The 288,358-nt window shown below is 43.3% G+C and overlaps 1 protein-coding gene across 1 annotated transcript; it reads right to left on the reverse strand.

Moving 5' to 3' along the window:
- Window positions 1-56,589: 56,589 nt before the first annotated feature.
- On the reverse strand, window positions 56,590-218,937 carry LOC128694905 (trypsin-7-like). Its single transcript, XM_053785271.2, has 5 exons — window positions 218,796-218,937; window positions 122,945-123,050; window positions 119,383-119,541; window positions 63,548-63,682; window positions 56,590-61,227 (listed from the first exon to the last, which is right to left on the reverse strand). Exons 1-5 carry the CDS (start codon window positions 218,859-218,861, stop codon window positions 60,368-60,370), a joined length of 1,326 nt encoding a protein of 441 aa, XP_053641246.2. The 5' UTR covers window positions 218,862-218,937; the 3' UTR covers window positions 56,590-60,367.
- Between the last annotated feature and the right edge of the window lie 69,421 nt (window positions 218,938-288,358).

The following is a 288,358-nucleotide window of genomic DNA, read 5'->3' on the forward strand; positions in this document are numbered from 1 at the left end:
CATATTTTTCAATTTTTTCAATGCTTCAAATATTTTTAAAAAATATATGAAATATTCAAAATTATTTTTGAATTTATTCGAAATTTTGTGTGCTTTTGGAAAAATATGTAACATACTTTCAAATGTTGAAAAATGCTAGAAAATATCTATTCCATCAGCATATACTTTTTTCATTCTTTCAGGTATTTTTAAAAAATATATACTGATGGAATTGATATTTTCGAGCATTTTTCAACATTTGAAAGTATATTACATATTTTTCAAAAAACCTACAAAATTTCGAAGAAATTCTGAAAAAATTTTGAATATTTCATTTATTTTTTTTCAATGCCTGAAGCATTGAAAAAAAAACGAAAAATAGGGTAAAATGATGTTTTACTGCATATTTCGACGATTTGGAGCATTTAGAACACTTTTCAGATAAACCTGATTTTTTAGCTAAAATACATGGATTTTCACACTTGAAATACATATTGAGAAAATATTTCACAAAAATATCATATTTAAATTCCATCAGTAATTCTGATAAAAAACTTTGAAAATATATGAATTTTAGCTAAAAAATAAGGTTGGTCATAAAAGTGTTCTAAATGCTCCAAATCGTCGAAATGTGCAGCAAAAATCATTTGACCATATTTTTCGATTTTTTCAGTACTTCAGGTATTTTTAGAAAATATATACTGATGAAATTGATGTTTTCGAGCATTTTTCAACATTTGAAAGTATATTACACATTTTTCAAAAAGCCCATAAAATATCGAAGAAATTCAAAAATAATTTTGAATGTTTCATATATTTTTTAAAAATATCTGAAGCATTGAAAAAATCGAAAAATATGGAAAAATGATGTTTTACTCCATATTTGGACGATTTAGAGCATTTAGAACACTTTTCAGACACACCTAATTTTTTAGCAAAAATTCTTGGATTTTCAAACTTTTTTGTAAGAATTACTGATGGAATTGAATTTTATTCTGAAAGTAAATTAAATATAACATTTTTGTGTAATATCGTGTCAATACATTTTTCATGTTTGAAAATCCATGTATTTTACCTAAAAAAATCAGGTTTGTCTGGAAAGTGTTCTAAATGCTCCAAATCGTCGAAATATGCAGTACAACATCATTTTACCACATTTTTCGATTTTTTCAATGCTTAAGGTGTTTTTAAAAAATATTTGAAATATTCTAAACAATTTTTGAATTACTTCTAAATTTTATTGGCTTTTTTAAAAATATTTAATATACTTTGAAATATTGAAAAATGCTCGAAAATATCAATTCCATGAGTACATATTTTTTAAAGATTCCTGAAGCATTGAAAAAATCGAAAAATATGGTAAAATTATGTTTTACTGCATATTTCGTCGATTTGGAGCATTTAGAACACTTTTCAGACAAACCTGATTTTTAAGCTTAAATTCATGGATTTTCACACTTGAAATATGTATTGACACAATATTACACAAAAATGTCATTTTTAAGTTACTTTCAGTATAAAATTCAATTCCATCAGTAATTCTGATAAAAAAGTTTGAAAATCCATGAATTTTAGCTAAAAAATCAGGTTTGTCTGAGAAGTGTTCTAAATGCTCTAAATCATCGAATTATGGAGTAAAACATCATGTTACCATATTTTTCAAATTTTTCAATGCTTCAGGTATTTTTAAAAAATATATGAAATATTCAAAATTATTTTTGAATTTATTCAAAATTTTGTGGGCTTCTTGAAAAATATGTAACATACTTTCAAATGTTGAAAAATGCTCGAAAATATCTATTCCATCGGCATATATTTTTAAAAAATACCTGAAGCATTGAAAAAAGTCGAAAAAATATGGTAAAATGATGTTTTACTGCATATTTCGACGATTTAGAGCATTTAGAACACATTTCAAACAAACCTGATTTTTAAGCTAAAATTTATGGATTTTCAAACTTTTTTTTATCAGAATTACGCATGGAATTGAATTTCATGCTGAAGGTAACTTACATATGATGTTTTTGTGTAATAATATGTCAATACATTTCTGAAGTGTGAAAATCCATGTATTTTAGCTAAAGAATCAGGTTTGTCTGAAAAGTGTTCTAAATGATCCATATCGTCGAAATATGCAGTAAAATATCATTTTACTTTATTTTTCAATTTTTTCAATGTTTCAGGTGTTTTTGAAATAAATATGAAATATTCAAAGTTATTTTTGAATTTCTTCGAAATTTCATAGGTTTTTTGAAAAATATGTAATATACCTTAAAATGTTGAAAATGCTTGAAAAGTTCAATTCCATCAGTAATTCTGATAAAAAACTTTGAAAATCCACGAATTTTACCTAAAAAATCAGGTTTGTCTGACAAGTGTCCTAAATGCTCCAAATCTTCGAAATATGCAGTAAAAATCTTTTTACCATATTTTTCATTTTTTCCAACACTTCAGGTATTTTTAAAAAATATATGCTGAAGGAATTGATATTTTCGAGTATTTTCAAACATTTGAAAGTATATTACATATTTTTCAAAAAGCCTATAAAATTTTGAACAAATTCAAAAATAATTTTGAATGTTTCATATATTTTTTAAAAATACCTGATGCATTGAAAAAATCGAAAAATATGGTAAAATGATATTTTACTGCATATTTCGAAGATTTGGGACATTTAGAACACTTTTCAGGGAAAACTGATTTTTTAGCTAAAATACATGGATTTTCAAACTTGAAATATTTATTGACACAATACAACACAAAAATGTCATATTTATGTTACTTTCAGCATAAAATTCCGTTCCATCAGTAATTCTGATAAAAAAGTTTGAAAATCGATGAATTTTAGATAAAAAAATCAGGTTTGTCTGAAAAGTGTTCTAAATGCTGTAAATCGTCGAAATATGCTGTAAAACATCAATATACCATATTCTTCGATTTTTTCAATGCTTCAGGTATTTTTAAAAAATATATGAAATATTCAAAATTATTTTTGAATTTTTTCGAAATTTCATGGGATTTTTGAAAAATATGTAACATACTTTCAAATGTTGAAAAACGCTCGAAAATATCAATTCAATCAGTATGTATTTTTTGAAAAACCCTGAAGCATTGAAAAAATCGAAAAATATGGTAAAATGATGTATTACTGCATATTTCGACGATTTGTAGCATTTAGAACACTTTTCAGACAAACCTGATTTTTTAGCTAAAATTCATGGATTTTCAAACTTTTTTATCAGAATTACTGATGGAATTGAAATTTTCGAGCATTTTCAACATTTTAAAGTATATTACATATTTTTCAAAAAGCTCATAAAATTTCGATGAAATTTAGAAATAATTTTGAATATTTCATATATTTCTTAAAAATTCCTGAAGCATTGAAAAAATTGAAAAATATGGTAAAATGATGTTTTACTGCATATTTCGACGATTTTTAGCATTTAGAACACTTTTCAGACAAACCTGATTTTTTAACTAGAATTCATGGATTTTCAAACTTTTTTATCAGAATTACTTATGGAATTGAATTTTATGCTGAAAGTAAATTAAATATGACATGTTAGTGTAGTATTGCGTAAATACGTATTTCAAGTGTGAAAATCCATGTATTTTAGCTAAAAAGTAAGGTTTGTTTGAAAAGTGCTCTAAATGCTCCAAATCGTCGAAATATGCAGTAAAACATCATTTTACAATATTTTTCGATTTTTTCAATGCTTCTGGTATTTTTAAAAAAAATATATGAAATATTCAAAATTATTTCTGAATTTCTTCGAAATTTTATGGGCTTTTTGAAAAATATGAAGCACTGAAAAAATCGAAAAATATTTTAAAATGATGTTTTAATGCATATTTTGACGATTTGGAGCATTTAGAACACTTTTCAGACAAACCTTATTTTTTAGCTAAAATTGTTTGATTTTCAAACTTTTTCATCAGAATTACTGATGGAATTGAAATTTTCAAGCATTTTCAAAATTTTAAAGTATATTACATATTTTTCAAAAAGCCCATCAAATTTCGATGAAATTCAGAAATAATTTTGAATATTTCATATATTTTTTTTAAAACTACCAGAAGTATTGAAAAAATCGAAAAATTTGGCAAAACGATGTTTCACTGCATATTTCGACGATTTGGAGCATTTAGAGCACTTTTCATACAAACCTGATTTTTTAGCTAAAATTCATTGATTTCAAGCTTTTTTATCAGAATTACTGATGGAATTGAATTTTATGCTGAAAGTAACTTAAATATGACATTTTAGTGTAGTATTGTGTCAATACATATTTCAAGGGTGAAAATCCATGTTTTTTAGCTAAAAAGTAAAGTTTGTTTGAAAAGTGTTCTAAATGCTTCAAATAGTCGAAATATGCAGTAAAACATCATTTTTCAATATTTTTCGATTTTTTCAATACTTCAGGTATTTTTAAAAAATATATGAAATTTTCAAAATTATTTCTGAATTTCATCGAAATTTTATGGGCTTTTAGAAAAAATATGTAATATACTATAAAATGTTGAAAAATGCTCGAAAATTTAAATTCCATCAGTATATATTTTTTTAAAAATATCTGAAGCATTGAAAAAAAATCGAAAAATATATTAAAATGAAGTTTTACTGCATATTTCAACGATTTGGAGCATTTAGAACACTTTTCAGACAAACCTGATTTTTTAGCTAAAATTCATTGATTTTCAAACTTTTTTATCAGAATTACTGATAGAATTGAATTTTATGCTGAAAGTAACTTAAATATGACATTTTAGAGTAGTATTGTGTCAATTCATATTTCAAGGGTGAAAATCCATGTATTTTAGCTAAAAAGTAAAGTTTGTTTGAAAAGTGTTCTAAATGCTCCAAATAGTCGAAATATGCAGTAAAACATCATTTTACCATATTTTTCGATTTTTTCAGTACTTCAGGTATTTTTACAAAATATATGAATTATTCAAAATTATTTCTGAATTTCATCGAAATTTTATTGGCTTTTTGAAAAATATGTCATATACTTTCAAATGTTGAAAATGCTCGAAAATTTCAATTCCATCAGTAATTCTCATAAAATAGTTTGAAAATCCATGAATTTAAGCATAAAATCAGATTTTTATGAAAAGTGCTCTAAATGCTCCAAATCGTCGAAATATGCAGTAAAATATTTTACCACATTTTTCGATTTTTCAATGCTTCAGGTACTTTTGAAAAATGTGTACTGATGGAATTGAAATTTTCGAGGATTTTCAACATTTTAAAGTATATTACATATTTTTCAAAAAGCTCATAAAATTTCGATGAAATTTAGAAATAATTTTGAATATTTTTATATATTTCTTAAAAATTCCTGAAGCATTGAAAAAATTGAAAAATATGGTAAAATGATGTTTTACTGCATATTTCGACGATTTTTAGCATTTAGAACACTTTTCAGACAAACCTGATTTTTCAACTAGAATTCATGGATTTTCAAACTTTTTTATCAGAATTACTTATGGAATTGAATTTTATGCTGAAAGTAAATTAAATATGACATGTTAGTGTAGTATTGCGTAAATACGTATTTCAAGTGTGAAAATCCATGTATTTTAGCTAAAAAGTAAGGTTTGTTTGAAAAGTGCTCTAAATGCTCCAAATCGTCGAAATATGCAGTAAAACATCATTTTACAATATTTTTCGATTTTTTCAATGCTTCTGGTATTTTTAAAAAAAATATATGAAATATTCAAAATTATTTCTGAATTTCTTCGAAATTTTATGGGCTTTTTGAAAAATATGTAATATACTTTAAAATGTTGAAAATTGCTCGAAAATTTCATTTCCATCAGTATATGTTTTTTAAAAATACGTAAAGCATTGAAAAAATCGAAAAATATGGTAAAATGATGTATTACTGCATATTTCGACGATTTGTAGCATTTAGAACACTTTTCAGACAAACCTGATTTTTTAGCTAAAATTCATGGATTTTCAAACTTTTTTATCAGAATTACTGATGGAATTGAAATTTTCGAGCATTTTCAACATTTTAAAGTATATTACATATTTTTCAAAAAGCCCATAAAATTTCGATGAAATTCAGAAATAATTTTCAATATTTCATAATTTTTTTTAAAAATACCAGAAGCCTTGAAAAAATCGAAAAAAATATTGTAAAGTGATGTTTTACTGCATATTTCCACGATTTGGAGCATTTAGAACACTTTTCAGACAAACCTGATTCTTTAGCTATACATCATGGATTTTCAAGCTATTTTATCAGAATTACTGATGGAATGGAATTTTATGCTGAAAGTAACTTAAATATGACATTTAAGTGTAGTATTGTGTCAATACATATTTCAAGGGTGAAAATCCATGTTTTTTAGCTAAAAAGTAAAGTTTGTTTGAAAAGTGTTCTAATTGCACCAAATCGTCGAAATATGCAGTTTTTACCATTTTTTTCTTCAATACTTCAGGTATTTTTAAAAAATATATGAAATATTCAAAATGATTTCTGAATTTCATCAAAATTTTATTGGCTGTTTGAAAAATATGTCATATACTTTCAAATGTTGAAAATGCTCGAAAATTTCAATTCCATCAGTAATTCTGATAAAAAAAGTTTGAAAATCCATGAATTTTAGCAAGAAATCAGATTTTTATGAAAAGAGTTCCAAATGCTACAAATCGTCGAAATATGCAGTAAAACATCATTTTACCATATTTTTCTATTTTTCAATGCTTCAGGTATTTTTGAAAAATGTATACTGATGGAATTGAAATTTTCGAGCATTTTTCAACATTTCAAAGTATATTACATATTTTTCAAAAAGCCCATAAAATTTCGATGAAACTTAGAAATAATTTTGAATATTTCATATATTTCTTAAAAATTTCTGAAGCACTGAAAAAATCGAAAAATATTTTAAAATGATGTTTTAATGCATATTTTGACGATTTGGAGCATTTAGAACACTTTTCAGACAAACCTTATTTTTTAGCTAAAATTGTTTGATTTTCAAACTTTTTCATCAGAATTACTGATGGAATTGAAATTTTCAAGCATTTTCAAAATTTTAAAGTATATTACATATTTTTCAAAAAGCCCATCAAATTTCGATGAAATTCAGAAATAATTTTGAATATTTCATATATTTTTTTTAAAACTACCAGAAGTATTGAAAAAATCGAAAAATTTGGCAAAACGATGTTTCACTGCATATTTCGACGATTTGGAGCATTTAGAGCACTTTTCATACAAACCTGATTTTTTAGCTAAAATTCATTGATTTCAAGCTTTTTTATCAGAATTACTGATGGAATTGAATTTTATGCTGAAAGTAACTTAAATATGACATTTTAGTGTAGTATTGTGTCAATACATATTTCAAGGGTGAAAATCCATGTTTTTTAGCTAAAAAGTAAAGTTTGTTTGAAAAGTGTTCTAAATGCTTCAAATAGTCGAAATATGCAGTAAAACATAATTTTTCAATATTTTTCGATTTTTTCAATACTTCAGGTATTTTTAAGAAATATATGAAATTTTCAAAATTATTTCTGAATTTCATCGAAATTTTATGGGCTTTTAGAAAAATATGTAATATACTATAAAATGTTGAAAAATGCTCGAAAATTTAAATTCCATCAGTATATATTTTTTTAAAAATATCTGAATCATTGAAAAAAAATCGAAAAATATATTAAAATGATGTTTTACTGCATATTTCAACGATTTGGAGCATTTAGAACACTTTTCAGACAAACCTGATTTTTTAGCTAAAATTCATTGATTTTCAAACTTTTTTATCAGAATTACTGATAGAATTGAATTTTATGCTGAAAGTAACTTAAATATGACATTTTAGAGTAGTATTGTGTCAATTCATATTTCAAGGGTGAAAATCCATGTATTTTAGCTAAAAAGTAAAGTTTGTTTGAAAAGTGTTCTAAATGCTCCAAATAGTCGAAATATGCAGTAAAACATCATTTTACCATATTTTTCGATTTTTTCAGTACTTCAGGTATTTTTACAAAATATATGAATTATTCAAAATTATTTCTGAATTTCATCGAAATTTTATTGGCTTTTTGAAAAATATGTCATATACTTTCAAATGTTGAAAATGCTCGAAAATTTCAATTCCATCAGTAATTCTCATAAAATAGTTTGAAAATCCATGAATTTAAGCATAAAATCAGATTTTTATGAAAAGTGCTCTAAATGCTCCAAATCGTCGAAATATGCAGTAAAATATTTTACCACATTTTTCGATTTTTCAATGCTTCAGGTACTTTTGAAAAATGTGTACTGATGGAATTGAAATTTTCGAGGATTTTCAACATTTTAAAGTATATTACATATTTTTCAAAAAGCTCATAAAATTTCGATGAAATTTAGAAATAATTTTGAATATTTCATATATTTCTTAAAAATTCCTGAAGCATTGAAAAAATTGAAAAATATGGTAAAATGATGTTTTACTGCATATTTCGACGATTTTTAGCATTTAGAACACTTTTCAGACAAACCTGATTTTTCAACTAGAATTCATGGATTTTCAAACTTTTTTATCAGAATTACTTATGGAATTGAATTTTATGCTGAAAGTAAATTAAATATGACATGTTAGTGTAGTATTGCGTAAATACGTATTTCAAGTGTGAAAATCCATGTATTTTAGCTAAAAAGTAAGGTTTGTTTGAAAAGTGCTCTAAATGCTCCAAATCGTCGAAATATGCAGTAAAACATCATTTTACAATATTTTTCGATTTTTTCAATGCTTCTGGTATTTTTAAAAAAAATATATGAAATATTCAAAATTATTTCTGAATTTATTTTATGGGCTTTTTGAAAAATATGTAATATACTTTAAAATGTTGAAAATTGCTCGAAAATTTCATTTCCATCAGTATATGTTTTTTAAAAATACGTAAAGCATTGAAAAAATCGAAAAATATGGTAAAATGATGTATTACTGCATATTTCGACGATTTGTAGCATTTAGAACACTTTTCAGACAAACCTGATTTTTCAACTTGAATTCATGGATTTTCAAACTTTTTTATCAGAATTACTTATGGAATTGAATTTTATGCTGAAAGTAAATTAAATATGACATTCCAGTGTAGTATTCTGAAATAAATATTTCAAGGGTGAAAATCCATATATTTTAGCTAAAAAGTAAGGTTTGTTTGAAAAGTGCCCTAAATGCTCCAAATCGTCGAAATATGCAGTAAAACATCATTTTAAAATATTTTTCTATTTTTTCAATGTTTCTGGTATTTTTAAAAAAATATATGAAATATTCAAAATTATTTCTGAATTCCTTCGAAATTTTATGGGCTTTTTGAAAAATATGTAATATACTTTAAAATGTTGAAAATTGCTCGAAAATTTTATTTCCAGCAGTATATATTTTTAAAAATACGTAAAACTTTGAAAAAATCGAAAAATATGGTAAAATGATATATTACTGCATATTTCAACGATTTGTAGCATTTAGAACACTTTTCATACAAACCTGATTTTTTAGCTAAAATTCATTGATTTTCAAACTTTTTTATCAGAATTACTGATGGAATTGAAATTTTCGAGCATTTTCAACATTTTAAAGTATATTACATATTTTTCAAAAAGCCCATCAAATTTCGATGAAATTCAGAAATAATTTTGAATATTTCATATATTTTTTTTAAAACTACCAGAAGTATTGAAAAAATCGAAAAATTTGGCAAAACGATGTTTCACTGCATATTTCGACGATTTGGAGCATTTAGAGCACTTTTCATACAAACCTGATTTTTTAGCTAAAAAATAACAGAAGCATTGAAAAAATCGAAAAAATATTGTAAAATGATGTTTTACTGCATATTTCCACGATTTGGAGCATTTAGAACACTTTTCAGACAAACCTGATTCTTTAGCTATACATCATGGATTTTCAAGCTATTTTATCAGAATTACTGATGGAATTGAATTTTATGCTGAAAGTAACTTAAATATGACATTTAAGTGTAATATTGCGTTAATACATATTTCAAGGGTGAAAATCCATGTTTTTTAGCTAAAAAATAAAGTTTCTTTGAAAAGTGTTCTAAATGCTTCAAATCGTCGAAATATGCAGTAAAACATCATTTTACCATATTTTTCGATTTTTTTCAATACTTCAGGTATTTTTCAAAAATATATGAAATATTCAAAATGATTTCTGAATTTCATCGAAATTTTATTGGCTTTTTGAAAAATATGTCATATACTTTTAAATATTGAAAATGCTCGAAAATTTCAATTCCATCAGTAATTCTGATAAAATAGTTTGAAAATCCATGAATTTTAGCAAAAAATCAGATTTTTATGAAAAGAGTTCCAAATGCTACAAATCGTCGAAATATGCAGTAAAACATCATTTTACCATATTTTTCGATTTTTTCAGTACTTCAGGTATTTTTACAAAATATATGAATTATTCAAAATTATTTCTGAATTTCATCGAAATTTTATTGGCTTTTTGAAAAATATGTCATATACTTTCAAATGTTGAAAATGCTCGAAAATTTCAATTCCATCAGTAATTCTGATAAAATAGTTTGAAAATCCATGAATTTAAGCATAAAATCAGATTTTTATGAAAAGTGTTCTAAATGCTCCAAATCGTTGAAATATGCAGTAAAACATCATTTTACCACATTTTTCGATTTTTCAATGCTTCAGGTATTTTTGAAAAATATATGAAATAATCAAAATTATTTCTGAATTTCTTCGAAATTTTATAGGTTTTTTGAAAAATATGTAATATACTTTAATATGTTGAAAATTTCTCGAAAATTTCATTTCCATCAGTATATGTTTTTTAACAATATGTAAAGCATTGAAAAAATCGGAAAATATGGTAAAATGATATATTACTGCCTATTTCGACGATTTGTAGCATTTAGAACACTTTTCAGACAAACCTGATTTTTTAGCTAAAATTCATGGATTTTCAAACCATGAATTTTAGCTAAAAAATCAGGTTTGTCTGAAAAGAGTTCTAAATGCTCTAAATCGTCGAAATATGCAGTAAAACATCATTTTACCATATTTTTCGATTTTTTCAATGCTTCAGGTATTTCTAAAAAATATATACTGAAGGAATTTAAATTTTCGAGCGTTTCTCAACATTTTTTAAAAAAGCCCACAAATTTTCGATGAAATTCAGAAATAATTTTGACTATTTCATATATTTTTTAAAAATACTTGAAGCATTGAAAAAATCGAAAAATATGGTAAAATGATGTTTTACTGCATATTTCGATGATTTGAAGCATTTAGAACACTTTTAGAAACAAACCTGATTTTTCAGCTAAAATTCATGGATTTTCAAACTTTTTTATCAGAATTACTGATGGAATTGAATTTTATGCTGAAAATAACTTAAGTATGAGATTTTGGTACATTGTTGTGTTAATACATATTTAAAGTGTGAAATTCCTTATATTTTAGCTAAAAAATCAGGTTTGTCTGAAAAGTGTTCTAAATGCTCTAAATCGTCGAAATATGCAGTAAAACACCATTTTACCATATTTTCCGATTTTTTCAATGCTTCGGGTATTTTTAAAAAAATATATGAAATATTCAAAATTATTTCTGAATTTCATCGAAATTTTATGAGCTTTTTGAAAAATATGTAATATACTTTAAAATGTTGAAAATGGTCGAAAATTTCAATTCCATCAGTAATTGTGATAAAAATTTTGAAAATTCACGATTTTTAGCTAAAAAATCAAGTTTGTCTGAAGTGTTTTAAATGCCCTAAATCGTTGATATATGCAGTTAAACATCATTTAAAATATTTTTCGATTTTTTCAATGCTTCAGGTATTTTAAAAATATATATACTGATGGAATTGAAATTTTCGAGCATTTTTCAACATTTAAAAGTATATTACATATTTTTCAAAAAGCCCATAAAATTTCGATGAAATTCAGAAATAACTTTGAATATTTCATATATTTTTTTTAAAAATACATGAAGCATTGAAAAAATTGAAAAGTGATATTTTACTGCATATTTCGACGATTTGGAGCATTTAGAACACTTTTCTAACAAACTTGAATTTTCAGATAAAATTCATAGACTTTCAAACTTTTTTATCAGAATTACTGATTGAATTGAATTTTATGCTGAAAGTAACTTAAATATGACATTTTAGTGCATTATTGTGTCAATACATATTTCAATTGTGAATAGCCATGAATTTTATCTAAAAAATCAGGTTTGTCTGAAAAGTGTTCTAAATGCTCTAAATCATCGAAATATGCAGAAAAACATCATTTTACCATATTTTCCGATTTTTTTCAATGCATCAAGTATTTTTAAAAAAATATTTGAAATATTCAAAATTATTTCTGAATTTCATCAAAATTTTATAGGCGTTTTTAAAAATACGTAATATACTTTAAAATGTTGAAAATAATCAAAAATTTCAATTCTATCAGTAATTCTGGTAAAAAAGTTTGAAAATCCATGTTAATTAGCTAAAAAAACCAGGTTTGGCTGAAAAGTGTTCTAAATGCCCTATATCGTCGATATATGCAGTAAAATATCATTTTACCATATTTTTCGATTTTTTCAATGCTTCAGGTATTTTAAAAAAATATATACTGATGGAATTGAAATTTTCGTGCATTTTTCAATATTTTAAAGTATATTACATATTTTTTAAAAAGCCCATAAAATTTCGATAAAATTCACAAATAATTTTGAATATTTCATATATTTTTTAAAAATACCTGAAGCATTGAAAAAATCGAAAAACATGGTAAAATGTTGTTTAACTGCATATTTTGACGAGTTGGAGCATTTAGAGCACTTTCAAAACAAACCTTACTTTTTACCTAAAATTCATCGATTTTCACACTTGAAATATGTATTTACACAATATTACACTAAAATGTCATATTTAAGTAACTTTCAGCATTAAATTCAATTCCATCAGTAATTTCCATAAATGTTTGAAAATCCATGAAGTTTAGCAAAAAAATCAGGTTTGTCTGAAAAGTGTTCTAAATGCTCTAAATCGTCGAAATATGCAGTAAAACATCATTTTACCACATTTTTCGATTTTTTCAATATTTCAGGTATTTTTAAAAAATATATGAAATATTCAAAATTATTTCTGAATTTCATCAATATTTTATGGGCTTTTTGAAAAATATGTAATATACATTAAAATGTTGAGAAATCCTCGAAAATTTCAATTCCATCAGGTAAAATGATTTTTGCTGCATATTTCGATGATGTGGAGACTTTAGAACACCTTTTAGACAAACCGAACTTTTTAGCTAAAATTCATGGATTTTCACACTTGAAATATGTATTGACACAATATTAAACAAAAATGTCATATTTAAGTTACTTTCAGCATAAAATTCAATTCTGATAAAAAAAGTTTGAAAATCCATGAATTTTAGCTAAAAATCAGGTTTTTCTGAAAAGTGTTCTAAATGCTTTAAATCTTCGAATTATTCAGTAAAACATCACTTTACCATATTTTTTGATTTTTCAATACATCAGATATTTTTAAAAAATATATGAAATATTCAAAATTATTTCTGAATTTCTTCAAAATTTTATGGGCTTTCTGAAAAATATGTAATATACTTTAAAATGTTGAAAAATGCTCGAAAATATCAATTCTATCAGTATGTATTTTTTAAAAATACCTGAAGCATTGAAAAAATCGAAAAATATGTTAAAATGATTTTTATTGCATATTTCGACGATTTGTAGCATTTAGAACACTTTCCAGACGAACCTGATTTATTAGCTAAAATACATAGATTTTCAAATTTTTTTACCAGAATTACTGATGGAATTTAAATTTTCGAGCATTTTCAACATTTTAAAGTATATTACATATTTTTCAAGAAGCCTATAAAATTTCGAAGAAATTCAAAAATAATTTTGAATATTTCATATATTTTTAAAAAATACCTGAAGCATTGAAAAAATCGAAAAATATAGAAAAAAGATGTTTTACTGCATATTTCGACTGTTTGGAGCATTAAGAACACTTTTCACACTAACCTGATTTTTCAGCTAAAATACACGGATTTTCACACATGAAATATGTATTGGCACAATACTATACAAAAATGACATATTTAAGTTATTTTCAGCATAAAATTCAATTCCGTAAGAAATTCTGATAAAAAAAAGTTTGAAAATCCATGAATTTTAGCTAAAAAATCAGGTTTGTCTGAAAAGTGTTATAAATGCTTTAAATAGTCGAAATATGCAGTAAAACATCATTTTACAATATTTATCGATTTTTTCAAATGGTTCAGGCATTTTTAAAAAAATATATGAAATATTCAAAATCATTTTTGAATTTCTTCTAAATTTTATGGGCTTTTTTGAAAAATATGATTATAATATACTTTCAAATGTTGAAAAATGCTCGAAAATATCAATTCCATCAGTACATATTTTTTAAAAAATCTGAAGCATTGAAAAAATCGAAAAATATAGGAAAATGAAGTTTTACTGCATATTTCGAGGATTTAGAGCATTTAGAACGATTTTCAGACAAACCTGATTTTTTACCTAAAATTCATGGATTTTCAAACTTTTTAATTGAATTTTATGCTGAAAGTAACTTAAATATGACATTTTAGTGTAGTATTGTGTCAATACATATTTCAAGTGTGAAAATCCATGTATTTTAGCAAAAAGGTAAGGTTTGTTTGAAAAGTGCTCTAAATGCTCCAAATCGTCGAAATATGCAGTAAAACAACATTTTACCATATTTTTCGATTTTTTCAGTCCTTCAGCTATTTTTAAAAAATATATACTGATCAAATTGATATTTTTGAGCATTTTTCAACATTTGAAAATATATTAAATACTTTTCAAAAAGCCCATAAAATATCGAAGAAATTAAAAATTATTTTTGAATAATTCATATATATTTTAAAAATACCTGAAGCATTGAAAAAATAAAAAAAAATGCAAAAATGACGTTTTACTGCATATTTCGACGATTTGTAACATTTAGAACACTTTTCAGACAAACCTGATTTTTTGCTAAAATTCATGAATTTTCAAATTTTTTTATCAGAATTAATGATGGAATTGAAATTTTCGAGCATTTTCAACATTTTAAAGTATATTACATATTTTTCAAGAAGCCCATAAAATTTCGAAGAAATTCAAAAATAATTTTGTATATTTCATATATTTTTAACAAACACCTGAAGCATTGAAAAAATCGAAAAATATGGTAAAATGATGTTTTACTGCATATTTCGACGATTTGGAGCATTTAGAACACTTTTCATACAAACCTGATTTTTCAGCTAAAATACATGGATTTTCACACTTGAAATATGTAAAGACACAATACTACACAAAAATGTCATATTTAAGTTTTTTTTCAATAAAAAATTCAATTCCGTCAGTAATTCTGATAAAAAAAGTTTGAAAATCCATGAATTTTAGCTAAAAAATCAGGTTTGTCTGAAAAGTGTTATAAATGCTTTAAATCGTCGAAATATGCAGTAAAACATCATTTTACAATATTTGTCGATTTTTTCAATGGTTCAGGCATTTTTAAAAAATATATGAAATATTCAGAATCATTTTTGAATTTCTTCTAAATTTCATAGGCTTTTTGAAAAATATGTAATATACTTTCAAATGTTGAAAAATGCTCGAAAATATCAATTCCATCAGTACATATTTTTTAAAAAACAAGAAGCATTGAAAAAATCGAAAAATATGGTAAAATGATGTTTTACTGCATATTTTGACGATTTAGAGCATTTAGAACAATTTTCAGACAAACCTGATTTTTTAGCTAAAATTAATGGATTTTCAAACTTCTTTATCACAATTACTGATGGAAAAGAATTTTATGCTGAAAGTAACTTAAATAAGACATTTTTGTGTAATATTGCATCAATTCATATTTCAAGTATGAAAATCCATGTATTGCAGCTAAAAAATCAGGTTTGTCTGAAAAGTGTTCTAAATGCTCCAAATCATCGAAATATACAGTAAAACATGATTTTACCATATTTTTCGATTTTTTCAGTGTTTCAGCTATTTTTAAAAAATATATACTGATCGAATTGATATTTATGAGCATTTTTCAACATTTGAAAATATATTACATACTTTTCAAAAAGCCCATAAAATACTGAAGAAGTTCAAAAATATTTTTGAATATTTCATATATTTTTTAAAAATACCTGAAGCATTGAAAAAATAAAAAAAATATGCAAAAATGACGTTTTACTGCATATTTCGATGATTTGTAACATTTAGAACACTTTTCAGACAAATCTGATTTTTTAGCTAAAATACATGGGTTTTCAAACTTGAAATAAGTATTGACACAATATTTCATGAAATATCCTATTTAAGTTACTTTCAGCATAAAATTCAGTTCAATCAGTAATTTTGATAAAAAAGTTTGAAAAACCATGAATTTTAGCTTAAAAATCGGGTTTGTCTGAAAAGTGTTCTAAATGCTCTAAATCCTCGAAATATGCAGTAAAACATCATTTTACCATATTTTTCGATTTTTTCAATGCTTCATATATTTTTAAAAAATATATACTGATGGAATTGATATTTTCGAGCATTTTTCAACATTTGAAAGTATATTAAAAATTTACCAAAAAGCCCATAAAATTTTGAAGAAATTCAAAAATAATTTTGAATATTCCAGATATTTTTTAAAAATACCTGAAGCATTGAACAAATCGAAAAATATGGGAAAATGATATTTTACTACATATTTCGACGATTTAGAGCATTTAGAACACTTTTCAAACAAACTTGATTTTTAAGCTAAAATTCATGGATTTTCAAACTTTTTTATCAGAATTACTCATGGAATTGAATTTTATGCTGAAAGTAACTTAAATATGATAATTTTTGTGTAATATTGTGTCAATATATATTTCAAGTGGGAGAATCCATGTATTTTATCTAAAAAATTAGGTTTGTCTGAAAAGTTGTTCTAAATGCTCCATTTCGTCGAAATATGCAGAAAAACATGATTTTACCATATTTTTCGATTTTTTCAATGGTTCAGTTTTTTTAAAAAATATATGATATATTCAAAATTATTTTTGAATTCGAAATTTTATGGGCTTTTAGAAAAATATGTAATACACTTTCAAATGTTGAAAAATGCTCGAATGTATCAATTCCATCAGTACATATTTTTTAAAAATACTTGAAGTATTGAAAAAATCGAAAAATATGGTAAAATAATGTTTTATTGCATATTTCGATGATTTAGAGCATTTAGAACACTTTTCAGACAAACATGATTTTTTAGCTAAAATTCATAGGTTTTCAAACTTTTTTATCAGAATTAGTGATCGAATTGAATTTTATGCTGAAAGTAACTTAAATATGACATTTTTGTGTAATATTATGTCAATACATATTTCAAGAGTGAAAACAATATTTTAGATGAAAAATCAGTTTTTTCTGAAAAGTGTTCTATATGCTCCAAATCGTCGAAATATGCAGTAAAACATTGTTTTACCATATTTTTCGATTTTTTCATATCTTCAGGTGTTTTTAAAAAATATTTGAAATATTCAAAAACATTTTTGAGTTTCTTCGAAATTTTATGGGCTTTTTGAAAAACATGTAATATACTTTCAAATCTTTAAGAATGCTCGAAACAATCAATTCCATCTGTATATATTTTTTAAAAATATCTGAAGCATTGAAAAAATCGAAAAATATGGTAAAATGATTTTTACTGCATATTTCGACGATTTAGAGCATTTAGAACACTTTTCGGACAAACCTGATTTTTTACCTAAAATAAATGGGTTTTCACACTTGAAATATGTATTGACACAATATTACACAAAAATGTCATATTTAAGTAGCTTTCAGCATAAAATTCAATTCCATCAGTAATTCTGATAAAAAAGTTTGATAATCCATAAATTTTAGCTGAAAAATTAGGTTTGTCTGAAAAGTGTTCTAAATGCTCTAAATCGTCGAAATATGTAGTAAAACATCATTTTACCATATTTTTCGATTTTTTTCAATGCTTCAGGTATTTTTAATAAATATATGAAATATTCAAAATTATTTTTGAATATCTTCGAAATTTTATGGGCTTTTTGAAAAATATGTAATATACTTTCAAATGTTGAAAAATGATCGAAAACATCAATTTAATCGGAATATATTTTTTTAAAAATACCTGAAGCATTGAAAAAATCGAAAAATATGGTAAAATGATTTTTACTGCATATTTCCATGATTTGGAACATTTAGAACACTTTTGAGACAAACCTGATTTTTTAGATAAAATTCATGGATTTTCAATTTTTTTTTTATCAGAATTACTGATGGAATTGAAATTTTCGATACTTTTTAACATTTTAAGGTATATTACATATTTGTCAAGAAGCCTATAGAATTTCGAAGAAATTCAAAAATAATTTTGAATATTTCATATATTTTTTAAAAACACCTGAAGCATTGAAAAAATAGAAAAATATGGTAAAATGATTTTTACTGCATATTTCGACGATTTAGAGAATTTAGAACACTTTTCGGACAAACCTGATTTTTTAGCTAAAATAAATGGGTTTTCACACTTGAAATTTGTATTGACACAATATTACACAAAAATGTCATATTTAAGTAGCTTTCACCATAAAATTAAATTCCATCGGTAATTCTGATAAAAAAAGTTTGAAAATTCATGAATTTTAGCTAAAAAATCAGGTTTGTCTGAAAAGTGTTCTAAATGCTTTAAATCGTCGAAATATGCAGTAAAACATCATTTTACCATATTTCACGATTTTTTGAATGCTTCAGGTATTTTTAAAAAAATATATGAAATATTCAAAATTATTTTTGAATTTCTTCTAAATTTTATGGGCTTTTTGAAAAATATGTAATATACTTTCAAATGTTGAAAAATGGTCGAAAATATCAAATCCATCAGCATATATTTTCTAAAAACCTGAAGCATTGAAAAAATCGAAAAATATTTTTAAAATGATGTTTTACTGCATATTTCGACGATTTAGAGCATTTAAAACAATTATCAGACAAACCTGATTTTTTAGCTAAGATTCATGGATTTTCAAAGTTTTTTATCAGAATTACTGATGGAATAGAATTTTATTCTGAAAGAAACTTAAATATGACATTTTTTGTAATATTGTGTCAATACATATTTCAAGTATGAAAATCCATGTATTTCAGCTAAAAAATCAGGTTTGTCTGGAAAGTGTTCTAAATGCTCCAAATAGTGGAAATATGCAGTAAAACATGATTTTACCATATTTTTCGATTTTTTCAGTGCTTCAGCTACTTTTAAAAAATGTATACTGATGGAATTGATATTTTCGAGCATTTTTCAACATTTGAAAGTATATTACATATTTTTCGCAAAGCCCATAAAATTTCTAAGAAATTCAAAAGTTTTTTTGAATATTTAATATATTTTTAAAAATACCTGAAGCATTGAAAAAATAGAAAAATATGCAAAAATGACATTTTACTGCAGATTTCTACGATTTGTAACATTTAGAACACTTTTCAGACAAACCTGGTTTTTTAGCTAAAATACATGAATTTTCACACTTTTAATGAATTACTGTATTGACTACAATATTTCACAGAAATGACCTATTTAAGTATACTTTCAGCATAGTATTGCAATTCAACCTGTAATTCTGATAAAAAAGTTAGAAAATCCATAAATTTTAGCTAAAAAATCAGGTTTCTCTGAAAAGCGGTTTAAATGCTCTATATCGTCGAAATATGCAGTAAAACATCATTTTACCATATTTTTCGATTTTTTCAATGCTTCAGGTATTTTTAAAAAATATGTGAAATATTCAAAATTATTTTTGAATTTCTTCGAAATTTAATGGGCTTTTTGAAAAATATGTAATATACTTTCAAATGTTGAAAAATTCTCGAAAATATCAATTCCATCAGTAAATATTTTAAAAATACCTTAAGCATTGAAAAATTCAAAAAATATGGTGAAATGATCTTTTACTGCATATTTCAACGATTTAGCGCATTTAGAACACTTTTCAGACAAACCTGATTTTTTAGCTAAAATTCATGGATTTTCAAACGTTTTTATCAGAATTACTGATGGAATTGAATTTTATGCTGAAAGTAACATAAATATGACATTTTTGTGTAATATTGTGTCAATTCACATTTCAAGTGTGAAAATGCATGTATTTTAGCTAAAAAAATCAGGTTTGTCTGAAAAGTGTTGTAAATGCTACAAATTGTCGAAATATGCAGTAAAACATGATTTTACTATATTTTTCGATTTTTTCAATGCTTCAGGTGTTTTTAAAAAGTATAAGAAATATTCAAAATTATTTTTGAATTTCTTCGAAATTTTATTGGTTTTTTGAAAAATATGTAAGATAATTTAAAATGTTGAAAATGCTCGAAAATTTAAATTCCATCAGAAATTCTGATAAAGAACTTTGAAAATCTATGAATTTTAGGTAAAAAATCAGGTTTGTCTGTCAAGTGTTCTAAATGCTCCAAATCGTCGAAATATGCAGTAAAACATCATTTTCCATATTTTTCGATTTTTTCAATGCTTCAGGTGTCTTTAAAAAATATATGAAATATAAAAAAATATTTTTGAATTTCTTCGAAATTTTATGGGCTTTTTAAAAAATATGTAATGCACTTTAAAATGTTGAAAATGCTCGATAATTTCAATTCCATCGCTAGTTCTGATAAAAAACTTTGAAAATCCATGAATTTTAGCTAAAAAATCAGGTTTGTCTCATAAGTGTTCTAAATGCTCCGAATCGTCAAATATGCAGTAAAAATCATTTTACCATATTTTTCAATTTTTTCAAAGCTTCAGGTATTTTTAAAAAATATGTACTGATTGAATTGATATTTTTGAGCATTTTTCAACATTTGAAAGTATATTACATATTTTTCAAAAGTCAATAAAATTTCGAAGAAATTCAAAAATAATTTTGAATATTTCATATATTTTTTAAAAATTACTGAAGCATTGAAAAAATCGAAAAATATTGTAAAATGATTTTTACTGCATATTTCGACGATTTAGAGCATTTAGAACACTTTTCAGACAAACCTGATTTTTTAGATAAAATTCATGGATTTTCAAACTTTTTTATCAGAATTAGTGATGGAATTGAATTTTATGCTGAAAGTAACTTAAATATGACATTTTTGTGTAATATTGTGTCAAGTGTGCAAACAGTATTTTAGCTAAAAAAGGTTTGTCTGAAAAGTGTTCTAAATGCTCCAAATCGTCGAAATATTCAGTTAAACATCATTTTACCATATTTTTCGATTTTTTTTCAATTCTTCAGGTCTTTTTAAAAAATATATGAAATATTCAAAATTATTTTTGAATTTCTTCGAAATTTTATGGGCTTTTTGAAAAATATGTAATATACTTTCAGATCTTTAAAAATGCTCGAAAATATCAAGTCCATCTGTATATATATTTTTAAAAATACCTGAAGCATTGAAAAAATCGAAAAATATGGTAAAATGATTTTTACTGCATATTTCGACGATTTGGAGCATTTAGGAGACTTTTCAGACAAACCTGATTTTTTAGCAAAATTCATGGATTTTCAAAGTTTTTTATCAGAATTACTAATGGAATTGAAATTTTCGATCATTTTCAACATTTTAAAGTATATTGCATATTTTTCAAAAAGCCCCTAAAATTTCGAAGAAATTCAAAAATAATTTTGAATATTTCATATATTTTTTAAAAACTTCTGAAGCATTGAAAAAATCAAAAAATCTTATCTAATCTACTGCATCAGCTAGGAAAATGATAGTGTAGATAATGAAAACCTTCAAAACTAGGGACGCCAAGTCCATTATGATCCTCTTCAAATTGCTTTTTCTCTCTAGACCGGAATACTGCTGTACACTAACGGCCCCTTTCAAGGCTGGCGAAATTACCAACCTGGATATTGTACAAAGAACTTTCATGGCACACTTAAGTACAACAAATCACATAAATTACTAGAAATGGTTGAAGTCCCTTAATTTGAATTCCCTGGAATGCATGCAGAAGAGATACATGATATTGTACACTTGGGAAATCCTAGAGGGATTAGTACCAAACTTGTGCACAAAAATCACTCCATGACAACAAAATACTCGGTAGGAAATGCAACATTCCCCAATGGAAAGCAGGGGCACCACGAGTACACTGAGAGACACCAAAGTAAATGTTAGGGGCCAAGACTGTTCGACTGCCACCCAGCATACATAAGGGTGATTACCAATAGATCCCTGACTGTCTTCAAGAAGGAACTGGACAGCCACCTAGAGCCAGTACCTGACCAGCCAGGCTGTGGTTCGTACGTCAGTTTGCGTGCGGCCAGCTGTAACAGCCTGGTTGAACAGGCCCTGATCCACCACGAGGCCTGGTCTCAGTCTGGGCTGCGGAGGAGTTGACCCTTAAAACCCTCTTCAGGTTAACTCCAGGTATACTGGTTTACTGTTCATTTGACATTTTTCTCACTTCATACCTGGAGCATACCTGGTGGGTGTTCTGAGTGTCAATGCCCACGCTGCGGGGTCCTTTACCAGGCCTCGCGATGGATTGGGACCTGATCAAACAGGCTGTTACTGCTGGCCTCACGCAAACTGACGTACGAACCTCAGCCCGGTTGGGCCCCTGACACTCATTATGTTGTCTCTTGGTTTACCGTGTCATGCTCTCCACATCTTCATCTTCCTAATTCTTCCTCCGTTTCTTCCTCTTCCTCCTCCTCCTCCTCGCTCACTACAACCAACCATCCATATATATCAGCTCTCCTCTCTTATCTCCACTACACCTGCAAATCATCACAGAGTTCTCGTCTTTCTTTTGTCTTCCTCATTTCCTTACACTCCTAATTTCCTGTTTCTTCTTTCTCATTCGTCTCTGCATTATCTTCTTTTCTTCTTGTTGTGTTCTAACACTATTCAGATCATACGAATTCCAATTAGTTTCTTCCTCCTCCGCCTGGTGGTTAAGAGGGCTCTGGTGGCCTGGTGGCATTCTCTCTTCACACGGCGAGAGCCTGGGTTCGATTCCCAGCTAGAGTAGAAACATTGGGCGTGTTTCTTTCCACCTGTTGTCTATGTTCCCCATCAGTAAAATGGGTACCTGGGTGTTAGTCGACTAGTGTGGGTCGCATCCTGGGACACTGACCTAATTTGCCCGACATCCAGAGCATAACAAGGGGCTTTCTATGTAGTAGTATGTCATTGATGTCAGCTAGGACTGTATACCATGTACATGTACTTGTAGTAAATTAAGATATTATTATTATTATTATTATTATTATTATTATTATTATTATTATTGCAATATTACAATATACTCTAGTTTCTTCTGACTTTTTTTACAAACTCCCAGCAACCCGGTGCTTAATTATCCACTTACTGAGGAATATTGAGAGTATAATAACCTATGTGATATATAAATATAGTTATGAAAATAAGATATGAAACACATCTACACATAAGTTAACTGTAGATATAAATCCAGATGTAAGCTTTTTAATCCTTTTGAGGCCTAGTTCCTAGGCCTTTTATTTATCCATGTGCTCTTGTGCTACCCGTACCCCGTGGTCTGGTGGGTAAAGCTATCACTTCACACGGCGAGGGTCTGGGTTTGATTCCCAGTGAGGCAAGAAACTTTGGGCATGTTTATTTACATCGGTTGATTTGTTCACCCATCAATAAAATGGGTACCTGGGTGTTAGCATCCTGTGGACAAAACTGATTTAATATGCGGAAAATGCTCTGCATTTAGATTATGCTGCACAGTTCTGTTCACCATATTACAGAATGGATATAAATGATCTGGAAAACGTACAGAGGAGGGTGACAAAGTTGATCCCATGTATCAGAAATCTTCCCTATGAAGATAGACTGAGGTACCTGAATCTGCACTCTCTAGAAAGGCGTAGAATTAGGGGGGATGTGATTGAGGTGTACAAATGAAAAACAGGAATAAATAAAGGGGATGTAAATAGCATGATGAAAATATCCAGCCAAGACAGGACTTGCATTTGTCTATATTAAACTGCATCTGCCACTTCTCCGACCACTGCATCAGTCTATTCAAATCATCCTGGGGTGCACTAATATCTCAATAGAATGAAGTGGACGGCCTATTTTGGTGTCATCAGCAAATTGTTGCTATTTATTCCCGCATTTATGTCGTTTATGTAAATTGTGAACAATAAGGGGTCCAACACTGACTCCTGTGGAACACCACATTTATGCAAACTCTCTCCTGCCTATTTGTCAACCATGCCTCTACCCAGGAAGAAATTTCTCCTCCTATTCTGTGTGCCTTAAGTTTCCTCAAAAGTCTCTGATGTGGAACTCTATCGAAAGCTTTATTGAAGTCCATATACACAATATCCTCAAACACCTTAGTGAAAAAAGTTAGTAAATTCGTAAGACTGGAACGCCCCTTGGTAAAACCATGTTGAGATTCATTTATCAATTTATGTCTATCAACATGGCTACAAATTGCCTCGGCAATTATTGATTTCATAAATTTTCGCACTATGGAGGTAAGGGTTATTGGTCTGTAGTTCGAAGCTAGGGACCTGTCACCTTGCCATTTTCCACTTATCAGGCACTATGCCAGTGTGTAGTGGTATGTTGAAAAGATTAGGCAAAGGTTTGCAAAGTTCCTCTTTACATTCCTTGAAAACCCTTGCAAACAATTCATCAGGGCCTGAGGATTTATTAGGTTTTAATTTCTCTATTTGTCTGAGGACCATGTCACTAGTTACTGCAATTGTTCATAGTTTATTATCGTCCTGTTCTACATAATTTATTATTTCTGGAATTTCACTAGTGTCTTCCTGAGTAAAAACTGATAGGAAGTAAGAATTTAAAATTTCACACTTATCCCTAACACTGTCAGTGATCTGTGCTGAGCTACTCTTAAGTGGGTCTGTCTTGTCTCTAATCATACTTCTGTATACCTGAAAGAACCCTTTTGGGTTAGTCTTCGAATCCCTTGCGACCTTAGCCTCATAATCCCTATTTGCTTTTCTTATAAGTTTTTTTTATTTCTCTCTTTAATTGAATATATTTTCTTAACTGTCCATCCCCTCTTTTGACACGTTTAAAAGTGCCTCTCCTTTGACCAATGAGATGTTTTAATCTATTATTCATTCGTTTGGGATCATTTTTGTTATATAATTTCCCTACTCGGAACAAAAGTTGACCGAGCAGCTAGAACTATGCTCTGAAAAACGTCATATTGGAAACCAACACCAGCTACCTGACCCATCGTCAGATCATCCCAATTTAGCCCACCCAGGTAATTTTTCAGTCCCATGAAATCAGCCAAGCAGAAGTCTAGGACAGAGACTTGATTGCAGTTTATTGGGTAATTCCAAAATATAATTCGCTGCCTGACCGCAGCAGAGTGCAGCTATGCTGTGCAATCCTCTGCTGTTTTCAGGCGAGCAACATTGTACCGACATGGCGCTGAGTGTGAGACGTTGAGTAAATACCATCAGTATTGAGGTGCTTCATGGGGTGATTTCACCCACGTCTGCGCAGGTGTTACTCCCGACCATCATTAGGGAGACATATGGCATACAAGATGAGGAGGTGTATGGTGTAGCCCTGAATGGGGCATACAGAATCTTCATCAAACTGAATTCGACGTCAGTGTATGAGTCTTTGGTGACGAGATTCCAAGACGTGAGTCTCGACGCCACTCCAGTTGTGAAGGTGCGTTTAATCGACGTATCCCGCCACTTTACGTGGGTTAAGATTCGTAACGTTCCGTTTGAGGCAGATGAGGCTGACATCAGAAGTGTTTTCGAGGCATATGGGACCGTACATCTGGCACAACATTGCAAATGGGCGGCTGGTGCTTACATGGGCAGTCTGGAGGGAACCTTTTTCCTGAAGATGACTCTGAGACATCCCATCCCGTCTTACGTCATGTTGGAGGACTTCAGGACACAGGCTTTGGTATCATATGCCGGACAGAGATGTACATGCAGGTTATGTGGGGCGTACGACCATTTAGTGGCAGCGTGTGTGAAGCTGAAGAGGGCGCCTGCACAGACTGGTGATGCACAGTTACCAGTGTGGAAGTTGTTGTTGAGAGCCCTGCATGAAAGCAAGGGCATGGGTGCTTGTGGAGTGAAGTGGTGGAGGATCCCAGAGTGGAGACTGGTGTGTGTGTGAGGCAAGCTGTACCATAACAGGAACTGTTACTAGGCAGGTGAAGAGTGCAGAAGTGCTAGTGCAGGAGGAGGTAATGACACTCGAGGAAGAGCTTGAGGAAGTGTTGAGGACATTGATGCCACCTGCTGAGGATGATATTCCCGAGCTGGTGAGAGGTATGGCGTTGCCTGCAGAGGAATGTGTCGGAAAAAACCATAGCAGGGATGATGGGACAAAGGGTAAGTGTGACATGTCGCTATGTTCTGCTGAACGGAGCATGGTGGACGTTGAGGTTCATCGTGAGAACTCCTAGGAAGACAATATGGCAGTGGAGAGCATCATGAGGAAGAGAGCGGCGGCGTCAGACTCAGACGATGTCCTGACGCCGGCGCAGAGGTCTGGGAGGAAGAGTATTGTCAAGGTAGCCAGGATTAGAGGCATCTAAAGAAGAGGGGAGGGGTGGATGGTGTGGAATCATGTGTTGGCCCTGGGGCAGGAGGCCCTGGGAAGAAGGAGAGGAGGAAGGGTTGGAAATTATAAGAAAGCCTTAGGTGTATGACTATGAATGTGAATGGTCTGTGTAATAGTGTGAAGACGGAATGTTTTTGCATGCTTCTCTGTAAATATAGAGTGGATGTAGTGTTTCTACAGGAACATAATTTCAGTAAGGGGAGAGTGCTGGAGGTGGCAGGGTTTAAGGTAATGACTCTGTCATCTGCACGTCTGAAAGGAAGTGTGGGTTTATTGATAAAGGAGGCGAGCCCGTTTGTCTTGGTACGAAGTGAGGGGGAGAGGGGGAGGGTGTTGCGTGTGGATGGGTGGTGGATGGGGCAGAGGGTAACCTTTGTAAGTGTGTATGCACCAGCGGAAAACAATGTGAGAGTAAAGCAGGAATTTGTAAGTGACGACCTAGTTTTCTTCTTACGTGGTTTACCTGTGGTGTCCATCGTTGGTGGGGACTGGAATTGTGTTATTAGGAGCGCTGATGTGGAACCAAAAGGGGTGGGGCATGTGTCGGCAGCCTTATGAAATCTCTTGGTGGATGTTCAGTTGAGGGATGTGGTAGGTGGTGGGGCGTGGGAGGTAGAGCATACTTTCGTAAGGAGGGGTTACGCGGCTAGGTTAGATAGGTTGTACGTAGCTCACGGTGGGAGAGATTAAATGAGGAGGTAAAAGGGGTGGAGGAAGTGGTGACGTGGTGGGATGGTATGGCTATGGAACGGATTCAGCATTACATGCGGGAAGGGAAACTAATCAATTCTTTAAAATATGGGCTTGTTAACTATTTGGAGGACAGGTTAAGGGGTTGTTATGCAAGAGGGCAGTGGTGGGTACTTATCCTATGGACAACATTATGGTAATTAAGGGAAGTTTATGTGAAATACAAGACGAGAGGTTCCAAGCAGTGAGGGTAATGGCGGGGGTAGAAAAGGTGTCGTGAAGTGATAGGTCTTCATCATGTGTACTGCATAGGTAAAAGCAACGAGAGCAGGCAATGGTTATTCCATGGTTGGAGGTTCATGAGTCGTGGGTGGTATAGGGTGGGTCAGACAGCCTGTACTGTCTGCACAGACAGCCTATGCTGTCTGCCAGCTTAGTTCATATTTTGCGCCACTCAGGTGCTGCCCTCTGGGCGAGCCCAAGGTCTGTGGGATGCTGAGCTCACACATTCTCACTCACACAGCGGCCTTGCAGCAAGACAGAAGGCCTACTAGTTCTCCTCTCATGGGCATGGCCCTACCAAGGCCATGGGCATAACACACAAGCCTGTGTACCCACTACGACATTACAAATAAAGTAAAGAAGCCTCCAAAGACGTATCATTGAACCCCGCATGCAGATCACCAAATAAACCAGTTCACATTGGTAGCAGCGGTGGTCGCAGCAGTTGTATTTGCCCTATACAACAAGCATCCATCTCTCAACGAGTTATTCTGATGTCATGTCTGCATGTTTCAGACTCCAGACACAGGTACAAGCAGGATCTAGCCGAAATTAGCCGAATTTCTTCGAGAATTCTAAGTGTAGTCCCAGTGACCCCACGCTACAGCGGCTCACGCTGTTTCTCAAGTCACGTGTTTAGCATCACTTGTATGTTCTGCTTGTTCAGCTCAGCACAGCTATTTCAGCAAGCCAGAGGTGAGTTCTGTGGTGATTCCTGCATCCAGTGTGTCTCCCTGTGTTTGTGGGTGGGAGAGGAGGAGGAGGAAGTGGCCGTTTCCTCGCCTCCCCCATACACTCACCCACGCTCCTTGCCACCACACTACCATACACCACCATGCCATCACTCCCTTTGCCGTGTTTTCTGCTGTTTTCCGTGTGAATTCCTTGCCACAGCTGTGTATCCGAGTGCCCGAGGCCACTCGAAGCCATGTGGATCAGCAAGCCACATGGATCAGCAAGCCACATGGATCAGCAAGCCATGTGGATCAACAAGCCATGTGGATCAGCAAGCCATGTAGAACAGCATGCCACATAGATCATGATGCCACGTGGATCCCGACGCCACGTGGGGTGTGGGCGATGTCACGTGGATCTACAAGCCATGTGGGTTATCAAGCCAGATGTCCCAGGCCACATGCTGTGGTCTGCTGCCCGCATCACCGACGATGCTGCCCGACTTCATGATGTCACGATGTCTGCTGTCGTCACCTCGAGATGTCTTCTGATGTCACAGTGCTGCTGACGTCACCTCGCGACGTCATGCCTGACATCACATGATGTCACATCAAGTGTTTCTAGTAATTATTTCAGTATTGTCAAGAAGATTGAGAGAAGAAATATGTGTGTTAATTAATTCCTTTCAGTCAGTGTTCTCACATGCTAGTGTATAACTTAGTGTCAATTTTGTGCTCAGTAAAGCATGTTTTGCTAGTTTCAGCCATGTTGTACCACGTGTACTGTGGGTGTGTGTAAAGTTTTCTGTGAGTCCAGTGTGGTCTGTGGTCAGACCCTTGTGTAGCACCTTGTGTTGTCACGCGGTGTAACCAGCACAGGTGACAGATGATATTACTCAGCCCCTGAGTGACTGAGCCATCTTGCACAGAAAGCTCTTATGCTTGTCGGTTGTGATGTTCTACAGAATCTTACCTACTACGATTCCCATCGAGATTTGTTTAACTTCACCTCCAGACCTTCAGAGTGCAGTTATATGTAGATAAACAAGTCTGGGGACACTTAGACTAACCTCTGCTATAACTCCAACTGCCGAGAGAATGACACTCGTCAAGCCACAGTTAGCCCTGTCAGCAGGCACTGTGTCAGCCTCGTGTCAAGCTTCAGTGAGCAGCCTGCACAAAGAAGATGTCACTTTGACTGCTAGCTCGCTCACTGCAGTCTGGTGTATGATGTTATGACTCCCAGATGTTTAGCCCAGTCGTCTCTGCCATGACTCGCTCCACGACTCGCTTCATGCTCGCCAGCAGTGACAGCCCAGCGACAGTACCAGTCGAGAAGTGCCCTCCTGAGTCGCTTGCCAGAAGTCCTGCCCAGTTGCCAAGTTTCTGAGTTTTGATGACGCCTCTCTCGAGGGCACAAGCATGTCGTGCCCCAGGTTGAGCAAAACCTGCAGTGACTCCTACAATGACTGCTTCACTGTTCTAAAGGAGACAGTAACCCATTATGTCACAGCTCAGCCACAGCGATGTCTCCTGTGTTGCAGTATCTGTCCAGATTGAGGAAGGCATGCAGTGATGCCCTTCGATGTTCACTGCCTTTGACCATGATGTTTAGCACACCCCACGTTTTTTTCTTCCCTCCCTGTAGGAAGTTTTTTTTTGTTCAATGTCCATATGTATATTATGTTTTTATTTTGTGTTCTGTGCCCTTTTCCTACGTGAAAGAGACCGAGATTTTTTTGCCACCAGTATTGTCACGTCGGGACGACGCGAGGTAGGTGGCCGAGCGTATGTAGACAGCCTGTACTGTCTGCACAGACAGCCTATGCTGTCTGCCAGCTTAGTTCATATTTCGTGCCACTCAGGTGCTGCCCTCTGGGCCAGTCCAAAGTCTGTGGGATGCTGGGCCCACACACTCTCACTCACACAGCGACCTAGCAGCAAGACAGAAGGCCTACTAGTTCTCTTCTCGTGGGCATGGCCCTACCCAGGCCATGGGCACAACACACAAGCCTGTGTACCCACTAAGACATTACAAATAAAGTAAAGAAGCCACCGAAGACTTATCATTGAACCCTGCTTGCAGAAATACGAATTAATTGCGTTCACAGGTACTTATCCTATTCACAACATTATGGTAATTAAGGGAAGGTTGCACGAAATACAAGACGAGAGGTTCCAAGCAGTGAGGGTAATGGCAGGAGTGGAAGAGGTGTCATGGGGCGATAGGTCTTTGTCATGTGTACTGCATAGGCAAAAGCAACGATGGCAGGCAATGGTTATTCCATGGTTGGAGGTTCATGAGCCGGTGGGTGGGTATAGTGTGGGTCAGGTTATACAAGCTACAGATGGGATAGGGGTGCTTGCGGATAAGTGGTATGAGCAGTATTGGCAAAGGGAAGGGGTAGGAGCTGGGGATTTAGAACAGGTGTGTGGGAGTGTGATATGTCACTTGGGAAACAGTGATAAGGAAGCACTGGGTGGGGAAATAACTGAGGGAAAAATATAGAGGGCTTTAAGTGAAATGCCAAAGGGCAAAGTGCCTGGAATCGATGGACTACGGGCAGAGTTCTGTCAACAGCATTGAGAGCTAATGAGGGGGTTTTTGGTTAGGTTATTAAATTTAATGAAGGAGAGGGGAGAGTTGGGAGAGAAACAGGCAACGGCTGTAGTAGTCTTGGTACTGAAGGGTAAGTGGCAGCATACGTTTAGGGACTACCGGGCAATATCATTGTTATGTGCGGATTACAAGTTGTTCGCTAAGATTTTGGGAAATAGGTTTAAGTGCATAGTAGGATGGGTCGTATCGAAAACTCAGTTTGGGTTGCCAGGGAGGTCTATGGTGGAGGGGTATGGGCTACTACAGGATTTCCTGGAAGAAAAATAGGGGAGGGGTGGTTTGGTGGCACTAGACTGGCAAGGAGCATATGACAGAGTGGAGCGAGAAGCGAGAAGAAATAGTGGGATAGGTAGATGCGTTGCATCGTGGAACAATGGTGAGGGTACAGATTAATGGAAGACTGGGGGGGAGGATTGTAATGCATAGGGGACTTCGACAGGGGTGTCCTACCTCACAGCTATTGTTTGCATGCATACAGGACCCCTTTTATAGAATGGTGGAGCAGCAAATGTGCATTAGTGAGAGAGAAGGGAGTGGTGTTGGGAGGGTTTGGCCAGTCCTAATAGGGTATGTAGATGATACTACTGTTCTGGTGATGGAGGGGATGTCAATGGACGCCTTAGATGGGGTAGTAAACATGTTTGCAGGTGCAACTGGCATCAGAGTGAATTCAGAAAAGTCTATGGTCATGGGGTTAGGAGCTTGGGCAGGGAGGGTTAAGTGGGGTAGAGCAGTCGTGAGGAAGTGGGTGAATTTGTTAAAAATTTGTGGTCTTATCTATGCAGTCGATCTGGATGTTGCACGTGTGGAAAACCCAGTTAGGTTGGTAGACAGGATTCTGGGTCACTTGGGAGTAATGCAGTCTTATCAGTTGACCTTTGTGCAGCGTGCCATTGTTATTAACGTCTTACTGTATAGTAAGGTATTGCACGTGGCAGCCATGTTCCCTTTAACTGGGACAACAATTGCGAACATACTTAGGAGAATTTTTAAATTCTTGTGGGGTTCAGGGTATGATTGGCTTAAAAGGGATGTGGTAATGTTACCTGTGCGTCAGGGGGGTCAAATGTATCTTCATTAAGAGGGAGGCGATAAGGGAAAGTGTGGCTGGGGGAGGGTTAGTCAAGATACACGGTAGATTGAAACATGTATACTGGGATAGAGTTGCGTGAGTGTGAAACTGTTTTGAGGGCTCTGGTGTTGGCTCGGGATCTGGGGAGGGTAAAAATAGGTAGGTTGTGTAGAATGTTAGTGGGGAGGGTAATGGCACCAGTGGAGGGGATTTTCCCCATGTATGGGAAGTATATGGGGTACGTTCAGGAGGTTGAGGTTACATCCCCTTGGGCGTGAAGTGATGCATCGATTTTTGCATGGAATTTAAACCATCGGGTGTTTTTCTATGGGATAGACGGGTGGTTGAGGGGGGTCTGTGGAATATGTGGAAGGGAGAATTCGGCATTCCACGTAGTGTATTTTTATGAGGGGATGGGGAGCATCAGGGGTTAGTTGAGCAGGGTGTTGCATAGGATAGGGGGTAAAAGGATTTCTGTTGTGCGGGAGTTAAATGTTAACATAAGTGTGTTATAACCTAGTCTAATACAATGTCGCCTCAACCAGGTGACAATAACTGCCAGTGATAAATATTTCTAGGAACGTTACAACAGTGTCTATGAACACACATGGGGTAAGATAAGATTTCGTTCGGATTTTTAACCCAGGAGGGTTAGCCACCCAGGATAACCCAAGAAAGTCGGTGCGTCATCGAGGACTGTCTAACTTATTTCCATTGGGGTCCTTAATCTTGTCCCCCAGGATGCGACCCACACCAGTCGACTAACACCCAGGTACCTATTTGCTGCTAGGTGAACAGGACAACAGGTGTAAGGAAACGTGTCAAAATGTTTCCACCCGCCGGGAATCGAACCCGGGCCCTCCGTGTGTGAAGCGGGAGCTTTAGCCACCAGGCCACCAGGCCACCTCCAGGCCACCGGGCCTGGGAGGTTTGGATGAGAGTATCATTAGGGCTGTGGAGTACATTATGCTAGATTATATATACATATCGTGGGGAATGCGTGGGAAAGGGGTAAGCAAAGTGAAACAGCAGGTATTAGTGGTTACGCTTCATAAAATGTTGTGTCGAAACAGGGATATTTATAGGCCGAGGTGGGAGCAGGATTTTCCAGTGTGATACAGAGAACTTACGTTAGGGGTTTTATTAGAATTGTAAATCAGGAAGGAGGGGTAGGATAGGGATGGTATATGCTTCTGTAGGAAGGGATGTTAGGGGTATGAAAAGGGGTCGCCTCCTTGGGGTTGACAGTTGCAAAGGATGTGTGTGAATTTGTTGGGAGTGCTAGTGTGTTGGAATAATGTACTTTTTCGGATGTGTAACGCACATGTGTACTTGGATGGGTAAGGGCATGTCAGAGTTGTGACTGTCTGTCAGCGGCCAGCACAAGTGTAAACTGTTTTATCCTGTACCCCATGTGTATTCATAGACACTTTTTTGCTTAGGGTTAAATTGAATGTCACTGTTGTAACGTTCCTAGAAATATTTATCACTGGCAGTTATTGTCACCTGGTTGAGGCGACATTGTGTTAGACTAGGTTATAACACACTTGTGTTAATATTTGATATTCAGTGTACTGTATTTTGGTGTTACTGTGAACACCGATGATTATATGCTTACTTAAGGTTATTCCTTAATGTACTGTAAGGATGTTGGTGATAGCAGTTATGGTGTTTTTTTTTTTTGGGGGGGGGGGAATATATTAAGTGTGAAAAGTTTCTGTTGTTAAGGGTAATAACACCTTTATGGTATTGAATACAAGTGTCTCAAAATTTATCTTGTAAAATGTGTTTGTCTTATTCAAGGTATTGTGTATCTAGTGTTGTTGTACCTTGCACGATTGTACTTATTTATCCTACAATTACAAGATGAGTTAGGATACGTCCTAAATTGAGGTTATTTAATATCAAGTTTATTCAAATGAATGAATATGAGTTCTTATCAATGTGCGTGTGTGGGCATCGGGGGGGGGCGGGATGCGTCAGCTGTGTAGCAACACTCTCAATATTTAAATTGTATAATGCAGGTTTGTTTGATGTAATATCGTAATTATGATCGTTGTATTATTTTCTGTAACTGGGGATTTTTTTTTTTTTTGAGTTTGTTCTTTGCACATATCATAGCCATTTTATTGCAATTTATCATCGCTTGTACTGTAGCAATGTTTTAAATAAAATATAAAAAAATCCATAATATATTGAAACTAAGTGATTTGTGATCACTTTCCCCAAGCTCATCATTAACCTCAAGATTATTAATTAGTGAATCTTTGTTGGCAATAACCAAGTCAAGCAGATTGTTTCCTCTAGTTGGTTCTGTCACAACCTGTTCTAAAAAGCAATCATGAACCGTATCAAGATTTCTTGTCAAATTATTCCAATCACAATTCCAAACACAACATTTTTACATGTAGACACCTTATGAATTTCGTCCCATAACAGCTTACTGCACTCCCTATCAAGGTTTGGGGGCCTATATATCACACCCAAAATTAAATTAAATTATCTCTGACAAACATCACCACTCCACCACCCTTCTTGTTGACCCTATCAGTGTGGAATAGTTTATAACCCTGTATGTTGCATTCAGAAGGCATTTCTCTATCTTTCAGGTCGAACCAGGTCTCTGTTATACCAATAATATCTATATTACCTGCACTTGCAAGTAATCTTAGCTCATCTATTTTATTTCTTAAACTCCTACTATTTGTTTAGTAAACCTTAAAGGAGCTAGTCACTTGTTGCCCTCTACTATCTCTCTTTGTTTGTTGATCAGTTGCTTTGCCTTTATTAGAAACTTTCTTTTGAATATTGTTTTTTAAACATATCCCTGAGGTATCTTGGTAATATCTGCTGTTTCCAGCAACAATACTGCAGCCTGATTGTTCCCCACAAACACTCATACCTCTATAATGTATCAGTTTAAGGCCTTGAAAAGTCATCAATTACCCCCTCAATCGAATTGGCTAAAGCAACCACTCCAGCCCCAGAGAGATGAACCCCATCCCTTGCATACATATCACGTTTGCCATAGAATTTGTACCAGTTATCAATGAATGGGATTGCAATTTCCTTTCAGTACCTGTCTAGACAGCAATTTATACCAATTGCCCTAGACATCCAGTCATTGCCCACTCCCCTTCTAGGCAAGATTTTAAATATTGATAGGGATCCCTTCCTTAGACCTGACTACTTCCATGGCTTACCTGTACTTATCCAGTAGCTCGTGTCTTCTGCCCTTCCCAGTGTCATTTCCACCAGAACTAAGACAGATATTGGGCATATTCCCATTGCCTGACATAATATTATCCATCCTGCTGAATATATCATTAACACCAGCTCCTGGGAGGCACACCTTCTGTCTGACTTTTCTATCTCTGTTACAAAAAGCACGGTCTATATATCTTACCTGAGAGTCTCCCTCAATCAGAATATTTTTTAACCTCACTAACCACTGAAGTACACTCGTCTTGGAGAACAGAGAATCTATTTCCTACCTTCACATCTTCTTTATTAACCCTCCTTATCTTCCTTTTTCCTGAACTGTGAACCACTTGCCATTTAAAGCGGCTGCCACTCTCACTGGTGGTAAGCATTTCCTCCTTTCCAGCACCAACTATCTCTCACTCACTCTCAGACACATCTAGGCGAAGCTTCAGCCTCCTATTTTCCTCCTGAAGAAGTAGAACTTCCTTCTTCAACACTTTAACCTGAGATTCTGAAACACTAAACAAACCATGGTGCTTAGTAACACCCCACACTAATACCCAGACAGTTCAGTACAGGTATGACCACAAGTAACCACTGACGTCAGTGTACTGGTGAGCGTCTGCCTTCATGATGTCTCCTGGCACTATACTTGGGTTAGAGTGTGCAATGTACCATTTGAGCTGGATGAAACAGACCTGCGCAATGTTTTCAAGAGCTACAGGGCCATGAGCCTGGCCCAGCCCGGCAAGTCGGCAGAAGGTGCACATGCTGTGCTCCTGGAGGGCACGTTCTCGCTGAAGATAACGTTTTGGCACCCCATCCCATCCCATCCTATATAATGTTGGAGGCTTTTAGGACACTGGTCATGGTGTCTTATGCTGGGCAACAAAGGACTTGCAGGCGCTGTGGACCATTTGATCACATGGCTGCACACTGTGAGCAACAGTTTCGACTCCATGGTCTAGAACGCAATGCCACAGAGGACGTGGGTATGGTCATCTGCAGAGTGAGGAGGTGACGCAGGTGGAGGTAATGGAGGGCGAGGATCTGAAGGTCCCTGTGGGTGGGGGCCTTGAGGGACCCCTTTTGCCTGATGATGCGGGATGGCTTGGTTCAGAAGTGGAGGCCATCGACGATGTCGTGGGGATGGTGAGCAACTCGCTGTTTACCCAGTCAGATGGGGAGGGTGATTCGGCAATGAGGGCTGGTGTGAGGAATACTGTTGACCAGTGTGGGCAGTGCGAGGGGCCCAATGAATTGGTGGTGTCTCGAGGGGCAATGTGCCCAGATGGTGTGGGAGTTGGACATGTGGTGGAGGTGGAGGTTCACCGTGAGGAATCATGGGTGGTGGAGATAGGGGCAGGTGGGGTCACGCACAAGTGTGAGGCTGTAACATCAGATTCGGATGATGTCCTAACCCCAGCACAGAGGACTGGCAGGTGGTGGTGGTGGAAGCAGGTGGAGGTGGTCCCTCATGGACACCTGGCCTGGGGATGGTCTGGGGGGTGGTTAGGGCTGCCATTAGGGAGGTGAGTAAAGGAGGTTCGAAAGGGCATGGTGGTGTTATGAAGAAGGTGTCAAAGCAGAAGGGAAAGAAACCACCGCTGGCCTAAAGTGTATGACAGTTAACATCAATGGTTTATGTCAGGATGTGAAGCGTGTGTGGTTTGCCAGTTTCTTGTGCCAGCATAGAGTGGATGTTGTATTTGTGCAAGAGCACAATATCAGGATGGGGCGTGTATTGGAGGTGAATGGCTACAGGGCTTTTGTGATGCAGACAGGGCGATTGAAAAGAGGGGTAGGAGTCCTACTCCATGAGGCGAGCCCATTTGTGGTTAGTAGAAGTGAATGAGGGGGGAGGTGCATATCAGGAGAGTGGTTGGGTGGTGGATGGGTGTTACGGCTTGCTCTATGCCACAACAATAGGGGGAATAAACACTTAGTTTTGCATTTGGTTAGTTATATTTTAAAACCAATTATGAACCTTTATTGGTATCCAGTTAGTGAATTAAAATGACAATTCACTATTATCAATGAAATGAGACTGTACAATGAGGAACATAATTCTATGTTCAAATCCTCGTGAATTAAGCATAATGCAACAATGACTCCATGTTCAAATCCCCCATGAATCAAGTATAATACAATAATTACAATGAAGAGTCTAAATAAGAACTATTATGGGAACTTTAAGGAAGTCAATCAGTTATCCTTCTTAAAGAGAAGGGTTAACAGACTCTTGGAATTAACAGCAAAGTTAAGACAATAGACACGATCTAGAATTATTGACCAAGTTAATATCTCTGGGTTGAAGACCTGATCAGAGTCAGTGCTATGATCTGACTGCCTGTTCAAATGCTCAGTGGTCTGACGTCAGGTCGGTCAGGAGGTAGCGCTAGGCGCCAATTCTGGAACCATCAACAGAATACAGTAATCAACCTACTATAATAAATTATAATATAATATAATAGTGCCTAATGAATAACATTTTATTGAATACAACCTTGCTTGAGAGTACCTTTGATGATTTATACCGTACCTGATAACAATATATAGTCGAACCTGCTTTATCTAGCTAGTAGTAAAGTGGTTCGCGATATATTACTACAGAACTTATTTTAACCAGGCCTTTTATTTTTGTATATAATGGAATGTGAAGGAGGGGCGCGTAATACCTCCCCCCTCATGACTGACGGTCGCCATTGACTTGTACTCTCGGTGGTGGGTAGCAACGGTCGTAGTAGCAGAGGTTGTAACAGACAGCAGTCCTACAACTCCAGTTTTCTCAACATAGATGGTCATGAAAGTATCGGCTCACACTGTTAAAATAAAGGTATATTAATAAAGATTCAAGGCCTAGAGAGGGTATCAGCAATGAGATTATGTTTTCCTTTTATATGGGAAATAGTAATAGAGAAGGGTTGAATTCTCAAAGCCCAACGAAGTATTCTGGCATTCTTCGATTTCATAGTATTTATGAAGGTCAAAGGATTGTGATCGGAGTACACTGATATCTGATGGGGAGAAGATCCTAAATATACATCAAAATTCTCTAGGGATACAACAAGAGCTAAGGCTTCTTTTTCTATAGTTGAGTAACGAATTTGGTGTTTCTTTAACTTAGAAGAAAAATAAGAAACAGGTTGCAATAGGTCAGAATTCAGAGACTTCTGTAACAACTGTTGCTCCCAAAGCATACGCACTTGCATCTATTTGTAAGTGGAATGGTTTATTAAAATCAGGACTTAGCAATACTGGGGAAGAGGATAGTAACCTTTTAAAACGATTAAAAGCAATTTCACAGTCCTGGGTCCATGAAAACTTTGTTTTTAGACTTGTTAATTCAGTTAGGGGGGAAAAGCTACCTGTGCAAAATTCGGACAGAACCGACGGTAGTAACCGGCAACTAAAAATCTCGTTATGCTTTTCCTATCCTTAGGGGTAGGAAAGTCTAAGAGGGCCTTTACTTTCGTGTTCAAAGGAGCAACTTCACCTTGTCCAATCCGAAACCCCAAGTATTTAATTTTAGTCAGGCCAAACTCACACTTGGACAAATTCACTGTAAAATTACGTTTACTTAAGGCGTCAAACGAGGCTCTAAGTTGTCTAAGGTGTTGAGACCAACTGTTGCTGTATACAACTAAGTCGTCTAAGTAAGCTTCTACCCTGTCCAATCCTCCCGTATGTTCATAATATGCTGGAACGTAGAGGCCGCGTTACAGAAGCCGAAGGGCATAACGCAATACTTGCATAGGTCACCAGGTATCGTAAAGGCCGATATCTCTTGAGCTCTGGATGACAACGGGACTTGGTAATACCCTCTTAACAAGTCCAATTTACTGATATACTTAGCCCTGGAGACCTTATCTATTAAGTCATCAATTCTGGGTATTGGAAACCCATCAGGTACTGTTACAGCATTGACTTTTCTAAAACCCGTGCACATACGGGAGGTCCCGTCTGGTTTGGGGACTAGAATGCACGGGGAAGCCCAAGGACTGTTACTTGGCTTTATCAACCCGTGAGAGAGTAAGAAGTTCACCTCTGCCTCTAGCTCACCTTGTTTCTTGGGACTCACTCTGTAGGGAGATTGCTTGATTGGAGTAGGTTCTCTGAGAGTAACATCGTGCACACCCAACGTAAATGGTTTTGGGATGTCGTTGAATAGGTGGAGATTTGCCTTAATCAGGGATTTTATTTCGTGTCCTTTGTCTACTTCCAGATTTATCAGTAGAGAATTTAAATTCTTTAAGGCTGTCAAATTGTTCAGAAGAACCGGGATTAATATCATTTCATCCGAACTTACTGGAACCCGTTCTTGGTTCAGAGGCATTATAGTAGAAATTGGAGAAACGATTCCTGAATAGGGTTTAAGTTGGTTAACGTGATACGTCCGTTGTGAGTTCCTCTTCCTCGGCGTCCTTACCAAGTAGTTCACGTCACTTAGGCGCTTCACGATTTCTAAAGGACCTTCAAATTTGGGCTGCAGAGCATGTCCCTGATGAAATCGTTGAACCAGAACTTGATCTTTTGGTTCAAATGAACGAAATTTAGTTCAGCGATCATATTCCTCCTTCATCTTACTCTGTGCTTGTCGTAAGTTTTCGGCGTTCTTTCATTAAGGTAGGAGAGCTCCTAAAAGTCGGCGTTTCTTCCCCGGTCCAAGCTTCTTTTAGAACCTGTACTGGTCCTCTAATTTGATGCCCATATAATAACTCAAATGGTGAAAACTTCAAGTTGTCTTGTTCGCTTTCCCTTAGGGCAAACAAGAGTAGTGGAATACCTTCGTCCCAATGTTTAGAAAACTACAGACAGTAGGACCTCATCATAATCTTCAGAGTTTGATGGAATCTTTCCACCATGCCTTGTGATTAGGGTCGATAGGCCGTCGCGTAAACCGTCTTGACTCCTAACTGAGCCAAGGCTTCACGGAAAAATTTTGAAGTAAAATTCGACCCTTGATCAGATTGAACTTCTCTTGGAAATCCTAAGTGAGAGAAGAACTTAATCAATGCTCTCACTATTAGGCGAGCATTAATCCTCCTGAGGGGAACTGCTTCCGGGTACATGGTGACGGTGTCCATGATAGTGAACAGGAACTGGTTGCCCTGCCGAGTCTTGGGTAGCGGGCCGACACAGTCGATCACCAGACGTGAAAAGGGTTCGCCTCTTACTTGTATAGGGTTCAACGGTGCAGCTGGTGGATTATGTGCAAGTTTTCCTACTAGTTGATACACGGAACAGTTTCTTACGTACCGTTCCACTTCTTCCTTCATTTTGGGCCATGTAAAGTGCTTAGCAATTTTTCTAAAAGTCTTCTTTTCTCCCAGATGTCCACCTTGGGGACTGTCATGAGCAAATTTACATGCTAAATTTCTAAACGGGGTAGGCAAGACCACTAGATGATCACTTTTAAGAGATCCTTGTTTCTTTTTCAGCAAGTCCTTCTCCCAATAGTAACAGCTGTCACTTTTAAGGGCTTCCTCCGACGCAGCAAGCATCCTGATGTCACTTAAGGAGGGGTCTATTTGGAGTTCTCTTACTAGATCCTCCTTCGAGAATAAATCTATTTCGGAAACCACCGACTTAGGAACTGGTATCGGTTCCGGGTGGACTGTCGGCGTCGTCCATGACTTCCTCCGATACCAACGGAGAACGCGACTGTTTGGTCTTTGCCCCGGTTACTACGCTCAGAGGAAAGAGGGTAGGTTCCGTTCGTCGGGCTTCAATGACGTAATTTTCCTCGATTGGATTTTCCATAACTATGGGCTCTTTCCATATTCCTTCTTCCGCTAAGTCGTTCCCAATCAATAGGTCTACGTCTTTTATGGAGAAGTTAGTTGGAGACACTCCGATTGACGTCCAGCCAGTAAAGATAAGAGTTTCGACATATAACTTGAATAGGGGTACTCGCGTAGTGGAGCCACCATAAGCTTCCAACAAAGCGTCGAAACCTGTGTATGATTCGGTGGGGAATGATAACAGTCCTTCCCTTAATAATGTTAAGTAGGACCCCGTATCCCTAAAGGAGTTTACTTGCAACAACTGGCTATTGGTAATTCCTACTTTGCTTTTGGAAAAGTAAGGACTCACAGCCCTTGACAAGTTTGACGATGATACCCATGTTCTGCTTAGTCAACTAGGAGGATCTAATCCTTTTCCTTGGGACCGAGCGTCTACTCTTGGCTCGGATTTCCTTGAATGAGTCGTAGATGATATGATTTGTGTGGGCAATCCATAGAATGGACTCCTTCCCAGGTCCCTATCACGCTTGAAGCATTGTGATTTGAAATGTCCCATCTTCGAACAGTACGAACATTTAATTTTTTCCCATGACCTATCTGGTCTATATGATGGGATCGATTGAATTTGGAGTTTTTCTTTGGGTTTACTTGTTACACGGGAGTGAACGGGTTGGGTAGGTCGCTTACCGAAAGGCTTCGCAGGTTCGGGTCTCGTTGCTGGTTTGATAACCTGGCTGCTTTCAGATTGTACCAACCTCTGGGAAATCTCAAAGTTGTCTGCCAGCGCGGCAGTCTCTAACAACATCGTTTGCAGATGGCCAACAAGATACTGGCGAACTCCCTCTGGAAAATTTGCATACAAATCTTCTAGTAACATTAATTGTGATAGATCTTTTAAAGTCGTGACCCGAGAAGCTCGACACCAACGTTCAAACGCCACTGCTTTCCCTCGGGCAAAATCTAAATAAGTTTGTCCTGTTTGCCGTCTCATAGAACGAAAAGCTATTTGGTAACTAATAGGGAGCATGTCATATGCATCTAGAATAGTTTTCTTTACCACATCATACTGGACATAAAACTCATACGGTAAAGAAGTGACACAAGACTGCGCCTTTCCATATAGAGACGTATGCAGCAATGTGGCCCATTTGTCTTTGGGCCAGCCCATTGAACGTGCCTGATTCTCAAAAATTTCAAAGAATTCATCTAAATCTGTCTCGTTAAACTTAGGTACCATCAGAGCTGCTTTATGCAAGTCAAACCCGGTTACATTGTTCTTCACGTCTCTCTCTTCCGGACCTTCCTTCTGCTTTGTTTCGAAACGAAACCTTTCAAGCCTAAATTCTTCCTCGTTAAGATGTCTTCTAGCTTCGATTTGAGAGTTTTGTAATAGTAATATGCGTTCTATTTTCTCTAGTTGTTCGGACGTGAAATTCCCAAGAGGTAATGACACCGAGGGGAATTCGGTCATCTTCTCCGGAAGTATTTTGGGACGAGCACCAGGCCTAAAATTATCCCGGTCATTTGACTGAGGGTTCGTTCCAACCACCGATACATACTCCGGGGAAATGAACGGGGGAGAGCTTTGAGACTGGACTGAGTAGTAAGGCCTTGTAAACCCTGGTTCAACTTCATTATTTAAGGCAGTTCCCGTCCGTGGGATTTCTACTTCCTCGAACTGAGAAATAAAACTATCTTCCAAATCTAATTCTGGCATTACTTGGAATTTCGGAAATAATCTATCCTTAATTATGGACCTAAGAGTCTCTGCGCTATGGTATCTATTATAAGGTATATCTAACTGTCTAGCTATTTGCCAACACGTCTGTAATTTTAAAGTGTCAAGAGTAGCCTCTGTTAATTCATCTAATAATGACTTAATTTCTGGATCCATTTTCTTAATTCTCGCAAGGGAGCTTAATTTTAATGCAAAACAAATATGTACTTCAGGGTAAGTAGCTCCCGGACAGACAACCCATTTGTTACGACTTAATCTTCACCGTAACAATAGGGGCACAAATAACTCTCCATTTTTTTAAGTTAGTTTTATTTTATTACCAATCATTTAGTTTCATAGGTACTTGGTTAGTGAATTAAAATAACCACAAGCAATTATAAATGAAATACTATACAGCAAGAAACCTAATCTTACGTTCAAATTCTTATTAGCAGTATGATACAATAGTTTAAATTGATAATCCACTAATCTCACTATTCATCGTTTTTAGAAAGGTCTGGAGTGACGAAATAGTTATCTTTCATAAGAGACATGAATTACCAGACTTCAGGAAACTAATGGCAAAAGCAAGACAATAGACTTGGTTTAAAGTTTTAGTTTAAGCTAGGAGCTTTGTGTTGAAGACCCGTACCGAGTCAGAGCTAGGAGCTGACTGCCCCACTCAACTACTCCATAGTCTGACTTCAGTTCGGCCAGAATGCGACGCGTGGCGTCAATTCTGGAACCATCAATTGGTCACTACAGTATTATTATTATTGTTATCACACTGGCCGATTCCCACCAAGGCAGGGTGGCCCGAAAAAGAAAAACTTTCACCATCATTCACTCCATCACTGTCTTGCCAGAAGGGTGCTTTAAACTGCAGTTTTTAAACTGCAACATTAACACCCCTCCTTCAGAGTGCAGGCACTGTACTTCCCATCTCCAGGACTCAAGTCCGGCCTGCCGGTTTCCCTGAAACCCTTCATAAATGTTACTTTGCTCACACTCCAACAGCACGTAAAGTATTAAAAACCATTTGTCTCCATTCAATCCTATCAAACACGCTCACGCATGCCTGCTGGAAGTCCAAGCCCCTCACACACAAAACTTCCTTTACCCCCTCCCTCCAACCTTTCCTAGGCCGACCCCTACACCGCCTTCCTTCCACTACAGACTGATACACTCTTGAAGTCACTCTGTTTCGCTCCATTCTCTCTACATGTCCGAACCACCTCAACAACCCTTCCTCAGCCCTCTGGACAACAGTTTTGGTAATCCCGCACCTCCTCCTAACATCCAAACTACGAATTCTCTGCATTATATTCACACCACACATTACCCTCAGACATGACATCTCCACTGCCTCCAGCCTTCTCTTCGCTGCAACATTCATCACCCATGCTTCACACCCATATAAGAGCGTTGGTAAAACTATGCTCTCATACATTCCCCTCTTTGCCTCCAAGGACAAAGTTCTTTGTCTCCACAGACTCCTAAGTGCACTGCTCACCCTTTTCCCCTCATCAATTCTATGATTCACCTCATCTTTCATAGACCCATCCGCTGATACGTCCACTCCCAAATATCTGAATACATTCACCTCCTCCATACTCTCTCCCTCCAATCTGATATCCAATCTTTCATCACCTAATCTTTTTGTTATCCTCATAACCTTACTCTTTCCTGTATTCACTTTTAATTTTCTTCTTTTGCACACCCTACCAAATTCATCCACCAATCTCTGCAACTTCTCTTCAGAATCTCCCAAGAGCACAGTGTCATCAGCAAAGAGCAACTGTGACAACTCCCACTTTATGTGTGATTCTTTCCTAAAGCCTTCTTGTTCATCTGCTATCCTATTGTCCGTCTTACTCTTTATATTTCAATAATAACTCTACCATACACTTTACCAGGTATACTCAACAGACTTATCCCCCTATAATTTTTGCACTCTCTTTTGTCCCCTTTGCCTTTATACAAAGGAACTATGCATGCTCTCTGCCAATCCCTAGGTACCTTACCCTCTTCCATGCATTTATTAAATAGTTGCACCAACCACTCCAAAACTATATCCCCACCTGCTTTTAGCATTTCTATCTTTATCCCATCAATCCCGGCTGCCTTACCCCCTTTCATTTTACCTACTGCCTCACGAACTTCCCCCACACTCACAACTGGCTCTTCCTCACTCCTACAAGATGTTATTCCTCCTTGCCCTATACACGGAATCACAGCTTCCCTATCTTCATCAACATTTAACAATTCCTCAAAATATTCCCTCCATCTTCCCAATACCTCTAACTCTCCATTTAATAAATCTCCTCTCCTATTTTTAACTGACAAATCCATTTGTTCTCTAGGCTTTCTTAACTTGTTAATCTCACTCCAAAACTTTTTCTTATTTTCAACAAAATTTGTTGATAACATCTCACCCATTCTCTCATTTGCTCTCTTTTTACATTGCTTCACCACTCTCTTAACCTCTCTCTTTTTCTCCATATACTCTTCCCTCCTTGCATCACTTCTACTTTGTAAAACCTTCTCATATGCTAACTTTTTCTCCCTTACTACTCTCTTTACATCATCATTCCACCAATCGCTCCTCTTCCCTCCCGCACCCACTTTCCTGTAACCACAAACTTCTGCTGAACACTCAAACACTACATTTTTAAACCTACCCCATACCTCTTCGAACCCATTGCCTATGCTCTCATTAGCCCATCTATCCTCCAATAGCTGTTTATATCTTACCCTAACTATCGTAAAGGGTTCTTAAATGGAGATATCGTCAGACTGAGTTGAGGGATGGAGCCCAGCTGCCTTGCCTGTCCGCTGAATGGTCTGCCGCCGAGTGAGGCCGGGGCAGGGGCATGAGCCCACACATCTGTATCCCGTGACGTCACACAAAGCCACAGGCCTACAAGGGATCTCGTATCTAAAGCACATGGATGATACTAATATGCTGTGCTACATAATACTGGGAATACAGGGATCAGCAACTATGCTGACATAACTGCCTCCTCTTTTAGTTTATAAACCTTCACCTCTCTCTTCCCTGATGCTTCTATTCTCCTTGTATCCCATCTACCTTTTACTCTCAGTGTAGCTACAATTAGAAAGTGATCTGATATATCTGTCGCCCCTCTACTACAGTAGTGGTTACATATTCGTAATACCTAACCTAATATAATAATAATATAACATAACACAATGTAATATAATACAATGAGTACTTTTGATGATTTATACTGTACCCGATAATAATATATAGTCGAACCCGCTTTATCTAGCTAGTAATAAAGTGGTTCGCGATATATTATCACAGAACTCATTCTAACCAGGCCTTTTATTTTGGTATATAATGGAGTGTGAAGGAGGGGCGCGTAACACTACACTCTAACCAGCTACTTCACACCAGCCACCTGCTACACTCTAGCCACCTGCTACACTCCAGCCACCTGCTACACACCAACCAGCTACTTCATTCCAGCCACCTGCTACACTCCAGCCACCTGCTACACTCCAGCCACCTGCTACACTCCAACCAGCTACTTCACTCCAGCCACCTGCTTCACTCCAGCCACCTGCTACAATCCAACCAGCTGCTTCACTCTAGCCACCTGCTACGCTCCAGCCGCCTGCTACACTCCAGCCACCTACTACAGTCCAAGCAGCTACTTCACTCCAGCCACCTGCTACACTCCAGCCACCTGCTTCACTCCAGCCACCTGCTGCACTCCAACCAGCTACTTCACTCCAGCCACCTGCTACAATCCAGCCACCTGCTACACTCCAACCAGCTACTTCACTCCAGCCACCTGCTACACTCCAACCACCTGCTACACTCCAGCCACCTGCTACACTCCAACCAGCTACTTCACTCCAGCTACCTGCTACACTCCAGCCACCTGCTACACTCCAGCTACCTGCTACGCTCCAGCCATCTGCTACAATTCAACCAGCTAGTTCACTCCAGCCACCTGCTTCACTCCAGCCACCTGCTACACTCCAACCAGCTACTTCACTCCAGCCACCTGCTACACTCCAGCCACCTGCTACAATCCAGCCACCTGCTACACTCCAGCCACCTGCTACAATCCAGCCACCTGGTACACTCCAACTAGCTACTTCACTCCAGTCACCTGCTTCATTCCAGCCACCTGCTACACTCCAGCCACCTGCTACAATCCAGCCACCTGCTACACTCCAGCCACCTGCTACAATCCAGCCACCTGCTACACTCCAACCAGCTACTTCACTCCAGCTACCTGCTATACTCCAGCCACCTGCTACAATTCAACCAGCTACTTCACTCCAGCCACCTGCTACACTCCAGCCACCTGCTACACTCCAACCAGCTACTTCACTCCAGCCACCTGCTACACTCCAGCCACCTGCTACACTCCAACCAGCTACTTCACTCCAGCCACCTGCTACACTCCAGCCACCTGCTACACTCCAACCAGCTACTTCATTCCAGCCACCTGCTACACTCCAGCCACCTGCTACACTCCAGATACCTGCTAGACTCCACCCAGCTGCTACACTGAAGCTAACTGCTACATTCCAGCTAACTGCTACACTTCAGCTACATGCTAGACTCCAGCTACATGATAGACTCCAGCTACATGCTAGACTCCAGCTATATGCTAGACTCCAGCTATATGCTAGACTCCAGCTACATGCTAGACTCCAGCTACATGCTAGGCTCCAGCTACATGCTAGACTCCAGCTACATGCTAGTCTCCAGCTACATGCTAGACTCCAGCTACATGCTAGACTCCAGCACCCTGCTAGACTCCAGCTTACTGCTAGATTATAGCTCCCTGCTAGACTCCAGCTACCTGCTAGATTCCAGACTGCTGCAAGACTCCAGCTGCCAGCAAGGGTCCAGGTTCCTGCTACACTCCAACCAGCTACATCACTCCAGCCACCTGCTGCACTCCAGCCACCTGCTACACTCTTGCCACCTGCTACACTCCAGCCACCTGCAACTCTCCAGTTACCTGATAGACTCCACCCAGCTGCTACACTGAAGCTAACTGCTACAGTCCAGCTAACTGCTACACTCCAGTTAACTGCTGCACTTCAGCTACATACTAGACTCCAGCTACATGCTAGACTCCAGCTACATGCTAGACTCCAGCTACATGCTAGATTCTAGCTACATGCTAGATTCCAGCTCACTGCTAGATTACAGCTACATTCTAGACTCCAGCTACCTGCTAGATTCCAGACTGCTGCAAGACTCCAGCTGCCTGCAAGGGTCCAGGTTCCTGCTAGATTCCAATCATCTGCTAAACTTCAGCAACCTGCTACACTCCAGCTACCTGCTACACTCCAGCTATCTGCTAAACACCACAAAGCTGCTAGACTCCACACACTGCTAGAATCCAGCTACATGCTAGACTCCAGATACCTGCTAGACTTCAGCTACGTGCTAGACTACACCTAACTGCTAGGCCCCTCAAAGATGCTAATCTCCATCTACCTGCTAGACTCCTTCTAGCTTCTAGACTCCAGCAAGCTACTAAACTCCAGCTACCTGCTAGGCTCCAGCTTAATGCCAGACTCCACCCATTTGCAAGACTCCAGCCAGCTGCGATTCCAACCACCTGCTAGAGTCCAGCCACATATTAGACTCCAGTCACCTGCTAGACCCTAGATATCTGCTAGATTCCAGCCACCTGCTAGACTCCACCTACCTCCTAGACTCCAGCATCCTGTTATACTTCAGCTACCTGCTAAACTTCAGCCAGCTTCTAGACTTCAGCCAGCTGCTAGACTTCAGCCAGCTGCTAGACTTCAGCCAGCTGCTAAACTCCACCCACCTGCTAGACTCCAGCTACATATTAGACTGCAGCCAGTTTGAAGACTTCTTTTACGTCCTAGACGCCAGTTACCTGGTAAACTCCAGCTACCTGCTAAACTCCAGTTACCTACTAGACTCAAGCTACCTGCTAGGCTCCAGCCAGCTGCTAGACTCCAGTTACCTGCTAGACTCCAGTTACCTGCTAGATATCGCAAAGCTGGTAGACTCCAGCTAACTGCTAGATTCCAGTTTCGTGTTAGACTCCAGCCACTTGATACATTGCAGTCATCTGATACACTCCAGCCACCTGCAAGTCTAACGCCATTTGCTAGACTCCAGGAACCTGGTAGACTCCACCTACCAGCTAGAATCCAGCATCTTTCTAGACTCCAGCTACCTGCTAGATTACAGCTTGCTGTAAGACTTCAGCAAAATGCTAGGCTCCAGTTACCTGCTAGACTCCAGCTACCTGCTAGATACCACAAAGCTGGTAGACTCCAGCTAACTGCTAGATTCCAGTTTCGTGTTAGACTCCAGCCACTTGATACATTGCAGTCATCTGATACACTCCAGCCACCTGCAAGTCTAACGCCATTTGCTACACTCCAGGAACCTGGTAGACTCCACCTACCAGCTAGAATCCAGCATCTTTCTAGACTCCAGCTACCTGCTAGATTACAGCCTGCTGTAAGACTTCAGCAAAATGCTAGACTCCAGCTACCTGCTAGACTACATCCTGCTCTGAGACTTCAGCTAAATGCTAGACTCCAGGCATCTGCTAGACAGCAGACAGCTGCAGGCTGTCTGCAGACTAGCAGACTGTAAGTCTTCAGCTAAATGCTAGATTCTGGCTACCTGCTAGACTCCAGCTACCTGCTAAAGTCAGACTACCTGCTAGACTCTAGCAACATGCTAAACTCCAACTACCTGCTAGGCCCCAGCTACAGGCTAGACTCCAGCTACCTGCTAGACTCCAGATACCTGCTAGACTCCAGAAAGCTGCTAAGCTCCAGCCAGTTTTTAGACTCCAGTTACCTGCTGAACTCCAGTTACCTGCTGGACTCTAGTAACCTGCTGGACTCCAGTTACCTGATGGACTCTAGGTTCCTGCAAGACTCTGGCAACCTGTGGACTGTAGCTACCTGCTAGATTCCAGCCAACTGCAACATTCCATTCACCTGCTAGACTCCAGCTACCTGCTAGACTCCAGCTACCTGGTAGACTCCAGCTACCTGCTAAACTCCAGCCAGCTGCTAGACTCTAGCTGTCTGCTAGACTCCAGCTACCTGCTAGAATCCAGTCAGTCGCTAAATTCCACCTACTTGCTACAATCAAGCTACCTGCTAGACTTCAGCTATCTGCTAGACTTAAGCCAGCTGGTAGACTTCAGCTGCTTCCTACTCTCCAGCTACCTGCTAGACTTCAGCCCGCTGGTAGACTCCAGCTACCTTCTAAACTTCAGCTTCTTGCTGGTCTCCAGCTACCTGTTAGACTTCAGCTACCTGGAGTCTAACAGGTCAGACTTCATCTACTTGCTAGACTCCAGACACTTGCTACACTTCCAGCTACCTGCTAATCTCTAGTCACCTACTGGACTCCAGTTATCAGATAGATTCCAGCCATCTGCTAGACTCCAGCTACCTGTTAGACTTCAGCCACCTGTTAGAATTCAGCCACCTGCTAGACTCTAGCTACCTGCAAGATTCCAGCTTCCTGCTAAATCTCAGCTATCTTCTATACTTCAGCCACCTGCTACACTCCAGCTACCTGATATACTCCAGTCACCTGCTACACTCCAGCCAGTTGCTAGACTCCAGCATCCTGCTAGACTCCAGTTACCTAATGGACTCCAGCTCTCTGCTACATTTCAGCCACCTGCTAGGCCCCACAAACTTGCTAGACTCCAGCTAAGTGCTAGACTTGAGCTACCTGATAGTTTCCAATAACCTGGAAGACTTCAGCTACCTCCTAGACTCCAGCTACCTGGTAAACTCTACCTACCTGCTAGACTCCAACTTCCTGCTAGACTCATGCCACCTGCTAGACTCCGGCTGCCTGCTTGACTCCTGCTACCTGCTACACTACAGCTGCAGGTTTGACTCCAGCTACCTGCTAGATCCAGCTACCTGCTACACTCCAGCAACCTGCTAAACTCCAGTCTCCTGCTACAGTCCACCTACTTGCTAGAATCCAGCCACCTACTAGACTCCAGCCACTTAATAAATTCCAGGCACCTACTAGACTCCAGCTACTTGCTAGCTTCCAGCTACCTGCTTCATACCACAAAGCTAGCAGATTCCAGTTAACTGCAAGATTCGAGCTTCGTGTTAGACTCCGGCTACCTGCTAGACTCCAGCCACCTGCTGCACTCCAGATACCTGTTAGACTCCAGCTAGTTGCTAGATTCCAGCTAAATCCTAGACTCCATCCAGCTGCTAGACTCCTGCCACCTGCTACACTCCAGCTTCCTGCTTGAGTAGAACTACCTTTTAGACTCCAACTACTTGCTAGGCTCCAGCAACCTGCTACACTCCAGCCTTCTGCTACAATCCACCTACCTGCTAGATTCCAGTCAGCTGCTTGACTCTAGCTGCCTTGCTGAACTCCAGTTACCTGCTAGACTCTGGCCACCTGCTAAACTCCGGCCATCTGCTAGACACCAGCCACCTGCTAGACACCAGCCACCGGCTAGACTCCGGCCACCTGCTAGGCACCAGCCACCTGCTAGACTCCGGCCACCTGCTAGACACCAGCCACCTGCTAGACTACATCTACCTGCTAGACTCCAGCCACCTGCTGGACTCCAGCTACCTGCTAAACTCCAGATTCCTGCTATACTTTAACTATCAGCTAAACTCCAGTTGTCTACTAGACTCCAGCCAGCTGCTACACTCCAGTCAGCTGCTACACTCCAGTCAGCTGCAAGACTCTAGTCAGCTGCTACACTCCAGTCACCTGCTACACTCCAGTCACCTGCTACACTCCAGTCAGCTGTTACACTCCAGTCACCTGCTACACTCCAGTCACCTGCTACACTCCAGTCACCTGCTACACTCCAGTCAGCTGCAAGACTCCAGTCAGCTGCTACACTCCAGTCACCTGCTACACTCCAGTCAGCTGTTACGCTCCAGTCACCTGCTGCACTCCAGTCACCTGCTACACTCCAGCTACCTTCAAGGAGGAGGTGTGGATTACCAATACTATTACCAAGAGAGCTTAGGAAGGGTTGTTGAAGGGGTTCGGACATGTAGAGAAGATGGAATCAAATAAATTGATTTCGAATGTGTATAAATGAAGGGAAGGCGGGGAAGAGGTTGGCCTAGGTAGTGTTGGAGGGAGGGGTTAAAGGAGGTTTTGTGTGCGAGGGGCTTGGACTTCCAGCAAGCATGCGTGAGTGTTAAAAAGGTGCGAATAGAGGCAAATGATTTTTCGGACTCGACGTGCTATAGGAGTGTGAGCAAAGTAACATTCATGAAAGGGTTCAGGGAAACCGGCAGGCCGGACTTGAGTCCTGGAGATGGGAAGTACAGTGCCTGCACTCTGAAGGAGGGGTGTTAATGTTGCAGTTTAAAAACTGTAGTGTAAAGCACCCTTCTGGCAAGACAGTGATGGAGTGAATGATGGTGAAAGTTTTTCTTTTTCGGGCCACCCTGCCTTGGTGGGAGACGGCAGATGTGTTAATAAAATAAAAAATAATAATAATAATGGTAATACTACTACTACTATTACTGCTACTACTACTACTACTACTACTACTACTACTACTACTACTAATAATAATAATAATAATAATAATAATAATAATAATGCAAAGAAGGAGAATAGTTAACAAATTTGTAAAACACTATTTAATAAAATAGCATAAAGTTGACTGGATATTGTACATTTAAGTTGACTCTCGGACTCTTTATTGAGGACTCTTTATTGAGGACTCTTTATTGAGGACTCTTTATTGAGGACTCTTTATTGAGGACTCTTTATTGAAGACTCTTTATTGAGGACTCTTTATTGAGGACTCTTTATTGAGGACTCTTTATTGAGGACTCTTTATTGAGGACTCTTTATTGAGGACTCTTTATTGAGGACTCTTTATTGAGGACTCTTTATTGAGGACTCTTTATTGAGGACTCTTTATTGAGGACTCTTTATTGAGGACTCTTTATTGAAGACTATTGAGGACTCTTTATTGAGGACTCTTTATTGAGGACTCTTTATTGAGGACTCTTTATTGAGGACTCTTTATTGAGGACTCTTTATTGAAGACTCTTTATTGAGGACTCTTTATTGAGGACTCTTTATTGAGGACTCTTTATTGAGGACTCTTTATTGAAGACTCTTTATTGAGGACTCTTTATTGAGGACTCTTTATTGAGGACTCTTTATTGAGGACTCTTTATTGAAGACTCTTTATTGAGGACTCTTTATTGAAGACTCTTTATTGAGGACTCTTTATTGAAGACTCTTAATACAAGAAAAGTTTCTCCAACCAGTGGCTTCTTCAGTCCAATATAGAGAAGAACTGTGGAAGATGAGGAGGGGAATGAGGTAATGAGTCCATCAACCTTTTCTCTAAATTGATGGAATGAACACATTGACTCCAGACTGAGGGACTGATTACCTCAAATTCCTTCTAATTTTCCACTTTTCCATATTGGACCGAGGAAGCCGCTGGCTGGCAGAATCTTTCCTCATTGAACATTCCCAAATCCTGCACAAGTGTCTACTTCTTCACCTTATCTATTTTCTAAACTATTTCACACATATTTAACATATTTATATCACACATATTTATATCACACATATTTATATCACACATATTTATATCACACATATTTATATCACACATATTTATATCACATATTTATATCACACATATTTATATCACACATATTTATATCACACATATTTATGGTTCACACTTCTTGAATATTTGTGGCACAGTACAGAGTTATGGGACACAGTACAGAGTTATGGGACACAGAACAGAGTTATGTGACACAGTACAGAGTTATGTGACACAGTACAGAGTTATGTGACACAGTACAGAGTTATGTGACACAGTACAGAGTTATGGGACACAGTACAGAGTTATGTGACACAGTACAGAGTTATGTGACACAGTACAGAGTTATGGGACACAGTACAGAGTTATGTGACACAGTACAGAGTTATGGGACACAGTACAGAGTTATGTGACACAGTACAGAGTTATGTGACACAGTACAGATGAAATTAAGACACATGTGCAACATCTGGGTATCTTTATTGCAGACGTTTCGCCATCCAGTGGCTTTATCAATACAAATTCTAGGACATAACTTGAAGACAGGAGAACTATGTACAGAAGATGAGGTAATCAGTCCCTTAACTTAGGAGTAGGTGCGAAGAGCATCGTAGTCGTGGAGATACTGAAGCAGAAGCAAGGAGCCTGGCGCTTATATAGTAACGTCAGGTGGAAATGGGACGGGAAGCAGACGAGGGCATAGTCACTGGTAGGCGGGATTTCACAGTGGAAGTAGGTCCTACCCAAAGAGAACTACCCAGTAGAACATGGTTCTACTGTCTTCAAGTTATGTCCTGGAATTTGTATTGATAAAACCACTGGATGGCGAAACGTCTACAATAATGATACCCAGATAAAGATACCCAGATTCTGCCAGACAGCGGCTTCCTCGGTCCAATATGAAAAAATGGAAAATTAGAAGATGTTGCACATGTGTCTTAATTTCATCTTGTCGGTATTGTATACAATTCTTGTACAACGACACAGTACAGAGTTATGGGGCACAGTACAGAGTTATGGGACACAGTACAGAGTTATGTGACACAGCACAGAGTTATGGGACACAGTACAAATATATGAGACACGGTACAGAGTTATATGACACAGTACAGAGTTATGTGACACAGTACAGAGATATGAGACACAGTACAGAGATATGGGACACAGTACAGAGTTATGGGACACAGTACAGAATTATGTGACACAGTACAGAGTTATGGAACACAGTGTAGAGTTATGTGACACATTATAGAGTTATGGGGCACAGTACAAATATATGTGACACGGTACAGAGTTATGGGACACAGTACAGAGTTATGTGACACAGTACAGAGTTATGTGACACAGTACAGTTATTTGGCACAGTAGAGAGTTATGTGACACAGTACAGAGATATGAGACACAGTACAGAGTTATGGAACACAGTACAGAATTGTGACACAGTACAGAGTTATGGAACACAGTGTAGAGGTATGTGACAGTACAGAGTTATGTGGCACAGTACAGAGTTATGGGACACAGTACAGAGTTATGGGACGCAGTACAGAGTTATGTGACACAGTACAGAGTTATGGGACACAGTACAAATATATGTGACACGGTACAGAGTTATGGGACACAGTACAGAGTTATGTGACACAGTACAGAGTTATGTGACACAGTTCAGAGTTATGGGACACAGTACAGAGTTATGGGGCACAGTACAGAGTTATGTGACACAGTACAGAGTTATTGGACACAGTACAAATATATGTGACACGGTACAGAGTTATGGAACACAGTACAGAGTTATGTGACACAATACAGAGATATAAGACACAGTACAGAGATATGGGACACAGTACAGAGTTATGGGACACAGTACAGAATTATGTGACACAGTACAGAGTTATGGAACACAGTACAGACTTATGTGACACAGTACAGAGTTATGTGACACAGTTCAGAAATATATAACACAGTACAGAGATATGGAACACAATACAGAGTTATATGACACAATACAGAGTTATGTAGCACAGTACAGAGTTATGTGACACAGTACAGAGTTATGTGACACAGTACACAGTCATGGGACACAGTAAAGAGGTATTGGACACTGTACAGAGTTATGTGACACGGTACAGAGTTATGGGACACAGTACAGAGTTATGGGACACAGTGTAGAGTTATGTGACACAGTACAGAGTTATGGGACACAGTACAAATATATGTAACACGGTACAGAGCTATGGGACACAGTACAGAGGTATGGGACACAGCACAGAGTTATGGAACACAGTACAGAGTTATGTGACACAGTGCAGAGTTATGTGACACAGTACAGAGTTATGGGACACAGTACAGAGTTATGGGACACAGTACAGAGTTATGGGACACAGTACAGAGTTATGTGGCACAGTACAGAGTTATGTGACACAGTACAGAGTTATGTGACACAGTACAGACATATGGAACACAGTACAGAGATATGGAACACAATACAGAGTTATGTGGCTTAAGAAATCGTAATGACACGATTGCAAATAAACCATACCCCCGGCCGGGATTGAACCCGCGGTCATAGAGTTTTGAGACTCTATGACCGCGGGTTCAATCCCGGCCGGGGGTATGGTTCAGAGTTATGTGGCACAGTACAGAGTTATGTGACACAGTACACAGTCATGGGACGCAGTACGGAGGTATGAAACACAGTACAGAGTTATTTGACACAGTACAGAGTTATGTGACACAGTACAGAGTTATGTGACACAGTACAGAGTTATGTGACACAGTACACAGTCATGGGACGCAGTACGGAGGTATTGAACACAGTACAGAGTTATGTGACACAGTACAGAGTTATGTGACACAGTACAGAGTTATGTGACACAGTACAGAGTTATGTGACACAGTACAGAGTTATGTGACACAGTACAGAGTTATGGGACACAGTACAGAGTTATGTGACACAGTACACAGTCATGGGACGCAGTACGGAGGTATGGAACACAGTACAGAGTTATGTGACACAGTACAGAGTTATGTGACACAGTACAGAGTTATTATGACACAGTACAGAGTTATGTGACACAGTACAGAGTTATGTGACACAGTACAGAGTTATGTGACACAGTACACAGTCATGGGACGCAGTACGGAGGTATGGAACACAGTACAGAGTTATGTGACACAGTACAGAGTTATGTGACACAGTACAGAGTTATGGGGTATCTTAGGCATATTATCTTCCCTAATGTAGACAAGGGAACACAAGCTTAGAAATAATGAAATCGCTTTAAAAGTGTAATTAGATTTGATTGGTTTAATAAAAAGTCAGGTCTTAGAGCAGGTATGTTTATTTTTGATCAGTTAAGCTCTACCTTCCGGGGAAATGTAGCGTCGACGTCATGATGGAAAAGATTATTGACTGAGGTGACGTCTTCAGTGACATAAATCTTCTCAACTCAATTGCCTTTTCTGGAACTCGATAAAGCAAATATGAGGGGAAATACTGAGTCAGTGTACTCACGAATTCGTAATAACACAATTGTAAAGAAACCACGAAATGGGGAAGGTTTGAATTTATGGCGGGTGAGTCGTAAAACTCGTTACCAGTGAGTATGCCACTGGGCCAGCTGGCTACAATAACATTCATCCAACAAGGTATATTTATACACCATAGGGAGGTTAGCATGAGCCACCACTGTGACCACAAATACAAAGTTGTGCAGATGAATCTCCAGCCAGCGTGTCTGTGGCGAACTCTATCAAAAGTCGGATGAATCTTATTGTAGCAGCTGGCCCAGTGGCTTACACACTGGCCTGCAGTTTTACGATTCACTCGCCATGGTTCAAACCTCACCCGTTCCATGGTCTGCTGTGTAAATGTAGACTGCTGTGCTGTCTGTGCTGATACATAATTTAAGTCTCTGTTGCCTCTGATACTTAAATGTTTAAGGTGTGGAAGATAATCAGAGTTATGTGGAAATATTGTGCAGAGACTGACGTCAGTAATGTGCAGTGAGGGTCACTGCTGCTGACTGCTGACACAAGCCAGTGTTGTGTGTAGAGAGGGTCACTGCTGCTGACTGCTGACACAAGCCAGTGTTGTGTGCAGTGATAGTCACTGCTGCTGACTGCTGATACAAGCCAGTGTTGTGTGCAGAGTCACTGCTGCTGACTGCTGACACAAGCCAGTGTTGTATGTAGAGACGGCCCCTGCTGCTGACTGCTGACACAAGCCAGTGTTGTGTGCAGTGAGGGTCACTGCTGCTGACTGCTGACACAAGCCAGTGTTGTGTGCAGTGAGGGTTACTGCTAATGACTGCTGACACAAGCCAGTGTTGTGTGTAGAGAGGGTCACTGCTGCTGACTGCTGACACAAGCCAATGTTGTGAGTAGAGAGGGTCACTGCTGCTGATTGCTGACACAAACCAGTGTTGTGTGTAGAAAGGGTCACTGCTGCTGACTACTGACACAAGTCATTGTTGTATGTAGAGAGGGTTACTGCTGCTGACTGCTGATACAAGACAATGTTGTGTGCAGTGAGGGGTCACTGCTGCTGACTGCTGACACAAGCCAGTGTTGTGTGTAGAGAGGGTCACTGCTGCTGACTACTGACACAAGTCAGTGTTGTGTGTAGAGAGGGTCACTGAAGCTGACTGCTGACACAAGCCAGTGTTGTGTGTAGAGAGAGTCACTGCTGCTGACTGCTGATACAAGCCAGTGTTGTGTGCAGAGTCACTGCTGCTGATTGCTGACACAAGCCAGTGTTGTATACACTGAGGGTCACTGCGGCTGACTGCTGGCACAAGCCAGTGTTGTATACATTGAGGGTCACTGCGGCTGACTGCTGACACAAGCCACTCACCCTTGCGTACCTCAGCTGACCACCTGTGTTGTAGTCTTGCCAACACTGCTTTAAATATTACTTAATTATTTCTAGTTACAATACTTGGGAAGCTGATCAACATCTATACAATCCAACAGAAATGGGTTTCACAGAGCAATAAGATCACAGTAAACAGGTGATATCACAATATGCAGAACAACCACCGTGAAAAAATAGTGAAATTCCAAGAGATTTCGTGACTTCTCACATTATCAGGGAACTATGATAATGTGAGAAGTCACGAAAGCGCTTGGAATTTTACTATTTTTTTCACAGTGGTTGTTCTGTATAAACAAGGAGCGTTCAGTTAGCCTAGTTCACACGCAAATTATCACTGACTAAAGTGCCTTAACCCCATTCTCACACAGCAATAAAGTCTACCTTAAGGTGATAGAGGAACTGATGTGCCTCTTAAGGTGCTAGAGGAACTGACGTGCCTCTTAAGGTGCTAGAGGAACTGACGTGCTTCTTAAGGTGCTAGAGGAACTGACGTGCCTCTTAATGTGCTAGAGGAACTGACGTGCCTCTTAATGTGCTAGAGGAACTGACGTGCCTCTTAAGGTGATAGAGGAACTGACGTGCCTCTTAAGGTGCTAGAGGAACTGACGTGCTTCTTAAGGTGCTAGAGGAACTGACGTGCCTCTTAATGTGCTAGAGGAACTGACGTGTCTTTTAAGGTGATAGAGGAATTGACGTGCCTCTTAAGGTGCGAGAGGAACTGACGTGCTTCTTAAGGTGCTAGAGGAACTGACGTGCCTCTTAAGGTGATAGAGGAACTGACGTGCCTCTTAAGGTGATAGAGGAACTGACGTGCCTCTTATGGTGCTAGAGGAACTGACGTGCTTCTTAAGGTGCTAGAGGAACTGACGTGCCTCTTAAAGTGATAGAGGAACTGACGTGCCTCTTAAAGTGATAGAGGAACTGACGTGCCACTTAATGTGCTAGAGGAACTGACGTGCCTCTTAAGGTGCTAGAGGAACTGACGTGCCTCTTAAGGTGCTAGAGGAACTGACGTGCCTCTTAAAGTGATAGAGGAACTGACGTGCTTCTTAAGGTGCTAGAGGAACTGACGTGCCTCTTAAAGTGATAGAGGAACTGACGTGCCTCTTAAGGTGATAGAGGAACTGAGGTGCCTTTTAAGGTGATAGAGGAACTGACGTGCCTCTTAAGGTGATAGAGGAACTGACGTGCCTCTTAAGGTGATAGAGGAACTGACGTGCTTCTTAAGGTGATAGAGGAACTGACGTGCCTCTTAAGGTGATAGAGGAACTGACGTGCTTCTTAAGGTGATAGAGGAACTGACGTGCCTCTTAAAGTGATAGAGGAACTGAGGTGCCTCTTAAAGTGATAGAGGAACTGAGGTGCCTCTTAAGGTGATAGAGGAACTGAAGTGCCTCTTAAAGTGATAGAGGAACTGAGGTGCCTCTTAAGGTGATAGAGGAACTGAGGTGCCTCTTAAAGTGATAGAGGAACTGAGGTGCCTCTTAAAGTGATAGAGGAACTGAGGTGCCTCTTAAGGTGATACAACATACGTGAATATAAACACTGAGACAGAACACTGGAACAACACCCACTAATTACCGGCACCTGGAAGACTGAGACTTAGCACGACGTAACGGTCCAACTTGGAGAAGTAATTACCTAATGGTCCAAGTCGGACCGAAGCGTCGTCGAAGTCGGTTGTGTATATGTCGTCCCTAATAACCCGAACTCACTCAAAAATTAAATTTTTGTAAAATTATTTTTGTAAATTTTTTTTAAATAATAATAGATAATTTTTTGCATTGACTGATATAAAATTTTTAATCATGCACTAAGCTTAGAAATCTTAATTAACCTTAATTAAACTAACGTAATTTTTATAGCTCAATTTTGCTAATTATAGCATAGATTGTTTTAAACATATTTAAATCAATGATATCAATTTTTTTCGTAATCTTCAGTCTGATATAAGGTTATTTATGGCGAGAAATTAAATTATATTCTGCTAGTTTGGCCAAAAAAATATTCATGGCGAGTAAGCCTAACTCGGTGATTAGGCTTGATCGGTACGACATATATATGACCATATGTGCTATGAAAATAGCGTAAGAGCAGAAGTTACGTCACTCATTCCCATTTTCTGTTCTGGGTTCTTTTGCGTTTTTTGTTTTGGATTTTTTCGCGTTTGTTCACAATTTTTTCGCTTTTTTTTTTTTTTGTAAATTTTTTCGCGTTTTTCGTTCCTTTTATTTTAAGTTTTTTTGCTTGTTCTTGCAGATTTCGCTGCCTTCATCTTCTTAACATTAGGTAAACTGGCACAGTAGGTTGCATCCTGCGTGTTTTGCATGATCCAGGGGAGATATTTACTCACTCTGGTATATACACCTGGTATGTTGGGTCTGGCGCATCCTTCCCCGAACGATGTGATTCCCACTATAATGTGTCTCCCTCCCTGTGTGACAGTGAGAGGACCTCCAGAGTCTCCAAGACATGCGTCCACGCCCCCCTGGACCTCTCCAGCACACAGCATATTTTGTGTTATAGTTACGAAATTTACAGTTTTGTTCTGGCATGTTGGATCCAGAATGGTAATACCGGCTTGACGTAAAACATCTGGTTGTGTGGTGGAGTTTTCAGTGACGTAGCCCCATCCAGCAGCTGTCGCTGTCAGGCCTTGGTAAGTCTGGTTGTCATTTGGGGGAAGACAGACGGATCGTATTTCTCTGTGTGATGATAGATCCAGAGGTTGAGCTAGCTTCACCAGTGCTATGTCGTCAGTTATATTAAATAAATTGTAGTTCGGATGAATGGAATATCCTTGGATATTGACCAGGCGGGTGACACCGGGGACATCATCCTGGTGGGAAGCTTGGTTGTGATCCGCTATTCCTACCCTGATGCAGGTGGGATCTCGAAGCTGGGAAGTTTCCAAGTCGTAGAGACAGTGACCAGCAGTGAGGATGTATAGATTGTTGATGATGCTTCCACCACAAGTGTATATTGTCTTGTTATTAAACTGAAGACCCACCAGCCACGGAAATTCATGCGGACTCACCTCAACTCCTCCTACTATGCGTTCCACATTCGCATTTCCGCACACACACGTATGTGCTAGAAGACAAAAAAAAAAGTGAAAAAAAAACTTCATAGTGAGATAACTAAGAGCCTGACTAGACATAATGACTAGGGGACAGAGTATCGAGTCTCCACCACTCTTTCACTGAATTACTTTAACGTGTTTAGACCTGTGCGGGTGTATCAATATAAAGAATGGTAGAGGTTGAGTCATCATAGAGAGTAGATAAGTTTGGAATGTCAGGGGTAAATGATAATTGGAGCCTTTAATTGAGTTTGTATAGAAAGAGGTTTGTACTAAACTGAGTATGTATTGGTAGATAAAAGGTTGATAGATAGATCAGGATATGAATGTTTATAAAGGGGCAACAGACATATCAGATCAATATTCAGTTGTAGCTATAGTTAGAGAGATAGGTAGATGGGGGTAGAAGAAAAATAGCAAGAGAAAGTAAGAGAGAGGTGAAATTTTATAAACTAAGGGAGGAGGAGGAAGTTAGGGTGAAATGAAATCAATTATTGGAGAAAGGTGGGCTAGTGAGAGTATATGTAGTGGGGGTTGAAGAGGGGGGAGAGAGTTTTAAAAATGCAGTATGGGGCAGAAGTTCGTGGATATAGGAAGGTGGTTGCAGGAGAAAAGAGGAGTGATTGATGGAATGATGTAAAAGTGGTGATATGACAGAAAAAGTTAGCATAAAAGAGGTTATTACTAAGCGAAAATGATGTAAGAAGAATGAGTACAAGACATGTGATGGAGTGTACCAGCAGATCAATTGATAAAGTGGGTGAGATGCTGTCAACCAATTTTGCTGAGAATAAGAAAAGTTTTGGAGATAAACAGATTGAGAAAACCTAAGAAACAAATGGATTTGACAGTTATAAACAGAATAGGGGCATTAGTAGATGGGGAGCTGGAGGTATTGTGAAGATGGAGGGAATATTTTGAGTTCTAAATGTTGATTAAGGGGGAGGGACAGTGATTTCATGTATTGCCCAGGAAAGTATAACATATTTTAGGAGTGAGTAAGAGCCAGTTGTGAGTGTGGGTGAGGTGCGTGAGGCTGTGGTTAGAATGAAAAGAGGGAAAAGCAGCTGGGATTGATGGGATCAGTACAAAAATGTTAAAAACAGGTGAGGATATAGTTTTGGGGAACTTGGTATTTTTGGTTTAATAAATGTATAAAAGAGGGGAAGGTACCGAGGGACTGGCAGAGAGTGAAATAAACCTACTGAGTATACCAGGTAAAGTGTATGGTTGAGTTACTATTGAAAGAATTAAGAGTAAAACGGAGAGTAGGATAGCAGATGAACAATGAGGCTTTAGAAAGAGTAGGGAGTGTGTAGATCAAGTGATTACAGTGAAACATATAAATGAACAATATGTAGATAATGGTAGGGAAGTCTTCGTTGCTTTCGTAGACCTAGAAAAGCCATATGATTGGGTGGACAGAGGAGCAATGTGACAGATGTTGCAAGTGTATGGAATAAATAGTAAGTTATTGTTGTAAAGAGTTTTCATGAGGATAGTGAGGCTGAGGTTAGGGTGTGTAGAAGAGAGGGAGACTACTTCCCGGTAAAAGTAGGTCTTAGACAGGGATGTGTAATGTCACCATGGTTGTTTAATATATTTATAGATGGGGTTGTAAAAGAAGCAAATGGTAGGGTGTTCGGGAGACCGGTGGGATTAAAAATAATACGAATCTTATGTAAAATGGGACTTGGCACAGCTAGTTTTTGCTGATGACACTCTGCTTTTTGGAGATTCTGAAAAGAAGTTGCAGAAGTTAATATACGTGTTTGGGAGGCTGTGTAAAGGAAATTGAAAGTGAATATGTATAAGAGTACTATAGGGAAAATAATAATGAATATTCCTTTCAAGGTTATAAGGAAGATTTTAATGCTCGTGACTATTGATCTATCAAAGGCATTACATCTTTACTACACTTTCTTGGATCAAACTTGTTTACATTCTTTTCAAAAGAAGGTAAACAATTCTGTATACCTGTGACAATATTAATTATGTTGCTATGATTTACGATAATAATAATAATAATAATAATAATAATAATAATGATAATAATAATAATAATAATAATAATGTGCAATAATTATGGTAATTATAACACTAACACTAGTGATAATAATAATAATAATAATAATAATAATAATAATAATAATAATAATAATAATAATAATAATAATAATAATAATAATAATGTGCAATAATTATGGTAATTATAACACTAACACTAGTGATAATAATAATAATAATAATAATAATAATAATAATAATAATAATAATAATAATAATAATAATAATAATAATAATAATAATAATAATAATCATGAAACTCACGTGGGATGCAACAAAAGCATTTTGGATGATCGCAAACACTGGTTAACATGTGTCCAGCACACCTGGCAGACTTAGTGCTGACACAAGATCCACCAGCACCAGCACACTCGCTGCTCAAGCTGCAAGACTGCTTCTCTGTGCAATAAACGGAGATTTTAATGCATATACAATAATTATTTTCCATTCTTTTCACAGGTACACGTAAGTACAATGATGATACATAGTAACATACTTGTAAATTACTTACAGGATAACTCAAAAATGTCTAAGTAACTTATTTCCATTTGGGTTCTTGTAATATTGTGTAGAGGATCTCACTTTCAAGGATCACAACAGTGCCACGATCACAAGTGCAAAGAAAATGATAGGTTGGATAATGAGAACGTTCAAAACGAGAGATGCCAAGCCAGTGATGATCCTTTTCAAATCACTTGTTCTCTCTAGGCTGGAATACTTCTGTACATTAACATCTCCATTCAAAGCAGGTGAAATCGCAAATCTAGAGAGTGTACAGAGATCCTTTACTGCAAGTGTAAGTTCTGTCAAGCACCTTAACTACTGGGAACGCTTGGAAGCACTTGACTTGGTACTCGTTGGAACGCAGGAGGGAGAGATATATCATAATCTACACTTGGAAAATCCTGGAAGGAATGGTCCCAAATCTGCACACAGAAATCACTCCCTACGAAAGCAAAAGACTGGGCAGGCGATACAAAATACCCCCAATTAAAAGTAGGGGCGCCATTGGTACACTAAGAGAAAACACCATAAGAGTCCGGGACCCAAGACTGTTCAACAGCCTCCCACCAAGCATAAAGGGAATTACCAATAAACCCCTGGCTGCCTTCAAGAGAGAGCTGGACAGATACCTAAAGTCAGTGCCGGATCAGCCGGGCTGTGGTTCATATGCTGGACTACGTGCGGCCAGCAGTGACACCCTGGTTAATCAGGCCCTTATCCACCAGGAGGCCTGGTCGTGGACAGGGCCGCGGGGGAGTTGATCCCCGGAATAACCTCCAGGTAGACTCTAGGTAGAGCTTTATCAAGTCAAGACTTGATAAAGCTCTACTCAGAAAAGTGATCTACGAAGAATCTATACCAGGAGTGGGCAAGTTCCTCCATAACAAGAGCCACATACAGTATATTTTTGAATGTTCAAGAGCCATAGAAAATATTATTTTAGAAAAGCTAAGTACAGTGATCAATAAGTGCCAAAACATTCCGGCTGTAAATAAGGGTTGAGGTCTCGACCGTTGGTCATAGTAGCAGCTGCCAGAAATCACCGGTTTCTCCAACACGCAAATTATACTTTTGTATCAAACTGATCACATATTACTCTGCTAAATAATTTTCTAGTAGTTCCTTCATGTGTTAGTCCAAAATCACCGAATGGATACGTTCAAATAAGTGATGCACTGACCAGATTCGTCTTATTTCATCCAAGAAATAAGCAAACCTTTGACTGGTTTCAGATGGATTCGTTGGAAAATAAGGTATCCTCTGACTGGACTATAAACAGACAAGGTCTTAAGTGCCCTTATCAAACACCCAAACAGTAACTACAAGAGTGGTAAGCCTGTCCAAATATACATTTACAAATACAAATAGATACATTACAAATAGTCTGATCTACACTTTAAGTAGGTTATTAATACAATATACAGGAGGTTATTAGTAGAATGTACAGTAAATCAACCATTAAAATCACATTATGAAATCCTGTGTAGTCTGCAGCCAAACAAACAAGCGGGCTTCCTCATGGATTACATGCAACTTTTGTAGTAATTGGGCCCATGCTCCATGTGCAAATATCCAAGAATTATTAAATCAAGAAAGCATTTTTGTGTATGTCCAAATGAGATCAATCTATGGAATAAAATCACATTGGTATTAAAAGTGAATAACATCAAAACGGCCTTCATGAAAAATCTGAAAGCATTCTATAACTGATGGGAAAATAAAAAGTCTGGGCAGGATGGTGCAACCACCCATGGTGCAGATACTGTCCTGGTAGACAGTAACTATATGACTGGAAGTACTGTCCTGGTAGACAGTAACTGTATGACTGGAGATGCTGTCCTGGTAGACAGTAACTGCAAGCATGGAGAAATGAATATTAGTGGCCTGGAGGGAGGCAGGAGCTGTAGTGGGGAAACATGTGTAGTCAAGGACAAGACAAAATCAATATTACAAACTAGCAACGCCACAGGGGATAGCAAACAAAAAATAGTGAGGATAAATTACCAGAAATAACTGGTGAAAGCTCCATTGTTAGTACTAGTGAAAATAGAAATGAGACAGGAAAACATGCACTAGTAGGGAATACAGTCAAAAATCCAAGGCAAACAGAAACCAGGCCTATGCAAATATTATGCACTTGGTATCTGCAGGCATGGAATATCTGGAAAAACAGATTGGACGCAACTTTGACTACCCCAGAAAATGCCATGCCTACATGACAACAGGAAAATGCAACCTCCCTTCCTGTAAGCTTTCCCAAACTGAAATGTGTCACTCTTCTGTTCAGGAAAGACAGTGCTATAACTTATATTTCCAGACACACCATCTAAAGGGAACAAGAAGACACAGAACATCCAGACCTTGGGAAAACCGAGGTAGCCACAACCACTCCAGAGAGAGAGGTTTTTTTAGCGCCAGGAAGGAAAAAAAACTGGCAGGAAATCCAATCATTTCTGGAGTGGAATCAGTGTCGATGGCCTCCACTCCAAACCAACAGATACAGATATTAATGCCAGGAAACTTACTTGCTCCCAGTACCACCAATACCACCAATCTAATGACATTCGTCTTTGCAAATATACAGGGTCTAAAGCCAGCAATAAACAACAAAGCACCTTTCATCCATGGACTGCTTATAGTCAAATGCAATGTTCGCGGCTTTCACAATGACCCATATAGGATCACTTGGACAACAAAATATGGATTCCGGGTTACAGCCTATATAGATGCGACAGAGTGAACAGCCAAAAGGTGGGGGGGAGTGGTTGAACTGTATATCCCAGAGTCACTTATTTGCTCAGAACTGCTAAATGCCTCAAATGATGTAGTTGAAGTTTTAGCAGTAAAGATCGAGAACCAAAATCTAGTCATTGTGGTAGTTTACAAGCCTCCGGATGCAACGTCTCAATAATTCCAGGAACAGCTGTTGAAAATTGACCACTGTCTGGAAAATCTTCCAGCTCCTGCACCCAACATCTTGCTCCTGGGGGGCTTCAACTTAAGGCACCTAAAATGGAGGAATATAGCAAATGTTGTTGCAAAGATAACACCAGGAGCCAGCTCAGATGAAAACTCACACAAACACGAGCTTTTAAATCTCTGCATAAAATTCACCTTAAACCAACAAATAATAGAGCCTACTAGATTGGAGAATACACTGGACCTCTTCTTCACTAACAATGATGATCTGATACGAAATGTCACCATATCAAAAATAATATACTCAGATCACAACATAATCGAGGTTCAGACATGTATGCGTGGAGCCTCAGACCGACAAAATGGGATCAGTCACGAGGGAGCCTTCACCAAATTCAACTTCAATAACAAGAACATAAAGTGGGACCAAGTAAACCAAGTCCTAAATGATATAAGCTGGGACGATAGACTAAGCAACACAGACCCCAACTTATGCCTAGAACAGATTAACTCTGTGGCACTCGATTTATGCTCAAGGCTTATTCCTTTAAGAGAAAGGAAGAGATGCAAACTACAAAGAGACAGGCGCTCCCTTTACAAGCAAAGGCAAAGAATAACAGAGTGGCTAAAAGAGGCCAATATATCTGCAGTGCGTAGGGAGACACTGGTCAGAGAAATAGCAAACATCGAACTAAAGCTAAAGGTATCTTATAGGAGTCAAGAATCGCGGGAAGAACTAAAAGCCATAAATGAAATCGAAAGGAACCAAAAGTAATTCTTTTCTTATGCCAAATCAAAGTCGAGAACAACATCCAGTATTAGGCCCCTACTTAAACAAGATGGGTCCTACACAGATGACAACAAGGAAATGAGTGAGCTACTCAAGTCCCAGTATGACTCGGCTTTTAGCAAGCCGCTAACCAGACTGAGAGTCGAAGATCTAAATGATTTTTTTAAGAGAGAGCCACAGAATTTGGTAATCACAAACCTAACTGACATCATCCTGACACCTAATGAATTTGAACAGGCGATAAATGACATGCCCATGCACTCTGTCCCAGGTCCAGATTCATGGAACTCTGTGTTCATCAAGAACTGAAAGAAGCCCCTATCACGTGCTTTTTAACATCCTATGGAGAGGGAGCATGGACACTGGGGTTGTCCCACAGTTACTAAAAGCAACAGACATATCCCGTAAAGCAATAGCAAAGAACTACAGACCGATAGCGCTAACGTCCCATATCATAAAAATCTTTGAAAGGGTCCTAAGAAGCAAGATCGCCACCCATCTAGATACCAATCAATTACACAACCCAGGGCAACATGGGTTTAGAGCAAGTCGTTCCTGTCTGCACCAACTACGGGATCACTACGGCAAAGTCGTGGATGCACTAGAAGACAAACAGAATGCGTGATAAAGGAATAACAGGAAAAGTTGATAGATGGATCTAAAATTTCCTGACAAATAGAACACAAAGAGAAGTAGTCAATAGAGTAAAGTCCGAGGCGGCTACGGTGCAAAGCTCTGTTCCGCAAGGCACAGTAGTCGCTCCCATCTTGTTCCTCATCCTCATATCTGACATAGACAAGGATGTCAGCTACAGCACCGTGTCTTACTTTGCAGATAACACCCGAATCTGCATGACAGTGTCCTCCATAGCAGACACTGCAAGGCTCCAGGTGGACATCAACCAAATGGGCTGCAGAAAACAACATAAAGTTCAACGATGAGAAATTTCAATTACTCAGATGTGGTAATAGAATTGTAGATGAATGGTTCAGAGAACCGACACGTTGATAAATTAGACACATGTGCAACTCTTGGGTATCTTTATTGAGGAAAGGTTTCGCCACACAGTTGCTTCATCAGTCCATACAAAGGAGAAACATGAAGAACAGTGGGATAATGAGGTAATCAGTCCATCAATCTGATGGACTGACCACATCGACTCAAGGCTGAGGGACTGATTACCTCATTCTCCCCCTGTTCTTCATGTTTCTCCTTTGTATGGACTGATGAAGCCACTCTGTGGCGAAACGTTTCCTCAGTAAAGATACCCATGAGTTGCACATGTGTCTAATTTATCAGATGTGGTAAACACGAGGAAATTAAAATTTCATCGGAGTATAAAACAAATTCCAACCACACAATAGAGCGACAAACTAACGTCAAAGACCTGGGAGTGATCATGTCGGAAGCTCTCACCTTCAAGGACCATAACATTGTATCAATCGCATCTGCTAGAAAAATGACAGGATGGATAATGAGAACCTTCAAAACTAGGGATGCCAAGGATTGCCACGACCATAAACACATCATCTATCAAAGACTTCACTATGAAGGACAGCCCCCACACCTCTAACGTCCACAGCAGGCGTCTACACCATCCCCTGTGGATACTGTCCCAAGAAATATGTAAGCAAAACAAGCAAAGATCTTTCAGTCCCCCTCAATGAACATCGAAACAACAGCAGCAGAAATGCCTTAAGGTCCGCCAGTGTCCTCTACAGAGACTCCAAGGGACATTTGTTGGATTGGGATGACTCACAGCTCGTCCTCACAGATACTGAAGATGTCTGGAAGTCTCGCTAATCATAATACTGTAAACTACAGAATTTAAAGAACATGAGCGAACATCATACTCAGTCAGGCAAGGCGCCTAATAACACAAAATTTCAAGTGATCCCATTCTCTATTCATCATTTCAATATGGCTTGGTTGGCGTAGCTCTCTTTGCACACGCTGAGGATCCGAGTTCAACTCCCAGCCCGGTAGAAGCATTGAGCGTGTTTCCTTAAACCGGTTGTCCACTTTCCCCCTCAGTAATAATGGATACCTGGGTGTTAGTGGAATGTGTGGGTCATATCCTGGGAGTTAGTGGACTGGTGTTGGTCGCATCCTGGGTGTTAGTGGACTGGTGTGGTTCACATCCAGGGTGTAAGTGGACTGATGTGGGTCGCATCCAGGGTGTTAGTGGACTGGTGTGTGTCACATCCTGGGTGTTAGTGGACTGGTGTGGGTCACATCCTGGGTGTTAGTGGACCGGTGTGGGTTACATCCTGGGTGTTAGTGGACTGATGTGGGTCGCATCCTGGGTATTAGTGGACTGATGTGAGTCGCATCCTGGGTGTTAGTGGACTAGTGTGGGTCACATCCTGGGTGTTAGTGGACTGGTGTGGGTCACATCCTGGATACTAGAGGATTGGTGTGGGTGGCATCCTGGGTGTTAGTGGACTAGTGTGGGTCACATCCTGGGTGATAGTGGACTGGTGTGGGTGGCATCCTGGGTGTTAGTGGACTGGTGTGGGTCACATCTTGGGTGTTAGTGGACTGGTGTGGGTCACATCCTGGATATTAGAGGACTGGTGTGGGTCATATTCTGGGTGTTAGTGGACTGATGTGGGTCACATATTGGGTGTTAGTGGACTGGTGTGGGCCACATCCTGGATGTTAGTGGACTGGTGAGGGTCACAGCCTGGGTGTTAGTGGACACGTGTGGGTGGCATCCTGGGTGTTAGTGGACTGGTGTGGGTCACATCTTTGGTGTTAGTGGACTGGTGTGGGTCACATCCTGGATGTTCTTGGCCTAGTGTGGGTCACTGCCTGGGTGTTAGTGGACTCGTGTGGGTCACATCCTAGGTGTTAGTGGGCTGGTGAGGGTGGCATCCCGGGAGTTAATGGACTAGTGTGGGTCACATCCTGGGTGTTAGTGAACTAATGTGGGTCACATCCTGGATGTTAGTGGACTGGTGTGGGTCACATCTTGGGTGTTAGTGAACTGGTGTGGGTCACATCGTGGATGTTAGTGGACTGGTGTGAGTGGCATCCTGGTAGTTAATGGACTAGTGTGGGTCTCATCCTGGGTGTTATTGGAGTGGTGTGAGTCACATCCTGGGTGTTAGTGGAGTGGTGTGACTCACATCCTGACCGTTAGTGGACCGGCGTGGGCCACATCCTGGGTGTTAGTGAACTGGTGTGGGTAGGATCCTGGTGTTAGTGGACTGGTATTGGTAGCATACTGGGTGTTAGTAGACTGGTGTGGGTGGCATCCTGGTGTTAGTGGCCTGGTATGGGTAGCATACTGGGTGTTAGTGGACTGGTGTGAGTGGCATCCTGGTGTTAGTGGCCTTGTATGGGTAGCATACTGGGTGTTAGTGGACTGGTGTGGGTGGCATCCTGATGTTAGTGGCCTTGTATGGGTAGTATACTGGGTGTTAGTGGACTGGTGTGGGTGGCATCCTGATGTTAGTGGCCTTGTATGGGTAGGATACTGGGTGTTAGTGGACTGGTGTGGGTGGCATCCTGATGTTAGTGGCCTTGTATGGGTAGCATACTGGGTGTTAGTGGACTGGTGTGGGTGGCATCCTGATGTTAGTGGCCTTGTATGGGTAGCATACTGGGTGTTAGTGGACTGGTGTGGGTGGCATCCTGATGTTAGTGGCCTTGTATGGGTAGCATACTGGGTGTTAGTGGACTGGTGTGGGTGGCATACTGGTGTTAGTGACCTTGTATGGGAAGCATACTGGATGTTAGTGGACTGGTGTGGGTGGCATCCTGGTGTTAGTGGCCTTGTATGGGTAGCATACTGGGTGTTAGAGGACTGGTGTGGGAGGCATCCTGGTGTTAGTGGCCTTGCATGGGTAGCATACTGGGTGTTAGTGGCCTGGTATGGGTAGCATACTGGGTGTTAGTGGCCTGGTATGGGTAGCATACTGGGTGTTAGTGGACTGGTGTGGGTCGCATCCTGGGACAAAACAGACCTAATTGCGGGAAATGTTCAGCATAAGAAGGGTCGTTCTATTTAGCAGTATGTCATTGATTTCAACTACTGTCTGTATACCTTGTATGTGTACATGTATACCTTCTACATGTACGTACTTCTATACCTTGTACATGTACCTGTATATCTTGATAATGTTCTTGTACACCTTGCACATATAACTGAATACCTTGTATATGAACTTGCATAACTTGTACTTGTATACCTTGTACATGTACTTGTATACCTTGTACATGTACTTTTATACCTTGTACATATTTTGTATTTCTTGTACATATACTTGTATACCTTGTACATGTACTTGTATACCTTGTACATGTACTTGTATACCTTGTACATGTACTTGTATACCTTGCTCCTGTATTTGTATAAATTGTGCATGTACTTGTATACCTTGTACATGTACTTGTATACCTTGTACATATACTTGTATACATTGTACATGTACTTTTATACCTTGTACATATTTTGTATACCTTGTACATATACTTGTATACCTTGTACATGTACTTGTATACCTTGTACATGTACTTGTATACCTTGTACATGTACTTGTATACCTTGTACATTTACTTGTATACCTTGGATATGTACTTGTATAACTTGTACTTTTATACCTTGTACATGTACCTGTATACATTGTACATGTATTGTATACCTTGTACATGTAATTGTATACCTTGTACATGTACTTGTATACCTTGCACATGTACTTGTATACCTTGTGCATGTACTTGTATACCTTGTACATGTACTTGTTCACCTTGTACACGTACTTGTATACCTTGTACATGTACTTGCATACCTTGTATATGTACTTGTATACCTTGTACATGTACTTGTATACCTTGTACATGTACTTGTATAACTTGTACATGTACTTGTACACCTTGTACATGTACTTGTACACATTGTACATGTACTTGTATACCTTGTACATGTACTTGCATACCTTGTACATGTACTTGTACACCTTGTACATGTACTTGTACAACTTGTACATGTACTTGTATACCTTGTACATGTACTTGTATACCTTGTACATGTACTTGTTCAACTTGTACATGTACTTGTATACCTTTTACATGTACTTGTATGCCTTGTACATGTACTTGTATGCCTTGTACATGTACTTGTACACCTTGTTCATATACTTCTACACCTTGTACAAGTACTTGTATACCTAGTACATGTACTTGCTTACCTTGTACATGTACTTGTACACCTTGTACATGTACTTGTACAACTTGTACATGTACTTGTATACCTTGTACATGTACTTGTATACCTTGTACATGTACTTGTACAACTTGTACATGTACGTGTATACCTTGTACATGTACTTGTATGCCTTGTACATGTACTTGTATGCATTGTACATGTACTTGTATGCCTTGTACATGTACTTGTATGCCTTGTACATGTACTTGTACACATTGTACAAGTACTTGTACACCTTGTACATGTACTTGTATACCTTGTACATGTACTCGTATACCTTGCACATGTATTCGTATACCTTGCACATGTACTTGTACACCTTGTACATGTACTTGTACACCTTGTACATGTACTTGTATACCTTGAACATGTACTTGTACACCTTGTACATGTACTTGTATACCTTGTACATGTACTTGTATACCTTGTACATGTACTTGAATACCTTGTACATGTACTTGTATACCTTGTACATGTACTTGTACACCTTGTACATGTACTTGTACACCTTGTACATGTACTTGTATACCTTGTACATGTACTTGTATACCTTGTACATGTACTTGTATACCTCGTACATGTACTTGTACACATTGTACATGTACTTGTACACCTTGTACATGTACTTGTACACCTTGTACATGTACTTGTATAACTTGAACATGTACTTGTACACCTTGTACATGTACTTGTATACCTTGAACAAGTACTTGTACACCTTGTACATGTACTTGTAAATAATGTGAATAATTATAATAATAATAATAACCCCGTCCACTGCATGATCGCTAGTTCCCCCCACTACTTCTGACTCATCATCCTCCTCACCCTCCAGCTCACTCTTTCCCCCCCACTACTCCTGACTCATCATCCTCCTCACCCTCCAGCTCACTCTTTCCCCCCCATTACTGCTGACTCATCCTCCTCCTCACCCTCCAGCTCACTCCTTCCCCCCCCGCTACTGCTGACTTATCATCCTCATCACCCTCCAGATCACTCTTTCCGCCCCCCACTACTGCTGACTCATCATCCTCCTCACCCTCCAGCTCACTCTTTCCCCCCCCCTACTGCTGACTCATCCTCCTCCTCACCCTCCAGCTCACTCGTTCCCCCCCCGCTACTGCTGACTCATCATCCTCCTCACCCTCCAGCTCACTCTTTCCCCCCCACTACTGCTGACTCATCATCCTCCTCACCCTCCAGCTCACTCTTTCCCCCCCCGCTACTGCTGACTCATCATCCACCTCACCCTCCAGCTCACTCTTTCCCCCCCCGCTACTGCTGACTCATCATCCTCCTCACCCTCCAGCTCACTCTTTCCCCCCCACTACTGCTGACTCATCATCCTCCTCACCCTCCAGCTCACTCTTTCCCCCCAATACTGCTGACTCATCATCCTCCTCACCCTCCAGCTCACTCTTTCCCCCCCACTACTTCTGACTCATCATCCTCCTCACCCTCCAGCTCACTCTTTCCCCCACTACTGCTGATTCATCATCCTCCTCACCCTCCAGCTCACTCTTTCCCCCCACTACTGCTGACTCATCATCCTCCTAACCCTCCAGCTCACTCTTTCCCCATCACTACTGCTGAATCATCATCCTCCTCACCCTCCAGCTCACTCTTTCCCCCCACTACTGCTGACTCATCATCCTCCTCACCCTCCAGCTCACTCTTTCCCTCCCACTACTGCTGACTCATCATCCTCCTAACCCTCCAGCTCACTCTTTCCCCATCACTACTGCTGACTCATCATCGTCCTCACCCTCCAGCTCACTCTTTCCCCCCCACTACTGCTGACTCATCATCCTCCTCACCCTCCAGCTCACTCTTTCCCCCCACTACTGCTGACTCATCATCCTCCTAACCCTCCAGCTCACTCTTTCCCCATCACTACTGCTGACTCATCATCCTCCTCACCCTCCAGCTCACTCTTTCCCCCCACTACTGCTGACTCATCATCCTCCTCACCCTCCAGCTCACTCTTTCCCCACCACTACTGCTGACTCATCATCCTCCTCACCCTCCAGCTCACTCTTTCCACCCCACTACTGCTGACTCATCATCCTCCTCACCCTCCAGCTCACTCTTTCCGCCCCCCACTACTGCTGACTCATCATCCTCCTCACCCTCCAGCTCACACTTTCCCCCCCACTGCTGCTGACTCATCATCGTCCTCACCATCCAGCTCACTCTTTCCCCCCCACTACTGCTGACTCATCATCCTCCTCACCCTCCAGCTCGCTCTTTCCCCCCCACTACTGCTGACTCATTATCCTCCTCACCCTCCAGCTCACTCTTTCCGCCCCCCACTACTGCTGACTCATCATCCTCCTCATCCTCCAGCTCACTCTTCCCCCCAACTACTGCTGACTCATCATCCTCCTCATCCTCCAGTTCACTCTTTCCCCCCCACTACTGCTGACTCATCATCCTCCTCACCCTCCAGCTCACTCTTTCCCCCCACTACTGCTGACTCATCATCCTCCTCACAATCCAGCTCACTCTTTCCGCCCCCCACTACTGATGTTTCATCATCCTCCTCACCCTCCAGCTCACTCTTTCCCCCGACTACTGCTGACTCATCATCCTCCTCACCCTCCAGCTCACTCTTTCCCCCCACTACTGCTGACTCATCATCCTCCTCATCCTCCAGCTCACTCTTTCCCCCCCACTACTGCTGACTCATCATCCTCCTCACCCTCCAGCTCACTCTTTCCCCTCCACTACTGCTGACTCATCATCCTCCTCACCCTCCAGCTCACTCTTTCCCCCCACTACTGCTGATTCATCATCCTCCTCACCCTGCAGCTCACTCTTTCCCCCCCACTACTGCTGACTCACCATCCTCCTCACCCTCCAGCTCACTCTTTCCCCCCACTACTTATGACTCATCATCCTCCTCACCCTCAAGCTCACTCTTTCCCCCCCACTACTGCAGACTCATCATCCTCCTCACCCTCAAGCTTACTCTTTCCCCCCACTACTGCTGACTCATCATCCTCCTCACCTTCCAGCTCACTCTTTCCCCACCACTACTTCTGACTCATCATCCTCCTCACCCTCAAGCTCACTCTTTCCCCCCACTACTGCTGAATCATCCTCCTCCTCACCCTCCAGCTCACTCTTTCCCCACCACTACTTCTGACTCATCATCCTCCTCACCCTCAAGCTCACTCTTTCCCCCCACTACTGCTGACTCATCATACTCCTCACCCTCAAGCTCACTCTTTCCCCGCCACTACTGGTGACTCATAATCCTCCTCACAATCCAGCTCACTCTTTCCCCCCACTACTGCTGACTCATCATCCTCCTCACCCTCCAGCTCACTCCTTCCCCCCACTACTGCTGACTCATCATCCTCCTCACCCTCCAGCTCACTCTTTCCCCACCACTACTTCTGACTCATCATCCTCCTCACCCTCAAGCTCACTCTTTCCCCCCACTACTGCTGAATCATCCTCCTCCTCACCCTCAAGCTCACTCTTTCCCCCCCACTACTGCTGACTCATCATCCTCCTCACCCTCCAGCTCACTCTTTCCCCCCACTACTGCTGACTCATCATCCTCCTCACCCTCCAGCTCACTCTTTCCCCCCACTACTGCTGACTCATCATCCTCCTCACCCTCCAGCTCACTCTTTCCCCCCACTACTGCTGACTCATCATTATCCTCACCCTCCAGCTCACTCTTTCCTCCCCACTTTTGCTGACTCATCATCCTCCTCACGTCCAGCTCACTCTTTCCTCCCCAATACTGCTGACTCATCATCCTCCTCACCCTCCAGCTCACTCTTTCCCCACACTACTGCTGACTCATCATCCTCCTCACCCTCCAGCTCACTCTTTCCCCCCCACTACTGCTGACTCATCATCCTCCTCACCCTCCAGCTCACTCTTTCCCCCCACTACTGCTGACTCATCATCCTCCTTACCCACCAGCTCACTCTTTCCCCCCACTACTGCTGACTCATCATCCTCCTCACCCTCAAGCTCACTCTTTGCCCCCCATTACTGCTGACTCATCATCCTCCTCACCCTCCAGCTCACTCTTTCCCCCCACTACTTATGACTCATCATCCTCCTCACCCTCCAGCTCACTCTTTCCCCCCCACTACTGTTGACTCATCATCCTCCTCACCCTCAAGCTCACTCTTTCCCCCCACTACTGCTGACTCATCATCCTCCTCACCCTCCAGCTCACTCTTTCCCCACCACTACTTCTGACTCATCATCCTCCTCACCCTCCAGCTCACTCTTTCCCCCCACTACTGCTGAATCATCCTCCTCCTCACCCTCCAGCTCACTCTTTTCCCCCACTACTGCTGACTCATCATCCTCCTCACCCTCCAGCTCACTCTTTCCCCACCACTACTTCTGACTCATCATCCTCCTCACCCTCCAGCTCACTCTTTCCCCCCACTACTGCTGAATCATCCTCCTCCTCACCCTCCAGCTCACTCTTTTCCCCCCACTACTACTGACTCATCATCCTCCTCACCCTCCAGCTCACTCTTTCCCCCCACTACTGCTGAATCATCCTCCTCCTCACCCTCCGGCTCACTCTTTCCCCCCCACTACTGCTGACTCATCATCCTCCTCACAATCCAGCTCACTCTTTCCCCCCACTACTGCTGACTCATCATCCTCCTCACACTCCAGCTCACTCCTTCCCCCCCACTACTGCTGACTCATCATCCTCCTCACCCTCCAGCTCACTCTTTCCCCCCCCACTACTGCTGACTCATCCTCCTCCTCACCCTCCAGCTCACTCTTTCCCCCCACTACTGCTGACTCATCATCCTCCTCACCCTCCAGCTCACTCTTTCCTCCCCACTTTTGCTGACTCATCATCCTCCTCACGTCCAGCTCACTCTTTTCTCCCCACTACTGCTGACTCATCATCCTCCTCACCCTCCAGCTCACTCTTTCCCCACACTACTGCTGACTCATCATCCTCCTCACCCTCCAGCTCACTCTTTCCCCCCCCACTACTGCTGACTCATCATCCTCCTCACCCTCCAGCTCACTCTTTCCCCCCACTACTTCTGACTCATCATCCTCCTCACCCTCCAGCTCACTCTTTCCCCCCCACTACTGCTGACTCATCATCCTCCTCACCCTCCAGCTCACTCTTTCCCCCCACTACTTCTGACTCATCATCCTCCTCACCCTCCAGCTCACTCTTTCCCCCCCACTACTGCTGACTCATCATCCTCCTCACCCACCAGCTCACTCTTTCCCCCCACTACTGCTGACTCATCATCCTCCTCACCCTCCAGCTCACTCTTTCCCCCCCTCTACTGCTGACTCATCATCCTCCTCACCCTCCAGCTCACTCTTTGCCCCCCACTACTGCTGACTCATCATCCTCCTCACCCTCCAGCTCACTCTTTCCCCCCACTACTGCTGACTCATCATCCTCCTCACCCACCAGCTCACTCTTTTCCCCCACTACTGCTGACTCATCATCCTCCTCACCCTCTAGCTCACTCTTCCCCCCCACTGCTGCTGACTCATCATCCTCCTCACCCTCCAGCTCACTCTTTCTCCAACACTACTGCTGACTCATCCTCCTCCTCACCCTCCAGCTCACTCTTTCCCCCCCCACTACTGCTGACTCATCATCCTCCTCACCCTCCAGCTCACTCTTTCCCCCCACTACTTCTGACTCATCATCCTCCTCACCCTCCAGCTCACTCTTTCCCCCCCACTACTGCTGACTCATCATCCTCCTCACCCACCAGCTCACTCTTTCCCCCCACTACTGCTGACTCATCATCCTCCTCACCCTCCAGCTCACTCTTTCCCCCCCTCTACTGCTGACTCATCATCCTCCTCACCCTCCAGCTCACTCTTTCCCCCCCACTACTGCTGACTCATCATCCTCCTCACCCTCCAGCTCACTCTTTCCCCCCACTACTGCTGACTCATCATCCTCCTCACCCACCAGCTCACTCTTTTCCCCCACTACTGCTGACTCATCATCCTCCTCACCCTCTAGCTCACTCTTCCCCCCCACTGCTGCTGACTCATCATCCTCCTCACCCTCCAGCTCACTCTTTCTCCAACACTACTGCTGACTCATCCTCCTCCTCACCCTCCAGCTCACGCTTCCTCCCCCACTACTGCTGACTCATTATCCTCCTCACCATCCAGCTCATTCTTTCCCCCCACTACTGCTGACTCATCATCCTCCTCACCCTCCAGCTCACTCTTTCCCCCCACTACTGCTGACTCATCATCCTCCTCACCCTCCAGCTCAATCTTTCCCCCACTACTGCTGACTCATCATCCTCCTCACCCTCCAGCTCACTCTTTCCCCCCACTACTTCTGACTCATCATCCTCCTCACCCTCCAGCTCACTCTTTCCCCCCACTACTGCTGACTCATCATCCTCCTCACCCTCCAGCTCACTCTTTCCCTGCACTACTGCTGACTCATCATCCTCCTCACCCTCCAGCTCACTCTTTCCCCCCACTACTGCTGACTCATCATCCTCCTCACCCTCAAGCTCACTCTTTGCCCCCCACTACTGCTGACTCATCATCCTCCTCACCCTCCAGCTCACTCTTTCCCCCCACTACTGCTGACTCATCCTCCTCCTCACCCTCCAGCTCACTCTTTCCCCCCCCACTATTGCTGACTCATCATCCTCCTCACCCTCCAGCTCACTCTTTCCCCCCACTACTTCTGACTCATCATCCTCCTCACCCTCCAGCTCACTCTTTCCCCCCCAATACTGCTGACTCATCCTCCTCCTCACCCTTAAGCTCACTCTTTCCCCACCACTACTTCTGACTCATCATCCTCCTCATCCTCCAGCTCACTCTTTCCCCCCACTACTTCTGACTCATCATCCTCCTCATCCTAAAGCTCACTCTTTCCCCCCACTACTACTGACTCATCATCCTCCTCACCCTCCAGCTCACTCTTTCCCCCCCACTACTGCTGACTCATCCTCCTCCTCACCCTCCAGCTCACTCTTTCCCCCAACTACATCTGACTCATCATCCTCCTCATCCTCCAGCTCACTCTTTCCCCCCACTACTACTGACTCATCATCCTCCTCACCCTCCAGCTCACTCTTTCCCCCCCACTTTTACTGACTCATCATCCTCCTCACGTCCAGCTAACTCTTTCCCCCCACTACTCCTGACTCATCATCCTCTTCACCCTCCAGCTCACTCTTTCCCCCCGCTACTGCTTACTCATCATCCTCCTCACCCTCCAGCTCACTATTTCCCCCCTACTACTGCTGACTCATCCTCCTCCTCACCCTCTAGCTCACTCTTTCTCCCCCACTACTGCTGACTCATCCTCCTCCTCACCCTCCAGCTCACTCTTTCCCCCCCACTACTGCTGACTCATCATCCTCCTCACCCTCCAGCTCACTCTTTCACCACACTACTGCTGACTCATCATCCTCCTCACCCTCCAGCTCACTCTTTCCCCCCACTACTGCTGACTCATCATCCTCCTCACCCTCCAGCTCACTCTTTCCCCCCACTACTTCTGACTCATCATCCTCCTCACCCTCCAGCTCACTCTTTCCCCACCACTACTTCTGACTCATCATCCTCCTCACCCTCAAGCTCACTCTTTCCCCCCACTACTGCTGAATCATCCTCCTCCTCACCCTCCAGCTCACTCTTTCCCCACCACTACTTCTGACTCATCATCCTCCTCACCCTCAAGCTCACTCTTTCCCCCCACTACTGCTGACTCATCATACTCCTCACCCTCAAGCTCACTCTTTCCCCGCCACTACTGCTGACTCATAATCCTCCTCACAATCCAGCTCACTCTTTCCCCCCACTACTGCTGACTCATCATCCTCCTCACCCTCCAGCTCACTCCTTCCCCCCACTACTGCTGACTCATCATCCTCCTCACCCTCCAGCTCACTCTTTCCCCACCACTACTTCTGACTCATCATCCTCCTCACCCTCAAGCTCACTCTTTCCCCCCACTACTGCTGAATCATCCTCCTCCTCACCCTCAAGCTCACTCTTTCCCCCCCACTACTGCTGACTCATCATCCTCCTCACCCTCCAGCTCACTCTTTCCCCCCACTACTGCTGACTCATCATCCTCCTCACCCTCCAGCTCACTCTTTCCCCCCACTACTGCTGACTCATCATCCTCCTCACCCTCCAGCTCACTCTTTCCCCCCACTACTGCTGACTCATCATTATCCTCACCCTCCAGCTCACTCTTTCCTCCCCACTTTTGCTGACTCATCATCCTCCTCACGTCCAGCTCACTCTTTCCTCCCCAATACTGCTGACTCATCATCCTCCTCACCCTCCAGCTCACTCTTTCCCCACACTACTGCTGACTCATCATCCTCCTCACCCTCCAGCTCACTCTTTCCCCCCCACAACTGCTGACTCATCATCCTCCTCCCCCTCCAGCTCACTCTTTCCCCCCACTACTGCTGACTCATCATCCTCCTTACCCACCAGCTCACTCTTTCCCCCCACTACTGCTGACTCATCATCCTCCTCACCCTCAAGCTCACTCTTTGCCCCCCATTACTGCTGACTCATCATCCTCCTCACCCTCCAGCTCACTCTTTCCCCCCACTACTTATGACTCATCATCCTCCTCACCCTCCAGCTCACTCTTTCCCCCCCACTACTGTTGACTCATCATCCTCCTCACCCTCAAGCTCACTCTTTCCCCCCACTACTGCTGACTCATCATCCTCCTCACCCTCCAGCTCACTCTTTCCCCACCACTACTTCTGACTCATCATCCTCCTCACCCTCCAGCTCACTCTTTCCCCCCACTACTGCTGAATCATCCTCCTCCTCACCCTCCAGCTCACTCTTTTCCCCCACTACTGCTGACTCATCATCCTCCTCACCCTCCAGCTCACTCTTTCCCCACCACTACTTCTGACTCATCATCCTCCTCACCCTCCAGCTCACTCTTTCCCCCCACTACTGCTGAATCATCCTCCTCCTCACCCTCCAGCTCACTCTTTTCCCCCCACTACTACTGACTCATCATCATCCTCACCCTCCAGCTCACTCTTTCCCCCCACTACTGCTGAATCATCCTCCTCCTCACCCTCCGGCTCACTCTTTCCCCCCCACTACTGCTGACTCATCATCCTCCTCACAATCCAGCTCACTCTTTCCCCCCACTACTGCTGACTCATCATCCTCCTCACACTCCAGCTCACTCCTTCCCCCCCACTACTGCTGACTCATCATCCTCCTCACCCTCCAGCTCACTCTTTCCCCCCCCACTACTGCTGACTCATCCTCCTCCTCACCCTCCAGCTCACTCTTTCCCCCCACTACTGCTGACTCATCATCCTCCTCACCCTCCAGCTCACTCTTTCCTCCCCACTTTTGCTGACTCATCATCCTCCTCACGTCCAGCTCACTCTTTTCTCCCCACTACTGCTGACTCATCATCCTCCTCACCCTCCAGCTCACTCTTTCCCCACACTACTGCTGACTCATCATCCTCCTCACCCTCCAGCTCACTCTTTCCCCCCCCACTACTGCTGACTCATCATCCTCCTCACCCTCCAGCTCACTCTTTCCCCCCACTACTTCTGACTCATCATCCTCCTCACCCTCCAGCTCACTCTTTCCCCCCCACTACTGCTGAATCATCATCCTCCTCACCCTCCAGCTCACTCTTTCCCCCCACTACTTCTGACTCATCATCCTCCTCACCCTCCAGCTCACTCTTTCCCCCCCACTACTGCTGACTCATCATCCTCCTCACCCACCAGCTCACTCTTTCCCCCCACTACTGCTGACTCATCATCCTCCTCACCCTCCAGCTCACTCTTTCCCCCCCTCTACTGCTGACTCATCATCCTCCTCACCCTCCAGCTCACTCTTTCCCCCCCACTACTGCTGACTCATCATCCTCCTCACCCTCCAGCTCACTCTTTCCCCCCACTACTGCTGACTCATCATCCTCCTCACCCACCAGCTCACTCTTTTCCCCCACTACTGCTGACTCATCATCCTCCTCACCCTCTAGCTCACTCTTCCCCCCCACTGCTGCTGACTCATCATCCTCCTCACCCTCCAGCTCACTCTTTCTCCAACACTACTGCTGACTCATCCTCCTCCTCACCCTCCAGCTCACTCTTTCCCCCCCCCACTACTGCTGACTCATCATCCTCCTCACCCTCCAGCTCACTCTTTCCCCCCACTACTTCTGACTCATCATCCTCCTCACCCTCCAGCCCCCTCTTTCTCCCCCACTACTGCTGACTCATCATCCTCCTCACCCACCAGCTCACTCTTTCCCCCCACTACTGCTGACTCATCATCCTCCTCACCCTCCAGATCACTTTTCCCCCCCTGTTCTGCTGACTCATCATCCTCCTCACCCTCCAGCTCACTCTTTCCCCCCCACTACTGCTGACTCATCATCCTCCTCACCCTCCAGCTCACTCTTTCCCCCCACTACTGCTGACTCATCATCCTCCTCACCCACCAGCTCACTCTTTTCCCCCACTACTGCTGACTCATCATCCTCCTCACCCTCTAGCTCACTCTTCCCCCCCACTGCTGCTGACTCATCATCCTCCTCACCCTCCAGCTCACTCTTTCTCCAACACTACTGCTGACTCATCCTCCTCCTCACCCTCCAGCTCACGCTTCCTCCCCCACTACTGCTGACTCATTATCCTCCTCACCATCCAGCTCATTCTTTCCCCCCACTACTGCTGACTCATCATCCTCCTCACCCTCCAGCTCACTCTTTCCCCCCACTACTGCTGACTCATCATCCTCCTCACCCTCCAGCTCAATCTTTCCCCCACTACTGCTGACTCATCATCCTCCTCACCCTCCAGCTCACTCTTTCCCCCCACTACTTCTGACTCATCATCCTCCTCACCCTCCAGCTCACTCTTTCCCCCCACTACTGCTGACTCATCATCCTCCTCACCCTCCAGCTCACTCTTTCCCTGCACTACTGCTGACTCATCATCCTCCTCACCCTCCAGCTCACTCTTTCCCCCCACTACTGCTGACTCATCATCCTCCTCACCCTCAAGCTCACTCTTTGCCCCCCACTACTGCTGACTCATCATCCTCCTCACCCTCCAGCTCACTCTTTCCCCCCACTACTGCTGACTCATCCTCCTCCTCACCCTCCAGCTCACTCTTTCCCCCCCCACTATTGCTGACTCAGCATCCTCCTCACCCTCCAGCTCACTCTTTCCCCCCACTACTTCTGACTCATCATCCTCCTCACCCTCCAGCTCACTCTTTCCCCCCCAATACTGCTGACTCATCCTCCTCCTCACCCTTAAGCTCACTCTTTCCCCACCACTACTTCTGACTCATCATCCTCCTCATCCTCCAGCTCACTCTTTCCCCCCACTACTTCTGACTCATCATCCTCCTCATCCTAAAGCTCACTCTTTCCCCCCACTACTTCTGACTCATCATCCTCCTCACCCTCCAGCTCACTCTTTCCCCCCCACTACTGCTGACTCATCCTCCTCCTCACCCTCCAGCTCACTCTTTCCCCCAACTACATCTGACTCATCATCCTCCTCATCCTCCAGCTCACTCTTTCCCCCCACTACTACTGCCTCATCATCCTCCTCACCCTCCAGCTCACTATTTCCCCCCCACTTTTACTGACTCATCATCCTCCTCACGTCCAGCTAACTCTTTCCCCCACTACTCCTGACTCATCATCCTCTTCACCCTCCAGCTCACTCTTTCCCCCCGCTACTGCTTACTCATCATCCTCCTCACCCTCCAGCTCACTATTTCCCCCCTACTACTGCTGACTCATCCTCCTCCTCACCCTCTAGCTCACTCTTTCTCCCCCACTACTGCTGACTCATCCTCCTCCTCACCCTCCAGCTCACTCTTTCCCCCCCACTACTGCTGACTCATCATCCTCCTCACCCTCCAGCTCACTCTTTCACCACACTACTGCTGACTCATCATCCTCCTCACCCTCCAGCTCACTCTTTCCCCCCACTACTGCTGACTCATCATCCTCCTCACCCTCCAGCTCACTCTTTCCCCCCACTACTTCTGACTCATCATCCTCCTCACCCTCCAGCTCACTCTTTCCCCCCACTACTGCTGACTCATCATCCTCCTCACCTTCCAGCTCACTCTTTCCCCCCACTACTGCTGACTCATCATCCTCCTCACCCACCAGCTCACTCTTTCCCCCCACTACTGCTGACTCATCATCCTCCTCACCCTCAAGCTCACTCTTTGCCCCCCATTACTGCTGACTCATCATCCTCCTCACCCTCCAGCTCACTCTTTCCCCCCACTACTGCTGACTCATCATCCTCCTCACCCTCCAGCTCACTCTTCCCCCCCCACTACTCCTGACTCATCATCCTCCTCACCCTCCAGCTCACTCTTTCTCCAACACTACTGCTGACTCATCCTCCTCCTCACCCTCCAGCTCACGCTTTCCCCCCACTACTGCTGACTCATCATCCTCCTCACCATCCAGCTCACTCTTTCCCCCCACTACTGCTGACTCATCCTCCTCCTCACCCTCCAGCTCACTCTTTCCCCCCCACTACTGCTGACTCATCATCCTCCTCACCCTCCAGCTCACTCTTTCCCCGCACTACTGCTGACTCATCATCCTCCTCACCCTCCAGCTCACTCTTTCCCCCCACTGCTTCTGACTCATCATCCTCCTCACCCTCCAGCTCACTCTTTCCCCCCACTACTGCTGACTCATCATCCTCCTCACCCTCCAGCTCACTCTTTCCCCGCACTACTGCTGACTCATCATCCTCCTCACCCTCCAGCTCACTCTTTCCCCCACTACTGCTGACTCATCATCCTCCTCACCCTCAAGCTCACTCTTTGCCCCCCACTACTGCTGACTCATCATCCTCCTCACCCTGGAGCTCACTCTTTCCCCCCACTACTGCTGACTCATCATCCTCCTCACCCTCCAGCTCACTCTTTCCCCCCCACTACTGCTGACTCATCCTCCTCCTCACCCTCCAGCTCACTCTTTCCCCCCAATACTTCTGACTCATCATCCTCCTCACCCTCCAGCTCACTCTTTCCCCCCCACTACTGCTGACTCATCCTCCTCCTCACCCTCCAGCTCACTCTTTCCCCCAACTACTTCTGACTCATCATCCTCCTTATCCTCCAGCTCACTCTTTCCCCCCACTACTGCTGACTCATCATCCTCCTCACCGTCCAGCTCACTCTGTCCCCCCCACTACTGCTGACTCATCATCCTCCTCACCCTGTAGCTCACTCTTTGCCCCCCACTACTTCTGACTCATCATCCTCCTCACCCTCCAGCTCACTCTTTACCCCCACTACTGCTGAATCATCATCCTCCTCACCCTCCAGCTCACTCTTTCCCCCCCACTACTGCTGACTCATCATCCTCCTCACCCTCCAGCTCACTTTTTCCTCCCCACTACTGCTGACTCATCATCCTCCTCACCCTCCAGCTCACTCTTTTCCCCCCCCCTACTTCTGACTCATCATCCTCCTCACCCTCCAGCTCACTCTTTCCCCCCCACTACTGCTGACTCATCATCCTTCTCACCCTCCAGCTCACTCTTTCCCCCCACTACTGCTGATTCATCATCCTCCTCACCCTCGAGCTCACTCTTTCCCCCCCGCTACTGCTGACTCATCATCCTCCTCACCCTCCAGCTCACTCTTTCCCCCCCACTACTGCTGATTCATCATCCTCCTCACCCTCCAGCTCACTCTTTCCCCCCCACTACTGCTGACTCATCATCCTCCTCACCCTCCAGCTCACTCTTTCCCCCACTACTGCTGACTCATCATCCTCCTCACTCTCCTGCTCACTCTTTCCCCCCTACTACTGCTGACTCATCATCCTCCTCACCCTCCAGCTCACTCTTTCCCCTCGACTACTGCTGACTCATCATCCTCCTCACCCTCCAGCTCACTCTTTCCGCCCCCCACTACTGCTGACTCATCATCCTCCTCACCCTCCAGCTCACTCTTCCCCCCCCACTACTGCTGACTCATCATCCTCCTCACCCTCCAGCTCACTCTTTCCCCCCACTACTGCTGAGTCATCATCCTCCTCACCCTCCTGCTTACTCTTTCCCCCCACTACTGCTGACTCATCATCCTCCTCACCCTCCAGCTCACTCTTTCCGCCCCCCACTACTGCTGACTCATCATCCTCCTCACCCTCCAGCTCACTCTTTCCCCCCACTACTGCTGACTCATCATCCTCCTCACCCTCCAGCTCAATCTTTCCGCCCCCCACTACTGCTGACACATCATCCTCCTCACCCTCTAGCTCACTCTTTCCCCCCCACTACTGCTGACTCATCATCCTCCTCACCCTCCAGCTCACTCTTTCCCCCCCACTACTGCTGACTCATCATCCTCCTCACCCTCCAGCTCACTCTTTCCCCCCACTACTGCTGACTCATCATCCTCCTCACCCTCCAGCTCACTCTTTCCCCCCCACTACTTCTGAATCATCATCCTCCTCACCCTCCAGCTCACTCTTTTCCCCCCACTACTGCTGACTCATCATCCTCCTCACCCTCCAGCTCACTCTTTCCCCCCCACTACTTCTGAATCATCATCCTTCTCACCCTCCAGCTCACTCTTTTCCCCCCACTACTTCTGAATCATCATCCTCCTCACCCTCCAGCTCACTCTTTTCCCCCCACTACTACTGAATTATCATCCTCCTCACCCTCCAGCTCACTATTTCCCCCCACTTCTACTGAATCATCATCCTCCTCACCCTCCAGCTCACTCTTTCCCCCCACTACTGCTGACTCATCATCCTCCTCACCCTCCAGCTCACTCTTTTCCCACCACTACTACTGAATCATCATCCTCCTCACCCTCCAGCTCACTCTTTCCCCCCACTACTACTGAATCATCATCCTCCTCACCCTCCAGCTCACTCTTTCCGCCCCCCACTACTACTGAATCATCATCCTCCTCACCCTCCAGCTCACTCTTTCCCCCCCACTACTGCTGACTCATCATCCTCCTCACCCTCCAGCTCACTCTTTCCCCCCCACTACTACTGAATCATCATTCTCCTCACCCTCCAGCTCACTCTTTCCCCCCCACTACTACTGAATCATCAACCTCCTCACTCTCCAGCTCACTCTTTCCGCCCCCCACTACTACTGAATCATCATCCTCCTCACCCTCCAGCTCACTCTTTTCCCCCCACTACTTCTGAATCATCAACCTCCTCACCCTCCAGCTCACTCTTTCCGCCCCCCAATACTACTGAATCATCATCCTCCTCACCCTCCTGCTCACTCTTTCTCCCCCACTACTACTGAATCATCAACCTCCTCACCCTCCAGCTCACTCTTTCCGCCCCCCAATACTACTGAATCATCATCCTCCTCACCCTCCTGCTCACTCTTTCCCCCCCACTACTTCTGAATCATCATCCTCCTCACCCTCCAGCTCACTCTTTCCCCCCCACTACTACTGAATCATCAACCTCCTCACCCTCCAGCTCACTCTTTCCGCCCCCCACTACTACTGAATCATCATCCTCCTCACCCTCCAGCTCCCTCTTTCCCCCCCACTACTACTGAATCATCATCCTCCTCACCCTCCAGCTCACTCTTTCCGCCCCCCACTACTACTGAATCATCATCCTTCTCACCCTCCAGCTCTCTCTTTCCCCCCCACTACTACTGAATCATCATCCTCCTCACCCTCCAGCTCTCTCTTTCCCCCCCCCCTACTACTGAATCATCAACCTCCTCACCCTCCAGCTCACTCTTTCCGCCCCCCACTACTACTGAATCATCATCCTCCTCACCCTCCAGCTCTCTCTTTCCCCCCCACTACTACTGAATCATCAACCTCCTCACCCTCCAGCTCACTCTTTCCCCCCACTACTACTGAATCATCATCCTCCTCACCCTCCAGCTCACTCTTTCCCCCAACTACTACTGAATCATCATCATCCTCACCCTCCAGTTCATTCTTTCCCCCCCCCACTACTGCTGAATCATCATCCTCCTCACCCTCCAGTTCACTCTTCCTCCCCCCACTACTACTGTATCATCATCCTCCTCACCCTCCAGCTCACTCTTTCCGCCCCCCACTACTACTGAATCATCATCCTCTTCACCCTCCTCCTCTCTCTTTCCCCCCCACTACTACTGAATCATCATTCTCTTCACTCTCCAGCTCACTATTTCCCCCCACTACTACTGAATCATCATCCTCCTCACCCTCCAGCTCACTCTTTCCCCCCCACTACTACTGAATCATCATCCTCCTCACACTCCAGCTCACTCTTTCCCCCCCCCCCCCCACTACTACTGAATCATCATCCTCCTCACCCTCCAGCTCACTCTTTCCCCCCCACTACTACTGAATCATCATCCTCCTCACACTCCAGCTCACTCTTATCCCCCCCACTACTACTGAATCATCATCCTCTTCACCCTCCTCCTCTCTCTTTCCCCCCACTACTACTGAATCATCATCCTCCTCACCCTCCAGCTCACTCTTTTCCCCCCCACTACTAATGAATCATAATCCTCCTACCCCTCCAGCTCACTCTTTCCCCCCCACTACTACTGAATCATCATCCTCCTCACACTCCAGCTCACTCTTTCCCCCCCACTACTACTGAATCATCATCCTCCTCACACTCCAGCTCACTCTTTCCCCCCCACTACTACTGAATCATCATCCTCCTCACACTCCAGCTCACTCTTCCCCCCCCCACTTCTCCTGAATCCAATCCTCGTCGCCAAAACTAAAGGACCCCAATGGAAATAAGTCACTCTGTCTGACTTTTTTGGGTTATCCCAGGTTCTCTACACATATGCTGCTATGTATGATAATTCTTTGTAACTGTATTTGTGTATACCTGAATAAACTTACTTACTTACTTACTATCATCCTCCTCACCCTCCAGCTCGCTCTTTCCCCCCCCCACTACTACTGAAGCATCATCCTCCTCACCCTCCAGCTCACTCTTTCCTCCCCCCCACTACTACTGAATCATCATCCTCCTCACCCTCCAGCTCACTCTTTCCCTCCCCCCAACTACTACTGAATCATCATCCTCCTCACCCTCCAGCTCACTCTTTCCCTCCCCCCCCCACTACTACTGAATCATCATCCTCGTCACCCTCCAGTTCACTCTTTCCCTCCCCCCCAACTACTACTGAATCATCATCCTCCTCACCCTCCATCTAACTCTTTCCCTCCACCCCCCACTACTACTGAATCATCATCCTCCTCACCCTCCAGCTCACTCTTTCCCTCCCCCCAACTACTACTGAATCATCATCCTCCTCACCCTCCAGCTCACTCTTTCCCTCCCCCCCCCCCACTACTACTGAATCATCATCCTCGTCACCCTCCAGTTCACTCTTTCCCTCCCCCCCAACTACTACTGAATCATCATCCTCCTCACCCTCCATCTAACTCTTTCCCTCCACCCCCCACTACTACTGAATCATCACCCTCCTCACCCTCCAGCTCACTCTTTCCCCCCCTCACTACTACTGAAACATCATCATCTTCACCCTCCAGCTCACTCTTTCCCTCCCCCCCAACTACTACTGAATCATCATCCTCGTCACATTCCAGTTCACTCTTTCCCTCCCCCCCCACTACTACTGAATCATCATCCTCCTCACCCTCCAGCTCACTCTTTCCCTCCCTCCCACACGGATCCCCCTCCAACATCCCTTCACACACCCCTTCCCACAAACCACAATCCCCTTCTCCTCCTCCTCCATACCCCCCTCATTCCCCTCCTGCTAACCAAACCCACACAATCTCTTTTACCCTTAACCGCACTCTCTCTCCTACCCTCACCATCACTTACTCTCCTACCCTCACCATCACTCACTCTCCTACATTCAATCACACTCACTGTAATACCCTGACCCACACTCACTGTCCTACCCTCACCCACACTGACTCTTCTACCCTCACCCACACTCACTCTTCTACCCTCACCCACATCTATTACAATCACCCAAATTACTTTCTCCTACCCTCACCCACACTAGCTCTCCCACATTCACCCACACTCACTGTCCTACTCTCACCCACAATTACTCTCCTACCCTCACCCACACTCAGTCTCCTACTCTTAGCAACACTCACCCTGCTACACTCACCCAAACTTACTCGCATACCCTCACCCACGCTCTCCTACCCTCTCGCACACTCACTCTAATACCCTTTCCCAAACTCACTATAATACCCTTACGCACACTCACTCTAATACCCTCTCATGCGCTCACTCTATTACCCTCACCCACACTCGCTCTCCTACACTCATCAACATTCACTCTCCTACCCTTACCCACACTCTCTGTGCTATATTCACCCACAATCACTTTCCTTCCCTCACCCACACTGACTGTCACACCTTCACCACATACACTCTCTTACCTTCTCTCACACACACTCTCCTACCCTCACCAACACTCACACTCCTACCCTCACCCAAACTCACTCTCCTACCCTCACCTACACTCACTCTCCTACCCTCATCAACACTCACTGTCCTACCCTCACCCACACTCACTCTCCTACCCTCATCAACACTCACTGTCCTATCCTCACCCACACTCACTCTACTACCCTCATCAACATTCACTGTCCTACCCTCACACACACTCTCCTACTCTCATCAACACTCACTGTCCTACCCTCACACACACTCTCCTACCCTCATCAACACTCATTGTCCGATTCTCACTCACACTCACTCTACTAACTTCACCCAAACTCACTCTCCTACACTCACCCACACTCTCCTACCCACACCCACACTCACTCTCCTACCCTCATCCACACTCACTCTCCTACCCTCACCCACACTCACTCTCCTACCCTCAACCCTACTCACTCTCCTACCCTCACCCACACTCATTCTTCTACTCTCACCCACACTCACTAACCTACCCTCACCCATAATCACTCTCCTACCCTTACTACACTCTCTGTACTGCTCACACCCACACTCACTGTGTTACACTCTCCCACAGTCACTCTCTTACTCTCACTCACTCACAGTCCTATAATCACCACATTCAATCTCCTACCCTCATCAACACTCACTGTGCTACCCTCACTACAATCACTCTTCTACCCTCATGCACACTCATTTTCATTCACTCACTACACTCACTATCCTACCCTCACCCACACTCACTCTCCGACTCTCATCCACACTCAATCTCCGACCATAACCCACACTCACTCTACTACCCTAACCCATACTCACTGTGCTACCCTCACCCTCACTCATCTCATACCCTCACCCACACTCACTCTTATACCCTCACTCACACTGACTCTTATACCCTCACCCACACTCACTCTAATACCCTCACCTGCACTCACTCTAATACAACCACCCACACTTACTCTGTCCTACCCTCACCCACACTTACTTTCTACTATCCTCACCCACAGTTACTCTCTCCTACCCTCACCCACACTCTCTTACCCTCACCAACGATTGGTCTCCTACCATCACCCACACTTTCTCTCCTACCCTCACCCACACACACACTCTCCTACTGTCACCCACACTCACTCTCCTACCCTCTCACACAATCACCCTCCGACCCTCACCCACACTCACTTTCCTACCAATATCACACTCACTGTGCTACCCTCACCCGCAGCTATTGTCCTACCCTCAATCACACTCACTCTACTTTCCGCACCTACACTCACTCTAATTCACTCTCTCACACTCTGGTACAATCACCCACAGTTACTCTCTCCTACCCTTACATTCAATTGCTCTTTCCTACCCTCACACACACTCACTCTCACGCTCACCCACACTAACTCTCCTAGCATCACCCACACTCACTCTCTTCCCCTCACCCACACTAACTCTCCTACCCTCATCCACACTCACTCTCCTACCGTCACCCACACTCACTGTCCTACCCTCACCCACACTCACTGTCCTACCCTCACCCACCCTAACTGTCCTACCCTCACCCACACTCACTCTCTTACCCTCACCCACACTCACTCTCTTACCCTCACCCACACTGACTCTCCTACCATCATCCACACTCACTCTCCTACCCTTACACACTCTCACTGTCCTACCCTCACCAACACTCACTGTCCTACCCTCACCCACACTCATTGTCCTACCCTCCCCCACACTCACTGTCCTACCCTCACCCACACTCAGTCTCTTACGGTCACCCACACTAAATCTCCTACCATCACCAACACTCACTCTCTTCCCCTCACCCACACAAACTCTCCTACCCTCATTAACACTCACACTCCTACCCTCACCCACACTCACTGTCCTACCCTCACCCACACTCACTCTCCTACCCTCCCCCACACTCACTCTGCTCACCTGACCCACACTCACTCTCCTACCCTCACCCACAATTACTCTCCTTCTCTCACCCACACTCATTCTCGTACCCTCACCCACACTTACACTCCTACCCTAACCCACACTCGCTCTCCTCCCCTCACCCACACTTACTCTCCTACCCTCACCCACACTTACTCTCATACTCTCACCCACACTCACTCTGCTACCCTCACCCACACTCACTCTCGTACCCTCACCTACACTTAATCTCCTACCCTCACCCACACTCACTCTCGTACCCTCACCTACACTTAATCTCCTACCCTCACCCACACTCACTCTCGTACCCTCACCTACACTTAATCTGTAATAAAGTTGGTAGAATTACCGACAATATGTAAAGTAAAAGGACACAAGTGCAACTAATGTGACATTTATTGTGGCAACGTTTCGCTCTCCAGGAGCTTTATCAAGCCTTGATAAAGCTCCTGGAGAGCGAAACGTTGCCACAATAAATGTCACATTAGTTGCACTTGTGTCCTTTTACTTTACACTTAATCTCCTACACTCACCCACATTTACTCTCCTACCCTCACCCTCATTCAATCTCTTACCCTCACCCACACTCACTCTCCTACCCTCACCACCACACTCCTACTTTCATCCACACTCACTCTCCTACCCTCTCCCACACTCACTCTCCTACCCTCACCCACACTCACTCTCCTACCCTCACAATCACTTTCCTAACCTCACCCACGCTGATTGTCCTACCCACACCATCACTCTCCTACCCTCACGTACACTCACTGTACTGCCCTCACCCACACTCACTGTGCTATACTCACCCACAGACACTCTCCTACCCTCACCACACTCACTCTCCTTCCCTCACCAACACTCACTGTCCTACCCTCACCACACTCACTCTCCTGCCCTCACCTACACTCACTCTTCTACCCTCACCCACACTCACTCTACTTTCTGGACCCACATTCACTCTAATGCCCTCACTCACACTCACAATCACCCACAGTCACTCTCTCCTACCCTTACCAACAATTACTCTCTCCTACCCTGACCAACACTCACTCATTTACGGTCACCCACACTAACTCTCCTACCATCATCTACACTCACTCTCTTCCCCTCTCCCACACTAACTCTCCTACCCTCATCCACACTCACTCTCCTACCCTCACCCACGCTCACTGTCGTACCCTCACCCACACTCACTGTCCTACCCTCACCCACACTCATTGTCCTACCCTCACCCACACTCACTCTCTTACGGTCACCCACAGTAACTCTCCTACCTTCACCCACACTCTCTTCCCCTCACCCACACAAACTCTCCTACCCTCATTAACAGTCACACTCCTACCCTCATCCACACTCAATGTCCTACTCTCACCCACACACACTCTCCTACCCTCACCCACACTCACTCTCCTACCCTCACCCACACTTACTTTCCTACTCGCGCCCACACTCACTCTCGTACCCTCACCCACACTTACGCTCCTACCCTCACCCACACTCACTCTCCTCCCCTCACCCACACTCACTCTCCTACCTTTACCCACACTTACTCTCCTACTCTCACCCACACTCAATCTAGTGCCCTCACCCACACTCTCTCTCTTACCCTCACTTACACTTTCTCTCCTACCCTCACCCACACTCACTCTCCTACCCTCACCCACACTCGCTCTCCTATCATCACCCACACTCACTCTCCTCCCCTCACCTACACTCACTCTCCTACCCTCACCCACACTTACTCTTCTACTCTCACCCACACTCACTCTGCTACCCTCACCCACACTTACTCTCCTACCCTCACCACACTCGCTCTCCTCCCCTCACCCACACTCACTCTCCTACCCTCATCCACACTTACTCTCCTACTCTCACCCACACTCACTCTCATACCCTCACCCACATTTACACTCCTACTCTCACCCACACTTACTCTCCTACCCTCACCCACACTCACTCTCCTACCATCACCCACACTCACTCTCCTACCCTCACCCACACTCACTCTCCTACCCTCACCATCACTCTCCTACTTTCACCTACACTCACTGTCCTACCCTCTCCCACACTCACTCTCCTACCCTCACCCACACTCACTCTCCTACCCTCACCATCACTCTCCTAACCTCACCCACACTCACTGTCCTACCCACACCATCACTCTCCTACCCTCACCTACACTCACTGTACTGCCCTCACCCACACTCACTGTGCTCTACTCACCCACAGTCACTCTCCTACCCTCACCACACTCACTCTCTTGCCCTCACCCACACTCACTGTCCTACCCTCACCTACACTCAATGTACTGCCCTCACCCACACTCACTGTGCTATTCTCACCCACAGTGCCTGTCATACCCTCACCACATTCACTCTCCTTCCCTCACCCACACTCACTCCCCTACCCTCACCCACGCTCACTGTCCTACCCTCACCCACACTCACTCTCCTACCCTCACCCACACACACTCTCCTACCCTCACCCACCCTCACTCTCCTACCCTCACCCACACTCACTTTCCTACCCTTAACCACACTCACTCTCCTACCCTCACCATCTCTGACTCTCCTACCCTCACCACCACTCGCTCTCGTACCCTCACCCATACTCACTTTTCTTCCGTCACCCAAACTCACTCTGATACCCTCACCCACACACATTCTAATACAGTCACCCACACTCACTCTAATACCCTCACCCAAACTCACTCTTCCACCCTCACCCACATTCGCACTACTACCCTCTCCCACACTCTCCTACCCTCACCCACATTCACTCTCCTACCCTCACCCACACTCAATCTCCTACCCTCACCCACACTCACTCTCCCACTTTCAACCCCACTCACTCTCCTTCCCTCACCCACTATCACTCTCCTACTCTCACCCTCACTCACTCTCCTACCCTATCCCTCACTCAATGTGTTACCATCACCCACACTCACTGTCCTACTCTATCCCTCACTTAATGTGCTACCCTCATCAACACTCACTCCCCTACCCATACCACGCTCACTGTACTGCCCTCACCCACACTCACTTTGCTACACTCACCGACAATTCAATTCAATTCAATTCAAAGTTTATTCTCTATAAGAATTACAATGTTGAGTTTACAGAAATTTGGTTATTGTGTGGTTTACATGTAGTAAAATTGTGATTACAGAGTGTACCACTAGAACACTTAGCATGGCTAGGCATTTCGGGTAGACTTAGTTTTATTCTTAATTGTAAAATATTACAAATTATGAGGTAAGTTGGTATTATGGCTAAGTGACTAAATACTAGTTTGTGAGTTTAGCAATGTGAATGCTTTTGTTTCGGCACAGTACATAGTTTCAGTATTGGAGTATCACAGGATTCATTATTTTAAGATTGAGATTAATATTTCTGTTTATGGTCAAATGAGTGAGCGAGTGTAAGTGTGAACCACCAGGTGGTATTCGTGTAGTTAGTTGACGGGGTGTATCAGGGAGATAAGATGTTTTCTAATGGTAGTTTTGAAGGTGATGAATGTGTCTGCAGTTCTAGAGTTCTCAGGTAGGGTATTCCAGATTTTAGGGCCTTTGACATACATTGAATTTTTGTAAAGGTTTAGTCGGACACGGGGAATGTCGTAGAGATGTTTGTGTCTCGTGTTATGCCTGTGTGTTCTGTCACAACTATCAAGAAAGCGTTTTAGGTCAAGGTTGATATTAGAGTTTAAGGCCCTGTAGATGTAGATTGCACAGTAGTAAGTGTGGATGTACTGAACTGGGAGTAAGTTTAGGTCTATGAAGAGTGGGGGGGTGTGTTGCCAGGGATGGGATTTAGTGATTATTCTTACTGCAGCTTTTTGTTGGGTTATTATTGGCTTTAGGTGTGTTGCTGCAGTTGATCCCCAAGCACAAATAGCATAGGTGAGGTATGGATAAATAAGTGAGTGGTATAGTGTGAGAAGGGCATTTTGCGGCACGTAGTATCGTATCTTGGAGAGGATCCCAACCGTTTTGGATACTTTTTTGGTTATATGCTGGATATGGGTGCTGAAATTCAGGTTGTTGTCAAGGTATAAGCCTAGGAATTTGCCCCCATTATTTCTGGTAATTAGCGTGTTGTCAATCTTAATGTTAATTTGTGCATCTCCTGCTCTGCTACCAAACATAATATAGTAGGTTTTGTCAGTGTCGATATTTTGATCAGCTCCTCATTCACAATGGTGTTGAGGGTGGCAAGATTAGAGTGAGAGATGACATAAGTCGTGTCGTCAGCAAAGAGAATGGGTTTCAGGTGTTGGGATACGTTTGGAAGGTCATTGATGTATATAAGGAAGAGCAGGGGACCAAGGACACTTCCCTGCGGAACTCCAGTATCAATTGGCCGTGTTGCTGATGCTGTGTCTTTAATGGTGACATACTGATACCTATTAGTAATGTAAGATTTGAAATAAGCAAGTGCATGGCCTCTTATACCATAATGATCAAGTTTGTGGAGTAGGATGTCGTGGTCTACTGTGTCAAAAGCTTTTCTTAGGTCAATAAAAATTCCTAGTGGATATTCCTTATTTTCCAATGCTGTGTACAGCAGATCTAGCATTTTTATGATTGCATCATTAGTGCTTTTATTTTTCCTGAATCCAAATTGGCAGGGGTTGAGTATGTTTTGAGACGTTATAAATGAATACAGTCTCCTGTGCACGAGTTTCTCAAAGATTTTGGATAGCAATGGTAAGTTAGATATTGGTCTATAGTTGTTTAAGTCTGTAGGGTCACCACCTTTATGTATTGGTGTAACCCTTGCCATCTTGAGTAGTTTCGGGAAGGTGCTAGTCTCTAGTGACTTGTTAAAAAGTAATGAAATAGCATGCGAAAGGACATGGGCCGCTCGCTTGTACAGTAATGGTGGGACATGAGACAGATTCCCCGAGTTATTTTTAAGTGACTTTGTAATCTCGGTGACTTCCATGGGCTCAGTTGGTGCAAGATAGAAGGAATTAGGGAAATTCCCATCTAGGTAGTCCCCGGCATGGGCATTGGTATGTGGGATTTTACTGGCGAGATTAGATCCTATGGTTGAGAAGAAGTCGTTTATCTTGTTAGCCGTGTCAGTGGGATGTAGTGGTGTTTCATTAGGTTTAGTTAGGACAATATTCTTGGTTTTTCTCAGTTTGTGGGTCCCTAGAATCTGAGAGAGTGTTTTCCAGGTCTTTTTTATATCTCCTCTAGTGTCTGTGAATCTACTGGAGTAGTATAGTTGTTTGGCTTTCTTTATTACTTTGGTGAGAGCTGATGAATAGTGTTTAAGAATATCTTTGTGTATTAAGCCCTGTCTATATTGCTTTTCATATTCTCTCTATTACCCTCACGCACACTCACTGTCATACCCTCACCTCATTGACTCTCCTTCCCTCACTCACAATCACTCTCCTACCCTCACCCACACTCATTGTCATACTCTCACCACATTCACTCTCCTGCACTAACCCACACTCACTGTTCTGCCCTCACCCACACTCTCTGTGCTATATTCACCCACAATCACTTTCCTTCCCTCACCCACACTGACTGTCATACCTTCACCACATTCACTCTCCTACCTTCTCTCACACTCACTCTCCTACCCTCACCTACACTCACTCCCCGACCCTCACACACACTATCTCTCCTACTCTCACCCACACTCACTCTTCTACTCTCACCAACACTCACTCTCCTACCCTCACGCACACTCACATTCCTATCCTAACCCACACTCACTCTACAACCTTCACCCACACTCACTCTCCTGGATGGAAATAAATGGTATAAAATACCGACACATTGGAAATATAAACACATATGCAGTATAATGTGATCCTTTATCGACAACGTTTCGCGCACACAGTGGGCTTTTTCAAGTCACAAACAGGTCTACCTGGGTGGAAGGTACGTGAGTATTTATAGTCAGGTTCAGAATGCTGAGGTCAGGTGGAGAATGCTGCATCTGATGATGTACCGAGTGGGGTTATAGTGTCTAAAATCTTGGGTAGCTTGGAAAGGAGATTGGATAAGTTTGTGAGCAGACCTTCTGCAGAGTTCTTCCATTCTTATGTTCTTATGTGGGACAGCGATGGAGAAGCTTCTTGGCAAGTAGATCTTGGTAAGACTTTTCCTCAAATTGCCAATATGAAACCTCCTTTCTCCGCTACAGCTCGGACCTACCTTGAAGAGTGTGCAGATGACTTAAACAAAGGAAGCTTTTCTTTAAGCCAGAACACTAGGCACAACACTCCGGAGCAACATGAACAGACGCACCGCAGAAATCATTCGCAGCAAAGTTACTACAGCGAATGTTCAACAGAAGATCAGACTTACTAGGAAACTACAAACACTCTGCGATAATAGTAGTTGGAAAAGTTTAGGAAGACCTGAAGTTATTCAAAATCCTGGAATCCTGGAATCATCACTTGTTTCTATTTCCGACAACATCAACCAGAATAGTGGCTTCTATAACATAGCTGAACCACTTGCCAAGAAACTTCTCCATCGCTATCCTACATAAGAACATAGGAATGGAAGAACACTGCAGAAGGTCTGCTCACAAACTTATCCAATCTCCTTTCCAAGCTACCCAAGATTTTAGACACTATAACCCCACTCGGTACATCATCAGATGCAACATTCTCCACCTGACCTCAGCATTCTGAACCTGACTGTAAATACTCGCGTACCTTTCACCCCAGATAGAACTGTTTGTGACTTGAAAAAGCCCACTGAGTGGGCGAAACGTTGTCAATAAAGAATCACATCATACTGCATATGTGTTTATATTTCCACTCACTCTCCTGATGTCACCCACACTCACTCTCTTACCCACACCCACGATCACTCTCCTACCATCACCCACACTCACTCTCCTATTCTCACCCACAGTCACTCTCCTACCCTCACCCACACTCACTCTCTTACCCTCAACCCTACTCACTCTCCTACCCTCACCCACACTCATTCTTCTACCCTCACCAGCACTCACTATCCTACCCTCACCTACACTCACTCTCCTACCCTTACTACGCTCACTGTACTGCTCACACCCACACTCACTGTGTTACACTCACCCACAATCACTCTCCTACTCTCACCCACTCACAGTCCTACCCTCACCACACTCATTCTCCTACCTTCATCAACACTCACTGTGCTACCCTCACTACAATCACTCTTCTACCCTCATGCACACTCATTTTCATTCACTCACTACACTCACTATCCTACCCTCACCCACACTCACTCTCCGACTCTCATCCACACTCACTCTATTACCCTAACCCACACTCACTGTGCTACCCTCACCCACGCTCACTCTAATACAATCACCCACACTTACTCTCTCCTACCCTCACCTGCACTCACTTTTTTACCCTCACCCACACTAACTTTCCTACCCTCACCCAGACTTTCTCTCTTACCATCACCCACACTCACTTTCCTACTCTCACCCACACTCACTCTTTTGCCCTCTCCCACAATCACTCTCCTACCCTCACCCCCACTAACTCTCCTACCCTCATCCATTCTCACCCTTCTAGCCTTACCCACACTCAATATTCTACCCTCACTCACACTCACTGTCGTACCCTATCCCTCACTCAATGTGTTACTCTCACACACACTCACTGTCCTACCCTTACTACACTGACTGTAAATCCCTCACCAACACTCACTCTAATACCCTTACCCTCACACTAATGCCCTCACCCAAAATCACTCTAATACCCTCTGCCACATTCATTGTACTACCATCATCAACAGTCACTCTCCTACACTCACCCAAACTCACTGTGATACCCTCACCCACGCTCACTCTCCTACCCTCACCAACACTCACTCTCATACCCTCACCCACGCTCACTCTCCTACCCTCACCCACACTCATTGTCATACTCTCACAACATTCACTCTCCTACCATTATCATACTCACTGTGCTACCCTCACCCTCACTCATTGTCCTATCCTCAATCACACTCACTCTTCTACCCTCACGCACACCCACTCTCCTACCCTCACCCACACTCATTGTCATACTCTCACAACATTCACTCTCCTACCATTATCATACTCACTGTGCTACCCTCACCCTCACTCATTGTCCTATCCTCAATCACACTCACTCTTCTACCCTCACGCACACCCACTCTTCTACCCTCACCCACACTCACTCTACTTTCCGCACCCACACTCACTGTAATACCCTCACTCACACTCTGATACAATCACACACAGTTACTCTCTCCTACCCTTACCCACAATTACTCTCTCCTACCATCACCCACACTCACTCTCTTCCCCTCACTCACACTAACTCTCCTACCCTCACCCACACTCACTCTCTGACCCTCAGCCACAATAGCTCTCATACATTCACCCACACTCACTGTCCTACCCTCACCCACACTCTAATAACCTCACACACACTCTAATACTCTCACCCACACTCACTCTAATACCCTCAACCACACTCACTGTCCTACCCTCAACAACACTCACTGTCCTAACCTCACCAACACTCGCACTCCTACCCTCACCTACACTCACACTCCTACCCTCACAAACACTCACTGCCCTACCCTCACCAACACTCACTCTCCTACCCTCACGCACACTCACTCTCCTACCGTCACCCACACTCACTGACCTACCCTCACCCACACTCACTCTCTTACTCTAAATCACGCTCACTCTCCCACCCTCACCCGCACTCACTGTCCTACTGTCACCCACACTCACTATCCTACCCTCACGCACATTCACTGTCCTACCCTCACCCACACTCTCTCTCCTACTCTCAACCACACTCACTCTCCTACCCTCACCCACACTCACTCTCCTACCCCCACGTGCACTCACTGTCCTACACTCACCCACACTCACTCTCCTACCCTCACGCACACTCACTCTCCAACCCTCACCCACACTCACTCTCCTACTCTCAACCACACCCACTCTCCTACCCTCAACCCTACTCACTCTTCTACCCTCACCCACACTCACTGTCCTACTCTCACCCACACTCACTCTCCTACTCTCAACCACACTCACTCTCTCACCCTCAACCCCACTCACTTTTCTACCATCACCCACAATCACCCTCCTACCTTAACCAACGCCCACTGTTCTACCCTCACCCACACTCACTCTCCTACCTTCACCATCATTCACTCTCCTACCCTCGCCCACACTCTCTTTCCTACCCTTATCACACTCCCTGTGAACCCTCACCCACACTCACTCTTCTACCGTCACCAACACTCACTGTCCTTCTTTCACACACACTCACTCTGATACCCTCGCCCACACTCACTCTAATAGAATCAACCAAAAATACTCGCTCCCACCATCACCCACACCTACTCTCTCCTACCCTTACCCAAAATTACTCCCCTACCCTCACCTGCACTCACTCTCCTTCCATGACCCACACTCAGTCTCGTACCTTCACCCAGACTCACTGTGCTGCCCTCACCCACACTCATTCTCCTACTCTCTCCCATTCTCACTCTAATACAATCACCCTCACTCACTCTCTTATCCTAACCAACACTCACTCTCCTAATCTCACCCACACTCATTGTACTGCCCTCACCCACACTCACTGTGCTACAGTCACCCACAATCACTGTCCTAACCTCACCTACACTCACTGTTGCACCCTCACCTCATTCACTCTCCTACCCTCACCCTCACTCACTCTCCTACCCTCACCCACACTTACTCCCCTACCCTAACCTGCACTCGCTCTCCTTCCCTTACCCACACTCTCTGTGCTACCCTCACTAACACTCACTTTCCTGCCTTCACACACACTGTCTGTGGTACCCTCACCAACACTCACTTTCAAACCATCACCCACACTCACTCTCCTACCCTCACGCACACTAACTGTCCTACACTCACGCACACTCACAGTCCTACCCTCACCCACACTCACTCTCCTACCCTCACCCGCACTCACTCTCCTACTCTCAACCACACTGACTCTCCTACCCTCAACCCTACTCACTCTTCTACCCTCACCCACACTCACTGTCCTACCCTCACCCACACTCACTCTCCGACTCTCAACCACACTCACTCTCATACCCTCAACCCCACTCACTCTTCTACCCTCATCCACAATCACTCTCCTACCCTCACAATCAATCAGTCTTCTACCCTCACCCACACTCATTGTCATACAATCACCACAATCACTTTCCTACATAAACCCACACTCGTTGTTCTACCCTCACCCTCACTGACTGTCATATCCTCACCACACTCACTCTCCTACCCTCACCCACACTCACTCTCCTACCCTAACCTACACTCACTCTCCTTCCCTTACCCACACTCACTCTCCTACCCACACCCACACTCTCTCTGGTACCCTCACCCACACTCACTCTCCTACCTTTATCCATACTCACTCTACTATCCTTACCCACACTCACTGTCCTACCATCTCCTACACTCACTATCGTACTCTATCCCCTCACTCAATGTGCATCCCTCACACAGACTCACTCTCCTACCCTTACCACACTCACTGTACTGCCCTCACCAACACTCACTGTGCTATACTCACCCACAATCATTCTCGTACCCTCACCATCACTCAATCTCCTACATTCACCCACACTTACTGTGCTATACTCACTAACAATCACTCTCCTACCCTCACACACACTCACTGTCATACCCTCATCACATTCACCTTCCTACCCTCACTCACTCTACTACATTCGCCCACACTGTCCTACCCTCACCAACACTCACAGTGCTATACTCCCCCACAATCACTCTCCTAACCTCACACGCACTCACTGTCATACCCTCATCACATTCACTCTTCTACCCTCACCCGCACTCACTCTCCTGCCCTCATCATCACTCACTCTCCTACATTCACCCACACTGCCCTACCCTCAAGAAACACTAACTCTCGTACCCTCAACCATACTTACTCTCCTTCCCTCACCCACACTCACTCTCCTACTCTCACCCACACTCTCTGTGGGACCCTCACCCACACTCACTCTCCTACCATCGTCCATACTCACTCTTCTACCCTTACCCACACTCACTATCCTACCCTCTCCCACACTCACTATCGTACCCTATCCCCTCACTCAATGAGCAACCCTCACACAGACGCATTCTACTTCGCTTACCACACTCACTGAACTGCCCTCATCAACACTCACTGTGCTATCCTCACCCACAATCACTCTCCTACCCTCACCCACACTTCCTCTTCTATCCTCACCAATATTCACTCTCCTACCTTCTCCCACACTCTCCTACCTCACTCACACTCACTCTCTTGCCCTCGCCCACACTCACTCTACTACCCTCACCCACACTTACTCTCCTACCCTCACCTATACTCACTCCCCTACCCTCATCCACACTCACTATGCTACCCTCACCCTCACTCTCTTCGCCTCACCCACACTCACTCTCCTACCCTCACCCACACTCACTCTCCTTCCCTGACTAACACTCACTCTCCTATCCTCACCATGACTCACTCTCCTACTTTCACCCACACTCACTGTCCTGCACTCACCCGCACTCTCTCTAATACCCTCACCCACACTCACTCTCCTACCCTCACCAACACTTACTCTCCTTCCCTCACCCACACTCACTCTCCTACCCTCATGAAAGCTCACTCTCCTACTCTCACCCACACTTTCTCTCCTAACCTCACCCACACTCACTGTGCTACACTCACCCACAATCACTGTGTTAACCTCACCCACACTCCCTGTCCTACCCTCTCCCACACTGACTCTATTGCTCTCACCCACACTCACTCTCCTGCCCTCCCGCACTCACTCTCGTACCATCACCCACACTCTACTACTCTCACCCACACTAGCTCTACTGCTCTCACCCACACTCACTCTCCTACCCTCCCACTCTCACTCCTACAGTCACCCACACTCTACTACCCTCACCTACACTCATTCTACTACCCTCATCCACACTCACTCTTCTAACCTTACCATGCTCACTGTACTGGCCTCACCCACACTGACTGTGTTACACTCACCCACAATCACTCTCCAACCCTCACCCTCACTCACTGTCATACCCTCACCACATTCACTCTCCTACCCTCACCCACACTCACTGTCATATAATCACCACACTCACTCTCCTACCTTAACTCTCACTCACTGTTCTACCCTCACCCACACTCAATGTCCTACCCTCTCCCACACTCTCCCACCTTCACCTTAATTCACTCTCCTACCCTCACGCACACTCACTCTAATACCCTCGCCCACACTCACTCTATTACAATCACCAACATTTTCTCTCTCCCAATCTCTCCCACAATTTCTCCCCTACCCTTACCTACACTCACTCTCCTTCCCTCACCCACGCTCACTCTCCTACCCTCACCTACACTCTCTATGGTACCCTCAGCCTCACTCTCCTACCTTCACTCACACTCACTCTCCTACTCTCACCCTCACTCACTCTCCTACACTCCCCCACAATCACTCTCCTATCCTCACCTTACTCTCTCTCCTACCCTCATCCTTACTCACTCTCCTCCCCTAATCCACACTCACTATCCTACCGTCACTCAAACTCACTGTCGTACCCTACCCCTCACTCAATGTGCTACCCTCAGTCACACTCACTCTCCTACCCTCACCAACATTCACTGTGCTACACTCACCCACAAACACTTTCGTTCCCTTACACACACTCACTGACATACACTCACCACACTCACTCTCCTACCCTCTTCTACACTCACCCTCATTCACTCTTCTACCATCACCTCACTCACTCGCCTTCCCTTATCTCACTTACTGTGCTACCCTCACCCACACTCACTCACCTACCCTCACCCACACTCAATCCTCTACCCTCACCCACACTCACTGTCCTTCCCTCACCCACACTCACTCTAATACTCTCACCCACACTCACTCTAATATAATCACCCACACTTACTCTCCCCTACCCTCACCCACACTCACTCCTCTATCCTCACCCACACTCACTGTCCTTCCCTCACCCACACTCACTCTAATACTCTCACCCACACTCACTCTAATATAATCACCCACACTTACTCTCCCCTACCCTCACCCACACTCACTCCTCTATCCTCACCCACACTCACTGTCCTTCCCTCAACCACACTCACTCTAATACTCTCACCCACACTCACTCTAATATAATCACCCACACTTACTCTCCCCTACAATCACCCACACTCACTCCTCTAACCTCACCCACACTCACTGTCCTTCCCTCACCCACACTCACTCCTCTATCCTCACCCACACTCACTGTCCTTCCCTCACCCACACTCACTCTAATACTCTCACCTACACTCACTCTAATATAATCACCCACACTTACTCTCTCCTACCCTCATCCACACTTACTCTCCTACCCTCACCCACTTACTCTCGTAACCTCACCCACACTCTCTGTGCAACACTCACCCACAATAACTGTCCTAACTATTATACCCTCACCTGATTCACTCTCCTACTTTCACACACACTCACTCTCCTACCCTCACCAACATTCACTCTCCTACCCTCACCTACTCTTGCTCTCCTACCCTCACCTACACTCACTTTCTTACCCTCACCAGTAGTATATTCTTGACCGAATCGAAACACTGCCCAAGTTGAATGACCCCAAGTTGATTGACCCAGTCATCGAGGGGATAATGATTATGGAGAGAATGTGATAATAGGGGACAGTATAACCTTGCACTGTCAGGGTACTGGGCTTAGTATGTTTATTCACCCCCCCAATGGTCATGTCCAAATCGAAACACTTCTGCCATCGGGGATAAAGAGTATGGAAAGAATGTGATAATGGGGGGCAGCATTGCCTTGAGCTGACAGGGTACAGATTTTAGTATATTTAATCATCCCCCAAGGAGATAGATACCCTTATTACCATGTATTACTAAGCAGAAAAGAGATATGATCACTTCTGACTCCTGATTACAGGCAGGGATAAAAGCATGGGAATGGCTGTGATAGATGGGAAGGTCAGTACACGGATTCAAGGTGTCTGGCTACGACTTAATAATAATTGGGTGGCCTCCCCAAGGGAGAGTGTGTTGCCCTCCGCTCTGCTACTCAGTGAAGGTTGTTTCTGGCTTCATCGGGGGATATTTCTCTTCCGCTCGTATCGTTTTTTATTCTTCCTAATGCTAGTTCTTTCCAACATTATCAGGTTCAAAAATAAAAGAGTATGGAAAAGAATGCGATACTGGGAAATATTTCGTGCGGTCCCATAGTGAGTGTTGTCTGCCAGCCTGTGACTCAGCGGTACATCGGCATATTATCTGCCCGCACGCATGAGTTATTCTCTTCAGCATGCATCGTTTATTCTCGCGAGGACTAGTTCTTTCCAGGTGGGGAGGCTTAAGCAGTGAGAGAAAAAAATTATATATATAGGAGCGACACCTTCAACCTTCACTCCCACAACAGCTGTTTCCTCTTCCCCCTCCTCCTCCGGAGCTTCAACAAGGTCTGCTTCAAGGTTACTAGATTGTCCAGCCGGAGCCCAGGGCAGCGGGTGTCTGCTTATTATGTTACTAAGCAGATGAGTGACTTATGTAAACAGTTCTGATTCTCAGTGGTTGTTAATTGATATAATTACCAGACTGCTCGCGAACACTGACTAGGTTAGTGACAGATAATAGCTCATAATTGTCATCCATGAGAAAGTACAAAGGAGTGTCCTTTGCTTCAGCTGCCTGGCCTCCCCCTCTTCCCATGAAAAAGGCGGTCCCCACCTCGAGCACACTTGTGAGTACTGAGAATAGCTCAGTTTTCACGAGAGGATAGTATTATATACATACTTAATAAATAAAAATAAAAATTCAAAGTTTATGTTAGTATTTTTTATAGAATTATATAGGCAAAGGGCAAAAAGATGAGCAAATTTTGGTGGTTAGACTGACTGGCTGCGCTCCTGTTCACCTCCCAGTTGTCGAGTGTTCCTGACAACCTGAATGTTAGTGAAGGTTCTTCCGGGTACATTGGCATATTAGAGGTAATACAAGTGGTGACATTCTACCTCGAATTAAGTGCAACATCTCAAACATTGTGGTAGACACTCTAGTGTGTGTGTATCAAAATGATACACGCACACACACAATTGGTAAGGTCCTCCATATGGGGTAAGTAGTGTGGTGAAGGTAACCCCCTACAGGTACAACAAATGTTGAGAAATGGGATTACCAGTTAAGCTTAATTTTAAATTTAAATATAGGGAACACTTAGCTGATAAAAGACAGCAAATTGTCTACACAGCCGCCCCTGCAGACGAGGTCTTGAATTGTTGTCATGATCATCTCTCAACAGGCTGTAATGAGTTACAATTTGTAAGATTATAAATTACCCCTAGGGGGTGTTATGTCAGCATATTTCATTCACTGATGGCTGACAAACTTACTTGTGTGGACTCAAAAGTCCGCCCCTTACTGCCGACTATAGGTTGATTACAAACTCCTTGCGACTCAAGAACTGCGCAGTCCCCCGTACTACAAGAAATTCGTAACCTACCCTGCTCTTGTAGCGTGAGCTATGGTGTTCTTCACACCTTCGACAGATATCGGTGACTTGATAGAAGCTGAAGTGTCCTTGGATGCCCACATCTTCCATAGTCTAGGAAAACACACACTGGTACACTATGTTCCACAAGATTTGTCTTTATTGTTCACAATCTTATCACTAAAGAAGCTGATCACACTTCTCTTAAGTGTTTATTGTGTTTTATGAGACACTTTGTTCACACTAACGTACAGATCAGTGTTCTTTGCTGGTTATCCTGGCGTCAGTGTCACTCTCAGTAGAGTCAAAAGTAATCTCAAGATGCCACAACGCCCCACGTCGTCACTGCCCTAGCACAAAGGAAAAGCTGACCTAGTACTTTTTGCTTCCTTGCCACTTCCTCCATGAAGCAAAGCAGAATGTTTGATTCTTGCTGTCTTAAGCATAGACAATATACACTATCTCTACTATGGTAATAAAGTGGGAGCAGGATTTTCCTCAATTGTCCTGCTAAGGTAAGAGATTACTGTCTCTTATTAAAATACACTCTGCAACACTGGACTGCAAGGAGCGGCGGTCGCGGTCGCTTGACCACAGGTCGTATACTGGTACTGCATCTGGGATCAATTACTCGCTGTAGCAGTAAACAAAATATTTGCCCCTTCTGAGAGGGCTGGGCCCCTCAGGGCTGAAAGGGGCTGAAAGGGGCTGAAGGGGGTTGATACCCCCTCCTGGAGAAAATTTCTCCACAACAAAATCAATCAAGATAGGTGAGGTGTGACACCACTGACCATCAAGTAAACACAGGTGGGTGTGACGTCATGGGTGTCCTCGTACGTTTCACTACCCTAACTGTTGCGTCACGTTTTGTGCATCCCCAGCCCCTACGGGTAAACACAAATGGTAGACGCATTCACTCAAATGGTATAATAACCAAGAATAACTCAGCTTTTTAATGCTGGTAAACATCTACTCGTGTCAAATGGTGAGCACACAATTGGTAGACACTTTCAGTCAATAGTAAGCATAGACACTCAATGATAGACAAAATTTATTCTCTATTTCAATAACCAATTTTTTCTTGAGTCACAGTTTCAATTATAATACACACAAATTCATTCATAAATTTTCACTCATAACCCACAACAACATTTTGCTAATTCATCAAAAATATTTTTCATTCATAACTTGTCACATTACCAAATCTTTATTCAACAAATTTTCACTTCCATATTTTCTTTAAAATATTCACTATACCTTTATTTTCAGTAAAATACCAAATAATTACACTAAAACTCTAATAAATTCCTCTCCATACCCTATCCCCTTGAATCCACATAGAGAGATTATTATTAATATAATCACGGGAGCTCTGTACTCATAACCAACAACTTTTCTCAATACCTTTTAAGAAGCTCCAACAACACACTACAAATCTTAACTTTCACAATTATTTCTCATTTTACAGCACCACGTTGTACAAGTCCCCCAACATCTCACAACATCCCAACAAGTCACAACTTTCACTTGCCTCATCGATCCACTTACATTTGTTTTTCACTCATAACCCACGAAGACACAACACCCACAACATTTTACATACTTTTCTCATTGTCTGTTAAGAATCTCTAACAGGATACAATTTCTCCATTGTTTAGATAATAGAACAAAAAAAATTTCACACACACGGTACATTCCCGACCTGAGACTCGAGATGATACCAGTTACAATTTACATTGCTTGGTGAGGTCACGGGACAGATGGTGTCAAGCAAGAACGTGCGAGGTCACCTCACCTAACCACAATTATCTCAACCCACATTACCCACAATACTTGACTCAAATGGTAAAACAATTTTTCTCGTTTTCGGGTAATAGAGCAAAAATATAATATCCCCAATTTTTATCGTTTTCAGTAATAAATAAAAACGATTTTTTTTACTCATAATGTTCACAATTCTTCTCGTTTTCAACAATAAATAAAAAGATATAACCAATGCACTCTTTGAGGGTTGCCTGTGGTACATTCCCTATAAAACTGACACAAAAACCCACATTACTTTGCTGAGCGAATTTGAGTTACATTCTGGAGACTTAATGAGCATAACTCATCCCAGGGGAGCCCTGAGACCACTAACAGCCATTACATCTCCTCACAACACAAAATCATGTTCACCAACTCCATATCATATTTGCCAACATCTAAGAACGCTTAAGACAGATTACTAAGATCATTATAATAACTTTAATCACTTAGGACAAGTCCACTACATCATGATCACTATGTCATGACAACCATAATCTAAGACACTGATAATCACAATCACCAACTCTATATTATATTTACCATTATCTAAGAACTCTTAGGACAAGGCACTAAGATCACTAAAAAACACACATTTTTACATACATACCCTCAAATCACTTTATCTAAGATCACCAAGTACTAAACTCAATAAAAATCTAACATCATTATTAATAAGATCACTTTTTTCACAAAAATCACGTTCACCAACTCTATATCAATGATTACTGTTTATCTAAGAATATTTTTTTTATATATATTTTATTGAAAAAGACACAATACAAGATATAAATAAATAAAAGAACACAACAATTAGCCACTTGCGAATACAATGATCTAGTGTCAACCCCATCAGACCCCAAGTGTTACAATCATATGGTATTAAAGGGTAAACAATCACCTAACAATGAAAAGAGCATGATAATACCTGCTCAGAAAATACACTAACAGAATCTAAACCTACCATACACTCCTGTTACACTGTACAATAAAACCTCCTTGCACACAGCACACAGAAGATATGATAAACATAGGAATAAAAACATTATACATTACAATAATGAAACAAAAGGCAAACCTAAGCCTTCAATAAAATTGCCAAGACATACCACCATAATACGTCCCGCAAAGTGCTGGAACCGCTTAACAGAGCTCCAGCACGGAACAAAACCATTAACACAAACAAAGCTTACAATTTATGCCAGCGCTCACACCAACCCCCCCCCCCTACTGCTCTGTTAAATAAGACCCCTTGCACAAGTTGCACTGTAAATATCACACAACCTACAAATTTAAAAAAAACAGAACATTGACCTAAAACGTTAGGCAAAACAAAGCCTATAATAAACATTAGGGCATTTAACAATGAAACCCCTCACCTAAACACTGGGCAAGACACATCCGCAAGTAAAGGATTTAACATTATGTATACAAGTACAATCCATACAAATAACAAAATCCTATCGTAAGGTATCAAAACGATGTAGTTACAGTACATTAAAACCTTATTTCCCTATTTGAAGCACAAAAATACATCATGAGAAGTTATATAACAAGCCTAAATCTGGCATTGAGTAACATTAACGTAGAAAAAAAACACGTAATAATTAAAGATTGTGATAGTAGGTTCATATACATATATCCCGGATTATATAAGCCATATGAAGGCTGATACCTTTTAAAGAACCATACATCAAGTACATACTTTTGTGAATATGCTTGAGCTAAGCCAAGCATTAACAGGATATATACACATATGACCGTCACGTTCACTTATTAGCAATACACGACAGGCCATTGCTTGAGATTATCTCATGCGTCGGTGTTCGACATTTATCCATTATCAGTATCACAATAACAATACAGTTATCTTAAATGTCGACCCTAAGGTACATCAGTGTATAACTAATAGCGACGAGGGTCGCCGACGTATGCCAGGGATTGCTTAAACCTCTATAGTTTCAAAATCTAACCTTAACTCTTCCACCATCGAGTTATTTGCATTAAATAATATGCCATCATTTATATTTCCAGCCTCTCCACCTTCTGAAGAAATTCTCAAATTCACCAAGGACTTAATAACCACCTCTGCTGCAGAAGGTCCATCAACACCACCAACTAGTGACGTCACTCTAACAACGTCCAATGAGAAGCCTCCACCGCCACCACTCCTCACTGAATCCAACCAATCAGAAGCCTTGCCACCAGAAACATCTTCTAATTCGTGTACTGAAGTTGACAACGAATCAACACCACCTTCCTCAACTCCACCACCGCCTTCTCCTCCTCGCTCACGTTGATTACCTGGAACACCATGGGTTAAACACAAAGGACTCACAATCTACACCATGACGTAATACAACGCAAGAATGACTCCCCTAGAACTCATCCAACATCTCCTAGACAACATTGCATCGTACCAAAGCGAAGAAAGACCATAACCTACCTTCAACCAGATGCTCCACCAACTCCAAACCAACGAACTCTACTACAGCTCTCCCATACGTGTGCTATAAATCTCTCGAACAAAATTCAATGCACTAAAAAACTGTTCAAGACAATAACCAACTAATCCTGCTTGCTGCCTTCTGACACTCCCAGCTCCTACCACTGCCTTCGCCATACTCTCCTAGTGAGTCAAGTAACGACATCATTCAAGCCTCTCCATCTACGTCTCCAGTACTTCGGTACCACATCTCCCAAAGTGGTTGGGCCACTTGCCTTAATTTCTCCTCTTCCCCTCCTTCACATCATTTTCCAGTTATTTCCATCCTTCCTTATCCTTCTTCCTTCCCATCTCACGACAGCTCTCGTCGTCTTATTCCATTCCATTCCATTCCAATTAATTCGAGGTAGAATGTCACCACTTGTATTACCTCTAATATGCCAATGTACCCTGAAGAACCTTCACTGACATTCAGGTGGGCAGGAACACTCGACAACTGGGAGGTGAACAGGAGCGCAGCCATTCAGTCTAACCACCAAAATTTGCTCAGCTTTTTGCCTTTTGCCTGTGCAATTCAATAAATATACTAACATAAACTTTGAATTTTTATTTTTATTTATTAAGTATATATATAATACTATCCTCTCGTGAAAACTGAGCTATTCTCAGTACTCACAAGTGTGCTCGAGGTGGGGGACCGCCTTTTTCACGGGAAGGGGGGGGGGGAGGCAGCTGAAGCAAAGGACACCCCTTTGTACTTTCTCATGGATGACAATTATGAGCAATTATCTGTCACTAACCTAGTCAGTGTTCGCGAGCAGTCTGGTAATTATGTCAATTAACAACCATTGAGAATCAGAACTGTTTATGTAAGTCACTCATCTGCTTAGTAACATAATAAGCAGACACCCGCTGCTCTGGGCTCCGGCTGGACAATCTGGTGACCTTGAAGCAGACCTTGTTGACGCTCGGGAGGAGGAGGGGGAATTGGAAACAGCTGTTGTGGGAGTGAAGGTGGAAGGTGTCGCTCCTATCAAGGAACAGCTCTTAGTCGAAGGGGAGATCATTTTTGAAAACGAGATCATAAACCTGGCAGCAGGTGAACAGGAGGCGCGCAATCATTCAGTGTAACCACTAAGAACTTGTATGTAGATCAATAAAAAATATTAGAAAATTTTAATTTTGATTTAGATTTATATGTAACTATATAGTACTATCCTCTCTAGTCTGAACAAATATATAAACAATATCGCACCACTTAAGCCTCTCCCCACCTGAGAGCGTTCAAACAGATAATATATGCCAATTTACCCAGAAGAGCTCTTTCACTGTTGCTCGGATGGATTGGAGGTTAAGGGCTGCACAAAGGGTTCCCCAGATGAGAATTATGAGCAATTATCTAGATATAAAAATTTTTCTCACTGTTTAAGCCTCCCCACCTGGAAAGAACTAGTCCTCGCGAGAATAAACGGTGCATGCTGAAGAGAATAACTCATGTGTGCGGGCAGATAATATGCGGCTGTACCGCTGAGTCACAGGCTGGCGGGCAACACTCACTAGGGGACCGCACCCAATATTTCCCACTATCACATTCTTTCCCATACTCTTTTATCTCTGAACCCGGTAGTGTTGGAAAGAACTAGCAGTAGCAAGAATAAAAAACGATACGAGCGGAAGAGAAATATCCCCCGATGAAGCCAGAAACAACCTTCACTGAGTAGCAGAGCGGAGGGCAACACACTCTCCCTTGGGGAGGCCACCCAATTATTATTAAGTCGTAGCCAGACACCTTGAATCCGTGTACTGACCTTCCCATCTATCACAGCCATTCCCATGCTTTTATCCCTGCCTGTAATCAGGAGTCAGAAGTGATCATATCTCTTTTCTGCTTAGTAATACATGGTAATAAGGGTATCTATCTCCTTGGGGGATGATTAAATATACTGAACTCTGTACCCCCATTATCACATTCTTTCCATACTCTTTATCCCCGATGGCAGAAGTGTTTCGATTTGGACATGATCATTGGGGGTGAATAAACATACTAAGCCCAGTACCCTGACAGTGCAAGGTTATACTGTCCCCTATTATCACATTCTCTCCATAATCATTATCCCCCCGATGACTGGGTCAATCAACTTGGGGTCATTCAAATTGGGCAGTGTTTCGATTCGGTCAAGAATGTACTACTCTCACCCACACTCTCACTCCTACCCTCACCCACATTTACTCCCTTACCCTAACCTACACTCACTCTCCTTCCCTTACCCACACTCTCTGTGCTACCCTCACCCACACTCACTGTCCTACCCTCTCCCACATTCACTCTATTACTCTCACCCGCAATCACTATCCTACCCTCTCCCACACTCACTGTCGTACCCTATCCCCTCACTCAATGTGCATCCCTCACACAGTCTCACTGTCCTACCCTCACCCACACTTACTCTCCTACCCTCACCTACACTCACTCTCCAACCCTCATCCACACTCACTCTCCTACCCTCACCCACACTCACTCTCCAACCCTAACCCACACTCACTCTCCTACCCATACCCACACTCACTGTCCTACCCTGACTAACACTCACTCTCTTACCCTCACCCACACTCTACTACTCTCACCCTCACTCACTATCCTACCCTCACCCACCTCACTATCGTATCCTATCCCCTCACTCAATTTGCAACCCTCACGCAGACTCACTGTCCTACCCTCACCAAAACTCACTCTCCTGCCCTCACCATTACTCATTCTACATTCACCCACACTCACTGTCCTACCTTCACCGGTACACACTCTAATACCCTCACCCACACTCACTCTAATACTCTCACCCTCACTCACTCTAATACCCTCACCCAAACTTACTCTCCTACCCTCACCCACACTCAGTCTCCCCTCCTGACTATCAGTCACTCTCCTACCCTCACCCTCACTTTCCTACCCTCACCCACACTCACTCTCCTGCCCTCACCATTACTCACTCTCCTACCCTCACCCACACTCACTCTCCAACCCTCACCCACACTCACTCTCCTGCCCTCACCATTACTCACTCTCCTACATTCACCCACACTCACAGTCCTACCCTCACCCACATTCACTCTAATACTCTCACCCACACTCACTCTCCTACCCTCACCATCGCTCACTCTCCTACATTCACCCACACTCACTGTCCTTCCCTCACCCACACTCTCCTAACCTCACCCACACTCACTGCACTGCCCTCACCCACACTCTCTGTGCTAAACTCACCCACAATCACTGTTATACCCCCACCCCATTCACTCTCCTACCCTCACCCACACTCTCTGTGGTACCCTCACCCACACTCACCTTCCCACCCTCCCTCACAATTACTCTCCTACCCTCACCCACACTCTCTGTACTGCCCTCACCCACACTCTCTGTGCTACACTGACCCACGATCACTGTCCTAACCTCACCCACACTCACTGTTATACCCTCACCCCATTCACTCTTCTGCCCTCACCAACACTCACTCTCCTACCCTCACCCACTCTTTCCCTCCTACCCTCACCTACACTGACTTCTTACCCTCACACACACTTACTCCCCTTCCCTAACCTACACTCACTCTCCTTCTTTTACCCTCACTGACTTTCCTACCCTCACCCACACTCTCTGTGGTACCCTCACCCACTCTCACTGTCCTACCCTCACCCACACTGACTCTATTCCTCTCACCCACACTCACCCACACTCACTCTCCTACCCTCACCCACACTCTACTACTCTCACCCACACTCACTCTCCTACCTTCATCCATTCTCACTCTCCTACCTTAACCCTCACTCACTGTCCTACACTCACCCACAGTCACTATCCTACCTTGACCCACACTTACTCTCCTATCCTCACCCAAAATCACTGTCTCCCAATGATGATGATTTTGGTGTTCCCACATCATAAGCTTAGCGACCAGGTTGGGTGGTTGGGAATAAGCCTTTTATGCGTGTGTTCACATGTTCCGAATATTGGGTACATACTCTTTGCATGCAACACCCACACCAGTCCACTACCTCTGATGTACCCATTTGACTGACGGGTGAACATAGACAACCAGTGTAAGGAATCACATTCAATATTTCCACCCCTTCGCCGGGAATCGATCCTGAACCCTCAGCGTGTGAAGTGAGAGCTTTTGGCACCAGGCTACCTGCACGAGTTAGAGATAGTGTCTAGTTTATTCTGAGTTATTAAGCTTGAGTGAGATACTGGGTTCAGTTTTGGGAGCCTATGCATGGGAACTATTGTGTTTTCCATGCATGAGGTTCCCACACTGTGGGGTTAACTGTAATACATCCCTGAGGTTTCCACCCTGAAGCAGAGTTTAGCATCTTTCACTACATTCACTGCTTTTTCTACCTGTTTTTCACTGTTTCTTATTCTGTTTCCTGTTACGTACTGTCTTGGTCAAGGAACACTATGATGTCTCTCCGTTCTCACCAGAGCCTTAAGATTTGATCTCGTGTCACGTGTGTTTACTCACCTATTTGTACTCACCTATTTGTGGTTGCAGGGGTCGAGTCACAGCTCCTGGACCCGCCTCTTCGCTTATTTTTTTGCTACTAGGTCCTCTATCTCCCTGGCCCATGAGCTTTATCATACCTCGCCTTAAAACTATGTATGGTTCCCGCCTCCACTACGTCACTTTCTAGGCTATTCCACGGCTTGACTACTCTATGACTGAAGAAATACTTCCTAACATCCCTTTGATTCATCTGAGTCTTCAACATCCAATTGTGACCTCTTGTGTCTGTGTCCCATCTCTGGAACATCCCGTCTTTGTCCACCTTGTCTATTCTGCGCAGTATTTTATATGTCGTTATCATGTCTCCCCTGACCCTCCTGGCCTCCAGTGTCGTCAGGCCGATTTCCCTCAACCTTTCTTCGTAGGACAGTCCCGTAGCTCTGGGACTAGTCTTGTTGCAAACCTTTGCACTTTCTCTAATTTCTTGACGTGCTTGACTAGGTGTGGATTCCAAACTGGTGCTGCATACTCCAGTATGGGCCTGACGTAAATGGTATACAGAGTCTTAAACGAATCCTTACTGAGGTATCGGAACGCTATCCGTAGGTTTGCCAGGCGCCTGTATGCTGCAGCAGTTATCTGATTGATGTGCGCCTCAGGAGATATGCTCGGTGTCATACTCACCCCCAGATCTTTTTCCTTGAGTGAGGTTTGCAGTCTTTGGCCATCTAAACTATATTGTGTCTGCGGTCTTCTTTGCCTTTCCCCAATCTTCATGACTTTCCATTTGGCAGGGTTAAATTCAAGGAGCCAGTTGCTGGACCAGGCTTGTAGCCTGTCCATGTCTCTTTGTAGTCCTGCTTGATCCTCATCCGATTTGATTCTTCTCATTAACTTCGCATCATCTGCAAGCAAGGACACTTCTGAGTCTATCCCTTCCGTTATGTCGTTCACATATACCAAGAACAGCACAGGTCCTAGGACTGACCCCTGTGGAACCCCGCTTGTCACAGGCGCCCACTCAGACACCTCGTCGTGTACCATGACTCGTTGTTGCCTCCCTGTCAGGTATTCTCTGATCCATTGCAGTGCCTTCCCTGATATGTGTGCCTGATCCTCTAGCTTTTGCAGTAACCTCTTGTGAGGAACTATGTCGAAGGCCTTCTTGCAGTCCAAAAATATGCAGTCGATCCACCCCTCTCTCTCTTGTCTTACTTCTGTCACCTTGTCATAAAACTCTAGTAGGTTTGTGACACAGGATTTTCCTTCCCTGAAACCGTGCTGGATGTCAATTATACACTTGATTCTTTCCAGGTGCTCCACCACTCTCCTCCTGATGATCTTCTCCATGACCTTGCATACTATACACATTAGTGATACAGGTCTGTAGTTTAGTTCCTCATGTCTGTCTCCCTTTTTAAAAATTGGGACTACATTTGCCATTTTCCATACCTCAGGGAGTTGCCCAGTTTCAAATGATGTGTTGAAGATCTTTGTTAATAGCTCACACAATATCTCTGCTCCCTCTTTAAGGATCCATGGAGAGATGTTGCCTGGTCCCACCACCTCCTCCTTGGTTATATGTACCTCATCCAGCACTTGCTGGTGTGCCCCCCTGTTCTGATTTCCTGGAGTCCTACTGGTTTCCACTGTAAATACCTCTTTAAATCTTGTGTTGAGCTCCTGACATACCTCTTGGTCGTTTCTTGTGAATTCCCCATCACCCTTCCTCAGTCTGATTACCTGGTCCTTGACTGTTGCTTTCCTCCTGATGTGGCTGTACAACAGCTTCGGGTCAGTCTTTACTTTTGATGCTATGTCAAAAGTAAAGACTGACCCGAAGCTGTTGTGTGTGTGTGTGTGTGTGTGTGTGTGTGTGTGTGTGTGTGTGTGTGTGTGTGTGTGTGTGTGTGTGTGTGTGTGTGTGTGTGTGTGTGTGAAAGTGTGTGTGTGTGTGAAAGTGTGTGAGTGTGTATATACATGTTTATCAAGTTAATCTTACTTGGGAGACAGCAGGTGCAGCTCCGTCCCCTACACCACCTGTCCCTGGTCTTGGAATCACACACACCTGCACGGCGACTCACACATGTCCCAAGCTTCCTCCTGCATTTGCCAGACGTCTTGCATCTTCTTACTGAGTTCTTCTTTGTCTTCCTCGATCCTGATAAGATAAACGCTGCTCAGAAAGTGATTACTACTACTAGATATATATAAACAGAAAGGAGGACGGGAGGTTCGTAACGTGATACCTAGATGAACAGGTACTTTCCCTGTGTGCTATGGTGCCTTCTAACAGGGAAGATTCAGAAACAGTTCTGTTTACCATTAGAGGCACCTTCCTTAAGTGAATGTCACCTGACCTGACTAGGTCAAGGCACTGGCTTAAGCCGGTGGGAGATTTGGACTTGCCACGCATTGGCCAGTAGGCCTGCTGCAGTGTCCCTCCATTCTTATGTTCTTATGTTCACCACAGCCAAGGATCTGTGTATACAAAAATTTCGTGTAGGCAATAATTTTCTGTAGGCAATAATTTCGCAAAAATCATTAGGAACCTAAAGAAAAAGAAAATTTAATCGTGTTTGTTTAATATTAAATTATTGTAAAGTTATTAAAAATATATTTATTTGGATTAGTCTGAATTACATTGTACTTGTTATAATAAGGTTAGGTAAGTTTTCTAAGGTTCTTTTGGTAAAAAATTATTAATTTTCACAGTAACATAAATGAAAAAATATATATCTTTAAAAGTATAAGAGGAAATTTTAGAAAAGACTTAATTTTAAATGAGTTCTTGCTAATTGACAAGGTTTACCTATTCGGCACGATATATATGTATATATATATCAGTACCACAAACTTACCCTAAAATCCCTAAAGTCATTGGCCATAGAATGAATATTGACCAGCTAATTGTTGTTGTTATTATTATTATTATTATTATTATTATTATTATTATTATTATTATTATTATCATTACCATTATTATTAATATTATTATTATTACTGCTGTCGTTGTTGATATAATTAGTAGTAGTAGTAGTATCATTATTACTAACAATTACCTCTTGCGCTATGACTCATACTGGTTTAGAGCATCCCCATTAATATGGGATGGAAGTACGATAGTAGCGATAACTCAGTAACAGTCCCAGATTTTCGCTTAGCAGATTACGATGGGCTTAGAGAACACTTATCATCTGTTGACTGGGGTAACGAAGAGAGCTATCAATATGACAGCTTTCTGAACACAATACATGCTGCTCAAAGAGCGTTTATCCCATATAAAGAAATTAGATCAAATAGAAATGACCCAAAATGGATGAATAATAGGCTCAAATATCTACTAGGGCATAAGAAAGGAATTTATAGGCGTATCAAAGGAGGTGAGGGTCATCTTATGAATCAGTATATTGACATTAAGAGGGACATTAAAAAGGGGATAAGAAAAGCTAAAAGGGACTATGAAATTAAAGTTGCTAGGGATTCTAAAACTAACCCAAAAAGTTTTTTCCAGGTCTATAGAACAAAAGTTAGAGATAAGATAGGTCCCCTTAAAAATAACTATGGGCACCTTACTGACAAAGAGAATGAAATGTGCTTAATTTTAAATAATTATTTTCTCTCAGTTTTTACACAGAAAAACACTAACAATATTCCAGTAATTAATTTTTACAGTGGGCTAGAAGAAGATAAATTATGTAACATCACAGTCACTAGTGAGATGGTTGTGAAGCAGATAGACAGACTTAAGCAAAATAAGTCGCCGGGTCCTGATGAGGTTTTTTCAAGGGTTCTTAAGGAATGCAAAATGGAATTCTGTGAACCATTAACTAATATTTTTAATTTATCTTTTCAAACAGGTGTAGTGTCTGATATGTGGAAGATGGCTAATGTAACTCCTATTTTTAAAACAGGGGACAAGTCGTTACCGTCAAATTACCGCCCAATAAGCCTGACTTCAATTGTAGGCAAATTACTAGAGTCAATTATAGCTGAGATTATAAGAAGCCATCTCGATAAGCATAGCTTGATTAATGATGCTCAGCATGGATTCACAAGAGGCCGGTCTTGTCTAACTAATTTATTAACTTTCTTCAGTAAAGCTTTTGAGGCTGTTGACCACAATAAAGAATTTGATATTATTTACTTAGATTTTAGTAAGGCTTTTGATAGAGTTCCGCACCATAGACTGTTAAAGAAAGTGGCAGCTCATGGCATTGGGGGAAAAGTGCTCTCGTGGATCGAGTCATGGCTCACTGACAGGAAGCAGAGAGTTTCCATAAATGGGGTTAAATCCGAGTGGGGATCTGTAACAAGTGGCGTTCCACAGGGATCAGTCTTGGGCCCGTTGTTGTTTATAGTATATATCAATGATCTTGATGAGGGAATTACTAGTGATATGAGCAAATTCGCCGATGACACAAAGATAGGTAGGATAATTGATTCAAACGTAGATGTTATGGAACTTCAGGAGGATTTAAACAAACTCTATTCTTGGTCAGAAAAGTGGCAGATGCAGTTCAATGTAGATAAATGCAAGGTTCTGAAGCTTGGGAGTGCCCATAACCCTAGTACTTATAAGTTAAATGATGTAGAACTTAGCCATACAGATTGCGAAAAGGACTTGGGGGTTATGGTGAGCAGCAACCTTAAACCAAGACAGCAATGCCTAAGCGTACGTAATAAGGCAAATAGATTACTGGGATTTATATCAAGAAGTGTAAGCAACAGAAGTCCAGAGGTCATACTGCAGCTTTATACATCATTAGTAAGGCCTCACCTAGATTATGCAGCTCAATTCTGGTCTCCATATTACAGAATGGACATAAATTCGTTAGAAAACATTCAGCGTAGGATGACTAAATTAATACATAGCATTAGAAATCTTCCTTATGAAGAAAGATTGAAGACTCTTAAGTTACATTCACTTGTTAGACGAAGAATGAGGGGAGACCTGATCGAAGTGTATAAGTGGAAGATAGGTATTAATAAAGGGGATATTAATAAGGTCTTGAGGATGTCTCTCCAAGAGAGAACCCGCAGTAATGGATTTAAATTAGATAAGTTTAGATTTAGAAAGACATAGGAAAGTATTGGTTTGGAAATAGGGTAGTTGATGAGTGGAACAGTCTACCTAGTTGGGTTATTGAGGCTGTGACTTTGGGTAGTTTCAAATCTAGGTTGGATAAGTACATGAGTGGGAGGGGTTGGATTTGAGTGGGACTGTCACATCAGAGCTTATTTCTTGGGTGGCATTGAAAATTGGGTTGGGCAAACGTTTTGTTAGCGGGATGAATTGTAAAGGACCTGCCTAGTATGGGCCAACAGGCCTCCTGCAGTGTTCCTCCTTTCTTATGTTCTTATGTTATGTTAACATTAATGGTACAGAAGATAGCGACCACCAACTAGCAGTGCCAGGAAACAGATATACGAGGGACTAGTGGCACATATTATTGGGGCAACGTTTTGCCCTCTCAGAGAGCGAAACATTGCCATAAATATGTCACACAACATAACATACTGTCGGAATTTCTACTTTCGTTACAAACAAGTTGCGAACGTACTTCTGGCACAGCAGATAAATCCCTCCGGGCAGGTGTTGTGTTGCAGCATCCGGCAGGATCTCCCAGCCATGGCAACACACTTCCCACCATCATCTCTGCACGATTTCTGCAACAATGTAACTGAATTGTTATAACCTCTAAACATGTTGCTTTAAATAAGGGGTGTAATGTTATTGCACAGGATACAGAGTCTAGAAGGTGGCTGGAATCTAGCAGGTGGCTGGTGTGAGGGAAAAGTAGGTGTAAGTGGGGTTAAGGTTGTTCGGGCAACCAGGAACCATTAGTTACGTCGCGTGCACCCCCCCCCCTTCTCTCTGGCGGGCTGGGGCGAAACTAGTTCCTGGTGTCCGATTTGTTAGTTTCTACTCCTGGTAATATTGACCTTACCTGGTGTGGGTTGAGGTTTGGAGAGTCACTTCACCTCCACTCTTCTCCTAATCAGGTAGGGTGATATACCAGGAGTATCACTGTTTGTTTCTTTATTTTGTTTGCTGGTTACCAGTAATGATTTTGGCATTTATCATTCTTTTCAATTCTTAAATGTTATATTATCATAACTATGGGTAACCAGTTTATTTTCTCTTATTTACCAGCTCTGTTCCTGGCGTGGTCTTCCAGGATAGACGCCAGATAAAGGAGCAAGACGTGTTAATAATACTTATTAACATTATTCTACTACTACCGGCCCTTACCTATTCTACTTGTGCTCCATCCAAGTGGTAGGAGATTCCAGAACATCGGATTACCATCTGCCCAGGATAACCTACATAAATAACATCAGAGGAACTATCCAGGGCCATACCTACTCCTGCCCAACTAAAAGAAACTGAAGGCCATTTTTTTTTATTATATTTAATTTTAAGTAAAATTCTCAAAAATCATTTTTCTCATTTTTTCCTAAGTTATTTCTTTATTTATTTATTTTTCCATTAATTTCTTTTGTTCAGTTGGAAGGCGTTCCACTGACAATGGCGACCTTGCCAGGATGCGACTCTTGAAGCAACATCGTCCTGATGGTTCAACTGGTTGTGAGTATAACATTTAAGATAGAAAAGGGTGAGTTAGTTGAGGTGTCAAGTCATTACTGGTAGTCTGGTGACTTGCCGTTGTTTGGTTCTAGGGTTCGGTTTAGAAGTTTACCTATTTGTTGGACCTGGGGAACTTTGATGATAACCCCTCCTGTGTGAACCGTGTGTGTTTTGCTTAGTGAAGGCTATTGAGCCCACAAGTGTATTCTTCCAGGGAGAAATATTTATTTCATTTTCTACTTTGGGAAGTTTAAAGTGTGTGGACTGTGTCCCTCTTTTGTAACAGACGTTACTGTTAATTTTAATTGTCAGTTGAAGTTGGGTGCTTAATATTTCTTTTTACAAGATGGATTCTTTAGATTTCTGGTTGAAAGCTGGAAAGGAAATGGGATTTACTGGACAAAGCCTTGATAGTTACATTACTGCTAAAATGGCTATTGAAGAGAAAAAAGAACAGGAAAGACTAGCTCGAGAGGAGAAAAAGGAACAGGAAAGACTAGCTCGAGAGGAGAAAGAGGAACAGGAAAGACTAGCTCGGGAAGATAAAATCGAACAGGAAAGGATAGCTAGAGAAGATAGAGTTCAGGCAAGAGAGGTAGCCTTCAAAATGAAGGAAATAGAGTTAGAACAAGCAAGGTTGGAATTAGAAGCCAAGAAGATAGAACTATCTAAGCAGAAAATAGATGAAGGGGTTTTAGAATACCCTTCCCAAGAACCTAATATTAGGATGCCACAAATACCACCTTTCTCGGAACAAGATGACATAGCGGCATATATTACTAGATTCGAGAGTACTGCTACTCTCTGTGACTGGCCAGTAGATTCTTGGGCTACTAGGCTTGGCTTACTACTGTCAGGTTCAGCATTAAACGTCTATTCCACTCTACCCTCTGATGTTATTTCTAGTTATAGCCTGCTGAAGAAAGCTATACTACAGGCTTTCAAAAAAACTACTCACCATTACAGGTCGGAGTTTAGACACATTAAAATAACTCATCAAAATTACATGCAATTCTTAACAACACTTTTCAGATTATTTGATTCGTGGATTGATAGTGCTGAGGTTGACCACGATTTCGAATCTTTACGAGACCTGATGGTAAGAGATCAATTCCTTTCTTCTGTAAACTCTGACTTACGAATATTCATTAAAGAACGAAACGTTCATACGGCTGCAGAAATGGCACAAGCTGCTGATATATATGCGTGCGCTCATAATAACTACCCTAAAGAGCGTAGCAGATATAAGCCTGTTGTGCCTAAGCAATCTGAGGGATCCAAACCCTCCGTACCTAAGAATTCCACGGCCTTCACAGTAAAATGTTTCAACTGTAATGAGTGGGGTCATAGACGGCCCGACTGTCCTAGAAAAAAAGGTGAAAATGTCGGTAAATGTTTCACTGAATCAAACATAAACGCACCTTTTAGTGAAGGTACAGTCAATGGTATGAATGTGTCAACCATTCTTAGAGACACTGGATGTTCCTGTATTGTTATCTCAAGTAAGCTTTTCCCTAACCTAGATTCTTCACGTTATAAGTCCACTAAGTTAACTGACTATTTAGGAAGAAGCGATTCTTTTCCAACAGTCAGATGTTTCGTTAGGTGCAAATGGTTCTCAGGATGGGTAGATGCCGTAGTTGCCCCGATAACCTCATGTTCTGTTTTGGTTGGGAACATACAAGGGGCTACTTTCCCATCTGAGAAGGACTGTTTGGAATTTGGAGTTTCCAAGGAAGGGTTGGAACCTAATATCTCTGTTTCTTCACAGATAGTTCCAGATGAGATTCAGTTGGATAACCTAAATCAGAGAGCTGATGGTTACAAAACTCCGGTAACACCTTTAGTAAGTCAGTCACTTGACCTGGACAACGCAGATACCAGTGGAAAACTACGTGTGGCACAATCTATACAACAACTAGACTCGATTAACGTCATTACCAGAGCTCAGTCTAAGGTAAAACCTATCCACCCATTAGTTCTTTCCAAAGGAAAGCCAATCGAGCTGTCTCATATAGATTTAGAGGGTCTCCAAAAGACTTGTCCTTCCTTAGAGGAATCTCGGAAGTTAGCTTTAAATGGCAAGGTGACCCAGAGAAAGAAATTTTCTTACAAGTTTGAGTTCAAACATGATCTTTTGTACAAGACTATAGTGTCTGCGGACAAACCCAATGACGTTGGTCGAAGCCTATTAGTCATTCCGCAGGATTGCCGTGAAACCATTTTAAAGATTTCTCATGACTTGTCAGTCTCTGGCCATTTTTCACATAGGAAGACCTATAATAAAATCAAGGACCTATATTTCTGGCCTAGCATGTCCTCTGACATCTATAAGTACTGCAGATCATGTCACGTATGTCAACTTTCCACGCAGAAGGGTAGAACTAGGAGAGTTCCTATGGTAAAGATGCCAATTTTCTCAGTCCCTTTTGCAAGGGTGGCAGTAGATATAGTTGGTCCTATCACACCTCGCTCATCAAGAGGTCATAAATATATTTTAACTATGATTGACTACGCGTCCAGCTTCCCAGAGGCGGTACCCTTAAAATCCATTACGTCCATAGAAGTCGCAGAAGCCTTATTTTCTATTTTTTCACGTGTAGGTATACCTCGTGAAATTCTGTCGGATAAAGGGGCACAATTCACTTCAGAATTAATGGAACACGTTTATCAACTTGTGGGTGTTAAACCTCTTTTCACTACACCTTACCATCCGATGTGTAACGGAAGAGTGGAGCGACAACATGCCATCCTAAAGTCAATACTAAAAAAACTATGTATTCTTAAACCAACGGACTGGCATAGATTTTTACCATGTGCTCTTTTCGCAATGCGCGAGATTCCAAGTGATTCCCTTGGTTATTCCCCTTTTGAATTGCTTTATGGGAGACAAGCTCGTGGTCCACTATCTATTTTGAATGAACTTTGGTCCAAAGATATCAAACCTGAGGTTCAGAACAGCTATCAGTTTCTTTTAGATCTAAGGGAAAGGTTGGAAGAAACCGCCGATTTGGTCAGTAAAAACCTAGAGATTTCTATGGAAACATACAAGACCTATTTTGACCATAAAAGCTCCAAGCGTACGTTTAATGTTGGTGATGAAGTTTTAGTTCTCCTACCTGACAAATCCAACAAATTGCTAATTACATGGCGCGGACCGTATAAAGTAGTGAAGGTCTGCAATAAGGTAGATTATATCTTGGATGTCAAGGGTAGAGAAAGAATGTATCACGTCAATATTTTGAAACGGTACCATCGAAGAGAAGTTAATCTTTGCGTAAATTCCTTTGACGAAGATACTTCTTCTTTCGGCTTGGATACAAGTGGTGATTCGTACGAATGTAGAGTTTGTATTATAGATAACGAGTCTTTTACAGAATCGAAGGAGCTACTGGACATCTTAACGCATGATCCCTCACCAAAGAAGTCAAATGTCAACATTAACAACGACTTGTCGAATAGGCAAAAGTCTCAAGTAAGCGCCTTAGTAAACACATTTTCTGACGTATTCACAGAGGTACCAGGACTTACCACCACTATTGTACACAAGATTGAATTGTCGGATCATGAACCAGTAAGGCGGAAAATCTACCCTGTTCCCGTTCATTTACGGAAAACTTTTGATAATGAGGTTGACAAACTATTTAACTTAAACATCATAGAACCTTCGAAATCAGCTTTCTGTTCACCAGTTGTTATGGTTAAGAAACCCGATAATTCTTACCGACTTGCCCAAGATTTTCGTTATTTGAATACTATAACTAAATGGGATGCAGAACCCATGCCAGTAATTGATCATGACTTGTATAAATTCCATGACTGCAAATTCTTCTCGGAATTAGACATCTCCCAAGCATACCATCAAGTGCCATTACACCCAGACTCGAAACCATACACTGCTTTCCCTACTCATAGAGGTCTAATGCAATATCGCACAATGCCTTTCGGCTTGGTTACCGCATGTGCCACGTATATTAGGCTTATGAGAATAGTTCTTTCTGATCTAAAGAATGTATCAGTGTATTTTGATAATATTTATATCATGACAAATGTCTGGGAAGACCATCTAAAAACACTAGCACTTGTTTTGAAAAGACTAAGAACTCATGGCCTTACAGTTAAACCACAAAAGTGCTTTCTTGGCTATCATAAGGTACAATACCTTGGGTTCATTATCTCTGATAACAACTTTTCACCACTTCCTAATAAGACCAAAGCTGTTTTAGAAAGTACGTTCCCAGCTACCAAAAAGTTATTAAGAAGTTTCCTTGGATCTGTAAACTTCTATAGAAATTTCGTACCAAATCTAAGTAGCCTAACTTCAGTTCTTACAGACTATTTGAAAAAGGGTGTCAAGGAACCTCTTAGTTGTTCTGAGGAAGCCATCCAAAGCTTCGAAGAAATTAAGAGGATATTTTCAAACCCCCCTGTCCTAAAATTGCCAGATATTAATAAAATATTTTGTCTCCGAACAGATGCCTCCCATTCTGGACTCGGGGCTGTACTACTACAATATTATGAGGAGACGCCTTTCCCAGTATCTTTCGCCAGTAAGAAGCTTCTGCCCAGAGAAGAAAGATATTCCACTGTGGAGAAAGAATGTTATGCTTTAGTATGGGGTATAAGTAGATTTAAATACTACCTATACGGTAAACCCTTTGTGCTTGAAACAGATCACAAGCCACTGATGTACTTGGAAAACTTTAAAGGGTCAAATAGCAGACTCTTGAGATGGGCTCTGGCTATTCAGCCCTATAAGTTTAAAGTCGTTTATATTTCTGGCTCTGAAAACCACTTTTCAGATTGGCTGAGCCGAGGTTGTATTTAGTTCTTTTCCCTCTGTTCGTTGACTTATTGACTCCGTCCATAAGTTTTGGAAGGGGGTATTGTGAGGGAAAAGTAGGTGTAAGTGGGGTTAAGGTTGTTCGGGCAACCAGGAACCATTAGTTACGTCGCGTGCACCCCCCCCCTTCTCTCTGGCGGGCTGGGGCGAAACTAGTTCCTGGTGTCCGATTTGTTAGTTTCTACTCCTGGTAATATTGACCTTACCTGGTGTGGGTTGAGGTTTGGAGAGTCACTTCACCTCCACTCTTCTCCTAATCAGGTAGGGTGATATACCAGGAGTATCACTGTTTGTTTCTTTATTTTGTTTGCTGGTTACCAGTAATGATTTTGGCATTTATCATTCTTTTCAATTCTTAAATGTTATATTATCATAACTATGGGTAACCAGTTTATTTTCTCTTATTTACCAGCTCTGTTCCTGGCGTGGTCTTCCAGGATAGACGCCAGATAAAGGAGCAAGACGTGTTAATAATACTTATTAACATTATTCTACTACTACCGGCCCTTACCTATTCTACTTGTGCTCCATCCAAGTGGTAGGAGATTCCAGAACATCGGATTACCATCTGCCCAGGATAACCTACATAAATAACATCAGAGGAACTATCCAGGGCCATACCTACTCCTGCCCAACTAAAAGAAACTGAAGGCCATTTTTTTTTATTATATTTAATTTTAAGTAAAATTCTCAAAAATCATTTTTCTCATTTTTTCCTAAGTTATTTCTTTATTTATTTATTTTTCCATTAATTTCTTTTGTTCAGTTGGAAGGCGTTCCACTGACAGCTGGTGTCTAGCAGATGGCTGGTGTCTAGCAGGTGGCTGGAGTTTAGCAGGTGGCTGGGGTCTAGGAGGTGGCTGGAGTCTAGCAGGTGGCTGGAGTCTAGGAGGTGCTGGAGTCTAGCAGGTGGCTGGAGTCTAGGAGGTGGCTGGAGTCTAGTAGGTGGCTGGAGTCTAGCAGGTAGCTCGACTCTAGGAGGTGGCTGGAGTCTAGCAGGTGGCTGGAGTCTAGGAGGTGGCTGGAGTCTAGGAGGTGGCTGGAGTCTAGGAGGTGGCTGGAGTCTAGGAGGTGGCTGGAGTCTAGCAGGTGGCTGGAGTCTAGGAGGTGGCTGGAGTCTAGGAGGTGTATTACAACCCAGGAATTCAAAGGCCTATTATCCTGGGTGTAAAGGGAGCAAAATAAACACAGCAGAAAAACTTTTGACTTAAGAACAGAAGTATGTACACTATATACACTATGTACAACAATAGGTATTAGTGCACTCCACGGTAAACAAGGCAGAATAGAAGCCACTAGAGAGCAGACCGTGCTTCAACCAGGTCTAGATTGGAAATGACAAGGGCAGACTGGCGGATGGTGCCCACAGCACCTCCGCGATTGCCAAAACCATCTTTTCATTGGCTTAAAATGGGCACTGATCGAAAGACGGGGCCCCATTGTCCGACCCTTACTACTGGTTCGCTGGCTGGGGGAGATAGCCTTTCAATGAGAGTGTGCACCTACTCTTTGCATGCCACAGCCCCACACCGAGAGGGCTCAGAAATAGGCTAACCCCTCCCATTGGTAACCGTGCCACCATGGCACCATATGGGACCGCCTTTCCTCTCAACCATCCAACTCTTAGATAGAGCTCAGCTTTAATTGCGACATAAAGCGAAACCCTAAACTTAGAGCGAGACAGAAGACAGTAGGGCTAACATAGGTCCAAGGTATGGGTGGACGGTAGCCGCACCACCTCACTAAAAAAAAATACCACATACATAAAGGGGGGGGGAAAGAGCAAGAAACTGGTTACCACAGGTCCCTGACACATCCTAATACATTCGGGAAAATGTATCTGCAAACTTATTTTCTTTGCTGATAATGTGTACTACTGAGAGAATAGGGCTACAGTCGTAGACTCCATCTCATGAGCATCGTATTGTGGCTCTTCATGGCTTGGAGATATGCCAGAGGGATGTGGTCACTATAGACGGTGACCACCTGGGAAGTCTGGCCCACATAAACATCGAAGTGCTCCAAGGCCAGTACCAGAGCCAGGGATTCATTTTCAATGGTAGAGTAAGCCCTCTGGTGCGGCTGGAACTTTGCCGAGTAGAAGGCCACAGGCTACAACCACTCGTCCCCGTTTTGCAACAGTATTGCCCCAACCCCAGATTCAAAAGCAGTAATGAGAAAGGTTTGGAAAAGTCTGGAGACAAAAGAATGGGTGCAGAACACAATAATCTTTTTGCTTTCGTAAAAACATTTTGGCATTCTGGGGTCTAATTAAAGGGAACTTTGTGACTGGTAAGAGAGGTAAGAGGGGCTACAATATCTGAAAAATTTTTGAAGAATTTTCTGTAAAACCCTATCATGCCTAGGAAACGTTGAAGAGATTTCCTATCATGGGGAATTGGGTAATCTTTAATGGCAAGAACTTTAGCAAATTTAGGAGCAACTTTGCCACTACCTACTTCATGGCCCAGAAAAGTAACAGTGACCTGGCCAAAGGAATACTTAGATAAATTAACAGTTAAATGGGAACTTTGAAAGGTCTGAAAGAGAGCCTTAAGTCTAAATAGGTGTTGATCCCAAGTATCAGACACCACTACAATATCATCCAGGTATGCTGCAATGCCTTCAAGTCCTTTAATAGCCTGATGGATAAGTTTCTAGAATGAAGAGGGGGAGTTTTTCATTCAGAAGGGGGTAACTGTATATTGATAATGACCTCCTGGAATTACGAAGGTAGAGATTTCCTTCGTCTTATCCGTCAAAGGTACCTGATAGTAACCTTTAAGGAAGTCTAACTTTGACACAAAAGTAGCCTTACCCACAAAGTCGATTACGTCATCCAGACGAGGAAGAGGGTAAACATCTGTGATTGTGAAATCATTCACCTTACGGTAGTCTGTACACATGTGAAAACCTCCACCAGCTTTTTTTAACAAGGATACATGGTGAAGCCCATGGACTAGATGACTCCTCCACTAAACCATGCTTTAACAGAAATTCTACCTCCTGCTGAAGTAGCCTCTGCTTTTCAGGATTAGCTCTGTAGTGGGAGAGTTTAATAGGTTTAGAGTTTCCCACATCTACATCATGATAGCTTAACGTACATTTTCTCGGCACATCCGAAAAAACATCAGGGTATGACTGTAGAAGCGCAGTTAAACTTGTTGCTTGCGTTTCAGATAGTCCCACCATTAAAGGGCTAGGATCCTTGAGGAGGACAGAATTAGAAAGTTTAACATTAATTTCAGAAACAGAGTGCAAAGAGTCAGAGTCATCCTCAGAGGTAAAGGACAGAGTCATTACTGGGACTTTATCTGGTGTATGAAAAGATTTTATTTGATTAATGTGGTAAGTTTTAGTTTTTGAGGTCTTGTCAAGGGGAGATACCATATTATTTACATCAGATAATTTACTTAAAATTTGCATAGGTCCCGTAAATCTAGCTTTCAAGGTGTGGCCAGGTATAGGTTCCTGCACCAACACCTTGTCTCCTGGATGGAAGGAGTGGAATCGTGCATTTCTGTCATACCTCTGTTTCATCTTATTTTGAGCTGCCTTTAAGTTAGCCTTGGCTAACTGACATGCCACCTGCAACCTTGAAGATGGGTTGTAGTGTTGAGCTAACGTCTTCTCCCATCCATCCTTCTTTGAGCACCCGAAGAGGACCTCGTACATTGTGCCCAAAGATCAGCTCAAACGGACTATACCCGGTAGACTCCTGCACAGTTTCCCTTATTGAAAACAGCAGTAAAGGTAAAGATTCATCCCAGTCTGTAGGAAAATGCTTACTAAAAGTTCTCATCATGGTTTTTAACGTCTGATGGAATCTTTCCAAGGCGCCTTGGGACTGAGGCAGTGGATAAGTTGTGGATTATCCCTAACCTAGTTAATGCTTCCCTAAATGCTTTGGCAGTAAAGTTAGTACCTTGATCACTTTGAATATGCTGCGCATGGGAATTGCTTTTAGGTATCTACTTACTCTATCCATAATGGTAAATAAGTACCTACACAATCTACAATTAATTCAGCAAAGGGTTCTCCATCAGCAGGTATAGGTTGGAGAGGTGCAGGTTTAATGGAATGACCAGGTTTCCCTACTTGCTGACATTCTTGAGCCTGATTTTCGAAAGTTTCGAAAAATTGTTCTGGTTCTGCCTCGTTGAAGCGGGGACCAGCTGTGCTGCTTTCTCTAAACTATTTACAACTTGAGAAAACTGCCTTCTTTCTTTTCATTATCAAACTCTTCCTTGGCATAGGCCAAGATTGATTTTCGCCAACTCAAGCGCCAATGTAGCAGATTCACCTTCAAACAACCCTGTCGCATGAGACTGACTATTTTGCTCAGTTGATGTATCATTTTCCTTCTGTGAGAACATCGGGGTTTTATTCCTGGCTCCCGTAGAGGGAGGAGTTTGGTGTGCCATCTCCTCTTCTCGAAGTCTGATACTTATAAGAGTACGAAGCTGCTCAGCTGTGAGAGTGCGTTTGTAATCAACGCCAATGGAACGAGCAATTTGCCAACAATGCTGTAGGAAAAATTTAGACAAGTTTAATAAAGTGTATTTAGATACCAGACGTCTGACTCGTCTAGGCGGCATACCCCAATGTAACATGCAGAATACGCACATAAAATAACAAGGCTGATACACAATAGCAAAGCTGACTGCAAAATATTCATACAACAGCAAGATTGACCATAGCAAAGCGAGCACAACGAACAAGCTGGTAGCAAGCTGTAAACGATCATACAATAGCAGGCTGACCATTAAACGCAAGGCTGACACGCAAAGTTTCGTAAAGCATTGGTAAAGATAATGCAATGCCAGACAGCAAGCTACACAAAGTTCCTACTTCCAGCGCCACCCTAGGCTCAACTCGGGCTCTAAGTTCAGTTAGAGATCCTGAACAGGCCCCCATATTACAACCCAGGAATCCAAAGGCCTGTTATCCTGGGTGTAAACTCAGCAGAAAAACTATTGACTTATTTTATCCTTTCACCAAGTAAGAAAAGAAGTATGTACACTACATACACTATGTACAACAATAGGTATTAGTGCACTCCACAGTAAGCAAGGCAGAATAGAATCCACTAGAGAGCAGACCGTGCTTCAACCAGCTCTAGAATGGAAATGACAAGGGCAGACAGGAGGATGGTGCCCATAGCACGTCTGCGATTGCCAAAACCATCTTCTCATTGGCTTAAAATGGGCACTGATCGAACGACGGGGCCCCATTGTCCTACCCTTACTACTAGTTCGCTGGTTTAGCAGGAGGCTGGAGTCCAGCAGATGCCTGGAGTTTAGCAGGTGGCTGGAGTTTAGCAAGAGGCTGGAGTCTAGCAGTTGACAGAAGTATAGCAAGTGGCTGGAGTCTAGCAGGTGGCTGGAGTCTAGCAGGTGGCTGGAGTCTAGCAGGTGGCTCGAGACTAGCAAGTAGCTGGAGTCTAGCAAGTGGCTGGAGTCTAGCAGGAGGCTAAAGTCTAACAGGTAGCTGGAGTCTAGCAGGTGGCTGGAGACTAGCAGGTAGCTGGAGTCTAGCAGGTGGTAGGTATAGGAGGTGGCAGAAGTCTAGCAGGTGGCTGGGCTCTAATAGGTGGATGGAGCCTAGCAGCTGGCTGGAGTATAGCAACTGGCTGGAGTCTAGCACCTAGCTGGAGTCTAGCACCTTGCTGAAGTCTAGCAGCTAGCTGGAGTTTAGCATCTCGCTGGAGTCTAGCAGGTGGGTGCAGTCTCGCAGATGACTGGATTGTAGCAGGAAGCTGGAGTCTAAAACGTAGCTGGAGTCTACGAGGTGATTGGAGTCTAAAAGGTGGTTGGAATCTAGCAGCTGGATGATGTTTAACAGGTGGCTGTAGTCTAGCAGGTGGCTGGAGACTAGCAGGTGTTTGGGTTCTACCAGGTGGCTGGAATCTAGCAGCTGGCTGGAGTTTGCATGTGGCTGGAATCCAGCAGGTGACTGGAGTGTAGGAGATGCTTGGAGTCTAGCAGCTGGCTTTAGTCTAGCAGGTGATTGGAGTCTAATAGGTGGCTGGAGTCAAGCATGTGAATGGAGTCTAGCTGGTGCCTCTAGTCAAGCAGGGGGCTGGGGTTTAGCAGGTGGCTGGAATCTAGCAGGTTGCTGGAATCTAGCATGTGACTGGAGTCTAGCATGTAGCTGCAGTCTAGCAGGTGGCTGGAATCTAGCAGATGACTGAAGTCTAGCAGGTTGCAGGAGTCTAGCAGCTGGCTGGAGTCTACCAGTATCGTAAGGGGTTCTTAAATGGAGATATCGCAAGTTGAAAGTAGACACACTTGTAGGATGGTAACTATATTGTCAGACTGAGATGAGGGATGGAGCCCCAGCTGCCTTGCCTGTCTAAGCCTGGATGGTCTGCCGCCGAGTGAGGCCGGGACAGAGGGATGAGCCCCCACGTGTGCATCCCGTGACGTCACACAAAGCCACAGGCCTACAAGGGGTCTCGTGTCTAAAGCACATGGATGATACTAATGCTATGCTATATCATACAGGGAATACAGGGATCAGCAACTATGCTGACAGCTCGGTCATGTTACGTATGTCGTCCCGACATACACTACTATACTATAGGCTGAACAGGCAGGCGGATCTGGGCTGATTCTATACAATAACAAATTCATATATAACTTAGAACTAATGGATGGTATCATAATGGATTTTACGTAATGGGTGTTAACGTATTCATTACAAACTATAAGAACAAATCATTATACAATATGGGTGGAATTGATCGATCGATCTGTATTCATGCACTCTACGGATTCTGAGGAAGAATAAATATATACAAAGAAGTGTTTAACAGAAAGGCAGATTCGGTGCACTCAAATCTAGACTGTTAATTCTCAGAATACGGAGGGAACGTGAACACGAAAATTTCTGACAAACTGATCAGCTAATAACAAAACACACAGTTGACAATTTCATTCATCTCGGACATCTAATTATACAGACTATGTACATTTAAACCCAATTCTGCGAGGGTTAGGTTTACATATGCAGAATGGTTATCATCTCTGGGAGGATCGAATTCCTCTGCAATGGCTAACACATGCCTTGACTGAGAGAGATCTGAAGGAGTATCTACAAAAGATACTTGCGGGTTTCTCATTACTTGTCGAGTACGCAAGGAGTAACGACATTCAGGTTGAGTATCTGACTGAGTATCTGAGGTAGAGAGTACAGGATCAGGAGGATTGTCAGAGTCTGTCACATTAGTCTGGGTAGCAATATCCTCAACATCGCATACTAATTTCATATGATCTAAATGCGATTCTTTGTATTTGCCAGTACTAATTTCTCTAACCTTATACTTATTTCCAGAGATATGTTCTACAACTCGATAAGGTCCGACAAACTTTTGATCAAGCTTTGGCATTGCAGACGTTTTGTTAAAGTTAATCAGCATAACTCTCGAACCTACTTTGATTTTGGATGGCTTTGCTCGAGTGTTTGCAACTCTTGTAAATTCTGCTGTTGATTTATGAAGTGTTTCACGGATTCTTCTAAAAACACTTTGAGCTAAGCTGGTACGAGTTGCTACGAAATCATCAGGGTTGTAATTAGGTTTCGGAGTAGAATATAACAACTCATAGGGTAAACGCTTGTCTACACCATACAATGCATAATGTGGAGTATCACCTATGGAAGCATTGTAAGCAGAATTTATGGCACACTGGACATCTGGTATAACTTCATCCCAAGTTTCACTATTGGGGTTGATAGTGGCTCGCAGGACATCAAGTACTTTCTTATTTGTTCTTTCGGCTAACCCATTGCTGGCAGGATGATGAGGAACAATGGTGGATTTAGAGATCTTGTATAAAGTACACAAATTTTCAAGAATCTCATTACAGAATTCACCTCCATTATCTGTTACTAAGGACTTTGGAGTGGTATGCCTGCAGATGATGCGTTCTTTAAACGCTCTAGCTACTGTCTCTGCAGTCTTATCTGCAATAGGAACTAACTCACAATATCTGGTGAAATGGTCTACCATAACACACAGATGTTTGTTGCCTTGGAGGGAACATTTAAAATTAGTTAACAAATCAAGGGCAACTCTTTCCCACGGTTCGCTAGTGGTTGGGTACACTTGGATTGGGTTAGGACCATTGACATTTCCTTTATGCTGCATACAGACACTACATTTCTTAACATACTCGGAAATGTCAGTTGCCATACGTGGCCAAAAGTATTTCATTCTGGCTTGTTTCACAGAACGATCCATACCAGGGTGTGCAACACCTGGTGCATCATGAACTAGCTGTAGAGCTACGTTCACTAGTGACTGTGGAATTACTAACTGGTAAACTCTTCTGCTTGGAGTACCCAACTCGGCTGTTCGATACAGTAATTCTTGACTCATTACAAAGTCACTAATGGGTGCTGGTGGCTTTACAGTAAGAATGAGATCTTCCTGGAGCAGGAATCGAATCACACCAGACCACATGGGATCTGTTCTTTGTGCAGTTTTGACATCCTCGACAGTAAATGGAGGATCTGCAGTAACTACACTAACGTGTCGCGATAAAGCATCAGCGACTACATTTGACTTGCCAGGTAAATGTTCAAAAGTGGGATTGAACTCTTGGATAGTCAAGGTCCATCTGGCTAACCTTCCAGTAGGCTGTTTGTTCTGGAATAAAGGTATCAGTGGCGCATGGTCTGTCAAGACATGAACAGGGTACTGGTAAATGATGTCTCGGAAGTGCTTTAAAGACCATACTATTGCTAAAGCTTCTTGCTCCGTTACTGTATAATTACGTTCAGCCTTCGTAAGGACTCGGCTAGCAAATGCAACTGCGTTGTACTTGCTATCAGTCTTCTGAGCTAGTACGGCACCTATGCCAATTGAACTAGCATCAGTTGTCAGATAGAAGGGCTTAGAAAAATCTGGGAATTTCAAAATTGGAGCAGATGTTAGCTTTTCTTTTAGAGTTTGGAATGCTGTTTCTTGACGGAAGGTCCAAACAAAAGGAGCATCTTTCTTAAGCAACTCAGTTAGAGGAGCAGCTATGGAAGAAAAATTAGCAATGAAAGATCTATAAAAACCTGCTAAGCCCACAAAGGATCTTACGGCATCAGCAGTTTTGGGAGTTGGAAAATTTAGTACTGCAGTTACTTTACTTTGGTCAGTCGTAACCCCTCTAGGAGTGACTACGTGACCAAGAAACTTAATTTCTGATCTGAAAAATTGACATTTAGACAGTTTGATCTTTAAATTTGCTTCTTCAAGCTTTCCAAGTACTGTATCAAGTCTTTTCAGATGTGTGTCCACGTCTTCGGACATGACGATTACGTCGTCTAAGTACACCATAAGTGCTTTACCTATCAGACCTCTAAAGATATTGGTCATGAGTCTAGAGAACGTGATAGGAGACGATCGTAATCCAAACGCCATACGGAGGAAGTGATAATGACCTGTGGGAGTGGAGAATGCTGTTAACTCTTGGCTGTCCTCGTGAAGAGGGACTTGCCAAAACCCTTGTAACAAGTCCAGGGTCGAGAAGACTTTGTTATCTCCGATATTGCGTAAAAGGTCACCTAGTACAGGAAGTGGGAAACGATCTGGAATGGTTTTCGCGTTTAACTTCCTAAAGTCAATCACCGGGCGCCAAGTGCCATCCTTCTTAGGCACTAGGATCAAGGGCGCATTCCAGGGTGAATTGCTATGTGCAATAACTCCATCATTGAGCATTTGATTGATCAGTTCCTCTGCGACAGCAACTTGTGAATGAGGCATTCTGTACGCAGGTATGTAAATAGGTCTAGTACCAGGTTCAAGTGGAATACGATGGGACAATAAGTTCGTTATACCCATCTTCTCACCTGGTAAAGCAATGGCTTTACGACGTTTGTTCAACAGAGTCAACAAACGCTTGACTTCGTCTGGGAAGTCAGTGGGAGCTAAGTCTTTCTCCTCAACTGGTGAAACAGATTGATCCGGTGAAGTGGATGAGGTCTCCCCGGTAGAAATAGCACCGACCCACTGGTCAGGTGACACGTCATCCTGTACTTGAACAGGGTAAGGATAGTGAACTAGGTCAACGAGGTTGGTATTTGCTCTGAGACGAACACTGTGACCCAAAGTGTTAGCAAGGAGTAAATGGATCTTACTGTCTCTTACAATATGTAAGGAAGGTTCAACAAATAAACCTTTGACCTTGCAGGAATCACTGTCAACTAGGACGTTATCACCATCTGGAACATTAGGAACAACAACAGACACTCTAGTGAGAGCACTAGCCGCAACAGAGACGTCTTTCTGCAAACGGCATGTGACATCAACAAGAGATGGCATTACTAGTTCCAAGTAATCGTTTTCTGACAAGGCATCCCCTTTGGAGAAACTACTACTTGGACTAGCAGACATTGCAGGGATAGGCAGAGCGCTCAAAGTGGTCTGAGCGTCCTCGGACACTTGAGGCAATACACTATCTTGCATATCTGAAGGTGCAGGTGGAACACAGATGGGAGTGACAGAGTTACCAGTGCCTGACCGCTTGGGTACGCTACTGGAGAATGCATTGGCTTGTAAGGACTTAATGCGTACATCATACTCTGCAGCAGTATGACAGATTTCTGATCCAAGCTGGTAACCCCAGAATGGAACGATTAAGTCGTCTATTTGGGCATGCCATCGGTACGGGTCGAGCACAATGCGTAAGTCTCGCATGGAAGCAAATCCCAGAAGAAGGTCACCAGGGAAAGTAATCTGGTCGACAACAAGAAAAGCAGCAGTAAAGTCTCTGCCTTGGATAGTAAAGGTGAGTGAAGTCTGACCTCGGACTCGCAGAAGAGAACCAGCTACTCCACTAAGGGAGGTTACAGTAGTTGGTTCAACGAGGAGGATACGTCGTAACCGCTTCTCTTTAAACAAGCTAGACCTAATGATATTAACTTGCGCACCAGAGTCCATGAACACATGAACGGGCGCATTATGGACAGAAGCTTGTACTAATGGACCAATCGTTGCATTAGGAGTTATATGCAAACAGGAAGGTGAGTTGTCATCGGAGAAAGCATTTTCTACTTCATCCCCAAATTCCTCTACGTCAGAGACGTGTGAAGCCACATCATCAGCAGGATTGTCATTCTCGAGACTGCTTAAGGCTTCAAAGGAATTGTGAACGGGGATGGTGTACTCATTATCACTTACCGTCACCATTGGGCGGTTTGACTGGGGCGCTCTAATTCCCCCGAATTGGAAGAATGAGCCTGGTTCTGATTAGATTGTGAACCACGACGTCTGTTTCCTCTCCTGGCTCTGCGGTTGGAACGGCCACGGAAAGATCTAGAGTACTGCATATTGTAGAGAGCATTGCACTCAGATGTGTCATGTCCATGAATTCTATGATGAGTACAGTAGGGAAGATCTGACTGGTACTCATCATCAGTACGACGCTTCTTAGGGTGACTGTCATAACAATTACTAGCGATATGGCCACGGAAACCACAATTGTAGCAAATTCTTTGACTGTGGTTACTGTACGTACTATGGGTGTTACGGGAATGATGGCTCTTAACACTTGCTTTGGATGATGAGCGCGAGTGATTGCGGTTGGGAGGTTTGGTAGTAGCACAAACTAAAGGAGGTACGGGATTGGACAAGGTGTTTGGCATAGACCTACGATAAGGGAAGGATCCCTCGGGACACAAATTTCGTACATGGATTAGAGCTTTAAGCGGTCCCATCGTAGCATCTAGCGGACTTGAATTGTACACATACTTAGATGTCGGTAGTATTCGTTGTTTAATGACTCCAAATGCAGCTAATTTTGCAAACCCATCAAGGGCTGGTTTATCACTATCGTTTAAGATATCTTGAATTTTGGCCTGCTTTAACAAATGAGGACATTAGGTTATTAAGACGGAGAGCAAACTCCTCTAATGACTCTTCTGGTCTCGGAGCTGTGCAAACTAATTCTTTGAGAACAACGAACGGATCGGTTTCTCGCACCGGTTCAAGATAATTGCGAATTAACTGTTCATAATCTTGCCACCTGGTTAGATCTTGGAAGTCCTTCATACGAATTAATTTAAATACATTTGAGGCTGCTGAAGAACGGGCTAGACTCTCCTTTCCGATACTTATTAAAAGACTCTCAGATGGGGGGCCATCAACTGAAGCGTCAGCTCTGGCTCTAACTGCAGTAAACCAACCTTCAAGGTTGTCTGGGTCACCATTGAACAATGGCATAGCATCATACGGATCACGACTGAAGTTACGCAGGCCAGAAGTCTGAGTATGTCTATCGTTTGATAAGGAGTTACTCGAATTTTGGGCTGACACATTAATGGTTGTACTAGCAGCATGTGCTGAGGCATCGCTAGAGAAAACTTGAGACATGTTTGCAAAATGTAAAACAAGAATTTAGAGAACAAAAGAAAATGATAACTGAGGAACACACAACACAGTGAACTTAAATGGAAGAAAATGCTTAACTATTCTGCATAAGTAATTAAAAATTGACAAGTTACACAGTAAGCAAAGAACTCACACAAGAAAAATATGCAACTTAACAAACACTGAAAATCAAGAGAACTTGTACTTTGCTCAAATCTAATTTGCTCAACTTTTACTTTAAATTGAATAAATGGCACAGTGAGTTGTCTTTACTTTCAATGCAACAAGGAAATACACAATAAAATGATAAAATGGACTCAATAAACTTGTGCAAAAATTAAAACAAACACACAATTCACTGAAATAAAAAAAAAAATAAAATGACACAGACAGAATAAAATACTATGCACAGAACAGAGCATAAGAAACTGCACTGTAATAAACTGTAGCAATATATCAAATAATTGCTAATCAAAAAAAGTATTGCACAACACTGCATAAAATTTTCTGCAAGAAAAACTTTAATAGCAACACAATATTTGCACAAGAATTATTGCAAAATGAGTCAATGTGCAATAATAAAAATTATAACACACAAGAAAAGAAATATATCAAGGAATGAACACTTTAACTCTTAACTGCACTTAAACAACACTTAACAAGCAAAAGAACAATTTACTTTAAGAGGAGAACTTAAAAATTGCACTAAGAGTGAATTTGTTCAATAAAACATGAAAAATAATAGGTGCAAAAAACACACAACAAAAGGAACACAACACTTACAGTGATGCAGAACACAACACATCAACATAAACACAGTACTAGAATTTTCTTGCAATGAAACTTGATGTGTGAAAAATTTTGTAAAAGTGATTTCTTGCTTTGACTTTAATAATGGCACTATTGTCTGTGGAAATAAGACAAATTAAACACTGGCTGAATAAAAGAATATGAACACAAGAATGTTCAACACACAGGGAACAAAACAAAAATACACAAATGCTAGGAAGAAAAAATAACAGACAACACTGAGTTGTGATGCAGAATATGAGGTGAAAAATTACTGAATTAATTCACTGGAATACTGAGAACACAAGGTGGTTCTGAAGTGTTAACACAAGTTCTATATTGCTCATATGTTGCACACACAACTAAGGAAAAACACTAAGTACTTACTTCAAGTATATAAAAAAAAGAAACACAACACAACAGACATAAAATAATGCACGAAAATTAACACTGAATTAAGGAGATTAAAAGAAATTAATGCAATCAGTACATGATAAACACTGAGTCTGATCAAGAGTCACTGAATGTCACTAAGAGAAAAAATCACTGGGAACACAAAAGAAATGTCTCAACACTCGCAAATGTCTCAAAAAAAAAAAAATATTATCGCTGTAACACTTGAAGAATGAGATTGATGGATTGTTTATATCGTCTTGCTGCTATCCTCTGCACAGATGATCGTAGAATTGCGCTTAAATCGGCGAAGACAACACACAGGAGGCTTTTAAAGATGGCGCGACACACTCTAGCTCTTGACCCCCTATGTGGTCCTTAAAATATGGTGCTACAACCCTTAGCAGTGCACCAAAACACTGATGAGGTAGGTGAGTTGTAATGGCTGACTGTAGTTGGGTTTGTGGGTTAACTGAGTGAGGCGTCTGAGACCGGCAATGGTGAGACACACGTGATCGTGAGTGGCTGGGCTTATGGGTTGAACGTCGTAAGCCTCACTGAGAACACCCACACTGCCGCGAAGATAATTCTAAGCCGGCTGGCTTAAAATAAACCCACGAAATACTACAACACCACAAGGATGAAAAAGAGCACTCAGAATGCTTGGAGCTTGAATCACAAGCGATGAAGACTACTCACGTGGCTTGCTTGAGTACTGGGGTAAGACACCTGGGTTAGTTGCTAGCTGGCTTATCTTAACCCTTCACACAGAATAGCTTGATAACTTCACACGATGAGCACAGCAGGGGTGGAAGCTGGCTTGGCAGGCAAAATAATTGGATGGAGTAGGCTAGGCTGGACTGGACTCGGTTGTTCTGACTCCCCCACCACAGACTGGAAACTGGCTTATTTTGCAAACTCGGGTCAACCCCTCGGGAGTAATGCAAAAAAGCAGATAACCACTAATACAAAGAGACTGACCAGTGAATAATGTAGAAGCTGGTAGAGTAGCTGGCTTGAGGTAGCTGGCTGGGTGAATCTCGGTAGTCGGTAGGCCTACTGGTGACACGAAATGGCCGTCTTGCTGGTCGAAATTTTATCTCCAGAAATCGCTGTAATCGTCAGAATTACAGGCCCTCCGATGCCACCATTTATCGTAAGGGTTCTTAAATGGAGATATCGCAGGTTGAAAGTAGACACACTTGTAGGATGGTAACTATATTGTCAGACTGAGATGAGGGATGGAGCCCCAGCTGCCTTGCCTGTCTACGCCTGGATGGTCTGCCGCCGAGTGAGGCCGGGACAGAGGGATGAGCCCCCATGTGTGCATCCCGTGACGTCACACAAAGCCACAGGCCTACAAGGGGTCTCGTGTCTAAAGCACATGGATGATACTAATGCTATGCTATATAATACTGGGATTACAGGGATCAGCAACTATGCTGACAGCGTGGCTGAAGTCTACAGGTGACTGTAGCCTCATAGGTGGCTGGAGTCTAGCAGCTGGCTGGAGCCTAGCACCTGGATGAATCCTAGCAGCTGGCTGGAATCTAATAGATGGCTGAAGTCTAGCAGGTTCCAAGAGACTAGCTGCTTGCTGGATTCTAGCAGATGGGTGGAGTCTATCAACTGCCTTCAGTCTAGCAGCTAATTGGAGTCTAACAGCTGGCTGAAGTGTAGCAGCTGGCGGGAATTTCCATGTCACTGGAGTCTACAGGTGACTGTAGTCTGGGAGGTAGCTGAAGTCTAGCACGAGGCAGGAGTCTAGAAGGTGGATGAACTCAACCTGGTAGTTGGAGTCCAGCAGGTGGTTGGAGCCTATCAGCTGGCTGGAGTCTAGTAGGTGGCTAGAGTCTCGAAGGTGGCTGGAGTCCAGCAGGTGGCTGGAGTCTAGCAGGTGGTTGTAGTCTAGCAGGTGACTGGAGACCAGCAGGTGTCTTGAGTCAGGCAGGTGGCTGTAGTATAGCAGGTGGCTGGAGTCTTGCAGGTGGTTGGATTGTAGCAGGTGGCTAGAGTCTAGCAGCTGGCTCGAGTTTGCAGGTGGCTGGAGTCTAGGAGGTGGTTGGAGTCTAGCAGGTGGCTGGAGTCTAGCAGCTTACTAGAGTCTAGCAGATTGTTCCAGTCTAGCAGGTGACTGGAGTCTAGCAGGAGGCTGGAGTCTAGCAGGTGGTTGGATTGTAGCAGGTGACTGGAGCTAGCAGCTGCCTGAAGTCTAGCAGATGATTGGATTCTAGCATGTAGCTTGAGTCTAGCAGGTGGCGGGAGTTCAGCAGGTGACTGAAGTCTAGCAGCTGCTTGAAGTTTAGCAGCTGGTTGGAGTCCAGTAGGTGACTGAAGTCTAGCAGCTGCTTGAAGTCTAGCAGCTGGTTGGAGTCCAGCAGGTGACTGAAATCTAGCATCCCTGCCTCAAACCTCGTTTCATTCCAATTAAATTCCCTAACTTGCCGTTTATCTGTACCCTAAACATAGCCTGCTCATACAAAACCATCGTCCAACTTACAATTTCCTTCCCGAATCCTTTCCACCACATGAACTTCCATAAAGCCTCACGCTCCACACAATCGTATGCCACGTGCCAGTCCAAAGCCAGTATCTCCCTGCATTACCCTTTCCGCTTTCGTCAATGAACCTGCGTATAATACCTTGCCCCACACACATTGATCTTCCGGGTACCCCATATTGCCCTTCATCCAATACCTTCTCTAACACCCTTTTAATTCTATTACCTAACATTTTCGCAAATATTTTATAATCACCACACATTAATGATATCGACCTATAATTTTGGACACAGTTCCCCGTAGCCTTTTTTGGAATCAAAACCACAACACCTGTTCTTTGTTGTTCCCCGAGTCTTCCACTTGTTTTCATTTCGTTAAATAATACCACTAGAAAGTCGCGTAGGCATTCCCAGTTTTCCTTATAGAAATCACAAGGGATACCATCGATCCCCGGTGATTTCCCAGCACTCATACTCTACCGCTAGCCTAACCTCATCCTCACTTATGCATCCATTCAAATTCATGCGATCCTTATTCTCTAAATCACAACATACCAATTCACCCTTTTTTTCTAGCACCTTTTTAGAGATCCCCACATTTTCATATTGCGATTCATACCATTTATCCACATAGCAACTCATTCCCTCAGTTGTCGTAATGTACTGTCCCCTGCTATACGCCCCCATTTGCTCGTGCACTTCCAATCCCATTAATTCTGTAGCCCTTCTGCATTTGCCCTGCTCCCGCAGGACAACCGCCGAAGGATGATCTCCCCATAATACCTCATTTATGCCACTCGCTATCCACGCCGCATCAAAATTACGATTATGAATATCCCCCTATCATGCGCTTTAAGTTTTCAATTTCCGCCACCGGGTACACCCCCGTACCATTCATATAACATTCCTGCAGTTGGCTTTCCAGATAATACAAAGTTCCTCGTTGCATTTTCCGTTCCTCTACCCCACTCTTCTGATAGAAGTCCCTCACCTTCCTCTTGCCAACCGTGTCCCACCACTCAATAATATCACTCCCTACCCTACAGTTATCCCACCATTCCTTCCATTCACTCGCAAAAGATTCCCTCACGCTCCTTTTATGCATGAACCCAACATTCATTTTCCAGAAACCCCTGTACCGCCTCGGTAATCCCTCCCTATCCACGTCCACCATGACTCCTCTATGGTCAGAGAAACTCACATTTAGAACACAAACGGTTCGAACCATGACTCCCCTAGAAACATATATGTGGTCCAATCGCACAGCATACTCCCTCCTAATGAACGTATACACACTCCTCCCAACCTCATCCCCCCCCCACATCAATGACATTCACACCCCGCAGCAAGTCCCCTAAAAAAAAAAAAACGAAAAAAACCCTTCCCCTAGGTTCGACATCCTTGCGGCGATCAAGACAATTCCAATCCCTCCCGATGATCGTGACGGCTGGCAGTGACCTTAAATGATACACCAAAACATCCCTAAAAAAAATTTTTTTTTATTCACATATCACTTTCTGCTGGCCCATAGACACCGATGAATCCCACCTGCACCCCACCCTATGCCCCTACCACCCGCACCACCCTCCCCTCCTCCCCAACCTCACAGGTGTGTAAAGAAAACTGGCTGGCCTCTTTTATTAACACTGCCACACCTCCTTTCAATCTGCTAGAACAGCCAATGTACACTACATATTCAGGAATTATCAACTCCCCGAGAGATTTGTGATTGTGTTCCTGTAAAAACACAATGTCAAGAACATGTTTCCTCAATAATGCCACCAGACAGTTACACTTGTCTGATTTCAAACCATTAACATTTAGAGTAATACACCTGAAGATTTCATTGATGGTTTACCCTTAGATATCTTAACACTCTTAACACCTTTGTGATTCTCTCCACGTCTTTCCCCACGTCCTCCTACGCCTTCCTCTCTGCCTTGCTGAACATTTTTGGATCCGCCCGCTCCTCTACGGGTCTCATCATGCCATGCCTTTTTCCCAGATCTTTGTCCGGGAGTTAGAACGTCGTCACTATCTGTCGTCACCGCAGCCCTTTTGCGACAGCTACGATCGATGATCATATCAACTTCGGATCTATCATCCCTGTGTACCTCTACAGTCACAACCTGTTGTTCTACAGTCGACTCTGTGACACCTCCCTCTCCCTCTTGTACATGTACATCCTCCAGCCCACCCTGGAGTCCATCAGCTGTCGAAGCTTCCAACAAAACGTTTAAAGCCTCTTGGATGGATGCCTCCATGTCATCCTGGGTGGGTGCGTATGTATCCTCCAGCGTCGCCGACACCACGCCTACGTCCTCCTCCACACCCGTTAGAGTTACACAGGCAGGTGACTCCTCTGTCTCCCCCTCGACCTCCTCACTCGACAGTTTCCCACGCTGTGTAGCCCCAGCATATGACTGCTGTGCTGCTGTCACCACCGTCTTCGTTGCGACCTCTGGTCGTCCACGCCTCGTCGGACATTGTGCTGCAATGTGGCCATACACCCCACAGAGTCTGCATGTGCGCCTTTGACCCGAATATGTTACATACACTTGCGTGCGAAAGTCCTCCATTACCACATACTACGGTATCGGGTGCTTAAGAGACATTTTCAAAGAAAACGACCCTTCTGGCATGCCAACAAGGGGGCCGTCACGCCAGCGTCCCAGCGCTGCCAGATGCACGGTGCCGTAACGGTCAAATACGTTACTTAAATTGTTTTCGTCCTCTTCAAAGGGTACGTTGCACACCTTCTCCAATGTGTAAACACGGGAGACATCTCGAAGGTGGACGGTAACACCAGGGTTAACGGTCTTTATCACATCCTGGTATTTAGCAACCATATTCTCATAGGTGCAGCCTTGTCTGAATTTGACGAATAACCTCGTATTGCCATTTAATGCTACACCGTAAAGGTCTTCATTGGCAATTCCATAGGTATCTCTCAGGATCGCCGTCAGCAGAATATGAGTATTCTGACTATTAAATAAGCCAGTCACTAAATCAAGACAGACAGTGTTGACACGCCTGCATCCCCCTTCTGCCACTGTGAGTAGACTGGTGAAAACTGTGCAGAGACTAGACGAATCAGGAGCTACTGCGCAGCCTGTCAGCACGGCCCGAGAGCAATGTGGACAATGTGGGGTATATTAATTAGGGAGGTGAGCCCGTTTGCTTTGCAGAGAAGTGAGGGGGGGAGGGGGAAGGGTGTTGCACGTTGATAGTTGGTGGATGGGAAAATGTGTGGCCTTTATTTGTGTATATGCGCCTGCAGAGAATAACGTACAGGTGAAGCAGGAGTTTGTGTGTGAGGACCTTGTGTTTTTTTTTCTGTGCATTACCGGAGGTGGCAATAGTAGGAGGTGATTGGAACTGCGTTATTAGGAGGGCTGATGTGGAACCAAAAGGGGCAGGCTATGTGTCGGTGACCCTAAGAGATTTATTGAGGGATATTAGGTTAAGGGACGCGTTCGAGGGGGAGCCGTGGGAGACAGAGCATACATTTGTTAGGAGAGGGTATGCAGCGAGGTTAGATAGAGTGTATCTTTCTCACGGGGTTGTAGTGCGATCTTTCAAAACTGTTGAAGTAGCATGGTCGGATCATAGAGCAGTGTTGGTGGAGGTTGTGTGGGAGGCACTTGCAGAAATATACAGGAGTTACTGGAAATTAAATTTAAGTGCATTGAGTGATGAGGAGGGGTTAGAGAGATTTTCTGTCCTATGGAAGGAGCTTAGCGAGGAGGCACAGGGAGTGGAAGATGTCGTACAATGGTGGGATTGTGTAGCCAAGGAAAGGATTAGGAAATATTATGTGGGGGTAGGCAAACGTATAAATGATTTAAAATATGGACTTTCAAATTATTTAGAGGACAGGTTAAGGGGTTGTTATGGGAATGGGGCTGTGGGGGGCAACTATCCAATGGATGAAATTGTCGAGGTCAAGGGGAGACTGAGGGACTTGCAAAATGAGAGGTTTCAAGCAGTAAGGGTGCAGGCAGGGGTAGAGGAGGTGCTTTGGGGAGACAAGCCTTCGGCATGTGTGTTGCGACGTCAAAAACAAAAACAGCAGGTTACAGCTATTCCGAGGTTAGAGGTACATGAGATGGCGGGGGGTTATAGAATGGGTCAGGAGATACTAACTACGAAAGGAATGTGTGCGTATGCAGATAAATGGTATGAAGGGTATTGGACAAGCGGGAAGGTGGGGAATGTGGCTTTAGAGGTGTGTGAGTAAGTGATGTGTAATTTAGGGAATAGTGATAGAAAGGCTTTAAGGGGGGGGGGGTAATAACGGAAGAGGAAATAGAGTTGGCTTTAAGGGGAATGAGGAAGGGCAAAGCACTAGGAATAGACGGTCTCCCAGCTGAATTTTATCTCCAACATTGGGAGGTGATAAGGGGTTTCATGGGTAGGTTATTTAATCAGATGAAGGAGAAGGGTGTGACGGGGCACAGGAAAGCAACAGCAGTTGTAGTGTTGGTCCAGAAGGGTAAGGGGCAGCACACCCTCAAGGAGTACCGTGACATATCTCTGTTATGTGCTGATTATAAGTTGTTCGCTAAAGTCTTGGGAACTCGGTTTAAATGTGTGGTAGGGAGAGTGGTTTCGAAAACGCAGTATGCTTTGCCTGGAAGGTCGATGATTGAAGGTCATGGAATACTGAGAAGTTTTTGTGGAGTCAAAAGGGGGGGAAGGGAGGGCGGCGTTGTTGGCCTTAGACTGGCAGGGGGCCTATGACAGGGTGGAAATGGGAGCATTGGGAGCTATACTTAGGAGGCAGGGTTATGGGGAAGAAATAGTTAATTGGGTAACCACGTTGTACAATGGAGCTAAGATGAGGGTACAGATTAATGGATGCTTGGGCGAGAAGATTGTAATGGGTAGGGGACTTTGGCAGGGGTGTCCCATGTCACAAATGTTGTTTGCGTGCATTCAGGACCCCTTCTATAGAATGGTTGAACGTTGTGTATGTGACACGAGTGGAGGTGTGGGGGAGGTCGGGAAAGTGTGGCCTGGAATAATAGTAGACAATACAACAGTCCTGGTTCGAGAGGGGATGGCGTTGGGGGTTATGGATGATGTTGTGCAACTGTTTGGAAATGCAACAGGGATGCAGGTAAATAGCGAGAAGTCAATGATCATTGGGTTGGGTGATTGGGTGGAGGGGGGGGAGATGTAACGTTATGAGGAAACAAACGGTGTCTTTAAAAATTTGTAGTATCACCTATAAGGATGACTTGGACGCTGCTCGAGAGGAAAACTCAAATAGATTAATGGAATGGATTCAGGGGCGTCTGGGTGCATTGCGACCTCATCATCTGACTCTCGTGCAACGAGTGATTGTTATAAATGTATTATTGTATAGTAAAGTTTGGCACATAGCAGCCGTGTTCCCATTAACAGGGACGGCGATTGTGGGAATTCTGAGACGAGTGTTTAACTTTTTGTGGGGTTCAAGGTGCGATTGACTGCGGAAAGAGGTTGTAATGTTACCTGTGCGCCAGGGTGGGTTGGGGTTGATGGATCTGAGAAGGAGGATTAAACGAGTGTTTCTTAAAGGGGAGGTTTTGCGCGAAGGTGTGAGTGGAGGGCAGCTGAGAAAAGTACATGATAGGTTGGGTAAGTTGTATGGTGGTGTGGAGTTGAGGGAATGTGAAACTGTTTTGAGGGCTTTGATGTTGGTTAGAGAACCCAGGAAAATTCGAATAGGGGTTTTGTGTAGGCTGCTTGCAGAAAGGATTGGTGTACCAGTTGAGGGATTGTTCCCCATGTATGCATGGAAGAGTATTTGGTATAGGTTTAGCAAGTTGAAGTTAAAGTCTAGGGTAAGGGAGGTAACGTATCGTTTTCTGCATGGCATACTACCGTCGGGGGAGGTACTAAGAACCAGAGGGGTAATTGTGGGTGGGAGGTGTGGAATCTGTGGGGAGGATGAGACGGCGTTCCATGCAGTATACTTTTGTGAGGGACTGGAGGGTGTTAGGTATTGGTTAAGTAGAGTTGTACAGGAGGTGGGGGGCCGCGGGGAGTCGGTTCTGCGTGCACTAAGCCTAGATGTGGGAGGGTTCAATGAGTGTCACAAGAGCTTTGGATTATATAATAGTGGCTTATATATACATATATATATCGTGGGTGATGAGGGGAAGGGGGGATTGTGAGGTGCGGAGGCGGGTACTAGCGGTACGGTTTATCGTACGATGTGTCGTAATAGAGAACTGTATGGGAGGAGGTGGGAAAAGGATTTTTCGGAAGGTTATAGAATGTTAACGTTAGGGTTTCTCGTGAATCTACGACTTGGGCTGAGTGAGTAAGGGGTGGGGGTTTGGGGATTACATATGAGAAATGGGAATTCAGGGGGACAAAGTGGGGTCGCCTCCTGGGGAGGGGTGAGAGTGAGGTGTATGTGGGAATAGAAGGTGTAGATGTGTGGCATAGGTGTATGTAGCATGCAAATGGGCACAGAAAGCAAAGTTGATATCAATTAATTACATAGTAACGAATGAAGAATTCTGTGTTTGATGTGTCAGGGTCGTCATGACCTTCTTCATGTATTAAGTGTGAATGGTGTCAAGATTATAGGTGTAAGACCTTGAAGAGCTTTTGGGTTTATGTAGAGTGTACGTTTATAGCCTTTATTGGGCATATTTCATGTGCGATAATCGTATCACAATGAGAGTTTTTTTAAATTGTTATGTTGTTTGTGTTTAGTGTTGGGGTTTTAGCGAGTGTACTGACTTTCTTTTAGTATTATATATTGTGCTCATCCAGTTGATGAGAGATGGTAGGCTAATGACTTCCATAAATTTGTAAAGCCTCGCTAAAACTTTGTAATGGGGAGAGTATGGTTTAGTCTCTTACTTAATAAAATGTGCTCAGCCGGTGGAAGAGGGTGTATTAATATTTATTTGCATTGTCTGCATCGCTCTTGGGCCGTGTAGACCCCCTTGCCTGACACTCCTCAGTAACCTGACAGCAGTGGTACGAGGAGGTGTTGTGTCTGTTGACACCACTGGAAAATTACTGGTGTTAAGATGGCGGTTTGTCATCGTAGACACATTAATACTATTGGTATTGAACTGCTTCGAGGTGCAATTACACCTAGTTCAGCTCAGATACTCTTACCCAAGATAATCTAGGAGACATATGGCATTCAAGACGGTGAATTGTATGGTTAACGTTGAATGGAGTGCATAGAATACTTGTGAAACTGCTTGCAGCGACAGTTTATGAATTTTTTTTTTTATATTTTATTTAAAACCAATACAGTTTAACATAAAAATAAAGAAACAGTATGGAACCTAATCAAATTAACTGACAAACGGATTGTACCTACATGCTCGCAAGATATTACAACAAAAACTTACATCAAGAACATAACTAAAAACAAAATTACATGTCACAGGGTCATGAATTGACATATATACAAAACCTTGCATATATATAAATTGTACATATAAATGACATCTGACAAAGGTTCAATACACTTGAACATAAAATATACAAAGAAGTTATATCAGTTAAATCCCATCCTTCACATTAATCAAAAAACCAAAACCTAACATCATAATCTGACTAGATAATCTACATACTTATCCCTAACAATACAGCTGAACATATCCCAACATACAAATAAACAGAAAAAGAATACAGCTTAGAACACAATAACAAGCTCTATACTGTTACAATACACCCATATACAAATTTCAGACAAATGGACTACGTCACTAAACTGTCTAGATATGTCTGTATACCATACAGACTAAAACTTAACATCAAGAACTTGCATGAACACCAAACCGGTATCAGGGTACAGACCATAATTATAAACTTTAAAAAGAATCAATCATGCATATATAAAGTATTACATAACGTCTGACCCATGACAAAGGCTCAATACAATAGAAAGAGATATATATTTATATATATACACATACACACCCACACACCCACACCCACATCCACACACACACCCACACGTACACAAAAATTTTCACAAAATCACATTAATCAGATGCACTGTATGCAGAATGCAAAACAGTATATAAGTATATCTCATCGTGCAAAAACCCAGCACGTAACATAAATACAAACTAAAACACACTTCATGTCGCAAATAACTTATTTCTCAAGAATCATGTTATACAAGACTGATACACATCATAATTATACATAAAAAATCTACTATATTATACCTACATTCTGAAAAGTGTTATATCTACCATAACGAGACCTTGAGCTCTACATCCACACTTGGATGCCATAAAGTCCCAATGAAAACCAGGAAACCATTCCAAACCCACATTCACAACACTCTCACGACCCCCCCCCCAGGGAGGCGAGCCCGCTGTTGCCCCCTGACTCCCTCCAACCTATGAAAACCCCTTCACTCACTCATATCCAATCACAGATTTACGAGAATCCCTAACGTTAGCATTCTATACCCCTCTGAGAAAGCCTGATCCCACCTCCTCCCATACAAATCTCTGTTACGACACCTCGTACTATAGAACGTTACCGCAAAAACCTTTCTTCTCTCCTCACTATCCCCTCTCCCCCTCATCACCCACGACATATATATATAATCTACCATGATATAATCTAAAGCTCTTATGACACCCTCGTCTAACCCACCCATATCTAGACTTAGAGCACGCAAAACCGACACCCCACGGCCCCCCACCCTCTGTACCAACCTACTTAACCAGCACCTAACCTCCTCTAGCCCTTCACAAAAGTAAACTACATGGAACGCTGTCTCATCCCCTCCACAGATACCACACCCCCCACCCTCTACAACCTGTCTGTTTCGTAATATCTCACCAGACGGAAGGATCCCATGCAGAAAACGAAACATCACCTCACGCGCCCGAGGTTTTAACTTCAATTTACTAAATCTAAACCAAATACTCTTCCACGCATACATGGGGAACAAATCCTCAACTGGGACAACGCACCTACCTACAAGTAACCTACACAAAACCCTTATACGAACCTTTCTCAGTTCCCTAACCAACATCACAGCCCTCAAAACTATTTCACATTCCCTCAACTCCATTCCTCGATACCACATACCCAGCCTGTCGTGTATCCTTCCCAAACGCCCCGCGTTCACACCCTCACGCAACACTTCCCATTTAATAAACACACATTTAGCCCTCCGTCTCAAATCCAACAACCCCAACCCACCCTGACTTACAGGTAACATTACAACCTCCCTCCATAACCAATCACAACGTGAACCCCATAAAAATTTGTACACCCGTCTTAGTATCCCCGCAATCGCTGTCCCTGTAATTGGGAACACAGCTGCAACATACCAAACCTTACTATACAATAAAATGTTCACGACTATCACTCGCTGTATCAGAGTTAGGTGCTGGGGTCTCAGAACACCTAGACGCCCCACGATCCTTTCCAATAACCTATCCGAATTTTCCTCCCGCGCCGCAACCATGTCATCCCTATAAATAATACCACAAATCTTTAAAGACACCGCCCATTCTTTAACAACATTACATCTCCCCCCCACACCCCCCACCCAAGAACCCAACCCCATGCACCTTGACTTCGCACTATTTACCTGCATACCCGTGGCACTTCCAAATAATTGCACCACCTCGTCCAACACTCTCATTGACATCCCTGCACGAATGAGAACAGTGGTGTCGTCAACATATCCAATTAACCCCGGCCAGGCCCTCCCACCCCCCACACTTCCCTCACATGGCGTACATAAGCTACGGTCAACCATTCTATAAAAGGGGTCCTGGAAACACGCAAACAATATTTGGGACATGGGGCATCCCTGTCTAAGGCCTCTTCCCATTGCAATTTCCCTCCCCATACACCCATTAATCTGTATCCTCATTTTCGCCCCCTTGTACAACGTATTTACCCACTCGACTATTTCCTCCCCAAAACCCTGTCTCCTAAGTATAACCTGCAAAGCTCCCCTTTCCACTTTATCATATGCTCCCTGCCAGTCTAGAGCCAACAAAGCCGCCCCTCCACCCCCACCCTTAGCTTCCACAAAACTTCTCAGTATCCCATGTCCTTCAATCATCGACCTTCCCGGCAACCCGAACTGAGATTTTGACACCACCCTCTCCACTACACATTTGAACCTATTACCTAAAATTTTTGCAAACACCTTATAGTCTGCACACATCAGTGATATGGCTCGGTACTCCCGAAGGGTGGGCTGCCCCTTGACCTTCGGGACCAACACTACTACTGCTGTTTCCTGCTTCTCCCCCAACTTACCCTTCTCCTTCATACTATTAAATAACCTAACTATACATTCCTTTATCAACGCCCAATGTTGTAAATAAAATTCTACCGGGAGACCATCAATACCGGGAGCTTTCCCCTTCCTCATTCCCCTTAACGCATTCTCTATTTCCTCTGCCGTAATCGTCCCACCTAAAGCCTTTCGATCACTATTTCCTAAATTACACGTCACATACGTACACACCTTGTCCAATGCCCCGTCACCCACCCCCCCACTGTTCCAGTACTTCTCGTACCAAGCCTCCGCATACGCACACATCCCCTTCGTGGTTCGTATCTCCTGCCCTACTCTATAATTCCCAACCATCTCTGTTACCTCTAAACATGGTATAGCCGTCAGCGCCTGCCTTTGCTTTTGATGCCGCAAAACACACGCTGACGGCTTGTCGCCCCAAAGCACTTCCTCCACCCCTGCCTGCATCCTTACAGCTTGAAACCTTTCATTTTGCAACACCCTCAACCTCCCCTTTATTTCAGCTATTTCATCCATAGGAAAATTATTCCCACCCACCCCCCTCCCATAGCAACCTCTTAACCTATCCTCTAAATAGTTAGCCAGTCCATATTTTAAATTATTAATACGTTTTCCTTCTCTCACATAAAACTTTCTAATCCTTTCCTTTGCGACACTATCCCACCATGTCACAATGTCATCCACTCCCTGTTCTTCCACACTAAGCTCCCTCCATAGGACTGAAAACCCCTCCAACCCCTCCTCATCACCTAACACACTTATATTTAATTTCCAATAACTTCTATATATGTCCGCGAGCGTCCCCCACCCAACCTCCACCACCACTGCCCTATGATCTGACATTGTAGCCTCAACAGTACTGAAAGATTTCACGTCCACTCCCTGAGAAAGGTACACTCTATCTAGTCTCGCAGCATAACCACTCCTAACAAACGTATATTCAGTCTCCCACACCGCTCCCCCAAAGGCATCACGTAACCTAACATCCCTTAATAAATCCCTAAGAGCCACAGACATATATCCAGCCCCTCTTGGGTCCACATCAGCCACCCTGATTACACTATTCCAGTCCCCACCAACTATCGCCACCTCTGGCAGTGCACTTAAGAAAAACACAAGATCCTCACACACAAAATCATTCTTTACCTTTATGTTATTTTCTGCCGGCGCATACACACTCACAAAAGACACACGCTTACCCATCCACACGCAACACCCTCCCTCCCCCTCCTCCCTCGCTTCTCTGCAAAACAAACAGGCTCGTCTCCCTTATTAAAATTCCCACACCACCTTTTAGACGGGGAGATGGCAGGGTAACTACCCGAAATCCTGCCACCTCCAACACCCTACCCTCTTTGAAATTGTGCTCCTGCAGGAACACAACATCCACTCTAGATTTATTCAGAAAATTACGAAACCAATCTCTCTTCATACTGCTACATAACCCATTAACATTTACAGACATACACCTAAGGCCTATTAAAGTTTCCACCCCTGCTTCCTCTCATCACTCTTTACAACTCCAGAGCTTGAATTTACGTTCAACACCTTCAGAGTGCTCTCTTTCCCTCCCCCCTTCTTCCGGTGCCTCCTATCATGGCTACCACCACCTACACCACTACCTTCACACTTCACCTCAGTCTGTTTCCCAGGCCTTTGTGCAGGCGTAAGGACGTCATCAGAATCTGATGTAGCCGCCCTCTTTCTCGTGACAGTCATGTTACACATATCTTGATCAGATGTTACCTCTCGATGAACCTCCACCTCCACCTGAGAATGGTGTAATGAGTCAATGGACGACTCCAAACCACCATCACGTCCCAAATTATCATGTCTCAGACTTTCTGGAAGCGACGATTCTCCAATGACACCACGCTCAGATGTAACATCCCTCTCTGGTGGTGACAACGTCTTCAACACCTCCACCAATTCCTCCTCAATCTCAAGAACCTTCTCTTGTACTTGCTGCTCCTCCTTATCCACAGGAGACGACACCTGATCAGGCAGTTGGGGGCGGGACTCCAACTCACCACCAGTCCTGTGTGCCCGATCCACTATCTCGCTCCACAAAACACCACGCCCTCCATCCGATGTTTGTTCCTCACCTGCCACCTTTGAAGCAGGGGCTGCGACGTCCACCACAGGTCCAGGCACATGTCTTCGCTTGTCACAGGTCGCTGCTATGTGATCATACTCACCACATAGGCGGCACGTACGTCGTTGTCCTGGGTACATTACCTGCGTCCTGAAATCTTGTAGGTACACATAGGATGGTATTGGGTGCCTCAAAGTCATTTTGAGGTTGAAAGAACCCTCTGGAAAACCAGCATAGGCTCCTGCCGCCCACGTACCATGTTGAGCATAATGCACCGTCCCATACTTCTCAAAAACTTTCCTTATATCCGCCTCGTCCGCCTCAAAGGGAACGTTGCGTAACTTGATCCACGTATAATACCGTGAAACATCTATCATTCTTACAGTGACAGCTGGTGTGACGTTAAGACTCACGTCCTGAAACCTGGTGACTAACGATTCATAAACCGTTGCTTATAGCAGTTTGACGAAAATTCGTTGTCCTCCGTTCATTGCTACACCATACAAGTCACTATCTTGTACTCCATAAGTCTCCCGTATGATCTTTGGTAATAAGACTTGCGCAGAACTGGGCGTTATCGTTCCTTTAAGTAGCTCGATCCCTACAGTATTTATCCTTCGTCTCAGACTAACCGCCATCTTGACGATCACAGTGCACCTAAGTTGTCAGCCGAGGTGTGACAGCACCACTTCACACCACTGCAGCCAGGTAACTGACAAGGGCGCTCGCCTACAAACAGAGGGGTGCAGAGCACTACCGCACACTACCGTGGTCAGGCAGCAAATGTTGGGAGAGTATGGTTTAGTCTCTTACTTTATAAAATGTGCTCAGCCGGTGGAAGAGGGTTTATTAATATTTATTTGCATTGTCTGCATCGCTCTTGGGCCGTGTAGACCCCCTTGCCTGACACTCCTCAGTAACCTGACAGCAGTGGTACGAGGTGTTGTGTCTGTTGACACCACTGGAAAATTACTGGTGTTAAGATGGCGGTTTGTCATCGCAGACACATTAATACTATTGGTATTGAACTGCTTCGAGGTGCAATTACACCTAGTTCAGCTCAGATACTCTTACCCAAGATAATCTAGGAGACATATGGCATTCAAGACGGTGAATTGTATGGGTAACGTTGAATGGAGTGCATAGAATACTTGTGAAACTGCTTGCAGCGACAGTTTATGAATTGGTGGTTACGCGCTTTCAAGATGTGTGTTTTGACATTACGCCTGCTGTGCGTGTGAGACTGGTGGACGTGTCTCGATATTATTCATGGACAAAGTTGTGGAATGTCCCCTTTGAGACGAACGAACCTGACATCAGAAACGTATTTGAGAAATATGAGACCATGCATTCTGCCCAGCAGGGTAAGTGGTTGATGGGTGCCTACGAAGGTATGCCGGAAGGTACTTTCAGCCTTAAAATAACGTTGCAGCAACGCATACCATCATATGTGTATCTTCAAGATTTTAGGACACAGGTAATGGTTTTATATCCTGGACAACGGCGTACGTGTCGCATTTGTGGAGAATATGACCACATAGCGGCGGCATGCGAGAAGAACAGATGCGTGACCAAACCTGTGCAAGAAGAGTGATGAAGGTGAGCATCGATCTTCAGAGGAAGGGCGTGGTCGTTTGTGGAGTGAGAGGGTGGAACAGGCTTTTCGAAATGAGATTGAGTCCTCCCCTCAGCTCCCTGCACCTGAGTCGTTTCCAATACCATCTGCTGGATTGGTACCCCGACATGACGTGTTAAATATAGGGGAGGAATTTGACGAAGTTTTAGGGACCTTGTCACCACCTGTGGTGGAAGCTCCGTCTATGAATGACGTAGCTGGAGACTTTGAGTCCAGATTGTAAACAATATGAGACTCAGCGGAATGACGGCGGGACTGAGACATCGGGGGACTTCATACCTCATTGTAAAGTGGATGTTGAGGTACACAGTGAGGCTTCCTCAGACCTTGACATGGAGGATAAGAACGTTACGAGGAAACGAGCAGCTATGTCAGATTCAGATGACGTACTGACGGCAGCACAGAGGACTGGGAAGAAAACTGAGAGGATGGGAGAGAGAAGGGATGGAGAGGGAGGGGGGTTCATGTGGGACGCCATCGCAAGAAGGGAGGCAAATGGGAAGGTACTGTAAAAAAATACCCATAGAAATAATTCAAGTGGTGAAAAACGAGAGGAGAAGAGGCAAATATAACAGGCCTTAGGAGAATGACTGCTAATGTTAACGGTTGATGTAATAGACTAAAGAGAGATTGGTTAAACAATTTTCATAGCAAACATAGAGTTGATGTTATGTTCCTTCAAGAACACAAATTCAAAGAGGGGGAAGTGTTGGAGGTTGCAGGTTATAAAGTACTGGCCCTGCCAACTATCCGTTTGATAGGTGGTGAGGGTCTTTTAATAAAAGAGACGAGCCCGTTCGTATTGCAGAGATGTGAGGGGGGTGGGGGGAGGGTGTTGAGAGTGGATAGAACTTGGATGGGAAAGCGTGTATCTTTAGTAAGTGTGTACGCCCCTGCAGAGAACAGCACGAAGGTGCGAGAAGATTTTGTGTGTGAGGACCTTGTTTATTTTTTGCGTGCACTTCCAGAAGTGGTGATAGTGGGGGGTGACTGGAACTGTCATCAGGGCGACTGACGTCGAACCCAAAGGGGCTGGGCATGTGTCTGCACCTCTCAGAGATTTGTTGAGGGATGTTAAGTTACGTGATGTGTTTTGGGAAGGGGTGTGGGAAACAGAACATACTTTTATCAGAAGGGGATATGCTGCAAGGTTAGACAGAGTGTATATTTCTCGAGGAGAAGTTGCAAAGTCTTTTAATATGGTCGAGACTGTCTTGTCAGATCATAGGGCAGTAGTAGTGGAGGTAGGGTGGGAGGGGATGGCAGAATTTTATCGGCCTTATTGGAAATTAAATATTAGTGTGTTAGGTGATGAGGAAGGTTTAGAGGGTTTTTCTATGCTGTGGAAAGAGCTTTCAAGGGAAGCTCAGGAGGTAGAAGACATTGTAACGTGGTGGGACTCGGTAGCAAAAGAAAGGATAAAATCCTTTTACGTGAGGGAGGGTAAACGTATAAACACTCTAAAATATGGACTAGTGAATTATTTAGAGGATCGATTAAGAGGTTGTAATCGGCAAGGAAAGGTTGGTGGTGTTTACCCAGTGGACGATATTGTAGACATAAAAGAGAGCTTGCGAACGTTGCATAATGAGCGGTTTCAAGTGGTGCGGGTGCAAGCAGGATTAGAAGAAGTTTTGTGGGGAGACAAGCCATCCGCGTGTGTGTTGTGGCAGCAAAAGCTAAAGCAGGCGCTGATGGCAATCCCGAGCTTGGAGGTACATGAGAGTATGGGAATCCATAGAGCAGGTCAAGTGAAAAGAAACACGAAAGCTATGAGTGCATATGCGGATATGTGGTATAAAAAATACTGGACTAGAAGTGATGTGGATGAAGTGGAATTAAATAGGGTGTGCTTATATGCCAAGTGCAATTTGGGCCATAGTGATAGGAAGGCTTTGGGTGGGGATATTACTGAGGAGGAAATTGAAATTGCTTTACACGAAATGAGAAAGGGCAAAGCCCCGGGCATTGATGGTATACCGGTGGAATTTTATTTACAGCATTGGGCGTTGATTGGGAAGTTCATGGTAAGATTATTAAATTGTATGAAGGAGAAGGGTACGTTAGGGAATAAGCAGAATACAGCAATTGTGGTGCTGGTCCCGAAAGGCAAAGGGCAGCCAGACCTTGGGAAGTATAGGGCAATATCGTTGCTCTGTGCAGACTATAAGGTTTTCACTAAAATTTTGGCTAATAGGATGAAATGCGTGGTGGGGAGGGTTGTTTCACCATCGCAGTTTGGGTTGCCGTGCAGGTCGATGTTAGAAGGTCACGGGATTTTAAGAAGTTTTATGGAGTCGAAGGGAGGGGGAAGGGGCGGCTTTACTGGCCTTAGACTGGCAAGCCGCCTAAGATAGAGTGGAAAGAGGTGCACTGCAGAGTATACTTAGGAGACAGGGTTACGGTGAAGAAATAGTTGGATGGGTAAACACGCTGTATAAGGGAGCAAAGATGAGAGTACAAATAAATGTGTGTATGGGGACGGACTTTGAGATGGGTAGAGGTTTACGACAAGGGTGCCCTATGTCACAGATCTTATTTGCGTGTTTTCAGGATCCCTTTTACAGGATGGTTGAGAGAGTCAATTCCCGGGGTGAGTGGGGGTAGGGGAAGGGAGATGTTGGCCGGCATTAATAGGTTATGTGGATGATATGACTGTTTTGGTGTGTGAATGGATGTCTATGAAAGTGTTGGAAGATGTTGTGCATGTGTTTGAACGAGCCATGGGTATGAAGGTAAACAGTGAAAAGTCAATGATCATGGGGTTGGGTACCAGGAAAGGGGGAGGAATGGTGAGCTGTAACATGGTTAACACAACTGCGATGTCATTAAAGATTTGTGGTATTATTTATAGAGACGATTTGGATGTGGCGCGGGAGGAAAATTCAGTAAGAACGTTGGAAAAGGTCATTGGTCGTCTGGGTGTTTTGAGGCCCCAACATCTCACTCTGGCCCAACGTGTGATCGTTGTTAACGTTTTATTGTATAGTAAGGTGTGGCACGTTGCGGCTGTATTCCCAATTACAGGGACATCGATCAATGGAATGTTAAGACGAGTATTTACCTTTTTGTGGGAATCGAGGTGTGACTGCTTAAAACGTGAGGTTGTTATGTTACCTGTCCGTCGAGGAGGTTTGGGATTGTTGGACTTAAAGCGTAGGGTAAAATGTGTTTTTCTAAAGTGGGAGGTTGGGCGTGTGGGTGTGATGGCGGGAAATATGGAGCAGGTATATATGAGGTTGAAAAAGTGGTATGGGGGAATGGAATTGAGGGAATGTGAGATTGTACTACGGGCTTTGTTGATGGTAAGGGAACGGAAAAACATTCGTATAAGGGTTTTAAGTAGGTTACTGCGGGGTACGTGCGCAGCTCCAGTAGAAGGTTTGTTCCCCATGTACTCGTGGAAAAATATTTGGCTCAGATTTAGTAAGCTGAAATTACGGCGTAGGGTGCGTGAAGTCATGTTCCGTTTTTTACATGGTATATTGCCGTCAGGGGCAATACTACGATCCAGAAGAGTCGTGGAAGGTGGCGGGTGTGGGTTTTGATGAGGAGAAGACACGGTTTTTCATGTTGTCTATTTTTGCGAAGGTTTAGAAGATGTCAGGGGTTGGTTAGGTAGGGTGGTACAGAGGGTGGGGGAGAGGGGTGCAGGTCCTGCGCGCGTTAAAGTCTCGACAAAGGAGGATTAGACCAGGAAGTTAGACGAGCTTTAGACTACATAATCGTGGATTACATTTATATTTCGTGGGTAATGAGGGGGAAAGGGGTAAGTGAGGTGAGAAGGCGTGTCCTTGCAATAACGTTTTATCGTACAATGTGTAGGAATAGGGAATTGTATGGGATGAGGTGGGAGAAGGGTTTTTCGGATGGTTGAATTTGTGAATAATATACGGGCATGCCGGGTAAGTTGTCGTGTAGGTCAGTGGGCAATAGCTGGCTCGTCTTTTTTTTTATATATTTTATTTAAAACCAATACAGTATACATAAAATAAAATAAAAGGAAACGGTATGGATTTCAATCCTGAAGGTTCGGCCATTGACATAAGAAACCCAACACAAAATAAACTAACACAAATGGATTGCACCTATGTACTCGCAAGATATAGCTGTATAACACACAACAATAACTTACGGCAAGAACATAGCTACAAATAACCACAGTAACAGGGTCATGAACTGACATATATAAACATTCAATGACTCAAAACCTAACTTACATATAAATTTTACATATAACATGACATATGACAAAGGCTCATACAATTGAAAAAGAATATATACAAGAAAATGTAACAATTACTTCCAGCCTTCTCATTAATCAATAAACCAAAACCTAACATCATAATCCTACTAGAACATCTACATACTTATCCCTAACATTACAGATTTACATATACCAAAATACAAATAAACATACAAAGAAAACAGCTTAGATCTCAAAACCGACTCATTACAGTTACAATAAACCCGTATACAAAAATCTCAGACACAAAAGGAATGCGTCTATAAACTGGCTAGATATATCTGTATACCATACAGCCAAAACTTAAGTCAAGAACATAGCCATGAAAAACCAATATCAGGGTGCTGACAGTCTAAGTACATCTTAACATACAAAACCTAGCACATCACATGAACTAAAAAAAAAAAAAAAAAAAAAAAAACTTCATATGGCAAAGAACAATACCGTTGTATAATGCTATACAAAGTACATTGAATTGACAATTGAGACAAAATAACGAAGAGGGAACATACAACAAGCATGTGTTGAATACATATAAACCTACTCATCACATACACCACAGTACTATCTTTGTATAACAAAACTGTGTACATAGATAACATAATAATACGACTTAAGACTACTATGTACATAGAATAGTGTATAGTCCATGACAAAAAAAACTGGCCAGCTCCACAGGTGCTAGCATCCTTGGTCCATACTTTTTTTTTTTTTTTTTTTTTTTTTTTTTTTTTTTTTTTAAATTTTTTTTTGTTGATACCAACGTGCCAATCTAATTACTTAAAAACGAGATCCTAAGGGCTCGGTATCCTGGCTTTCAAGGAAATTTTAAACCCAGTGAACATAACCATCAGGCTTAGAAATGTAACCCTGGAAACCACACTTATATCTCACTATGACAAAACATTCACGTGAAACATGGCGTACCATCCATACCTAATTCTCACTACCTTCCTCTTACACACTACATCAGTTCCAGAGAAAACCAAAAACAACCCCCCCCCCTTTACATCCCCCCATAAGGAGACCACTCCTTTGTCCATCCTCAGGGACCCCGCCTAAGGGAACCCACAGTGAGGTTCCTATAACCTTCCGGGAAACTTTTTTCCCAGGACGCCCCATAAACCAGCCTATTCCTACACTTCGTCCTATAGAATCTAGCCGCCAATGCTTTTATCCTCATATCACCCCTTAATCCCCTCATTCCCCATGAAATGTCCAGATAATCCACTATGATATACATTATCGCCCTTCCAACATCCCTAGGCACTCCCCTTACATCTAGTAGTAAAGCCCTTAAAAGCGGCAAACGACCCCCCCCCCAACAGTCTGATAACCCCACCCATCCATGATCTCACCCCCTCCAAGGAGGTACAAAAGAAGACCACATGAAACGCCGTTTCAACATCACCACAAAACTGACAAAAAGCCTCTTCCACAAACCCCATACTACGTAACACCTCCTTGGAAGCCAGAATCCCCATGATAAACCTATATACTAATTCTCTTACTCTAGCCGGTATCCGAAGCTTACTAAAATCTTTCCAAATAACCCCCCAATCATACGTTGGATACACGGCTACCCCTTGCATAATTCCTTGACCTTTCACTACCCTCACCAACCGTTTCACTTTGATTTTATCCACCTGTTGCACTGTCAATAAAAATCTCAACATATCTTCACAAACCCTCAAGTCCTTCCCACTCCACCATTTACGTGCCTCCTCCATAACTCTTCCTACTTTAGCGCCCCTCACACCCCCTTCCCTCATATACCTCCACTTGATATATACAGCCATTACTCTCAGTCCTAAAGGCAACAAACCTAAACCCCCTCTCCGAACATCCGTCATAACTACCTCCTTACTTAACCATGCCCTCCCAAATCCCCACACAAACTTCAGCACCCTCCTTTGCATTTCCACAATATCTCGTACCTCTAAGGGAAAAACCTCTGCCACCCCCCATACCTTGCTATAGACAAGTGAATTTACCACCACTACCCTCTGATGTAAAGCTAAGTCCCTCGCACTTAAACCTCCTAGTCTACTTAAAACCTTACCCATGACAGACTCCGAATTTACCCTTCTGCATGCCTGCTCTTCCGCCAAATACCATATCCCACATACCTTGATTCTGTCAACCACTGTCCATCCTAACCCCATCCCCAAGCCCCCCCCTATCCAATTACCGACCTCTAGTAACCTTGATTTCACCGTATTAACTCTCATTCCGGTATTCATACCAAACATCTGAATCACTCTACCCACCCTCCTTAACTCCTCCTTACCCCTTAGCAAAACAGTAGTATCATCCACATACCCAACGATGCCCCCTTTGCACCCCCCTTCGATCTCCTGATTGTTCATCACCCTCTCAACAGACTCATAAAAAGGATTCTGCACACACGCAAAGAGCAGCTGTGACATCGGACAGCCCTGCCTCAAACCTCTCTCCATTGGTACACTTTCACCCAACCTCCCATTGACCTGTACCCTCACCTCTGCCCCATCATACAGAGTGTTCACCCACCTCACTACCCCCTCCCGAAACCCCAACCTCTCTAAGCAAACCCCTAAGAAAACTCTGTCCACGCAATCATAAGCATTCACCCAATCTAAACCTAGTATTCCCCCTCCCGTACATCTCTCTAGAAAATCCCTAATCAAACCATGTCCATCCCTCATCCTTCTTCCCGGAATTCCCAACTGTCCCCTATGTAACACTAAACCCAACACTTTCCTCATTCTGTTGCCCAAAACCTTAGCAAAAATCTTGTAATCCGAGCACATTAACGTAATCGCACGGTAATCATTCAAAACTCGGCATTCCTTCTTTTTGGGCACTAAAACCGTGACACCCGTTCTTTGTGATTTCCCCATCCTCCCACTACTTAACATACAACTCAAAACCCCCACCAGACAATGCCGTACACTCCCCCAATGATACCTATAAAAATCGTTTGGTATTCCGTCTATGCCTGGGGTTTTACCCTGGCACATCCCAAAAACTGCCTCCTCTACCTCCTCTACAGTAATACTACCCTCGATTCTGTCACTGTCCTGCTCACTTAATACCCTATTAAACCCTTCATCCCCAAACCGTCTCTCACCCACTCCCCCGCCAACCCTCCTCCACTTCTCCCTAAACCAAAAATCTGCATACAAACTAATATTTTCCGTGGTGGATAGGCCTTGACCCTCCTCAAAGCCACCCCCCCCCCCTGTACCTGCCTCAATATACGCCAAGGTGGTCTTCGCCTGCCGTTCCTTAAACCTCCTTAATACAAAACCCGATGGCCTATCCCCCCTTAAAACATCCTCCAACCCTGCCCTAACTCGAATTGCCTCAAATTTTTCATTGTGAATTTCCGCCAACCTATTTCGCAAACGTTCCATGTCCTCACTCCGCCCCACCCGTTCCTCTGCATAACAGTCATTTAACTGACCCTCAAGATAATTTTGTAGGCCATAGCTCCACCTCGCCATCTCCTTACCCCGTACTTTAAAAAATTTCGCGATTTCAACTTTAGCCCTCATTTCCCACCAATCCAGCAAATCCATTTCCATATTCCTAGTCTCCCAAAAGGATTTCCACCAATCTTCAAACCCTGTAGGGTCACCCTCGCCCCTAAGTAGCCTCACATTTAATTTCCAGTATCCTGCATAAACTCTCACTATGCCATCAACCCTCAAATCTGCTATAACAGCACGATGATCAGAAAAACCCACATCGATAGTCCTCACCCTCTCCACACCTATGCCCTGCCTAACATAAATCCTATCTAACCGTGCCTCATATCCCCTACGAATAAAAGTGTGCTCCACTCCATATCCCCTACTTCCCACCACATCTACCACTCCAACATCTCGCAAAACATCCCGTAGAACCCCCAAAACACAACCCGCCCCCCTCGGAACCACATCACCATTCCTAATGACACAATTCCAATCCCCACCAATCACCGTAAAAGCAGGTAAACCTCGCAAGTGATATACCAGAACCTCGCGTACAAAATCCATCTTCACCCTAGCGTTACTAGTTGCTGGCATGTACACACCTACAAAACTAACCCTCCTGTCCCCCCAAAACCCATCCACCCTGACAACCCTCCCACCCCCCCCCTCCTCCCAACCCAGGATACGCAAAGGACTGGTCTCCTTAACCGCCACAGCCACACCTCCTTTCAACCTCAAAGCATCACATGTAAACAACCTATAACCTTTCAACAACAGCTCACATCCTAACCTATGGTTATGTTCCTGCAAAAAACAGACATCAATACTAAATCTCCTCAAAACCCACTCTAACCATACCCTCTTGACCTCGGTTTTAAGACCGTTTACATTGAAAGTTACACACCTGAATTTTACAAGAATGGCGGCTTACCCCTATGCCGCTGAGGCTTACTTGGTCCTCCTTTCATAGGTTTCGGTTCTTCTCTATCAATCCCTCGTTCCTGCCCTCCAACCCCTCCCTGTCCCTTCCCGCCTAGCTTTCCACTGCCCCCCCCCCACCTCCTCCCGGACTTGCCTTTGCTACCACAGCTGCCCACATCTTCTTCCCAGGCCTCTGCGCTGGTGTGAGGACTTCGTCCATGTCTGATGCCCCCGCTGATCTCTTGCGGGAGCTACCCTCTACACACATTTCTTCTGCAACCACATCTTCTTGATGGACCTCCACCACCACATTGCTCTCCTTTCGAACCTCACTCAAGTCTTCCTTACCCTGCTTCTGTTCCTCCATCACCTTGTCATCACCTGACCTCACATCACTTTCCACACCATGCTCCGACTCTTCCAAAAAATCCTTCAGCACAGCCTCCAAAATCCCGTCCTGAGCTGACTCTGCAGTATCTAACGGTCTGTCTGACAGCGATATTCCCTCCCCCCCCCCCCGTTTCCACTGGTAGTGTAACACACGTCTCCAAAACCACCTCTGCCCTGTCGACCTCCTCACTCCATAGGCCTGTACCCCGGCTTTCCACTTCACCCGTCATAACGTCCGCGGCTTCTAATGGCGTATCCACAGAAGCTGTCTCCTGACGCCTAGGGCCCTGTCTCCTGGGGCATTGTGCCACCATGTGCTCATAAGAGTCACATAAACGGCACGTCTTCCTCTGCCCCGCATAGTGTACAAAAACCTGTGTTCTATGGTTATGCAAAGTAACATATGATGGTATCGGCCTCCTCAGGGTCATTTTCAGTGTGAAGGATCCTTCCGGCATCCCCTCATAAGGGCCGTCCCTCCACATTCCCATGCTCGTCGAGTGTACAGTTCCATAACCACTGAACACATCTTGTAGGCTGTATGCTGTTGCCTCAAAAGGTACATTCCTTACCTTCACCCAAGTAAAATACTTAGACACATCATGCAAGCATACTTCCACTGCCGAATTGATACTCATCCGTCTTTCTTGAAATTCGTCTACGATGGTAGAGTAGAAGTCAGCCCTCATGAACTTCACGAAGACCCTTGACATTCCATTCAGTGCCACACCATACAGCTCTTCATTGGGGATGCCATAACAGTCCCTGATAATGCTTGGCAGGAGAACGTTCATCGTGTCGTTGCTTAAAGATCCTCTAACCAGCTGAATGCAGACAGTATTTATGCGCCGGTACAGTCGGTCCGCCATCTTGGTGCTAATGCTATGTTTTCCTCACCAGGTGGCGTGCAAGAGAACCTGCAGAAGCGTCCTCTCTCCCCGCAGGTCGAGAGACGAATTGATGTAGGTCATTCCTCTGATTATCTACTGTGAAGGTTGTGAGCCTTTGTCATATGTCACAGTCATAGCATCCCCGACCAGAACATGGATGCAGAGAGTGTTCGGCGAAAGAGGGCGGCAACGCACTCTGATTCCGATGATGTTTTGACCCCGGCGCAGTGGCCGGGGAAGAAACCGTGGGCCGACGTGGTGAGTGGAGGCACCACAGGTGTGTCCGGTCAGGTGTTCGACCGGGGGGGAATTAGTGCTCACAGTGGAGAGCGTGGTGGGAAGAGTAGGAAGGCTAGTAATGCACCTATGAAAGAAGTTCCAGGGCAGCGTGTAAAACCCTTAAAGAAGGTTTCAGGTGTATGACTGTGAATGTAAATGGGATGTGTGCGATTGTGAAGCGTTTGCTGCTCCAGGGGTTTTTGAGGTGTTATGCCATAGATATTGTGTTTGTGCAGGAGCATAACTTTAAGGTTGGTCGAGATTTGAATGTGGCTGGATATCGTGTGTTTGTGGCATATTCGGAACGTTTGAAGGGTGGGGTTGGGATCCTGATTCGGGAGACGAGCACGTTTGTTGTCATTAGATGTGAGGGAGGAGAGGAAGGTAGGGTACTCCGGGAAGATGGATGGTGGAGAGGTGAGCGACTGGCAGTGGTTTGTGTGTATGCGCCGGCGGAGCGTGATGTACGGGTGAAGAATGAATTTGTGCGTGATGTTTTGGTTAATTATTTGAGATCTCTTTCCTCGGTAACAATCGTAGGCAGTGATTGGAATTCTATACTACGTAGAAAGGATGTGGAGCCCCGGGGGGGCAGGGTGTTTTTTAGTTAGCCTAAGGGATCTTTTGCTGGGCGTGGGGCTAAGGGATGTTATTGGAGGTGGGGACCTAATGGTTGAGCATACGTTTCATAGACAGGGATACGCGGCCAGGCTCGATAGGTTACATGTGACGAGAAGTGTGCGGGTGATGTGTGTGCGTTCAGTAGATGCTGTATACACTGATCATAGAGCTGTTTATACGGACTTGACTTGGGCCAGCTTACCTAAGAGGTATCCAGGGTATTGGAAGTTAAATGTGAGACTTCTTGGGGTGGAGGAGGCGGGGTTAGATTTTAGGACAATGTGGGAGAATTTATGGGGAGAGGATAGGGATGTGGGCGACTTGCTGAGGTGGTGGGATGGGGTAGCTAAGGTGAGGATCCGGTGGTTTTATGTGCGATGGGGAAAGTACCAGGGTTGGATGACGTACGGGTTGCAGCAGTATTTCGAGGGTAGGTTGCAAAGTTGTTATGAGAGGGGCGTGCAGGCAGGGCAGTATCCCATGGAGGAAATCGAGTTGTTAAAAGGGAGGATTCGAGATTTGCAGAACGACAGATTTGATGCAGTGAGAATGCAAGGTGGAATTGAAGAGGCGGTGTGTGATCGCCCATCGGCTTGTGTGTTACGGGGACAGAGGCAGCGCCGAATGGCTATGGAAATTGATAGCCTGGTGGTACATGAGGACTTAGGTGGATATAGGGTGGGACAGGAGTTAAGAACAATGGAGGCGATGAGTGATTACGTGGATAGGTGGTTTGGCAGAAATTTACTGAGTGTAGGGGTGGATGTGGAGGCTTTCGGGAGGTTGGGGGAGAATGTATCTTGTGTGCTAAGTGGCAGTGATCGCATGGCGTTGGGGGGGGATATTGAAGAAGGGGAGGTGTGGAGGGCTTTGGAGGGGATGGCACGAGGTAAGGCACCAGGTTTGGATGGCTTGCCCTACGAGTTTTATGTGAGCCATTGGAATGTGTTGAAGTCCTTCTTAATAGAACTAAAGAATACGATGAAAAGGGAGGGGAGGATGGGCATGTTGCAAGGAACTGTTTACCTGGAGTTTACCTGGAGAGAGTTTCGGGGGTCAACGCCCCCGCGGCCCGGTCTGTGACCAGGCCTCCTGGTGGATCAGCCCCTGATCAACCAGGCTGTTGCTGCTGGCTGCACGCAAACCAACGTACGAGCCACAGCCCGGCTGATCAGGAACTGACTTTAGGTGATTGTCCAGTGCCAGCTTGAAGACTGCCAGGGGTCTGTTGGTAATCCCCCTTATGTATGCTGGGAGGCAGTTGAACAGTCTCGGGCCCCTGACACTTATTGTATGGTCTCTTAACGTGCTAGTGACACCCCTGCTTTTCATTGGGGGGATGGTGCATCGTCTGCCAAGTCTTTTGCTTTCGTAGTGAGTGATTTTCGTGTGCAAGTTCGGTACTAGTCCCTCTAGGATTTTCCAGGTGTATATAATCATGTATCTCTCCCTCCTGCGTTCCAGGGAATACAGGTTTAGAAACCTCAAGCGCTCCCAGTAATTGAGGTGTTTTATCTCCGTTATGCGCGCCGTGAAAGTTCTCTGTACATTTTCTAGGTCGGCAATTTCACCTGCCTTGAAAGGTGCTGTTAGAGTGCAGCAATATTCCAGCCTAGATAGAACAAGTGACCTGAAGAGTGTCATCATGGGCTTGGCCTCCCTAGTTTTGAAGGTTCTCATTATCCATCCTGTCATTTTTCTAGCAGATGCGATTGATACAATGTTATGGTCCTTGAAGGTGAGATCCTCCGACATAATCACTCCCAGGTCTTTGACGTTGGTGTTTCGCTCTATTTTGTGGCCAGAATTTGTTTTGTACTCTGATGAAGATTTAATTTCCTCATGTTTACCATATCTGAGTAATTGAAATTTCTCATCGTTGAACTTCATATTGTTTTCCGCAGCCCACTGAAAGATTTGGTTGATGTCCGCCTGGAGCCTTGCAGTGTCTGCAATGGAAGACACTGTCATGCAGATTCGGGTGTCATCTGCAAAGGAAGACACGGTGCTGTGGCTGACATCCATGTCTATGTCGGATATGAGGATGAGGAACAAGATGGGAGCTAGTACTGTGCCTTGTGGAACAGAGCTTTTCACCGTAGCTGCCTCGGACTTTACTCTGTTGACGACTACTCTCTGTGTTCTGTTAGTGAGGAAATTATAGATCCATCGACCGACTTTTCCTGTTATTCCTTTAGCACGCATTTTGTGCGCTATTACGCCATGGTCACACTTGTCGAAGGCTTTTGCAAAGTCTGTATATATTACATCTGCATTCTTTTTGTCTTCTAGTGCATTTAGGACCTTGTCGTAGTGATCCAATAGTTGAGACAGACAGGAGCGACCTGTTCTAAACCCATGTTGCCCTGGGTTGTGTAACTGATGGGTTTCTAGATGGGTGGTGATCTTGCTTCTTAGGACCCTTTCAAAGATTTTTATGATATGGGATGTTAGTGCTATTGGTCTGTAGTTCTTTGCTATTGCTTTACTGCCCCCTTTGTGGAGTGGGGCTATGTCTGTTGTTTTTAGTAACTGAGGGACGACCCCCGTGTCCATGCTCCCTCTCCATAGGATGGAAAAGGCTCGTGATAGGGGCTTCTTGCAGTTCTTGATGAACACAGAGTTCCATGAGTCTGGCCCTGGGGCAGAGTGCATGGGCATGTCATTTATCGCCTGTTCGAAGTCATTTGGCGTCAGGATAACATCGGATAGGCTTGTGTTAATCAAATTTTGTGGCTCTCTCATAAAAAATTCATTTTGATCTTCGACTCTCAGTCTGGTTAGCGGCTTGCTAAAAACTGAGTCATATTGGGACTTGAGTAGCTCACTCATTTCCTTGCTGTCATCTGTGTAGGACCCATCTTGTTTAAGTAGGGGCCCAATACTGGACGTTGTTCTCGATTTTGATTTGGCATAGGAGAAGAAATACTTTGGGTTTCTTTCGATTTCATTTATGGCTTTTAGTTCTTCCCGCGATTCCTGACTCCTAAAGGATTCTTTTAGCTTAAGTTCGATGCTTGCTATTTCTCTGACCAGTGTCTCCCTACGCATTTCAGATATATTGACCTCTTTTAGCCGCTCTGTTATTCTTTTCCGTCGCCTGTAAAGGGAGCGCCTGTCTCTTTCTATTTTACATCTACTCCTCCTTTTTCTTAGAGGAATAAGCCTTGTGCATACATCGAGTGCCACCGAGTTAATCTGTTCTAGGCATAAGTTGGGGTCTGTGTTGCTTAGTGTATCTTCCCAGCTTATATCGGTTAGGACTTGGTTTACTTGGTCCCACTTTATGTTTTTGTTATTGAAGTTGAATTTGGTGAATGCTCCCTCGTGACTAGTCTCATTTTGTCGGTCTGGGGCTCCACGCATACATGTCTGAACCTCAATTATGTTGTGATCTGAGTATATTGTTTTTGATATGGTGACATTTCTTATCAGATCATCATTGTTAGTGAAGATGAGGTCTAGTGTATTCTCCAGTCTAGTAGGCTCTATTATTTGCTGGTTTAAATTGAATTTTGTGCAGAGATTTAAAAGCTCGTGTGAGTGTGAGTTTTCATCAGAGCTGCCTCCTGGTGTTATTACTGCAACAATATTATTTGCTATATTCCTCCATTTTAGGTGCCTTAAGTTGAAATCCCCCAGGAGCAAGATGTTGGGTGCAGGAGCTGGAAGATTTTCCAGACAGTGGTCAATTTTTAACAGCTGTTCCTGGAATTGCTGGGATGTTGCATCCGGAGGCTTGTAGACTACCACAATGACTAGGTTTTGGTTCTCGACCTTTACTGCTAAAACTTCCACTACATCATTTGAGGCATTAAGCAGTTCTGTGCAAACAAGTGACTCTGCAATGTACAGGCCAACCCCCCCCCCTTTTGCCTGTTCACTCTGTCACATCTGTATAGGTTGTAACCTGGGATCCATATTTCGTTGTCCAAGTGATCCTTTATGTGGGTCTCAGTGAAAGCCGCGAACATTGCCTTTGCCTCTGCAAGCAGTCCACGGATGAAAGGTATTTTGTTGTTTGTTGCTGGCTTTAGACCCTGTATATTTGCAAAGAAGAATGTTATCGGACTGGTGGTATTGTTGGTACTGGGGGGGGATTTTTTTTCCGGCATTAGTATCTGTATCTGTTGGTTTGGAGTGGAGGCCATCGACTGTGGTTCCACTCCAGGAATGACTGGATTTGGTGTACGATTTCTGCCATTTCCTGCCAGTTTTTTTTCCTTCCTGGCACTAAAAAACCTCTCCCTCTTGAGTGGCTGTGGCTACCCAGGTTTTCCCATGGCCTGGATGTTTTGTATCTTTTTGTCCCCTTTAGATGGTATGCCTGGCAATTTAAGTTATAGCACAGTCTTTCCTGTACTGAAGAGGTACACATTTCAGGGTGAAAAAGCTTACAGGAAGGGAGTTTGCATTTTCCTGTTGTCATATGGGCATGGCATTTTCTAGGGTGGTCATAGTTGCATGTCCCATCTGTTTTTCCAGATTTCCCATGCCAGCAGATACCAAGTGCATAGTATGTGCACAGGCTTGGTTTCCGCTTGCCTTGGGTTTCTGTGACTGTATTCCCTGTTGGTGCATGTTTCCCTGTCTTACTTCTATCATCCCTAGCACCAACAATGGAGCTCCCACCAGTTGTTTTTGGTAATTTATCCTCAGTATTGCTATTGGAGTCCTCTTGTTTGCTATTTCCTGCGGTATTTCTAGTTTGCAATATTGGTTTTATCTTATCTTTGACTACACTTGTTTCCCTACTATGGCTCCTGTCCCCTATGAGGTCATTTATATGTATTCCTTCCTGCGTATAATTCCCGACTACCTGGACAAAATCTCCAGCTTCACCATTACTGTCTCCCAGGACAGCACCTCCAGCTTCACCATTACTGTCTCCCAGGACAGTATCTCCAGCTTCACCATTACTGTCTCCCAGGACAGTATCTCCAGCTTCACCATTTCTGTCTCCCAGGACAGCACCTCCAGCTTCACCATTTCTGTCTCCCAGGACAGCACCTCCCGCTTCACCATTACTGTCTCCCAGGACAGCACTATCAGCCCCACATTTACTGACTACCAGGACATCACCTCCAGCCTTACAGTTTGTGACTACATGGCCAGTATCAAGGACAGTACCATTCAGCCCAGACTTTTTATGTTCCCATCTGTTGTAGAAAGCTTCCAGGTTTTCTATGAAAGCAGCTTTGATGTTGTCCTCTTTTAATACCCTTGTGATTTTAGTCCACAGATTTTCCTCATTTGGGCATACCCAAAAACACTTCCCTGTTTTAATACTGCTTGTAGCTAGTTCTGGGATATCTGCACAAGGGGCGTGACACCAATTTCCACAAAAATGACAATTTATCCATGTGGAAGCCCGTTTGTTTGACTGACCACAGACTACACACAGCTTCATAATGATTTGAATGGTTGATTTACTGCAATTCTACTAGCAACCTCTTGAATATTCTATTAATAACCTCCTTAAATGAAGCTCTAGCTATTTGTATTTCTGTTTCTAACTGTTTTTGTATATTGGACAGCTTATCGTCACGTTCCTGATTTTTAATGTTTGTGTTTATAGGGCGCCTACAACCCCATCCGTTTACAGTCTGCTTTATTGTCCAACGAAACCGTTTGAAACCAGTCCCGGGTTCGGACCAGTCAAGGGTTCGGACCAGTCAAGGGTTCGGACTAGTCGATCTGATCTGATCAGTGGGTCACTTATTTAAACATACTGGTCGGTGATTTGAGCTAGCACATGAAGGCTCTACTGGAAATTATCTACCCGAGTAATATGTGATTTGACTGATACAAAAGTATAACTTGCGTGTTGAAGAAAACGGTGACTGGTGGCACTCCTACAATGAAGAACGGTCGACCTCCACCCTTGTTTATCAATCGCTGTATCTAGCTTTTCTATTTTTTTTTTCCGTCTCCACCACAATAAATGCTATATTATCACTATAGTTGACTGGTGCAAATTTTGGAGGAAGGACGCTTTTTCTGTAGTAATAATTGCTTCTCGTTGTGTATATTGCGACCGCTGGTAACTACAGGTTATATGAAATTCACAGTAACGTCTGGTATTTCAAGAAAAAGAAACTAATGAAAGTCACTCCACTCCACTAAGTACCATTATAATACTGGTTAGTTGCTACTACAACACTGTATTCTGCTATTCACTGGTATCACTAGATTATATGCGAGTACACTAGCAGGCCAGGAAGATTATTAAAACAGCTGACCTGTGGTAAGTTTCTGGCGACTTCTGGCACCTGCCTCTATAGGCTTATCACTTCATTTACAAATTCACCTGTTTTCAAATGACACTTTAGTCTTTATCATCAATATACTAGGGAGCCACTGTAGTATACACTATACACTATGTATACTCAATGTTATCAGGGAGACTTTCTTTCCTCTGACACGAAAAGTTCAATTATTATTATTTTTTTTCACCCAGGACACAGGCCTATGATTCCCCTCTGGCAGTAAACTCTGCTAGGTATTGCACACTAATTCTCCTTTTTTGACTCAGTATATAATGTTTTCCGCCCAAGATTGGTTCCAGGCGCTAGAGGGATGTATCGTATAGGATTGATGACACAAATTAAAGTTCTAGCACGTAAGAGCGACCGTGAAAACACGAGAAAACCCGGAGCACAACGAGGCACGCTTTCACCCTGACACCCTAAACTCAGACTGTGGTTGTGGTTTTAGTGCCAAAAGGTAAGTGACAAGACACAGTGCGAGACTTTAGGATAATATCATTGCTGTGTGCTGATTATAAGATTTTTGGAAAAATTTTAGGAAATAGGATGAAGTGTGTGGTGGATAGAGTGGTTGCGAGAGGGCAATATGGTGTGTCTGGGAGGACGACATATGACGGGCATAGTATTATAAAGAATTTTGTGGAAGGGTCGGGAGGGGAGCAAAGGGGGGGTTGTCTTAGCATTAGATTGGCAGGCGGCGTATGATAGTGTAGAATGTGAGGTGTTGTGGTACATATTATGGAGGCAGGGTTTTGGGGAGGAGGTGGTGCGTTGGGCAGAGACATTGTATACAGGTGTGGGAGTGTGTGTACAAGTAAATGGGAAGTTGGGGGAGTGGGTATCCATGGGTCGGGGTATTAGGCAGGGTTGTCCCCTGTCTCAATTGTTGTTTGCCTGTTTAACAGACCCTTTCTATAGAAAGGTGGAAGCGTGTATGGTGGTGGATTGCGGAGTAGGAAGTGGAGAGCAGGGAATTATAGGGTACGTGGATGACACGACAATACTCGTGCGAACGCTGAGGAGTTTACGTGCGGTTGGAGATGTTATTGATGATTTCGCTGGGGTTACTGGTTTAAGAGTTAATGTGGAAAAAGCAAAATTACTGGTCTTAGGAGTTAGGGTGTGAAGAGAGAGTTGGGGATGGAATTTACGTTGGAATATGGTGGACAGGATAAAAGTGAGTTAAATAGTGTATATGGGTAGTGCGAGAGAGGCGAGGAAGGTTAATTCTGAACTTGTTGTGGATCGAGTGGTGGGGCGATTGGATGGGTTGAGGCCAACTCATTTGACAGTACATCAGCGTGCGATTGTTGTGAATGTGTTGTTATACAGTAAAGTCTGGCACGTGATAGCGGTATATCCGTTAGCAGGTCCGGATGTTACGAGGCTGTTAAGGAGGGTTTTCCATTTTCTTTGGGGTTCAGGGTGTGAATGGTTGAGTAGGAGTGTGGTTACTTTACCGGTCAACAGAGGAGGATTGGGGTTGATTGATTTACGGTTAAGAGTAAAGTGTATTTATTTGAAGTGGGGGTTACGCCATGCGCGGGGTCAAGCGGGGAGGGGCGTGAATGACTTACATGAAGAGGTGCGAATGTGGAGGGGAGGGTCGGAGATGAAGGTGTGTGAAGACGTGTTGTGGGCTGTGCTGTAGGAGGTCCCTGAGATCGCCCTCCTCAATAATGGTGAGCCAACCCATCACTATGATGGCCGCTTGGATGTCACACTCATCTCTAGGCGGTTGCTCTCGAGCGCGAGATGGGAGGTCCACCCCCGTCTCACCAGTGATCACTTTGCAGTGGTCACTACGCTGATGGTCCAGCGGTGCCCGCTCCCCACACCTACCCCCAGATGGAATCTAAAAAAGGCCGACTGGCAGTGCTTCCAGGAGGTCATTGAGCACTGGTGGGCAGAGTCTCCTCTTCCAGAAGACCCAGATGAGGCGGCTCAAAGCTTGCAGGTGGCCTTCACATGTGCAGCTGAGGCAGCAATACCTAAGATTACAGGCGGAGGGTCATATAAACGTGAGTGGTGGTTTTACAATGAGGACATCAGGGAACAGAACCACTGCATCAATGTTGTATGCAAGATGCACAGGCGTAATCCCATGGTTGAGTCCATGCGTCTGCTCAGGGAAGTGGTGCGGCATGCACGCCATGTCTCACACAGGGTCCGGCAGGCTAAATGGTTAGAGTGGTGTGCCTCCTTCAGCTACTCCTTCACCTTATCTGAGATTTGGACCAAGTTATGATTGGCCACTGGGCAGCGTCGCAGTGTGGCTCGGTTGCACCCAGACCCCGCAACGGAGGCAGAGCGTCTGGTGGACCTATTCACCTCCAGAGCGGCCATGGCTCAACTGCCTCAGGATCTCCAGGACCTCCAAGCCACACTCCTTCCTAGAAGGGTGTTGGTGATCCAAGCAGCATGCCAGGCTAAGGACGTCACGGATGAAGACTTCACCGACAAGGAGCTCCAGGCAGCCTTCACATCTCATCGAGACACTGCACCGGGGCATGATGGTATCACCTATGGCATGATCACTCGGTCTGGCCATTCTGGACATTCAGCTGTCCTGGGGGTCATCAACCAGACTTGGCGAGCTGGCAAACTCCCTGTCATATGGAAGGAGGCTGACATCATAACGATTCCTAAGCCTGAGGATCCTGGCAGTGTGAGACCCATCTCCCTCACCAGTTGCATCTCGAAGGTGTCTGAAAGGATGGTGTTGGAGCGCCTGAGGTGGAAGCTTGGCCCTCCTCATAAACACCTCTATGGCTTCATCAGAGGAGTGGGCACTTTCGAGAGCCTTACCACTCTACTGACCGGCATTGGGTCGGACGCCCAAGCCCACATTGTTGTCTTTCTTGACCTCGAGAAAGCTTTTGAGCTAGCCAGTGCACCTGCCATCCTCTCACTCTTGGCCCGCAGGGGGATTAAAGGCAGGCTGCTTTCATGGCTTCGTTCCTATCTCCAGGACAGGCGGGCCCAGGTACGCTTCCAGGGGCATGCCTCTTCTCTCAAGACCCTGGACAATGGCACTCCAGAGGGTGGGGTGCTTAGTCCCACCCTGTTCAATGTACTGATGCACCAGCTGGAGTGCCTGCCTTTCTCCAGAGGCACCATCCTCCTCAGCTATGCCGATGACCTGGAACTTGTCGTACCTAGGAAGCGCTGGCTTTTGCAGCATGCCCAGGAGGACCTCGATCTGCTGGCTTCCACTTGCCGTCACTTGGGACTGAAGATATCTGCGGCGAAATCCAAAGCCATGATCCTTCGCACCAAGGTGCCCAGTCAGAGGCTGCAGGTCCTGGGCATCGACCTGGAGTGGGTTCACAGTTATAGGCACCTTGGCATCTACATTGACAGGCACCTCATCTTCCAGAAACATGTGCACCACATTAAAGAGAGGGCTCTGCAGAGGGTCAGGGCATTGAGTGCCATGGCCAACCCTAGGGTTGGGGCCAGCCTCAAGGTCATGAGGTTGTTCTACATCCAGGCAATACGTTCCCTGGTTGACTATGGGGCACTTGCTCTGGTTCACGCCAGACCCACAAACATCAAATCCCTCTGTGTCATCCAGAACACAGCTGTACGGGCCATGCTGGGGGCTCCTAGGTGGGCCAATGCAGTGGCTCTGAACCTTAAGGTGCAGCTACAGCCTCTTGAAGACAGGATCCAACTGGTAGCTGCCAGGAGGATTGTAAAGTATCTCCGACTCCCAGGGGCTGACAAACTGATGAGAGATTTACGGGTCCGCCAGGGACAGGTCATTCCACTGCATCCCGGCCGCCGATGGATGTGGTCGGTAGCAGATGCCACACAGAAGCTCTTGCCCATGACATTGCTCCAGGCGGGAGGCTGCGACAGACTGGCAGCGAACTACACGGTGCCACCCCCTTGGGCACCAGAGCTGTTTGCGGTGCGCTGGACAACCCTACCAGACAGAAAGAGGCATTGCACCCGGGACATTCTGCACCACCTTGCCTCGGCTAGCATTGTGGGTGCGGAAGGCCCAGGGTGTGTGCCATATTACACTGATGGCTCCAGAGACCCAGTGGCAGGCCTCACAGCTGCTGGGATGTTCCACAGCAATCTGACAGCAGGTTGGCGCCTCCCAGACCATTGCACCATCCTCCAGGCAGAACTCTTTGCCATCCAACAAGCTCTGCGGCATGCTCTTGTAGACCATCAGCATCCCCCCCATCATCCACGTTGATTCCAAGGCAGCGATCCAAGCGCTTATGCACAGAGAGCCAAAGGACAACATACACTTAATCACATCCATCCGGGGTGACCTGCAGACTCTCATGGCCCAGGGTCGCAGGGCTACCATCAACTGGATCCCGAGCCATGTGGGTATCCCTGGCAATGATGCTGCAGATGAGGCTGCTAGGACTGCAACCCTCGAGGCACAGCCACGTGCTGCGATCTCCATCGGCCTCAGCCAGATTGCGCTGTGGGCTGCTGGTGCGGCCAGACGCCCATTCCCTGACCATGGGGATTCACGGAGCCTCTGTTGGTATGTCAGGGCGACCCACAGAGTGCCCCCTCCAAGTATTCGGACACAGTCCAGGGAACTGAGGGTGCATATCCACCGCCTACGCTTAGGGTATCCCACCACTGCGTGGTCTGTTGAACGGGCACGAGAGGAGCTCTGTGCCCATTGTGACCGAATGGTTCCGCAGCCCTTGGTGCACTACCTGTTAGACTGCCCGGCTACGATGCCCCTTCGCCGTAGACAGTTCCCAATGACCCCAGTAGGGCAGACCCGAGAGGATGAGGCAGCACATCTTGTGTACTTAGCTGTCAGGGACTTGGAAACCTTACTTCCAGTCCTTGCACATCATCCACCCCCCCTGCTGAAGTTGCTGTGAGGGTCTGCTTTGGGCCTCCATTGCACTGCACACCAGCCACTGTTAGTGCACACTAACGTTTGGTACGTCATCTGGCCATAGGGCCGGTGAGGTACCCACCCCCTTCCTGCTGACGACCTGCCACACAGGTGCAAGTAACGATAAATGTCACTTCCCTACCTGGGGAGCCAATGCCGGGTCACCAAAATGGAAGAGACCCGGGCCGGGATTACCTGCGAATCAAATAGAATAGAATAGAATAGGATTTTCATTTTTTTTCAATGCTTGAAGAGGGATTGTAGTGAGGCACGTATGTATGTTTTTAGGTAATTCTTATTGTATAGGGGGTTAATTTTGGGAAGAGCATGTACTTGTTTTAATGAGATTTTGATGTAGGTCATTCCTCTGATTATCTACTGTGAAGGTTGTGAGCCTTTGTCATATGTCACAGTCATAGCATCCCCGACCAGAACATGGATGCAGAGAGTGTTCGGCGAAAGAGGGCGGCAACGCACTCTGATTCCGATGATGTTTTGACCCCGGCGCAGTGGCCGGGGAAGAAACCGTGGGCCGACGTGGTGAGTGGAGGCACCACAGGTGTGTCCGGTCAGGTGTTCGACCGGGGGGGAATTAGTGCTCACAGTGGAGAGCGTGGTGGGAAGAGTAGGAAGCCTAGTAATGCACCTATGAAAGAAGTTCCAGGGCAGCGTGTAAAACCCTTAAAGAAGGTTTCAGGTGTATGACTGTGAATGTAAATGGGATGTGTGCGAATGTGAAGTGTTTGCTGCTCCAGGGGTTTTTGAGGCGTTATGCCATAGATATTGTGTTTGTGCAGGAGCATAACTTTAAGGTTGGTCGAGATTTGAATGTGGCTGGATATCGTGTGTTTGTGGCATATTCGGAAAGTTTGAATCGTGGGGTTGGGATCCTGATTCAGGAGACGAGCCCGTTTGTTGTCATTAGATGTGAGGGAGGAGAGGAAAGTAGGGTACTCCGGGTAGATGGATGGTGGAGAGGTGAGCGACTGGCAGTGGTTTGTGTGTATGCGCCGGCGGATCGTGATGTACGGGTGAAGAATGAATTTGTGCGTGATGTTTTGGTTTATTATTTGAGATCTCTTTCCTCGGTAACAATCGTAGGCAGTGATTGGAATTGTATAGTACGTAGAAAGGATGTGGAGCCACGGGGGGCAGGGTGTTTTTTAGTTAGCCTAAGGGATCTTTTGCTGGGCGTGGGGATAAGGGATGTTATTGGTGGTGGGGACCTAATGGTTGAGCATACGTTTCATAGACAGGGATACGCGGCCAGGCTCGATAGGTTATATGTGACGAGAAGTGTGCGGGTGATGTGTGTGCATACAGTAGATGCTGTATACACGGATCATAGAGCTGTTTATACGGACTTGACTTGGGCCAGCTTACCTAAGAGGTATCCAGGGTATTGGAAGTTAAATGTGAGACTTCTTGGGGTGGAGGAGGCGGGGTTAGATTTTAGGACAATGTGGGAGAATTTGTGGGGAGAGGATAGGGATGTGGGTGACTTGCTAGGGTGGTGGGATGGGGTAGCTAAGGAGAGGATCAGGTGGTTTTATGTGCGATGGGGAAAGTACTAGGGTTGGATGACGTATGGGTTGCAGCAGTATTTCGAGGGTAGGTTGCAAAGTTGTTATGAGAGGGGCGTGCAGGCAGGGCAGTATCGCATGGAGGAAATCGAGTTGTTGAAAGGGAGGATTCGAGATTTGCGGAATGACAGATTTGATGCGGTGAGAGTGCAGGGTGCAATTGAAGAGGCGGTGTGTGATCGCCCATCGGCCTGTGTGTTACGGGGACAGAGGCAGCGCCGAATGGCTATGGAAATTGATAGGCTGGTGGTACATGAGGACTTAGGTGGACATAGGGTGGGACAGGAGTTAAGAACAAAGGAGGCGATGAGTGATTACGTGGATAGGTGGTTTGGCAGAAATTTACTGAGTGTAGGGGTGGATGTGGAGGCTTTCGGGAGGTTGGGGGAGAATGTATGTGTGCTAAGTGGCAGTGATCGCATGGCGTTGGGGGGATATTGAAGAAGGGGTGGTGTGGAGGGCTTTGGAGGGGATGGCACGAGGTAAGGCACCAGGTTTGGATGGCTTGCCCTACGAGTTTTATGTGAGCCATTGGAATGTGTTGAAGTCCTTCTTAATAGAACTAAAGAATACGATGAAAAGGGAGGGGAGGATGGGCATGTTGCAAGGAACTGTGGTTGTGGTTTTAGTGCCAAAAGGTAAGTGACAAGACACAGTGCGAGACTTTAGGATAATATCATTGCTGTGTGCTGATTATAAGATTTTTGCAAAAATTTTAGGAAATAGGATGAAGTGTGTGGTGGATAAAGTGGTTGCGAGAGGGCAATATGGTGTGTCTGGGAGGACGATGTATGACGGGCATAGTATTATAAAGAATTTTGTGGAAGGGTCGGGAGGGGAGCAGGGGGGGGATGTCTGAGCATTAGATTGGCAGGCGGTGTATGATAGTGTAGAATGTGAGGTGTTGTGGTACATATTACGGAGGCAAGGTTTTGGGGAGGAGGTGGTGCGTTGGGCAAAGACGTTGTATACAGGTGTGGGAGTGTGTGTACAAGTAAATGGGAAGTTGGGGGAGTGGGTATCCATGGGTTGGGGTATTAGGCAGGGTTGTCCCCTGTCTCAATTGTTGTTTGCCTGTTTAACAGATCCTTTCTATAGAAAGGTGGAAGCGTGTATGGTGGTGGATTGGGGAGTAGGAAGTGGAGAGCAGGGAATTATAGGGTACGTGGATGACACGACAATACTCGTGCGAACGCTGAGGAGTTTACATGCGGTAGGAGATGTTATTGATAATTTCGCTAGGGTTACTGGTTCAAGAGTTAATGTGGAAAAATCAAAATTACTGGTCTTAGGAGATTGGGTGTGAAGAGAGAGTTGGGGATGGAATGTACGTTGGAATATGGTGGACAGGATAAAAGTGTATGGAATAGTGTATATGGGTAGTGCGAGAGAGGCGAGGATGGTTAATTCTGGAGTTGTTGTGGATCGAGTGGTGGGGCGATTGGAAGGGTTGAGGCCAACTCATTTGACAGTACATCAGCGTGCGATTGTTATGTGTTGTTATACAGTAAAGTCTGGCACGTGATAGCGGTATATCCGTTAGCAGGTCCGGATGTTACGAGGCTGTTAAGGAGGGTTTTCCATTTTCTTTGGGGTTCAGGGTGTGAATGGTTGAGTAGGAGTGTGGTTACTTTACCGGTCAACAGAGGAGGATTGGGGTTGATTGATTTATGGTTAAGAGTAAAGTGTATTTATTTGAAGTGGGGGTTACGCCGTGTGCGGGGTCAAGCGGGGAGGGGCGTGAATGACTTACATGAAGAGGTGCGAATGTGGTGGGGAGGGTCGGAGATGAAGGTGTGTGAAGACGTGTTGCGGGCGTTGCTGCATGTACGGGACCCTAATAAAGTTTGAGTGGGTGTTTTAGAGAGTGTTGTAAGGGCGAAGGTTGTTGCGAAGGCTGAGAGTATCTACCCTATGTATGCGTGGAAGGATATATGGGAGAGATTATGATGCGCATGCGTCCAAATGTGCGAGAGGTATTTTTCCGTTTTCTCCATGGTATACTGCCGTCGGGTGCTGCACTTAAGGAAAGAGGGTTGATGGTGGAGGGCGCATGTCGGGTGTACAGGGATGAGGAGACGGCATTTCGTGTAGTGTATTTCTGTGATAATTTGGGGAGTATCAGGGAATGGATGGGTAAGGTTCTGAGGAAAGTGGAGGAGGCGGGATATCAGTATTGAGGGCGTTAAGTTTGGACGTGGGAGGCGTCGAGGCGCCTGTGCAACGTGCAATCACGTATATAATTGCGGATTTTGTTTTTGTATCCTGGGCGATGAGAGGGAATGGGGATTGGGAGGTGCACAAAAGGGTGTTGGCGGCGACCATTTATAGAACGTTGTGTTGTAATCGGGAAATATATGGAAGTCGCTGGGACCAGGCTTTTTAAGCATGGTACCGTAGTATGAGTGTGAGAGCATTGATAGTGTTTTGAAAGGGGGGGGGGTTGAAGTTCAGGGGATGGAACGGGCTCGTCTCCGGGGTTTGGTATGCACAAGGGCTGTGTTGCTGTGTGTATCTGTGTAATGTGTGGTTGTGGTAAATGTGGTTGTGTGAGAGGATGTGGTGGTGCAGTTATATAATGTGTTATAGATGTCTTATGTCAGAGTCTACTGCCTTCTTTCTTTGTTGAAGTACTTGATTTACCTTTAGGCTTTGCCCTGGCAAACGGGGTTTCATGTATTTGTACCAAGCATATTATTACTATATTATATAATGTGTATAGCCTGTAGATGAGTGCGGCTTTTCTAGTTTTGTGGCTGACTCGTAAGACTTGTGGTAAGGCGAGTATGTGTGACTGTAGGGAACTTATGTACTGGGGGGTTAGATGAGTAAGAGTATGTATTTGTTTTATGATGAGATTGTGATGTAGGTCCTTTCATTTATTGATTATTTGTGTAGGTTGTGCGTAACCGATATATTTATATATTTATCGAAATATTCTTCTTATTGTATTGTGCATTGGCAATATGTCACAGTAATATTATATAAATAGTGTATACCTGAAGGGATTATGGGTTTAATTATATTATTGAACCTGCTACAGGGGCTACCTACATGTTATGTCCTTGTTGTTGTTCTTGTGTGAATAGGATTAAGTTTACCCATCTTTCTTAATGTTATGTTTTGTCAAAAGCGATATTTTCTAGTATATTTGTGTAACCTCTTTGTGTCTGTTAATATTGTGTTTGTTATTTGCTATTGTACGTCCTGAGGGAGTGTGTTTCAAAATGTTTTTATATTAAATGTATATCAACCCTTGTTTAAGGGGTTTTTATGTTAAGCTATGTATTGTATTTTAAATAAAATGAAAAAAAAATAATGCCTTTTATGTACATTTACATCATATTTATATACGTAACTATGTATATTGTATGAAATGTTTTAAATAAAATATAAAAAAAAAATATTTAGTATAAGTGTGAGGCTTAGGATTTTCATTTTTTTTCAATGCTTAAAGAGGGATTGTAGTGAGGCACGTATGTATGTTTATAGGTAATTCTTATTGTATAGGGGGTAATTTTGGGAAGAGCATGTATTTGTTTCAATGAGATTGTGCTAATTCGATGCCTGACCACGGTAGAGTGCGGTTGTGCTCTGCACCCCTCTGCTGATTGTAGGCGAGCTCCCTTGTCAGTTACCTGGCTGCAGCGGTGTGAAGTGGTGCTGTCACGCCTCTGTTAACAACATAGGTGCACTGTGATTGTCAAGATGGCAGTTAGTCTGAGACGCCGGATAAATACTGTAGGCATTGAGCTACTTAAAGGAACGATAACGCCTAGTTCTGCGCAAGTCTTATTGCCAAAGATCATCCGGGAGACATATGGCATACAAGATAGTGACTTGTATGGTGTAGCATTAAACGGAGGCCAAAGAATTTTCATCAAACTGCTATCAGCTACGGTTTATGCATCGTTAGTCACCAGGTTTCAGGACGTAAGTCTTAGCGTCACACCAGCTGTCAGTTTAAGAATGATAGATGTTTCACGGCATTATACGTGGATCAAGTTACGCAACGTTCCCTTTGAGGCGGACGAGGCGGATATAAGGAAAGTTTTTGAGACATATGGGACGGTGCATTATGCTCAACATGGTACGTGGGCGGCAGGTGCCTATGCTGGTTATCCAGAGGGTTCTTTCAACCTCAAAATGACTTTGAGGCACCCAATACCGTCCTATGTGTATCTACAAGATTTCAGGACGCAGGTAATGGTAATTTACCCAGGACAACGACGTACATGCCGCCTATGTGGTGAGTATGATCACATAGCGGCGACCTGTGACAAGCGAAGACGTGTGCCTGGACCTGTGGTGGACGTCGCAGCCCCTGCTTCAAAGGTGGCAGGTGAGAAACAAACATCGGATGGAGGGTGTGGTGTTTTGTGGAGCGAGATAGTGGATCGGGCACACAGGACTGGTGGTGAGTTGGAGTCCGTCCCCCAGCTGCCTGATCAGGTATTGTCTCCTGTGGATAAGAAGGAGCAGCAATTACAGGAGAAGCTTCTTGAGATTGAGGAGGAATTGGTGGAGGTGTTGAAAACTTTGTCACCGCCAGAGAGGGACGTTACATCTGAGCGTGGTGTCATCGGAGAGTCGTCGCTTCCAGAAAGTCGGAGACATGATAATTTGGGACGTGATGGTGGTTTGGAGTCGTCTGTTGAATCATTAAATCAGTCTCAGGTAGAGGTGGAGGTTCATCGAGAGGCAACATCTGACCAAGACAAGTGTAACATGACGGTCACGAGAAAGAGGGCGGCTACGTCAGATTCTGATGACGTTCTTACGCCTGCACAAAGGCCTGGGAAACAGACTGAGGTGAAGTGTGAAGGTAGTGGTGTAGGTGGTGGTAACCATGATAGGAGGCACTGGAAGAAGGGGGGAGGGAAAGAGTGCACTCTGAAGGTGTCAAACTTAAATTCAAGCTCTGGAGTTGTAAAGAGTGATGAGAGGAAGCAGGGGTGGAAACTTTAATAGGCCTTAGGTGTATGTCTGTAAATGTTAATGGGTTATGTAGCGGTATGAAGAGAGATTGGTATCGTAATTTCCTGAATAAATCCTAGAGGGACTAGTACCGAACTTGCACACGAAAATCACTCACTACAAAAGCAAAAGACTTGGCAGACGATGCAACATCCCCCCCAATGAAAAGCAGGGGTGTCACTAGCACGTTAAGAGACCATACAATAAGTGTCAGGGGCCCGAGACTGTTCAACTGCCTCCCAGCATACATAAGGGGGATTACCAACAGACCCCTGGCAGTCTTCAAGCTGGCACTGAACAAGCACCTAAAGTCGGTTCCTGACCAGCCGGGCTGTGGCTCGTACGTTGGTTTGCGTGCAGCCAGCAGTAACAGCCTGGTTGATCAGGCTCTGATCCACCAGGAGGCCTGGTCACAGACCGGGCCGCGGGAGCGTTGACCCCCGGAACTCTCTCCAGGTAAACTCCAGAGTGGATGTTGTGTTCCTGCAGGAGCACAATTTTAAAGAGGGTAGGGTGTTGGAGGTGGCAGGATTTCGGGTAGTTACCCTGCCATCTCCCCGTCTAAAAGGTGGTGTGGGAATTTTAATAAGGGAGACGAGCCCGTTTGTTTTGCAGAGAAGCGAGGGAGGAGGGGGAGGGAGGGTGTTGCGTGTGGATGGGTAAGCGTGTGTCTTTTGTGAGTGTGTATGCGCCGGCAGAAAATAACATAAAGGTAAAGAATGATTTTGTGTGTGAGGATCTTGTGTTTTTCTTAAGTGCACTGCCAGAGGTGGCGATAGTTGGTGGGGACTGGAATAGTGTAATCAGGGTGGCTGATGTGGACCCAAAAGGGGCTGGATATATGTCTGTGGCTCTTAGGGATTTATTAAGGGATGTTAGGTTACGTGATGCCTTTGGGGGGGCGGTGTGGGAGACTGAATATACGTTTGTTAGGAGTGGTTATGCTGCGAGACTAGATAGAGTGTACCTTTCTCAGGGAGTGGATGTGAAATCTTTCAGTACTGTTGAGGCTACAATGTCAGATCATAGGGCAGTGGTGGTGGAGGTTGGGTGGGGGACGCTCGCGGACATATATAGAAGTTATTGGAAATTAAATATAAGTGTGTTAGGTGATGAGGAGGGGTTGGAGGGGTTTTCAGTCCTATGGAGGGAGCTTAGTGTGGAAGAACAGGGAGTGGATGACATTGTGACATGGTGGGATAGTGTTGCAAAGGGAAGGATTAGAACGTTTTATGTGAGAGAAGGAAAACGTATTAATAATTTAAAATATGGACTTGCTAACTATTTAGACTTTAGAGGATAGGTTAAGAGGTTGCTATGGGCGGGGTGTGGGTGTGATTAATTTTCCTATAGATGAAATAGCTGAAATAAAGGGGAGGTTGAGGGTGTTGCAAAATGAAAGGTTTCAAGCTGTAAGGGTGCAGGCAGGGGTGGAGGAAGTACTTTGGGGCGACAAGCCGTCAGCGTGTGTTTTGCGGCATCAAAAGCAAAGGCAGGCGGTGACAGCTATCCCATGTTTAGAGGTAACGGAGATGGTTGGGAATTATAGAGCAGGGCAGGAGATACGAACCACGAAGGGGATGTGTGCGTATGCGGAGGCTTGGTACTAGAAGTACTGGAACAGTTGGGGGGGATGTGACGTGGCGTTGGACTAGGTGTGTACGTATGTGACGTGTAATTTAGGAAATAGTGATAGAAAGGCTTTAGGTGGGACTATTACGGCAGTAGAAATAGAGAATGCGTTAAGGGGAATGAGGAAGGGGAAAACTCCGGGTATTGACGGTCTCCCAGTAGAATATTGTTTACAACATTTGACGTTAATAAGGAGATTTATAGTTAGGTTATTTAATCGTATGAAGGAGAAGGGTAAGTTGGGGAGAAGCAGGTAACAGCAGTTGTAGTGTTGGTCCCATATCGCTGATGTGTGCAGACTAAAAGGTGTTCGCAAAAATTTTAGGTAATAGGTTCAAATGTGTTGTGGGAAGGGTCGTGTCAAAATCTCAGTTTGGGTTGCCGGGAAGGTCGATGATGGAAGGACATGGGATACTGAGAAGTTTTGTGGAAGCTAAGGGTGGGGGTGGAGGGGCGGCTTTGTTGGCTCTAGATTGGCAGGGAGCATATGATAGAGTGGAAAGGGGAGCTTTGCAGGAGACAGGGTTTTGGGGAGGAAATAGTCGAGTGGGTAAATACGTTATACAAGGGGCGAAAATGAGGATACAGATTAATGGGTGTATGGGGATGGATATTGCAATGGGTAGAGGCCTTAGACAGGGATGCCCCATGTCCCAAATATTGTTTGCGTGTTTCCAGGACCCCTTTTATAGAATAGTTGACCGCAGCTTATGTACACCATGTGAGGGAAGTGTGGGGGGTGCGAGGGCCTGGCCGGGTTTAATTGGATATGTTGACGACACCACTGTTCTCATTCGTGAAGGGATGTCAATGGGAGTGTTGGACGAGGTTGTGCAATTATTTGGAAGTGCCACGGGTATGAAGGTAAATAGTGCGAAGTCAAGGTGCATGGGGTTGGGTTCTTGGGTGGGGGGTGTGGGGGGGAGATGTAATGTTGTTAAAGAATGGGCGGTGTCTTTAAAGATTTGTGGTATTATTTATAAGGATGACATGGTTGCGGCGCGGGAGGAAAACTCGGATAGGTTATTGGAAAGGATCGTGGGGCGTCTAGGTATTCTGAGACCCCAGCACCTAACTCTTATACAGCGAGTGATAGTCGTAAACATTTTATTGTATAGTAAGATTTGGCATGTTGCAGCTGTGTTCCCAATTACAGGGACAGCGATTGCGGGAATTCTAAGACGGGTGTACAAATTTTCGTGGGGTTCACGTTGTGATTGGTTACAGAGGGAAGTTGTAATGTTACCTGTAAGTCAGGGTGGGTTGGGGTTGATGGATTTGAGACGGAGGGCTAAATGTGTGTTTATTAAATGGGAAGTGTTGCGTGAGGGTGTGAACGCAAGGCAGTTGGGAAGGATACACGACAGGCTGGGAGTGTGGTATCGAGGAATGGAGTTGAGGGAATGCAAAATCGTTTTGAGGGCCGTGATGTTGGTTAGGGAACTGAGAAAGGTTCGTATAAGGGTTTTGTGTAGGTTACTTTTAGGTAGGTGCGTTATCCCAGTTGAGGGTTTGTTCCCCATGTATGCGTGGAAGAGTATTTGGTTTAGATTTAGTAAATTGAAGTTAAAACCTCGGGCGCGTGAGGTGATGTTTCGTTTTCTGCATGGGATCCTTCCGTCTGGTGAGATATTACGAAACAGACAGGTTGTAGAGGGTGGGGGGTGTGGTATCTGTGGAGGGGATGAGACAGCGTTCCATGTAGTTTACTTCTGTGAACGGCTAGAGGAGGTTAGGTGCTGGTTAAGTAGGTTGGTACAGAGGGTGGGGGGCCGTGGGGTGTCGGTTTTGCGTGCTTTAAGTCTAGATATGGGTGGGTTAGACGAGGGTGTCGTAAGAGCTTCAGATTATATCATGGTAGATTACATATATATATGTCGTGGGTGATGAGGGGGAGAAGGGATAGTGAGGAGAGAAGGAAGGTTCTGGCGGTAACGTTCTATCGTACGAGGTGTCGTAACAGAGATTTGTATAGGAGGAGGTGGGATCAGGCTTTCTCAGAGGGGTATAGAATGCTAACGTTAGGGATTCTCTTAAATCTGTGATTGATAATGAGTGAGTGAAGGGGTTTTCATAGGTTGGAGGGAGTCAGGAGTCACAGCGGTCTCGCCTCCTTTGGGGGGGGGGTCGTGAGAGTGTTGTGAATGTGGGTTTGGAAAGGTTTCCTGGTTTTCGTTGAGAGTTTATGGCATCCAAGTGTGGATGTAGAGCTCAAGGTCTCGTTATGTTAGATATAACACTTTTCAGAATGTAGGTATAATATAGTAGATTTTTTTACCTATTATTTTGATGTGTATCAGTCTTGTATGACACGATTCTTGAGTAATAAGTTATTTGCGACATGAAGTGTTTTAGTTTGTATTTATGTTACGTGCTGAGTTTTTGCACGATGAGATATACTTATATACTGTTTTGCTTTGTGCATACAGTGCATCTGATTAATTTTTGTGAAAATTTTCGTGAGTAAGTGTACTCACCTAGTTGAGGTTGTACTCACCTAGTTGATGTTGTACTCACCTAGTTGAGGTTGCGGGGGTCGAGTCCGAGCTCCTGGCCCCGCCTCTTCACTGATCGCTACTAGGTCACTCTCCCTGAGCCGTGAGCTTTATCATACCTCTGCTTAAAGCTATGTATGGATCCTGCCTCCAGTACATCGCTTCCCAAACTATTCCACTTACTGACTACTCTGTGGCTGAAGAAATACTTCCTAACATCCCTGTGATTCATCTCTGTCTTCAGCTTCCAACTGTGTCCCCTTGTTACTGTGTCCAATCTCTGGAACATCCTGTCTTTGTCCACCTTGTCTATTCCTCTCAGTATTTTGTATGTCGTTACCATGTCCCCCCTAACTCTCCTGTACTCCAGTGTCGTAAGGTTGATTTCCCTTAACCTCTCCTCGTAGGACATACCTCTTAGCTCTGGGACTAGTCTTGTTGCAAACCTTTGCACTTTCTCTAGTTTCTTCACGTGCTTGGCTAGGTGTGGGTTCCAAACTGGTGCCGCATACTCCAATATGGGCCTAACGTACACGGTGTACGGGGTCCTGAATGATTCCTTATTAAGATGTCGGAATGCTGTTCTGAGGTTTGCCAGGCGCCCATATGCTGCAGCAGTTATTTGGTTGATGTGCGCTTCAGGAGATGTGCCTGGTGTTATACTCACCCCAAGATCTTTTTCCTTGAGTGAGGTTTGTAGTCTCTGGCCCCCTAGACTGTACTCCGTCTGCGGTCTTCTTTGCCCTTCCCCAATCTTCATGACTTTGCACTTGGTGGGATTGAACTCCAGGAGCCAATTGCTGGACCAGGTCTGCAGCCTGTCCAGATTCCTTTGTAGTTCTGCCTGGTCTTCGATCGAGTGAATTCTTCTCATCAACTTCACGTCATCTGCAAACAGGGACATCTCAGAGTCTATTCCTTCCGTCATGTCGTTCACAAATACCAGAAACAGCACTGGTCCTAGGACTGACCCCTGCGGGACCCCGCTGGTCACAGGTGCCCACTCTGACACCTCGCCACGTACCATGACTCGCTGCTGTCTTCCTGACAAGTATTCCCTGATCCATTGTAGTGCCTTCCCTGTTATCCCTGCTTGGTCCTCCAGTTTTTGCACCAATCTCTTGTGTGGAACTGTGTCAAACGCCTTCTTACAGTCCAAGAAAATGCAATCCACCCACCCCTCTCTCTCTCTTGTCTTACTGCTGTCACCATGTCATAGAACTCCAGTAGGTTTGTGACACAGGATTTCCCGTCCCTGAAACCATGTTGGCTGCTGTTGATGAGATCGTTCCTTTCTAGGTGTTCCACCACTCTTCTGATAATCTTCTCCATGATTTTGCATACTATACATGTCAGTGACACTGGTCTGTAGTTTAGTGCTTCATGTCTGTCTCCTTTTTTAAAGATTGGGACTACATTTGCTGTCTTCCATGCCTCAGGCAATCTCCCTGTTTCGATAGATGTATTGAATATTGTTGTTAGGGGTACACATAGCGCCTCTGCTCCCTCTCTCAATACCCATGGAGAGATGTTATCTGGCCCCATTGCCTTTGAGGTATCTAGCTCACTCAGAAGCCTCTTCACTTCTTCCTCGGTGGTGTGCACTGTGTCCAGCACTTGGTGGTGTGCCCCACCTCTCCGTCTTTCTGGAGTCCCTTCTGTCTCCTCTATGAACACTTCTTTGAATCTCTTGTTGAGTTCTTCACATACTTCACGGTCATTTCTTGTTGACTCTCCTCCTTCCTTCCTTAGCCTGATTACCTGGTCCTTGACTGTTGTTTTCCTCCTGATGTGGCTGTACAACAGTTTTGGGTCAGATTTGGCTTTTGCTGCTATGTCATTTTCATATTGTCTTTGGGCCTCCCTGCTTATCTGTGCATATTCGTTTCTGGCTCTACGACTGTTCTCCTTATTCTCCTGGGTCCTTTGCCCTCTATATTTCTTCCATTCCCTAGCACACTTGGTTTTTGCCTCCCTGCACCTTTGGGTAAACCATGGGCTCATCCTGGCTTTTTCATTATTCCTGTTACCCTTGGGTACAAACGTGTGTGTGTGTGTGTGTGTGTGTGTGTGTGTGTGTGTGTGTGTGTATCCCTTTTTATTGTATTGAGCCTTTGTCATGAGTCAGACGTTATGTAATACTTTATATATGAATGAATCGATTCTTTTTAAAGTTTATAATTATGGTCTGTACCCTGATACCGGTTTTTTTTTAAATTTTATTTAAAACAGTTCATAAAATATACATAGATAGTTATGTATATAAATATGATATAAATATACATAAAAAGAGGTATTATTAGTGGCTCTGTTCCAGTCCACTAAGTAACACTATTCATAATGATTCTGATATACACCTAACTACATAACTAACACTACTGCAAAATACACAGAGCTTCTAACACTGTTTTTTCATAATGCAAAATGACACAAAGCACTTACAATACTAGTGACTTCCCCCCCCCCCCAATATTTACGTTATTTTTTTTTTATATTTTATTTAAAACATCATAAATACAAGGCTGCTTAAAAATTAAATAGCATCACCATACATATTCTATAGAGTACACCAAGATTCACACCATAAATACCAGAAAAAATATTTGTAACTAATACAAATAGATATATACGACAAACACACCATAAAACACATACGTACGTTTCACTAAACACACACAATACCAAAAGATATAACTGTTTGTGCAACAAATATAACACTGGTGGAAACCCCACTAAACCCATTATAAGTTACATGCACATCATACAAACATGTTACATTAATGATTAAACAATAGTTTATGTAATTTACATACAAAATATATAATTTATAGAAACAAAAATTCAATAATTTACTCTAACACAAATTCATTAACATAATAAATATTATATAAATTGACGATCATATTAATCGACAGCAATTTCCATCTATTCAATATGTGTTCAATCTTGATACCTATGAACTACGTTTGAATCTCAAACAAAAATCACAACATTACGAAATATTTATAGGATAAATTTGGACGACTCAGGGTAATGTACACATGTTATAATCCTTTAATACTTTGGTGACTCACAGACTAGACTGAACAGTAACAGGGAAGGGATAAAACATGCATATATATATATGCAGGTTTGTAAACCCAAATATCTGGACCTATAAAACACAATCAAAAACAAAATACTAAGAAAACTTGAGACTCAAGAAAAAAGTCTTTACACAAAAGGAAAGCTTCAAAAACATAAATACTGTAAAGGCTCCACTGTCATTTTGTACACAAAAGGTATAGTAAGTAACCCTAACTCCAGAATCAACAAACACACATCCATAACAACTAGAAAACATCTATGCCTAAACTCATATTCACGCAACTCACACCTCCCCCCAAGAGACGAGCCAGCTATTGCCCACTGACCTACACGACAACTTACCCGGCATGCCCGTATATTATTCACAAATTCACAAGGCTTTCAATAGTTAGCCTTTTATAACCGTCCAAAAAACCCTTCTCCCACCTCATCCCATACAATTCCCTATTCCTACACATTGTACGATAAAACGTTATTGCAAGGACACGCCTTCTCACCTCACTTACCCCTTTCCCCCTCATTACCCACGAAATATAAATGTAATCCACGATAATATAATCTAAAGCTCGTCTAACTTCCTGGTCTAATCCACCGATGTCGAGACTTAACGCGGGCAGGACCTGCACCCCCTCTCCCTCCCACCCTCTGTACCACCCTACCTAACCAACCCCTGACATCTTCTAAACCTTCGCAAAAATAGACAACATGAAAAGCTGTGTCTTCTCCTCCACAAAACCCACACCCGCCACCTTCCACGACTCTTCTGGATCGTAGTATTGCCCCTGACGGCAATATACCATGTAAAAACGGAACATGACTTCACGCACCCTAGGCCGTAATTTCAGCTTACTAAATCTGAGCCAAATACTTTCCTACAAGTACATGGGGAACAAACCTTCTACTGGAGCTGCGCACGTACCCTGCAGTAACCTACTTAAAACCCTTATGCGAATGTTTTTCCGTTCCCTTACCATCAACAAAGCCCGTAGTACAATCTCACATTCCCTCAATTCATTCCCCCATACCACTTTTTCAATCTCATATATACCTGCTCCATATTTCCCGCCATCACACCCACACGCCAAACCTTCCACTTTAGAAAAACACATTTTACCCTAAGCTTTAAGTCCAACAATCCCAAACCTCCTCGACGTACAGGTAACATAACAACCTCACGTTTTAACCAATCACACCTCGATCCCCACAAAAAGGTAAATACTCGTCTCAACATTCCATTGATCGATGTCCCTGTAATTGGGAATACAGCCGCAACGTGCCACACCTTACTATACAATAAAACGTTAACAACGATCACACGTTGGGCGAGAGTGAGATGTTGGGGCCTCAAAACACCCAGACGACCAATGACCTTTTCCAACGTCCTTACTGAATTTTCCTCCCGCGCCACATCCAAATCGTCTCTATAAATAATACTACAAATCTTTAATGACATCGCAGTCGTGTTAACCACGTTACAGCTCACCATTCCTCCCCCTTTCCAGGTACCCAACCTTATGATCATTGACTTTTCACTATTTACCTTCATACCCGTGGCTCGTTCAAACACACGTACATCTTCCAACACTTTCAAAGACATCCGTTCACACACCAAAAAAGTCGTGTCATCCACATAACCTATTAATGCGGGCGAAACTCCCTACCCCTACCCCCCCTCACCCCGGGAATTGACTGTGCTCTCAACCATCCTGTAAAAGGGATCCTGAAAACACGCAAATAAGATCTGTGACATAGGGCACCCTTGTCGTAAACCTCTACCCATCTCAAAGTCCGTCCCCATACACACATTTATTTGTACTCTCATCTTTGCTCCCTTATACAGCGTGTTTACCCATCCAACTATTTCTTCACCGTAACCCTGTCTCCTAAGTATACTCTGCAGTGCACCTCTTTCCACTCTATCTTAGGCGGCTTGCCAGTCTAAGGCCAGTAAAGCCGCCCCTCCCCCCTCCCTCTGAATCCACAAAACTTCTTAAAATCCCGTGACTTTCTAACATTGACCTGCACGGCAACCCAAACTGCGATGGTGAAACAACCCTCCTCACCACGCATTTCACCCTATTACCCAAAATTTTAGCGAAAACCTTATAGTCTGCACAGAGCAACGATATTGCCCTATACTTCCCAAGGTCTGGCTGCCCTTTGCCTTTCGGGACCAGCACCACAATTGCTGTATTCTGCTTATTCCCTAACGTACCCTTCTCCTTCATACAATTTAATAATCTTACCATGAACTTCCCAATCAACGCCCAATGCTGTAAATAAAATTCTACCGGTAAACCATCAATACCCGGGGCTTTGCCCTTTCTCATTCCGTGTAAAGCAATTTCAATTTCCTCCTCAGTAATATCCCCACCCAAAGCCTTCCTATCACTATGACCCAAATTGCACTTGGCATAGATGCACACCCTATTTAATTCCACTTCATCCACATCACTACTAGTCCAGTGTTTTCTATACCACATATCCGCATATGCACTCATAGCTTTTGTGTTACTTATCACTTGACCTGCTCTATGGATTCCCATCGTCTCATGTACCTCCAAGCTCGGGATTGCCATCAGCGCCTGCTTTTGCTTTTGCTGCCGCAAGACACACGCGGATGGCAACGTTCGCAAGCTCTCTTTTATGTCTACAATCTCGTCCATGGGGTAAACACCACCAACCTTTCCCTGCCCATAACAACCTCTTAATAGATCCTCTAAATAATTCACTAGTCCATATTTTAGAGTGTTTATACGTTTACCCTCCCTCACGTAAAAGGATTTTATCCTTTCTTTTGCTACCGAGTCCCACCACGTTACAATGTCTTCTACCTCCTGAGCTTCCCTTGAAAGCTCTTTCCACAGCATAGAAAAACCCTCTAAACCTTCGTCATCACTTTAGATAAGATAAGATTTCGTTCGGATTTTTAACCCCGGAGGGTTAGCCACCCAGGATAACCCAAGAAAGTCACTGCGTCATCGAGGACTGTCTAACTTATTTCCATTGGGGTCCTTAATCTTGTCCCCCAGGATGCGACCCACACCAGTCGACTAACACCCAGGTACCTATTTGCTGCTAGGTGAACAGGACAACAGGTGTAAGGAAACGTGTCGAAATGTTTCCACCCGCCGGGAATCGAACCCGGGCCCTCCGTGTGTGAAGCGGGAGCTTTAACCACCAGGCCACCCGCTAATATTTAATTTCCAATAAGGCCGATAAAATTCTGCCATCCCCTCCCATCCTACCTCCACTACTACTGCCCTATGATCTGACAAGACAGTCTCGACCGTATTAAAAGACTTTGCAACTACTCCTTGAGAAATATACACTCTGTCCAACCTTGCAGCATATCCCCTTCTGATAAAAGTATGTTCTGTTTCCCACACCCCTTCTCAAAACACATCACGTAACTTAACATCCCTCAACAAATCTCTGAGAGGTGAAGACATATGCCCAGCCCCTTTGGGTTCGACGTCAGTCGCCCTGATGACACAGTTCCAGTCACCCCCCACTATCACCACTTCCGGAAGTGCACACAAAAAATAAACAAGGTCCTCACACACAAAATCTTTTCGTACCTTCGTGCTGTTCTCTGCAGGGGCGTACACACTTACTGAAGATACACGCTTTCCCATCCAAGTTCCATCCACTCTCAACACCCACCCTCACCCCCCTCACATCTCTGCAACACCCTCCCCCCACCCCCCTCACATCTCTGCAACACCCACCCCCACCCCCCTCACATTTCTGCAACACCCTCCCCCCACCCCCCTCACATCTCTGCAACACCCTCTCCCCACCCCCCTCACATCTCTGCAACACCCACCCCCACCCCCCTCACATCTCTGCAACACCCTCCCCCCACCCCCCTCACATCTCTGCAACACCCTCCCCCCACCCCCCTCACATCTCTGCAACACCCACCCCCACCCCCCTCACATCTCTGCAACACCCTCCCCCCACCCCCCTCACATCTCTGCAACACCCTCCCCCACCCCCCTCACATCTCTGCAACACCCTCCCCCCACCCCCCTCACATCTCTGCAATACCCTCCCCCCACCCCCCTCACATCTCTGCAACACCCTCCCCCCACCCCCCTCACATCTCTGCAATACCCTCCCCCCACCCCCCTCACATCTCTGCAACACCCTCCCCCCACCCCCCTCACATCTCTGCAACACCCTCCCCCCACCCCCCTCACATCTCTGCAACACCCTCCCCCCACCCCCCTCACATCTCTGCAACACCCTCCCCCCACCCCCCCTCACATCTCTGCAACACCCTCCCCCCACCCCCCTCACCTCTCTGCAACACCCTCCCCCCACCCCCCTCACATCTCGGCAACACCCTCCCCCCACCCCCCTCACATCTCTGCAACACCCTCCCTCCACCCCCCTCACATCTCTGCAACACAAACGGGCTCGTCTCTTTTATTAAAAGACCCCCACCACCTTTCAAACGGATAGTTGGCAGGGCCAGTACTTTATAACCTGCAACCTGCAACACTTCCCCCTCTTTGAAATTGTGTTCTTGAAGGAACATAACATCAACTCTATGTTTGCTAAGAAAATTGTTTAACCAATCTCTCTTTAGTCTAGTACATAAACCGTTAATATTAGCAGTCATACACCTAAGGCCTGTTATGTTTTCCACCCTTGCCTCTTCTCCTCTCGTTTTTCACCACTTGAATTGTTATTTCTATGGGTTTTCTTTACAGTACCTTCCCATTCGCCTCCCTTCTTGCGATGGCGTCCCACATGACCCCTCCTCCTCTCCATCCCTTCCCTCTCCCACCCTCTCAGTTTTCTTCCCAGTCCTCTGCGCTGGCGTCAGTAGGTCATCTGAATCTGACGTAGCTGCTCGTTTCCTCGTAACGTTCTTATCCTCCATGTCAAGGTCTGAGAAAGCCTCACGGTGTACCTCAACATCCACTTTACAGTGAGGTATGAAGTCCCCCGATGTCTCAGTCTCGTCGTCATTCCGCTGAGTCTCATATTGTTTACAATCTGGACTCAAAAAGTCTCCAGCTACGTCATTCGTAGACGGAGCTTCCACCACATGTGGTGACAAGGTCTTTAAAACTTCGTCCAATCCCTCCCCTATATAAGAACATAAGAACGATGGAACACTGCAGAAGGCCTACTGGCCCATGCGAGGCAGGTCCAAGTCTCCTACCGGCTTAAGCCAATGCACCCAACCTAGTCAGGTCAGGTCACATTGACTTAAGGGAGGAACACGGCAACCGACCTGGTAGCACAAGCTATCAGGTCTAACTCACACCCACCCACATCTACTCATGTATTTATCCAACCTATTTTTAAAGCTACACAACGTTCTGGCCTCTATAACGGTACTTGGGAGTTTGTTCCACTCATCCACAACTCTATTACCAAACCAGTACTTTCCTATATCCTTCCTGAATCTGATTTTTTCCAACTTAAAACCATTGCTGCGAGTCCTGTCTAGGCTAGATATTTTCAGCACACTATTTACATCCTCTTTATTTATTCCTGTCTTCCATTTATACACCTCAATCATATCCCCCCTAATTCTACGTCTTTCTAGAGAGTGCAGTTTCAGGGCCCTTAGTCTATCCTCATAGGGAAGGTTTCTGATACATGGGATCAACTTTGTCATCCTCCTTTGTACATTTTCCAGAGAATTTATATCCATTCTGTAATACGGTGACCAAAACTGTGCAGCATAATCTAAATGAGGCCTAACCAAGGATGTATAGAGTTGAAGAACAACCTGAGGACTCCTATTATTTATGCTTCTTGTTATGAAGCCAAGGATTCTATTAGCTTTATTGCGAACACTTATGCACTGTTGTCTTGGTTTCAGATTACTGCTAACCAGAAATCCTAAATCTTTTTCGCAATCCGTAATATTAAGATCTACATTATTTAGTTTATATGTGGCATGGTTATTGTCCTGTCCAACATTTAGAACTTTGCATTTGTCTATATTAAACTGCATCTGCCACTTCTCCGACCACTGCATCAGTCTATTCAAATCTTCCTGGAGTGCTCGAATGTCCTCGTCAGAATGAATTCGACGGCCTATTTTGGTGTCATCGGCAAACTTGCCGATGTCGCTCTTTATGCCCTCATCTATGTCGTTTATGTAGATTGTGAACAGCAGGGGGCCCAACACTGACCCCTGTGGAACACCGCTCGTGACGCTTCCCCACTCTGATTTCTCCCCATTTATGCAAACTCTCTGCTGCCTATTTGTCAACCATGCCTCTATCCAGGAAAAAATCTCTCCTCCTATTCCATGTGCTTTAATTTTCCTCAATAGTCTCTGATGTGGGACCCTGTCAAAAGCCTTACTGAAGTCCATATACACAATATCATATTCATTACCATGATCTACCTCCTCAAATACCTTAGTGAAAAAAGTTAATAAATTCGTAAGGCAGGAACGCCCCTTTGTAAAACCATGCTGAGATTCGTTGATTAATTTATGCTTTTCAAGGTGGCTACGAACTGCCTCGGCAATTATTGATTCCATAAATTTTCCCACTATGGAGGTTAGGCTTATTGGTCTATAGTTCGAAGCTAAGGACCTGTCACCTGTTTTGAAAATAGGTATCACATTTGCCATTTTCCACTTATCTGGCACCATGCCAGTTTGTAGTGATATGTTGAAAAGATTGGCCAAAGGTGTGCTAAGCTCCTCTTTACATTCCTTTAGAACCCTTGCATACAGTTCATCAGGGCCTGGGGATTTGTTAGGTTTTAATTTATCTATTTGCCTAAGGACCATGTCACTTGTGACACTAATAGTGCACAGTTTATTATCGTCCTGTTCTATATAATTTATCATTACTGGAATATCGCTGGTATCCTCCTGTGTAAAAACTGAGAGGAAGCATGTGTTAAAAATTCTACACATTTCCTTATTTAACACGTCATTTCGGGGTACCAATCCAGCAGATGGTATTGGCAACGACTCAGGTGCAGGGAGCTGAGGGGAGGACTCACTCTCATTTCGAAAAGCCTGTTCCACCATCTCACTCCACAAACGACCACGGCCTTCCTCTGATGATCGATGCTCACCTTCACCAGGTGTGACCGGGGCTAAATCTTCTTGCACAGGTTTGGTCACGCGTCTGTTCTCGCATGCCGCCGCTATGTGGTCACACTCTCCACAAATGCGACACGTACGCCGTTGTCCTAAAATCTTGAAGATACACGTATGATGGTATGGGTTGCCGCAACGTCATTTTAAGGCTGAAAGTTCCTTCCGGCATACCTTCATATGCACCCATCAACCACTTACCCTGCTGGGCAGAATGCACAGTCCCATATTTCTCAAATACGTTTCTGATGTCAGCTTCGTTCGCCTCAAAGGGGACATTCCGCAACTTTATCCAGGTATAATATCGAGACACGTCCACCAGCCTCACACGCACTGCAGGCGTAATGTCAAAACACACATATTGAAAGCGCATAACCACCGATTCATAAACTGTCGCAGCAAGCAGTTTCACAAGTATTCTATGCGCTCCATTCAACCCTACCCCATACAATTCACCATCTTGAATGCCATATGCCTCCCTGATTATCTTGGGTAAGAGTATCTGAGCTGAACTAGGTGTAATCGCACCTCGAAGCAGTTCAATACCAATAGTATTAATGCGTCTGCGATGACAAACCGCCATCTTAACACCAGTAATTTTCCAGCGGTGTCAACAGACAACACCTCCCCGTACCACTGCTGTCAGGTTACTGAGGAGCGTCAGGCAAGGGGGTCTACACGGCCCCAAGAGCGATGCAGACAATGATACCGGTTTGGTGTCATTGCTAAGTTCTTGATGTTAAGTTTTAGTCTGTATGGTATACAGACATACCTAGACAGTTTAGTGACGTAGTCCATTTGTGTCTGAGATTTTGTATATGGGTTTATTGTAACAGTATAGCGCTTCAGTTATTGTGTTCTAAGCTGTATTCTTTTTCTGTTTATTCGTATGTTGGTATATGTAAAGCTGTATTGTTAGGGATACGTATGTAGATGTTCTAGTAAGATTATGATGTTAGGTTTTGGTTTTTTGATTAATGTGAAGGATGGAATTTAACTGATATAACTTCTTTGTATATTTTATGTTCAAGTGTATTGAACCTTTGTCAGATGTCATGTTATATGTACAATTTATATATATGTAAGGTTTTGCATCAATGAATGTGTATATATGTCAATTCATGACCCTGTGACAGTATTTTTTTTTTTTAGTTATGTTCTTGCCGTAAGTTCTTGTTGTATGTTTGGCAGCAATATCTTGCCAGCATATAGGTGCAATCTGTTTGTCAGTTAATTTGATTGAGATCCATACTGTTTATTTATTTTTATGTTAAACTGTATTGGTTTTAAATGAAAAAAAAAAAAGATTGTGATGTAGGTCATTCCTCTGATTATCTACTGTGAAGGTTGTGAACCTTTGTCATATGTCAGTCATAGTATGTTAACTATACAAATCTGAAAGGTTTATATAGTTTATATTTTATATAGTTTATATAGTTATATAGTTTATATTGTTTATATTATAGTAGTATGTTATATGGAAAATTTGTGAGTGTATATGTAACCTGTTAGTGTATGTTGTGTAGGATTGTTAGTGTATGTTGTGTAGGATTGTTAGTGTATGTTGTGTAGGATTGTTAGTGTATGTTGTGTAGGATTGTTAGTGTATGTTGTGTAGGATTGTTAGTGTATGTTGTGTAGGATTGTTAGTGTATGTTGTGTAGGATTGTTAGTGTATGTTGTGTAGGATTGTTAGTGTATGTTGTGTAGGATTGTTAGTGTATGTTGTGTAGGATTGTTAGTGTATGTTGTGTAGGATTGTTAGTGTATGTTGTGTAGGATTGTTAGTGTATGTTGTGTAGGATTGAGGATCCTACTGTACCCATTTTATATCTTTTTATTTAATATTAAGCTGTAAAGTTTTTAAATAAAATATAAAAAAAAAAATTACGACTGGTACCTTTATTCGTAGCTAAAATAAAGACTCCTAGTTTTATAATATTATTTGGCCATGAATTATTGATTTATTTCGTAGGATGTTTTGTTTATATGTTGTGGTGGTTTATGCTTCACAAACTCACTCATTCCGAGGTGACGTCAAGCAAGGGAGTTTTACTCATAGCAGTTCATTCTCACCTCTGGTAGAGAAAGCACCAAGCCACGGAGCTCCCTTATTCTCTTGTTGCAAGTCTCAGGAGAACCTTTGAACCAGGATTCCTAGGTTCAACCAAGGTTGCTTGGATTACTTCAGTCTCGGAATACTTTACGGGTTGCGTCTGTGCAGTCAGCCATTTAAGTGAAGCAATACACCACGTCTGTGTTCTCCAACTATTAAAGTCTCATGATAGTCTCTAACCAGTTCTAGCTTTAGTGTATATAATTGATTGAAGAGGTGGTAAAGACACCCTATCTAGTGTTTCATTGATCTTGACTTTGATTATGAAACTACAGAGATTGTGTACATATTATTTATTATTATTATTATTAAAGATTAGCCGGTATTCTCCCGGCCCGGGCCTTTTCCAAGTGATGGCCCGGCCTTGGCTCCCTCTTTAGGAAGTGTCTGAGACCTAAGTCTGCCATGGGAGGAGGCACAAGTACCTCCTCATCTTTGGGACCAACTGTCCCCCAGGCCTAGCCACAAGCTAGGCCTCTCTGGTCTGCCATCCCCGCCACAAGGGGGCTAATGGGAATGACAGTCTTATGAGCTAAAGGCTCGGGCTCAGGCACCTACCCTACCCTAGAAGGGTTAGGCATGGTGTCGATCTGTGTACATATGAATTTATAAGAAAAGGTATACCTAAATTTTATCAATTATTTAAATTACTAAGTGACTTTATAAGCTTAATATTATACTGAATAAAACCAGATAAAGCATTATAGAACTTTTTTGCCTTTTATATTTGTGTGTTTATTTAAAGAGTAAAAAGACCTAAGTGGATCTTCACCTGTTGTTACTAACGGGTCTCCTCTCTGAAGAGACTCAAAACGTAACACTGGAGCCTAACAGGTGGTTGGAGCCTAGCAGGTGGCTGGAGTCTGAAAGGTGGCTTGAGTCTAGGAGGTGGTTAAAGTTTATCAGGCGGTTGTAGTCTACCAGGCGACTGGTGTGTAGCAGGTGGCTGGAGTCTAGCAGGTGGCAGAAGTCTAGCAGGTAGCCGGAGTCTAGCAGGAGGCTGGAGTCTAGGAGGTGGCTGAAATCTAGCAAGTGGCTCGAGTCTATCAGCTTGATGGATTCTAGCACTTAGCTGTAGTCTAGCAGATGAGTGGAGTCTAGGTGGCTGGACCCTAGTAGGTAGCCAGAGTCTAGTAGGTGGCTGAAATCTAACAGGTGGCTATAGTTTAGCAGGTGGCTCGAGTCTAGCAGGTGACTGGAGTCTAGCAAGTGGCTGGAGTCTAGCAGCTAAATGAAGTCTAACAGCTGGCTGAAGTCTAGTAGGTAGCTGGAGTCCAGCAGTTGGCTGGAGTTTGCCGGTGACTGGAGTCTGGAGGTGGCTTGTCTGTCAGGTGGCTGGAGTGTAACAGGACAGTCTAGCAGCTGGCTGGAATCTTGCAGGTGAATGGAGTCTTGTAGGTGGTTGGAGTATAGGAGTTGGCTGAAGACTAGCAGGTGACTGGAGTCTAGCCGGTGGTTCGAGTCTAGCAGGTGACTGCAGTTTCCAGGTGGCTGGAATCTAGCATGTGGCTGGAGTCTTGGAGGAGGTTGGATTCTAGCAGGTGGCAGAAGTCTAGCAGCTACCTGAAGTGTAGCAGGTGGCTGGAGTCTAGCAGGTGGTTGGAGTATAGAAGGTGGCTGTAGTCTAGCTTCTGGCTGGAATCTAGTAGGTGAATGGAGTCTTATCAGGTCACTAGTTTGCAGGTGGTTGAAGACTAACAGGTGACTGGAGTCTTGTAGGTGGCTCACGTCTAGCAGGTGGCTGAAGTCTAGCAGCTGGCCTGAGTTTGCAAGTGGCTGGAGTCTACAAGGTGACTGCAATTTGCAGGTGGCTGGAGTGTAGCAGGTTGCTGGAGTGTAGCAGGTTGCTGGAGTGTAGCAGGTTGCTGGAGTGTAGCAGGTTGCTGGAGTGTAGCAGGTTGCTGGAGTGTAGCAGGTTGCTGGAGTGTAGCAGGTTGCTGGAGTGTAGCAGGTTGCTGGAGTGTAGCAGGTTGCTGGAGTGTAGCAGGTTGCTGGAGTGTAGCAGGTTGCTGGAGTGTAGCAGGTTGCTGAAGTGTAGCAGGATGCTGGAGTGTAGCAGGATGCTGGAGTGTAGCAGGATGCTGGAGTGTAGCAGGATGCTGGAGTGTAGCAGGATGCTGGAGTGTAGCAGGATGCTGGAGTGTAGCAGGATGCTGGAGTGTAGCAGGATGCTGGAGTGTAGCAGGATGCTGGAGTGTAGCAGGATGCTGGAGTGTAGCAGGATGCTGGAGTGTAGCAGGATGCTGGAGTGTAGCAGGATGCTGGAGTGTAGCAGGATGCTGGAGTGTAGCAGGATGCTGGAGTGTAGCAGGTGGCTGGAGTGTAGCAGGTGGCTGGAGTGTAGCAGGTGGCTGGAGTCTAGCAGGTGACTGGAGTCTAGCAGGTGGCTGGAGTCTAGCAGGTGGCTGGAGTCTAGCAGGTGGCTGGAGTCTAGCAGGTGGCTGGAGTCTAGCAGGTGGCTGGAGTCCAGCAGGTGGCTACAGTCTTGCAGGATGCTGGAGTCTAGCAGGTGGCTGTAGTCTAGCAGGTGACTGTAGTTTGCATGTGGCTGGAATCTAGTAGGTGACTTGAGTTTGCAGGTGGCTGGTGTCTGGGAGTTGCTGATGCAATGGTCGAAGAAGTGGCAGATGCAGTTTAATATAGACAAATGCAAAGTTCTAAATGTTGGACAGGAAAATAACCATGCCACATATAAACTAAATAATGTAGATCTTAATACTACTGATTGCGAGAAGGATTTAGGAGTTCTGGTTAGCAGTAATCTAAAACCAATACGACAGTGCATTAGTGTTCGCAATAAAGCTAACAGAATTCTTGGCTTCATATCCAGAAGTACAAATAATACAGGTCCTCAGGTTGTTCTTCAACTCTATATATCCTTGGTTAGGCCTCATTTAGACTATACTGCTCAGTTCTGGTCACCGTATTACAGAATGGATATAAATGCTCCGGAAAACGAACAGAGGAGGATGACAAAGATGATCCCATGTATCAGAAACCTTCCCTATGAGGATAGACTGAAGGCCCTGAATCTGCACTCTCGAAAGGCGTAGAATTAGGGATATGATCGAGGTGTCCCTTATTAAGAGGGCAGTTTATGATATATTAGAATTTCAAACAGAACTACCGGACAGGGGCGAAAATTTTCGCCCATGTCCGACATCGGGAGTATAAATTTGAATATTGCAAACTTGCAATTGTTAATAAAACACCCAATAACTATTTCTAAAAGTTATTATACAAACAGACAATATAAAAAAACATAAATGGAACTTGTATCAAAACATTTTTTAAGTTTTAGAAAAATATAAAAATGAAACAAATAGCAACATGGACACATTGCAAACGAATAAAACTTTCAAGTTCAATATTCCTGAGATTCACGAAGTTTAACAGGTGGCTGAAGTTTAATAGGTGGCTGGAGTCTAGCAGGTGGCTGCAGTCTAGCAGCTGACTGGAGTTTGCAGGTGGTTGGAGACTAGCATGTAACTGGAGTCTAGGAGGTGACTGGAGTCTAGCAGGTGACTGGAGTCTAGCAGATGACTGGAGTCTAGCAGGATGCTGGAGCAGGTTTTCGAACAAAAATCTCCAACACATGGCTTCATTTGCTACGGCACCAGTTATTTTCACCACTATTTGACAAGATAAGCCTGCTAACTTAAGCTAAGATAACCTAAAGCTACCCAAGTTTCTATCCTCGATCACTCTGCTCGGAAGATTGGTCCACGCATCCAGAACTGTTTGTAAACTAGAACTTATCTATGTCCTTTGTAAATCTAAATTTATCATACCTAAATCCCTTATTTCTGGTTCTTAATCTGATTCGATATCATCAGTATTTAATAAATGTCACTTTTTTTATGCCCGTCATCCACTTATACACTTCAATGATATCTCCTCTCTTTCTCCGTCTCTAGAGAGTGGAGATTTAAGGCTCTGTCTATCTTCATACGGGAGATTCCTTACACAGTAAATCATTTTAATCATTCTTCTCTGTTTTCCAATGAAATTATAACCATCCTGTAGTAAGGAGATCAAAACTGAGCGGCATAATCCACTAGTGTTGTAGGGAACCGTAAAATAACTTTTGGATTTGTGTTACACTTCTTGAAATAAATCCTAGTAATCTGTTAGCTTTATTGCGCACACTTAGGCTCTGGTGTCTTCGCTATAGATTTCTGCTGACCAAGACTCCCAAGTCTTTTTCACATACTGTATGATCAAGCTCTACTTCACCTAGTTTATAAATTCGAGGGTTATTTTTATTACCAAGACTAGTACTTTACACTTGTCCACATTGAACTTCATCTGCCTCTTTCAGACCAAGACATTAATTTGTCCAAATCCTCCTTATATTCATTGGTATCCTTCTCAGAATTAATCATATGACTTTTTATGTATAATCAGCAAATTTGCTCATGCCACTTGTGTTGTTGTTGTTGTTTGTCCGTCGATTCGACGAGGACCATCTAGTCATCCTGGGGTCGAAGTTGGTGGGTACGCAGATGACTTGTCAGGCCATTCCGCGCACGAAACGTTCTCTGGCAGTGTGGACAGGGAAGGGTGGCGGCATCGAGGGGTCTTATAGCTCTGGTCTTTCTCGCTTGCCTGCGCTGCTCAGCTAGTGAGATTCTGCTTGCCTCGCAGGATGTTGCCCCTTTCTGGACAACTGCTCGCCAGTCATTCCTGTCCTGAGCTATCAGCTCCCACATGGTGTGGTTGATTTTGAAAGCTTTCAGAGCAGTCTTAAGGGTGTCTTTGTAGCGCTTCTTTTGGCCTCCTTGTAATTCCCTCATCAAGGTCATTAATGTAAATTACGAACAAATGTGGGCCTAAAACTGATCCTTGTGGAACGCCACTGGTGACTAATCCTCATTCACATTTGACCCCATGAATGGAAACTCTCTGCTTTCTATTGGCAAGCCATGCCACTATCCATGCTAGAACTTTACCTCCTATACCATGAGCTGCCACAATTCTTGAGAGTCTCTTGTGAGTTACTCTATCGAAAGCTTTACTGAAATCCAAATAAACAATATCATATTCTTTATTACTGTCTACTGCCTCAAATGTTTTATTGAAGAACGTCAGTAAATTTGTCAGGCAAGAAAGACCTCTCGTGAACCCATGCTGAGATTCATTAATCAAATTATGCTCTTCAAGGTGACTTCTAATAATATCAGCTATAATTGATTTTAATAATTTGCCTACTATAGACGTCAGGCTTATTGGACGGTAATTTGAAGGAATGGACTTATCCCCTGATATAAATTTAGGAACTACATTAGCTATATTCCACATCTCTTGCACAACACCAGTTTGGATGGATGCACCAAACACGCTCCTTAATGGCTGACTAAGTTCCATCTTGCATTCCTTATACACTTTTGCAAGTAATTCATCGGTTCCCATGAACTTATTTTGCTTCAGTTTATCTCCCTGTTTGATAACCATTTCCCTCGTGACAGTAATATTACTTAATTTGTTTTCGTCAGATACTGAATAAATGTCAATTTCTGGCTTCTTGAGTAAAGATTGACAAGAAATAATCATTAGATAGAGAACACATTCAATGTTCATTATCAGTTAGTTTTCCATCCCCAGTTCTCAGCGGTTACACTTTTTCCTTAAGTTTTGTCCTAGTGATGTACAGAGGTGTAAAATAACTTTTAATTTCCTGTTATTTTAACTTGAAATAAATCCATGTAATCTGTTAGCCTTATTGTACACACTTATGCACTGTTGTTTTGGCTTCAGATTTTTATTTACAATGACTCCCAAGTCTTTTTCACATTCTGTATAATTAAGGGCTACATCACCTTGTCCACACTGAACTATATCTGCTACCTTTCAGACCAAAACATTAATTTGTCTATATTCTACTGAAGTTCATTGCAGTACTAATCAGAATAAATTATTCGGTTTTTTTTTTGTGTCATCAGTGAACTTGCTCATGTCACTCGTTATTCCCTCATTAAGGCCATTAATGTTAAGTATGGACAACACTGGACCCAAAACTGATCCTTGTGGGATGCCACTAGTGACCAGTCAACGTTCAGACTTGACCCCATTAATGGAAACTCTCTGCCTCCTGAGACTCATTAATCAGTTATGTTCATTAAGTAACTTCTTATAATATCGGCTGTTGCATGCAAAGACTATGTACCTTTTATTCGGAGCATGTGAACACACTCATAAAAGGCTTCCTCCCAGCCAGCCAACCAGGTAGCTAAGGGTTTGATGATTTCAGGGCCCCATCGTCAGATCAGTACCTAAGTTCAGCCAATCATATTGTGGAACTGGCAGTTGTGGAGGTGACCTGGATACCACTCACATTTTCACCCTTGTCATTTTCACCCAGCTACTGGTTGAACACGGTTGTCCATTCTATCTCCAGGTTGTGTCCTTGCCTTTTGTTTAACTGTGTTGCACACATGCATTTCCAACTGTATATAGTGTACATACTTGTAAATACTTATAATCGCACTTGGTGAAGGAAAATATAATTCGAAGTCATTCAGCTGTGTTTGTTCTGCTCCTTGTTCCCCTTTACATCCTGGATAACAGGCCTTATTGTTCCTGGGTTGTATTACCGGCTATAATTGGTTCTAATAATTTGCCTACTATACACGTTAGGCTTATTGAACGTTAATCAGGTGAGTTAAGTAGGCTCATTAAGCAGCTGACTTGGTTCCAATTTGTATTATTTAAGTACCCTTGAATACAGATTTAGTTTGTCTAATTGCTACATAATCATATTCTTTGTCACTGTAATATTATATAATTTGCTTTCTTAAGGGCCTGAATAATTACATATATCACAGTAATGTGTGTGTGTTATTACGAATGCTTAGGAATTATTGTCTTGGCTTCAGGTTCTTGTTTATCATAATTTCCAAGCCCTTTTCTCGTTCTGTATGGTCAGGTTCTATGTTATTTAGTTTATAAGTGCTGAAGGTATTTAAATTCCCGAGCTTCGGAACTTTGCATCTGTCTACAACGAACTGAATCTGCCACTTTCAGAACATGACATGAACTTTTCTAATTCCTCCTGAAGTTCAGTTACATCTTCCTCTGAATCAATTATTTTTCCTATTTTTTGTCTAATGTATATTACGAACAGTGGACCTAAAGCTGATTCTTGTGGAACGCCACTTGTGATTGATCCCCACTCAGATTTCACACCATTCATTCAGACTGTTTCCTGTTGGTTTGCAGCGTCTTGATCCACAACAGGACTTTTATCCCAGTACCATGAGCTACCACTTACGAGTCGATTGTGTGGTACTCTATCAAAAGCTTTACTAAAATCCAAAGAAATTATACAGTATTATTTAATGAAGAAAGTCAGCAAATAAGTGAGGCAGGAACAGCTCCTCGTGAATCCATGATAAGTATCATAGATCAAATTATACTTATCAAGATGGCTTTTTCTAATATCTATAATTTAAGAAATTTGCCTATTGGGCTGTACTTTGATGGTAATGACTTATCCCCTGCTTTAAAAACAGGAATTACATTAGCTATCTTCCACATCTCATACACTACACCTATTAGTTAATGGTTCACGAAGTTCTATTTTGCACTCTTTAAAAACCCTGGAAGAAAAGTTCATCAGTCAACCTGTTTTATTAACACATCCCTTGTGACTGTGATATTATATAATTTATTTTGTAATAATTGTAGAATTACCGACAAAATGATATATAAATTGAAACAGATGCAACTTATGTGACACTTTATTGCGGCTTGATAAAGTTCCTGGAGAGCGAAACGTTGCCACAATAAAATGTCACTTTTCATCTTGTCGGTATTGTATACCATTCTTGTACAACTTGTCAGACACTGCAACATCATGGAATCTTGATTCTGAGGACATGCACATAACCTTCACGACTACGACAACTACTACTACAACTAACCCATCTCTTTGGGTAGGACCTACTTCCACTGGGGAATCCCGCCTACCAGTGACTATGCCCTCGTCTGCTTCCCGTCCCATTTCCACCTGACGTTACTATATAAGCGTCAGGCGCCTTGCTTCTGCTTCAGAATCTCCACGACTATGGTGCTCTTCGCACTTACTGCTAGGTTGAGGGACTGATTACCTCATCTTCTGTACATAGCTCTCCTGTCTTCAAGTTATGTCCTGGAATTTGTATTGAAAAAGCCACTGGATGGCGAAACGTCTACAATAAAGATACCCAGATGTTGCACATGTGTCTCAATTTCATCATGGTATTTGTAGTTTCCTCTAGTAATGAATTATTATTACGAGGAATCCTACCATACATTACATGGCCTCCTGCAGTCTTCAAAAGGGTGACACCACATTTCTTTACCATACCCTTTACAAAGGAGGCATAATAGTCACTACCTATCAAAATATTTATTGGGCCTACAGAATCATCACTTACCCCAGAAGGTGCTAAATTTACATTATGTGAAAGTCTTTCTGTAGCTTTACTAAGCCCTACTGTAGATATTTTCTCTGGAAGTCTATCTACAATTACTGCATTAACACGTTTTTTCTCATTGCCCAACCTGACAGTTACATAAACTGTGTCATACAATTGAGCTCTTTTATCTGAGAGAAAACCAGATAATTTTAGAGTCGTAGGATCTCCCATCTGTACTTTCATACCATTAAGACATTTACGTTTAATAAAAGTACGTTGGGATCCCTGGTCTAACAATGCAGTTACATTTTTTGATTTATGCCTTTTATCATCAATTTTTACCTGTAACACAGGCAAGGCTACTTCAGCAAAACCATCATTATTAACATTAGTAGCAATTTTTACATTAGCTACTGTTGTGTCAGGATTGTCAACATTATCATTATTATCAACATTATCATATAGACCCTTACACATGACTATATGGTGTCTTCCTTTGTGACATTGATAACAGTTGTTTAATATGGCATAGCAATCCTTTACATTGTGATTACCTAAACACCTGATACATCTGTCAAGTTCCTCCAATCTTTCAACTTTATAATTCCATGAATTGTATTGCAATTCTTAGAAAAATGAGTACCCTTGCAGAAAAGACAATCTCTCTTTTCTATGACTGGTTTCTTATTAACTGTGCTACTCTTAGGAGGGTACTTATTCTTCTTACCTTGTGGAGTATCATTATTTCTGATTCTGGCTACTTCATATGCACCTATGCAACTCTTTTTAGGAAATGAATTTTGATTATTACCATTGGGATAATTTTTCCCTTTGTGAAACTTGACAGATACCTCAGAGTTATTATGTGTTGCATCTTTAAAATGAGTTAGTTGGCTGGTCTGCAACTGCACAATTAATTCTTGTAGACCTAGTCTTATTTCCTCTAGACCAAAATAACCCTTGTAATATTTGTTTGAGAGACATTCAAGTGTTTTATAGTTAATTTACTCTATACCATGGCACTCAATAACCAGTCTGAATCCTTCAGATTATATTTATTACTTAAAGTTTTGAGAGTGCTCTCCAGTTTAACTCTAAACTGCTGTAAACCTTTGTAAGTATGATCTGGAGATTTTAAATTAATAATGATATTCACTAGATCCAACCTACTTTGTTCTATATTACCGTAAGTGACCTTCAACAAGTCAACTGCTTCCTTGTAAGAGTCATTTTCATTGGGAAAGGCTTGTATGAGTATGTGAGCATCTCCTCTTACCTGTCCTTTGAGGTAAAATAATTTAGTTACACAGGCTAGGTCACTCCTGTCATGCACAGATGCTTTAAAAATTGACCAAAATTCCTCTCAATTTTCTCCAGGATTAAATACAGGCAAACACAATTCTGGGAGTTTTGGCAAAGACATATTATTTGTTGGAGCAGACTGACCAACTGCCTGGTTTACACATTTTAATTTATTCAAGGCCTGACTTTTACAAGAAAGAATCTTTTCCTCTAAGTCATAATACTGATTAATCATGAGATCTATTTCAGTCTCATCTACACAGTTTACTAATAAATCTCCTTCATATTTGTTGTAATATAATTTGCAGAGGAGAGAGAGAGATTTTGGGAGATGTTAAGTGAATGTATAGGAGCCTTTGAACCAAGTGAGAGAGTAATTGTGATAGGGGACCTGAATGCTAAAGTAGGAGAAACTTTTAGAGAGGGTGTGGTAGGTAAGTTTGGGGTGCCAGGTGTAAATGATAATGGGAGCCCTTTGACTGAACTTTGTATAGAAAGGGGTTTAGTTATAGGTAATACATATTTTAAGAAAAAGAGGATAAATAAGTATACAAGGTATGATGTAGGGCGAAATGACAGTAGTTTGTTGGATTATGTATTAGTAGATAAAAGACTGTTGAGTAGACTTCAGGATGTACATGTTTATAGAGGGGCCACAGATATATCAGATCACTTTCTAGTTGTAGCTACACTGAGAGTAAAAGGTAGATGGGATACAAGGAGAATAGAAGCATCAGGGAAGAGAGAGGTGAAGGTTTATAAACTAAAAGAGGAGGCAGTTAGGGTAAGATATAAACAGCTATTGGAGGATAGATGGGCAAATGAGAGCATAGGCAATGGGGTCGAAGAGGTATGGGGTAGGTTTAAAAATGTAGTGTTAGAGTGTTCAGCAGAAGTTTGTGGTAACAGGAAAGTGGGTGCGGCAGGGAAGAGGAGCGATTGGTGGAATGATGATGTAAAGAGAGTAGTAAGGGAGAAAAAGTTAGCATATGAGAAGTTTTTACAAAGTAGAAGTGATGCAAGGAGGGAAGAGTATATGGAGAAAAAGAGAGAGGTTAAGAGAGTGGTGAAGCAATGTAAAAAGAGAGCAAATGAGAGAGTGGGTGAGATGTTATCAACAAATTTTGTTGAAAATAAGAAAAAGTTTTGGAGTGAGATTAACAAGTTAAGAAAGCCTAGAGAACAAATGGATTTGTCAGTTAAAAATAGGAGAGGAGAGTTATTAAATGGAGAGTTAGAGGTATTGGGAAGATGGAGGGAATATTTTGAGGAATTGTTAAATGTTGATGAAGATAGGGAAGCTGTGACTTCGTGTATAGGACAAGGAGGAATAACATCTTGTAGGAGTGAGGAAGAGCCAGTTGTGAGTGTGGGGGAAGTTCGTGAGGCAGTAGGTAAAATGAAAGGGGGTAAGGCAGCCGGGATTGATGGGATAAAGATAGAAATGTTAAAAGCAGGTGGGGATATAGTTTTGGGGTGGTTGGTGCAATTATTTAATAAATGTATGGAAGAGGGTAAGGTACCTAGGGATTTGCAGAGAGCATGCATAGTTCCTTTGTATATAGGCAAAGGGGATAAAAGAGAGTGCAAAAATTATAGGGGGATAAGTCTGCTGAGTATACCTGGTAAAGTGTATGGTAGAATTATTATTGAAAGAATTAAGAGTAAGACGGAGAATAGGATAGCAGATGAACAAGGAGGCTTTAGGAAAGGTAGGGGGTGTGTGGACCAGGTGTTTACAGTGAAACATATAAGTGAACAGTATTTAGATAAGGTTAAAGAGGTCTTTGTGGCATTTATGGATTTGGAAAAGGCGTATGACAGGGTGGATAGGGGGGCAATGTGGCAGATGTTGCAAGTGTATGGTGTAGGAGGTAGGTTACTGAAAGCAGTGAAGAGTTTTTACGAGGATAGTGAGGCTCAAGTTAGAGTATGTAGGAAAGAGGGAAATTATTTCCCAGTAAAAGTAGGCCTTAGACAAGGATGTGTGATGTCACCGTGGTTGTTTAATATATTTATAGATGGGGTGGTAAGAGAAGTAAATGCGAGGGTCTCGACAAGAGGCGTGGAGTTAAAAGATAAAGAATCACACACAAAGTGGGAGTTGTCACAGCTGCTCTTTGCTGATGACACTGTGCTCTTGGGAGATTCTGAAGAGAAGTTGCAGAGATTGGTGGATGAATTTGGTAGGGTGTGCAAAAGAAGAAAATTAAAGGTGAATACAGGAAAGAGTAAGGTTATGAGGATAACAAAAAGATTAGGTGATGAAAGATTGAATATCAGATTGGAGGGAGAGAGTATGGAGGAGGTGAATGTATTCAGATATTTGGGAGTGGACGTGTCAGCGGATGGGTCTATGAAAGATGAGGTGAATCATAGAATTGATGAGGGAAAAAGAGTGAGTGGTGCACTTAGGAGTCGGTGGAGACAAAGAACTTTGTCCTTGGAGGCAAAGAGGGGAATGTATGAGAGTATAGTTTTACCAACGCTCTTATATGGGTGTGAAGCATGGGTGATGAATGTTGCAGCGAGGAGAAGGCTGGAGGCAGTGGAGATGTCATGTCTGAGGGCAATGTGTGGTGTGAATATAATGCAGAGAATTCGTAGTTTGGAAGTTAGGAGGAGGTGCGGGATTACCAAAACTGTTGTCCAGAGGGCTGAGGAGGGGTTGTTGAGGTGGTTCGGACATGTGGAGAGAATGGAGCGAAACAGAATAACTTCAAGAGTGTATCAGTCTGTAGTGGAAGGAAGGCGGGGTAGGGGTCGGCCTAGGAAAGGTTGGAGGGAGGGGGTAAAGAAGGTTTTGTGTGCGAGGGGCTTGGACTTCCAGCAGGCATGCATGAGCGTGTTTGATAGGAGTGAATGGAGACAAATGGTTTTTAATACTTGACGTGCTGTTGGAGTGTGAGCAAAGTAACATTTATGAAGGGGTTCAGGGAAACCGGCAGGCCGGACTTGAGTCCTGGAGATGGGAAGTACAGTGCCTGCACTCTGAAGGAGGGGTGTTAATGTTGCAGTTTAAAAACTGTATTGTAAAGCACCCTTCTGGCAAGACAGTGATGGAGTGAATGATGGTGAAAGTTTTTCTTTTTCGGGCCACCCTGCCTTGGTGGGAATCGGCCAGTGTGATAATAAAAAATAATTTGTATGAATCATATCTATTCCCTAAAGCATCTAAATACAATTTTAAATCATCAGTATTCACAGTTTCTTGATTCATTAATTCCAAACGTTTATTATATGCCTTGGTTACATGAACTTTTCTAGCCTGTTGTGATGCTTTCTTTACTCTATATTCCATATGTTTGTCTTCTACATTAATTTCCTCATTTTCAGCCATGATGCAATGTATTAAATTCAACTTAATAACACTGATTATGTACTAAATTATGCACTTTATAAAGGTAAATAGTACAACTTACCTTTAAATATATTCTAGCTACTTGAGCTTAGCAATTACATGTAAAAAATGTAATATAAATTTTAAATACACTTTAATAATGTTAGCTACACTTGAGCTTAGCAATTACACATGTAAGAAATTTATACATAAATTTTAAATGTACATTAATAAAAACCTTTAGCCAGCCTTGGCTTATCAAAATTATTATACAAATTAATATAAATCCTTGCCAGAATTTGGCATAGCAAAATTAATATTATACACATTAATATAATTAGCAACACTTGCCTTATCAATTACACATACATTGATATAAATCTTGGCCAAAATTGTCTTATCAAATTAATATTATACAAATTAATATAAACATAGCCAGACTTGAGCTTAGCTTATCAAAATTAATATGGTAATAATTATAATCCACTACACATTAAATAAATTTGTGAACTTAACATCCACCTCCTTCTGCCATTTCACATATAATTATTAAGTAATTAACTATTAATGACTTCACTAATTACCTCCGGTTCAAGAAGGACCAATGGGCAAATTAATTGTGGAAAATTGCATTTTTCTGAATGTAACTCATTTTGTACATAACAGTAAATGATAACAAAGATAATTATTATTTATCAGAGTTACATAGACAAGTAGGAATTTGGGGCACCTAGGTCGCTAAAATGTCCCCCTTCGATACCTACCACTGTCATATCCACAAGTTGCTCTGGACCTATTAATTATCAAATGAAAAATACATCACCAGGAATGCTGGTAAATATATAAATTTGTGGACTGTATATTAAAAGTAATAAATGGTTTTATATATATATACACAATTACATAACAGAAGGAAAATATATCTTAATATCACTCACCAATTTGACTGGAGATTAATGTATATCATACTCAGAAAACCTCACTCTAACTAAATCTATGAAAATAATGCTGGCCAGAATTACACACAAATCTAGAGAGTTTATCTGAGGTTCCTGGAGCTGTCTTGTCCAGTCGTCTGATATCTCAAGTTATGCAGGAATGCACATCCACCAATTTCGCCTCCTATTTGAGAGGTATCAACACAATTTTAACCTCTAGAGCACGAAAATTCCTTCCCATCACACCAACGTTGTACACAATTCAAAACCAAGATGGCTAGTCTCGTCTGCCCAGACGCAGGCTCTCCGTTTTCTATGACATAAATATTATTAAATACAGTATGGCCATCTATTTACATATAAATACTGAATTTCTGGAAAATATATACAGTATTTTCCACACTTAGTGTTATTATAAACAATGTATTGCAAAGGACCTGGAATAGGTTCCATTAATATCAATGATAAGAGGAGGAGGAGGAGGAGGAGGAAGAGAAGGAGGAGCAGGAGGAGGAGGAAGAGAAGGAGGAGGAGGAGGAGGAGGAGGAAGAGAAGGAGGAGCAGGAAGAGGAGGAGGAGAAGGAGGAGTACCGTGAGTTTGATTGCTAAAGGGTCTAATAGTTTAAATACAAATTTAATATACATTGGAGGAAGATTTCTTATAATTTTTCGTAACTTAAAAATACATGGCAGGCAAAGTACAGTAACTTTCACAAAGTGAACTTCATTGTGCATCAGAGAAAACGGAGATTATGGATATATGTGGATAGCTGTAATAAAATGAAAATACGAAAAATGGAATATCAAAGTTGAGAAATTGAAGAACGCTTACATAAAGTACATTTCTGTTATCAGGTAATAATGCTGCCTGTCTCTCCTAGTGCACCTGAAAACACGTGACCTGACGCAGCTTTTGAGCTGTCTTCTGAGTAACATTGATATTGGGTAGAGTAAACTTTCTTTAGTGGGTTTGTTCTTATGTGTTTGTGAGGAAAGAGGATAAGAGTGACATTACCTGAGTCAGAGTGTTGACACACACTGCTATGATAATCACAGCTGCAGCAGTGACGGCTGGCCTCATTGTGCTATAGTGGTTGTGATGTTACTGAGCTTCCTGCTGCACCTTCTCTGCACGGTTGGTCGTTCCTTACTGTATGTGAATGTTCCTGGTCAGGAGATCCACTGTTGCTTCTTCGCCTTCCTTGGTCTTGTTTACGTTATGTACCGCTGGTAAGTTACCACTTCTTTCGTACAGACATCGGTAACTTGTTAATTACAGATGATAACTATGTGAAGATACACTTAAGTGAGGATGGGTAACCTTATTTGTCTGAAAATGCTTGGTCACGCTTGTTTGAGAATGTGTATATGATCTGATATATATGTAACAGCGCTTGGAGGAGAACGTGAAGTCACTCAGGTGAGTACATGTGAGTACGCTTGTGAGAATGTTTGGCTAATCTGAAGTGGGTCACGATTCTCGCATGAGAATGTTTGTCCAGTCGTGTGTGAGGACGACTAAACACGCATTAAGAAGACAAAATGTCCATTCTGAAATGTACTAGTGTTCAGAGCTGATCACTGATACACTGCTGCTCGCTACATTTGAACTGCCACGCACCTTGTACATTGAGATCGAACATCTGTTCTGATACACGTAGTATCTGAAACACCTGCCGCTTAGCACGTAAGGCAAATGTCATAAATTAAACGAAAAGTAAACAACGGTCATTGACACTGTGTATTATTTTAGCCAGTTTGATGAAGTCTGCCTGGAATACAAGTTCCTTCTATCTGTGAAGTGTATCTGTAGTTACTCACGAAACTTAACTTTGTGGAACCTTATCATTTTATATAATTTCTTCGTGATAATAGTGTGTAATTTATGAACCTCGTTAAAACGAGTGTGTGTGTACTCACCTAATTGTACTCATCTATTTGTGGTTGCAGGGGTCGAGCCACAGCTCCTGGCCCCGCCTCTTCACTGATTGCTACTAGGTCCTCTCTCTCCCTGCTCCATATCCTTTATCAACCCTCGTCTTAAAATTGTGTGTGTGTGTGTACTCACCTAGTTGTACTCACCTAGTTGAGGTTGCGGGGGTCGAGTCCGAGCTCCTGACCCCGCCTCTTCACTGATCGCTACTAGGTCACTCTCCCTGAGCCGTGAGCTTTATCATACCTCTGCTTAAAGCTATGTATGGATCCTGCCTCCACTACATCGCTTCCCAAACTATTCCACTTACTGACTACTCTGTGGCTGAAGAAATACTTCCTAACATCCCTGTGATTCATCTGTGTCTTCAACTTCCAACTGTGTCCCCTTGTCACTGTGTCCAATCTCTGGAACATCCTGTCTTTGTCCACCTTGTCAATTCCTCTCAGTATTTTGTATGTCGTTATCATGTCCCCCCTATCTCTCCTGTCCTCCAGTGTCGTCAGGTTGATTTCCCTTAACCTCTCCTCGTAGGACATACCTCTTAGCTCTGGGACTAGTCTTGTTGCAAACCTTTGCACTTTCTCTAGTTTCTTTACGTGCTTGGCTAGGTGTGGGTTCCAAACTGGTGCCGCATACTCCAATATGGGCCTAACGTACACGGTGTACAGGGTCCTGAATGATTCCTTATTAAGATGTCGTAATGCTGTTCTGAGGTTTGCTAGGCGCCCATATGCTGCAGCAGTTATTTGGTTGATGTGCGCTTCAGGAGAGGTGCCTGGTGTTATACTCACCCCAAGATCTTTTTCCTTGAGTGAGGTTTGTAGTCTCTGGCCCCCTAGACTGTACTCCGTCTGCGGTCTTCTTTGCCCTTCCCCAATCTTCATGACTTTGCACTTGGTGGGATTGAACTCCAGGAGCTAATTGCTGGATTGCTAATTGCTGTGTGTGTGTGTGTGTGTGTGTGTGTGTGTGTGTGTGTGTGTGTGTGTGTGTGTGTGTGTGTACTCATCTAATTATGGTTGTAGGGGTCGAGACTCAGCTCCTGGCCCCGCCTCTTCATTGACCGCTACTGGATCCTCCCTCTCACAGTTCATGAGCTTTATCATACCTCGCCGTAAAACTATGTATGGTTCCTGCCTCCACTACATTGCTTGTCAGGCTATTGCACTTCCTAACAACTCTGTGGCTGAAAAAATACTTCCTAACATCCCTTTGGCTCCTCTGAGTCTTCAGTTTGAAGATTGTGGTGAAGACTGTGGTTAGTGGCACACACAGTGTCTCTGCTCCCTCTCTAAGGACCCACGGAGAGATGTTGTCCGGTCCCACCTCCTTTGAAGTATCAAGGTCACTTAGGAGATTCTTCACCTCCTCCTCCGTTGTGTGTAATTAATCCAACACTTGTTGGTATATCCCTTGTTGATGTACACAACTGTTTTGTCTTCCTAGTGTCCTTTCTGCATCCACTGTAAATACTTCCTGAAATTTCGTGTTGAGCTCCTCGCATACTTCTTGGTCTTCTCTCGTGAGCTCCCCACCTTCTTTCCTCGGCCTGATTACCTGGTCCTTGAGTGTTGTCTTTCTCCTGATGTGGCTGTAAAGCAGTTTCGGGTCAGACTTGACTTTCGATGCTATGTCATTTTCGTACTGTCGCTCGGCCTCCCTCCTTATCTGTGCATACTCGTTTCTGGCTCTTCGACTAGTCTATTTTCCTGGGTTCTTTGCGTCCTGCATCTTTTCCATTCTCTGTTGCACACAGTTTTTGCCTCCCTACACCTTCGGGTAAACCAAGGACTTGCTTTGGTCTTCCCAAAATTCTATTGCCCTTGGGTGTGTGTGTGCATGTGTGTATGTGTATGTGTATGTGGGTGCATGTGTGTGTGTGTGTGTGTGTGTGTGTGTGTGTGCGTGTGTGTGTGTGTGTGTGTGTGTGTGTGCGTGTGTGTGTGTGTGTGTGTGTGTGTGTGTGTGTGTGCGTGTGTGTGTGTGTGTGTGTGTGTGTGTGTGTGTGTGTGTGTGTCTTACCATACAGTATAGCTCCTTTGTTCCCTACAGTCCCCTCCTCTGTGCCTGATGTAGCAGTTCTTGGTGTCGTGGCTGTACTCTCCTTTGGTTATTTAGGCTGTATCAGACTTTTTAGTTCTTCTACTAAGCTCTGTATCTTAGCTTGTGCTGCTGTGATTTGTACCTCCTATTTCCTGCTCTCCACAGATATTTTCTCTTCCATTTTCTTGTCGAGCTCTTCTAGCCTCTTCCCCCACTCCTCCTCCCTTCTCGTGAGCTCTGCCTCCCAGTCATCTCTCCCAGATCCACCCAATGCAGCATTGTCCACGAGCCCTCTGGCCCTCTGGCCTGATTTTTGGTGTCCCATTTTACTTCCAAAGAAGGAAGAGCTTATGACAAGAGTGCGTGTGTGGAGGGGGGTGTTTGTTGTGGGGAGGGAGAGGGGGAGGAGGCAGGGAGGGGAGAGGATAGTGAACGAGAGGAGGACAGGGTTAGAGGGAAGAGAGATGGGGCAAGACTAGGGAGAGACAGGTGGAGAGGGGGAAGGGAAGTGTGAGAAAAGCAAAGGGGGGTAAGGGGAGTAGGAGGAGTAGGGAGGAGAAGGGAGATGAAGATGGAGAGAAAATGGAATAGGAGAGAGAGATAGAGAGTGTGTGTGAGTGAGAGTGTGTGTGAGAGTGTGTGACTTAGAGTGTATGAGTGAGAGAGTGTGACTAAAAGAGTGTAACTGAAAAAGTGTGAGAGTGAGTGAGAGAGTATGAGTGAGATAGAGTGTGGGTGTGATTGAGAGAGTGTGAGTGGGTGTGAGCTAGAGAGCGTGAGTGAGTGTAAGTGTGAGAGTGTGAGGGAGTGTGAGAGTGTGAGATTGTGAGAGAGTGTGAGAGAGCGTGTGAGAGTGCCAAAGAGAGAGTGTGAGAGAGGTGTGAGAGTGTGACCGAGGGACAGAGTTTGAGGAAGTGTGAATGTGTGTTTGTGAGAGAGTGTGAAGAAGGGCGTGGGAGAGATAGTGTGAGCGCATGCTAGGGAGTGTGAAAGAGGGTGGGAGAGCTGGAGTGTGAGAGCGTGTGAGGTGGAGTGAGAGTGGGAGTGAGTGTGAGAGAGAGCATGAAAGAAAGTATGTAAGAAACTGAGTGAGAGAATATGATTTTGTGGGAGAGTGTGTAAAAGTGGTTGAGGGAGTTAGAGGGTGTGTGAGGTGGGTAGGATCAGCCTTTACAGTGTGTGTGTGTGTGTGTGTGTGTGTGTGTGTGTGTGTGTGTGTGTGTGTGTGTGTGTGTGTGTGTGTGTGTGTGTGTGTGTGTGTGTGTGTGTGTGTGTGTGTGTGTGTGTGTGTGTGTGTGTGTGTGTGTGTGTGTACTCACATAATTGTGGTTGCAGGGGTCGAGACTCAGCTCCTTTCCTCCTGTGTGAGTACTCATCTATTTGTGCTCACCTATTTGTGGCTGCAGGGATCGATTCCTAGATCCTGACCCCACCTCTTCACTGATTGCATACTAAGTATGCTTCCCGCCTCCACTACGTCACTTTCTAGGCTGTTCCAGTGCCTGAAAACTCTATGACTAAAGAAATAATTCCTAACATCCCTTTGACTCATCTGAGTCTTCAACTTCCAATTGTGGCCCCTTGTTTCTGTGTCCCATCTCTGGAACATCTTGTCTTTGTCCACCTTGTATATTGTGCGCAGTATTTTATATGTCGTTATCATGTCTCCCCTGACCCTCCTGTCCTCCAGTGTCGTCAGATCAATTTCCCTTAACCTTTCTTCGTAGGACAATCCCCGTAGCTATGGGACTAGTCTTACGGCAAACCTTAGCACTTTCTCTAATTTCTTGACGTGCTTGACCAGGTGTGGATTCCAAACTGGTGCTGCATACTCCATTATGGGCCTGACGCAAGTGGAGTAGAGTCTCGAACGATTCCTTACTGAGGTAACGGAACACTATCCGTACAATGCAAAAGTTATCTGATTGATGTGCGGCTCAGGAGATGTGCTAGGTATTACACTCACCCCAAGATCATTTTCCTTGAGTGAGGTTTGCAGTCTTTGGCCACCTAGACTATACTGTGTCTGTGTTCTTCTTTGCTCTTCCCTGAACTTCATGACTTTGCATTTGGCAGGGTTAAATTCAAGGAGCCACTTACTGGACCAGGCTTGTAGCCTGCTCAGGTCTCTTTGTAGTCCTGTCTGATCCTCGACCGATTTGATTCTCCTCATTCCCTGTAATGCAATCTACCCAACCGTTCCTCTCTTGTCTTACTTCTGTCACCTTGTCATAAATATCCAGTAGATTTGTGACACAGGATTTTCCTTTCTTAAAACCGTGCTGGTTGTCGATTATACACTTGTTTCTTTCCAGGTGCTCCACCACTCTCCTCCTGATGATCTTCTCCAAGACTTTGCATACTGTACACGTTAGTGACACAGGTCTGTAGTTTAATGCATTGTGTCTGTCTCCTTTTTTGAAAACTGGGACTACATTTGCCATCTTCCATACCTCAGGTAGTTTGCCAGTTTCAATGGATGTATTGAAGATCTTTGTTAGTGGTACAGACATTATCTCTGCTCCCTCTCTAAGAACCCAAAGAGAGATGTTGTCTGGTCCCACTGCATTTGAGGTGTGTGTGTGTGTGTGTGTGTGTACTCACCTATTTGTGGTTGCAGGGGTCGAGGCATAGCTCCTGGCCCCGCCTCTTCACTGATTGCTACTAGGTCCTCTCTCTCCCTGCTCCATGAGCTTTATCATACCTCGCCTTAAAACTATGTATGGTTCCCGCCTCCACTACTTCACTTTCTAGGCTATTCCACGGCTTGACTACTCTATGACTGAAGAAATACTTCCTAACATCCCTTTGATTCATCTGAGTCTTCAACTTCCAATTGTGACCTCTTGTGTCTGTGTCCCATCTCTGGAACATCCCGTCTTTGTCCACCTCATCTATTCCGTGCAGTATTTTATATGTCGTTATCATGTCTCCCCTGACCCTCCTTGCCTCCAGTGTCGTCAGGCCGATTTCCCTCAACCTTTCTTCGTAGGACAATCCGCTTAGCTCTGGGACTAGTCTTGTTGCAAACCTTTGCACTTTCTCTAATTTCTTGACGTGCTTGACTAGGTGTGGATTCCAAACTGGTGCTGCATACTCCAGTATGGGCCTGACGTAAATGGTATACAGAGTCTTGAACGAATCCTTACTGAGGTATCGGAACGCTATCCGTAGGTTTGCCAGGCGCCCGTATGCTGCAGCAGTTATCTGATTGATGTGCGCCTCAGGAGATATGCTCGGTGTTATACTCACCCCCAGATCTTTTTCCTTTAGTGAGGTTTGCAGACTTTCGCCGTCTAAATTATATTGTGTCTGCGGTCTTCTTTGCCCTTCCCCAATCTTCATGACTTTGCATTTGGTAGGGTTAAACTCAAGGAGCCAGTTGCTGGACCAGGCTTGTAGCCTGTCCAGGTCTCTTTGTAGTCCTGCCTGATCCTCATCCGATTTGATTCTTCTCATTAACTTCACATCGTCCGCAAACAAGGACACTTCTGAGTCTATCCCTTCCGTTATGTCATTCACATATACCAAGAACAGCACAGGTCCTAGGACTGACCCCTGTGGAACCCCGCTTGTCACAGGCGCCCACTCTGACACCTCGTCACGTACCATGACTCGTTGTTGCCTCCCTGTCAGGTATTCTCTGATCCATTGCAGTGCCTTTCCTGTTATGTGTGCCTGATCCTCTAGCTTTTGCAGTAACCTCTTGTGAGGAACTGTGTCGAAGGCCTTCTTGCAGTCCAAAAAAATGCAGTCGATCCACCCCTCTCTGTCTTGTCTTACTTCTGTCACCTTGTTATAAAACTCTAGTAGGTTTGTGACACAGGATTTTCCCTCCCTGAAACCATGCTGGTTGTCAATTATACACTTGTTTCTTTCCAGGTGCTCCACCACTCTCCTCCTGATGATCTTCTCCATGACCTTGCATACTATACACGTTAGTGATACAGGTCTGTAGTTAGTGCCTCATGTCTGTCTCCCTTTTTAAAAATTGGGACTACATTTGCCATTTTCCATACCTCAGGGAGTTGCCCAGTTTCAAATGATGTGTTGAAGATCTTTGTTAACGGTACACACAATATCTCTGCTCCCTCTTTAAGGACCCACAGAGAGATGTTTTTCTGGTCCCACCGCCTTTGAGGTGTCAAGTTCGCATAGCAGCTTCTTCACCTCCTCCTTGGTTATATATACCTCATCCAGCACTTGCTGGTGCACCCCCCTGCTCTGATTTCCTGGAGTCCTACTGGTTTCCACTGTAAATACTTCTTTAAATCTTGTGTTGGGCTCCTGACATACCTCCCGGTCGTTTCTTGTGAATTCCCCATCACCCTTCCTCAGTCTGATTACGTGGTCCTTGACTGTTGTTTTCCTCCTGATGTGGCTGTACAACAGCTTCGGGCCAGTCTTGACTTTCGATGCTATGTCATTTTCGTATTGCCGCTGAGCCTCCCTTCCTATCTGTGCAAATTGCAACTGCCAGCACATGATTTATTTTAAATTTTGTGCAATTTTTGCTACCAGTGTTTACAGTTCAACTCCTTTTCATAAATTTTGTTGCCAGTCTACTGGTGCAATTATTAAATACTCTTAGCATCATTTTGTGTACTCCCCTGTAGTTCATTCACTTGCATACATCTCTTATTTTGTGTTTCAGAGTATACCACTATTATTTTTTTTTTATTGTTTCGCTCAAATTATTTCGATCACTAAGCAGTTTACCTAGTACCGTGGTGCTGTGTTCTCTCTGACTCTGTTGAATTGTAGCCAGCGCATACCATTTCTTGCTCTGATCTGTTTACCCTCTTCGTGACCTGCTTTGCGTTTGAACAATTGATGTCATGACTAAGACACGCAGTGGCCGTAATGCTAGTCCAGTTCCTGCTGACGCTGGCAATGGTGCCTCAGCCGGCGTTATTACATGGCAGGAGGGCGAAGCCTCCCCGACAGTTGGTCAAGTTGTGGCTCAAGTCTCGACCACTAGTGGGTCGGCTAACCGTTCATACCTGACCCTTTTTTTTTTACTGTCATTCGAATAGGTTAGAACCATGGCTGCAGTCAGTTGAGACGATTTTCTTCAAGGGTTCTGGCAGATCCCCCTCGATGATGAGAGCGCAGAGTTGACAGCTTTATCTACGTCAACCAGTCATTACCAGTTCAGGAGGATGCCTTTTGGCTTGCGCGGAAGCCCAGTCACGTTTAGTCGTTTGATGATGACAATTTTCTGTACCCTCCTAGGTGGCACGCTCATGGTCTACCTAGATAATCTCATAGTCATGTCGGAAGATGCCCCGACACATCTCGAGAAACTTGACAGGGTATTGGACAGGCTAGCTCAGGCAAACCTTAAGGTAAAGCTCTCCAAATGTCATTTCCTCTGGAAGGAAATAAAATTTCTGGGTCACGTAGTGACTCAGAATGGCATAAAGATGGACGAGTCTAAAATCTCGGCCGTGCAAAAATTCCCCAGATGCATGACGGCAGATGCAGTCCGGTCCTTCATAGGCCTGGCGGGTTTCTACCATACCTTTATCGCAGGTTTCTCCACCATTGCTGCACCTCTGACATGCTTATTCAAGAAGGATGCCCATTTTGAGTGGACGTGTGATCAAGAACGAGCTTTTGTCACTCTCAAGAAGAAGTTAACATCAGCCCCAGCCCTTAGATTCCCTGATTTCACCAAGGCATTTACGTTGACAACTGATGCCAGCAAAGTTGGCATCGGTGCAGTCTTGTCACAGGAATCTAATGGTAAGCAACAGCCTATTGCCTATGCTAGCTGTGTCCTTACTAAAGTGGAAGTCAATTATTCAGTGACAGAGCTAGAAGCATTAGCCATTGTATGGGCCTTGAGTCATTTTTGGGATATCATCTATCATTATCCTATCAAGATTTACACAGATCATCTACCTTTATTGGCCCTTTTTGCTAATAAGAACCTCTCGGGAAACCATGCTCGGTGGTTGCTTATGTTCAATGACTACAACCCTGAAATTTGCTATGTCCCAGGTAAGCAAAATGTTGTAGCTGATGCCCTGTAGAGGCATATAGCATTTGTGAGTGTCGACAACTCGTTCTCTGTTGAGGATCTTGAGAGAGCCCAATGGCAGGACCCTGTTTGGTCTCCAGTCCTTCGTTTCCTGACCAAGGAAGACATTGACTTACAGGTCAAGTCTCCCGTTCCACTGAAGGATTTGGTGGTCAACCAAGAAGTACTGTGCCGGGTTGCACAGCTGGTCGACCCCGGCAGAACCATGTACTAACTGGTGATACCAGAGTCCATGGTACCAGCTACTCTTAGGTTGATCCACGATGTCCCAGGTGTAGCGCACCCCGGGAAGGACCGCAGTATCAAACAGGCATGAATGAAATATTTCTGGCCTAAGATGGCAGCGGACATTACCAAGCATGTACACCAGTGTGTTGTTTGCCTACAGCACAAGGGTACCGAACTTCTCGACCTCGGAGAAGGGAAATAAGCACCTGCTTGTAATGGTAGATAACTTTATGCTGTACAGTGAATTAGTACCCATTGCTGACAAAACCGCCGAAACGGTTGCTAATGCTTTCCGTGAGCATGTCGTTCTCCATCATACCTGCCCACGTGTCCTGTCAAACAATGGGTCTGAGTTCATAAATGCCATAATGCAGGATCTTTGCTCCAGATTTAACATTCACCAAGCGCCAGTAGTTCTATGCCACCCTGTGAGTAATGGTCTTGCTGAACGTACAAATCGCAAAGTCCTGGAGGTGCTCAGGGTAACCGTTAACCCAAGTTGTACTACATGGGATGAGGCTATTCCAGATGTTCAGTGTACATTAAACTCCTCCCTCAACAGCTCGATCGGTGAGACACCTCATTTTGCTTTGTATGGCTATGACAAGTGCTTACCATACGAAATTCTGTTTGCTCCACCTCGACCTACTTACCATACTGATAACCCCAGTGTAGTAAAGATCCGGACAATGCAGCTTGTTTTCCAGTGGGTACGAGAGAACCTTATGAAAGCTACTGATAGGTTCATGTCTGAGCGCAATGCCCTCGCCAAGGAAAGAAAAGTGGAATCAGGTTGTAAAGTTATGTTGCTCAACCCAGCGCAGACCCCAGGTATGTACAAACATGTCCCAAAATTCGTGGGTCCTTACCGTGTCCTCTGACAGCTCCGTGGCAATAAGTTCGAGGTGAGGGAGATTGCTACTGGAACTATCAAAGAAGCCCACCTTGATCACATGAAGTATGTGGACCATGTGCAGGTCGAAGCAGAGCTGGAGTTGCGTGTGTTGCAACACCACAATCAGACCAATGCTAGGGACAACCCGTGTACTTCTCCCACTACTACTGTTACTGATGACAGCCCAGTAAGGCTTCATACCTATGGCCTGCGACACAGGACAACAGTACATTTCTGTGACAATGACGTACCTACTGACTTGTCTGACTCCTACGCTAGTTATGCTAATTGTTTGCTTGCAGAAATGGGTGAAAATGCACACACATTGTATAGCTAGTTGATAATGGAGTCAGGGTGGACAACATCATGTAATTATGTAAATACTTTTAGAAGGGTACCCAGAGTATAATGAATTCCATGGATATAGTATTATTGTAGGTATGTGCACCCAGTGTCTTTTAAAAGCCTGTATTACGGTCAGGACAGTGCTGCCCTCCGAGTCACATGTCACACCTTAGGAAATGCTACTGTCAGTCATTGTTTGCAGATGTGAGGGTGCAACAGCGTTCATAGACGAGTGGTCAAGCCTGATGATCAGCCCTGTGGACAACCTGTATATAGAAGATTTTAGTTCCAGTGCTGATGCCTCAGGACTCTCTCCTCAATGAAGCAGCGTGGGCAAGCCAGTTTTCTCTTCCCATGGATGGGAGAGTTTTTTCTTTTTTTTTTGGCCTGTTGCATTTTTATGTCCATTTTTGACTTACAAGTGAGCGAAAGCCAGTCCCTCTCTGGGGTAACTAGTGTAATTCCTTTGCACCTATGGGCCCACCAGTATTGTCGCGTCGGGATGACATGAGGTGCATGGCCGAGCAAATGTAGGCAGCCTGTACTGTCAGCAAAGACAGCCTATGCCGTCTGTCAGTTTAGTTTATATTTCACAGCATTTAAGTGCTGCCCTCTGTAGGCTCACCCAGGTCGGTGGGAGGCTGGGCCCATTCGTTCTTACTCTCCGGCCGACCGACTTGATAGGCACAAGTGCTCCCCCTCCACGGACTGGCTATCGGTCATTCACTCACATTGCCCGTTGTGTACTCACTCCTATCCAATTAAAACCAAACTAGTCCACGGCCGTATCATTGCTACCTATGCTACCTCCATTGGCACTAAACCACTGTTCAACAGCAACAACAGTAATATCATTGAGACTCAGCTCCTGGCCCTACCTCTTCATTGAAGGCTACTAGGTCCTCTCTCTCCCTGCTCCAGGAGCCTTATACCTCGCTATGTATGGTTCTTACCTACACTACTTCTCTCGCCAGACTGTTCCACTTCCTGACCACTCTGTGACAGAAGAAATGCTTCCTAACATCCCTGTGGCTCACCTGAGTCTTCACCTTCCAAGAGTGACCCCTTGTTTCTGTGTCCCCTCTCTGGAATATCTTGTCTCTGTCCACTCTGTCTATTCCATGCAGTATTTTGTATGTCGCTATCATGTCTCCCCTATCCATCCTGTCCTCCAGTGTCGTCAGGCCGATTTCCCTCAACCTTTCTTCATAGGACATTTCACTTAGCTCTGGAAATAATCTTGTCGCAAACCTTTGCACTTTCACCAATTTCTTGATGTGCTTGATCGAGTGTGGGTTCCTCACAGGTGCTGCATACTCCAGTATGGGGGTGACATACACAGTGTACAGTGTCTTGAATGATTCCTTACTTAGGTATTGGAATATTAATCTCAGGTTTCCAGGCGCCCATATGCTGCAGCAGTTATCTAGTTGATGTGTGCTTCCGGAGACATGTTCGGTGTTATACTCGCGCCAAGGTCTTTCTCCTTGAGCGAAGTTAGCAGTCGTTGTCCACCTAGCCTATACTCTGTCTGTCTTCTTTGCTCTTCTCTAATCTTAATGACTTTGCATTTGGCAGGGTTGAATTCGAGAAGCCAGTTGCTGGACCACGTGTCCAGCCTGTCCAGGTCACTTTGAAGTCCTGCCTGATCCTCATTTGTTTTAATTCTCCTCATTAACTTTACATCATCTGTGAACAGGGATACTTCTGAGTCTATCCCTTCCTTCTTATATACCTTGACAACAACCTGAATTTCAGCACCCATATCCAGCATATAACCAAAAAAGTATCCAAAACGGTTGGGATCCTCTCCAAGATACGATACTACATGCCGCAAAATGCCCTTCTCACACTATACCACTCACTTATTTATCCATACCTCACCTATGCTATTTGTGCTTGGGGATCAACTGCAGCAACACACCTAAAGCCAATAATAACCCAACAAAAAGCTGCAGTAAGAATAATCACTAAATCCCATCCCTGGCAACACCCCCCCCCCACTCTTCATAGACCTAAACTTACTCCCAGTTCAGTACATCCACACTTACTACTGTGCAATCTACATCTACAGGGCCTTAAACTGTAATATCAACCTTGACCTAAAACGCTTTCTTGAAAGTTGTGACAGAACCCACAGGCATAACACCAGACACAAACATCTCTACGACATTCCCCATGTTCGACTAAACCTTTACAAAAATTCAATGTATGTCAAAGGCCCTAAAATCTGGAATACCCTACCTGAGAACTCTAGAACTGCAGACACATTCATCACCTTCAAAACTACCATTAGAAAACATCTTATCTCCCTGATACACCCCGTCAACTAACTACACGAATACCACCTGGTGGTTCACACTTACACTCACTCACTCATTTGACCATAAACAGAAATATTAATCTCAATCTTAAAATAATGAATCCTGTGATACTCCAATACTGAAACTATGTACTTTGCCAAAACAAAAGCATTCACATTGCTAAACTCACAAACTAGTATTTAGTCACTTAGCCATAATACCAACTTACCTCATAATTTGTAATATTTTACAATTAAGAATAAAACTAAGTATGCCCGAAATGCCTAGCCATGCTAAGCGTTCTAGTGGTACACTCTGTAATCACAATTTTACTACATGTAAACCACACAATAACCATATTTCTGTAAACTCAGCATTGTAATCCTTATAGAGAATAAACTTTGAATTTGAATTTGAATTTGAATTCATGTCATTCACATATACCAAAAATAGCACTGGTCCTAGGACAGACCCATTTGGGACCCCACTCGTCACAGGTGCCCACTGTGATACCTCATCACATACCATGACTCAATGTTGCCTCCCTGTCAGATATTCTCTGGTACATTGAAGTGCCCTTTCCATTATACATACCTGATCCTCTAGTTTCTGTACTAATCTCTTGTGAGGAACTGTGTCGAAGGCCTTCTTGCAGTCCAAGAAAATGCAATCAACCCACCCCTGTCTCTCAACTCTTACTTCTGTTACTTTGTCATAAAACTCCAGAAGGATCGTGACACAGGATTTGCCTCCCATAAAACCGTGCTGGTTGTCATTTATTCTTTTGTTCCGTTCCAGGTGCTCCACAACTCTCCTCCTGATAATTTTCTCCATGACTTTGCATACTATAGACGTCAGTGGCACTGGTCTGTAGCTTAGTACCTCTTTTCTGTCTCCTTTTTCAAAAATGGGAACTACATTTGCCGTCTTCCATACCTCATGTAGCTGCCCAGTTTCAAGGGATGTGTTGAAGATTGTCGTTAATGGGACACACAGCATTTCTGCTCCTTCTCTAAGGACCCATGGGGAGATGTTGTCTGGTCCCATTGCTTTTGCAGTTTGTATGTGTGTGTGTGTGTGTGTGTGTGTGTGTGTGTGTGTGTGTGTGTGTGTGTGTGTGTGTGTGTGTTTGTGTGTTTGTGTGTGTGTGTGTCGTAAAGACACGATTGCTAACAAACCATACCACTGGCGGGATTTGAACCCGCGGTCAGAGAGTCTCAAAACTCCAGACCGTCGCGTTAGCTACTGGACCAGGTAGCCACAATAAGATTCGTCCAACTAGGTATATTTCTACACCATAGGAAGGTTACCATAGGCACCACTGTGACCACAAATGCAAGTTTTTACAGACGAATCTCCAGCTAGCGTGGCCGTGACGAACTCTAGCTCAAGTCCCCTCAAAGCCGTTAACGTGACTCACGAAATAGTAATGACACGATTGCAAACAAACCATACCACGGGTAGGGTATGGTTTGTTTGCAATCGTCTCAATCGTTTATTTGCAAGACTCTCTGACCGCGGGGTCAAACCCCTCCCGTGGTATGGTTTGTTTGCAATCGTGTCATTACGATTTCGTGAGTCATCTGGATCTTCAACTTCCAATTGTGACCCCTTGTTTCTGTGTCTCCTCTCTGGAACATCCTGTCTCTGTCCACCACGCAGTATTTCACATGTTCTTATTATGTCTCCCCTAACCCTTATGTCCTCCAGTGTCGTCAGGCCGATTTCCCTTCACCTTTCTTCGTAGGACATTCCTCTTAGCTCTGGAACTAACCTTGTTGCAAACCTTTGCACTTTCTCTAATTTCTTGACGTGCTTCATCAAATTGGTGCTGCATACTCCAGTATGGGCCTGATGTACACGGTATCGGAACGCTATTCTCAGGTTTGCCAGGCGCCCGTACATTGCAGCAGTTGTCTGGTTGGTGTGTGTGTGTGTGTGTGTGTGTGTGTGTGTGTGTGTGTGTGTGTGTGTGTGTGTGTGTGTGTGTACTCACCTAAATGTACTCACCTAATTGTGGTTGCAGGGGTCGAGACTCAGCTCCTGGCCCCGCCTCTTCACTGATCGCTACTGGATCCTTTCTCTCTCTGCTTCCTGAGCATTGTCATACCTCTTCTTAAAACTATGTATGGTTCCTGCCTCCACTACTTCACTTGCTAGGCTATTCCACTTGCTGACAACTCTATGACTGAAGAAATACTTCCTAACGTCCCTGTGACTCGTCTGAGTCTTCAGCTTCCAGTTGTGACCCCTTGTCCCTGTGTCCCCTCTCTGGAACATCCTATCTCTGTCCACCTTGTCTATTCCCCGCAGTATCTTGTATGTCGTTATCATGTCTCCCCTGACCCTTCTGTCCTCCAGTGTCGTCAGTCCGATTTCCCTTAACCTTTCCTCGTACGACATTCCCTTGAGCTCTGGGACTAGCCTTGTTGCAAACCTTTGTACTTTCTCTAACTTCTTGACGTGCTTGACCAGGTGTGGGTTCCAGACTGGTGCTGCATGCTCCAGTATGGGCCTAACATACACAGTGTACAGTGTCTTGAACGATTCCTTATTAAGGTATCGGAACGCTATTCTCAGGTTTGCCAGGCGCCCGTATGCTGCAACGGTTATTTGGTTGATGTGTGCCTCCGGTGATGTGCTCGGTGTTATGGTCACCCCTAGGTCTTTCTCCCTGAGTGAGGTCTGTAGTCTTTGTCCACCTAGCCTATACTCTGTCTGCGGTCTTCTTTGCCCCTCCCCAATCTTCATGACTTTGCATTTGGCTGGATTGAATTCGAGAAGCCAGTTGTTGGACCACATGTCCAGCCTGTCCAGGTCTCTTTGCAGTCCTGCCTCATCCTCGTCCGATTTAATTCTCATCAACTTCACGTCATCTGCGAACAGGGACACTTCAGAGTCTATTCCTTCCATCATGTCGTTCACATATATCAAAAATAGCACTGGTCCTAGAACTGACCCCTGTGGGACCCCGCTCGTAACAGGCGCCCACTGTGATACCTCTTCATGTACCATGACTCGTTGCTGCCTCCCTGTCAGGTATTCTCTTATCCATTGCAGTGCCCTCCCTTTACGTGCACCTGATCCTCCAGCTTCTGCTCTAATCTCTTGCGGGGAACTGTGTCAAAGGCCTTCCTGCAGTCTAGGAAAACGCAATCTACCCACCCCTCTCTCTCGTGTCTTACTTCTGTTACCTTGTCATAAAACTCCAGGAGGTTTGTGATACAAGATTTGCCTTCCATGAACCCATGCTGGTTTTCATTTATAATCTTGTTCCTTTCCAGGTGTTCGACCACTCTCCTGATAATCTTCTCCATGACTTTGCACACAATACATGTCAGAGACACAGGTCTGTAGTTTAGTGCCTCGTTTCTGTTTCCTTTCTTAAATATGGGGACTACATTAGCTGTCTTCCATTTCTCAGGTAGTTGCCCAGTTTCAAGGGATGTGTTGAAGATTGTGGTTAGAAGCACGCACAGCATCTCTGCTCCTTCTCTAAGGACCCATGGGGAGATGGTTTCCGGTCCCATCGCCTTTGAGGTGTCAAGGTCACTTAAGAGCTTCTTCACCTCCTCCTCAGTTGTTCGTATGTCATCCAACACTTGTTAGTATATTCCCTCTTGATGTTCCCTTCTGTGCTGTCTTCCCACAGCCCTTCCTGTCTCTACTGTAAAAACTTCCTTAAATCTCCTGTGTACCTTGTGGTACACCGCTTGTTACGCTTCTCCATTCTGACATATCCTTGGACATTCACCTTTTGTTTCCTCTTTCTAAAGTACTCTAACCCACAGGAGTACGTTCCCATTTATGCCTGACTGTTTCTCCAGTTTTTGCCCAAGTCCCATATCGGGTACGGGTATCAAATACCACCTTGTACATAATCCAGCCAACCCTGTCTCTCCTGTCTCACTCCCGTTACTCTGTTACAAAATACGACATCTATTCAGTAAAGATATCTCCAGAGATATCTCCAGTGATATCTCCAGAGATATCTCTGGAGAATACTAGATGGTCAAGTTATTGATCCTCCTTTGGTATCTAGCCTGTTTCTGGTTTGTTCAGAATGTATTCTAGTCAAGTTCTTTCTTTCAACACACCGGCCGTATCCCACCGAGGCGGGGCGGCCCAAAAGGAAAAACGAAAGCTTCTCCTTTTACATTTAGTAATATATACAGGAGAAGGGGCCACCAGCCCCCTGCTCGCAGCATTTTAGTTGCCTCTTACAACACGCATGGCTTACGGAGGAAGAATTCTGTTCCACTTCTCCATGGAGATAAGAGGAAATAAACAAGAACAAGAACCAGAAAGAAAATAGAAGAAAACCTAGAGGGGTGTGTATATATATGTTTGTACATACATGTGTAGTGTGACCAAGTGTAAGAAGAAGCAGCAAGACGTACCTGTAATCTTGCATATTTATGAGACAGACAAAAGACACTAGCAATCCTACCATCATGTAAAACAATTACAGGCTCCTGTTTTACACTCACTTGGCAGAATGGTAGTACCTCCCTGGATAGTTGCTGTCTACCAACCTACTACCTACCTAGTCAAGTTATCCCATAAAATTAGGTGGCTTCTCAATAGCGCTTAAGGAATGCAAGTAGATGAATCCAAACCAGGTAAAAGTTGAGATCTTTAATAACTAGGCATCTATGGAGTAATATTTACATTTAATATAAATTGAGTAATTACAGAGATATGCAACTATACAAATCTTAGAGAACAACCTATTAAAGTTCTATATCATATTTATATCTCCAAGGGGAAGTGGAACAGAATTCTTCCACCGTAAGCCATGCGTGTCGTAAGAGGCGACTAACATGCCGGGAGCAAGGGGCTAGTAACCCCTTCTGTATACATTACTAAAGTTAAAAAGATAAACTTTAGTTTTTCTTTATGGGTCACCTTTCCCGGGTGGGATACTGCCGGTGTGTTGACACAAAAAAAGATCATACCTGATCTGTCCTTTACATATGGCCACTTCCAGCCGGGCTGTGGTAGGTATGTGCGGCCAGCATTAACAACCTGGTTGATCAGGCCCTGATCCACCATGAGGTCTGGTCACAGACCTGCCTGTGGGGACGCTGACCCCCGGAACTCTCTCCAGGTATACTTCCGATAATATACAATAATCTACATTAACTTTATGAATACGTACCATCTGTTACTTGGCTATATGAAGTGTACTCACAAGTACAAGAGTAATGTAGGTGTGTTCGTGTACTCAGTACATACTCAATAATGTTCGGTATGTACTCAGTACGACTCGACTCGGTTTAGAAAATGATTGGCAAAAACAAGTCCCTAGATGGCAAAAGCAAGTCCCTAGATGACAATAACATGTCCCTAGATGACAATAACATGTCCCTAGATGACAATAACATGTCCCTAGATGACAATTAGTCCCTAGATGACAATAACATGTCCCTAGATGACAATTAGTCCCTAGATGACAATAACATGTCCCTAGATGACAATTAGTCCCTAGATGACAATAACATGTCCCTAGATGATAATAACATGTCCTTAGATGACAATAACATGTCCCTAGATGACAATAACATGTCCCTAGATGACAATTAGTCCCTAGATGACAATAACATGTCCCTAGATGACAATTAGTCCCTAGATGACAATAACATGTGCCTAGATGACAATTAGTCCCTAGATGACAATAACATGTCCCTAGATGACAATAACATGTCCCTAGATGACAATTAGTCCCTAGATGACAATAACATGTCCCTAGATGAGAATTAGTCCCTAGATGACAATAACATGTCCCTAGATGACTATTACAACACAGGAGTCCAAATGGCCTGTTATCCTGGGTGTAAAGGGAGCAAAATAAACACAGCAGAAAACTTTTGACTTATATTATCCTTCACCAATTTAGAACAGAATTATGTACACTATATACACTATGTACAGTAATAGGTATTAGTGCACTCCACGGTAAGCAAGGCAGAATAGAAGCCACTAGAGAGCAGACCGTGCTTCAACCAGCTCTAGAATGGGAATGACAAGGGCAGACAGGCGGGTGGTGCCCACAACACCTCTGCGATTGCCAAAATCATCTTCTCATTGGTTGGAACCTGGGTACTGGTTGAACGACGGGGCCCCATCGTCAACCCTCAGTCACCTGGTTCGCCACAGTCCCTAGATGACAATTAGTCCCTAGATGAAAATAACATGTCCCTAGATGACAACATGTCCCTAGATGACATGTCCCTAGATGACAATAACATGTCCCTAGATGACAACATGTCCCTAGATGACAATTAGTCCCTAGATGACAATAACATGTCCCTAGATGATAACATGTCCCTAGATGACAATTAGTCCCTAGATGACAATAACATGTCCCTAGATGACAACATGTCCCTAGATGACAATTAGTCCCTAGATGAAAATAACATGTCCCTTGATAACAATAACATGTTCCTAGATGATAATTAGTCCCTAAATGACAATAAATGTCCCTAAATAACAATAACATGTCCCAAGATGACAATTAGTATGTAGATGACAATAACATGTCCCTAGAAGACAATAACAAGTCCCAAGTTGACAATAACAAATCCTAGATAACAATAACAAGTCCTAGATGACAATAACAAATCCTAGATAACAATAACAAGTCCTAGATGACAATAACATGTCCCTAGAAGACAATAACAAGTCCCAAGTTGACAATAACAAATCCTAGATAACAATAACAAGTCCTAGATGACAATAACAAATCCTAGATAACAATAAGAAGTCCTAGATGACAATAACAAGTCCTAGATGACAATAACAAGTCCTAGATGACAATAACAAGTCCTAGATGACAATAACAAGTCCTAGATGACAATAACAAATCCTAGATAACAATAACAAGTCTTAGATGACAATAACAAGTCTTAGATGACAATAACAAGTCCTAGATGACAATAACAAGTCTTAGATGACAATAACAAGTCTTAGATGACAATAACAAGTCTTAGATGACAATAACAAGTCGCAGATGACAATAACAAGTCTTAGATGACAATAACAAGTCCTAGATGACAATAACAAGTCTTAGATGACAATAACAAGTCCTAGATGACAATAACAAGTCCTAGATGACAATAACAAGTCCTAGATGACAATAACAAGTCCTAGATGACAATAACAAATCCTAGATAACAATAAGAAGTCTTAGATGACAATAACAAGTCTTAGATGACAATAACAAGTCCTAGATGACAATAACAAGTCTTAGATGACAATAACAAGTCTTAGATGACAATAACAAGTCTTAGATGACAATAACAAGTCGTAGATGACAATAACAAATCCTAGATAACAATAACAAGTCTTAGATGACAATAACAAGTCTTAGATGACAATAACAAGTCCTAGATGACAATAACAAGTCCTAGATGACAATAACAAATCCTAGATAACAATAACAAGTCTTAGATGACAATAACAAGTCTTAGATGACAATAACAAGTCCTAGATGACAATAACAAGTCTTAGATGACAATAACAAGTCTTAGATGACAATAACAAGTCCTAGATGACAATAACAAGTCTTAGATGACAATAACAAGTCCTAGATGACAATAACAAGTCTTAGATGACAATAACAAGTCTTAGATGACAATAACAAGTCTTAGATGACAATAACAAGTCTTAGATGACAATAATAAGTCTTAGATGACAATAACAAGTCTTAGATGACAATAACAAGTCCTAGATGACAATAACAAGTCTTAGATGACAATAACAAGTCCTAGATGACAATAACAAGTCTTAGATGACAATAACAAGTCTTAGATGACAATAACAAGTCTTAGATGACAATAACAAGTCTTAGATGACAATAACAAGTCCTAGATGACAATAACAAGTCTTAGATGACAATAACAAGTCTTAGATGACAATAACAAGTCTTAGATGACAATAACAAGTCCTAGATGACAATAACAAGTCTTAGATGACAATAACAAGTCCTAGATGACAATAACAAGTCTTAGATGACAATAACAAGTCTTAGATGACAATAACAAGTCCTAGATGACAATAACAAGTCTTAGATGACAATAACAAGTCTTAGATGACAATAACAAGTCTTAGATGACAATAACAAGTCCTAGATGACAATAACAAGTCCTAGATGACAATAACAAGTCTTAGATGACAATAACAAGTCTTAGATGACAATAACAAGTCTTAGATGACAATAACAAGTCTTAGATGACAATAACAAGTCTTAGATGACAATAACAAGTCCTAGATGACAATAACAAGTCCTAGATGACAATAACAAGTCTTAGATGACAATAACAAGTCTTAGATGACAATAACAAGTCTTAGATGACAATAACAAGTCCTAGATGACAATAACAAGTCTTAGATGACAATAACAAGTCGTAGATGACAATAACAAGTCTTAGATGACAATAACAAGTCGTAGATGACAATAACAAGTCGTAGATGACAATAACAAGTCGTAGATGACAATAACAAGTCTTAGATGACAATAACAAGTCGTAGATGACAATAACAAGTCGTAGATGACAATAACAAGTCTTAGATGACAATAACAAGTCGTAGATGACAATAACAAGTCCTAGATGACAATAACAAGTCTTAGATGCCAATAACAAGTCTTAGATGACAATAACAAGTCTTAGATGACAATAACAAGTCGTAGATGACAATAACAAGTCCTAGATGACAATAACAAGTCTTAGATGACAATAACAAGTCCTAGATGAGAATAACAAGTCCTAGATGACAATAACAAGTCGTAGATGACAATAACAAGTCCTAGATGACAATAACAAGTCCTAGATAACAATAACAAGTCGTAGATAACAATAACAAGTCGTAGATAACAATAACAAGTCGTAGATGACAATAACAAGTCGTAGATAACAATAACAAGTCCTACATAACAATAGGTAAGCTAACTTCTTCAGCATCGAAGCAATCAAACAACTTGCTTAAATATGACTCACGAAATCGTATTGACACGATTGCAAAAAAAACATACCACGGGTGGGGTTTGAACCCACGGTCAGAGAGTCTCAAAACTCCAGACCGTCGCGTTAGCCACTAGACCAGCTAGCCACAATAAGATTCGTCCAACTAGGTATATTTTTACACCATAGGAAGGTTAGCATAGGCACCACTGTGACCACAAATGCTTGAGCTAGAGTTCGTCACGGCCACGCTAGCTGGAGATTCGTCTGTAAAAACTTGCATTTGTGGTCACAGTGGTGCCTGTGCTAACCTTCCTATGGTGTAGAAATATACCTAGTTGGACGAATCTTTTAGTGGCTACCTGGTCCAGTGGCTAACGCGACGGTCTGGAGTTTTGAGACTCTCTAACCGCGGGTTCAAATCCCGCCCGTGGTATGGTTTAACTTGCTTAAACAGTATAACCACCCATTCACCAAACAGCAGTGACCAGGACAGCGTCAGGCAAGGAATCAAGGACACCAGAAACGACCCTAAATGGGGACCTTTAGCAAATCCTCCCGGAAAGACAAAACTCCCTTATTACTGTAACTAAGTTCAGTAGTTTCAAATTCCCATCTACGACAGCGTGTAGATGCCATAACAATGTAGGTTGACAGTTGAATTCGAGACCAGAGTTCGAGCTTCTCCACGACACAACGAAGTGTCAATAATGCTCTGTGAACAGAGTTGAAGAGAGATACAAGATTTATGTCCCAGCTCACCAGTGGATATGTTACCAAATAACAGAGAGTAAATAGCATAAGCTGAGGAGAACAGCATTCAGGGGCCCCGGTGGCCTGGTGGCTGAAGCTCCCGCTTCACATACGGAGGACCCGGGTTCTATTCCCAGCTGAGTGAAAACATTTCGACGTGTTTCCTTACACCTGTTGTCCTGTTCACCTAGCAGCAAGTAGGTACCTGGGTGTTAGTGGACTGGTGTGGGTGGCATCCTGGGGGACAAGATTGAGGACCACAATGGAAATAAGACTGTCCTCGATGACGCACTGACTTTCTTGGGTTATCCTAAGCGGCTAAACTTCCGGGGTTAAAAATCCGAACGAAATCTTATCTTCCCCCAGAGTAAAGCAGAGATAGCAGTGTTACCACCACTAGCTGTCGTGGAGGTTCGGTGATTAGGTTTAGGTAATATACACTCTCGTTGTATGTCTTGGTATCGTATATTAAGATAAAAAGAGATAGCTCTCGGAGCCGCCTTGACCTGTTGATCCAGTTGATCCTGGTGATCCAGTTCCCGAGGAACTGGATCACCACATTCAAGGCATTCAAGGACCTCGTGACGTCACATGCAGTTACTCACTAACGGTTTGTAATGGTTACTGGTATGAGGCACAAGCACTACTGGCACTATTATTATAGGAACAGCGAGAGAGAAAGAGAGAAGCAGGACTGACAGATCCAACGTCAGTTGACTGGCTTAAGCCTGGCACGAACTGCGAAACAAGCCAACAGGTACTCACTGGAGCGCAGGAGAGAGATATATGTCATAATCTGGAAGATTCTGGAGGGACTGGTCCCTAATATGCATACAGAAATCATTCCCTACGAAAGCAAAAGACTTGGCAGGCGATGCAACATACCTTTCAGTGAAAAGTAGAGGCGCCATTAGTACACTAAGACAAAACGCAATAAGTGTCCAGGACCCAAGACTGTTCAACAGGCTCCCACCAGCCATAAACAGCATTACATACAGACTCCCTCGCGAGACTGAGCATGGGGACGGTGACGGTTACTTTGATACTGAGCGTGGGGACGGTTACGGTTACTTTGATACTGAGCGTGGGGATGGTGATGGTTACTTTGCGGGGACTTAGGTTTGTAACACTCCGATCGGTAGTGCCCGCATTTTCCACAGTTGAAACAAGTCACCACGCGCTTAGCAGGTGAGGTTGGAGGTGGTGTTTGCTGGCGACGTTGTGCCTTGGTCCAGAAAGTCGATGACTGCTTTTTTGTATGAGACTGACTGTTGTTACTGTGGTCAATATTTTTACTTGGGCGAGTGTTAGTGGGACTGGGGTTAGAAACTTTGTGTGCTGGCTGTCTGACAGCAGCGGCAAAAGTGACTTCCGGCTGCGACCGCTGGGTCACTGTGGACGGCGCCGGAAGGATGGGTATAGGATCATCCGCAAAGCGACAAACCTTGCCTTGCTCGGCAGGCGGCTTGATCGCGTCAATGGCATCATATGCACCCAGGACGTCGTGCTGAGGGCCGAGTCCTAGCGCATCAATGGTACCCCGGAGGTTAGGGGGGGCATCCCTCCGCATGATGCCTACAGCCAGCATGGGGATGATGTCTTTAGCTTTAATACAGTTGTCACCATTCACCCACTTAGTGGAGCTGATGGCATCAGTAAAGTCTTTGGCAGTTTGCTCAAACCGGCAAATGCAAGCCAGGAGGCTTTCGTGCTGGTATTGACATTAGGCCAAGACGCTGGTAACGATGTCAATGGAATGGCGTTGGCGACTACGCCGAAAATAACGCCTAAATTCCTCCTTAAGCTCGTCCCAAGACTGAATCTTACAAACACGATTGAGCTGCACAAAGGCACCTATATCATCCCGGGTGAGATCCACTGCTGCAACAGCAGCACGAATGTACTGTGCATCCGTGGGACTATCAAATAGAGCCTTAACAGTCGTCTCGACTGACTGCAGCCATGGCTCTAACCTATTTGAACGACCGTCAAAAAGAAGGGTCGGGTATGGACGAGTAGCCGGCCCACTGGTGGTCGAGACTTGAGCCACAAGTTGACCAACTGTCACGGGGGCTTCGATGCCCTGCCGCGTGTTCACGCTGAGTGAGGCACCATTGCTAGCATCAGCAGAATCTGGACTAATGGTATGGCCACTGCGTGTCTTAGTCATGACGTCAATTGTTCAAACGCAAGTAGGTCACGAAGAGGGTAAACAGATCAGAGCAAGAAATGGTATGCACTGGCTACAATTCAACACAGAGTCAGAGAGAACACAGCACCACGGTACTAGGTAAACTGCTTAGTGATGGAAGTAATTTGAGCAAAACAACAAAAAAAAGTGGTACACTCTGAAACACAAAATAAGAGATGTATGCAAGTGAATGAACTACAGGGAAGTGCACAAAATGATGCTAAGGATGGTCAATAACTTCACCAGGAGACTGGCAACAAAATTTATGAAAAGGAGTTGAACTGTAAACACTGGTAGCAAAAATTGCACAAAATTTAAAATAAATCAGGTACTACACAACACTAATCTGTGCTGCAAGCACAGTTTAAAAAAATTGCAGGTGCTGGCAGTTGCAAATTAGAATGCAAAACAAAGTAATTCACTTGCACAGAGGGAAGTTGGCACAGCAAAGATATCAGAGTACGGGATAGTGCCAAAAATCACAGAATAAAAAAAAATGCACTGTATCAAGAAATGCTATATTGCACACAAAATAAAATTAATAAAAATGCAAATTATTAAATTCAAGAATAGGGCAAAGGTTAATTGGTGTTAGCAGGGTGTACACTGGTGTTAGCAGGGTGTACACTGGTGTTAGCAGGGTGTACACTGGTGTTAGCAGGGTGTACACTGGTGTTAGCAGGGTGTACACTGGCAAAAACAAAAATTTCACAATCTCAAGATCAAAATTAATGAACTTCACAAGTAATTTTGGTAATTAATGGTAAATAAGCAGGTTCCCAAAAATGCACTCAATGACGGGTATACAAAATAGCAGAATGCAATGCACATTGGTGAATATTCACAGATAAAACATAGAATATATGGAGAGCAAATAAATGGGGAAACAGGAGAAAAGTGTAATGGGCTACGCACAGATTGTATCACTGAAGGTAGAATAAACTAATACTTAAGTACTTGAAGATTACACTTATTAAAAGAAAAAAAAACACACTAACAACAAAACAGTGCAGGGTTGTCAACAATCTGTGGCTAACTTGCAGGTGCAACTAACAAAATTAACAGCACACAGGAATTACTTGCAAACTGTATGTGAGAGGTAAATTGTATAAATGGTTAACACTGAACAATTTAAATCAAGAACTGAGGTGCAAGAAGCAGAATAAAATACTGAAATTTAAAATGTAGGAGTGGAAAATAAATGTACAAAATTTAAGTAGCTGTAGGTAAGTGGCAAAATGTACACTGATGACTAAAACTGAACAATTTACTGAAGTATGGCTTCAGCGACAACTGTATTGTTGCAGGACAGTTAAATAATGTCACAAAATATTAGGAAATGCTAGGTAAGTCACTGTTTACTTAACTTTGAGTGCAGGAGATGGACGAAGGTACTGGTGCTGCAGGTCCTGAAACTTTCAGTGATGTACTGGTAACACTATGCGCCTCGTAGCATTTGTACACTGCTATGGGGCTTCAATGACGTAGGAAAAATTATCAGAATGGACTTGGGAAGAACAGGAAAGACCGGGGTTACTCTGTGGAGGTATAAGATATGAGAGAAACGTGGCTAACTCAGCGTGAGCCACAGCTGTGCGTGGTTTGTTTACACTGGCAGCATGTCTGGGCGCGCTGACTGACTGCGGCTTCAGCACACGGAGAACAAAACATTTACTGCACTACTCGAACGTGCTAAAAACAAGCTTAAGTGAAACTATGAACTGGGACGAGGAAGTTTTACTGTAACAAATCACTGGGGAAAACAAAACTGGTGATGAACCGGGAATGTAACAGCAAGGGAAAGAAAAAAAAATTTTAACTGGGCAACACAAAAAAAACTGCACTGGCTGGAGATAAGTAGATGCTGAGTAGTTGTAGACACAATGATGAGTCACGAGCTGCTGTAGACGGCGTGGGGGCTGAACTAAGCTGGCTTAGGGGCTAAGCCAACTGGGTTCCCACGTGGTTAAGCCTGGTAGAACTTCTCGGAGGAAACTGGGAAGAACACAACACACATGGACAGCGAGATGGACGTCGTTGCGTAGCAGAGAAGGCTGTAGAGAGGGCTGGTGTGTTTTCACGCTGCCTAGGGTATCAACCAACCCCAGAGCTGCCTCGTGGTCACGCGTGGAGCCACACGAAGCCAACACACAAAACGACCTCACCTCTACTTCTTGTAGCTGAGAAGGGCGTAGGGACGCTGTAGGAGGCAGGAGAATGGTGCTGGAGAGTGTTGAAGGGCTGTAGAGAGGGTGATGAACACGTGACTGCTATGGCTGGAGATGACGCCGTGACGCCTATGTCCAGATTTTGTGGGAAAAAATCTAGGACGAAGATCTATCTCAGGTCCTGTCAAGACGCTGGGAGTAACAGATAACTCTTTAGGCCAGCAGGTGCCTTGGATGACGACGGATGATGTTGACTGGCATCAACCCCTCCACCCTAAGTAGGCTCACGATGCCGTTGACTCCGCTGTCACCACTGTTATTGCTGTTCTTGCTGCTGAACAGCGGTTTAGTGCCGATGAAGGTAGCGTAGGTAGCAATGTTATGGCTGTGGACTAGTTTGGCTTTAATTGGATAGGAGTGAGTACACAACGGGCAGTGTGAGGGAGTGACCGCAAGCCAGTCCGTGGAGGGGGAGCACTTGTGTCTATCAAGAGGGTCGGCCTAGGAGTGAGGGCAGATGGACTCAGCCTCCCACTGACCTGAGTGAGCCTACAGAGGGCAGCACCTAAATGCCGCGAAATATGAACTAGTCAGAGCAGACGGCTAGGCTGTGTGTTCTGACAGTGCAGGCTGTCTACAGTCTTCAAGACCACTGGTTGTCTTCAAGACCCCTGGTTGTCTTCAAGACCACTGGTTGTCTTCAAGACCACTGGTTGTCTTCAAGACCACTGGTTGTCTTCAAGACCACTGGTTGTCTTCAAGACCACTGGTTGTCTTCAAGACCACTGGTTGTCTTCAAGACCACTGGTTGTCTTCAAGACCACTGGTTGTCTTCAAGACCCCTGGTTGTCTTCAAGACCCCTGGTTGTCTTCAAGAACACTGGTTGTCTTCAAGACCACTGGTTGTCTTCAAGACCCCTGGTTGTCTTCAAGACCCCTGGTTGTCTTCAAGACCACTGGTTGTCTTCAAGACCCCTGGTTGTCTTCAAGACCCCTGGTTGTCTTCAAGACCCCTGGTTGTCTTCAAGAGAGAGCTGGACAGATACCTAAAGTCTGTGCCGGATCTGCCGGGCTGTGGTTCTTACGTTGGACTGCGTGCGGCTAGCAGTAGCAGCCTCGTTGATCAGGCCCTGATCCATCGGGAGACCTGGTCCTGGAGCGGGCCGCGAGGGCGCTGATCCCCGGAATACCCTGGAAGTAGACTCCAGGTAGTTAGCAACACCTGAAAATCAAAACTCTCCAAGAACGAGCACAATGAGAGGTGCAGTTGCTACATCTTACCTACATAAGGCAATAATAGTCAAGTAATAATTAAAAAAATAAATTATCGTTTTAGCTATTAACGAAAAATTCAGAATTATAAATTATATGAAAAAGCGATTTATACAAAAACATAAACAACATATATAATAATCGTGGTGTCCCTTTTCCAGAGGTCACAACACTGTCATTGTGTTCCACAAAGTTGACAAGACTCCCTATCTCTGAACTATTGTTGGTTACAGTTTATAATGGCAGTTGTAAGTGCTCCACCACTCTCCCGACTGTCTTCTTCATTACCTCGCCTCGTATTCATCTCAATGGCACAAATGACCTGAAGTTTAATGCCTCAGGCTTGCCTCTTAAATACAGTTACTATATTCACTATCTTCCAGATCTCTGACAACTGTCCAGTATTCATTGTTTTTTTTTTTTGTACACAGATCAATTTTACAAACTTAGAATTGTTATCCTGCCTGTTATCATAGCCAAGCCCAAAGGTACACAGTCACCCCTCAGGATGCGACCCACAACAATCGACTCACACCAAGGTACCTACTTTTTACTATGTGACCAGAGGCATCTAGTGGCTCCATAAGTGATTCTCAGTCCCATTGTGACACTCTTGTCTTGATCCACTGCTACATCCAAGTCCCTCTATAAGTTTTTGTTTTACCTCCGTCCTTGTTGTGTGTAGTGTCCAGTGTCCTCTACCCTAGTTGTGTGTAGTGTCCAGTGTCCTCTACACTAGTTGTGTGTAGTGTCCAGTGTCCTCTAACCTTGTTGTGTGTAGTGTCCAGTGTCCTCTACACTAGTTGTGTGTAGTGTCCAGTGTCCTCTACCCTAGTTGTGTGTAGTGTCCAGTGTCCTCTACCCTAGTTGTGTGTAGTGTCCAGTGTCCTCTAACCTTGTTGTGTGTAGTGTCCAGTGTCCTCTACACTAGTTGTGTGTAGTGTCCAGTGTCCTCTAACCTTGTTGTGTGTAGTGTCCAGTGTCCTCTACACTAGTTGTGTGTAGTGTCCAGTGTCCTCTACACTAGTTGTGTGTAGTGTCCAGTGTCCTCTAACCTTGTTTTGTGTAGTGTACAGTGTCCTCTACACTAGTTGTGTGTAGTGTCCAGTGTCCTCTACCCTAGTAGTGTGCAGTGTCCAGTGTCCTCTAACTTTGTTGTGTGTAGTGTCCAGTGTCATTTAACTTTGTTGAGTGTAGAGTCCAGTGTCCTCTAACATTGTTTTGTGTAGTGTCCAGTGTCCTCTAACCTTGTTTTGTGTAGTGTACAGTGTCCTCTACACTAGTTGTGTGTAGTGTCCAGTGTCCTCTACCCTAGTAGTGTGTAGTGTCCAGTGTCCTTTAACTTTGTTGTGTGTAGTGTACAGTGTCCTCTACCCTTGTTGTGTGTAGTGTCCAGTGTCCTTTAACTTTGTTGAGTGTAGTGTACAGTGTCCTCTACCCTAGTTGTGTGTAGTGTCCAGTGTCTTCTACCATAGTTGTGTGTAGTGTCCAGTATCCTCTAACCTTGATGTGTGTAGTGTCCAGTGTCCTCTACACTAGTTGTGTGTAGTGTCCAGTGTCCTCCACCCTTGTTGTGTGTAGTGTACAGTGTCCTCTACCCTAGTTGTGTGTAGTGTCCAGTGTCCTCTTCCCTAGTAGTGTATAGTGTCCAGTGTCCTCTACCGTAGTTGTGTGTAGTGTCCAGTGTCCTCTACCGTAGTTGTGTGTAGTGTACAGTGTCCTCTACCCTAGTTGTGTGTAGTGTCCAGTGTCCTCTTCCCTAGTAGTGTAGTGTCCAGACTCCTCTACCGCTGTTGTGTGTAGTTTCCAGTGTCCTCTACCTTAGTTGTGTGTAGTGTCCAGTGTCCTCTACCCTAGTAGTGTGTAGTGTCCAGTGTCCTCTACCCTAGTTGTGTGAAGTGTCCAGTGTCCTCTACCCTAGTTGTGTGTAGTGTACAGTGTCCTCTACCCTAGTAGTGAGTAGTGTCCAGTGTCCTCTACCCTAGTTGTGTGTATTGTCCAGTGTCCTCTATCCTTGTTGTGTGTAGTGTACAGTGTCCTCTACCCTAGTAGTGATTAGTGTCCAGTGTCCTCTACCCTAGTTGTGTGTAGTGTCCAGTGTCCTCTACCCTTGTTGTGTGTAGTGTACAGTGTCCTCTACCCTAGTAGTGAGTAGTGTCCAGTGTCCTCTACCCTAGTTGTGTGTATTCTCCAGTGTCCTCTACCCTTTTTATGTGTAGTGTCCAGTGTCCTCTACCCTAGTTGTGTGTAGTGTCCAGTGTCCTCTACCCCTGTTGTGTGTAGTGTACAGTGTCCTCTACCCTAGTTGTGTGTAGTGTCCAATGTCCTCTAACCTTGCTGTGTGTAGTGTCCAGCGTCCTCTACCCTAATTGTGTGTAGTGTACAGTGTCCTCTAAACTTGTTGTGTTTAGTGTACAGTGTCCTCTACCCCTGTTGTGTGTAGTGTACAGTGTCCTCTACCCCTGTTGTGTGTAGTGTCCGGTGTCTTCTACCATAGTTGTGTGTAGTGTCCAGTGTCCTCTACCCTAGTTGTGTGTAGTGTCCAATGTCCTCTAACCTTGCTGTGTGTAGTGTCCAGCGTCCTCTACCCTAATTGTGTGTAGTGTACAGTGTCCTCTAAACTTGTTGTGTTTAGTGTACAGTGTCCTCTACCCTAGTAGTGTGTAGTGTCCAGTGTACTGTACACTAGTGTGTAGTGTCCAGTGTCCTCTACCCTAGTTGTGTGTAGTGTACAGTGTCCTCTACCCTAGTAATGTGTAGTGTCCAGTGTCCTGTACACTAGTTGTGTGCAGTGTCCAGTGTCCTCTACCCTAGTAGTGTGTAGTGTCCAGTGTCCTGTACACTAGTGTGTAGTGTCCAGTGTCCTCTACCCTAGTTGTGTGTAGTGTACAGTGTCCTCTACCCTAGTTGTGTGTAGTGTCCAGTGTCCTCTACCCCAGTAGTGTGTAGTGTCCAGTGTCCTCTACCCTAGTTGTGTGTAGTGTACAGTGTCCTCTACCCTAGTAGTGTGTAGTGTCCAGCGTCCTCTACCCTAGTAGAGTGTAGTGTCCAGTGTCCTGTACACTAGTTGTGTGTAGTGTCCAGTGTCCTCTACCCTAGTTGTGTGTAGTGTACAGTGTCCTCTACCCTAGTAGTGTGTAGTGTCCAGCGTCCTCTACCCTAGTTGTGTGTAGTGTACAGTGTCCTCTACCCTAGTTGTGTGTAGTGTACAGTGTCCTGTACACTAGCTGTGTGTAGTGTCCAGTGTCCTCTACCCTAGTTGTGTGTAGTGTACAGTGTCCTCTACCCTAGTTGTGTGTAGTGTACAGTGTCCTCTACCCTAGTAGTGTGTAACGTCCAGTGTCCTCTACCCTTGTTGTGTGTAGTGTACAGTGTCCTCTACCCTAGTTGTGTGTAACGTCCAGTGTCCTCTACCCTTGTTGTGTGTAGTGTACAGTGTCCTCTACCCTAGTAGTGTGTAACGTCCAGTGTCCTCTACCCTTGTTGTGTGTAACGTCCAGTGTCCTCTACCCTTGTTGTGTGTAGTGTACAGTGTCCTCTACCCTAGTTGTGTGTAACGTCCAGTGTCCTCTACCCTAGTTGTGTGTAGTGTACAGTGTCCTCTACCCTAGTAGTGTGTAACGTCCAGTGTCCTCTACCCTTGTTGTGTGTAGTGTACAGAGTCCTCTACCCTGGTTGTGTGCAGTGTCAAGTGTCCTCTACCCTAGTAGTGTGTAGTGTCCAGTGTCCTCTACCCTAGTTGTGTGTATTGTCCATTGTCCTCTACCCTTGTTGTGTGTAGTGTCCAGTGTCATCTACCATAGTAGTGTGTAAAGTCCAGCGTCCTCTACCCTTGTTGTGTGTAGTGTTCAGTGTCCTCTACCATAGTTGTGTGTATTGTTCAGTGTCCTCTAACCTTGTTGTGTGTAGTGTACAGTGTCCTCTACCCTAGTTGTGTGCAACGTCCAGTGTCCTATACCCTTGTTGTGTGTAGTGTCCAGTGTCCTCTACCCTAGTTGTGTGCAACGTCCAGTGTCCTATACCCTTGTTGTGTGTAGTGTACAGTGTCCTCTACCCTTTTTGTGTGTAGTGTCCAGTGTCCTCTACCCTAGTTGTGTGTAGTGTCCAGTGTCCTCTACCCTAGTTGTGTGTAGTGTACAGTGTTTTCTTCCCTAGTTGTGTGTAGTGTCCAGTGTCCTCTACCCTAGTTGTGTGTAGTGTCCAGTGTCCTCTACCCTAGTTGCGTGTAGTGTACAGTGTCCTCTACCCTAGATGTGTGTAGTGTACAGTGTCCTCTACCCTAGTTATGTGTAGTGTCCAGTGTCCTCTACCCTAGTAGTGTGTAGTTTCCAGTGTTCTGTACTCTTGTTGTGTGTATTGTCCAGTGTACTCTAACCTTGTTGTTTGTAGTGTACAGTGTCCTCTACCCTTGTTGTGTGTTGTGTCCAGTGTCCTCTACCATAGTTTTGTGAATCGTCCAGTGTTCTCTATCATAGTTGTGTGTAACGTCCAGTGTCCTCTTCCATAGTTGTGTGTAGCGTCCAGTGTTCTCTACCATAGTTTTGTGTAGTACCCAGTGTCCTCTACCCTTGTTGTATGTAGTGTCCAGTGTCCTCCACCCTTTTCTAGTATCCAGTGCCCTTCACACTTGTTGTGTGTAGTGTCCAGTGTCCTTTACCCTTGTTGTGATTAGTGTACAGTGTCCTCAACCCTTGTTGTGTGTTTGTCCAGTGTCCTCTACCCTTGTTGTGATTAGTGTCCAGTGTCCTTTACCATTGTTGTGTGTAGTGCCCAGTGTACTCTACCCTTGTTGTGTGTGTAGTGTCCAGTGTCCTTTACCTTTATTGTTAGTGTTGTGTCCAGTGTGTTCAACCGTTGTTGTGCATGTAGTGTCCAATGTCGTTTGCACTTGTTGTCTGTAGTGTCCAGTGTCCTTTACCCTTGTTGTATGTAGTGTCCAGTGTCCTCTACCCTTGTTGTGTGTAGTGTGCAGTGTCCTCTACCCTTGTTATGCGTAGTGTCCAGTGCCCTCTACCCTTGTTGTGTGTAGTGTCCAGTATCCTCTACCCTTGTTATGCGTCGTGTCCAGTGCCCTCTACCCGTGTGTGTGTAGTGTCCAGTGTGCTCAACCCTTGTTGTGTGTGTAGTGTCCAGTGTCCTCTACCCTTGTTGTGTGTAGTGTCCAGTGTCCTCTACCCTTGTTATGCGTCGTGTCCAGTGCCCTCTACCCTTGTTGTGTGTAGTGTCCAGTGTCCTCTACCCTTGTTATGCGTAGTGTCCAGTGCCCTCTACCCTTGTTGTGTGTAGTGTCCAGTGCCCTCTACCCTTGTTGTGTGTAGTGTCCAGTGCCCTCTACCCTTGTTATGCGTAGTGTCCAGTGCCCTCTACCCTTGTGTGTGTAGTGTCCAGTGTCCTCTACGTTTGTTGTGTATAGTGTCCAGTCCCCTCTACCCTTGTTGTGTGTAGTGTCCAGTGTCCTTTACCCTTTTTGTGTGTAGTGTCCAGTGTCCTCTACCCTTGTTGTGTGCAGTGTCCAGTGTCCTCTACCCTTGTTGTGTGTAGTGCCCAGTGCCCTCTACCCTTGTTGTGTGTAGTGTCCAGTGTCCACTACCCTTGGTGTGTGTAGTGTCCAGTGCTCTCTACCCTTGTTGTATGTAGTGTCCAGTGTCCTCTACCCTTGTTGTATGTAGTGTCCAGTGTTCTCTGTCCTTGTTGTGTGTTTTGCCCAGTGCCCTCTACCCTTGTTGTGTGTAGTGTCCTCTACCCTTGTTGTGTGTAGTGTCCAGTGTCCTCTACCCTTGTTGTGTGTAGTATCCAGTGTCCTTTACCATTTTTGTGTGTAGTGGCCAGTGTCCTCTACGTTTGCTGTGTGTAGTGCCCAGTGTCCACTACCCTTGTTGTGTGTATTGTCCAGTGTCCTCTACCCTTGTTGTGTGTAGTGTCCAGTGTCCTCTACCCTTGTTGTGTGTAGTGTCCACTGCCCTCTACCCTTGTTGTGTGTAGTGTCCAGTGCCCTCTACCTTTGTTTTGTGTAGTGTCCAGTGCCCTCTACCCTTGTTGTGTGTAGTGTCCAGTGTCCTTTACCCTTGTGTGTAGTGTCCAGTGTCCTCTACCCTTGTTGTGTCATACCTCCACTCTCAATCCTCCACCCTCATACCTATAACCTCACATCTCCATCCTCACACCTCCCCTCTTGCACCTCCACCCACACACCTCCACCCTCACACCTACATCCTCACACCTCAATTCTCACACCTCCACCCTGACATCTCAACCCTCACACCTTCACCCTCACACCTTCATCCTCCCACCTCCATCCTCACACCTCCACTCTCACTCCTCCACCCTGGCACTTCCATTCTCACACTTCCACCCTCTCACCTTCACCCTCACACCTCCACTCTCACTCCTCCACCCTCAACTCTCCACTCTCACACCTACTCCTTCACACCTCCACCCTCACATCTCCACCCTCTCACCCCTAATTTCACACCTCCATTATCACACCTCCCCCCCTCACACCTCCACCCTCTCACCCCTAATTTCACACCTCCATTATCACACCTTCCCCCTCACACCTCCACCCTCTCACCCCTAATTTCACACCTCCATTATCACACCTCCACCATCACACCGCCACCCTCACTCCTTCACTCTCACACCTCACACCTCCACCCTCGCACTCCTAAACTCTCACATCCACCCTCGCACCTCCACCCTCATGTCATGTGGGGGTTCAAAACAAGGATTGGGTATTAAACACTTACGTTGGATGTTCTAGTATATTGAGCACTAGTCCTGACCTGTCTACTCTCTTACGACTCTATTTGAACTTAACTTGCTGAGTGCCTTGGAGGGCGAGTGGTCTTCAAATTATACTAGGTCAGCAGTAACGGACAGTAATATAACAATCAGCGATTCATGCAGGAGGCATTAAATCAGTGTAGGTTTATGAGTCATTACTATTGACACTGGTAACTCAATTACTGAGTTGGATTGAAAGCTCGGCTACACTAGCGTATGGCATCCCGAGGTATGGCTAATACAAACTAGAGGCGACAGGCATACAGCTCTTGGCTGATTCTATACAATGTCTAAGTACACAACAGTTGAAAAGTAGAACATACATAAAGATATTATCGGAATGAACATTAGTGGAATGAAATTCATTGTAATGCATTACAAGGTATGATATAGCACAATTCATAGAATTAGGCTCAATATTCGGATTACACAATAGAAGTGATAAAAAAAATTTGATCGATGAACCTTTATTCATTTGATCTACAGATTCTGTTTAGCCGAAAGGCAGACTTGGTGCACTCAAATCTAGACTGTTAAATCTCAGAATTCAGAGAGAACGTGAACACTCACACACACAAAAAATTCTTGAATATTCATAAGTTGATATTGTAGGAGACAATACATTTGAGACTATGTTAATCATCTATACAGGTTATTTACATTTAACCCTAACTCTGCTAGGGTGAGATTTACAAGTGCAGAATGGGTATCATCTCTGGGAGGATCAAACTCTGTTGCAGCGGCTAACTCATGCCGTGGTTGAGGCAGATATGAAAATGTAGTTACAAATGATACTTGAGGATTTCTCAATATTTGTCGTGTATGTAGGGAATAGTGACATTCAGGTTGATCATCTGACTTGAGTATTAGAGGTAGAGAGTACAGGATCAGGAGGATTCTCAGAGTCTGTCACATTAGTCTGGGTTGGAACATCATTATCATCACATACTAACTTCATATGATGTAAATGCGATTCGTTATACTAACCAGTACTAATTTCTCTAACCTTATACTTATTACCAGTGATATGTTCAACTACTCGATAAGGACCAACAAACCTTTGATCAAGCTTAGGCATTGCAGACGTTTTGTTAAAGTTAGCCAGCATAACTCTCAAACCTACTTTAATTTTGGTCAGCTTTGCTCAAGTATTAGTGACTCTTGTAAATTCTGCTGTTGATTTATGAAGTGTTTCACGGATTCTTCTAAAATCACTTTGAGCTAAGCTGGTACGAGTTGCTATGAAATCATCAGGGTTGTAATTTGGTTTCGGGCTAGAATATAATAGCTCATACAGCAAATGCTTATCTACACCATACAATGCATAATGTGGAGTGTCACAGATAGAAACATTGTGAGAAGAATTTATGGCACACTGCACATCAGGTATAACCTCATCCCAAGTTTCACTGTTGGGATTGATAGTTGGTTCGTTCCGCTAATCCAATGCTGGCAGGATGGTCAGGAACAATGGTAGATTTAGAGATCTTGTACAAGGTGCACAAATTTTCAAGAATCTCATTACAGAATTCACCTCCATTATCTGTTACTAGGGACTTGGGAGTGGTATGCCTGCAGATCATGCGTTCTTTGAACGCTGTAGCTACTGTCTCGGGAGTTTTATCTGCAATAGGAACTAACTCACAATATCTGGTGAAATGATCTACCATAACACATAGATATTTGTTGCCCTGGAGAGAACATTGGAAATTAGTTAACAGATCTAGCGCAACTCTTTCCCACGGTTCGCTAGTAGTTGGATACACCTGAACTTGATTAGGACCAATAAATTTGCCTTTTGTGTTGCATGCAGACACTACATTTCTTAACATACTTGGAAATATTAGTTGCCATACAATGCCAAAAAGTATTTCAATCTGGCTTACTTTACAGAACGATCCATACCAGCTTGCGAAACACCTGGTACATCATGAACTAGCTGTAAGGCTACATTCACTAGTGACTGTGAAATTAGTAACTGGTATACCCATCTGCTTAGAGAACCAAACTCGGCTATTCGATATAGTAATTCTTGGTTAATGACAAAGTCACTAATGGGTGCTGGTGGCTTCACAGTCAAAACAAAATCTTCCTGAAGCAAGAATCGAATCACACCAGACCACATGCTATCTGTTCTTTGAGCATTCTTTACATCCTCAGCAGTAAATGGAGGGTGCAGTTACTATACTAACATGCCGTAATAAAGCATCTGCGACTACATTTGACTTGCCAGGTAAGTGTTCAAAAGTAGGACTGAACTCTTGGATAGCCAAGGTCCATGTGGCCAACCTTCCAGTAGGTTGTTTGTTCTGGTATAAAGGTATCAGTGAAGCATGGTCTGTCAAGACATGAACAGAGTACTGATAAATAATGTGTCAGAAGTGTTTTAGAGACCATACTATTGCTAAAGCTTCTTGCCCAGTTACTGCATAATTACGTTCAGCCTTCGTAAGGACTCGGCTAGCAAATGCAATTGCGTTATGCTTGCTATCAGTCTTCTGAGCTAGTATGGCACCTATACCAATTGAACTAGCATCAATTGTCAGATAGAAGGGCTAAGAAAAATCTGGAAATTTCAAAATTGGATCAGAGTTTAGCTTTTCTTTTAGAGTTTGGAATGCTCTTTCGTGACGGAAGGTCCAAACGAAAGGAGCATCTTTCATAAGTATCTCAGAGGAGCTGCTGTGGAAGAAAAATTGGCAATGAATGATCTATGAAAACCCGTTAAGCACACAAAGGATCTTACAGCATCAGCAGTTTTGGGAGATGGAAAATTTAGTACTCCAGTTACTTTACTTTGGTCAGTCGTAACCCCTCTAGGAGTGACTATGTGACCAAGAAACTTCATTTCTAATCAGAAAAATCGACATTTAGACAGTTTGATCTTTAAATTGGCTTCATCAAGCTTACCAAGTACTACATCAAATCTTATCAAGTGCGAATCCATGTCTTCAAGCATGACGATTACGTTATCATAGTGCACCACATCTGAGGCCTCTAAAGATATTAGTCATGAGCCTCGAGAATGTGACAGGGAAAGTTCGTAACCTTAGGCCATACAGAGGAAGTGATAATGACCTTCAGGAGTCGAAAATGCGGTAAGCTCTTGGCTATCCTCGCGAAGAGGGACTTGCCAAAACCCTTATAACAAATAAAGGGTCGAAAAGACTATCTCCGAAGTTACATAAAAGGTCACTATGTACATGAAGTGGGAACCAGTCTGGAATAGTTTTCGCATTTAAGTTTCTAAAGTCAATCATTAGGCGCCAAGTACCCTCCTTTTAGGTACAAGAATCAAGGGCGAATTCCAAGGTAAATTGCTAGGTGCAATAACTTCATCATCAAGCATCTGAGTGAACACTTCTTCTGCGACAGCAACTTGTGAATGAAGCATTCTGTACACAGGTATATAAATAGACCTGGTATCAGGTTCAAGTGGGATACGATAGGATACCCTCACACTACTCTCACATCTCCACTCTCACACCTCCACCCTCACACCTTCACCCTCAAACCTACACCCTCACACCACCCTCACACATCCACTCTCACACCTCCACCCTCACACCTCCACCCTCACACCTCCACCCTCACATCTCCATTTTAACACCTCCACCCCTCACATATCCACTTTTACACCTCGACCTTCACACCTCTGCTCTCACACCACCCACACACCTCCACAATCACACCTCCACCCTCAGACCTCTACTCTCACAATGCCAACTTCGCACCTCCACCTTCACACCTCCATCCTCACACCTCCACTCTTACACATCCACCATCACACCTTCAACCTCACACCTCTACCCTTACACCTCCACTCTTGCACCTTCGCCCTTACACCTCCACTCTCACAACTCAACCCTCAATCTCCACCCTCAAACCTCCACCTTCACACATCCACCCTCACACCTCAGCCCTCACACCACTTTCACAACTTCACCCTCAGACCTCCACTCTCACACCTCCACCCTCACACCTCTACCCACATACGTCCACCATCACACCTCCACACTCACACCTCCACGCTCACATCTCCACTCTCACACCTCCACACTCACACCTCCGCCCTCACACCTCCACTCTCACACCGCCATTACACCTCCACCCTCACAACTACACTCTCTTATCTCCACTCACCCACCTCTACTCTCACACCTCCACCCTTACACCACTCTCAGTCCTGCACTCTCACACCTCCACACTCACACCTCCACTCTCACACCTTCACCCTCACACCTCAACCCTCACACTTCCACCCTCACACCTCCACCCTCACACCTCCACCTTCACACCTCTACTCTTACACCTCCTCCCTCACACCTCCACTCTCAAATCTCCATCCTCACACCTCCACTCTCACACCTACACTCTCACACTTCCTCCCTCACACCTCCACTCTCAAACCTCTACCCTCACACCTCCACTCTTACACCTCCACTTTCACACATCCACTCTCACACCTCCACCCTCACCTGCACCCTTACACCTCCACCCTGACACCTCCATTCTTACACCCCCGTTCTCACACTTCCACCCTCACACGTTCACCCTCACACCTAACCCTAACACCTCCACCCTCACACCTCCACCCACACACTACTCTCACATTTCTACTCTCACACCCCAACCCTCACACCTTCACCCTCACACCTCCACCCTCACACCTCCACCCACACACCTCTACTCTCATACCTCTACCCTTACACCTCCATTCTTACACCACCACCCTCACTCCTACTCCTTCACACCTCTCCCCTGACATCTATACCCTCACACCTCCACCCTAACACCTACACTCTCACACCTCCACCCTCACACCCCTACTCTAACTCCTCCACCCTCACACCTACGCTCTCACACATTCACCCTACCACCTCCACGTAACACCTCCTCACTCACACGTCCACGCTTACATCTCCACTCTCACATTTCCACTCTCAGACCTCCACCCGCACCCCACCACTCTTACACCTTCATTCTCACACCTCTACCCCTCACCCCTCCATCCTCACACCACCACCCTCACACCTCCACCCTCACACCTCCACCCTCACACTTCCACTCTCACACCACCCTTACACCTCCACCCTCATACCTACACTCTCACACCTCCACTCACATACCTCTACTCTCACACCTCCACCCTCACACCTCAACCCTCACGCTTCCGCCCTCACACCTCCACCCTCACACCTCCACTCTCACATCTCCACTCTCACACCTCCTCTCTCACACCTTCACTCTCACACCTGCACCCTCAAACTTCTACTCTCACACCTCCACCCTCACACCTCCACTCTCACACCTCCACCCTCACACATCCGCCCTCACACCTCCACCCTCACCTGAACCCTAACACCTCCACCCTCACCACTCCACCCTCACACTACTCTCACATTTCCACTCTTACACCCCAACCCTCACACCTTAACCTTCACACCTCCACCCTCAAACCTCCATCCACACACCTCTACTCTCACACCTCTACCTCTCACACCTCCACCCACACACCTCTAATCTCACACATCTAACCTCACACCTCCAATATCACACCTCCACCCTCACACCTCCACCCTTACACCTCCACTCTTACACCTCCACGCTCACTACTCCTCCTCCTCCTTCACACCTCTACCCTGACATCTATACCCTCACACCTCCACCCTCACACCTACACTCTCACACCTCCACCCTCATACCTCTATTCTAACTCCTCCACCCTCACACCTCCGCTCTCACACCTCCACCTAACACCTCCACTTATACACGTCCACCCTCACACCTCCGCCCTCACAATTCCACCCTCACACCTCCACCTTCACACATCCACTCTCACATCTCTACTCTCACACCTCTACCCTCACACCTCCGATCTCACACCTCCACCCTCACACCTCCACCCTCACACCTCCACTGTCTCATCTCCATCTTCACACCTCCACTCTCACACCTCCACCCTCACACTTCCACCCTCACACTTCCACCTCACATCTCCACTCTTATACCTCCACCCTAACACCACCACCCTCACTCCTCTACTCTTACACCTCCACCCTCACACCTCCACCCTCACTCCTCTACTCTTACACCTCCACCCTCACACCTCCACCCTCACACCTCCACTGTCTCACCTCCACCCTCACACCTCCACTGTCTCACCTCCACCCTCACACCTCTCCACCCTCACACTTCCACCTCACATCTCCACTCTTACACCTCCCCCTCACACCTCCACCCTCACTCGCCCACTCTTATACCTCCACCCTCACACCTCCACTCTCACACCTCCACTGTCTCACCTCCACCCTCACACCTCCACCTTCACACCTCCGCCCTCACACCTCCACCCTGATACCTCCACCCTCACACTTCCACCCTCACTCCTCCACTCTTATACCTCCACCCTCACACCTCCTCTCTCACACCTCCACTGTCTCACCTCCACCCTCACACCTCCACCCTCACACCTCCACCCTCACACCTCCACCCTGATACCTCCACCCTCACACTTCCACCCTCACTCCTCCACTCTTACACCTCCACCCTCACACCTCCTCCCTCACACCTCCACTGTCTCACCTCCACCTTCACACCTCCACTGTCTCACCTCCACCCTCACACCTCCATTCTCACACCTCCACTCCCTCACCTCCACTCTCACACCTCCACCCTCACACATCCACTCTCACACCTCCAACCTCACGCCTCCACTCTCACACCTCCACCCTGACACCTCCACTCTCACACATCCACCCTCACAGATCCACTCTCGCACCTCCACCGTCACACCTTCACTCTCACACCTCCAACCTCACACCTCCACTCTCACACCTCCACCCTCACTCATCCACTCTCACACCTTCACCCTCCCACCTCCACTCTCACACCTCCACCCTCACACATCCACTCTCACACCTTCACCCTCCCACCTCCACTCTCACACCTCCACCCTCACTCATCCACTCTCACACCTTCACCCTCCCACCTCCACTCTCACACCTCCACCCTCACTCATCCACTCTCACACCTTCACCCTCCCACCTCCACTCTCACACCTCCACCCTCACTCATCCACTCTCACACCTTCACCCTCACACCTCCACTCTCACACCTCTACCCTCACACATCCACTTTCACACCTCTCGCGAATTCCTTGCATATATATATATATATATATATATATATATATATATATATATATATATATATATATATATATATATATATATATATATATATATTCAATAAGATCACAATAAACAGGTGAAAGAGTAGTGAAATTCCAAGAGCTTTCGTGAGTTCTCACATTATCAAGGAACTATAAAATTAATACGTCGATGGAAGACATAAAAGATGTAGACTACCCCTCCTCATCACATCCCGTAACAAAGCAATACCTGAGGCGCGACAACACGCAACTCATAAGGAGGAACTCAGCAGAAGGCCAACTGGCCCATCTAGCCAGGTTCTTCACGACATCCCACTAACAAAATATTCTACCCAAGAATTAAGATTTATTTTTTGCCCAATGTATAATTAAATTCTTCCCTAATTTATCTCTATTAGGGGGGATTATGTTAAGCAATCTTGTCTCAAAACATTCCACGGATAGGTTGCTAAGAACAGATGAAAGAGGATTTCCCATTGCCATACCAAACTTCTGAGTGTAAAACTTATCAATAAATACAAATTTTGCATCAGTGATGCAGAGTTTAATAAGTTTATGATTTACCATTGCCCAGTCCTACTCTCATTAAACTTATTATACTTTGCATTGTTGATGCAAAATTTGTATTTAATGATAAGTTTGATATGACAATGGGAAATCCTTTTTCACCTGTTCTTAGTAACCTATATGTGGAATTTTTTGAAACAAGATTGCTTAATACAATCCCCCCTAATAGAGCTAAATGGTTCGAATATGTTGATGATATTTTGTGTCTTATGCCCAAGAATGTAGATATACACCATTTCCTTGTTAAATTATATAGCTTAGCCAATTCTATAAACTTTACTGTTGAGTTTGAGGAAACTAATTCTTCGCCTTTTCTAGATGTTTTAATTATTAAGGGTAATAAAGAATTCAAATTAAAAATTTACAGAAAGCCTACAAATAACTGTTCCTATGTCCACTATTATTCTTCACAGAGTTAAACTGTCTGTTTTCTCATCAATGTTTTTGAGAGTTTTGCATATTTGTAGTCCAGAATTCATAGATAAAGAAATATCCAAAATTTATGAAATAACTAATGATTTGAAATACACAAGAAACGTAACTGATAAATCTTTTAAAATTGCTAGAAATACTTTTTACAACCCAAAAAGGGACAACCAGCCTTATTCAACTAAAAATATGTTGGTTCTCCCTTACCATGAAAACTTGGTTGATATACCTTCTCTTCTTAAGACTTTTAATATCAAAGTTGCATTTAACAATCTTGATACAGTAAAATAACTTTTGATAAAGAATTCCCCCAAAATGCTGATGGATGTGTTTTTAAGATTCCTTGTAAAATTTGCGATAAAGGTTATTACGGTCAAACTGGTAAAAGTCTCGAACTAAGATTAAAACAACATAAATATAGCATTAGAACTGGACAAGATTCCAATGTTCTATTTATTCATGTGAGAGATTTTAACCATCCAATTGATTTTCAAAATGTTGAAAAAGTTGTATCAAGCAAGTCCATGGTCGACAGGAATATAATTGAATCTTGTTTCATAAAAAGCAGTTTTGACAATAATATGAATATTTCCTTTGGTCTATGTAAATTAGATCCATATATAATTAATAAAATTTGGGAAGAATTTAATAATACATTGGACAAATAATAAATCTTAATTCTTGGGTAGAATATTTTGCTAGTGGGATGTCGTGAAGGACCTGTCTAGTTGGGCCAGTGGGCCTGCTGCAGTGTTCCTCCTTTCTTATGAGTCGCGTGTTGTCGCGAGTCAGGTGTTGCTTTGTTGTGGGATGTGATGGTGAGGTGTGGTCTAGACCTTTTATATGCCTTCCTTTGACATATTACTTTTATAGTTCCTTGATAATGTGAGAAGTCACGAATGTGCTTAGAATTTCAATATTCTTTCATAGTGATTGTTTTGCATATATATATATATATATATATATATATATATATATATATATATATATATATATATATATATATATATATATATATATATATATATATATATATATATATAGGGAGAGGTACCACCTCTAGAACTGTCCAGGGGACCCTCATCCGCGGAGAAAAGAATAATCTTGCTTCAAGAAAAACTCAAAGTTCTCCTTGAAGTTGTTTGAAAATTTTCTCCTACCACCCCGTATATATTCTATATATGCTTTATTTAAAGACAAAATACATTGACAAAAATACAATGTGGAGTAAAACAGCACAGATAACAACTCAGAGCTACATCTCGAATACTTCGTCCAGCTCCCCGGCAGTGGGCTGCATGCCCAGAATTCTGCAGGTAATTTCTCTCTGGATCGCAACACTGTGTCTCTGAATGAGGAAGCTGGCAGCCATGTGGTCCTTGGTTTCTATGATGAGTTTTTTCTCTCAGCTCTTTGAGGAACTTTAAAGCAAACTTGCCCCATACTCCAAGGGTCTCTGACCCTATTTGGGTGAAGTTATAGCAGTGGGGAAGGACTTCATATTTGCGGGTCTTCTGGGTCTCCCTGTGGCTGGCAGCACCACCCCTTTCCACTACGGAGTATGGCAAGTAGGTGTCTCCCAATGTGGCAGCTCAGATCTAGCCCCACGCAATCTGCTTTCCATCTTACCAGGGTAGCATAGTAGCTCCATCAGGACACTTTTTAACTTCTGTCAGACCTCTGCACTTGGGGTTCCTTTTGGGTTGGACAACGGGCTGTGGCATACTTCACTTCTGATATATATATATATATATATATATATATATATATATATATATATATATATATATATATATATATATATATATATATATGTATATATATATATATATATATATATATATATATATATATATATATATATGTATGTATATATATATATATATATATATATATATACATATATATATATATATATATATATATATATATATATATATATATATATATAATATGCAAGACAAGCCACAGGGGATGGAAATCTTTAGCTCAAGTACTTTCACACTTCTCAGTGAGTCATCAGGAGCTGTGCAATGTTTCAAGGGATGTTGGGAGGGTTCCGTGAAGATATGATGGATGGAGATAAACACACTTGTTGGGTTATAATCACTTATATTAGCAGAGTTGTGAGAGGGGATCCCAGCCTTCCTGTAACTGCCTGCTGGTCTAGCCATGGACTGAGAGAGAAGCAGAGCATCTTACGCTCACATGTGGCATCGCATGATGTCACACATGCTAGCCACTGGGCCTAGCTGAGCAGGGAGCCTAAATGTATACATGGATGATACGATCTACAATATACTACACAAGCATAGGTATAGGGAGTTCAGTAGCTATATTGAAAGCTCGGTCTTACATTGGAATGGATGTTATATTAATGGATGGTGATTTACGTAATGCATTAGAACAAACTGCAGTATAATAAAGAATAGAATTGATCGATCAGTCTGTATTCATGCACTCTACGGATTCTGAGGAAGAATATGTATTTTCAAAGGAGGAAGTAATTAACAGCAAAGGCAGTCCTGGCACACACAGATCATTACTGCTAAATCTTAGAATTCGGAGGGAACGTGAACACAAAACAAACAAAAAAAATTGAAAACTGATCAGCTAGTAACAAAACACACAACTGACAACTTCATTCAACTTGATCATCTAATTATACAGGCTATGTACATTTAAACCCAACTCTGCGAGGGTAAGATTTACAAATGCACAATGGTTATCGTCTCTGGGAGGATCAATGGCTAACACATGCATTGAATGAGGGAGATCTGAATGAGTATATAAAAAAGATACTTGGGGGTTTCTCATTACTTGTAATGTATGCAAAGAATAATGACATTCAGGTTAATCATCTGACTGAGTGTTAGAGGTAGAGGGTACAGAGTCTGGAGGGTTGTCAGCGTCTGTCACATTAGTCTGGGTAGAAATATCATCCTCAGCATGGCATACTAACTTCATATCATCTAAATGCGATTCTTTATACTGACCAGAACTAATTTCTCTAATTTTATACTTATTGCCACTGATATGTTCAACTACTTGATAAGGAACAACAAACTTTTGATCGAGCTTAGGCATTGCGGATGTTTTGTTGAGGTTAGTCAGCATTACTCTCGAAACCACTTTAACCTTGGTCGGCTTAGCACGGCTATTAGTTACTCTTGTAAATTCTGCTGTTGACTTACGAAGCGTTTCTCGGAGACTTCTGAAAACACCTTGAGCTAGACTGGTACGAGTTGCTATGAAATCATCAGGATTGTAATTGGGTTTCGGGTTAGAATATAACAATTCATACGGCAAATGCTTGTCTACACCGTACAATGCACAATGTGGAGTGTCACCTATCTAAGCATTGTAAGCAGAATTTATAGGACACTGCACATCATGTATGACTCATCCCATCTTTCACTATTGGGGTTGATAGTGGCTCTCAGGACATCAAGAACTTTCTTATTTGTTCGTTCTGCCAAACCATTACTCGCAGGATGATGGGGAACAATGGTTGACTTAGAGTTTTTGTACAAAGTATACAAATTTTCAAGAATATCATTGCAGAATTCACCTCCATTATCGGTTACTAGGGACTTAGGGGTGGTATGTCTACAGATTATATGCTCCTTGAAAGCTTTAGCTACAGTCTCGGCAGTCTTATCTGCAATATAACTAACTCACAATATCTAGTGAAATGATCTTCCATAACACAAAGATGCTTGTTGCCTTGGAGGGAAAATTGGAAACTGGTTAACAGATCTATGGCAACTCTTTCCCATGGTTCACTCGTGGTGGGATACACCTGGATAGGATTTGGACCGTTGACATTTCCTTTATGTTGCATATGGACACTACATTTCTTAACATACTCGGAAATGTCATTTACCATACGTGGCCAAAACTATTTCATTCTGGCTTGTCTCACAGAACGATCCATACCAGGGTGTGCAACACCTGGTGCATTGTGAACTAGCTGTAGAGCTACATTTACTAGTGACTTTGGAATTACCAATTGATATACCCTTCGGCTTGGGGTACTCAGCTCGGCTGTTAGATACAGTAATTCTTGGCTCATTACAAAGTCACTAATGGGTGCTGGTGACTTCACAGTCAGAATAAGATCTTCCTGGAGCAGGAATCGTGTCACACTAGACCGCAAGGGATCTGTTCTTTCTTACTGGAGGAATGAACAAACTCGGTGGAGTGGATGACTTTCCCCGATTAAAAAAACTAACGCTATAACACGCAATATGAGCAAGGGAGAATGGATCTACTATCTCTCACTGCAATCACAGGGGAAAAGAAATGAACACTGTCGACAACACAGGTATTCGTTGAGTCGAGCACTGTGACATGAGGTATCAACTATAAAGAGACTGCTCTTACAAACGTTAGCAACATGTGAAGGTTACTCGAACAATACCTTTTTACAGTGCAAGGATTTCTGTCAATGAGGATGGCATCACCATCTGGAACACAAGGAACAACAAAAACACTCAAGTGAGCACACTAGCCAAAGAAACGTCTTTCTGCAACGGCTTGTGACATCAGCGAGAGATAGCATAACTCGTTGCAAGTAAAGTTCTTTGCAAGGCATCCCCTGGGAGGAACGACTACTTGAACAAGTCGCCATCGCAGGGATAGTAGTCTCAGCACCCAGGGTTCCTCTGAAATCCGAGGTAACTGTATACTATCCTGCGTGCGCGATATTGTGGCTGGATTCCGGACAGGAGTGACAGTATTACTAGTGCCTGACCGCTCGGCTACGTTAATAAGTAATTCACGGATCAATAGGAACTTAATCTGAACTTCATATTTTGCAGCACTTTAACAAATCTCAGATACAAACTGTGAGAACAATCATATTGTCAAGCTAGGTATTGTCTTTCAGTCAGTAAGAGACTATTAGGACTGTGGACTGATTCATATTTACTTTGACTGGCATGATACACTAAGTGAGCAAACAGAAGTGACTGGGACATCTTCTCAGGGAACTTACTCAAATACATAAGCAAGAATAACAAAGAGAATATATGACACAGTAAACTTAAATGGAAATAAAATACTTAACAATTCTGCATAAGTAAAAAAAATGACAAGTCACACTGTAGATCAAGGAAAACTCACATAAAACACTCAACTGGATAAGCAACACTTTGATAATCAAGAGAACTTGTACTTGACTCAGATCAAATTTACTTTAAATTGAATTTGTGGCACAGTTTACCTGGAGTTTACCTGGAGAGAGTTCCGGGGGTCAACGCCCCGCGGCCCGGTCTGTGACCAGGCCTCCTAGTGAGTTGTCTTTACTCTTAATTCAATAAAGAAATTCAACAATAAACGATAAATCAATCAAAAATGATTAAATAGAATCAGTAAATCTTGTGCAAAATAAAAATGGATTGGAAAAGCAATTCTGTAAAAAAAAATAAATAAAGTGACACACAAAGAATAAAATATTATGCACAGAACACAAGAAATGTAAAACTTAAATCACAGAATATTACACTGAAATAAACTGTAGCAATATTGCAAATAACAATTACTATTAAAAAATTACTGCACAACACAACACTACATAAAAATTTTCTGAAAGGAAAATTTAATGTCAGCACAATATTACACAAAAGTCGTTGTAGAATGAGTCAGTATTGCAATAATAAAAAAATTACACACACAAGAAAATGCAGTTTACCAGAAAAATTATCAGAAATGAAGTGATTGAAACATTAACTCTTAATTGCAGCTTAAACAACACTTACTGAACAAGCAAAACAACAATTTACTTTAAAAGAAAAGTTAAAATTACACTGAGAGTGAATTTGTTCAATGAAATATGAATAATATGAATAAATTACAAAACAGAGAAAGGTTAACATTACAATAGTGCAGAAACACAAACACCAATATGCACATTACTATAATAATTTTCTTGCAATAAGGTCTTGGGGTCACAAAAATTTGTAACAAATGTCACTATTGTCTGTGGAGATGGAACAAATTAGACACTGACTAAATAACAAGAATTAGCACAAAAGAATGTTCAACACAGTAAAATGGGAATAAAATGCACTGGGGAAGAATGGGATATGAATTAATAAAAAATCAGCAAGAGTACAAAAGGAAATGCTGGGAAAAAAAATAAATGAGAGAGAAGACTGGGTTGTGGCGCAGAAGATAAAATAACAAGTTACTGAAATACTTCACTGCATGAATTACTAGGCAAGGAGCACATTACTGTGAAGACAAGATAATTGTGAAGTGTAAACTAGGCAAGGAGCACATTACTGTGAAGACAAGATAATTGTGAAGTGTAAACTAGGCAAGGAGCACATTACTGTGAAGACAAGATAATTGTGAAGTGTAAACTAGGCAAGGAGCACATTACTGTGAAGACAAGATAATTGTGAAGTGTAAACTAGGCAAGGAGCACATTACTGTGAAGACAAGATAATTGTGAAGTGTAAACTAGGCAAGGAGCACATTACTGTGAAGACAAGATAATTGTGAAGTGCAAACTAGGCAAGGAGCACATTACTGTGAAGACAAGATAATTGTGAAGTGTAAACACAAGTTTAAACTGCTTATATATTGCACACAACAGGGAAAGTGTTCAAGTTCTTACTTCAAGTATATATGAAAAAAACAGAACACAACACAATCGATATAAAAATAAATCAGAAAAATTTAAACACTGAAGGAAAAAAAAATATTGCAAACAGAATGTAATGAACATTAAGTCTAATCAAAAGTCACTAAATGTCACTAAGAAATCACTGTAAACTGAAAAATGTCTCTACACTCGCAAAGGTCTCTATATGTTGATAGTGGAGAGGCGAAGGCAAGGTTGTGGTAGAGGTTGTGGTGGTTGAGTCACGTGGACTGGCGACGATCTCCACTCGACGGTTTCTCGAGGAATTGGCACTTACATCGACGACAGACACACATAGAATGCTTTTACGTTGACGCTCAGGGACGAAGGAGCAATCTTGTGTCTTGTCCCCCTATGCAGTCTGTACAATAAAGTGCTAGGCCCCAATATAAGGGTGAAAAACAATGGTGGTGGGTAGGTGTGGGTGAGGGAGGCAGCACGCTGAGACTCTGCATGAGTGGCCTAGGCCGACTGGATGAGCGGCGTAACCCATGTGCTCTGGGTACACCCACACTAGGCACCAGAATATTCTAAGCCAGACTGGCTTAAAACACATCACAACACCACTGGGATGGTATAAGCACTCAGGATGATTTAGAACTGGGAGCACAAAGTGATGGTAAAGGCTGGAACTCACGTGGCTTGCTTGAGTACTGGGGGTTAGTCACCTGGGTTAGTTGGCTGGCTTGCTTGGCTTAACCCTTCACACAGACAGGCTTGGCTTAACTTGCAAACCCAGGTCAACCCCTCAGAAGTAATGTAAATAAGCAGAGAAAGCACAAAGAGTTTTTACAACATCGACTACAATGGCAACTGCGTTTCGCCGGCGTGTTAATACTGTTTGTATTCAACTAACACAGGGCTCCATCACCAGCTAATCCATAAATGTGTTAATGCCAGCAATCATTCGTGATACATATGGCATTCAACGTGAATCCTTCTCTGGCGTCGCCTTGAATGGAACTTCGCGGATCTTCGTCAAGTTTTGTGACACTCAGATTTACGAGAAGATTGTGACCCAGTACCAGGATATAAGTAAGCAAGTCACCCCAGCAGTTTCTGTCCAGTTGCATGACATTTCACGATATTATACGTGGGTACGTGTGCGAAACGTGCCTTTTGAGACCAATGAAGTTGGTATACATGACGTTTTTGAACGTTATGGGAAGATCCACCTGTCACCATGGGTAGGTGGTCTGACGGCCACTATGCTGGTCTTCAGGAGGGATCATTTACATTGAAAATGTCCCTGCATCAGCCGATTCCTTCGTACGTACACCTGGAGGATTTTCGTTCCCAGGTGTATGTTACATATCCTGGACAGAGAAGAACTTGCCGCCTCTGTGGCGCTTTGGATCACATAGTGGCTCAATGTGTTCAGCGCCAGCTGCCCTCGGGGCGTGGTGTCGTCGTCCTGAAGGTGAGGTACCCCGTTAGGCTCCGGAAGAGGAGGTTGTCGAGAACTCTGCGTGCCTGACATCATGGAGTGCTGAGGTTGATCGGGCCATGCTACTAGAGTCATCTTGTGTGACTCTACCTGGGACTGCCTCCCTTGACGAGGTGGAACATGTGAACAGTGAAATCCCTCTAGCAAGAGAGGCAGGTGATATGGAGGCCGACATTGTATCTGCGTTGAGTGACCTATTAGCATCGCCTGAGTCTGATTCTGTGCCATGTTCTGATGAGGTGAGATTACGTGTAGATGATGCTGATCAGATAGCTAAAGTGCGAGATTTGGAGAGTTCGAGAGTTCATACTGTTGAGGCAGAAATTCACAAGGAGAGCACTCCAAGTACTGACATGTCTGAAGATGCTGTTTCTAGGGAGTGTGCGGCTATCCCGTCCGACTCCAATGATGTCTTGACCCCTGGACCCCTTTGGAGGTGTGTCATGGGGAACCAGTTTTGTTTACTAAAAATTGCTGTGAGATGGGAGTGATAATGTGATGTTGCTTTCTAAGTAGAATTTAACATGTAAAATCTGTTTTTCTTTTCCTTGAACTATTCCTGGAAAATGTACTTACTGTTTAAAAGTTTTTTTGGTGGCACATACAGTTTGGTCTGCCTTGCAACATACTGAACTCTGGTGTTACTTCATAACACGGCATTACTCAGGGGCACTTTTGTACAAAGTTAACTTGCTCGTTTATAAGTTTTCTTGATGTAATTTAGGTAAAATGCTTCAATGCCAGTGCCTGGCCAGTGCTGTGTTGTGATGGTGCCTTTTCCTAACACAGTTGTCTAAGAGTGTGACTGTGGGCTCGTTTGGCACAGAACTTGATCACTTTTATGTTCGGCGAGTTTCACATGTCTGCAATCTAGTACCTCAGTTTGTTAATATTTCATATTTGTAGTACCAAAAGACCATGATTGTATGGTGGTCATTCCCCAGTTATCATTTTGTCCATTGCCTCAGACCTTAATGTGGGGTTTATTTTCTTTTTTTTCTTTTGCCTAGCGGTGTCCTTAGGGACCCCGCTAGCACAGTGAGACCTATGGTCTGGGGGTGGGGGTGTTATGCAGGGTTCTGCATGACATTGTAATGTACATATAGTGGAGAAGTGTGCCATAATAGTATGAATGTTGTAATTGTAAATAATAATTTTATAATTCATAATGTGCATTTGGGGGCACTGTAAAGTACTCTAACTGTAATTATAAAGAAATCCTTCTAGGTAGTTATTTTCCAAGTGTGTTTGGGTATGCGGGGTAAGCGTGGCTTGGGGCAGTCACGTGGAGTCAGCATGGTGTGGAGGCTGGCGTCGGAGATCCTGTGTATTTAAGCTAAGTTTGTAGTCGTGCACTCCTTTTGTTTAGCTAACACAAGCCATAGGCTCTTCTATGGCTTACCTGTATGTTCACCTAGGCTCTGACATGGTCAGGATGCTGTGGGAGGAGTGAGGAAATAAGAAATGGGGTTTGTAGTGGAGTAGTGACGGCCTGGCACTGACTAGGCCTAGTGGTTATGGTGGCTGGACCTCCAGCCAGCTGTTTCTTGTGTACCATCATTTGGGCGTTTCTAGAGTGTGTATATAGTGTTATGTTGAATAAATAGATATATTTTCCTAATTGGGATTTTTGCCTAACCCTCTGTTAACCAACCCATTGAAGTACACCTACTGGTTTAGCTCTTTCTGTTTTGACTGGGATAGCCCTGGGTGGCCTATTTATGCTTGAGATGTGTGTAACTTTTACCTTTGCCCTTAGACAAGGCTCAAGCCCCCAGATATCCCACCTTTCTGCATAACAACGGGGATTGCCAAAAGTGCGGGAAGTGCTTTGGGTGCTTGCCAACGCAAAGAGAAAAAGGGAGGGGTAGCCCCTAGAGGAAAGCCACCTTTAACACAGTTAGGTGTGAAACTATTAATAATGTTAATGGTTTGAAATCTGTCAGAAAGTGTGTGCAGGTGCGTGAGTGGTTGAATCGTTTTGCAGTGGATGTGTGTTTTTTGCAAGAACATTACCATAAGGAAGGAAGTTTGTTTGAGATGGATGGGTATGACATTTTGTGACTCACACCAGACGTCTGAAAGGTGGGGTAGCTGCGTTGATAAAAGCGACCAGCCCATTTGTGATGAGACATTGGGAGGAAGGGGGGGGAGGGTCACGTGGTGCGAGTCGTGGGGGATTGGGGTAGTAGAAGGGTTGGTTTTGTAGGGGTATATGGGCCGGCTGAACATGATGTTAATATTAAAAATACTTTCGTTAGAGATGTCTTAGTATATTATTTGAGGTCCCTGCTGGATATTACAGTGGTCGGTGGTGACTGGAACTGTGTGGTGCACGGTAAAGACATTGAACCAAGGGGGGCGGGTTTCTGTCCTCTTGTTTTGGATGACTTGTTGTCTGGGTTAGGGTTGGTAGATGTACACGGAGGATGTGATTTGGGGATTGAGCATACTTTTGAGCGTAGGGGCTATGTGGCATGTTTAGATAGGGTGTATGTGTCTCAGCGGGTGGTCGTAATCAATGTGCGTGTATTGAGTGTCTTTTTCTCTGACCACCGGGGAGTTTTTGTAGAGCTCGACTGGGGGGGTCTCCCGCATCGTTTTAAGGGATACTGGAAACTGAATATGCCAATTCTACAAAGTGCGGATGATTGGGAACTATTCGCTGACTTCTGGGCGTCTATGGGAGTAGACTCCTTGGAGGGGTGGGATTTAGTACGACGGTGGGATGAGGTTGTGAAGCCTCGAATTAAGGATTTTTATGTGCATCGGGGTAAGGAGGCCACTCGCTTGGAGTATGGTTTTCTGAGGTACCTGGAGGGTCATCTGCGACAATGTTATGCGCAGGGAGAGGTATCTGGGGTTTACCCAGTGGATGAGATCGACGCTCCTAAAGAACAAATCCAGGTATTGAAAAATAAGGTTTTCGATGGGGCGCACATTTCGAGTGGGGTGGAGGAGGCTTTGTGGGGTGACAAGCCGTCTGCTTGTGTCTTACGAAGTCAGACACAAAGGCAAAAAGCGACTGAAATTGTGAGTTTAGTGGTGCAGGATGAAGTTGATGGGTATAGTGAGGGACAGGTCTTAACAACAACTGAGGGGATAAGTTTTTATGTCAATACTTGGAGTAAGCTCCAGATGCAAAGTAAAGACGTGAGTGAGCATGCGATACAGGATTTGGAGAGAGGAGTACGATGCGAGTTAAATGATTATGATCGCCTTCTCATGGGTGGGCCTATATCTGAGGCAGAGGTGTGGGAGGCACTACAAGGAATGAGTAAGGGGAAGGCTCCAGGCATTGATGGCATCCCTTGTGAATTTTATATCAAACATTGGGAGGTAATACGAACTTTTATGGTTCGTTTACTCAATGCGATGAAGGAGGGAGGGGGTTGTTAGGTCTGTTTCAGCGTATGGCAGTGTTGGTCTTAGGAAATGTGATGTGCCATTAGCGATTAAGGACTACTATCCCATATCGTTGATGTGTAGTGACTATACACTATATACGAAAATTTTGATGAATAGAATTAAGAAAGTGTTTGATAAGGTAATCCAAAAGAGTCAGTTTGGTGTGCCAGGTAGGTCAATGTATGATGGTCATGGGAATATCAGGGAGTTGGTTGAGGAATGCAGGGTGAGGAGTGGGGGTGGTGTTTTGGCTTTAGACTGATGAGTCGCTTTTGATAGTGTGGAAAGGGAGGTTCTGTGGAAATTTATGAGATGGCAGGGTTTTGGAAATGAGGTCATCATGTGGGCCCGTTCATTGTACAATGGAGCGGGATTTAAAGTACAAGTTAATGGCAAGTTAGGTGTTTTTGTACACTTGAGCAGGGGCATTTGTCAGGGATGCCCCATGTCTCAAATGCTTTTTGCATGTATCCAGGACCCTTTTTACTGGGCTGTTTGTGGACGGGGAGTAGAGACATCGTGGGGTCCGAGTAGTGATCGACCGACCCTTGTGGGTTATGTAGATGATACTACTGTGTTATTACATTCTTGGGAGCAATTGGGTTTTGTTGGGAGACTTGTTTACATATTTGGCAAGGCTACGGGGATGTGTGTTAATAGAGAAAAATCGAAGATTATGGAGTTGGGGGAGTGGGTGGGGGATAGGGTGGATGCAGAGGGGTGGACTGTGGTTGATCGTATCACTATATGTGGTATTCATTATATGCGGGAGGTCGATCAGGTGATGGCGTGTAATTCAGGGAGGGTTGTACATAGTGTCTTCAGACACTTAAATAGTCTACGGCCGTGACATTTAACCCTGCATCAGAGGGCGGTGGTCATTAATGTCCTGCTTTATAGCAAAGTATGGCATGTTGCTGCACTGTATTCTCTGTTGCAGGGGGACGTCAAACGTCTTTTGCATAGAGTTCATCGATTTTTGTGGGGTTCAGGTTGCGATTGGCTCACAAGAGAAATGGTGGAGACACCAATGCATCAGGGAGGGTTGGGTATCATTCCTTTACAGGCTCGTGTCATGGCATGTTACGTGAAGCGTCATTTTCTCCGACTGGGTGGGATGCATGGTGGGTTAAGTGAATTGTATCACGACCTGCGCAGGTGGTGGGGAGGGAGGAATTTAATTAGGTGCGACACGATGCTTCGCATATTATTGCACATGAGGGATGTGCGCTGTGTAAAATTATGTACTTTAGAAAGGGCGGGTAGGGAGGTAGTCGTGATGCAAGTTGAAGGAATGTATCCCATGTATGTGTGGGGTGATATATGAAGGTGGGTTCAACAGTTGCATCTGCCTGCTCAAGTACGGGAAGTGGTTTTTAAATTTTTACCTGGAATCTTGCCGTCCGGGGTGGTGTTGTATAATAGGCGTTTGGGGGAAGACTGGGGTTGTCCAGCATGCGGGATGGAGGAATCTGCTTTTCACGTTGTGTATTTCTGTGAGACTTTAGGTATGGTACGAGAGTGGTTCAGTAGGGTTTTGCGTTTGGTGGGGGGGGAGGTTTGTCGGTACTCCGGGTGTTGAGCTTTGATGTAGGTGGGGTTGACTTGCGTGTACAACGTGCGGTGTCGTATGTTGTGGCCGATTATATTTTAGTGTCATGGGCTATGAGGCACGTTGATGTTAACAGTAGAATTAGGGTTTTAGCGGGGACTATTTATAGGACAAAATGTCGAAATAGGTTGGTATATGAGGGGAGATGGGAGAGAGACTTCCCGCCTGAATATAAAGCCTTGGAGTTACGAGATTTGAGATAGTTGTGAGTGTTCAGTGGGTAACCTAACGGGATGGTCAGCTGTGTCTAATTGTGTTTGTCAAGTGCGTGAATGTTTTGTGTTCTCCGAGTTTATGTGCGTCTCTTATGTAACGGTGATGACGATATATCTTACGTGCTTTGTATATACAATTTTTAGGAATGTTTTTCGTCATTTATGCCTCAATTACAAGTCATTAGTATACATTCTGTACATGGTGTGCTTCCTAGCACAGTTGAACATTTTCTTATTTCTGTTTATACTTTATGCCGTGTTCGTGTGCTTTGCAATAGTATATGTATCTATGAAAGTATTTGTTTTTCTGTAAGCTGTGATGGAGCTTGAACTACATGTGGAAGCAGTATTTTTCAATGTTTGCCTCTCGTCAGTGTATAAGTTCACTTATAGCTGCTTGCATTGTCTTTTCTTTGTGTTTATTGAGATGTCAAATATCACAGTGTAGTTTCGTTTTGTTATATTAGATATTTTCATTGTTGTGAATGGTAGCGTCATCCTGTTCCACCTTTGAACTGTAATGCCTATGCTTAGTCAATGATAATAACACCGTGGTAGTCGCCCAAATTAACGTATTGTTGTGCTCTTTAAGGCACCTGAGTTCTTAGATTAAGTCTTGGATACATTGTGTGTTGGCAGGCGGAAGCCACGCCTAGTAATATGCCAGATGAAGTATCCCGTTGTATAATACGTGATTGCTTGTGTATGTGTGTAATTCTGTGTGCTTGTTTTTGTCACATTGTTTATTTGTATAGTCTTTATATTTTCCTCTGTTTTGATTTTATTATTTATTATATGAGTGAACAAACTCGGTGGAGTGGATGACTCTCTCAGATTAAAAAAAGTAACGCTATAACACACAATATGAGCAAGGGAGAATGGATCTACTATCTCTCACTGCAAGCACAGGGGAAAAGAAATGAACACTGTTGACAACACAGGTATTCGTTGAGTCGAGCACTGTGACACGAGGTATCAACTGTAAAGAGACTGCTCTTACAAACATTAACAACATGTGAAGGTTACTCGAAAAATACCTTTTTACATTGCAAGGATTTCTGTCAACGAGGATGGCATCACCATCTGGAACACAAGGAACAACAAAAAGACTCAAGTGAGTACACTAGCCACAGAAACCTGGCACAAGACATAGGCTCTTCTATGGTTTACCTTTATGCTCACGTAGGCTCTGACTTGGTCAGGGTGCTGTGGGATGAATAAGGAAATAAGAAATGGGATCGGTATTGGAGTAGTGAAGGCCTGGCATTGCTAGGCTAAGTTTTCCGGGACTCTCCAGCCGCCCGCTTCTTGTGCACCGTTATTTGGGCGTTTAAGATAGTAGACATAAGAAGGTGTTTTCTAGAGTGTGTATATAATGTTATGACGAATAAATATATATTTTCCTCACTAAGATTTTTGCCTAACCAACCCATTGAACTAAAAAATGCTGCTTTAGCACTTTTTGTTTTGACAGGGATAGCCCTGGGATGCCTGTTTCTGTCTGAGATGTGTGTAACTTTTACCTTTCCCTTAGACAAGGCTTTAGCCTCAGGTGTGGAGAAATTTTCTCCAGGAGGGGTGTATCAGCCCCCTACAGCCCCTTTCAGCCCCTTTCAGCCCTGAGGGGCCCAGCCCTCTCAGAAGGGGCAAGCATCTTGTTTACTGCTACAGTGAGTAATTGATCACAGATGCCGTACGAGTATGCGACGTGGTCAAGTGACCGTTGCTCCTTGCAGAGTGTATTTTAATAAGAGACAGTACATCTCTTACCAGTTACCATACTAAAGACGGTGGACATTGTTGTCTATGCTTAAGACAGCAAGAATCAAACATTCTGCTTTACTTCATCGAGGAAGTGGCAAGGAAGCAAAAGTACTAGGTCAGCCTTTTCTTTGTGCTAGGGGAGTGACGGCATGGGGCGCTGTGGCATTTTCAGATTACTTTTGACTCTACGGAGAGTGACACTGACGCCAGGATAACCGACAAAGAACAATCTGTGCGTTAGTGTGAACAAAGTGTCTCATAAAACAAATAAACACTTAAGAGAAGTGTGATCAGCTTCTTTAGTGATAAGATTGTGAATAATAAAGACAAATCTTGTGGAACATAGTGTACCAGTGTGCGTATTCCTAGACTATGGAAGACGTGGACATCCAAGGACACTTCAGCTTCTATCAAGTCACCGATACCTGTCGAAGGTGTGAAGAACACCATAGCTCACGCTACAAGAGCAAGGTAGGTTATGAATTTCTTGTAGTACGGGGGACTGCGCAGTTCTTGAGTTGCAAGGAGTTTGTAATCAACCTATAGTCGGTAGTAGGGTGCGGACTTTTGAGTCCAAACAAGTATGTAATTCGTCAGCCATCAGTGAATGAAATATGCTGACATAACACCCCCTAGGGGTAATTTATAATCTTACAAATTATAACTCTTTACAGCCCATTGAGAGATGATTTCGACAGCTTCTCAAGACCTCGTCTGCAGGGGCGGCTGTGCAGGCGATGAGCTGTCTTTCTAAGTTACGTACAAACTCTTTAAACTTAGCTGGTAATGCCATTTCTCAACATATTGGTTCTTCGAACCTCATAAAGGCCACACTGTGGTCCAGATATGTTGTACTACAGTGTACAAATAACCTACGAGCCAAGGTCCTTCGAAAAAAGCTGTAAAACTAGTGTTTTACAATTTAAATCAGTATAAATGAGTCCCTCCAGACTCAATCACAGAGAATGGGCAGCCAAAAGAAAACGGGCGCTCACCCAGCGTTCACCCAAAGAAAACAGGAGCTGGGTGACTCACCCAACAAGAAAACGGGGGATGGCACCCGGTATCCACTGCTCCAAACTCGAAGAAGTGCTGACTAAGACAACAACAACCCAACTGATGTTCAGTTTGTCTGAGTGTATATACACATAGTGTTTATAATGTTTATAAACAGAAATTAAGAGACAAGATTGTGTTAAAGTTTGTTTCTTATAGATACACCTGTTATATTAAAGGAACTTATATATGTGTAAGTAATATTCACATGTGATTTACAGTTATACAGTGACATTTATAGTGTATAGTGAATGAAGTGTATAACATAGTTATTTACGATTAATCATCGTGGTCAGGCTGACACAGCAAACTCAAGCCATAAACACCAGCCATATGTACTCTGTACCCTTCATGGTCATTGACCCTGAGGTTAAGCTTAGTAGATCAGTAGTGCCTGACTGATTATTGCTGACTTAAGCATAACAAAAACTCAGCTGTTTATAGCAGTACAGTGTTTTTTAAACACTCTAAGTGTGGTGCTAGAATTTTCAGTATACCATTAAAATGGCTTGTTTGAAAACTCAGTTTCAGTCTTTACAGACTAAGATTACACAATTAGAAAATCTAATTTCAGTCTGTATAGGATTAACTCAAGATACAAACATAGATTTTGATGATCTTGAGGTTAAATTTGAATTATTTACACGACGTCTGGAAATAATTAATTCAGACTATACACATTATGAAAAGAATTTTCTTGAATCAGACCCATCTGAGGATGAAATTAAAAATATTTTGGATACTTTTAGTAATCAACAATTAAGGTGGACAGGAGTACAGGCTATCTGCCACAAAACTCTGTCACAGAGACCTACTGTAACTAGTGGTCAAAAACCTGTTACACCTGTAACAACAACAAGTGTCCCATTACCAAGCTTACCTACATTGTCATTACCTATTTTCCAAGGTCATAATTACGAAGAATTCATTAGTGGTTTTCAATCCATAGTAAATTCACGAACTGACATAGATGAGATTGCTAAGTTCAATTACCTTAAATGTCTTGTGAAGGGAGAACCCTATGAACTGATTAAGTCATTTCCGGTGGTTAAAGGTAATTATCAAATAGCCTTACGTGTCTTAGCAGACAATTACTTCGATGCTGATAAGGCTAGAGTTAGACATGCAGTCTTAATATCAAGCTTGAAGCCACCCAAACATTGTTTTTCAGATTTACAGGCATTTAGAATCACATTATACAATAGTCTCAGATCTCTAGGTGCTAAATATGACCTAAGGCAATGTGATTGGTTTATCAGTGGTATTGTACAAGATAAGTTGTCACCACAAACTATTGAACGATTAAATATTATGTTCAATAAACGCTATTTCACTTGTGAGGAAATTAGCAATGGTTTACAAACAATAGTTTCATGTATGCAAGCAACGAGACAAGATGAAAAATCCACAAATCTGGTGGATAATAAACCTTCAACTCAGTATAAAAAGAGTATAACTACTCCCACTAAAACACAGAATAGGAAATCCCATATAGGCATTTATCAAGCTGTGAATACAACAGACACTAAACAGACTGTCACACATAAACGTACTCCAAAATGTGTACTTTGTGATGGAACACACTGGGCACAGTATTGTACTCAATACACATCAATGGAGGCACGTAAACAACGTGTTCATCAGCTGAAAAGGTGCATCAAGTGTTTAGGTGAACACAAGGGAGGAAAATGCTCACTGAAGAACTGTTTTAAATGCAAGGGTATACATCATACAGCATTATGCCCAAATACTTTTGCTGAACAGCAGCAGACTTCCACAGAATCAGGAAGTCAACAAGCAACAGCATTAAATGTGAGAGATAAGTTTAAAGCAACTGCTCTCCCGATAGCTCGAGTTGAGTTATCTAATAAATTACACAAAACCAATGTGCTAACATTATTTGATCAAGGCTCACAAAGGTCCTTCATAAGAAGAACAGTGTTGCAGAAACTGAATAAACAACCCTATGCCAAAATACAGTTAGATATAGCTGTTTTTTTCCACAATTCTGGTAAACAGACATATGACCTAGCCAGCATCACTGTTGGTCTAGGAAACAGGAAAAAGACAGTAGAAACTGTGGTAGTAGATGATTTGCCTAAGTCTGTGCAGATCCAGGGATTAAAAGAAACAGTTGCAGCACTGAAAGCAGCTAAGGTCAAGTTAGCCTGTCCTGACATACAGACGGGCACAATTAGTCCAATTGATTTAATCATTGGAAGTGATTATTATCACTGTTTTGTGCAAAATATAGTAAGTAAACATGATGTTCACTTGCTGAAAATAGCAGGAGGCCACATGATATGTGGTCCCATTCCCTCTCAAAGTGGGAAAGAAACTGATATTGATTCAGTGGAAAATGTACTAGTTACGAGAATAACCGCTGATCATGTACCACAGCAAAAATTATCATTACTGGAAGAAATGAATGAACCAGTTGGTAAGTTGTGGGATTTAGATGCGATAGGTATTGATGTAAATAAACCAAGCCCACAAGAGTCTCAGACTTATAACCAATATTTGGACACTGTCAAATGTAAAGATAAACAGTATTGGGTTAGATTACCATGGAAATTAAATCCACCACATCTGCCTAGCAATTATCGCATGGCTTTCGGACAGATGAAAGCACAAATACATGAGCTCAGGAAGAATCCAGAGCTACTGACTGTCTATGATAATATCATACAAGAACAGTTGGACAATAAATTCATTGAGGAAATAGTCGAAGACAAGTTGAAGACAGACGCTCATTATATCCCGCACCATGGAGTCAGAAAAGATTCTGAAACCACTCCACTACGTGTTGTATATAACGGCAGCGCACGTGCAAATAAAGATGTAGCAAGTCTTAATGACTGTCTGATGACCGGACCCTCACTAACTGAGAAGCTTGGAGACGTGCTTATGAAATTTCGCACAAACCCACATGCCTACACGGCTGATATTTCCAAGGCTTTCTTAAGAGTAGGACTACAAGAAATAGATAGAGATTATACTCGATTCTTGTGGCCTGAAAATCCACATGATCCTCAAAGTCCTGTGAAACTTATCGTTTCAAATCAGTATTATTTGGTGCAACATCCTCTCCATTCTTACTAGAAGCTACTCTAAATACACATTTGAAGAAATCTGAAAGTCCCTTCAAAGAAATCTTAAAGAAAAGTTTCTATGTGGACAATCTTCAAGGTACTGTGAATGAAGATGAGGATTTGAAATCCTTATACAGAGAAGCTAACAAGGAGATGAAAGAAGCAAATATGCCTCAAAGGATGTGGAATACAAATTCAAAGCAATTAAGGGAACTTATCAAAGAAGATTTATTTCCCTGAAACTGAAATTCCTGATTGCAACAATATGCTGGGACTTAATTGGAACACACAGGAAGATACTTTGAGTCTCAAAATGATAAACAATAAATCATGCAGTACACTCACTAAACGTAGTTTACTGTCAGAGGTATCACAATGTTTTGATCCTCTAGGACTCGTCTCACCAATTACAATAAAGGGTAAAATGCTTATGCAAGATGCATGGAAGCTCAAAATTGGATGGGATGAGAACTTGCCTCTAGAAATGAGTCAAGCATGGGATGAAATATCCAAGGAGTTTAAGCAACTTCATCAAATTAAATTTCCCAGACAAACAGGTCAAGAGGGAAACAATTACACATTACATGTGTTCTGTGATGCGTCAACCAGAGGTTATGGCGCTGTAGCTTACATGAGTAATGCTGAAGGAAGTACACTAATTACTTCAAAGGCCAGGGTAGCACCCTTGAAGGTCAGAACAGTACCACAATTGGAACTGACAGCACTCTATGTAAGTACAAAATTAGCTGTCTATCTCAACAAAGTACTTGATCATCTCACTATTGAGAAAACCGTGATCTGGAGTGATAATGAAGCAGTTCTCCAGTGGTTTTAAGAAATAATAAGAGTAAGCTGGTCTATGTACAGAACAGAGTAGCAGAAATAATAGAGATGCAGAGAGATTATCTCTTTCTCCATGTCTCTACCTAAGAGAATCCAGCTGACATGTTGTCACGTGGTGTCCCACTCAAGAAATTTGTGGATAATAAATTATGGCTCCACGGACCGAACTGGCTCTCTAATGAAAATAACTGGCCTCATCAAAAAGCTCACATTATGCCAGAAGAAACAGTCTGCTTGAACACAGCAGAAATAAGTTGTGTAAATACTGCAGACACAACAGAAATAGTCATTGATGGATCTAAATACTCATCTTTGGGTAAACTCTTAAGAGTTACAGCTCTTGTCCATAAATTCATTAAAGGAATAAAACCTGATTATGAATGTCTTGAACCCATTAAATACTGGGTGAAACTAATACAGAAAGATGTTTTCTCTACAGAATATAAATTTCTGGAAACACAAGATAAATCCCCAAAGAAACCTGTTATGATTAATTCTTTAGGACTTTATCTCGACTCAGAAAAGATTATAAGATGTCGAGGAAGAATTCATAATTCTTCACTACCTAAAGAAGCCATACATCCAATATTGATCCCCAAGAATCATTGGCTAACAAAACTGATTGTGCAAAACGCCCACAGTAACGTGTTACATGGTGGGGTAGCTGACACACTTTCTCATATACGACAATCCTACTGGATACCTCAAGGTCGACAAAGTGTGAAAAAACAAATAAAGGACTGTATTACTTGTCGTCACTACGATATGCGAGTATGTCAGTATCCAGGTCCACCTCCATATCCCTCTGAAAGAGTTTGTCATATCACTCCATTTGAGGTGACAGGTGTAGATTACACTGGACCAATAATTTTAACCAAAACAGTTGACAAAGTTCCCATCAAGGTGTACATCTGTTTGTTCACTTGTGCTACAACTAGAGCAGTACATCTAGAAGTAGCCACTGACATGTCTGCTGAAACCTTTATCAAATTATTCAGAAGGTTTGCAGCCAGAAGGGCATGTCCCAGACTGATGATTTCAGATAATTCAACGAACTTTGTTGCTGGTGTTGCTTATAAGCAAGATCTTTGATCAACCAGAAGTACAACAGATGCTGAATCAACGCAGTTGTCGTTGGAGATACATTCCTCCTAAATCTCCATGGCACGGCGGATTTTATGAAAAAATGATCGGCATTGTAAAACGTTGTTTAAGGAAAACTCTTCATCGTCAGAGAATAGACTTAGAAGAATTCCGTACAGTTGTGACTGAAATAGAAAATAGAGTTAACAACAGACCTCTAACTTATCTTACCGATGATCTGGACAATTTAGAAGTGTTAAGTCCATCTCATTTACTCCATGGCAGAAGGCTCGAACCTGTTCCTCCCATGAATGATAAAGAAATCATAGAGGATCCTACTTATTTCGAACCTGAGCAACTCAGACGTAAATTCAAACACCTTAATAGAGTGACTGAACGTTGGGAGAAAATTTGGCGAGAAGACTATCTCACCTCATTGAGAGAACACTTCTACGGAGCCGGTGTTCCTGAAAATCATAAGTCCTTAAGACCTGGTGACATAGTGATTATCGACAATGATGGTCCGAGGTCCCAATGGCCACTTGGAAAAATTGTGACCATATATCCTGATGCAAATGGAATCATTAGGACAGTTGATGTTTTGAGCAAAGGTGTAGTGAATAAGCGGACAATAAATAAACTAGTGCCGTTAGAATTACACAGTGTTGAAAACAAAATTAGTGATTCTCCGGAAACTGCACAGACTAAAGCTGTTCAGAAAAGACAAGCAGCAGTGGTGGCGAGTGAGAAAATCAAATTAATGTTAAGTGATGAATAGTTCACCTGCAGCGAACCACCGCCGCCCCCCAGTGTGGAGAAATTTTCTCCAGGAGGGGGGTATCAGCCCCCTTCAGCCCCTTTCAGCCCTGAGGGGCCCAGCCCTCTCAGAAGGGGCAAGCGTCTTGTTTACTGCTACAGTGAGTAATTGATCACAGATGCCGTACGAGTATGCGACGTGGTCAAGTGACCGCTGCTCCTTGCAGAGTGTTGCAGAGTGTATTTTAATAAGAGACAGTACATCTCTTACTTTAGCAGGACAATTAAGAAAAATCCTGCTCCCACTTTGTTACCATAGTAAAGACAGTGGACATTGTTGTCTATGCTTAAGACAGCAAGAATCAAACATTCTGCTTTACTTCATCGAGGAAGTGGCAGGGAAGCAAAAGTACTAGGTCAGCCTTTTCTTTGTGCTAGGGGAGTGACGGCATGGGGCGCTGTGGCATTTTCAGATTACTTTTGACTCTACAGAGAGTGACACTGACGCCAGGATAACCAACAAAGAACGATCTGTGCATTAGTGTGAACAAAGTGTCTCATAAAACACAATAAACACTTAAGAGAAGTGTGATCAGCTTCTTTAGTGATAAGATTGTGAATATTAAAGACAAATCTTGTGGAACATAGTGTACCAGTGTGCGTATTCCTAGACTATGGAAGACGTGGACATCCAAGGACACTTCAGCTTCTATCAAGTCACCGATACCTGTCAAAGGTGTGAAGAACACCATAGCTCACGCTACAAGAGCAAGGTAGGTTACGAATTTCTTGTAGTACGGGGGACTGCGCAGTTCTTGAGTCGCAAGGAGTTTGTAATCAACCTATAGTCGGCAGTAAGGTGCGGACTTTTGAGTCCAAACAAGTATGTAATTCGTCAGCCATCAGTGAATGAAATATGCTGACATAACACCCCCTAGGGGTAATTTATAATCTTACAAATTATAACTCTTTACAGCCCTTTGGGAGATGACTTCGACAGCTTCTCAAGACCTCGTCTGCAGGGGCGGCTGTGCAGGCGATGAGCTGTCTTTCTAAGTTACGTACAAACTCTTTAAACTTAGCTGGTAATGCCATTTCTCAACACCATGTAATCCCATTTTTCTGTGTAACACCACCGTTGCCACCATTTGTTGGGAGGGTTCGATGGAGATATGATGGTTGGAGTTTGTTGCAACCCCTGAATGGGTCACAATGTATATGATGTATATTATGCATATGTATATAATGTATATTACCTTTTCATGTAATTTTATATTGCTTATATTTGCGATAATAGCTAAATAGTAAATATATTGCTTTATATTATTATTTAACTTAGTTATATTGTTAGGTAGGATGTAACCTTCATATATTATTATTATGTGCTCATAGTTCAAGTCTTGATTGTCTAGCTACTGTAATTATCGCTTGTGGCTCGTTACTCTGCCGGCTTCTCTGTTGCTGGGCAGCAACTGTCCACAGAGCTATCACGTGATCGAGGGGGTGTGGGTGTTCACACCTTGCCTGAAGTAGTCAGTCTGGTCTAGACTCGCTTGGTGGTTGGACATATTCCAGACAAGACGTGCCTAAATCTCCCTTATTGGCCCTTGTTGGAAGATCGTCTCTGTCTCATTATTGTTATAGGTTCTGTGAGACTCTGTTCACAGAACATTGTCTAGACTTAGTGATTTTCGACGTTGTACTGGGGTTGTGTGTCTCTTAGACACTATGAGCAACTCAGGTCCTGAGCTGTAGCTTCTGACCTAATTTGTACTGGTATCTGTGTACTGCCACAGTCGGAGATTTTCTTATGCTGAACTTAGATTCAGTATTCTGGGAGTTTTGAAACTTTGGTGGAGGATCTGCAGATGGTCCCTACTTTGTGTCTTTATATTATCTCCTTGATCCTGATTCTGTGTCACAGTTGCTTGTTATATTGCTATTGGGCCTAGCATTCTTTTTATTGTTCAAGCAGACTGTTCTGATTGCCAGTTGGTCATAGAGTTAGTTTATGAGAGGACTTTGTCAGCCACTTGTTTAAGCCTAGTCGAGTCGTGAGACATAGCGAACTACTTAGAGCACTTACACACATACACTCAAACTTATTTGTATATTGAATTATTAAATATTAATGTATCAGACGGTACTTAAGACATAAATATGTGATATGTGCTATCAGCACAATAATACTGTACACGAGAGAAGTGATTATTCATATTATGTTGATATTGATTTAATTTAATTTGATATACGCCTAGACAACTTAATAAATTTATTAAATTTTAATTTCTCTGGTTAGTAGCCTACCAGTTGTAATCCTGAAGCACTAATAATTCTTATTGAATTCTAATGGATAATTGGACCAGGATACTGACTACTTGTTACGAAAACCCAGTAACAGGCTGGATGCTAGAAGGGCAGTCCCTTCTAGTATTCACTGGAGATTTCTAAGCTTTTTAGAAATCGCGTTTTTTTGTAACAGAGTTAAACGCACATGGGTTGTAATTGCTTTTATTAGCAGAGTTGTGAGAGGGGAGCCCAGCCTGCCTGTAATCGCCTGTAGGTCTGTCTGTGGACTGAGAGAGAGAGGCAGAGGATCTGACACTCACATGCAGCATTGCATGACGTCACACATGCTAGCCACTCGGCCAAGCTGAGCAGAGAGCTTATATGTATACATTGATGATATGATCTACAATATACTACACAAGCATATGTATAGGGAATTCAGTAGCTATACTTACAGAGAGGTCTCAGAGTTGCATAGGTGTCACTGGCCACGGTTACCCTTATATATATATATATATATATATATATATATATATATATATATATATATATATATATATATATATATATATATATATATATATATATATATATATATATATATATACAAGATAGGGTTTATTATATGTTTTCTAAGGGACAGAGAGAATCATATGAAGCAGGTTATCCTTGAAGTTGTAAGTGAGTGTTGCTGTTGAGAAATGGTTTACCAGCTAAGTTTGTTTAAATATAGGGAATACTTAGCTGATAAAAGACAGCAAATCGTCTACACAGCCGCCCCTGCAGACGAGGTCTTGAGTACCTGTCTTGATCATTTTTCAACGGGCTGAAATGAATTATATTTTGTAAGATTATAAATTACCCCTGGGGGTGTTATATCAGCATATTTCATTCGCTCATTGCTGACAAACTTACTTGTGTGGACTCAAAACTCCGCTTATCACCGGGGTTTATGGTAAGTGACTAACTCGTAACTTCGACTCAACTGCACAGTCAATAATAGTACATCACGAGTTAGAACACTTACTTGGGTATATGTATCTGACCCGTAGTAATGCCCGGATATCTGTTGAGTTGATTGAAGAATAGTGTTCTTTGATGAATGTCGCACTACACTCTGTTGGATCGCAACACTCGTTGTTACACTGTTCATCAGTAATTGTTCACACAATATCACTAAGAAGTTGATCACACTTCTCTGTAAGCATTTATCGTGTTTTGTGAGACACTTTGTTCACACTAAAGCACGGATTAGTGTTCTTTGTTGGTTATCCTGGCGTCATTGTGACTCTCAGTAGAGTCAAAAGCAATCTGCCTCACAGCACCCAACACCATCACTGCCCCTAGCACATAAAGGAAAAGCTGACCTAGTACTTTTGCTTCCTTGCCATTTCCTGCATGAAGCAAAGCAGAATGCTTGATTCTTGCTGTCTTAAGCATAGTGGGAGCAGGATTTTCCTTAATTGTCCTGCTAAGGTAAGAGATGGACTGTCTTTCATTAGATTACACTTTGCAACACTGGAGTCTTGCAAGGAGCGTCGGTCACTTGACCTCGTCGCATACTCGTACTGCATCTGGGATCAATTACTTGCTGTAGCAGTAAACAAGATGCTTGCCCCTTCTGAGAGGGCTGGGCCCCTCAGGGCTGAAACGAGCTGAAAGAGGCTGAAGGGGGCTGATACCCCCCTCCTGGAGAAAATTTCTCCACAGTTGCAGAGAGTGCAAACAAGCAGTTCCTTGTGTTAGGTAAGACATATGCAACAGTTAGGTATCTTTATTTCGAAACGTTTCGCCTACACAGTAGGCTTCTTCAGTCGAGTACAGAAAAGTTGATAGAAGCAGAAGAGACTTGAAGACGATGTAATCAGTCCATCACCCTTAAAGTTTTGAGGTGGTCAGTCCCTCAGTCTGGAGAAGAGCATTGTTCCAAAGTCTGAAACAATATGGAGTTGAAGTGACAGGATTGAGCCTTACATAGCGCCAGGAGGTGAGACGAAGGTCACTAGTAGAAGTAAGAACGCAGATGTTGGGAGGTCAGGTCCCTCTCAAATCCAGCCGTTCTCACAAGTAGAGGTTGTAGAAGTTGATTGCAGGTCTGTACCAAGATACCCTTGTGTTGCAGTGTGTGACAGATTGAACATTAAAATGGTATAAAATACCGACAGGTTGTTAGGTAAGACACATATGCAACAGTTAGGTATCTTTATTTCGAAACGTTTCGCCTACACAGTAGGCATCTTCAGTCGAGTACAGAAAAGTTGATAG

Source organism: Cherax quadricarinatus, chromosome 45 (genome assembly GCF_038502225.1).
Source record: "Cherax quadricarinatus isolate ZL_2023a chromosome 45, ASM3850222v1, whole genome shotgun sequence".
Classification (NCBI taxonomy): Eukaryota; Metazoa; Arthropoda; class Malacostraca; order Decapoda; family Parastacidae; genus Cherax; species Cherax quadricarinatus.

Bases quoted from the DNA above. Each gene is read 5' to 3' on its own strand.
- LOC128694905 (XM_053785271.2), bottom strand. From the start codon at position 218,861: ATGAGGCCAGCCGTCACTGCTGCAGCTGTGATTATCATAGCAGTGTGT. The intron at 119,542-122,944 runs GTACGTTCGCAA...TTATCTTATCAG, and splicing joins ATTTATCTGCTGTGCCAGAA to GATCGAGGAAGACAAAGAAG. The intron at 63,683-119,382 runs GTAAGATTAACT...TTTATTGCACAG, and splicing joins CTGCACCTGCTGTCTCCCAA to AGAAGCAGTCTTGCAGCTTG.